Genomic DNA, 288,358 nt, shown 5'->3' on the forward strand with positions numbered 1-288,358 from the left:
CATGTGGAAAGATGACCTGCTTTTGCAGGACTATGCAGCTGGTAGAGTCTGAGTCGTGGCCTGCCAGTGACCAACATACCCACTGTGAATATTCGAAACCCTACATCATGCTGGGCCTTTAACCAGACCCATCTCTGGATTTCCCAGTGATATAGGCCAATAAATCCCACATGTTTTGCTTAATACAGGTTTTTAATGGAATATTCACTTGCTGTTATTTTCAGCTGTGCTGGGTCTTTCTCGCTGCACGTAGACTTTCTTTAGGCCTAGCGAGCAGAAGGCCACTAGCTGCAGTGTATGGGCTCTCATCACTCATCACAGCGGCTTCTCCTGCTGCAGAGCGCGGGCTCGAGCGTTCGCATCAGGAGTTGTGGCACATGGGCTCAGGAGTCGTGATACACAGGCTTAGTTGCTCCTCAGCATGGGGGATCTCCCTGGATCAGGGATCGAGTCGGTATCTCCTTAATTGCAAGGCCGATTCTTAACCACTTGACCACCGGGGAAGCCCTGCTTGATGCAGTTTGAATTGAGTTTCACTCACTTGCAAGCAAAAACCTGACTGATACAAGAGCACTCTAGTATTTTAAAAGAAGACAGCTGCACAGTGGATGACACACCAGCTCAGAGGATACTAGAGTAGTCTAGGGCGGAGAAATAATGCAGGGCTCAGCTAGGTGCGGGAATGGTGAGGGTGTGATGAGAGAGAGAAGGGGTAGCAGGGAGAGAACTGCCTCACCATGATGTCCGGAGGTGGATTAATGGTAAAGGAAACAAGATGTGGTAGATTTATGCAAATGTTCCTTTCATGCTTACTGTATATAAAATGATAATACCTCATGAGGAAGGACTTAATAAGCCCATACATATGAAGAATATGCTTCCACAGTCACTAGTAATCATGATAAATGTAAGTGATAACTTGAGTTATGATAGATATATTGTTGGTGTCTTTGGTCCTGCAGGCAGTTTTCCAGTCATTTTTTATTCAAGTATCACATGATGCATTTTTGAGGCATACTGCAAAAAAAAAAAAAAAAAAAAGCTAGTGAAATAGGAATTCAGCTAATGAACTTTTCAGGGAGAAATACTTTTTTTTATATCTACCAGTAAGATCATCTCATTACATATTGTGAAAAAATATTAAAAATTATTTCATAACTTGAAGCAAAAATTCTATACTGATGAACGGTTTTTTAATAATTTAAACTTAACTTGTAAAGTAATATCCAAGGATAAAAGAATCAAGTTTGATAAAAATAAATTATGTATTTCTAGAAATTCTTGTAGATTTAATTTTAAAAAGAAGAAGACCATTCCTGTCTGTCGTAAGATGAAGTTACAAACAGAAAATTAAGCAGCATTGAAAATTATAAAGAAAAAAGACCAGCCTGCTGTGGGAATAGGCAATTTAAATTTTTGAGGTTTTCAATGAAGTCTATTTCAGTGAAACACAAGCAAGACTGACACAACTCAAAAACAAAAATATTTGAGTAAATTTGGTGATCCAGAAACGTGCAATTAATGACAAAGACTATAGTGAAGGGCCCTTAGCTCTATCCATGGGCTATGGAAAATGTACTATTAGCATATTTTGTTACTTTTTTCCAACAGTTACATAAACACAGCAGTGAGATAAAACCACCCTTCCAGAGGCATGTCAGTTCTTGGCAATAATAATGGGTAGTGTGAGAATCAAATTTCCACTGTTAGAGAAATCCTATATAAGGAATTTTCTTTTTTTTCCAGAACACATAATATACACAAACATACTGCATCGTTTAAACTGCTAACTATTGTGGACCCAAGTGCATGGAAAGGCATTATCTCTGTACCTCCAATAATTTTCATTAATGTCAATTTCAATACAAATGCAAACTATTTAAAATAAGAAAAAAAGACAACTCAGCGTGCCCCCAAGAGATTTAAGATGGTTCACTAAGGCACCGAATTGGAGCCTGGAAAACCACACCTTCAGTTTTAAATAAAAAGTTTCCACAAGCTCAACTCTCTTGAACTGTTGTTCAAGAAAAGTTAAGACACGCTGAGGCCGATAGGAACGGTGAAGCACTGCAGCATGGTACAGCAAATGTTTTCTTCAGCGTCAGCCAAGACACCTCCATGATGGTCTGTGATCAACAACATGGAGCGTTTGATGCGATGTATGCAGGAAAACCCAACAGAAGCTATTCTTCTCATCTATTTTGTCTGATCCATCCTCTGTTAAGATACTGTCAGCCACCTTCTAGATATGAGTAGTAATCTCTCATAAACTGAAAGTGTGTTTAAAATGTACAGATGTTTTACAAACAAACAAAAACAACTCTGAGCCTTAGCTGGATCCATCAGGTTTGAATTATACAGACAATATTTCCACTTGGGGAAACTTTGGATTATCTCTTGACTGGTTTCATTATCTCTTTTTCATCATTACATGATATTCTAATTGTCGCAGCTCTTCTCCTAATTGTGTCTTCCACATGTGGCAATCATGAATCAGAATCCTTCACCAAGTTCATAAAAACTCTGACCCAGACAACTGTAAGACAGCTTAGTCCAGTCTTCTAGGATAGGAATCCTTCCCCACTGATGTCAAGAGAGATTTCTCTGCCTTGTTCAAACACTGGCAAAGGAAGGAAACCTTCCCAGCTGTGCTATATTCTGATGTTTACTTTACATTTTCCCTTCTGTAGAATAAGCTTCATCTCTTCTTCCTAGGAAGCAAGTATCTTGGATACTTCTGTCATCCTTTCCCATAAGCTGCTGCATAAAAAGGTGCTCTTCAAATCCCCCCCAGCACAGACAGAGGTCAGCTTGCCTTTGTCACAGGTATAACTTTCAATATGTAGTCGGACACCCCAGGGACTGTATAGTCCATCAAGCTCCTCTGTCCAGGGGATTCTCCAGGCAAGAACACTGAAGTGGATAGCCATTTCCTTTTCCAGGGCATCTTTCCGACCCAGGGATCGAACCTGGGTCTCCTGCATTGCAGACTGATTCTTTATTGTCTGAAGCACCAGGGAAGCCCATAACTTTAAATATGCAGCCAGATGCCCTCAGATTGCTGAAGCTGATCCCTCAGAGTCTCCATTTCCCAAGGATCAAATGAACCAGGGCTCTTCGTGTCTTTCTCAAGAAATTCCCACTGTGAACTGCTACAAAGTTTGCCTATTTTTGTAACTAGATTGAAGTTTCTTATCTCCCTATTTAGTCCCTAATTCTAGGCGCTAGAGTCAGTAAAGATGCCCCTTCACTATAGATTCTATTGTTTTCATTTTAATTCATGCAGTATTCACAGAAGCATCAGTTTTTAGCCTGCATTAGGCAGATGACCTGCTAATCACCTGGTGCGTTGATTTTTGAACTTCTGTGGAGCCCTTTGAGAACGTGATGAAAGTTATGGCCCCTCTTGCTACCAAAAATGCATAGATATCACATACAATTTCAGAATTTTAGAGTGAAAGGACACTCCCTTGGGGAGAGTTTTGGGGAAGAATTGCTGAATCCCAGACAGGCTTTATACAGGAAACATAAGAAAAATAAGGAACATAGAAGATAAATCACTTGTCTGATCTCTCAGAGCTTAATAGCGGCACCATTTTCATTAGACCCCAGGTTTCCTGATTCCTAGTCCGGTGCCCTCTCTACCACCTCATGCTGTTGCTTCTTATGTTTGGGTAAAAAACCATTACTAAAACTTTCACAGAAAAAAATAAAAAATAAAAATATATTTTAAAATGTCACAGAAAGTGAGATTGCAATTCAGTAGCAAGAAAGTCCTCAGCCAATCCTATGAGGATCTTGGGTGCTGGGGAGCCATTCGTAGTTGTTCTGAGTTGAGGAGGGGGATGAAGGGTGAAGTCGGGGGGATGGAGGGGAAACTGAACCTTTACATTGCCACACTAACCAGCCCATAGGTGTGGACTGCTCAGAAGACATGTGACCTTGGGCCAGGAAGATCTCTTCAGAATCTCAGCTGAGAGTCATCTGCCACGAACTCTCCCAGCAGGATATAGTGGAATGAGTACCTTTGTCCTAGAGAGGGGAGGAACCTGGGCAAGGGGGAACCACATCCACTACCTGGGCATGAGAGCACTTGCAACCAGCCTCCTTTTCCTTCTCAAATGACCCTCAAATTTTTAAGGTTCCATTTTCCTCTCTCTCTCTCTCTCTCTCTCTCTAGTTTTTCTTAAAGAAACTAAAATCAGCCCATAGATCATCAAGAGAAGAATGCCCCCAAACATATATGAGCTAAGGCCTCCTCCTCTAAACACTGTAATGACAACTGACCTTGACAGAATCAGGGAAGTCCTTTTCCGAAAATAGTCCCTGGGGAATCCCAAAAGTAATGGAATGAAATTGATTGAGCAATGCACTGTTTCGCTTTATAGGCTTTCCATTTGTCATACAAATTATAATGAATACTTATTTCTTGATTTACATCTCGGCCTTCACACAATTTGCAGCTCCTGCCATGTTTACACGCACCATCTGGAAGAGCTAATGAGCCAAGGAGTGCCAGAAATTATAACTTGCTTTGACTAAACCTAGAAGATTTTTACTGGCAATAAAATGACTTTACTTTTTTTTTTTCTTTCTGGATTTGCAAGGAGATTAAAACATGAGTCTCACCGAGTATAGGGCAGAAATATGCAAAGCTAATTTTAATAGAATGAACCTAAAGGCAGCTGGCATGACAAAATCAATTCAGAATAATTTTGCCATTACCGTAATAGTCCTGATAGAATGTCTCTTCTGACATTGGGATTCTTTAAAATTACCTAGCCTATGTAGAAATATGGATCTCAGAGGGCAGAAAAGGGAATGCATGGACCACTGACTGGCATAGAGTCTAAGAACATCGATTCTGCCCCACCCCATAGGCTTGGACCCAGCTCTGTACAAGTGCTAATATAACTCTAGACATGTTATTTAATGTTTTTAGAGATCAGATGCCTTATGTATAAAATAGGGATAATAAAATGAACTACATGATGGGTTATTGTTAAAATTAAATGAGATAATGCAAGATAAGTTACACTGGACTGTTAAGGCATGACACTTAAAAAAATCACTCAGTAATTGTTAGTGGTTATTATTTCCTGTCTTTAGAGAGTTTACCAAAAGATTCTAATACAAAATATTCTTTTAAAGGCAGTTTAATCTCTCTTGGGTCAAAACTGCCCATGGTAGAGGAAAACTAGCTATAGCATGGATGAATTAAATACATCCATAGATATGTCCAGCCACTCATTTTTGTCCCATGACTGAGTGTAAAGGTCTTCAGGGTTAGCCCTAAGCTAGGAGGCTAAATTTAAAGGGACCCCAGGAAATAGAAATGGGTATATAGATGGGGCCAACTGCTTAGAATACATTTTACATTCTAATCTTCTTAAAAGTTAAGACTGTTCTAATCATTTCTGTTGCCATAGCAAACATCTCTCCAACCAGCAAAGTGAGGGAAGGAGGCAAAGATTAGGACTACACACTAAATTCAAAAAGATGTCATTATAGTCCAAGAAAGGCTCTTCTAAAAATAATATATTCAATTTAGCATGTTAGAAATGATGTAATTTTTACAGTTTTTATAAAATGGTATTTTTATTTATGATTATAAAACAGAAAATTACATACTGTAGAAAATACAGTAAATTTTTGAGGAAGATAATAAAATTCACCCAAATGCTACAATTTAGAGACTAAATACTTAACATATTGATGGGTTTCCTTTCAGTTTGGGGTTTTTTTCACCAATGCACAAACAGTTTTTTAGAATTACGGTCACACTGTCTATTCAGTATTTGACCCTTGCTTTTTTCATTTACTAATTCATGTAAACACTTTCCGGTATTTTTATCTATTTCTTGAAAGTGTGACTTTTAACTATATGTGATATATTCTTGGACTTCCCTCATGGCTCAGATGGTAAATAACCTGTCCGCAATGCAGGAGACCTAGGTTCAATCCCTGTACTGGGAAGATCCCCTGAAGAAGGGAATGGCTACCCACTCTAGTATTTTTGCCTGGAGAATTCCATGAACAGAGGAGCCTGGCAGGCCACAGTCCATGGAATCTCAAAGAGTCAAAATGACAAACACTTCCTTGGGCTTCCCTATTGGCTCAGACAGTAAAGAATCGACCTGTAACGCAGGAGACCCAGGTTGTATAGATTCCTCCTATAAATTTTAAGTTCTTAATTTTTACTTAAAAAAAATGAAGTTACAATAAACATCTTTTGACAAAATCTCTAAGTCTCTGATTTTGTAAAGGATACCTAGAAGTGGAATTACTGAAAATACTGTACTTTTAAACCAATTATTGTTCATCAGTTGCTTTCCACCAAAATACCAACTTCCATTCTGGCTGGCAATGCATGAGTATCCACCTTACCAAACCCTTGCCTATACTGAATTTCAAAACTTCTAAAACTGAAAGAGTATTGACACAAAATAATTGGTTATTGGGTAATAAGACTATTTTAATTATCTAAATTAAATTGTGAGAGTTAATTCATAATGTTCGGATCAAAGTTAATTATATTTGCTATTACGATCAGTCTTGTGGTTGAACTATCTGTATATTCCTTTATCTTTTGCCACCATTACCAGTTTATGAGCCCCTGGAGGGCAGTAAAGGGTCTTATGTACCTCTCACACCACCTAGCACAGTGTCTGTACACAGTTTATGATCAACAGTGATTTGTGGAATGGAACTGATTGAGCTATCTAGCCTTTATGATGATTTCAGCCCATCTTGTGAAAGGGGGAGATACAGATTACAAAACCTAGAAAAGCCTATCTCCCCATCACCGTCGTCTGACTCTATCAGAAGAAAATAAAAACAACCACAGAAAATCAGCTCTACAGTGATAGTACTGGTGCCTTTTACGCTAGAACAATAGCTTTCAAACGTCTTTGCCCGTGGCTAACAATAACAAAAACATGCATTTGTAGATATAGATAATTAAAATAAATATTGCATACTTCTTTTGTTAACCTGTGATACACTCTGGTATTTTCTGTTCTATTTCAATTTTTAAAGAATAATTATCATAGCTTAGCAAATTATTTCACAATTGCAGTTTGTAACACAGTTCAGTAGAGGAAGAGCAGAAGTGTCTACCAGGACTTCCCTGGTGGTTCAGTGGTAAAGAATCCACCTGCCAATGCAGGAGACACAGGTTCAAGCCCTGTTCTAGGAAGTTCCCACGTGCCATGGAGCAACTGAGCCCAGCGCCACAACCACTGAGCCTTGCTCTAGAGCCCAGGCTGAGCCCACCTGCTGCAAATGCTGAAGCCCACGTGACCTAGAACCTGTACTCTGCAGCACAAGAAGCCACCATAAAGAGAAGCCTGCACATCACAACTAGACAGTAGCCCCTGCTCACCCCAACCAGAGAAAAGCCTGAGCAGCAACAAAGACCCAGCACAGTAGGAAATAATTAAATTATATATTTTTTCTTTTTCTTTTTTTTTTTAAGTGGCCATCAGTTGCATTGCAGCCTTGGAGGCTGTCAGCTTCTGGACCTTTCAGGGGTCAGGGAGAACTTCCTTGACCTTCCACTGCTCCTTCCCACATGAGCAAGTCTGTGGAGGTTGCCTCCACCCTGTGTGGTCCCAATGCTGTGCCTTTGTTTCCTCAGACCACAGACTCAAGCACCAGTTGGTAATCTGTACTATTGTTGTAATCTGGTCCGTGCCTCAAAGCAGTCCAATGAGAGTAAGTCTTTAATTGTTAAATGCAAAATTTGTGTAATAAGCATGGATGACAAAATCAGCTGAAACGATGAAAACCTTAGGGAAGAGGCAAAATTTTACATCAAACCCTCAAATTCAGCTAATTAGTTCACTCTAGAGATCAGAGCAACTCAGAAAGATGAGATCCAAGCTTTATAGAATACCAAGTGTCAGTGTCCATCACAAGTGGACAAAGGCCTTGGTACCCTTCGCTGGGTTCCAGGAATTGCCTCTTTCTTAGAAGCTCTAGGAACTATTCCCTGAGATTCATAAACAATCAACCTCTATTCTCATTTCAGAAACTAGAGCTCCAAATTATGGCATTTCTGATGAAGGCTCTAAATGAGGCAATTCTTGATGAAATAGAAGGGGAAGTGGTAAACACTCATAATGATACAAGGTCTCCTTCACAAACACCTCAAATCTTGCTCTTTTGCCACTAGATAGAGCTCTGTGGTAGTGATTCAGTCACTAAGTTGTGTCTGACTCTGTGCAACCCCATGGACTATAGCCCATAAGGCTCCTCTGTCCATGCAGTTCTCCAGGAAAAAAAAAAAAAAACTGGAACGGGCTGCCATTTTCTTCTCCAGGGGATCTTCTGAACCCAGGGTCGAACCCTGGTCTCCTAAAGCAGGAAGATTCTTTACTGACTGAGCCACAAGAGAAATCCAGATAAAGCTCTAAAGTGATGCCATTGTGATACAGTGAATCTTCTTCTGGGGATAAAGCTTTAAGATAAATATAAAAACCAAAAAAAAAAAATGTTTAATAAAAGCTACCCTAAAGAAATAGAGGAAAACAACAGAATGGGAAAGACTAGAGATCTCTTCAAGAATTATAGAGATACCAAGGGAACATTTCATGCAAAGATGGGCTCAATAAAGGACAGAAATGGTATGGACCTAACAGAAGCAGAAGAAATTAAGAAGAGGTGGCAAGAATATACAGAAGAACTGTACAAAAAGATCTTCATGACCAAGATAATCACTATGGTGTGATCACTCACCTAGAGCCAGACATCCTGGAATTTGAAGTCAAGTGGGCCTTAGAAAGCATCACTACGAACAAAGCTAGTGGAGGGGATGGAATTCCAGTTGAGCTACTTCAAATCCTGAAAGATGATGCTGTGAAAGTGCTGCACTCAGCTTGCCAGCAAATTTGGAAAACTCAGCAGTGGCCACAGGACTGGAAAAGGTCCGTTTTCATTCCAATCCCAAAGAAAGGCAATGCCAAAGAATGCTCAAACTACCACACAATTGCACTCATCTCACACACTAGTAAAGTAATGCTCAAAATTCTCCAAGCCAGGCTTCAGCAATACGTGAACCATGAACTTCCAGATGTTCAAGCTGGTTTTAGAAAAGGCAGAGGAACCAGAAATCAAATTGCTAACATCCACTGGATCATCGAAAAAGCAAGAGAGTTCCAGAAAAACATCTATTTCTGCTTTATTGACTATGCCAAAGCTTCTGACTGTGTGGATCACAATAAACTGTGCAAAATTCTGAAAGAGATGGGAATACCAGACCACCTGACCTGCCTCTTGAGAAACCTGTATGCAGGTCATGAAGCAACAGTTAGAACTGGACACGGAACAACAGACTGGTTCCAAATAGGAAAAGGAGTACGTCAAGGCTGTATATTGTCACCCTGCTTATTTAACTTATATGCAGAATACATCATGAGAAATGCCGGGCTGGAAGAAGCACAAGCTGGAATCAAGATTGCCAGGAGAAATATCAATAACCTCAGATATGCAGATGATACCACCCTTATGGCAGAAAGTGAAGAGGAACTAAAAAGCCTCTTGATGAAAGTAAAAGAGGAGAGTGAAAAAGTTGGCTTAAAGCTCAGCATTCAGAAAATGAAGATCATGGCATCTGGTCCCATCACTTGGGAAATAGATGGGGAAACAGTGTCAGACTTTATTTTTGGGGGCTCCAAAATCACTGCAGATGGTGACTGCAGCCATGAAATTAAAAGACGCTTACTCCTCGGAAGGAAAATTATGACCAACCTAGACAGCATATTGAAAAGCAGAGACATTACTCTGCCAACTAAGGTCCATCTAGCCAAGGCTATGGTTTTTCCAGTGGTCATGTATTGATGTGAGAGTTGGACTGTGAAGAAAGCTGAGACCGAAGAATTGATGCTTTTGAACTGTGGTTTTGGAGAAGACTTAAGAGTCCCTTGGACTGCAAGGAGATCCAACCAGTCCATTCTAAAGGAAAGCAATCCTGGATGTTCATTGGAAGGACTGATGCTAAAGCTGAAACTCCAATACTTTGGCCACCTCATGCGAAGAGTTGACTCATTGGAAAAGACTCTGATGCTGGGAGGGATTGGGGGCAGGAGGAGAAGGGGACGACAGAGGATGAGATGGCTGGATGGCATCACCAACTCGATGGACATGAGTTTGAGTGAACTCCGGGAGTTGGTGATGGACAGGGAGGCCTGGCGTGCTGCAATTCATGGGTCGCAAAGAGTTGGACATGACTGAGCGACTGAACTGAACTGAACTGAACTGAACCCTAACAAAAGGGAAGAATCCAACTAAACCCACATGTTTTCTTTTACTCATAGCCTGGTGGGCTGCCATCTATGGGGTCGCACAGAGTCGGACACGACTGAAGTGACACAGCAGCAGCAGCAGCTGAACATTTATTCTGTCCCAGATACCATAGTAAGAGCTTTATAAGCATCATCTCATTTAAGTCTCCTCATTCTATGAGGTTGATCTCACTTTCCAGATGAAGAAGGTTAGATACAGCAAATGTAAGTAGTTTGTCCTTGGAAGAGGAGATTTGTCCCAAACACCCATTATCCTGTTCTTGTTTTAGAAATAAACATCCAAATTTAGCCGGGCATATAGTCACCTGAGTAAAGACATTTCCCAACTCCTTTGCATGGCCACTGTCTTTGCTCGGATTGCTTTAGCAAAATACCATGGACTGAATGGTTTAAACCACAGAAAGTTCTTTCTCATGGTTCTTGGAAACTAAGAAGTCCAAGATCAAGGTGCTCACTGGCTCTGTTCCTGCCGAGAGCCCTCTTCCTGGCTTGCAGACTGCTGAATTGTATCCTCACAGAAAAAGAGAAAAAGCAAGCTCTCTGGTCTCTTCTCTTTTAAGGGTGCTAATTCCATCATGAGAATCCCATCTTCATGAACCCACCTAAACCTAATTAATTCCCAAAGAAATTAACGTGATTAGCTAATTAATGAGAATTAACCTAACTAACTGCCATTGGGAGTTATGGCTTAGCAGACGAATTTTGGGTGGATATAAACATTGCACAAGAGCCATACCATTAAATCTTGGACAACAGGCTCTGAGTGAAAGTGACCTGTGTAATTTCTGGGTCATTCCCTTAAAAGGGACAGCTCCCACACACACTTCTCTTCTTTTCTTCCCACTGGCTGGGATACAGATTTGACCTTGGGAGCTGAAGCAATCATCTTTCACCACAAAACAGAAGCTGTGTGCTGACGATGGTAGGACAAGAAACCAGATACTATGAAGTTGTCACATCAACTCTAAAGCATGGACTCTGTTATGTGAGAGAGCGAGAAGCTTCTCTCCTAGTGAAGCCAGTGTACTTTGTCCTCCACTACCACAGCAGTACCTATGTCGTAAGTAATTCATTATCCAGGCAGGTCACAGTCTCAATAAATAACCGTTTGTTATCTGAGCCCAAACCTGAGAATTTAAAGCTCGTTTTCTTACAGACCATATGGTAGCACCTGCAAAACACAAAAGGGGAAAGTGTACCAGAAGGAGTTCAAACTTGTACCTGCAGAAGGTTCTAAATGCAAACTAAGTTCAGCTCTTTGACGCCTGCGACAAGCCTGTACCACCACACACTGAATGGTCAGGCCTCTGGATCTTGAAAGAAAACACCAATAAACAGCTGGGAGGATGGAAGGCTTTCCACCAACCTTGACTATGCAAGCACAGTTTTGACCACTGCAGACAAGATAGTTTTGACAGTCGGACTGAGGTTTGCTATAGAAAGCAATCATCATAAACAATCCATAGAGATAACACAGTGTCAGTGACACTTCCCAGCTGACGTCGCGTGTGGTAGAACGAAGGTACTTTGGTTGTGGCCTCTGCTTACCCCACTCAACAAAAGTGTTTCTAACAGCCAATCCCAGTAGCAGCCTGGAACTTTAAACTGAAGAGCTGTCCATCCAAACCATGTGCTTTGAAAGAATCAGGGCTGCCCTGCCTCAAGGACATAACTGAGTAAGCCACCTTCCTGCTCAGCAGGAAGCCTTGCTTTTCATCCCATAGCTGATTTGGGGACAGTCATCTGATTTAGCCAAAACAAACAAAAACCAAATCATCTGCTTTTAGACCTGAAAGATTCTCAAATCCAGCAACTAGCAAATCTTCCCGTGTTTTTATACCAATGTCTCTTCCTGCACCCACAACCCCTCCCCACCATCTTGTAACCTAGAAACTCTGTGAGGAAGCATGTATATGCAAATATGGGCGTTGTGAAGAAATGGTATACATTTCTTTAGTTTCTGTGAACCTGAAGGAATCACTCAAACTAGTTATTCCCCAAATGTCAGGACTTGGGGCCACGTCTCAGAGCCAAGCAACAAGGCTTCCAAACCAAGTCAGCCCAGCTGCTCGTCCCTGTGGAAGAACTTGCTGAGGACACTTTCCCGCGTGCCTGCGGGCAGCAGCAGAAATCCAACACCCCGAGAAAGTCCCAATTCCCTGTAAACAAAGGAAGGAAGAACTGTTTATTGCAGCCACTGAAGTCTTTTAATATCAGGCTCCAAGTATGTCAAGCACACCAAACAAATTTAGCTTCACCACCTGTTCCGGAAAAGAAACACTCATGCCAAAATCCCCCCAAAAGCGCATAGATATTCTCAGTGTGGATTAGCTGGGAGTCTTTTCAAATATGTTCTATATTAGAGTTTGTAAACTGGGCACTTGACGTACACCACATGGCTGCTGTGTAAGACACATGAAGTTTTTGTTCTGAGCCTTGAAAAAAATCACACTCCTTTGCGCCACAGTTTTTAGACATTTGACAAAATGCTAAGAAGTACTAAGAAAGCAACATACCCTGGGTGCAACTCTGAGTTGGGATCACAAGGGAAAAAAGGGGGGGCTATATTCTTACTGGAGGGAAAAGATACAAACTTGAAAAATTCCATCATTCAAGAGATGTGCTGGGAGTGTGGTTAATTGTCCAAAGCATGGGCTAGATGGTAACTGAGAAAACAGATGTGTATGTAAGTGCCAAGAGGTATAAAATGTCACACAGTGGGCAATTAATAGGAAAAGTAATACCTTCATTAAACCATTAATATAAATGTCCAATTGGGAGAATACATTTGCAACCAATAAGGGTTTAATTTCCAAAATGTGTAAACAGTTCATACAACTCAATAACAAAAAAATCAAACAACCTTATCAAAAAAATGGGTACAAGACCTAAATAGAATCTCTTCAAAGAAGAGATACAGATAGGCACATGAGCAGATGTTCCACATTACTAGTTATCAGAAAGATACAAATCAAAAGTACAATGAATGGCTGCCACCAAAAAGTCTGTAAATAAGAAATGCCAGAGAGGGTATGGAGAAAGGGGATCCTCCCATACTGTTGGTGGGAATGTTAATTGGCACAGCTACTATGAAGAGCAGTATGGAAGTCTCTTAAACTTAAAATAGAATTACCATATGGTCCAACAATCTTACTCATGGGACTATCAGGAAAAACTCTAATTTGAACAGATACATGCCCCCACAATGTTCATAGCAACACTAGTTACAATAGCCAAGACATGGTAGCAACCCAAGTGTCCAAAACAGATGAATGGATTAAAAAACACGTGGTACATGTATACAATGAGGTATTAGTCAGCCATAAAAAAGAATGAAATAATGCCATTTGCAGCAACATGGGTGGACCTGGAGATTATCACACTATAAGTCAGACAGAGAAAGAAATATCATAAGTTACTTACATGTGGAATCCAAAATATGATACAAATGAACTTATTTAGAAACAGAAGCAGACTCATCTACATAAAAAACAAATTTATGGCTTCCTTCATAGCTCAGTTGGTAAAGAATCCACCTGCAATGCAGGAGACCCTGGTTTGACTCCTGAGTTGGGAAGATCCCCTGGAGAAGGGAAAGGCTACCCACTCCAGTGTTCTGGCCTGGACAGTTCCATGGACTGTATAGTCCGTGGGGTCACAAAAGAGTCAGACACGACTGAGGAACTTTCACTTTCATGGTTACCAAAGGGAAAGAGGGGCAGTGGGGGAGGAGAAATTAGTAGCTTGGCATTAACAGATACACACACACACACATATAAAATAAATAATAAGGCCCTACTGTATAGCACAGAAAACTGTATTCAATATCTTACAATAAACTCTAATGGAAAAGAATATAAAAAGAATATATATAAGTGTGTATGTGTGTGTTTAACTGAATCACTTGGTTATATACCAGAAATGAACAAAACATTGTAAATCAGCTATACTTCAATTTTAAAAACAAACATAAATAAATAAAGTAAAAAATAAAAGGCTCCAAGAAAAAAACTAGGGTAAACACCAAAATACAGTTCCACTCAACATTTACTTCCAAGCAGCTTTTAGTCTACGGGTTCTGATAAAGTGAGATAATGTCTGTAAAGTGTTTAGAAAAATGCCAGGCACCTGCTGAAACTTTCAACACACTTGTTTTAAACTGATGTATGGCTGGGGCTTCTAAGATGACTCAAAGGTAAAGAATCTGCCTGCTAACATGAGAGACACTAGTTCTATCCCCGAGTCAAGAAGATTTATTTGCAGGGCAGCAATGGAGAAACAGACATAGAGAACAGACTTATGGACATGGGGAGAGGGGAGGAGAGGGTGAGATGTTTAGAGAGAGTAACATGGAAACTTACATTACCATATGTAAAATAGATGGCCAACAGGAATTTGCTGTATGGCTCAGGGAACTCAAACAGGGGCTCTGTATCAACCTAGAGGGGTGAGATGGGGAGGGAAGAGGGAGGTTCAAGAGGGAGGGGATATATGTACACCTATGGCTGATTCATGTTGAGGTTTGACAGAAAACAACAAAATTCTGTAAAGCAATTATCCTTCAATTAAAAAATAAATAAATTTAAAAGAAGATCCCTTGGAGAAGGAAACAGCAACTCACTGCAGTATTCTTACTTGGAAGATCCCACGAACAGAGGAGCCTGGCAGGGACATGGGGCAAAAGAGTCAAAACCAACTCAGCAACTCACCAACAAATAGTTGATTTATAACCTTGTACTAGTTTCAGATTGTTAATGTATTTGTTGTTTAGAGGAAACTGTGCTCCTGTGCACTTGTTCCAACCACGAACCTGCTGAACTCCTGTCCTTCCTTTAAAACCCAATTCAAAACTCCTCTTGGAAGCCCTTCTTAACCACCATTCCCCCCATCAGGCAGTGTCAGGAGCCACCCTGCTGGTGACCCCACTGCACGGTCTTACACACACACAGCTCCTCCAGTGGATTCAGGAGTAATTTAGAGATAAGGCACTTGGAATCTTCAACTGCTCATCTAACATCTAACGTGAAGCTTGCCTGATGAATGAGTGAGCTGAAAGTGCTAGGTGGAAACAAGGCTTGTGGAAGCACCTAAATGAGCCCCAACCTCATCAGCCTATGGGCAAACCCGAGGTCTCATCAGCACCAACATAGTCATCCTTTGGTATCAATGGGGGAAATGGATCCAGGACCCCCTCACATACCAAACTCTGCAGGGTGCTCAAGTCCTTTATATAAAATGGCATAGTCTTTGCATATAAACTACACACCTCCTCCGCATACCCAAAATCATCTCTAGATAACTTAGAATATCTCCTACAAGGGGAATAAATAGTTGCTGGCATCTGGTAAGCTCAAGTTTTGCTTTTTGAACCTTTCTAGAGCTTTTTTTTTCCCCTTAATATTTTCCATCCCCAGTTGCCTGAATTCCAGGATGCTGAACCTGCATATATGGAGGGCAAGAGGGCCTGCGGTACTGCAGTGCGGAGGGCAAAATGCCTAGCCACATCGCTCAAACAGAATCTAGTCCTTTGCAAAGTTCCTTGCAACTTTCTGCAATTCCCCAGACGGCATCTCCCGGGTACTCACGAGTCAGCTCCGGCTAGCACTTCTCTTCCACCTAGGTCATTCGGAGCCCACGCCTCCCTGCGTGACAGCGCAGTTATATTGAGGGACTGGAAACAGCCCCTCCAGCTCCGTGCCTGTCCCTGCGGGGCTGCCCCAACTCTCAATCTGTCTGCATGGAAACAGCGGATCTCTGGAGCCCTGAGAAGGCAAGGCAGGCTCCCTTTCTACCACGTGGTCAGGGACTGGGGCTGAGGAGGGCACAGGCTGAAGGACCAGGTGAATGGGGCTTCTCAGATCACACACACAGCAGCCATTTCTCTTCTTTCTCCCTGGGGTGCCCATAGTAAGTCAGAGTAGCAGAGCTGGGGTGGGTTTAAAAGGAAGGATAGGAGTTCAGCAGGTTAGTGGTTGGAACAAGAACACAGGAGCACAGGTTTTGTCTCAACAACAAGCAGCCTGAATCCCTAAGCCGCTTGCCCAGTCTAAATTGGGACATCAGTCCTCTTGGTCCTGAGTGACCCTGCCTCCAGGGTCACAGTGCCCTGGAGACATAGCGCCCACAGCCTACCAGCTGTCCAACGACTAGCCTGTGAAACTGTTGAGACTGAACACAGATCAGAAAAGTCTTTATTTGTCCCCAGGTACTTTTTCAACCCTGCAAAAATTAAAATGAATATTCCACTAAAATGTTTACTACATATAACACTCAGTTCAGTTTAGTCGCTCAGTCGTGTCTGACTCTTTGCAACCCCATGAATCGCAGCACGCCAGGCCTCCCTGTCCATCACCAACTCCCGGAGTTCACTCAGACTCACGTCCATCGAGTCAGTGATACCATCCAGCCATCTCATCCTCTGTCGTCCCCTTCTCCTCCTGCCCCCAATCCTTCCCAGCATCAGAGTCTTTTCCAATGAGTCAACTCTTCGCATGAGGTGGCCAAAGTACTGGAGTTTCATGTAACATTACACCAATTCAAATACTATTTCCATATAAAGACATTTATCATAGAATATAGGTGCATTTTCACTTATTAAAATGATATGTGGAGGGTTCTCCAAAAATAAGAGCTCTGACACACTATATACAACATAGATAATTAATTAAAAAACTACTGTATAGTACAGGGGGCTTCCCTAGTGGCTCAGATGGTAAAGAATCCACCTGCAATGTGGGAAACCAGAGTTTGATGCCTGGGTCAGGAAGATCCCTGGAGAAGGAAATGGCAACCCACTCCAGTATTCTTGCCTGGAGAAGCCCATGGACAGAGGAGCCTGGCAGGCTACAGTTCATGGGGTCACAAAAGGATCGGAAAAAACTGAGCGACTAAGCATGTGCACACACACCCATAGTAGAGGGAACAGTATTTAGTACTCTGCAATGACCTATACGGGAAAGGAATCTTTAGAGAGTGGATGCGTGGATGCGTGTGTAAGTATAACTGATTCACTTTGCTGCACACCTGAAATTAACACAACACTGTCAGTCAACCATACTCCAATCATTTTTTTTAAAGTAAGAGCTCCGATAGCCTCTGAAGGTCAAATCTATCTATCTGAAGGTCAAAATGGGCATCCTTTCCTACCATCTGGTTCCTCTGACCATCTCCTTCCTCCTCAGTCAGCCAGGCTTGTCTAAAATAACTGAAACTCAATTGTAGGTATAGTCCAATCCTTTTCCATAGGAAAAAAAAAATTTTGTTACAGAAATACCTGGATATATACAGAAGAATGCAGCTAGCAGAAGAGGCTTCCTCACTTGGATAAGTAACCGAAGATGATCTTTGATGGCACCAACAGCTTTACTGAGACTTTATCAACCACAGGGAATCAGCTTCACAAGCCTGCTCTTCCTAAAGAAAAAAAATAAGTTTTTACAGTGGTTTGCTCTCCAGGTGGGCTGGCAATTTAGCAGACACAGCCAGGCAAAAATCCTACATAGTGAACAGCATTTTTATTTAATCCATGTATATGAAACAAATTAAAGTTCTTAAATTTTTTTCCCCTCCACATCACTGAAAAAGTGGGAAAAAAATTTCTCCCTCTTTCTGCTGAGAAAGAACTGTAAGCATGTAGAAGCAAATAAAGAACACTGTAACCAGGGAAATGGATTCAGAGTTAAACAAATTCATCCTTCTTTGTTCTTCATGTACAGTCACACCTGAGCAGCTACTTCTCAGTGAGCCAAAATCCAGGCTCTTCTGCCTGGAACTAATCAATGCCTCCTTTCCATCTGACCTCAACTGCGAGTCTTCCCCAAGAAATTCTCCTCTAGCAGGGTCTCATCTCCTTGTTTTCTTCACCTTCACTCAACCCATCCCCCACTCCCTTCTCACCTGCTAAGCCTAACACTCCTGCGGGAGCACAGGTGAAGGGCCAGCCTGCTCATACAGGCCTTCAGCCTCACTAAACATCCTAACAACCTTCCCTTCTCCAAAACCCCATAACAGAGCTTTACCCTACAGTTTCATCCCTGCATAAAATTATGCTCTGTCTTATTATCTAAAAATTATTTCTATTTATGTGGGATTTCACTAATAAAATCCCCAACTTCCCCGAAGGACAGGCTTGTGACTCACGTAATGTTTCTCTCTAGCACTTAGTAAACATTCAGTGCCTGTTATCTTAATTTGCTTTGAAACGTTATATCTAACATGGGAAATGTCATCTTGGCTTTTATATGCTCACCAAATGGAATTTCATAACTTCATATGGAGAGATTTAGGCGGGTGAGGTTGTGACAGAATAGTATAGTGGCATCTTTTCATCAGGCAAATTTGCCACATTTGCTTTAAAATAAACTACCACTGCCACTTTGACCAGTTCATTTACTGGAACCACAGAAAACTATACCAATGTACGGGCTCATATACAAGCACATCTTTGCATTTTCCAATGAGCAAACCTTGTTTTCCTTTTTGTTCTCCATGTCAATATTGATGAATAAACTCCCAGCCTTCAATTCAATGTACTTCAAAAAAAAAAAAAAAAAACAGAGAGAGAAGAGCATTTTAAAATTTATCACTAGTTTAACTAAAAAGGTAACACAGCAGGGAAAAATGTATCATTTTACCGACTTTAACATACCTTTGTAGGAATCAATGTGTGTCAGTCTCTCAGTCGTGTCCAACTCTCTGCAACCTCATGGACTGCAGCCCACTAGGCCCTTCCATCCAAAGAATTCTCCGGGCAAGAATACCGGAGTGGGTTGCCATTTCTTTCTCCACTGTAGGAATCAACAGTCTCTTGAGAAACTTGGATGAGCACTTGCCATGTTGAGACCGTAAGGATCAGGCTGTCACAGAAGATCATGAAACTGCTCTGGGGGAACTCGAAAAGGAATTTGTTGTTTTAGAATGAGCAGGAGGAGGGGAGGAGAGAAAGAAAGGGAGAGAGCCGAACCAAGAGAATACCTTACAATGAAGCTCTTTTCCCCCTTTTCCATAAGAAGTAAACCAAAAGATGACCCCAAACTGAGGAACCCAGGCTTCCCTGGTGACTGAGAACCCTCCTGCCAGTGCAGGAGGCATGGGTTTGATCCCTGGTCTGGGAAGATCCCACGTGCCATGGAGCAGCTGAGCCCGCGCACCACGACCACTGAGCCTGCGCTCTAGCCCCTGGAACCGCGTCTACTGAAGCCCACGCGGCCTAGAGCCTGCGGCCTGCAGCAAGAGAAGCCAGCGCAGTGAGAGGCCCAGGCACCGCAACCAGAGAGGAGCCCCGCTCGCCACACGCGAGAGGGGCCCACGGAGCAGCGAAGACCCAGACAGCCGAACAGAAAGGGTTAGAACAAAAGGAGGGGCCCAGAAGCATTTCGGAGGGTTTATTATAGACTTTTAGTGTGTTTACTGTATGAAATATGATCCCAAGTCCATGTCACCCAAATCGTCTACCAAACTATTCAATTGATTCTCTGCAGAACTCGAGCTTTAGAAAACTCGGTCTCTACACAATTCAACCTTTTCTCAATTCGCTCTCTACCCAAATCAAACTCTACTCAGATCAAAGTTGTCCCAACTCCATCTCCACTCAGTTAAAACCCTTCTCGATTCAATGCCTGAATCAGCTCAAACTCAGTCTCATTCAAACCCTATTCAAGTAACTCTCTTCAGCTGAGTTCACTAAAATAAATTCTGCTTACAGGTGCTTTGTATGAGAGCAGTTTGGGGAATTTGAAGAGATCTGCACTTCACATCTAGACGACAGCAGCATAGGTTAAAGAAAAACAGGAAGGCACTTGGCAGAGAAGATCATCAGAATGTGAGTTCCTTGTGAATTTGCCGGATGGATTTCTACAAGCAATGGTTTTCAAGTATTCAAGTAACCTTGTTAGACATTAAAGGAAAAAGGGCCCTCAGTTGAGATGAGATTTACACACATTTCTTAAGTCTTTGAATATGCCTATGTGGACCACATGGAAGAAGGGAAAATCCTTAAAGCCAAGGATAATAGTATAGAAGATTTTTTAAAAATTAAGATTGCCTACTAATTCTAATCAAAATTAGAACTGAGATTCACTAACCAATTAATGGAAGTTACAGACTGAGAGAACAGAGAAAGAAAGGGAAAGAAATACTAAGGAAATAAAATTGAAGAATTTTCCAAAACTGAAGGACAGGGGTCTTCATGGTTAAAAAAAAGACAAAAAACAAAAAAACCCCACAAGTACACATAAAATAAATTATTAAAAACCCACATAAAAACACATCGCCATGAAATTTTAGAATACCAAAAATAAAATTATATGGGATTACACAGATTTCACAACAACAATAATAATTCATTTACAAAGAAAATGGGAATTGGAATTGCATCTGATTTCTAAACAGATTATTGAAACTAGATTATCTTGCTAAGAGAATAGAATTTTCTCACCAAAGGAAAAAACAAGTAAATAGATGACATGATAGATGTGTTAATTAACTCAATAGGGAGAAGTCCAGTCACAATATATACGTATATCAAATCATCACTTTATGTACTTTAAATATCTTATAGTTTTATTTGTTAGTTATGCCTCAATTACACTGGGCTTCCCCTGTGGGTTAGTGGTAAAGAATCCACCTGCAGGAGATGTGGGTTCAATTCCTGGGTCAGAAAGATCCCCTGGAGGAGGAAATGGCAACCGACTCCAGTATTCTTGCCTGGAGAATCTCATGGACCTTGGAGCCTGGCAGACTAGAGTCCATAGGGTTGCAAAGAGTCAGACATGCCTAAAGTGACTGAACACAGCACCTCGATAAAGCTGGAGAGGAAAAAAATGGATTATCAAAACCAGTAAACAAGGCCTTCAAAATCCTGGCAGGTGGGAACATAATTCTAAATTAAATTAAACTATCAGGAGACATGGTTCAATCCCTGGGTTGGGAAGATCCCTTCAAGGAGGGCATAGCAACCCACTCCAGTATTCTCACCTGGGAAATCCCATGGACAGAGGAGCCTAGCAGGCTACAGCCCATGGAACTGCAAAAGAGTTGGACACAGCTTAGTGACTAAACACTAATTAATCAATGTGTGGAATAGAATAAAAACATTTTCAGACTGCCCAATAACTAAAAATTATGCTTCTCAAGCAAGGCTGAACTTCAGAAAATCAAGGGATAGGAAAGGCATGGGATTGGAAAACAGTGTCCTAAGACCAGAGATGCCCCTCAGGGACTCCTGTGTTGCTGGCCCACAGAGCAAACTCTCCAGAGTCAGGTGAGTCAGAAATCTGGGGAAGGTAAGGTGGTGGGTGAGGAGAGGAAATGGGACCCATAGATTATTTTTAACTGCTTTGAGTGTTTAAAAAAAATTGTTGACAGACGTTTGACAAGTCTGTTGATGTATTTGGAAAACAAATTGTTAATGTATATGTAGAAAAGTAAGGCAATGAAAAATAAGGCAATTATTTTTTCAAATTAATTTATCTTAATTGGAGGCTAATTACTTTACAATATTGTGGTGGGTTTTGCCATACATTGACATGAATCAGCCATGGGTGTACATTTGTCCCCCACCCTGAGCCCCCCCCCACCTCCCTCCCCATCCCATCTCTCTGGATTGTCCCAGTGTACCTAGGCCTTGAGTGTGCTGTCTCATGCATCAGACTTGGACTGGTCATCTACATCACATATGGTAATATACATGCTTCAATGCTATTCTCTCAAATCATCCCACCCTCGCCTTCTCCTACAGAGTCCAAAAGTCTGTTCTTTATATCTGTGTCTCTTTTGCTGTCTCGCATACAGGGTCATCATTACTATCTTTCTAAATTTCATATACATGTGTTACTATACTGTATTGGTGTTTTTCTTTCTGACTTACTTCACACTGTATAGTAGGCTCCAGTTTCATCCACCTCACTAGAACTAATTCAAATGCATTCATTTTAATAGCTGAGTAATGTTCCATTGTGTATATGTACCACAGCTTTCTTATCCATTCATCTGCCAATGGACATCTAGGTTGCTTCCATGTCCTAGCTATTGTAAACAGTGCTGTGATGAACATTGGGGTACACGTGTCTCTTTTCGTTTCTGGTTTCCTCAGTGTGTATGCCCAGCAGTGGGACTGCTGGGTCATAGGACAGTTCTATTTCCAGTTTTTTAAGGAATCTCCACACTGTTCTCCATAGTGGCTGTACTACTTTGCATTCCCATCAACAGTGTAAGAGGGTTCCCTTTTCTCCACACCCTCTCCAGCATTTATTGCTTGTAGACTTTTGGATTGCAGCCATTCTGACTGGTGTGAGATGGTACCTCATTGTGGTTTCAATTTGCATTTCTCTGATAATGAGCAATGTTGAGCATCTTTTCATGTGTTTGTTAGCCATCTGTATGTCTTCTTTGGAGAAATGTCTGTTTAGCTCTTTAGCCCAATTTTTTTACTGGGTCATTTATTTTTCTAGTGTTGAGCTGTATGAGCTGTTCGTGTATTCTTGAGATTAATTCTTTGTCAGTTGCTTTATTTGCTATTATTTTCTCCCATTCTGAAGGCTGTCTTTTCACCTTGCTTATAGTTTCCTTCATTGTGCAAAAGCTTTCAAGTTTAATTAGGTCCCATTTGTTTATTCTTGCTTTTATTTCCGTTACTCTGGGAGGTGGGTCATAGAGGATCTTGCTGTGATTTATGTCAGAGTGTTTTGCCTATGTTTTCTTCTAGGAATTTTATAGTTTCTGGTCTTACATTTAGATCTTTATCCATTTTGAGTTTATTTTTGTGTATAGTGTTAGAAAGTGTTCTAGTTTCATTCTTTTCCAAGTGGTTGACCAGTTTTCCCAGCACCACTTGTTAAAGAGATTGTCTTTTCTCCATTGTATATTCTTGCCTCCTTTGTCAAAGATAAGGTATCCATGGGTGCGTGCGTTTATCTCTGGGCTTTCTAATTTGTTCCATTGATCTATATTTCTGTCTTTGTGCCAGTACCATATTGTCTTCATGACTGTAGCTTTGTAGTATAATCTGAAGTCAGGCAGGTTGATTCCTAGAGTTCCATTCTTCTTTCTCAAGATTGCTTTGGCTATTTGAGGTTTTTAAAATAAGGCAATTATTAACATCAGGATTAAAAAGTTAGACATGAAAGGAAGTTTGATCATCAAACACTACTTGCTTCTGCACTGAACAACTGATATGGTCAGAATTATGTAATCACTGAGCATTGATTTAACCCCAGATTTGGACATAAAGAGACTATGAGGAAGGGGACACCGGCAGAGCAAGTGATGGGGATGGAAGAAAAAGATAGCTAAAGCTTCAACCACAATAAAAGAATAGTATTGAAAATTAAGATAAAATATCAGTATAAGCAAATTAGTTAGAAATAGTATAATAAATACTAAAAGCAACAGCTAAAGAGTTTAATATCACTTTCAGGGAGCCTGGGACAGAGGATATGAAGAAGCGAAAAGAGGAGTGCTTTTGCTTTATAAATTTTTAGTCCTATTCCATTATGTTTATATATATACAATGAATCACTTTTTTAATGTTTTCTGTGGTACAAGTCACATAATGTAAAACATACAGTTTTGACCATATCTAACTGTACAGTTCAGTGGTGTTAGGTCCATTCACATCGCTGTGCAACTCTCACCATCATTCATCTCCCAAATTTCTCACTTTCCTGAACTGAAGCTCCTTCCCCATGAAACACCAAGTCCATGCCTCCTCCCCTCCCTGGCCCCTAGCATCTACCAGTGTACTCTCTGACTCTATGAATTTGACTATTCTAAGAAGGTAGCATAAGTGGAATCAAACAGTATTTGTCTGCACCTGCTGTATACTGCCACCCTGCTTATTTAACTTCTATGCAGAGTACATCATGAGAAACGCTGGGCTGGAAGAAGCACAAGCTGGAATCAAGATTGCCGGGAGAAATATCAATAACCTCAGATATGCAGATGACACCACCCTTATGGCAGAAAGTGAAGAGGAACGAAAAAGCCTCTTGATGAAAGTGAAAGAGGAGAGTGAAAAAGTTGGCTTAAAGCTCAACATTCAGAAAACAAAGATCATGGCATACGGTCCCATCATTTCATGGGCAATAGATGGGAAACAGTGGAAACAGTGTCAGACTTTATTTTGGAGGGCTCCAAAACCACTGCAGATGGTGACTGCAGCCATGAAATTAAAAGATGCTTACTCCTTGGAAGGAAAGTTATGACTAACCTAGATAGCATATTGAAAAGCAGAGACATTACTTTGCCAACAAAGGTCCATCTACTCAAGGCTGTTTTTTCCAGTGGTCATGTATGGATGCGAGAGTTGGACTGTGAAGAAAGCTGAGCACCGAAGAACTGATGCTTCTGAACTGTGGTGTTGGAGAAGACTCTTGAGGGTCCCTTGGACTGCAAGGAGATCCAACCAGTCCATTCTAAAGGAGATCAGCCCTGGGCGTTCTTTGGAAGGACTGATGCTGAAGCTGAAACTCCAATACTTTGGCCACCTCATGCGAAGAGTTGACTCATTGGAAAAGACTTTGATGCTGTGAGGGATTGGGGGCAGGAGGAGAAGAGGACGACAGAGGATGGGATGGTTGGATGGCATCACTGACTCGATGGACATGGGTTTGTTTGGGTGAACTCCAGGAGTTGGTGATGGACAGGGAGGCCTGGCGTGCTGCAATTCATGGGGTCCCAAAGAGTCAGACACGACTGAGCGACTAAACTGAACTGTGTATTGGAAGGCATTTTTAAGTTAACTTAATCTATGTCCTACAAACAGATTACTTTGATATAATGATTAATGCTAAAGTCAAACAGAGTTGGACCAGCAGATAAAGGACAGCCAGAAAAAAGAAACAGACATGGCAGAAAAGAGACCACAATGCCTCTGTGACAAGGAAATTGCAAAGGAGTAAAACCATATACTGTTTTTTGAGTTTTGCTCATTAGGCTTTGATGGTCTCTTTCACAGTGTAGGTACACTCATTCTCAACAAACACGCTCCTCACCCTGGGCAAGTCCTGAGGTGAAGGGCCAGAGTGTGTCAGAGATAGGACTCTGCACTGGTTGGAACCAAGTTACAAGTTCAAGGAAAGAGTTCTTCTGAGCAAAGGTTAATATGAACTGACTCTGTTTAACCATTCAAACACACACACACACACACACCCTACAGCATGCTCTTGGGAGGAAATTTAATAAACTATTGTCTTTCAGCTTCCCTTACTCAGCAATAGCTATTTCTCTCTCCCTCCCTTTTCTTTTTGGTTGATGCACAACTTTTTAATTGGACATCCACTTTCATCTTGAACAATGAAGTGTAAATTGCCTCGCTCGAGCTGAGCAAAAGGCACAGAATGCTCTAGTCCATAGAATGACTTGGAACATCAAATCATAATGATGCCCAAACTGACTACACCAGCAATTAACCACACCAGAGAATTGTTCCCATGGAAAAGGAGCTTGTTGCATTGGAAACTTCTGAATGGCTAGGCTGCATATGTTACTGCTATCTAGCTACATATTTTCTTTCTGTTTTTTCATTTTCACAAACACATTTTCATTGTTGAAACAACCCTGCCAACTTTGAGGGTCTGCCCTCTCATAGTCCATAAAGTAAATTCTGATTTTGAAAACAACAGTGTTATAAAACAATGCACAGTTATTCTTTAAACAAAAATCAAATTATGTTCAAAGAGTGGCCTGTGTAGTCCAGAAGCGGTGCCGATTCAAGAATCAGCACACCCTAGCTAGAAAGAAAATAGAGTGACACAAAGCTCATGAGGTAAATACCATCTGGACAACACAAGACTGTGAAAGACACGCACAGAATTAAAAACTCAGGACCCATGGATGACCCCAGAACAGACCTCAGCCCGTTAAAACAGGCTCTGAAATAAGACAAAAGAGGTGTTTTTTAAAGTCACATTGAAATAAATACAGGGCCTTCCACAGCTTCTCTGAAGAGCACAGTTACAGGCAGATTCTTGAACTTCTGAGCCATCAGGGAAGCCCAATGCATATTTAGAAGTACACATTTCAATTCATTTGCTAAAATTCAGTCTCATTTCCTTATAATGCATGCATTTTGTAAACACAGGTGAATAAAGTTTGAGGGAAAGTGACTTTAGGGAATGGATGATCCAAGGAAAACGTCCCACAGGAAATAAGATGCCTTAGTCACTGGCAACAAAAAACATGAACTCAGAGGAAAGGAAAGGAAAGGAAAGAAGTCGCTCAGTCGTGTCTGACTCTTTGCGACCCCATGGACTGTAGCCTACCAGGCTCCTCTGTACATGGGATTTTCCAGGCAATAGTACTGGAGTGGATTGTCATTTCCTTCTCCAGGGGATCTTCCCGACCCAGGGATCAAACCCAAGTCTCCCGCATTGTAGACAGACGCTTTACCATCCGAGCCACCAGGGAAGAGTGGCCTTAAATAAGTTCAATGCCTCTGTCATTATTCCAGAAAAGTCTGGGTACCAAATGTACCAGGGTTTGTACCAACTTCTCCATTGCGTAAAGCAACCAACTCTCAAATTTTCTGGTTAAGGAGAAAATGAATTCCGAACAGTATGTCCAGTTTTTAATGTCTGTGTTTTCAATTAGCAGTCTACCCATGTTTTTAAAGATATTCTCTGTTTCTCATTGTTTCTAATGATAAAGATTCCTGTACACAATTTCAGCAGCAGCAGCATCTTGAAAAAATAAAAATCCCATACCAAAACTGAAAAAAACAAAATCATGATTTTTTTCCCCCTAAATCCTTGAAAAAACATGATAAAGGAGAGCTCTGTTTTGATCCTTTCTGATCTTCTAGGTTTGTGAGGGCTGGAAAATGGAATCACTTAAATAACAACTCAGATTGTTTCCCCTTACAAAACAGAATAATAGTGGGAACGTTTTTGTGGCTCCAAGGAAGCAAATGTTTCTAATTAGTGAACAAGATCAGCGGAGGTAGCAACTCAGGGCATCTGTGCCTCTCCTTAGGGATACTGTCCTGTTGAGCCTAGCAACAGAATTGCCTGAATTCTGTTTGTGAATGTTGCCACCTACCGAAGAACATGCAGTATTACAGCCAGCTTCAAGGAGGGAAACAATTGTGGTTGGGGGGGTGGGGATAAAGAAAAAGCAGTTGGTGATCCTGCGGCTGGGTGAGACGCCTGTGCCAAAAGTAGGCAAGAAGGGGGCGAGGCAGTGACTCGGCAGGATACAGGTGTGGGTGCAGGATGGGTCAAGCTGGAAGGCTTCGGTGGAGCTTACTGGGCCTCCAAAGGGTCATTAGGGTTTAGCATAGGAGTTGGGCACCGAAGAATTGATGCTTTCGAACTATGGTGCTGGAGAAGACTCTTGAGAGTCCCTTGGACAGCAAGGAGATCAAACCAATCAATTCTAAATGAAATCAACCCTGAATATTCATTGGAAGGACTGAAGTGCTAAAGTTGAAGCTCCAGTACTCTGGCCACCTGATGCAAAGAGCCGACTCTTTGGAAAAGACCCCACTCTTTGGAAAAGACCCTGACTCTAGGAAAGATCGAAAGTAGGAGAACGGGTCAACAGGATGAGACGGTTGGATGGCATTACTGACTCAATGGACATGAGTTTGAGCAAACTCAGGAAGATGGTGAAGGACAGGGAAGCCTGGCATGCTGCAGTCCATGGGCTCACAAAGAGTCAGACACAACTGAGCGACTGAACAATAGGAATGAGAGGAATATGTGAAGTGGAAGGAATAGTTTGGGGACAGAGAGATGACAAAAGCCATGATAGGGACACAGTGCAGATGAGCCTGGCTGTAGCAGAGTGTTTGCACCAGGAATTTGCAGGAAATGAGATTCAATACTGAGGACCTTGAGTTGATGCCTGAAGACTTCCCCAGAGGTAAAAAGAAACCCCTGAAGTTTTATCAAGGCCTCAGCAAATGACATTCAATTAAGAACGCTATGTAATCATTTCACAAAATGTATGTCTATGAAAGCATCATGCTGTACAGCTTAAATGTACACAATGTTCTTTGTGTTAATTATACCTCAATCAAGCTGATAGAAATTAAAAATACGCAAAATAAATAGCAAATCAAAAAATTTAAAAGAACCAATGGATTAAGGGAAGGGTTTAACTAGAAATCACTGCACAGGGCCTTCTCATGTGGTCCAGTGGCTAAGACTCTGCGCCCTTAATTCAGGCGGCTCAGATTCCATCCCCAGTCAGGGAACTAGAGCCCACGCGCTGCCACTGAAAGATTGTGTATGCTGCAGTGAAGATCCAAGATCCTGTGTGCCACAGCTAAGACCTGGAGCAACCAAACATGCAAATATTCTTCTAAGCAAAGGAAGAAAAGAAATTGCTGCACAAATAGTAAACCTCTTGACTCTGGAAGCTGCCTCAAAGGAAACTATTTCAACTAAACATTGACACAGAGAGTATTAGTGTCAGTCCCTCAGTCATATCCGACTCCGCAACCCCAGGGACTGTAGCCCACCAGGCCCCTCTCTCCGTGGAATTCTCTAGGCAAGAATACTGGAGTATCAAACCAGCGTGTCCTGTGTATCCTGCAGGGGCAGGTGAATTCTTTACCACTGTGCCACCTGGGAAGCCCGTGTTGCATAATGCCACCTCTTTCTTACTATCTAGACAAGCATGGAGACTTTAATTAAACAACTACATAAATGCTAGTATGAAAGTGATGAGTACTATAAATTCAAGACTATGAGAGCCTGCTGCTGCTGCTGCTGCTGCTGCTGCTGCTGCTGCTGCTGCTAAGTCTCTTTAGTCGCGTCCAACTCTGTGCAACGCCATAGACAGCAGCTCAGTAGGTTCCTCTGTCCCTGGGATTCTCCAGGCAAGAATATTGGAGTGGGTTGCCATTTCCTTCTCCAGTGCATGAAAGTGAAAAGTGAAAGTGAAGTCGCTCAGTCATGCCCAACTCTTAGAGACTCCATGGACTGCAGCCTATCAGACTCCTCCTTCCATGGGATTTTCCAGGCAAGAGTACTAGAGTGGGTGCCATTGCCTTCTCCAATGAGAGCCTAGGTAGTGACAACAGAGCTAGTCTAATGGTTGCTGTAAGAAGATTCTTGCCAAGGAAACAAAATTTTGTCGACACAGTAGACAGCCCCTTATCCATGGGGGATACTTTCAAGAACCCTTAAATGGTAATCTGCCTACAATGCAGGAAGATCCAAGTTCCATCCCTGTGTCCAGAAGATCCCCTGCAAAAGGGAATGGCTACCCACTCCAGTATTTTTGCTTGCAGAATCCCAAGGACAGAGGAGCCTGGCAGGGTCACAGGGTCAGACATGGCTGAGCGACTAACACACAACACACACACATATATATCTTGCTTTTTTTCTATACTTACATTGCTGAGCTTAATTGATATATTAGGCACTGTAAGAGATTAGCAATGATCACTAATAATAAAACAGAATAATTATAGCAATATACTGCAACAAGTTATATAAATTGTGGTCTTTCTTTCAAAATATCTTACTGTATGAATTTAATGGCTTTTCCATCTTAACTAAGCATTTATCATGCACTGTGGTTGTAAATTTTACAGTTTGATGTGTAACAGCAAAATTAACACCGATTTCTTTTTCCTTCACAATTTCACGAATGAAAGACTCCTTCCTACTGTAGATTTTAGCAACATCAACATGTAACTTTTTTCCCTCTCCTTTTCAAGTTGAGAACTTTCACTCTTTCATTTAAAGAAAGCACTCTACTGTTTCTCTTTGGCATATCCAAATTACCAACATCACTACTCTTGCATCTTGGGGCCACTAGTACTGGAGTGGGTTGCCATTGCCTTCTCCAAGTAAGTAAATAAGGGCTACTTAATCATAAGCAATATGATACCACAATATGATATCAGCATTTGATAACTGAGGCAGCTAGTAAGTGATTAAAGGGCTGAATCAGCTGGACAAAGGGAAGATTCACATCCTGGGTGGGAAGGAGCAGGTTAGGGAGAAACTTCATCACTCTATTCAGTGGCATGCAATTTAAAACATAAATTGTTTATTTCAGGAGTTTTTCCATTTAATATTTTTGGACCATGATGGACTGCAGGTAACTGAAACTGCAGATAAGGAGAAACTTGCAACCCACTTCAGTATTCTAGCCTGGAGAACACCATAGACAGATTAGCCTGGCGGCTACAGTGCGTGGGGTCTCAAAGAGTTGGATTCCAACTGAGTGACTAAGTTTCACTTTCACTTTCTGTACACATTGATTACGGCTGCAGGAGCGCGTCCCGTTGTGGGGCTGCCGCCACAAGGGGGCAGGCAGGAGCACAGGGTTTGGTGATCTCTGGTCTGTTTCCTCATTTTAACTATTTCTCTGAACAAGTTACTTTAATTTTTAGTTTCAGTCTGCTAACATATAAAATGGTGGAAGTAGTGGGAATTAAATGACAAAGGATGCATAAAGGGCTCGGCACAACGGCTAGAACATAGTATAACTATAATAAACGCTAACTGGTGTAATTTTTATATTAGTCATCCTTTCTGCTTGTATGTGGGATATGGACAATGAAGAAGAGGAAAAGACTGCATTTAAAGACTGGTATTGCTATTTGCATGTGATACATTATTGAACTTTATGATTCCAGAGAGATCTTAGGATCCAATAGGACACAGAAATAAATAAAACCAATAATGCTATTAGGGCTCTCTCTTAGCTACCTTGCTAGAAATTGAACCATAAATTTAATATCATTTCTGTGTGAAAATGTATTCCCATCCTAACTGAGTTAGCCAAAAAATTCTTTTGAATACAAAGCATTTATAAATTGTTGACAGTTGGTTCAGTGCTTTACACAGAAGGACTCTAGAAGTAAGACCAACGTTTTACATGAGAAGAAAGCAGCTAAAACATGGGGTCATGCCTTTTGATGGCTGCTGGCTATTCAACCTGAAAAGGACCATAGTGATACAGTGATGCACTCCCTCATCACACCTGGGAAACAGGCATGGCAATTACATGACGTACACAGAGATGGGTAAATGCACCCAGAGCTAAAACCTCGTAATCAGTTTCCTTTCCTGCATCCCATTAAAGTTCTGCCCCTAGCTAATTGGGAAATTTTTTCCCTCTGTGCCTTTTATTAGGTTCACAGGACTAGTCTATGCTCTAAAGAAACAGAAACAACCCATTTGGAGAGTTTCTTATGAATCAGACCTTTTGAATAATTGGAAAATTTAGGCAGATACCTGGATTGATTTCTAAAATAAACTTAAGTGAGTATTCTACTTAAAATGAATTCTGGGATATTAAAATGTTTTAACTCTGTTCAGGATGATTTACAAACATGTGAGAAAAACTAAGCCATATAAAATGATTGGAAAAATTTATTTAAAATGTATAAAAACTGGTTGGTGTCCTATTTTTAATAGTTTTCTCTCTTTTTCAAATTTTCTTTAGTGGGCGTGTAAGTTTAAAATAAAGAAGAGAAAACTTTCTACGTGGAACCAAAATAAAGGCATAAAACAGACCAAAAATGTGAAACTTCTTATAGTTGAGGAAAAAAGGCATTCACTTCCCATAGCTCTCTATAATTCCTCTTTATATTCAGGCACCATGGAAATACCAGAGGAGCTTGAATAAATATTTTTATTTTTTAATTGTATTGCCTGGAAACAGTCCAATTCACTAAAAATCAATTCCCAGAAAACTATTTCAGTAAATCGCCAAATTGACTTAGAGCAAATTGGGTTTCAGGGAAAAAAAAATCTAAAGCTGCATTGCCCAATTGTTTGATGAAATATACCTAATTTATGTTATAAATAGCAGTGCTGGCAGTGAGCAGACATAGCCTCCATCTCTCTGCTTCTCTTGAATTTAACTGTTTATTATTTACCTGAAAAGAGTCAGTGATTACTAATGCCATTTCAATAAAGTGTTTAAACTCATCAGGGCTCCAAAGAAAGTGGCCCCTTTTCTTGTTTTAACATTGAAACAATACAAAGCATTGGATTCAGACGCAGCAGAATCAGAGTTCTTACTCCATGTTAGGCTTTAAGGAACAGAGAAGGAGAGACCCAGGACCTTCAACACAGCTTCCCAGGTCCTTTCTTACCCCCTTGGGCAATATTTAGCTTGTGCGACGCTCCCTTTCACAGAAGAATGCTATTTCTCTCATGAAACATCTTTTCATAGACAAACTGGCCTCCGTACAGGAGAGCAGGAAGAACAAGAAGAGGTCACTCCAGATTGCTAGGTGGCTGGTTTCAAAGCAGGGGAGCTTACTTACAAGGCTCATCTTGAGTGGCTGAAAGAAGTATCTACGCATCCACACATCAGAATCTTAGAAGTTTATCTAGAGGTTCTCAGGAGGCTTCTCAGGTGGCTCAGCAATCTGAGCCTGCAATGCAGGAAGACAATTCCTGAGTCAGGAAGATTCCCTGAAGGAAACAATGGAACCCACTCCAGTATTCTTGCCTGGGAAATCCCATGGACTGAGGAGCCTGGTGGGCTACAGTCCATTGGATCACAAGAGAATCATACAGCTTAGCAACAACACAGCTTAAAGAACAGCAAATCTGGATTCAGTCACATACTCAGTCCAGGTGGACTAGATACCATGTTACTCTCTCAAGGCTGCATCTGCGGAATGGCTGCAGCAGGTGGAATGCAGATTTCAAGGACAGGGGAGGGGATGAGGAGCCTCTGCTTTTGCAGGTCCCATGCTCTGGACAACCAGCGACCACACCCTGTCTTTACCTCCCCCGAAAATAGTTGATGTGACTTTTTTGACAGAGCCACGCCCCAGAAATACATCAATTCTAGACAGACCAGGCACATTCTGCTATACTAACAACATTCCACAACTGAAGACTCCCATCAGTGAATGCTATTAGTGTATTTACCAAGAGATCATATGTTCATAAGGAGAACATATTAATGACATTTTCCCCATCAAATCTCTCAGTAAAAGGAAGAGAATGGATTGCAGGCATGATGCAACCACCAAGGGGGAAATTATTCCTTTTTACTTGCTTCTTTTATTTTTTTAAAACTGGAGTACAATTGTTTTACAGTATATGTTGACTTCTGCCATAGAACAACGTGAATCAGCCATAGTACACATATATCCCCTTCTTCTTGAGCTCCTTCCCACCCACCTCATCCTACCCTTCTAAGTCATCCAGAGCACTGAGCTGAGCTCCATGTGCTACGTAGCAGCTTCCTACTAAGATTTCACTAAAAGCTTTCTTCTCCTTTCAAAAAAAAGTTTGAGGCAAAAAATACACATAAACAAAATAAGAATATTTAAATCAATATAATTTTCATCCAGTGAGTGAAGTCGCTCAGTCCTGTCCGACTCTTTGTGACCCCACGGACAATAGCCTACCAGACTCCTCTGTCCATGGGATTTTCCAGGCAAGAGTACTGGAGTGGGCTTCCATTTCCTTCTCCCGGGGATCTTCCCAATCCAGGGATCTAACCCGGGTCTCCTGCATTGCAGACAGATGCTTTACCATCTGAGCCATAGAGATTAATATTAATGGGTGACTGCACATGTTTTCCATCTTTTTAATAAATGTGTAGTATTAATGAAATGACTACAGAGTTTTGGTCCTTGAGACACATAAATTATAAACAAGAAGGGGAAATAAATTTCTAGAATGGCAATAAGAGGAGCTCCACAAACCACCCCAGCAAAGCAATCATAACTAGTAAAAATTATTTTTTGAAAAATTGTTTTAAGTTTCTGGAAATTTTCCTAAGGGCATATAACCCTGAGAGAACCTTTAGAGAAGTATTTATTCAAGAAAAACTACTAAATCTCAGTAAGAACAACAAGTGAAGTGTTATTCGCTCAGTCGCATCCAACTCTTTGCCAGTCCACGGACTGTAGCCCACCAAGCTCCTCTGTCCTTGGAATTCTCCAGGCAAGAATACTGGAATGGGTAGCTATTCCCTTCTCCAGGCGATCTTCTCTACCCAGGGATTGAACCCAGGGTTCCTGCATTGCAGGCAGATTCTTTACTGTCTGAGTCACCAAGGAAGCCCCAAGAACAAAAAGAATTGGTGGCATTCCCCCTACCCCAGCTCAGCATGATGGAAGCACCAACCCAGGCTGCTAGAGCCAAGAACATAGGCCCCCTCTTCCCCCAGCTCTGGGTCTGGAACTGCATTATCTCCCCAGGAGGACCAGGTCACCAGCATTGCTCATCCTCTCAGCTTCAGGTTGCAGATGCTCTATTCAGGCATAACAGGCTGAGAATACTGGGGCTAAACCCCCTTGATCCCAGCTCACTTGTGGGCAGAGATTCCATGCCAGGAGAAGTAAGTTGAAAAGACCCCAGGCTATTCCCCGACTCAGCACACTGATTGTCAAGCAAGGGTATCATCCTGAGAAAAGTAGACCAATGTCCCTAAGCTCTGGAGGAGTGGTGCAAGGGTTCTGCCCAGGGAGAGAGACAAGCTATAAGAGCAGAGAGCTTTTAATCACTCAAAGAAATGATTTTATTCAGAAAAAGATATGGGGAAGTTTAAGCCCAAGGGCGCTGCTGAGAACAGTGGGCGTTTAGGCGGTTTCCATGCAGGTTATTGTCAATAGTGCTGCAGTGAACACTGGGGTATGTGTGTCCTTTTGAGTTAGGTTTTCTCAGGATATATGCCCAATAGTGGGATTTCTGGATTATATGGTAGTTCTGTTTTTAGTTTTTTAAGGAACCTCCATACTGTTCTCCACAGTGGCTGTATCAATTTACATTCCTACCAAGAGTGCATGAGGGTACAGAAGATGTATGACACATACACAGTGGAATATTACTCAGCCTATAGGGGAACGGAACTGGGTTATTTGCAGACATGTGGATGAACCACAAATTGGGTTATTTGTAGAGTGTGTACACTGAGAGAAAAAGTCAGAAAGAGAAAAGCAAGTATCATATATGAACACATAGGTGTGAAATGTAGAAAAGCGGTACAGATGAACCTATTTCCAGGGCAGGAATAGAGACACAGACATAGAGAACAGACTTGGGACACAGTGGGGGAGAGGAAGGGTGGGACGAACAGAGAGAGAAGCATTGATACAGATCCATTACCATGTGTAAAATAGCTGGTGAGAGCCTTCCAAAAAGCACAGCGAGCTCAGCTCAGTGCTCTGTGGTGTCTTAGATGGGGTGGGATGGTGGGGTAGGGTGGGAGGGAGGTCCAAGAGGAGGGGATGTATGTATACATACAGCTGATTCACTTCATTGTACAGCAGAGACTAACACAGCATTGTAACGTTACTATACTCCAATAAAATAAATAAAAGAGAAAACAGTGGAGATGTTGATGTAAGCAAGTAAGAGGAGGCTGGTAGCCTTCTAAGACTGATAAGCTAAACTGTAGACCAGCGGAGGCTTAAAAGGGAGAACTATGGGGAAGATGGCTAAGAACAGCCCCCCTGGGGTCAAAACAAATCTCAAAGACTGGCCTCAAATGTTTTACTCCTCCAAAAGGATCGAAATTTAATTAGATAAAACGATAGAGCAATTTATATCCCAGAATATTGTTAAAAGCAATAGAACAAACAGCTGGAAATTTGTAGAGCCTGAAACCTGGGTGTGATACCCCCAGAGGTGAATAGCCTGATAGAACAGTTGGGGAAAAGACAACAAAAGCAAGCTCTGCAGAAGCCATAGTCATCCCAGGGTGGGTATGGGCATGGCTGAAGGCTGCATGAGGCAGGTTGGTGGTACTTCCATTCAAGTTACTAAACAAATATAAAGGAGATGACATATATACAAATGACTCGGTAATTTGAATCTGCAAGGACCAAAAAAAAAAATCAAAACAGAAAGAATAAATAAAGGTTAATATAATAAACACTATAAGAACAGGTAAAGTGTTAAAGGTCCTTCTCTATGAACACTGGCCCTTCAGTTAACAATTTAGCTCTGTCTTCTGGAGACCTGATAAAGGTGGTAAGGACACCTCTAATTTCTCTTTTTTATTACTATCCCAGTTAGTAAATCGGAGAAGGCGATGGCACCCCACTCCAGTACTCTTGCCTGGGAAACCCCATGGACGGAGGAGCCTGGTACTCTGCAGTCCATGGGGTCACTAAGAGTCGGACACAACTGAGCGACTTCACTTTCACTGTTCACTTTCATGCACTGGAGAAGGAAATGGCAACCCACTCCAGTATTCTTGCCTGGAGAATCCCAGGGACGGAGCCTGCTGGGCTGCCACCTATGGGGTCGCATAGAGTCGGACATGACTGAAGCGACTTAGCAGCAGCAGCAGTAGCAGTCAGTAAATAAAGCCTGGACGGTTATTCTCAGTTTCGATATTGTCTTAAACTGACCACCTAAACACCTGATTGTTCAACAAGGGTAATGTTAACTCTTGACAGTAAATGTCAGTCCATTCCGCTCTAACAAAGAAACCATAGACTGAGCAGGTTATAAATAATAAAGACTTATTCCTCACAGTCCTGAAGGCTGGAAAGTCCAAGATCAAGCCTTTGGCAGAGTCGGTGTTGGGTGAGGGCTTGGTCCTAAACTACTCACTGCTGTAACCTCATATGGAGGAAGGGGCAACAAACTTTCTCAGTCTTCTATTAATAGCACAAATTCCATGATTGAGAGCTCTGGTTTCATGACCTAATCACCTTCTAAAGGCTCCGTCCTTTAATGCTATGACCTTGGGATTTATGGCTGAATATTCAGTCTATAGCACTAAGCTATATTGCTTACTGATGAAGATGACTCTTGGTTGGTAAATTGCTTCTGGATTGGAAGAGACTGTAAATGAGCTGCAGATACCATCCCTGAGTGTGGTGACTCTTGTAACTGGATTTCCTTTTGGAGACCATGGAAACAGATTGAGTTGTTTTAAGAAATATTTAGCTGCCATGAGGTCTGGGGCTTCCAAGCCATGGCAGAATCTTGCCCTGCCTGGTGTGTTTCTCCTGTCCATGTGCCAGAGTTGTACTGCTGCAAAGACTCCCGCTGAAAAAGAATGCCTGATCCTGCTCTGCAGACAAGCTGTGCTTCCTGTGTGGCACCCTCCACTGCAGCCTGGGCTCAGTGCATCCTCTGACGTGTTCTCAGTCACTTCAGCCATGTCTGACTCTTTGTGACCCTGTGGACGGTAACCTGCCAAGCTCCTCTGTCCATGGGATTTTCCAGGCAAGAATACTGGAGCGGGTTGCCACGCCCTGCTCCGGGGAATCTTTCAGACCCAGGGATCGAACCCACATCTCTTACGTCTCCTGCATTGCGGTGGGTTCTTTACCACCAGCACCACTTGGGAAGCCCCTAATAGTCTTGAGTTTTACTGTCCATTTGGCTCTAAGACTACGGGCAGACACTGCAGACACACAAACGCATTTTCCTATTAGTTTACAAAACGCAAATCGTACCATGGAGACCGCTTGGAAATTCATTTTTATCACTTAAAATAGACAGCCATCTTTCTGGTATTAAACATTCTGTATTATTTGTAATAACTGCATAAAGTCCATTGAATGAACTAAACCTGGTGTTGGACATAAAGATTTTTCCCAATTTTTTGCTATTTCAAACCTCACTTTAAGAAACATGTGTGATAGTAATAGTTTAATCTAGCCATGAGTATTCTAAGAATATGCACCCCAAGATGAGAAAGTCCAATATATTTTCCCTGGATTCAGGCTAGTTTTGAAATTTCTACAAAAACCTTCTATGACTATATTCATTGAAATGAGTGCTTTCTCAGCTTCTCAATTCACTAGGTAAAAGCCTTAGCCATACCCATTTTTCCCTTATCTAGTACCATACTTGCAATATTAAGTGGGTAATAAATATTATTTTCCAGAAATTTTCCACAGAATAAACCCACTTGATCAAGGCAAAGAAACTGCTTAATAGCTTTATAAATCTAACAGTTGTGGCTTTTTGGACAGAGTTAAGGAATAAAATGAGCTTATTGCCCATACATTCCTTTTTTTCTTGCCAGTGGAACTGAAACAAGGAGAGGTTTCTTTGGTTCCTGAAGCATGTTTATAAACCTCTTCTAAAACTGGAAGTAATTTATGACTGAGTGTTCTGTACAATACAGCTATGTATCCATCTGGCCCCGGTGCTTTATTACCTGATATGTCTTATAGGGTACTTTTCTAAAAATTTCTTTTCATCCACAAAACTTATTTAATTTCTCTATGTGTCTGGCCTCAATAATTCTAAAACTCTATTTCATCCTCCTGGCAAACACACAAGATAAATCCCATAATCCTGCATGCTATCTTCCAAGGGTCATATTTATAAAGTCCATAAATCAAGGAGAAGCTTTGAAAAGGATTTCTCTTAAATTCTATTTAGAATTTATTCATCCTGTACACGAGCTAAGCTTTAACTGATATGGAACTTGGCTTTTGTCCCAAGTGGGATTATGCCTTTTTAGAATCACAGATCTATCTAGAAGGAAGTTGCTAACATCCCACAAAAATTTCTCCTCAAAGAGGAAACAGTTTCTAAAGAGTTACTCACAATATTTCAAGGAGCAAAATGTATAGGTCAATTCAATAAGCATTCATCAGGCTTTCTCTGACATTAGACCTAATGAAAGTAAAAGTGTTAGTAACTCAGTCATGTCTGACTCTTTTTGACCCCATGGACTGTAGCTCACCAGGCTCCTCTGTCCATGGAATTCTCCAGGCAAGAATACTGGAGTGGGTGGCCATTCCCTTCTCCAGGGGATCTTCCCAACCCAGGGATCAAGCTCGAGTCTCTCACATTGCAGACAGATTCTTTAGTGTGTGAGCCACCAAGGAACAATAGGAAGAAAATAGTGATTGCCATTGGTTCCGATATGGCTAATATGGAGAGTTGTCTCCTAGAAAGACCAGGACTCATGAACCCTAGTTTCCAGGTGTGTGCTGTAGTTCATTAGCAGAGTGGACCAGTGTGGGAACCTTGATTCAGGCCCCTGGAAATGGTCTTTGGGGGCTTCACCCCCACACTGCTCTGTGTCTGAGACTTGAGAGCATAACCCTGAGAGAGGCAAGGGAGTGAAATTATTCTGAATGGCTTGTCTAAGTCCAAATGGGGAGAACTCCACATCCGCTATGAAGGTAAAAAGGCAGGATACTTGTGAAATGCCAGAACCCGGACATTGAACTCAGGCAAAACCGAAGAAAATAAGACTGAATGCCTTGGAGAGGTGGTGGACCCAAGTGGGAGAGTGAGAGAGTCTGTGATCTGGTTGGGTCACCTTACTGTCCATATCCCCCAAAGTACAACCAAACCTCCTGATACATGGCAAATGAGTGGTCACTGTGATCTCCCCCAAAGCAGGCACATCGCCAGGGTTTAGGGAAGATGAGGTGAGGGTTAAGGAGTACTCCCTACAGCTGTGGAGCTCAATGTTGCATATTCAAGAGAATGTTGACTATAAGATTGCTGTGGGCTAAGTCATTTCAGTGGTGTCTGACTCTTTGTGACCCCATGGACTGTAGCCCACCAGGCTCCTCTGTCCATGGGATTCTCCAGGCAAGAATCTTGGAGTGGGTGTTCCTCCAGGGGATCCTCCCAATGCAGGGATCAAAACAGCATCTCTTATATCCCCTGCACTGGCAGGCAGGCTCTTTACTGCTAACGCCACCTGGGAAGCCCCATTGAAAGTGAAAGTCGCTCAGTCGTATCTGATCATTGTGACCCCCATGGTCTGTAGTCCGTGGAATTCTCCAGGCCAGAATACTAGGGTCGGTAGCCTTTCCCTTCTCCAGGGAATCTTCCCAACTCAGGAATTGAACCCAGGTCTCCTGCATTGCAGGCAGATTCTTTACCAGCTGAGCCACAAGTGAAGCCCCATTAGAAGCCACTTATTTGAAATTTGTTTTTAACTTTCTTATGCGACAAGGTAAAAAGACGTTTGAAAGGTCTAGATGAACTACGGTGTTCTCTTTAACTCAAAACATTTAACCAAATAGCTAATAATGCCTACCATGATTAACCCAAGGTGTACTCTATTCTAGGCATAGGCATCAGACATAGCAGAGTATGAAAAGAAAAAGACTATACAACTTGCTCCCAGTTTTCCTTTGGAACAAGAGTCATGTCTAATTTTTTTGCATTCTCTGGACAGTGTTGGGAATACAGTGGGCACCCAATAAATATTAAACTATATGATTTAAAGCTATAGATAATTCAAGAAGCAAAAATGCCTCCAAAGTAAGTCTTACAAATGTATCAGTAATTTAGTATTTATTTTTAGAAATGTAACTGACATCATAGAAAAGTGACATCCCTTATATATTATTCTACTTGCTTTAAATAAAAAATCTCAGAATATAAAAATCAAAGCTCGAGCCTGTTTTAGAAGAGGGATTCAGTTTTGTTTCTTTGCTAAGACTGGATTTATAAAACTTTCCTGCAGTGGGAATAGTCCCCAGAATATATTCTGCATACCACCAGTTCACCAGTTCTTTGCTGGAATACATATTGGAATCTTGACTGCCCTCTGTACAAGGTAAACCTCCCCAAAGATGCTATGAGCTATGGTATTTCTTGAATTAAATGTGCATAGAACTGCTTCTTCATGATATATCCTGAGGAGTTAAGTTCTACTGAACCCACTTTGGGAAACACTGGCCTAGGTCAGACCTGCCTCTCCACCCAGATCTCCCATGGTATTCTTTAGGTTCTTCCGTCCCAGTGGGTCATCCATTTCTAGTAGCTGGCAATCTTCTATTTGTGGTTGAGAATATTCGGAGAAGAGGGCAAGGGACAGGAAATCAGGTTCCAAAGTCTTAACTTCTTGAGCATCCACTGCTCAGAGGGAGCTAAGAAATGCCTTCAGCACCACTGGAAAGTAAGGGCAAAGGGGAAAGGAGAATTGAGGCAAGGGAAGAGGAGGGGAGCCCAGAAGAGGAAGGGAAGAGAAAAACGAAAAGACAACAATACATGGTGAGGAAAACCACAACACCTCCCCTACCACATTCCACAGTAATTTCAGAGTTAAATTGAAGCCAGCAGAGAGCTGCTAACCAGTGGCCTTTCCCCTGGGCCCTCAGCTTCCGGCCTTGTTCTCCTAAGCCAAGGGAAGTCAACCTTTGCCGCCGCTGTGATATCGTCTTAATGTTTCTTACTCTTAGGGATTGTGCTATTTCGAAGGCAAAATATACCATTTACTAAAATGATTTGATCTTGACAAAAACAAAAGCACATAGAGGTTGGGCAGCAGGCAGAGACGATTCTATCTGGCTTTAGAATGACTCATATTCAGGTATAAAGACCTTGGAGCCAACTTGTTCTGGTGATTCTGTCCTGCAAGTGGCCCACAGAGATGGGTGATTTTTATAAACATTGCTCTTCATCTGAGTATCATTAAAGGTAAACCACCACCATTCACTGTGGCTTCCCATCAGAAGGGACAGTCTAGATGATTTCTTGGGGCCTGTCAACTGTTAACTAAAATATTTGCACTATCGACCTTATCAGATGCAGGCTGGAGGATTTGGAATGCTACCTGCAATAGTGACATCTGGTGGCTTCTACATCTTACTGCACCTCCTTATGGCAGGAAATAAAGCCTGGATTTCATGGAGTATTTGCTAACAACATAAAGATATTACATGAGTACTGGAAAAGGCCCCCAGAAATGTTAAGATTTAACAACCTCTGCTTGAAGCTTATGCTGCTCATTTATATTAAAAATCATGACAAAAGAACTATTGTGATAGAAATCCTTGTTTCTACAGCGGTTGTAGCTAGGGAAATAATCAATTATCTTGATTGCAAGGGGTGTAGTGTGTCTCCAAGTGATGTTTTCAGTGAATTTACTGTCCATGGTCCTGTCTGCAGTGCCTGTTACCCACATACCTGACAAATGGATGGCAGTCAGGTAGCCCTGCCCGCACCCCCTGTATCTTTAAAACGAAATAGACAATAAGCATTCTCTCCTGAGAATTCTGGAAATCTGGGAGAATAAAACAATGTCATTTATCTGGAGAGCTGAAGGAGGAAGTAGCCTATGACATAAAAGGACAGAGAAAATGGACCCTGTACCTGATAAAGTTTTGAGGAACTAGGGTCTATAAAGATACAAACAAAGCTGGCCAGGACAGAGAAGGGGATGAAATAAATGTCAGAAAAGGCCAAGAATTAGAAAAGAAAGCTAGGGACATCCAGGAGAGGGAAGAGGTCAGAGGCGACTACCTTTGGTTTCTGCCCTTCTGTGGGCCTAGCTGTTCTCTAATTTTTTTTATTGTAGTAAAAGTCACATGGTCTTCCCCAGCGGCTCAGCGTTCAAGAATCTGCCTGTCAATGCAGGAGACACTGACTTGATCCGTAGGTCAGGAAGATCCCCTGGAGGAGGAAATGACAACCCACACCAGTATTCTTGCCTGGGAAAGCCTATGGGCAGAGGAGCCCGGTGGGCTACAGTCCATGGTCTATAGTCCATTGGGTTGCAAAAGAATCAGATACACCATGGGGACTGAACAACAAAAGTCACATAATATAAAACATTGTCCTTTAACCATATTTGACGGTGCAGTTCAGTGGCACTAAGTACATTCACATTGTTGTGCGGTTCTCACCATCATCCATCTCCCAAATTTTTCTCCTTCCTAAACTGAAACTCTGTCCAGATTGGGACTGACATATATATACACTACTATGTATAAATCAGATAGCTAATGAGAACCTACTGTATAGAACAGGGGAAAAAATAGAAGGTACAATCTGTTTGTAGGACATATATTAAGTTAACCTTAAAAATGCCTTCCAATATATATTAGGTGCAGACAAATACTGTTTGATTCCACTTGTATGAGGTATATAGAACAGTCAAATTCATAGAGTCAGAAAGTACATGGGTAGATGCCAGGGGGCTGGGGGAGGGGTGGAGCGTGGTTGGAGGATGGGGAGTTAGTGTTTAATGTTCAAGACCCTGATGCTGGGAAAGACTGGGCAGGCGGAGAAGGGGATGATGGAGGATGAGATGTTGGACAATGTCACTGACTCAATGGACATGAGTTTGAGCAAACGCTGGGAGATAGTGAAGGACAGGGAAGCCTGGCATGCTGCAATCCACGAGGTCATAAAGAGTCAGACACAAAGCGACTGAACAATTTTTGAAAAATGTCAGAGATAACATGAGTGATTTCCTGGGCTCAAAAAGAATCTTGATATCAAGTCTTTCTTACAAAATCTGAATTGCTTATCATGCTGCAGCAGTTCCTAGTACTCTTGTTGGCTGTCTTACCAACAGCCCTGATTGAGAGGGCTTCTTGCTTGGAACAATGCGATACTGGACATTTTACTTCTATGTAGTTGCATTAAACACTCAGCCATCAGAGAAAAATATAATTGAGGCATTTCTTTGTCTTTTACTCAGAAAGGCCCAATTCATTCTGCACTGGTACTTGAAAGTTCAGAGTCCACCTGAGCATGTTCCAGCCACTCACCCATCTTCCCCATTCCACGGGCCAGACCTGCTCTCCCCTGTATTGTGAACTTCCCTCCAGGAACCTAACCCAGAGAGCTGAGTCATTCTGGGTCCTTTCTCATGCCCCATATCAACCTGGTATCACCAAATCTCCTAAACTTAGACTTGCAGAAGCATAAATCTTAGTCACTAGTGCAGATGGAAAGTTTGCGCCCTACCCTCCAAATTCACTTATTGGAACCTAACCTCTAATATGATGGTATTTGGGAGCAGGACCATTGGGAAATACTTAGGTCATGAGAGCAGAGCCTTCACGAATGGGATTAGTGCCCTTATAAAAAATGCCCAGAGTTCCTTTGTCCCTTCTGCCATGTGAGGACGCAGCAAAAAGACACCATCTGTGACGCAAGAAGCAGGCTCTCCACATGCTGAATCTGCCAGCACCTTGATCTCTGCCTTACCAACCTCCAGAACTAGGAGAAATGACTTTCTGTTGTTCATAAGCCACCCAGTCTACATTCTGTTATAGCAATCTAAACAGGCTAAGGCAGCCACCAACTGGCTTTGTGTAGCTTGCTTACACTTTGCTTCATTCCTCTGGCCTAAAATAGAAATACTTCTCAGAGAGTTAACACATGAAATCTGATCGATTCTACCCCCATTGTTGATAATCAAGACCGATAGACATTTTTTACTATTGTAAATTGATATAAATCAAATTTGTTTTGGTCTTAAGTCAACATTTGTTTACCCAACAAATCATGTGACTAAATAATATGTGTTAGGCACTCTGATGGGCATAAAGGAAAGATATAACTTATGATTCAAATAATTCGTGTTTTGGAGAGACATACTTCTAAATTAATAATTAAATGGCATTCATGCTATAACAAATGTCTGAATGAAAATAAGAGGAAATAGATAAAAAAACCAATGAATTCTGCCCAAGGAATAGAGACAAGAGAAAGATACAAACCTTTAGGATCAAATAGACATTACAAAAAATGTTAGGAATATCATTTATGTCTGGTGTTACAAAATAAGAAAAAAAAAATCACATCCTAATATGTGATTTATGTATAAATGATATGACTGCATATAAAATGTAAATAAACATTGTTTCCAAGGTTTTCAGTACCACTCCCATAAAAACAAGAGCGGATTAGGGGAAGATGAGATTTGGTTTTCCCAAGAGGAGGGTGGTGAGACAGTTCTCAAAATTCTTCCATCAAGAGGACCAAAAAGTAGAGTGAATGGACCATGCATCAGATTATTCTGCAGGGCTGCACTCCGCTGGCCTGAGTCCACTCACATCAAAACATCCTTGGTGCTCATATGCCCTTCATAAGAATGGGCAGAGAGTCTGAAAACTTTGTGTGAAGAGAGAGCTTTGGCCAGGCAAAGTTTTGCTCACTGGCCAAAGCAGAACAAATCACCTGAGAATCTTTCCAAGGGTCAGAACTGCAGGGGGCAAACAGCCACGGTGACACTGTATTTGGGGCCAGGTTTGTGGGTACCATGGCGAAAGGACACAAATGACACGTTTCGCACCAAAAGCATCATCTGAGTGAAACAGACAATAGGCGGGGCTCCATGTTCTCTCACCAAGTTCAAGGCCATCTCAATAGAAGGGTGGCCACAGTAATACCTGAATTATCCACCCTCTTCCCTAATCCAATAGTATAGGTTCTTTACTCTTTCAAAGATCATGGTTCCCCAAAGATCAAAAACGGTAACTTAGAATCCTAAGAAGAAAACCCAGGAGATTAAAAGGAAAGAGTTATTTCAGAAACTGAATTGCACCTGAGGTGTATTAAGTAATTTTAGCCTCACCTTTGGGAGTGTTATGTACCCCCATGTAGGGAAACCATCTTCCTCCTTCGGGATGGGAATGTAACAATTAACATAGTGATATGGAATTTGAATAGAAAATAAACTGTGCTGAATCTCACATATGGTGTCCTAAAAATGTCCAGAATGATGTCATCCAAAGGAGGGGGTGGGGTGGGAGACTGCAATTAGATGGATGAGGAAGAGGCAGTTGAGAAAACAGATTAATGATGCCTTTGACACAATCAGCCTGAGAGGAATACTGGTTTCCATGACAACCAAACCACTTAACCTAAATTAACAAAGCTGTTAAGAAAGAAAAACTTAAAAGATGGGGAGGGGGAAACCCAGTGCATCCTCTTTGGGGAAATTAAGTAGCCTCTCCCATCAGCACCCGTGAGAGGTGTGCATGTTAACTACATATCCGCAGGGTGTGTATTCTCTTACACTCTCTGGTTCCCAGTAATTAGTTTTCAGAAGCAGCCCAAGGACGTTAAGAAATTGCAACTAATTAGTGCAGTATTCTGATAGAACTGCCTTATTATCCTGATGCAGCCTTAGCTAGACAGCAAGGACAAGGAATAGACAAAAGGCTGCCTCTTGCTTTTCCCTAACTTGTGTTGATGTCAAAGATGTGCACGACATCTTCCCACAACCACTTTCTCAAGAGCGTGCAAATCGGACCGAATTCTGGAATTTTACTTGTAGCAGAGAATAGCGGTTTTTATAGTGAAATACAGAGGCCATTAACAATGAGACTATGTGAAAATCAAATAATAAAATGTTTACACATAATATAATGTCTCCTATGTAATAAAAGGGATCATTAGAAAATAAAAGGGATTGTATATTCCTGAGTTGCTTTCCATACAGTGTAGAACTAACTCCCAGTTGTTCTGGGTCTGTGGTGAACTTGTCTGAATCACAGTACACATGGCTGAAGGTAAGTCTAACAGAGACTGGAGAGTGTGGGGGGAGCAGTGTAGTTCATCTTTATAAGCTTGTACGTTTATGGTACTCATTCCAACAGTACTCACCCACTTCTACTGGAGCCTGAAGATGGCTGGGAAGAGGGGACTTCCGCTGGGCTGCCTCTTTGCTGTCTCCATTAAAAATATCCAGTATAGTCTAGTATGGACAGCCTACTGCCAACACAAGTGAGAAAGAAAAAATAGGAACTCTAAAAATATGAGAGCACTGTTAAGTTTTAGCATTTTGTATTGGTGATATCTGATTTCATGGGAAAATATATATATATAAGTATTATAATCAATTTAAATCCTGGTTAACATATGTTAAATGTCATTTAAAAAACTAATACTACATTAGAGTTTTGTAAAACAAAATTCAAGCTTCTATCAAGTTCAATTTTAATAATTAAATCTAAAAGAGAAATCATGTACACTGGAGATTTTCTTAAAAATAAAAAGCACGGGATGTACCCACATAACATCCACACTGGTATTATCTTTTGTTTCATAACTTGGTTGCAAATTTTTCCTCACTTTTAGCCTCCAGTGCCAGAGATGCAAGAAATATCACTTTACCTGTAAAATAGAGATGCTGTTAATTTGGTAGAAGAAAAGAACACCTCATTGTTTAAATTTTACCTTTCATTTTTCAGATTACCTTTTCCTTTATTTATCACCTAGGTACTTTTTTTTCCTGCTAAGGTCTTAGAATTTTTCTTATAACTACTACTGAGATGATAAAATATTGAGTATTAATATTTCTACCATAGTTCTGAAAAATATCATTTCAGATTATTACTTTTTGATTTTGATGTCTTGACATACAAGTTTGTCATTTCGTATAGTAAAATCTAGTGATATTTTTCTTTGAAGTTTCACCTTTTATTTTTATAATTCTTAGAGCAGTTCAGTATTCACATATATTTAATGTAATGATTTAGTCATCTAAGATTTATCTTGATGTATAGATTAACTGGTATTATCTGTATAATCAGTTTCCCCAATACTTTTTAAATAGAGATATGATTTACATAAAACCCACCATTTTAAAGTGTACAATTTGGTGATTTTTAAATATATTCACAAAGCTATACAACTATCACCACTTTCTAATTTCAAAATATTTTCAGCACCCCCAAAAGAAACCCTATATCTATTAGGAATCCCTCTTCCTCCAGCCCCTGGAAACCACTAAGCTACTGTCTGTTTATTCTGGACATTCCAAATCAACGGAATCATACAATCTGTGGCTTTTGTGTCTGGCCTCTTTAATGAGCACAACGTTTTCAAGATTTGCCTGTGTTGTAGCATGTATCAGTACTTTGTTCCTTTTTTGGCTGAGTAATATTCCATTGTATCAATATATACATTTATCTAGTTGATGGATATTTGTGTTATTTCTATTTTTGACTATTATGAATAAGGCTGCTGTAAATATTCATGTGCAAGTTTCTACATGGATACGTTTTTAATTCTTTTGGGCATATACCTAAAAGATCCCAGTATTTTTGTTTCATAATCCTGTTCTGATTTTTGATTCCTTCTTTATGATATATTAAATTCCTATTTTTATAAGACTTGGTTTCAGGGTTCTTTCATCTTTTCCACAGTCCTGTCACTTCTTTTGCAAATACCAAACATTTTCCATTTTAGTAGCCGTATGTTTTATTAGCTCATAAGGTAAGTCACCTTTAATTTTTCCTTTTTTAATTTCTCAACTATTATTGCCTGCTTATTCTTCACTTTCAACCTCAGAATCATTTTGTCATGCTGCTGGTATTTTCCTTGGGGGTAGGAAATTAATTGGGGAAAATTAATTTGGAAAAACTGATATCCTTTGCAATATTTCATCTTACTATCCCCAAAACATGGTGTATCTCTTCTTTAATTTAAATCGTCTACTATATCTCCTGGCTCCCCTGATGGCTCAGACAGTAAAGAATCCACCTGCAATATGAGAGACCTGGGATCGATCCCTGGATTGGGAAGATCTCCTGGAGGAGAGCATGGCAACTTACTTCAGTATTCTTGCCTGGAGAATTCCATGGACAGAGGAGCCTGGTGGGCTACAGTCCATGGTGTTGCAAAGAGTCAGACACGACTGAGCTACTAAGCACGCACTGTATCTTCCACTACAATGCCGACACTTTCTTCACATAGGACTCATCCACTCCTTGTTGAGAGAACTAGATACTCTAGTTTTTGAGGAGATGACAGTGGGACTCATGAGCTTAAGTTGGCTAAGCAAAGATCTGAGGGAAGATTATTCCCGGCAGAGCAAATGATGAGGGAAGGGCTCAAAGGTCAATTTATGTTGACACTGGGAAAGGGTGAGTGCTTCTGGGACACTGAGCAAGAAGGAGAAGGAGGAGTTAAATTAGACTTAGCAGGATTCAGATCACATAGGACATGCGTGAGTGCATGCTCAGCTGCTTCAGTAGTGTCCGACTCTTTGAGACCCCATGGACTGTAGCCTGCCAGGCTACTCTGTCCATGGGTTCTTCTCCAGGCAAGAGTACTGGAGCAGGTTGCCATGCCTTCCTCCAGCGGATCTTTCCAACCCAGGGATCGAACCATCATCTCCTGGGTCTCCTGCATTGCAGGAAGATTTTTTATCCACTGAGCTACCTGGGAAGCCCAATCACATAGAGCTTAGTGGTCAAAAAAGAACCCTTGGACTTTTGACTCATGCAAATAGGAAGCCATGGGATGTTTTAAAACAGGCATCAGCACAATCTTGCTTGAAGGTGGCTCCCCTGGTCCAACAAGGATACGACTCTTTCAGAGTGTCACATAGCCTCCCCAAGGCCAGGGCCAATACTTAGTCTGAGGGTAACTTTAGGGTGCTGGGAGAAGCCAGTCCATAAACACTCACCTTCTCTGTGTGGGCTCATCAGGACTACTAAAATCCCAAAACCTCCCACAGTTGACTCCCCACCACTCACACACTTATTTTGCTGACACCACCAACACCAGCAGAGGAAACTGCAGGTCCTAGAGGGACCCATTCCACCTTCCCCATCCTCCCACTCAAACACTGATGAAAAAGTCCACAGGATGACTCTCAGCATCAACAGTTCTGGAAAGAAGCCAGGCAGCAAACAGCCTCGTCCCACCTGCTTGCCATGCTTCTCCCTCAGAGCTGTGGATCAAGGAGGGCGGGGAACTCCAATGCCAAGAAAGGTGCCAGAGGTCACTGAAACCACCCACCACCCTTAAGGGCTTTGTTGTACCTTCCTACTCACCCAGCTGGGAGCCACTATCTTCATGGCCAAGATGGCTTCAATCTTCATCTTTGCTGTTGTTCCAGCCATTCAGGCTGCCTGAGGGCATCTGCCCTGGTAATATCCAGTGAGCTCACACTCCTTCACCATGCCAAGGGAGCTGAAGCTGCTGACAGCTCTCTTTGGATATGTGCTGAATTCTTGACAACTGTTACTCAGAATCCATTCTAACTTCCTTCTAGAGAGTCTTCCTAAAGTGAAGAACCCGGAAAGCTAAAAACTACATTTCACCATTTTTTTTCCTGCTATACATCTGGACATGAATTCAGTTAGATTTTCTAACAGGAGGTCTGAAGGCAGAAGTGAGGTCCATCTTCCTGCATCTTTGCATTGTTCACATTGGCAAGGAAGTTTTGGTAGACATGGGATTTTTCTGTAATAGGGTCTGTGTTTCACACCTAGAGAGCAGGTGACTTCTTGATGCCAAGATTACAGCTACCCTGTATGTTTTCTGACTCAAGGTTAAATATGGTAGTTTCACCATTCTCTACCTTCCTGATTATATGCCCTGGTGAGTACTTCTTCCATGTTCTGGAATCATACCTGGAGGCCCAGACTAGAATCTACTTGTTCAATCCACCTGGTGATTTTGTAAGCACCTAGTTTCCTGTATTAAATCATTTGCATATTAAAGTACCTAGAATGGTTTCTACTGAATCTCAACTTTACTTACATCTATCTGATGAGCTGAGTTCTCTGAGTAAGGCTTGCTCAGAGAAGAAGCTCTGGAACGAAGAAGCAAACACCTAGGTCCACTGGCAACTGACAGGAAATATTACATAAGGGCCTTTCCCCAAATCAGAGGATGAAGTGTCCACTGTATACTTTCTACTCTTCCCTCAATGTTTCACTTTTGGTATCTGGGTTTTCTTCTGTAAACAGCCATTTGCATTCTTTTGATTTTGCAGAAGGGCCTACAATTTAAAATGCATCTTAGTAGGTATCTGGTCATTCATACTCAACATTATTTGAATGATTTGGTATATAAAATAAAATATATAACAGAGAAGAAAAGCATACATTTGCTTAACAACAACAGCAATGGCACCACAGCAATCATCAACCATCTATACTAGACACAAACTGAGGTCATTCAGGAATTTGATGGGATGAAATGCCTTAGAAAGTCCCCAGCTCTTCTTCTATTCACAGTCTGTAAAAACCAGAAACACAACTTACTTTTGCAAATACGAGTGCCAGGTCAAGGTCTACTAGAATGTCTTCTAGTTCTTTGAAATCGTGTTTTCAGGGGTCTTAATAAGTAAGTGTCTGAACTACAACCCAGAACAAAGAAGCACAACCTCAGTGACTGTTCCAAGAGACAGTGCAGAAGCCCAGCCTGAGGGCAATCACCAGCTCTAACAGTGAACTACATCTGTCATTCTATAGCTAAGTGTAAGACAGAGACGGGAAAGAAGCAGCCTTAGCCTAATTGCCAGGTCTTCTTCAAGGAAGGGGCTACTGTCAGAAGAGCCAAAGTGGCTGGAGAATCAGGGATTGCTTGCAACTTTCATGGAAGAACCACCAAAAGGCCGTAGCTTGAGGACAGTTGGTAGCTAGAGGGCTGCAAGGGTTTTCTCTCAGCTGGAAGAGAAATCACTGGAATTGGAACAGGAGACATTTTGCTTTGAACTAAGCTTTACAAACCCTTCCTTCAGAGGGCAAAAGTTTACTCAAGTCAGCCAGAAACCAATTTCATGATGAAACAAGTGAGAAAGGAAAAGGTAAAATCAAATCAGTCATGCTTCTGAAGATTTGGGAAGACTTCCAGGAATCACTTTTAGGGGAATGAAAATTGAGGATCAAATGTTGATGGCAAAAGTACCATAGGGGATATGGAAAAAGTTCATCTGGAAGGAAAGATGAAAGAGTTTTCCTCTGGCTTGAACATTTAACAAGAGCCTTGAAAACAGATTCTAAGATAGAATCTTAGAATAAGATTAGAATAAGAAAACAGAAAAAGAAAATGAAATAGAAAAAGAAATAATAGAAAAAGAAAATGTATAGAATTCAATATGTGGAAATGTGATAGCCGCTACACTGAACCACACTGAGGCCAGTACTCCATACACAGATTGCTGAATATCTAAGGGACAGCTTCTAGTCCTGAAGGCAAGTGAACCAAGATGTCTACAAGAACATCACATCATTAACGATCTTTATTCTACAGATGGGCTGAACCTCTGCAAGTTTCCAAACAAGACTCCTTTTCAAGAGCCATGGTTTCACTGACAGAGAACATCTTACAGCTATTTTTAAAAGAAGCATTCATTTTTCTGACACCTAGTCAGTAAGTTACCTTTCAAGGCCAATTGGCCCTAGGAAGAACACCTGGTTGAGAAACAGTGGAAGAGGAATGTGTCCTGTTTTTACTGGAGAAGAGTTATGCATAAGCCTGTCACAAGGACTAAAAAAGTCAAATGCCCCAAGGACCAGAAATGTCATGAAATATACATATTTTCTACTAGATTAATGGGCACTATAAATATTTACATGATTCGCTGATGGATCTAACTTGTATAGGGGATGTGGGGACCGTGGGAGAAGATAGACAAATTTTAAGTAAAACGAGATCCCCTAAATAATAATGCTGTCATCATTAAAAAATAAAAAACAAAAAAAACTACTTTCCCTGGAATAAAGGATTCTCTTTTCAGAGAAACCATATTACAGACAAAAGAAAGACACTTTATTTCCATCTGTACACTGGTTCCATGTACACCATTCTTAACCTCCATGTTCACCCAGAGTTTGACAACTAGGTATTTTATCAAATCAAGATTTACTAATCTGATAATGGAGGGACTCAGAAAAGAGATGGTATATCAGGACTTTAAAAGATTACATACTTTCCATCCAAATTTTAGGAAACATTAGTACTCTAAACTTCAAACAGAAAAAATGAAAAAGAAAATATTTCCTCTTGTAATAAAGAAAAATATAGTCTCCAAAATATTATTAAAATGACTTTGCTTTTAATAGCAATATAGAAATACTGTTAAAACTATTAATAATTTTACTATTATAAACTATACTTTCTAATATGTTTTACTAACATAAACCTTAAGTGAAAAAGAAAAATAAAAAGTGGAAAACTTTCACAGCTAGAATGAAGTCTTCTTTTTTTTTCCCCATTTAATATTTGGGTAGGAACAATTCTTGGAAATGATCGCAAACGCAATAATTACCGGCTTAATTCTAACTAGATTTGCAGTCATTTCTTTCAGTGTTATTTTTGGCATGCTGACTGTAGAAGTGGCATGCTGTAATGTTGATATAACCATTTTCTCAGAAAACAAGATTTGTGACAGTTTGCTGCATTCTGCTCCAGAGACAATCTGAGGCTTTCAAAGTGGGGCTAAAAATGCACACAAATCTTCCCCCACACAGCTGCTTCTTGTTTAACATTGTCAATTTTTTTTTAATTAAAATTTCAGATTTTATGCTAGGCTTTTTTTCCCCCTTTAAAGCTCAAATGACACTCCGCCTCTTTTAGATATTTGGGAGTCTGCAAAAAGTTTGATAAAGGCCCCAATTGTTTTATCAGAAGAGTTCATTTTTAACTCTTAATACTATTCATCTATATTACATTCTATTCAATCTAAACTCCAACAGGCTCGAGGCAGTTTTGAGAGTGAACAGAGCATATAATTCACCCCAATTCATAACTACAGGTGAAATACCACAGGCACTCCTTGAGTTCTCCCTGTAAAAATCTCCAGCCACATGGCTTTCAATGCCATCTGTATGCCAAGGACTCCCAATTTTTTATCTCAGCCCAAATTTCTCTCTCCCAAGGGGTTGGGGGCAGGAGAAGGGGACGACCGAGGATGAGATGGCTGGATGGCATCACGGACTCGATGGACGTGAGTCTGAGTGAACTCCGGGAGATGGTGATGGACAGGGAGGCCTGGCGTGCTGCGATTTATGCGGTCACAAACAGTCGGACACGACTGAGCGAATGAACTGAACTGAACTGAAATTCCACAGTCATTTATCCAACTGCCGTCTCAATACTAAGACATCTTCTATCTAATAGATATTTCAAACTCATGATGCCCAAACCTGATTGCTCAGCAGCCCTCCATAATCTGCTCCGTCTCTTTCTCCCTTCATCTCAGTTAATGAAACTGCATCCCTCCAAGTGGCCAGGACCAAACCCCAATACAGCGCTCTGGTCTCTGCCGCCACTTTGTCTGTGTTCCTGCAATGGCCTCCTGTCTCTCTGTTCTGCCCTTGTCCACCTCGCTCTACTCTCAGCATGACAGCCAGGGTAACCTTTGCAAAACATGTCACCTTGTGTCACTGCTATGGTTCCTCATTTCAGTCAGGGTAAAAGTCAAGCACTTGAAAGGGCTTGATTACTTCCCAAAGGTACCTTATAAACGTCTCACAGGGAAACAGTTCCTCATGGGTCTCTTGCTTCTCTGCACACCTCGCAAGAAGTGGCACGAACTTTGCTCTAGATCATCTTTTCAAAAACGTTTGAATAGCAAGCAGCTTTGTAAAATAGTGTCTCCTTCTAAAGCAGAGGGCAGGTGCACTTACTGTCCAGAGTGACAAACAATGTCTCCCTTTAGAGCAGAGGGCAGGCAGGTTGGCTTGTAATCCATTCTGACATTTGGGTTCCCTGAGCTCAGGGTTCTCAGCTGTGGTGCAAACCCACTGAGGGAGCAGCATCCACTTGGGTGCCTCACATCACTCCCATGGGGCTTGGAGGGAGAAAGGGACTGATGTAAATATGTTGGTGCTCATGCTGCTTGAGGTGCCATGAGTAATAAGGGGGTTTTGCCTCTGACTCAGGGATCTCATGTCTTCTGCCAGAACCCACAAAACCATGCAGGCTTAACTTGTTAGCTTGCAAAAAACAGCAAAATCGCAGACTCTCCACAGTTTTGAGACTCTCTGACCCACTTCCTACGGCAGTCCCCCTCGCTCACCCCTTCGGGTCAGCCATGTGGTCCTCTTGCTGTTCTTTGAAAGCATTTGGCACACCCCTTTCTTAATGCCTTTGCATTGATTTTGTTTTCTGCCTGAAATATTCTTCCCCTATATATCTAGTTAGCTCCTTCCCCTCTGTCAAGTCTTGGCTCTAGTCTCATCTTTTCAGTGAGACAGGATCTAATCATCTCACTGCAAATCTCAACAGACTCTCTTCCCTATCTCAACACTTCCAGTTCCCTTTTCTTGGCTATTTTTTCTTTTTTCCATTGTATATATTCACTTTGTACATATTATACCAGGGTCAGCAAATGTTCTCTTAAAGGCCAGACAGTAAATATTTTAAGTGTGTGGGCCTTAAGGTCTCTGTGGCAGATTCAAATCTGCTACTGTGGTGGGAAAGCAGCCAGATAGTATGTAAGTAAATGGGTGTGGCTATTTGCTAGTAACACTTCATTTGCAAAAATGGGCAGCTGGCTTGTAGGCCTTAAATTGTCAACCCCTATACTATATAATTTATTTATCACATTACTATTTGCCTCATCCCATTAGAATATAAGCTAGATGAAGGTGAAACTCTGTTTTATTCACTAATACTTCCCAAGTAGCTAGAACAGTATCTGAAAGAAATAGTAGGGCCTCAATACATTATTTGCTCAACAAAAGTACAATCAGGGAACTTACACTTATACATCAATTTTTAAGTAACTTAAATCAGAATTGCATAAGACCCATAGACAATATTTGATTTAGTTAGATAACTATAACTTTATAATGATCCCTTCTCCTGAACTGTCCCACTCACCAGTCTATAGGGCCAAACTTTCAGCCACCATGTCTGTTCCAAATGACTATGTTTCCTTGATCACAACTGTGTGAGGGGACAGTCAGCACTCCTTCCAAGCTAGGCCAATAAAAACTCCCCCTGAGTGACCTGGAACCTGGACTGAGAGAACCAGTCATCTGTGTGGCTAGAACCATGACACATAGAATTGCACTTACCTGTCCCTTTGAAGCTGGGCAAAACCACATGACTTGCTTAGACCAACAAAACATGAAGGGAAGGGGTATGTATGAAAGTTCTGGGTGAAAGCTTTAAAAGCCAGTGTGCTTCAAACATAGAGCACCAAGGGAGGAAAGGGAGGGATTGGGATTGGGATTGACAAATATACACTGCTATGTAGAAGAGAGATAACTAATGAGAGCCTATGGTATAGCATGGGGGGAAAAAGGTACAATCTGTTTGTAGGACATATATTACGTAAACCTGAAAAATGTATTCCAATATACATTAGGTGCAGACACCTATTGTGTTATACATCTGTTAGACACCTATTCACTTATATAGGATACCTAGAATAGACAAATTCATAGAGTCAGAAAGTGCATTGGTAGATGCTAGGGGCCAGGGGTAGGGGAGGAATGGGGTTTTAGTGTTTTATGGGGACAGAGTTTCAGTTTAGGAAAGTGAAAACTTGAGAGACGGATGATGGTGAGAGTTTCACAACATTGTAATGTACTTCGGGCCACTGAACAGTACAGCTAAATATGATTAAAATAGTATGTTTTACATTATGTAACTTTTACCACCATAAAAAAAAAAAAAGCCAGTGTGCTTTTCAACAAATGGTGCAAGGACAACTGAATATCCACGTGCAAAAGACTGAAGTTGAATCTCTATCTCATACAATACACAAAAATTAATTTCAAACGGGTCAAACACCTAAATGTAAGAGCTAAAACTATAAAATTCTTAGAAGAAAAAGTAAATCTCTGCAAACTTGGATTAGGCCATGATGTCTTAGCTATGACACCAAAATCATAAAGAACCAAAGGAAAAAACCCCAATAAATTAAACCTCATAAGAAGTAAACCTTTGTGTGTTGAAGGACACCATCAACAAAAGAAAAAGACAACTCATCAAATAGGAGAAAATATTTACTAATCATATATATATCTGGTAAAAGTCTAGCATCCTTAATAAATAAAGAACTCTTACAACTAAAAAATGAAAAGGCAAATAACCAAATTTTTAAAGGGGTAAAAATATGAATAGATGTTTCCATCAAAGAAGATATACAAAGAGCCAGTGAACATAAGAAAAAACACCCACCATCATGAGTCATTTGAGAAATGCATATCAAAAAAGTCACAATGAGATACCATTCCATCTCCACTAAGACAGCTATGACCAAAAGCTGGAAAATAAAAGGTGTTGGTGAAGATGCTAAGAAATTGGAACCCTCACATGCTGACTAAAGGAATGTAACATAATACAACTACTTTGGAAAACAGTTTGGCAGTTCCCCAAAAAGTTAAATTTAGACTTATTACCCATAAATTTTCCTTCAGTTGATTATACCTAGGAAAATTTAAACTCTTTGTTCACACAAAAACATCTACTTGCATATTCACAGCACCATTATTAATAAAAGCCAAAAAGTGAAAACATCTTGAACGTCCCTCAACTAGTGAACAGAGGGGGAGAAATATGGTATATTTATGCAATGGAATACTACTCAGACACAGAAATGAATGAAATACTACTACATGCTACAACATGAATGAAACTTGAAAACATGGTAAGCAAAAGAGCCAGACATCAAAGGTCACATATGATTCCATTAATATGAAATGGTCAGATTTTACAAATCCTTGCAGATAGAAATTAGATCAATGATTGCCAGGAGATGAGAGGAGAGAATTAGGACTGACTGATGGGTACAAAGTTTCTTTCTAGAGTGGTAAAAATGTTCTAGAATTGGTTGTGGGGATGGGTGTATAACAATGAATATATGAAAAAACACACTGAATTGTATACAGAAAATTGTGGACTTTGAGATAACGAATTCTATGTGAATTACTGCTCAACTTAAAATATGTATCAAAACTACAATGAGACACCACTTCACACATATAAAAATGGTTAAAATTAAGAATGACATCATCAAGAAGTGTTGAGGATGTAAAGAAATGGGAACCTGCACACATTGCTGATAGGATGTAAAATGGTAAAGCACATTTGGAATATAGGTCGTTTACTAAAAAGTTAAGCATACACTTACATATAATCCAGGAAATCCATCCCAGGGCATCTGCCCAGGAAAATGAAAACTTATGTACACACACAGACTTGTATGTAAATGTTCATAGTGCTGTTGTTCCTGAAAGTCAAAACTAGAAGCAATCCAATGTCTACCAATGGGTGAATGGACAATTGACACATAGTAAATTCATACAATGGAAAACAATTCAACAATGGAAAGGAATAAAGCACAAATATATCCAACATGGGTGAATCTCAGAAACATAATGCTAAGTGAAAGAAACCAGAAACCAAAAACTATATTTTGTTTGATTCCAGCTTATGTCAAAGATAAAACTATAGAGACACATAGGTCAATGTTTCCCTAGGGCCAGGAGGTTACAGGGGTAAGGATTGACAGCAAATACACAAGGGGAAAATTTCGAGGTGACAGAAATGTTCTAAAATCAGATTGTGGTGATACAAGACTGTACATTTACTAAATTTAGAATTGTGTATTTCAACGGAGTAAACTGTATAGTATTTAAATTATAGCTCAATGAAGGTGTTAAAAAAAGTCGGTGTGTAATTTACCATAGTGATGAGTATCATTCTAGATGGTGAGGGTTCCAATGGCCTCTACAATAGTGAACAGGGTTCACTATTGACCTAAAATACACATACAGCATGAGCAAGAAATAAGCTACTGTTATTTTAAGCGGCTGAGAATTGGTTAGTTGGTTGGTTGTTACTATGGCATATCCAAGCTCATTCTGATGAATACAGAAATCAGTTCCCGAGACGGTATTGACTCACATCAGTATTATTAATATGTTTAGTCAATTAAGCCAAGGGAGGTTGGATATGGAAATGAGAAAAATGTCTTAGTATTTATTATTTGGCTGTGCTGGGTCTTGGTTGCGGCACACAGGATCGTGAGCTGTGGCATGCACGATCTGGTTTCCTGACCAGGGATCAAACCTGGAACCCCTGCATTAGCAGTGTGGACTCTCAGCCACTGGACCACCAGGGAAGTCCCTGAAAAGAATGTCTCAGAAATACTTTGGTGATGAGTCAAATAGATGAAAAGCACACTAAACTTTTGAGAGAATTGTACCGCCAAAGAATTACCTGCACTGAAAGAGACGTGACTTTTTGATAGAGTGATTCTTTGGTCCCAACATGGGGCAGGAAAGGGTTGAGAAATTTGCTCAATTCCTAAGGAGGGCAATTTCCCTGATGGTCACTTCAGATGTGGCCAAAAAATTATGGACGATGATAATCTCTCAGAAGGTGAAGGCAGATGCCCCAGAGAACCATGGACGAGGGCCCTCCTCTCAGGAAATGGAGTCAAGGTCTAACCAAGAAGCATCTCCATTCCCAAGGGAGGAGCCTCAAAGGACAGGATTTTAGAATTGCGACAGTGCTTGCTTTGTGTTTCCCACACTTTGCTTTTCATTTTCAGAATGGCAGTGTTTATTGCGATGATCCTGCCTCTATTCAACCAGGATATAAATTGTGCTTAGAGGGCAAATAAGTTTTTAGCTCATGGTCTCCAGAGGAGTCAGAGGCGAATCTGGATTTGAAAGAAAGAAACCACAGAGCACGTCATGAATATGCCTCAACTGGACGGGCTTATCTCCTTTGGGGCAGAAATGAGTTTGTGTGCAGGAAGGAGAGTGAACCAAGTATCTCGACCACGGTGGTCACTACAACTATTTCTGATATTTCTCCTTCCAAGCACAGTACCGGACTGCACTTTCCCACCCTGCTGAAGTTAGGTAAAGCTCTGTAATTTGCTTTGAACGTGAAATATGTTCAAAATTGCAGGTAGAGGCATTATTTTTTATTGAGGTAAAGATAGTACATAATATTATATTAATGTCAAGGGTACAACATAACAATTCAATCTTTGTATACACTACAAAATGATCTCCACCTTAAGTCTAGATACCATCTGTCACCACACAACTGAGGCCCTAGAACCAATTCTTCTTATATACCATGCTCCCTTCCTCTCTTATACCAGAAAGCAAGATCCCAATAGCTCAGGGCCTTGGATGAGAACAATGTGGGGTGGATCCTTCACTGACCTGGAATAGAGATGGAGCACAAGGGAAAAATAATCCTTTGTTATGGACATCTCCCTCCCATCACGTAGCCTGTGAACCACAGAGGTTCATCTTCTGAAAAGGAAGTGGATGACCAGGAAAGACAGGAAAACACAAAAAACAAAACAGACTCTAAAGCTATCCTAATTTGAATTCAAATACTTCCTGAGAATTTTCCATATTCCTTCCCCGAGGTTCCATGAGACCCCCTTTATCTGTCTAAATATATCTGTCTAGATATATTACATCTCAAGTTTTTGTTTTTACCCTAAATAGCTCAAGTTGATTTCTTTACTTTCAACCCGAAGAGCTGTAACTAACGCGTCCTCAAACCCATCAAACTGCTCACACCAAAAACCAAAAGACCGAAATGAAAGCAAGGACACATTGGGAAAACCATGGTGGATACAGCCTAAACGGGGATGTGGCAGAGACAGGCTAACCGCTGCCCTCACACCACTTCCCCTTCTCTGTGAGTCCACAGCTAGACCACATTTCTCTGCCTCTCTTGTCATGAGGTAAGTCAAGGTGACTGAGCTCTAGCCAGTGGAATAAGGACATGCAGAAGATGATGTGCACCAAGCCCCTCATACCACCCTCCATACTTCTTCCCCTTCGGCAGCTTGATGCTAAAGAAGAAAGCGACCATGCAAAGAAGATGGCAGAGCGACAAGACTACAGAACGTGGGTTACTGAATCACGGCAGGAAGAGCCACCCTCTGGCAGGAACACCTGGTTTGTGACAGAGTTTAGTTTGCTCTAACTCATCCAGGACTTCCCTGGCGGCTCAGACGGTAAAGCGTCTGCCTACAATGCCAGAGACCCATGTTCAATCCCTGGGGCAGGAAGATCTCCTGGAGAAGGAAATGGCAATCCACTCCAGTATTCTTGCCTGGAAAATCCCATGGACAGAGGAGCCTGGTAGGCTACAGTCCATGGGGTCACAAAAAGTTGGACACGACTGAGCAACTACAATTTCACTCCCTAACTCATCCAGAGAAGGAGTAGAAGCAGCCATTTGATGCTGAATTAGCCCTGGTTCTCATCTACCTCCTCCTCTGATCCTCCCTAGAGCTGAATGAGGCAGTGAAATCAACCCCTTTTTACAGAGGTGTTAGGCAACGTTCAGAGAAGTTCAGTTGTTGGGGAGGAGATCACATGTCACTTCCTAGATAAGTTCAGTCTCAAAGACAGACCTGATTTCCAGAGACCAATATTTTTCTACTGTGAAACACAAATGCTAAAGATTCCTCCTTAAATTGGACATACTAGCAGCTGATCTAAATCTCTCAACTACAAAACAGATTATAAAAAGATGAACGAGAAGGCAATCCCCCCTTCAAGATAACTGTATCACCCATTTACTACTGCATGCTCAGTGCTCAACCAAGAACATAGCACAATGAAGGGCTTTACATATGCCTGTAAAGGTTTTTTGAAAAAGTCTTACCAGGATGCTCAACACTGCTAGTCATCAGGGAAATGCAAATCAAAACCACAAAGAGATATCACATCACACCTGTCTGAATGACTATCATCAAAATGAACACAAATAAATGTTAGCAAGAAGGTGGAGAAAAGCAAACCCTCCTACATTGTTGGTGGGAATGTAAATTGGTGTAACCACTGTGGAAAACAGTTTGAAGATTCCTCAAAAAGCTAAAAATAAAACTACCATATGACCCAGCGACTACACTCCTGGGTATATATCCAAAGAAAATTAAAACACTAATTCAACAAGATACATGCACCCCAAGGTTCACAGCAGCATTATTTACAACAATCAAGACATGGAAGCAAGTGTCCAAAACCTCATATAAACGGATACAGAAGATGTGTACACACACACACACACACACACACACACACACACACACACACACACACGATGGAATACTACTCATCCGTAAGAAATGAAATCTTGCCATTTGCAACAACATGGATTGACTTGGAGAGTATTTTGCTTGATGAAATACGTCAGAAAGAGAAAGACAAATACTATATGATATTACTTATATGTGGAATCTAAAGAATACTACAAACTAGTGAATATAACAGTAAAGAAACAGATTCACAAATACAGAGAACAAACTAACAGTTACCAGTGGGGAAAAGGAAGCGGGCAGGGGCAAGATAGAGATAGGAGATAGAAAGATACAAACTACTATATATAAAATAAACTACAAGGATATATTATGCAGCACAAAGAATATAGCCAATATTTTATAATAACTATAAGTGGCGTATAACCTTTAAAATTCTGAACCACCTTGTATACCTAAAACTAATGTAACACTATAAATCAGCTAAAAATAAAAACATCTTACCAAGAAACAAACATTCAAGTGTACATCACACTACAATTAAATATCAGCAAAACAGGTGCTGTGTACATCTTTCACATGTAGACCAACCAGAAGACTTTAATTCTATCAAGTGTAATTTATTTAAATAACAATTCAATTGCACACTGTAGGTAATCCAGCAAAGCAATACGAAAATAAAGAATTCCAAGAGTATCCAGCAACTTAAACACACATCTAATAATGCAGAGTATTCTGTAATACTAAGGAATGAAAAATAAAACATGACTTTCAAGATAGGCTGATTTATTTGCACTTAAAAATACAGTTTCTAAGATGATATTTGTTTTCAAAAATGTCTTAATGTTAAAAATAGGCTACAGGAACTAATGTCTCCATGTTGAAAATTTATATCTCATATCAGCATGAGCTTACACATCACAGATGATAACATTACACAAAATCAGCAAATAAACACCCATTTTGGAACACAGCTTTGATATTAAAAAACATCGGAAGTTCACAGTTTTCTTCTTTCTTCTTGACTTATACTGATAAAATGCTTTTATACCTACAAGCCATTTCACTTTCTAGCACCAGATCCAATGCCTATTTGATCAGCAGATGGATGCTACTAAACACATTCCTCTTACTTAGAAGTCACATCTTCCATTTCTAAACATATTTTGCTCTATAAAACTGTGACCACTGGGAATGGGGAAGACAGGATTTAAATTCAAATGTAATGAGAAGAGAAAAAGTGAGATAAAATGCTGAAAATGTTTACTAATAAAACATTAAATTTTAAAGTACATACAGGTAGGTTTGATGATTCAACAGGAAACCAACATTGATTTGCAAAAATGCTATGGCCTATAATTAAAATTTCCCTACATGTCAAGGTAACATGAAGGTTTTTTAGGTGACCAGATCTCTAGACAGATTTGTTTGTGCATTTTAAGTCAAAGCAAAATTTTCCAAGTGAAGTACCTACAAAATAAATTTGCTTTGGAAATAAGACTCAGTAATAAAATAATACTTCTCACTTATTAAATATATATTTTGCCTTTACATATGATTCAGCAACTTACATCAAAAAATTCAAAAGTTCTATAAACATCTGCAAATAAATATTTTAAAACACTAGTATACAAATGAATCTGCTGGTATTCATTCAGGTGTTCAGATGTTGGCAGTTAGCAAAAGAAGAAAATTTTAAAATAAACTACTTAGTTATAAAATTCTCCCCTAACATAACACAAGAATGCAATACACTGTTGAGAATTAAGTAATTTTTCTGGATAGCACATAACAGTGAAACACATGTGTTCTCCTTCCACAAATCTTAGTTACACAGAACCCAATGGTACTGTCTTTGGAAGCCATTAAATTAATAGCCTAAGATTTATAATGCTTACCATAATCTCTCTTTATGTGTAAATTACTTTCTTAAAGCACTATATAGGAAACATTTGTCCACTATGAAGAAAAAAAAATCACTTCAAGAAAAAAAGTGAACTAACAAAAACTATTTAAACTTTTTTACTATACCCAAAGTTGCCACCCGGACACTTGGCTCCAATAAAGACAAGAACAAATTAAAATGCACGACTCTAAAGCAGGGAGAGTCTTCCCTTAAAATGAAGAAGACCGTCCAGCACTTCAAAATAATGCAGTTCCTTTAAAACTGAAATAAGCAATATTCTTTAACACATTCATTTTATCCAGTTTCTCTGGTTTTCAGTTGTTACACTGCGACTAACCTTTTTTCCCCCAAATGACGTATGTAACACAAACTAAAAACTTAAAACTAATTTACTAAAAAAAAAAAAAATTAAGTAGCAGTAAAACAAAAGCTCCCACTGGGATATACCAGCATCCCTTATATTCATCATTTAAATTATGTGCGTCTAAGAACTACTGGATTAACATATCAGGTACCTTATATATTAATATACAACTAGGTTTTACTTAATGAAGGTATTAAAGTACCTTCAGTTTTCCTATGAGATATCTAATCTGTAGGCACTGGTATGCTCTCTTTATCAGCAAAATACAGTGAGGTGGCTGCTTTAATTTCTTCCATGCAGAGTCATGTTACAGTATTACTACACTGACACATCTGTAAACTGGACAGAATGAAGGTTGGACTTCCTGTGAAGCTAGATCCACACTGTTCTATGGGATAGATCAGGCCAAGAACCTGCTCGGCCTTCTCAATCTACTACATAGCGCCTGTATCATTTCTTTTTGTGGTTACAAAATTATAAACAGACTGGAATGGACTTTAACATCAAGGTCAAACAGCAACCACTCAACACAGAAGTTATTGCTCCTCAAGCTAAATTCTGGTGTGTCCTTTTCATTACACTTCAACATTCTAAAGCAACTAAGTCTAAGGGATGTTTAAAAGACAAAAGTACCAACAATGAGGGCCAGAAACAGGGTTTTATAACAAGCAATCTAATAATATAAAGAAAAAATATGTAAATAATTGATCTGGGGGAGGGAAAATGGGAGAAAACCCTGGACTCCTTCTGAAAGAACAGTATAAAATGATATTATCTATTTAATATTTGTAAGCTGTTTTCTATCTATTTATGTATCTGACCAAGAAATGTTTAGCTGCTAAGTCATGTCTGACTCTTTGTGACCCCATGGACCGCAGCCTACCAGGCTTCTCTATCCATGGGATTTCCCAGGCAAGAATACTGGAGTGGGCTGCCATTTCCTTCTCCAGGGCACCTTCCCATTGGCAGGTGGATTCTTTGCCACTGAGTCACCAAGGAAGCCCCATAGGAAATGTCTAAAGAGCTTTACAATATGTCAGTTATATGTATGCATATCACTTAGGTGTCATACACACATTAAACATAATAAGCAGCAGAAGACAAACACACAACTTTAAATAAACTACTTGCCAAATTATTCTCTAAATGGGTAACTAGTATCTAAAATTTCTAAAGGAGAATATTGGCCTAGCTGAGTCAATGATGAAACACTAATAATCTAAGGAGATTGAAGTGGTCACCCAAATCTTCAGAATAATGTTAATCCTAGAAAATATTTTAATCATATAATCTAACATCTTAAAAGTGAGAGTCTCTTCGTCTACAAACTAAGAGTTTGTGCTGTTACATTTCAAAATGTAAGGAATGTCTATAAAGTCAGATTAAGCTAATAATCCTAAAAATTAAATCTCTCAGTCTAGTATATAAGGAACTGAGGAAGGGAGAGAATAATAATGTCAAACAGACCAATGATTGATGACCATCTGCAGAAGAAATATAATGAAAGAAAAGTTTATGGGAACTTAAATAGAAAAAGCAAACCTCACAGATACATATTTGAACCACGACAGGTGATTTAAGGTGATCACAGTAGGCAGCAGGTATAAGTCAGAACCCCAGGAAGCATGACAGGGGAAGGCATGTACGAATGAATGCTCCTTGACTCTCAGCATCACTCCAACATGTGCCAAGTCCCAAGTGCTCTATGGCGACATGTGGCCAGTGGCTGCCGTAACTGGGCAGAGCAGGACTGAAGGAGAAACAAGAGTGTTGAGAGGCTGGGGTGGATACATTTTCTGAGATCCATTCCATGGCCTATGAATCACAAAATCTTAGGGCATCAGAATAGTCACTGGAGTCTTCATTAGATTATTTTAACTAAATGTATTTGAATTTCTGATTTACAAATATGGATTAAGAAAAAACACAAATACAAAAAATATTAATGAAGAATTAATCAGAATAATGACATAAATTTTTTCAGTTGACTATAAAGATCTTTTTGAAAATATTTTTAAAGTTCAAGCGAAGAAAAATCTCTATTCAGAAACATCAACAGACTCGGTTTAAAGAATGGATGAGAAGTGAAATCATAATGAGAATTAACAGCAGCAGTTATTAGTGCCTATCACAATGCCTCTAAAAGTAGCTTCAAAAGAGGAAACACTTTTCTTTGAAAGGCGGTAACTTTCTTCTTTTACACAATCCCACTGATTTGAATCTGAACAAAGACTCACAGTGACCTCAAAGCTCAAACCATAAGCTTCCAGGTCAGGTAGGAATGATCGTCACATAGCTCTGCTAAACTCACTCCTTTGCAAAAGAGATGGTTATACTCTTGTATTGTTTCAATGATTAATGATCTTCGACACTGATTAATCTGGAATTCACCCACAGCTTCTACTCACTTGTAGTAGAGACAAAGAATCAATGAACCTCCTTTTCCTATATAACTTGAGACCTTATATCCAACAGAAGCAAAGAAACATTAAAACATATGTTCATATAAGAGCTGATACAGTTGATCTTCCATTGTCAAGCAGAATTGTTATGCTTTGTCATGTCATACCATTGTCATGCTTTCCTTGTCACCAAAATGATAAAGGCTAATCTATTTAAGTCTTAAGTTTGTTAGTTGCTGAGTCATGTCTGACTCTTTGGGACCCCATGGACTATAGCCCCCCAGGTTCCTCTGTCCATGGAATTCTCTAGGCAAGGATATTGGAGTGGGTAGCCATTCCCTTCTCCAAGGTATCTTAAGTTTACATAAAGCCAATCGCTGGCTTTTCATTTTAAAAAAACAAAAAAAAATTAAGGCAATTATACCAAGAATTACACAAATTGCACCAACTGTCAGACACATTGGCAGCCCAACCTCCTTACAAATGCCCCTTAAAACAGCAGATAAAACATTGTCACTTCAGGACTCATTCTTCACAGAACACCCTGAATCACAAAATAACTCCATAAATGCAGTATTAGCAGAGGTCACAAGAATCTAGTACTGCCATGGTATCTTGAACATGGCAGGAAACAGATGAATATTTGTAGCATTAATGATACTACAACATTTAAAAATCCATTGGATAGGTTAGCAGACAGGAAATAAAAAGACAAATATAATAAGAACAAATAACAAAGGAAAAATCTTAATGGGAGATATGAATTCTTTATATTTGTTCTGATAATGTTGAGTTAAAACAAAAATAACCTCCATTAACTTAAACCATTTCCATTTTACATTAGAAACAGCATTTTTTTTTACTTACTTTTGCTCTGACTAACAGCTTCTCACAAAAGCAATGAGCTTTTTTCTTTTTTTTTAATTAAAAAAAAAATAATAATGCTACCAAAGCTCTTCTAAGGAATTTGGAAACTTTTTTCCCAAGTAATATTTAAAGAAATTGTTAAACAGATTTTCCACTACTAATTGTAATGGCAGTTAATTTATTTCCTCTTTTGTCTGGTCCTCACATAAAGTTTCATAATTCATATTAATAGCATGTGAGGAAATCTACCACCTATATTATCTGAAAGGGTGGTACTCCAACTAGAGTTGAATTCATTTTCCATTGGAAATACATCCTCGGTATTGGCCAAGAATTAGTACCGTGAAGAAAATAAGATCAAATACCTGCTGGATGCAGGCTCTTAGGCGTGTGTGCATGTGTGCGAAGACATTTCTGTCATGTCCAATTCTTTGCAACCCTACGGACTGTAGCCCGCTAAGCTCCTCTATCCATGGGGTTCTCCGGCCAAGAAATACTGGGGTGGGTTGCCAAGCCCTCCTCCAGGGATCTTCCCAACCCACAGATCAAACCCACGCCTCTTATGTCTCCTGCATTGGCAGGTGGGTTCTTTCCCACTAGCGCCACCTGGGAAGCCCACAGGCTCTTACAGTAGGAAATAAACATCAAGGCGCAAATTCACAATGTGAGCTCAGGTCAGTGCTAAACACTGAATAAATTCAAACTTGTTTGAATCTCCACGCTTCTTTCCTTTTACATCAGAGACCACAGACTCAGCCAATACTTGAGTTTTGATACTGTAATCTGTACATAAAAAATCATAACTATTACAACAACTCATATTCACACAGCCTTTCAATTTACAAAAAAAGCTATCACGCACGTTATTCCATTGAGCCCTCACAAACACCAGGCTCTGTGTTGCTATCTCCATTGGGGAAACTGAGTCTTAGAAAGGGTTGATGACTTGCTCCATGTTGAGGAACTATTAACTAACAGAGCAGGGCTCCTGACTGCCAGTCAGGTGCTGTTTTTGTTCACCTGTGGAGGCTTCCGGGACCAGGTATTCTTCATAACAAAAATAAGACAATATCCTGATTCATCGATTCATAAATCGTGTTTTGCTGCTCTGTATGCAGTCTTGTCCTGAGCCACTGCATATACATATGGGAGAGCTGGGGTGGAGGTGCGGGGGTGGAGGCAGTGGTGATCGTAAAATAAAACGCACACTAAGTGGGAATGGTTTGGATTAAACATTTTAACATTGGTTGCTGAAAATAAATACCTAAGACACTGACCTACAATTATAAAGCTGAAAGAGACCTTGGAAGTCGTCTGTTCTTTTTCCATTTCACAGATGAGGAAAATACGGTGACAGAGAGAGCCCAAAACTCCCTAAGGGTCACCCTGGTAACTGCTGATGGCAGAGCCAGCACCATACAGAGTCAGGCTCTCTTCCACTCTATGCCCTGATTGTGTCTGCAAATTAAAGGACTAAGCGCAGTCCAGATATTTACAAGGAAACATCACAGTGCTAGAAAGATTAGAAAACTAGACCTTACACACCAACATTATGAGTGTAAAAATTATTGATATCATTTAAAGCAGCAGGAACTCTATAAGAAAAATAATCAATGTATATTTTTTAGCTCTCATGGATAAGGTTGAGAATAATCTAAAATATAAATTTTCCCTTTAGATACATGGAGTTTTTTGAGTTTTGTTATAATAATGATAGACTTAAGTACATTCAAAAACAGGATAGTCTCTCAAAAATGTCACCACCTTTAACTTATATGAAGAATAAAAAACAATAATAACATCTCATCTTTTCTAGATACAGGTCTTTCAACCAATTACCTACGTTACCTGTCCTGTACACACCCATTACTTGTCTTTTTCAGGAGTTTTCTGAAAATGATTAAGCTATTTTTGAATGTAAGTTTTTCTTATTTTCTTTCTGAAATGTAAATTCTAGGCAACAAACTATCTCTGAAGTTTAACTCTCCAACAAATCTAAATATGGCTCAGGTTATAAGCCATTTACTACTTACATGATATTTCCACATTTAAAAAAATAAATAATCTATTTAGACTTTATTGTACCTGTGAGTCCTTTAAAAGACTTCTTCACTCTCCAATTAAATTAATTTTAAATTCCTTTTGAAGATGCAAAATATAAGAGTTTTCAAGATATTACTGACCATCATTCCATAGAGAAAAAAAAACACTTAAGTAGACCAAGAATAAACCACACAAATTATAGAAAATATTGACAGTAAAATTAGTTTTCTGTCTCTCATTCGCAAGATCATTTTTCCACTTTAATAAGAGGCCTAATCTATATCTATAGACGCCGGTACAAACTGAGAGAAAATTCCATCCTTCATGTTCTGATCAATCTGAAGACGATTTTTTCCAGAGGTGAAGAGCTGCCTGAATTCTGAAGTGTAGTCTGGATTCCAGCGAATAATCTTTGTAGTTATTTCTAAAGACAGATAACAATAAAATTTTAATGTCAAAATTCCTTTATAAACCAGGGCACCACCACCCTCCTCCCCTTCCTCTCACCTTCATTCTTTATTTACTCTCAAACATCACTAAGCGTAACAGTGGATTTTGTTAAAATGCAGATTCTGTTCCTGGGAGGAGAGGGGGATGACAATATACTGTATTTCTAGAAGTTTCCAGGTGGTAGTCTAAAAATCCTACTTTGAATAGCAAGGTTTATACTTCTCTCAAACAGCAAGAAGGTTATGCTGAGGGCTTAAAAAATTTTGTGAACTATTTTTAAATAGCTGACCTCCTTTTCTAAACTGGAAATTTTAGGCAACCTCGTATAAACAAGGTAAATAGGGTCATTCACCCCCTCAAAAAAAAAATTTAAGTTAAACATACACACACACTCATGAAACAACAGTGACAACAGAGATAGTAGGATTATTTGGTAACAACAAAATTACTTACTCCAGTTCTCACAGGCAAATATCAATGGTTTGGCCAATAATTATTACGTGACAATGTCAGGAGGGGAATTAGAAATCCACAGATTACTTTACAACTTCACTTATATCATCCGTGTTGACTTCTCTTTGCTAGAACTGTTCAGACTCAGAAAAATGGAGTGGCTTGGATCTTGGGCTCTACTTTCACACACACCACCTTGGCCCATGGGAGAGCTCTATCTTTCTCTGCAGTGGCATTCACTTCTTTCTACAGCCCTTTATGTTGTACAGGTCTAAGGGCTACTTACTGGTAACCTTGCTAAGGATTATTACTAATGAGCTAAGCCAACATCTTCCTAGAATTTACTGAAGGACGTAATTGAGTATTTCCCTAATTAACCTCGGCAGCTTTGCAAAGCTCCTACTGCACAAGGAGAACCGCAGATAATCAACAGTCTTGAAATAATTGGGAAGTTTGTCTATGTTGGCATCACTAGCACTGTCTTGAGTTAGTGTTGACTTTTTGATCACTGCTGGTCTTGCTTTTTCTCAGTGAATTACTGGTCTTTTATTTTCATTGCTATATATTTGCCTTATATATTACTTGAAAGTAAAAGTTGCTCAGTCTTGTCCAACTCTCTGCAACCCCATGGACTGTAGCCTGCCAGGCTCCTCTGTCCATGGAATTTTCCAGGCCAGAATCCTGGAGTGGGTAGCCATTTCCTTCTCCAGGAGATCTTCTGAACCCAGGTATCAAACCCCAGACTCCCGCATTGCATGTGGATTCTTTACCATTTGATAACACTAAATATGTCCACATGATAAATACTTGGAAACAGTACTTTTAGTCCCAAATTTTCCAATGGCTAGATTTGAAGATACATGAACGTTAGCTGAAATGGCAGTCATACTCACTCTCAAGAAACTAACTTTAAAGGTGACTTTCTCATATCTCTAGCTTAATAAAATAAAAAAGTGGAATGGCTGACTCCCCTTTCTCACTTCACTGATGATCTTCATGCTGCCAAATTCAGCAGCCACTTCTCTGGTCTCCCCTTGCTTGACCTCTTGGCAACCATCTTCATAACTTCCCATCTTTCATAAAATGTTTCTTCTTTTGAAACATTTTGTTCACTTGGCTCTCGAGGATGTCATCCTAACTCATGGCCACTTCTTAATCTTACTATTTAATCTCTAAAATAACTGCATAGCTCAAGGCTCTGTGCTGGATCTCCTTCTCTAGCTATACAGCTTTCCCCAGATGACCCCACCACAGCTTTAAATATCACTGTCTCTGTCCTGCTGCTAAGTCACTTCAGTTGTGTCCGACTCTGTGCGACCCCATAGACAGCAGCCCACCATGCTCTCCCGTCCCTGGGATTCTCCAGGCAAGAACACTGGAGTGTCCTGGTGACATTCAAATATCTACAACTGGCCTTGACTTTTACACTGAACTACATGCTCATATAAATGACTTTCAACTCACCATCTCCACATGAATACCTATAGGCACCTCAAAATAACACAGTCCAAACAGAAATATGTTTTTTTTCCTCTCTTCAACCATGCTCCTCTAAGTAGTCCCCATTTCAGTAAAGCATCATTATCAACCTAGTATCTTGACACCTTCCCCCTCCTATCCCCAGCCAGGAATGCTCCTCATCCAGTCTTCTGGTGACAGATCTTCTCAGGACTGGCTTTAATTACGCTAATCTCAACTACATAGCCAACTCAATCTAAAGTTAAAACCCAGGTACCTAGTATCATATCATAAATCTCAACGAAGCAAAAATCATTGCTATTTTTCTTATCTGTGTATTTACCAATACCCCACAATTTAGAAAGCAGAAACATTGCCTGTTGATGCACAGTTATTTGTCTAGAACCTTCTCTAGTGTCTGGCACATAATAGGTACTCAGTGAATACTTGCTAAATTTAAGGAAATGAACAAACCAATGAGTTATTAAGCTAGGTATGGCCTAGAGCTATCATGGCATTCTTTCTCCACTGCAAGTAGTGTTCAAAGCAAGCAGACCACAGGGTTTGTGTCCCCAATAAATGAACCATGATCACAGGAAATCTGAGCGCCATTGTCCACCAGGATTGATAAAGTGCTATGAAATTGCCACAATAGCCAGAAAGAAGAAAGAGTCAGGAAGATTGAACGGGCTTCTTCAAATCAGAGGCTTTTTAATGAAATGAGAGAGATGGTGGAATATACCAAAAGTCAGCAAACTATAACCAAAATTATGACCAACTCTGGGCACACCCGTTTATTTACATATTGTTGTCTATGGCCACTTTCAATGCAATGGAGACCCTCTACTGAAAAGCCAAAAGTGTTAACTGCCCCTTTACAGAAAAAGCTTTCTCACCCCTGATACAGAAGAGAATAGGTTAGAAATCTGTCCTGTAGGTTCCCCCAAATCACAACATTTGTAAACAGTCATAGGGTCAGGCATTTAGAAGCTTGAAAATTGCACAATTCCAGCAAAAGCCACAAGTAGAAATTAAGCATAAATTAGCAAAGGTAATAGAATGAATAATTTTTTACTAATGTGTTCATTTGTAAGTATATCAAGTTATTGCTGTTGTAAAAATAGTATTGATATTCCTGACTCCATAGCAATCAAGCTGCCATTATCACTTACCTTGCAGTTTCTAGGACCTTGATGGCCTTGTCAATTTCTCCTTGGTTTTTATACAAAAATGCCAATTCAAACAGAGTAAATGGCACTAGGTAGTGGTCATACTTCAGTAGCTTTTCACTAAAAGAGTGAATGAAAAGTAATTAAATCTAAACAGAAGGAGGAACATATCATTCTTTTTCAACATATATATTTTTCCCATTCTTATCAAAATAGGTACAGCACTAAGTCTATTACTAGAGGAAAGCTGTCATTATACAGTTAAAGAATATAATAAACCATGGCAATAAACAGTATGTTTTTAATATATATATATACATATATTTTGGGGGGCTCACTGTATGGCATACAGGATCTTAGTTCCCCAATCAGGGATTGAACTCATGCCCTCTGCAGTGGAAGCACAAAGTCCTAACCACTGGAACACCAGGGATTTCCTCTATTACGCTTTTACTTTACTCCTTAGTCTAAATCCAGCACTGAACATTGTTTCCTGCCTTTCACATAGACAAAAACATGCAGATTTTTGAAGATTATCCTAGAAAGGACAAGACCATGAACATGTTCAGAAATGACTCCATTTAGAAAATGACTCCACTTATTTTTCACTAAGGTTTAACTCTCTTTATACTGTTTGTCTTATAATGCTTCAAAATGTCAAGAAAGAAGGGGCCAACACTTCTGTTTACAGCAGTATTATGAAAATTATCTGACTTCCCAACATCTAGAAGTGCTGAAACAAATAAGAGCAACACCCTTTTAAAAGGAGAGCTCAGCTCACAAGAACATAAGGAAGACTCTGAAACTGAAAACAAAACCAGAACTCTAATTGTGTCGATGATGCCAAAGCACTCCTGGGTCTGTTTCAGCCAAGGCTTCATGTCTCTCTGTCCACACAGGAGGTGAGACCTTGGGCCCACATAATACGTACAGCAGGGGCTGAGACCACTTCAGAAAGCTGGGGCCCAGCTCCATCAGAGGAAGGGTAGAAGACGAAAACCCACTCATGCACAGGAGGAAGCCAAGGGAAGTTGGTTCTGTGGCCTATACTCTATGTTCTCAATTGCTTCAGTCGTGTCTGACTCTCTGCGACCCTATGGACTATAGCCCATCAGGCTCCTCCACTCATGGGATTCTCCAGGCAAGAACACTGGAGTGGGTTGCCGTGCCCTCCCCCAGGGGATCTTTCCGACCCAGGGATCAAACCCACGTCTCTTATGTCTTCTCCCCTGGCAGGTGGGTTCTTAATCACTAGCGCCATCTAGGAAGACTGGCCTATTCTCTAGGTAGGAAGAAAAAGCAAATCCTTTAAGAAATTAATAATCAATGGGCCTGTCCTCATCCGGGATTTGCAATTCAAATTTATGTGGCCTAAATGATCCAAGAAGCTCTAAGCAACAAAATTAACATGAATGTGGCCCAGGGTGAGAAAAGCCTTTGGGGCATCTGGCAGAAATAAAAGCACAGTGCTTAGAAAGAGACTCTTCCTCAGTCCTAGCCTCACTGGAGTCTCAAGATAAAACTCATCGAAGTTGAGTTCACAATCCAAAACTATAAGACACACCAGCAAACTATCCACTATGAGATTCAAAAGACACAACAAATAGCCCAAATAAGTCATCCTTTTGATCCTAATAAAAGTGTCAATAAAAGGGAGCTCAGTGGATACTTCTTTAATATATTTACTAAAGACAGCATATTATTAATTTGAGAAATAGACATTGAGTCTTTCCTCTTCTTTTAAGGACAGCAGTCCTCCTACATTCTCAGAAAATATGGTCAGAATAAGAGGATCAGTAGTTATAGATGGGAAAGCACATGATATCAAACAGAAGACATCAAGCAGAAGTCTGCGGCTGTGACTTATTTGGTATACAGAATGGTTTCCAAAAAATTGAGCCAAGGTTTAAAAATCAGAAGATGTTACATAAAATTCAGATTCCAGGCTTTCAATGATAAATTGTAGGGATTATTACTAGTGGGCCCACACTGTCAAGAATAATAATCAATTTGAGTTCAGGAGTGGTGGTACTCGTTAGAGAGACCACACGATCACCCTGATCTGCAGTGCCTACTAATCCACATTCCCACCATCACTCAGAAAGGTTACTTGTCTGGCCCCTATAGATAACTGCATCTGTGACTCCAGATGCAGAGAAGAGGGCCAGGCAACAGAACCTTGACTTAACTCTCTAATTAGCAAAGGGGCAGGACCTCATCATCAGTGCTACTGAGGGGATAATACTCATTCATCCTAGAAAAATGCCGCTTGCCAAAAGAGAAGCTGTTATAGCATTTATCACAGTTGTTCTTTCCTGCCAAATTATCATTACGATGATGGTTAGTCTGTTTATTCAACTCTGAAACCCTAGGACTCAGGATCACAGTTTCTGGCACATAGTGGGTACTCAAATATTGGTAGAATAAATGAGTGACAGACAAATGCACAGATCAAAAAAAGTATCAGATGTTCAGTATGTTACTGCCAGAATTTAGACAGACACCTGTCAGCTTGGCTGTAAATAGAGCTTTCGTGAGTCACCTCTAAACACCACGTGGAAAAGCATAAAGCCATGTTCACTTAGGTTATCATTTCTTTCTCAAAGAATAAAGAAAACATTACTGGATTCTCTTTCTGACAACACCAAGTGAAAAAAAGTTAGCAACAGAGATAAAAGCATCACTTTCTCACGGCGATTCCCCAGAAACTGCAATTTGCACTCAAGCTGGTTTCATTGTCTGCTTTTACCTTTGGACAATATGATTGAAGCACAATTCTGCTTGCAAGGGCCGCTGTAAGTTCTTCAGGCAGCATCCTTTTAGCAGTTTCACTAGGCAGTCGTCATCTACAGAGTAGTCGCTAGAGTCTTAAAGCAAAACACATACAGTTTACTCACAAAAACAAAAAATATCCTACTTAAGAGGCAGCACTAACAGCTGTTAGGTTTCAGAGGGATCATTTAAAAATTTAAAAATATGTATGTTTAGCATTTTTATGCCTCACTAAATTCAATGAAAATACTTCAAATGAAAAGAATATCAAGTTTAATACTTCAACATACCATTTGATTAAGGGGTTCACTCTTGCCTTTTTTTCACTTTATCACTCTCACCACTCAAAAAAATTTTTTTAGGTGCTCGCCTCTGAGTTAAGTGACCTTAGGTAAAATAATAGTAAGTTTGAACTGTAAGTAAAGTAACAGCTTTATTAATTTAATGAAAGGAAAAGCAGTGAGGAGCAAGCAGGAGGCCTCTTCCTGTGGCTCCGGCCCCTAACTGGGCTGGCTTCATGTGGAAGAGGGTAATGCTTCCATGTGGAGAAGCAGATGGCCTTCTCCCCATTAAAAATCCAGGAAGGAGAACACCTTCCCCAGATCATTGTTTACAGCTTACCAGTTCTCCCAGGTTAGGTGCTTTGGGGGATGAAATTATGTCATAAAATTAGACAAAATGATCCTGAAATACATGTAAAGCACCTAGAATCCCCACAAACTTCTAACTGCATGAGGCTAATATAGAGGATCTTCTTTCAAGACATTTTTCCTTTTGAAAATGACTCTACCTTCTATAGCCCAAGGCTAATACATATTAACAGAAGGAACCATATCGTATATGACATCTATCTGACAAAGGTGGCTATTTCACATCTATACCGCTTTTGAATTTGGGTTTTTCTTTTCTGCAAGTTAAGTAGAAATAAGTCATTCCAAGACAGACTGATAATTTATACATTTCAGGCTGTGAGAACACAGGTGGGAAGGGACAAAAAACCAAATGATACGGCTTTGAGAGTCCTTCATACTGAAATACTCTTGCTTTCAGTACAAATATCAGAAATCACCATTAACACATGCTGGTGTTTTAATCAGTAAACAGTTTGTCTATAGGAGGTTAAGGATGCTACTTAACCAAGTCAAAGAAGGTTGCTTTATTTCTAGGTGCTGAAGATAGCTGATAATCACCTCTCACTTCCAAGATCTGACAAGTTATTCACTATGAAAATCACAAATATCAATACCACATTACCTTCCCTATTAAAGACCATCCCCCCTCCCCCAAAAAAACAATCTATGTATGCTTCTAATCAACAAACCAGATTGGGGCTACATTTAGGATCTGCGGCTGATTGAATCAGTGAATGAGCAATCTGCGGATACAGAGGGCAGAGTATGGAACTTGAGCATCCAGAGACTGTGGTATCCACAGTGAGTCTTGGAATCAATTCCACGTGGAAAATAAGGGGTAACCATATACAAAGGTGTTACTCCGTGGTGGTATGTATTAGTCTATACTACAAAGGATGGACATTCAAACATTAGAATTTATTCTATTGAACTAAAACCTTCATCTTTGTAGGAAAACAGGTGCAAGCTAGCCTACTCCTTTGGAGGAAAAAATAGCCTACAAATGTTTTCACTTAAAAAAAAAAGGTTTTTCTTTACCTCCCATTTCTCACATATACACTTACTTTAAAACATATTCATTTTTTCATCTAATTTGCAAATATGTGGCATTTAATCACAAATAATCCCCTTAATGACAGGGACAATGTTTTCTCTACTATCACAATGCTATACCTGGTATGAAAAACGAGTGTTCAAAGGAACAAATTAATGAAAAGTGGCCAAATCAGTTCCACAAAAATAAATACCAGTAAATTTGTTCAAAAGCCTTAATAGATTTTACTGAATTGCAATTTTCTGAAACCGATTTTTTGAAGTAAAGTTAAATTTTAAAATGATGTGGCTTTATATTGAGTTTCCACTCAAATCAAAGTAAATATTTTTCCTGTTGAAATTATTCTATATAAAAAATTGTTTAAAAAAAACTTACACCCATTAGCATGCCTACTACCAATCTATCTTGTCTTTATGCTGGATCCTGAACTGGCCTAGACCTCCTGCCTCTCTCTTAAGACTCGGCTTTCCTTTCATTTGACAACTTCAGTCGTAGAGCATTAAGCAGATAGTGCCTCTGCAGGGGTGAGTTTTCCCCTGGGCAGGGTGGCAAGGACCACGTGCCGGAACAGAAGCCTGTCCTCAGTATGGTGGCCACTATAGATCTCAACAACAAAAGTTTTCTGTATAATGACGTTTTACTTGTCTCTTCCCCTCTTCTCAGTTCTTCCTTGCCTTTAACTTAAGAAAGAATTGGGAGATAGAAACAGTTCTTTTCAAAGTCCTCCTTTATTCAGGATTTTGACATTCTTGGCCTGGGTGGGGCTGGAGAGAACTTGATGCTTTCTCCAGAATGAAGAGTCCCATTTGTATATCAGTGTTAAAAATAAAACAAAATGAAACCTTAAAAAAAAAAAAAAAAAAACTTACACCCATTAGCATGCCTACTACCAAAAAACAGACAAAACAGATAAAAAAAAAAAGGAAAGAAAATTACTAGCATTGTCAAGGATGTAGAGAAATTGAAACCTGTGTGTATTGTTGGTGGGAATACAAAAAGGTGCAGCCACTAGAGAAAACAGTATGTCAATTCCTAAAAAAATTAAAACTAGAAATGTTACATGATCCAGCAAATCCACCTTGAGGCATATATCTAAAAGAACTGAAAGCAGCATCTGAATGAAATATTTGCATATGCATGTTCATAGAAGTATTGTTCACAGTCAAAAGGGGAAGCAACCCAAATATACATTGATGGATGAATAGATAAACACAATTCGGTATAAACACGCAACAGAGTATTATGCAGCCTTAAACGTGAAGGAAATTCTGACACATGCTGCAACATGGACATACCTGGAGGATATTAGGATAAGGGAAATAAGGCATCACAAGAAGGAAAAGACTGTACGATTCCACCTATATAGAGTCTCCAGAGTGTCAAATTCACAGTGATAAAGAGTAAAATGGTGATTGCCAGCCACTGTGAAGAGCGGGAAATGGGGAGCTACTGTTTAAGGGGTATGAAAAAGTTCTCAAAACTGCCTGCACAACTGGACCATACAGTTTAAAAATGGTTAATATGGCAAATTTTATAGTATGTGCATTTTCCTACAATTAAAAATGTAGAATATAAAAATGTAAAGAGGTTCATTTATCTATAATAGATAAAAACTTTATATAAAATTTTTATATCTAAATTATAATTTAGATATAAAATTATAAAATCTATAATAATATAATAGATCTAACATTTTTAAATCTATAATAACTATATATTAATAGTTAATTAATAGATGCTTAATTAACTAATTGGGTTAATTAATAGGCACTTACTCCTTGGAAGAAAAGTTATGACCAACCTAGACAGCATGTTTAAAAGCAGAGACATTACGTTGTCAACAAAGGTCCGTCTAGTCAAGCCTATGGTTTTTCCAGTAGTCATGTATGGATGTGAGAGTCGGACTATAAAGAAAGCTGAGCACCAATGAATTGATGCTTTTGAACTGTGGTGTTGGAGAAGACTCTTGAGAGTCCCTTGGACTGCAAGGAGATCCAGCCAGTCCATCCTAAGGGAGATCAGTCCTGTGTGTTCATTGGAAGGACTGCTGTTGAAGCTGAAACGCCAATATTTTGGCCACCTGATACGAAGAACTCACTCATTTGAAAAGACCCTGATGCTGGGAAAGATTGAGGGCAAGAGGAGAAGGGGATGACAGAGGATGAGATGGCTGGATGGCATCACTGACTCAATGGACATGAGTTTGGGTAAACTTCGGAAGTTGGTGATGGAGAGGAAGGCCTGGCATGCTGCAGTCCATGGGGTTGCAAAGAGTTGGACATGACTGAGTGACTGCACTATTGATGGGAATCTAAAGTTAGAATAATTTCAAATATGGAAAGCAGCCTAAATGCCCAATACTGAAAGAGTTGGTTAAATAATGATATATTATCTCCCTGGAATGCCAGGAAGCTCTTGAAATTACAAGGGTTACCTAGAAAGAATTAAAACATTTATGATAAACTACCATATGATCCAAATTTGCTGGCATATTGAGTGCAGCACTTTCACAGCATCATCTTTCAGGATTTGAAATAGCTCAACTGGAATTCCATCACCTCCACTAGCTTTGTTCGTAGTGATGCTTTCTAAGGCCCACTTGACTTCTCATTCCAAGATGTCTGGCTCTAGATTAGTGATCACATCATCATGATTATCTGGGTCGTGAAGATCCTTTTTGTACAGTTTTTCCGTGTATTCTTGTCACCTCTTCTTAATATCTTCTGCTTCTGTTAGGACCATACCATTTCTGTCCTTTACTGAGCCCATCTTTGTATGAAATGTTCCTTTGGTATCCCTAATTTTCTTAAAGAGATCTCTAGTCTTTCCCATTCTGCCGCAGGACTGGAAAAGGTCAGTTTTCATTCCAATTCCAAAAAAAGGCAATGCAAAAGAATGCTCAAACTACCGCACAATTGCACTCATCTCACATGCTAGTAAAGTAATGCTCAAAATTCTCCAAGCCAGGCTTCAGCAATACGTGAACCATGAACTTCCAGATGTTCAAGCTGGTTTTAGAAAAGGCAGAAGAACCAGAGATCAAATTGTCAACATCCGCTGGATCATGGAAAAAGCAAGAGAGTTCCAGAAAACATCTATTTCTGCTTTATTGACTATGCCAAAGCCTTTGACTGTGCGGATCACAATAAACTATGGAAAATTCTGAAAGAGATGGGAATACCAGACCACCTGACCTGCCTCTTGAGAAATCTGTATGCAGGTCAGGAAGCAACAGTCAGAACTGGACATGCAACAACAGACTGGTTCCAAATAGGAAAAGGAGTACGTCAAGGCTGTATATTGTCACCCTGCTTATTTAACTTCTGTGCAGAGTACATCATGAGAAACGCTGGACTGGAAGAAACACAAGCTGGAATCAAGATTGCTGGGAGAAATATCAATAACCTCAGATATGCAGATGACACCACCCTTATGGCAGAAAGTGAAGAGGAGCTAAAAATCCTCTTAATGAAAGTGAAAGAGGAGAGCGAAAAGTTGGCTTAAAGCTCAACATTCAGAAAACGAAGATCATGGCATCCAGTCCCATCACTTCATGGGAAATAGATGGGGAAACAGTGGAAACAGTGTCAGACTTTATTTTTGGGGGCTCCAAAATCACTGCAGATGGTGACTGCAGCCATGAAATTAAAAGACACTTACTCCTTGAAAGGAAAGTTATGACCAACCTAGATAGTATATTCAAAAGCAGAGACATTACTTTGCCGAATAAGGTTCGTCTAGTCAAGGCTATGGTTTTCCCTGTGGTCATGTATGGATGTGAGAGTTGGACTGTGAAGAAGGCTGAGCACCAAAGAATTGATGCTTTTGAACTGTGGTGTTGGAGAAGACTCTTGAGAGTCCCTTGGACTGCAAGGAGATCCAACCAGTCCATTCTGAAGGAGATCAACCCTGGGATTTCTTTTGGAAGGAATGATGCTAAAGCTGAAACTCCAGTACTTTGGCCACCTCATGCAAAGAGTTGACTTATTGGAAAAGACTCTGATGCTGGGAGGGATTGAGGGCAGGAGGAGAAGGGGAAGACCGAGGATGAGATGGCTGGATGGCATCATGGACTTGATGGATGTGAGTCTGAGTGAACTCTGGGAGATGGTGATGGACAGGGAGGCCTGGCGTGCTGAGATTCATGGGGTCGCAGAGAGTCAGACAGGACTGAGTGACTGAACCGAACTGAACTGAACCATATGATCCAGTAACCCCACCTCTGCATATTTATCTGAAAAAAAAATACTATCTCGAAAAGATATATGCATGCTCATGTTCACTGCATTATTTACAACAGACAAGCATGGAAAAGATCTAAGTATCCATCAATGGATGAATGGATAAAGGAAATGTGAAATACATGTCTGTGTGTGTGTAAAATGGAACATTCAGCCATGAAAAAGAATCAAATTGTTCCATCTGCAACAACATGAAGGACCTTGAAGGTACTAATGCTAAGTGAACCAAAGTCAGACGAACATCCTATGTTCTCACTTCTACGTGAAACCTAAATAAATAAAAGCACATAGATATAGGGAATAGACAGGTTGTCAGGGGCAAGAGCTTCGGAGTAGGAGTAATATGTGAAGAGGTCAGAAAGTACAAACTCCCAGGTATAAAGCAAAGGAGAAAAGGAAAGATATATACATCTGGAGGCAGCATTCCAAAGAATAACAAGGAGAGCTAAGAAAGTCTTCTTCAGTGATCAATGTAACAATAGAATGGGAAAGGCTAAAGATCTCTTCAAGAAAATTAGAGATACCAAGGGAACATTTCATGCAAAGATGGGCATAATAAAGGACAGAATGGTATGGACCTGACAGAAGAAGATATTAAGAAGAGCTGGCAAGAATACATAGAAGAACTGTACAAAAAAATCTTCATGACCTAGATAACCATGATGGTGTGATCACTCAGCTAGAGCCAGACATCCTGAAATGCGAAGTGGCCTTAGGAAGCATCACTACAAACAAAGCTAGTGGAGGTGATGGAATCCCAGTTGAGCTATTTCAAATCCTAAAAGATGAGGCTGTGAAAGTGCTGCACTCAATATGCCAGCAAATTTGGAAGACTCAGCAGTGGCCACAGGACTGGGAAAGGTCAGTTTTCATACCAATCCCAAAGAAAGGCAATGCCAAAGAGTGTTCAAATTACTGCACAGCTGCACTCATCTCACACACTAGCAAAGTAATACTTAAAATCTTCCAAGCCAGGCTTCAATTGTACATGAACCATTAATTTCCAGATGTTATAGCTGGATTTAGAAAAGGCAAAGGAACCAGAGATCAAATGCCAACATCCATTGGATCATCGAAAAAGCAAGAGAGTTCCAGAAAAACATCTACTTCTGCTTTATTGACTATGCCAAAGCCTTTGACTGTGTGGATCACAACAAATTACCTGCCTCTTGAGAAATCTGTATGGAGGTCAAGAAGCAACGGAAAAGGCAATGGGAACCCACTCCAGGGCTCTTGCCTGGAAAATCCTATGGACGGAGGAGTCTGGTAGGCTGCAGTCCATGGAGTTGCGAAGAGTCAGACACAACTGAGCAACTTCACTTTCACTTTTCACTTTCATGCTTTGGAGAAAGGAAATGGCAACCAACTCCAGTGTTCTTGCCTGGAGAATCCCAAGGATGGCAGAGCCTGGTGGGCTGCCATCTATGGGGTCGCACAGAGTCGGACACAACTGAAGTGACTTAGCAGCAGCAGCAGCAGCAGCAAGAAGCAACAGAAAGAACTGGACATGGGACAACAGACTGGTTCCAAATCAGGAAAGGAGTACGTCAAGGCTGTATATCATCACCCTGCTTATATAACTTATATGCAGAGTATATGATGCAAAATGCTGGGTGGGATGAAGCACAAGCTGGAATCAAGATTGCCAGGAGAAATATCAATAACCTGATCTGCAGATGACAGATGATATGGCAGAAAGCAAAGAACTAAAGACCCTCTTGATGAAAGTGAAAGAGGAGAGTGAAAAAATTGGCTTAAAACTCAACATTCAAAAAACTATGATAATGGCATCCAGTCCCATCACTTCATGGCAAATAGATGGGGAAACAATGGAAACAGTGAAAGACTTTATTTTCTTGGGCTCCAAAATCACTGCAGATGGTGACTGCAGCCATGAAATTAAAAGACACTTGCTCCTTGGAAGAAGAGCTATGACCAACCTAGACAGCGTATTTAAAAGGAGAGACATTACTCTGCCAATAAAGGTCCATCTAGTTAATGCTATGGTTTTTCCAGTAGTCATGTATGGATGTGAGAGCTGGACTGTAAAGAAACCCAAGCACCGAAGAATTGATGCTTTTGAACTGTGGTGTTGGAGAAGACTCTTGAGAGTCCCTTGGACTGCAAGGAGATCCAACCAGTCAATCCTAAAAGAAATTAGTCCTGTATATTCATTGGAAGGACTGTTGCCAAAGCTGAAACTCCAGTACTTTGGCCACCTGATGTGAAGAACTGACTCATTGGAAAAGACCCTGATGCTGGGAACGATTGAAGGCAGGAGGGGAAGGGGATGACAGGGGAGGAGAGGTTGGATGGCATCACCAACTCGATGGACATGAGTTTGAGCAAACTCTGGGAGTTGGTGATGGACAGGGAAACCTGGCATGCAGTCCATGGAATCACAGAGTTGGACACTGAACTGGACTGAGAGACTGAACTGGACTGAAGCCAGGTATAAAACAATTAAGTCATGGAGATGTCAAGTACAGATGGTGACTACAGCTAATACTATATTGCATATTCGAAAGTTGCTAAGAGAGTAGATTTTTTTTTTTTAAGAGAGTAGATTTTTAAAGTTCTCAACAAAAGAAAAAAAATTTCTGTAATGATGTATGGTGACAGACATTTACTAGACTTACTATAGTGATTTTGCAATGCGTACAAATATCAAATCATTACACGGTACATCCAAAACTAATATAGTGTTATATCTCAGTTTTATCTCAATGAGAGAAAAGGTTATGATATAATAAATAAAAAAAATAGGCTAGAGTATGTCCAGATACACTATGATCATAACTATAAAAATAAATCTAAGTGGGCATAAACAGAAACTCTAAATTAATTGTGCATAGTAGGAAAAACAATGGTGACTTTTTTCACCTACGTTTTTCAAATGTAATGTTTAACTTTTTAAAGGTATTTGTAAAGAGAAATCTCATTAAACATTTCAGCCCCATGCTGTGCCCAAAGTAAAAAATGTTCTAAATGAGGAGCTCATCCCTGGAGTCACAGACAATGATTTAATCCTCCGTTATCACACACCCCCAGTTCTCCACCCTTTGGCAGCCACTAATCTGCTTTCCGTCTTTATGGACTGATTTATCCTCGATATTTTATATAAACGGAATCACACACACTGTTGTCTTTTGCCTCTGGCTTCTTTCACGGAGCCTAACGTCCCCAAGGCTCACCCGTGCCCAAGGCTCATCCGTGTTGTATCAGGTACCTTCCCTCCATCTTGACTGCAGTCAACCAGATACCTGCGGCTCAAGGTCTTTGTCCTCATCACCCACACAGATCAACATGAGCAGATGTGCACGGGGAAAGGACGGGAGGGGCAGCCGTAAAGATTTCCAGGCACTCGCTTTTCATACTTACTCTCACTTTGTAGAGCTGCCTCGGCCTTTTCAACAGTTACCAACAGGTTTTCAGAAAGGTCTTTTCTCTTGCTCACTAGTGGAAAACCATTCCAAACATACATCATTTCCTAATGAGGAAAAACGAGAAACCATTCATAATTACGTGAGGTCATTCGGTGTTCTTTACAACAACAAAGCCACGTGTGAATGTTTTGCCTCAGTTGCTAGTGATCTCAAGAGATCATTTTTCTTAGCTTTCTTCATTTGGAGTTTAGTAATTTAATCTCCCCACTTTCACTTTACTTAATGCTTTTAATGCTTTCTGGCTTTTATACTACAAAATAGTTCAGTATATATAGTATATTGTGTCTTCATTAAAAAACTGATTTGCTCATTTATTTAACAAGTATTTACTAGGCACCTACTGGTATCCAATCCTTTTGGAAGATAATAGATTACAGATAGAAATAAATCTAATATTTTAAAATGATATTATGAACAATTCAAACATAAATTCTTGTTGTTACTCTTAAGTAAAGGGAAACATTTTTTCCATATCTGCCAATTGTTTACATAAAATGTTTCCAAGGACATCAGTGCAAATGAACACAGGAAATATTTCACCTGGCTCAGGTTCTTTTATACCATTAAAAACATGTGATAGTCCAGTAATGCAATCCAATATGCAGAAAATACATTCATTTAAAGGCCATATGGCAGAATGACAGCCCCTAAAAATGTAAACTAATGGTTTCTCATTGCAAATTACATTTAATAGGCTAACAGATGAGAATTTTTCTTTTTTTTTTTTTGGACCAAAAGCAAATGTGCTCTTGCTTGAAAATATTTTTCTAATCTTCCTGGTAGTTCAGTTCATATTTTGAAAGGTACGAAGTAAGCAGGATAATTAGAATCTCCTTGGAAATAAATACATGGTAAAATATGTTAAGATTGTTTGAACAGCCTCTTACAGGGAAGCAGTAGAAATGAGGAAAATACACTGGAGTTGAGTGACAGCAAAGTCATCTTCACCTTTTGGGACTGAAAACTAAGATCACAGCACTCCTTTGTTTTACATCTAAATTTTCTTATTGCTAATCATGTAAGAGTTCAATAACTTTTGGAATATTTATTTACACTGATGATGATTTTTAAAAATTTTGTTTTTATTGATGGAACATTTTATCAGAAAAAGAAAAGTATGTATGTGAACTGGTCATTTTATGAAATACAAGATTTTGGCAAAATTCCCTAGTTACCACAAATTCAAGCCAATTCTACACACTGAGCCCTGGAGAAAGAAGTGCTCTGAGTTAACCTTCCTTAAGGCCCTTAGCAATCAGAGCAACATATATATCATATGTATACACAAGCATCTCAGTTTTAGGATGGAGAAAGGACTATGGTGCTCTAGAAAAATCCCAGGCAAGTTCTGTGACATGGAAAGAAAACAATCTCCCAGCATTAATCACGTGATAAAAGTGAGGCAGGAATGGAGCTGAAAGGTGTCATGGGTAAAACAGTAGCAGGCTCCCATATTGGCTGGAAAAGGAGGATGTTTGGTCATTTTTGTGATTTGCATTGTGTTCTTCTTTTTACCTGTGCTCAGATATGATTTACAGAGTGGCCATATTTTTATCTCATTGCATCACAGGCACAGACCAGGCACAACCTGGTCTGAGGGTGGTGTTCTCTGAGATTGTTTTTCTTAAGTAGGAAATACCCGGGCTGAGGTACTCGGTGCAGGCTAGCCCCCAACGGACACCTGTGAAGAGCTGCAGTCTTCTTTCTCACAGAATATTTAAAGAACTCCTATAAGTCAATGCAGTTTCCCTGGTGGCTCAGCTGGTAAAGAATCCACCTGCAATGCAGGAGACCTGGGTTCGATCCCTAGGCTGGGAAGATCCCCTGGAGAAGGAAACGGCTACCCACTCCAGTATTCTGGCCTAGAGAATTCCATGGGCTGTACAGTTCATGGGGTCACAAAGAGTCAGACATGGCCGGGTGACTTTCACTCACTTTGTAACTTATAACTCAATGATAAAATAATAAATAACCTAAAAAAAAAATTAGGGAAGTAAGTGCATGAACAACAATTCATGAAATAAGAAGTAAAAATGAACAAGCGCATGAAAAGCTCAATCACACATTAAAAAAATAAAACACTGTTGGTAGGAATTTAAATCAGTACAGCCCTTCTGGAGAGCAATCTGGCAATGTCCAAGTATTAAATGCATATGCCCTCCAACTTGGAATTCTACTTCTAAATATTTCTCCCACAGAATTATATGCCCATGTACAAAGAGAGCTATAGAAGAATATTCATTGTAGCCTGTTTGTGGTAATAAAAACTGGAAACTAAGCAACTGTTAAAGGGGAATAATTGAATATACTCTGGAATCAAAAGAAAAAAATCAGGAACCTCCAAAAAAGGACAGTGAACGTAGCTTGCACTAAACATTTTCTCTGTGTTACTTGACTACTCACACAAACTAGACCCCAACTGCTGCTACTGCTAAGTCGCTTCAGTTGTGTCCGACTCTGTGCGACCCCATAGACGGCAGCCCACCAGGCTCTCCTGTCCCTGGAATTCTCCAGGCAAGAACACTGGAGTGGGTTGCCATTTCCTTCTCCAATGCATGAAAGTGAAGAGTGAAAGTGAAGTCACTCAGTCATGTCCGACTCTTAGCGACCCCATAGACTGTAGCCCACCAGGCTCCTCCGTCCATGGGACTTTCCAGGCAAGAGTACTGGAGTGGGATGCCATTGCTGTAATTTGATATAGTCAGTACTTTTTAAAGAAATCTGCATTAAGACCATTTAACTTGAAATTATGCTTTTCATGAAGCCTAACCTAAATGGCACACTGATCAAGAATGGGAGCTCTAGCATTAGGCTACAACAGAAGCCACCAGCCACTTACGGCTCTGGAGCAATGTGGCTGGTTCAAACTGAGACACGCTCTAAGCATAAAACACGCACCAGACTTCAGTGGGTGAGTACAATATAAAAGAAAGTGAAATCTCATTAATAAATCTTAGGGATTACACACTCAAATGACAGAATTTTGCATGCGTGCAGCTGTGTTGTTCAGTGGTTTCTGACTCTTGGTGACCCCATGGACTGTAGCCTGCCAGGCTCCTCTGTCCATGGAAGTTTCCAGGCAAGAATACTGGACTGGGTTGCCATTTCCTACTCCAAAAATTTCGCACAAACCGGGTTAAACCAATATTTTGAAAACGATTATCATGTGTCCTTCTACTTTTTAATTTTTTCACCTTTTGATTTTGAGGGTAGCAGCTAGAAAAGATAGTTACCTATGTGGCTTGCATTATAATTCAACTCAATTTCAAATATGCCAACTCACCTCTCTCTGTCTGAATTTCCTTATTTGTCAAATGAGGCTACAAAGAAAAATTCCTCTCATAGAGTTACTGTAAGACTTAAATGATATATTTTATAAAAAGCCTTTACCAAACACAATGAGTTTCAACTTAGCCAACTTCACAACAAAAGTTAGATGTTCTCCCTGCCCCTGAAACTAGATAATGTATTTCTAGGATGCAAAGAATAAGTAAATAAAGGCAGATACCAGGGCAGGCAAAACGAGCTTCACGGGTGCTGGCAATGAGGGAGAGTAACGACGGGCCTTCCTCACAGCAAACTTCTCAGTAGGGATCGATTTCCCAGCAATTCTCTGCTTCAAGCCATCCACCTGTCTGTGAAGAGCCCCAGTTCCAGTGAAAAGTCATTAGAACACAGGCAATAATTATACCTGTCCCTGTTATGCTGCGCTCCCCAGAGCAGTGGATCAGCACCACCAGGAACCCTGTTCAAAATGCAAATTTAGGCTCCACCCCAGACCTAATAGTGGTTTCCCTGGTGGCTCAGATGGTGAAGAATCTACCTGCAATGTGGGAGACCTAGGTTTGATCCCCGGGTCAGGAAGATCTCCTGGAGAAGGGAATGGCTACCCAACCAGTATTCTTGCCTGGAGAATTCTGCGGACAAGAGGAATCTGGTGAGCTACAGTCCATGGCTTCTCTGATAAAAGTGGCTCAAAAAGAGTCATCAACTCATGCATAATTTGAGAAAATGTTTCCCAAGCGTAGGTGATTTTGCAAATAATAAGCTAAGAACATATAGCATGCTTACAATTTTCCTCTCAAAATTCTAAGAAATTCCAATTATAGGATTCACAAGCACAGAAAAGTGAGAAGAGAGGCTACATATTTGTAGGGCACTTTCTTATACATAATCTTGTAAATGCACCAAACAGGTCACCAAGAAGGAATTTAGGGAAATATCTAATTACACCACTGAAAGAAAGAGGAAGATGCAATAAGAGAAAAAGCATTCCATATGAAGACAAGCTTGTGTTATGTTATTTCTCAGCACAATCTTGAGATATGGGTTTTTTTAATTGAAGTATAATTGACGTATAACATTACTCTTAGGTGTACAAACGGCTACGGTTTTAAATCAGAATGCCCATCATGAATGTTAATTAATATCAGTGGAAACAGCAGTGGACATACGAGGTAGGGGTTGAGGGAAAGGGTCAGAGGCGTGCAGAGGATATGAAACCTCCTGATTTAAGGATCACAGAGTCTGTAATGAAGAGAGCATTTGGGGGGATTCTCCTCTCAGTATCTCAACAAGTTAGATGCTATCACACATATAGCAGACTTCAAGCTTTTGCCTGAAAATAACATTAGTTACATGTTTCACAGAAATTATTTTGATGCAGAGAAAATTTATTTTGGAGTGGAGGAAACTGGGATGAAAAAGATCCCAATATGTCTTCACATTCCATTCCATTTGTTGTCGTGTGTGTGAAACAAGGAAATGCATTTCACCAGTAGCAGCTGGCGTCCCATGGCTCCCACTACTGTACATTCTACAGTCAGTATACACACGGTCCAGTTTCTAAAAAGCATGGCAAAGTTGTCCTGGTCCTACCTTCAAATCTGTCCTGACAAGTCTGACGGTGCAGACAAGCCATTACTTCTCATAACGTGGCCACTGAATATAGTATTCCATTAAAAGTGTTTGTCATCAATTATGTTTAAAGAATGCAGTGGGGCTTCTCTGTTCCCCTAGCTGCCTCATCTCCAGAGGCCACGTCCTCCTTTCTACCACAGCCACCCACTCCTACAGTTGCATCTTAGGCCATTTCATCATCTGTAACTTTTCTACATCAGAGCACAAACTCAAGCACACCAACCATCCTCCTCATTATAACCTTGGCTGTTCTAATGAGACTTTCGGTCTTCTTGTCTTTCAACTTTCTCCCAACTCCGCAGTCTCCTTTCTCCCCATCCCTCCACACTCCTGCTTAGCCTGCCCTGCAGGCAAGCTTCACTGCTGCAGGCTCTAGCTTATTTCCTAGACTCCCCTGCCCGTGCCTAGTTGTTGCACTCATCTTCCTGCAATGAGAACAAGTTGGTATCACTGTACAGTCAACACCAACCTCCAATGAGCCCTCGCACCGCCTGCCCTTCCCCGTCCTGTGCTTCTCTCTGTTTCACTCTCTGCAACAATGATTTCAAACATTCTCCATCCTCCTCAGACCTCCAGCCCACTCCTTTCTCTTTCGCACTCAACAGACAGCCCTGCCTCCACACACGAGCTGGCATGCCTCTGAGCCTGCTCTGGACTTCTTCCTGCGTGATACAACAGAGGACCTGATCCTCCCTCTAAATAAAGCCGGTCCTGCCATCAGTGCTTTGGAGTCTATCTCCTCCTGACCTTTCAAGAGCCTTACAAAGGTCAGTTATCCCATTTCTCACTTGTATGTACAACTGTCTTTCTGAACTGGGTCCTCCCCAGTGGTTTTTGAGAATGCCCAGATCTCTCCCATTAATATATTCTTTGATATTACATCTCCCTCCAACTTTCTCTATCACTTAATGTATTTAGGCTTAACTCTGTTCATTTCTTTGTATCTCATTCACTCTTTAGCCAACCCCAGTCTGGTTTCCACCTCCATTTTATTACCTTATCATTTCCTGCATGGGATACTAATGATCTCTGTGTCACTAAAAGACATCTTGTCTTATTTTTTAAGCCTACAGCACATAGTATTCCCAGGCAGCCTCCCATCTAAGTACAAACCAGCCCCGACTATGCTTAGCTTCCAGGATTAGACAAGATCAGACGTGTTCAGGGTGGTTAGGCCATAGACTTCGTCTTATTTTTTTTTTAATTCTGTATTCTATGAGACATATTTTGAATAATCCTGGATATTCGTCTTACTTTGGCCTATATACAAAATGTAGCATTATGTCCTGCCAATATCAGCTTTGCTTTAGTTCGTTTAATGTGCAGTGCCCCTTCCTGCTGTTCCTTTGGTCTCAAACTGTATCAACACAACTCTCCACCTGCCTCTGCAGCTCCTTCAGACCTCATCTCAACTATTATTTCCCCTACGCTCTAATCTATACCTCTCCTCTCAATGGGGAACAGAGAGACAGGGTAGTGTTGGTGATACAAGTGTTATGGGTTTTTACCTTGCTACCAGCAGTTTCAATCATTGGGAGAGGAAAGAACATAGGTTTACTAGGGAGCTTTGAATGTTTGGACATACCTAAGTGAAGGTGGTAAATGGGAGCTGGGTATATAGGTCTGGAACTCATCACGAGCTTACCTGAATAAAGTTACCACATCCTCTTTCATTGCTACCACATCCTCTTCTGGAAGCATACTCAAAATTGCAGCTTTTAAGAACACATATGTTGCCTTGAGAAAAAGAAAAGCAGTAGTTAGAGAGCACCCTAGGTACATGATATTTCCACCCTGTAAATCATGAATGACCCACAGGACTGCCCTGGTGGTCCAGTGGTTAAGAATTCACTTGCCAATGCAGGGGACGTGGGTTTGATCCCTGGTCCGGGAAGATCCCATACGCCATGGGGCAACTAAGGCTGAGCACCACAACTACTGAGCCCAACAGCCACAACTACCAAACCCCCATGCCCTAGAGCCTGTGCTCCGCAGCAAAAGAAGCCACTGCAATGAGAAGCCCACACACTGCAACTAGATTAGCCCCGCTCACCACAATTAGAGAAAGCCCACATGCAGCAGTGAAGACCCAGTCAGCCAGGAACAAATAAATAAATAACAATTTTTAAAAAAGAATGAACTACAAGTCTGCCAGATATAGTATCTGAGGTATCAAAGACAGAAAAGGGAAATGAAGCCTCTTGCTACCTATCCCAAATAAGATCCACACTTTCCACCAAATTTTAGCCATTCTCCTATTATACAACTTTAATGTTCATGGATGAGGAAGTGAACAAAACGAAAAAGAGATCATTATCTCATTCCTCCCAATTTCTCACAAATGGATCAGGTTTTTAGAACTTTTTAAAACTGAAGTTTAATTGATTTACAATACTATATGAGTTTCAAGTGTACAATATAGCAATTCAATATTTTTATAGTTTATACTCCATTTAAAGTTGTTATAAAATATTGGCTATATTCCCTGTTTTTGCAACCTTGTTATCTTATTTATATCTATTACAGTGTATCTCAATCTCCTTTGCCTATCTTGCCACATCTGTTAGAATGGCTATCATCAGAAAGACAACAAATAATAAATATTGGCAAGGATGTACAGAAAAGGGAACCTGGTATATTGTTGGTGGGAATGTAAATTGGTATAGCCATTACGGAAAACAGTATGAAGATTCTTCAGAAAATTAAAATAGAACTACCATATGATCCAGCAATTCCACAAAAAGATATATACATCTCAATGCTCATAGCAACATTATTTACAAAAGCTAAGATACAAAAGCAACCTAAGTATCCATCAACAGATGAATGGATAAAGAATTAATTTTTATTATTATGAAAAGCTTCATTATCAGGACATCAAAAAGTCTACAAAAAATTATCAAAACTTGATATTTAATCATTTTTATATATAACTGAAACTCATCTTCAGAAATAAAGCCTCTTTGTTGAAAAGGGCTGCTTAGATGGCTTTTAAAGCATATAGTGCTGAAGACAGTAGTTATAAACAGTAGGTACTTAATGCTACTTCCTCCTTTGATGGATCTCTATGTTGAGAAAACAGTGTTGATGTCATACTATTGAACACACAATCCTAAGTGAAAATTATTCTGTACACTTATTTCCAAACAGATGACACTAATGAAAGTACTACACTTTACCTTGGACCATCTACTCTCTTTGCAAAGCAGATCTGAATAGTAATATGCCTCCCTCCAGTTTTGTTGGAATACAAAAATCCACATCAGCTCCCAGTAACAGAGATGGTGAAACTGTTTCCATTCTTCTTGAACTGAAATGCATTTTCGAAATATCTCTTGTGCCTATAAGTCAATTGCATAAAGCTGATCATCCAGATATTAGACAAGGAGATAATAACCTAATGGAAAAATACATAAAACACTTTGTACAAAAAGAACAAAATCATGACTCATTAAACCACTCAATATGACACACTCCTTTCCTTACATGCCAACAATGCAGTTAAATTCTGTCTCCTTATTTAACTTTGTGAGAGGACCATGGAACTTTACAATGTGGGAGTAGCAAAATTCCTTCCTTAAGTAAGACATAAAATACAGAAGTCCTTTAAGAAAAAACTGACAATAAATTTAGAACTTCCAGAGGGTACAATATACCTTAAACATGGACAGACTGGGAGAAGATATTGCTATATACATAACCGGCAAAGAATGAACACTTATCATACAACAATTTTACTAAAAAAGAAATAATAATTTTACTTATCATATAACAATTATCATATAACACTTATCATACAATTTTACTAAAATGGGAAAATTGTTAAAGAGATAAATAGGAAATCAGAAAAAAGGTCTATGAGTGACAAATATACATATGATGGCTTTTTTATTGGAAAACATAAATTAAATTTAGATTATCATTTTTCAGCCATCATACTGGAAAAATAAAGATAAATAATGACCAGAGTTGGCAAAGAGCATTGGAAACAAGTACTCTCATATCTTTGAGCTTCCCAGGTGGCTCAGTGGTAAAGAATCTGCCTGACAAGCAGGAGATGCAGGTTCAATCCCTGGGTCAGGAAGATTCCCCTGGAGAAGGAAATGGTAACCCATTCCAGTACTCTTGTCTGGGAAATCTCACAGGATTTCCACCAGAGGAGGCTGGTGGGCTACAGTCATATCTTTATAGGAGTTTAAGTGGATTAGCTTTAAGTAAGGAGGGTAATCTGTCTGAATTTATTAAAATACAAACATCTTTGACCTAAAAATCCTGTCAGACTCTGTCTTATATAAATGTACCTTTGCACTGAGATGTACACATAATATTGTTTACAATAGCATTGTGTATAATAGCCAAATGTCTATCAATAGTGGGCCACTTTAATAGGTAGTTTATCCATCTCACGGAATGAAACCCAGCCATCAAAAAGAATGAGGAAGATTTAGATATACTGACCTGGAAAGAAATCCAAGATGTATTGTAAGTAGAAAACAATAAAATCAAGGAAAAATAAATATGTTTGTCCCCATTGTGTAGAAGAAAATTGTTTGTGAGTATATTTATATGAAAGGCTCTTCACTCTTTCTTCAAGGGATTTAGTGAATTATTCCTTTGATGGGGAGCACACATATAGTACAATGAAGTTACCTTTATGGAATGTCTAGATTCCAAAGTCAATATGTAATACCAAGATGGATAGTAGCCAAAGTTTTCTGAAAGTCCCTTAAATTGCCCACCTGTATTTCTATATCCAACCCTGAACTGCCTCAAATACCTCATATATAAATGTAGAGTATATTCTACTATACATAGTAATACACATTATATTCTATAATCTACTATATATAATAGAATGTACTCACAAAATTAAAGTTTGGCTTTTTAATTACATATTTCCCCTCTATTTTTGTCTAGCACATACAGCTGGATTTGCTCATGTGGAATGAGTTTACTACGCAACTCCACTAAACAGACAGGCCCCCAAAACGACCCCTCAAATAAGTTACCTCTTCCACATTCCCTTTTAGCAGCTCTATCCGGCCATGATAGAACAACACAAGGGAGCCCTGCAGAGGAAGGAGAAACAGACTGCTCAGTACTCAAGCCTGGTAGAATGCTTACGGCTGAAAACAGACACTTGAAATTTGAAGCATACATTTGGAAACTGCTGGAGGTAGGGCTCAAGGAGACTCTCTGCTTCCACGACATTCACTTCTCCCGTACCTAGAAATTTAACAGGAAAAGCCTCAGTCTTCACGAAACATAGTCGACATTTATAACCATTTCTCCAGATTTCATTAAAATATACAGCAAAGACCTATTCACGGAAAACATGAAAACTATTCACTTGAACACAAGTCTCATCTATGACTTTAGTTTAAGAAAGCTTCAGGGCAAATTCATAAGAGCAGATGTGGTTGCCTTCAATTCCTAATTGAAATTTTGACTTGAATACCAATATGAACTATTTTTAATAAAACATTTAACTTTCTGCTAAAAGAGAAATATAATATGCTAAAAATAGATCACATTAAGCAAGTCTTATAGAATTTTTTTAGCCAAGAACAGATTTTTAAAAATTCAATGAAAGAAACCCTCCACCTCTTCTGCTAAATGTCACTATGACAAAGTCACTATTTTCCATCTTTCTGAAAAGAAAAGTAAATATAGATTTCTATCTCTTACTTATTTTCCTAAATTTTTACTTACTCAGATGAAAGATAATCAATTTTCAATGATATAAAATGTAATGCAGTCCTTACCAAGTATCAGGGAGATGTAAGTATGAAAAGCTAGTATAGTTAAGCAGCATAGTGGAGACCTCATGCTTCTTCCTAAGGCACCTTCCCGTAACTGCAGGATGCCCAACTCCTGTGGGGATTAGATGCATTTTAGAATGAAAAGAGCATCATACAGAGATTTTTAAATGCTAGCTCATATATCCCTACCCTCCATGAAGGTGGGGTTTATTTTTCAAGAGCTTAGAAGAGCAGTAGTAACTAGATAGCATCACCAACTTAATGGACATGAACTTGAGCAAACTCTAGGACATGGTGGAGGACAGAGGAGCCTGCTGTGCTTCAGTCCATGGGGTTGCAAAGAGTCAGAATGACTTAGCAACTGAACAACAATGAACAACAACAACTAGAAACAAATTTTACATTTTAAATTGGCATAAGACAATCTCACATATTCTTACATCATGTGATCTTAGGGTAAAAAAAAAGGTAGCGTTCATTTCATAGAAAATGCTGTTGTTTCTCTTATATAAATATTAATTTAAGCATGAGGATCTAAGTATAAAATGCTATGGTGGGTATGAATATTTATGGTTCTGTTTCTTCAAGGATCTTGGCATCAAACAGGTCAGACAGTATTTGAACACATTTATTGGACCATGGTGAGGGCCTTAAGAAAGTTAAGTAAGTGATTCTGAAAGTTAGGAATGTTTGAGCCTCGTTGGGAGGGAATAAGGGACGGCTATGTGGAACAGGTGACACTGATCTCAAACCTAATGGATTAAGAGGCTCTTAAGAGACCTGATTCGGGAGGATGCCAGTTGGGAAGGACATCTAAAACAGACATGACAAAATCAATACAATATTGTCAAGTAATTAACCTCCAATTAAAACAAATAAATTTATATTGAGAATTTTAAAAAATAATAAAATAAAACAGACACCAGCAAAAGCACAGAAACAGAAAAGCACAAGGTCTATTTGGAAAACAAGCAACTGCCCAGTTTAACAGACACACTGGGGAAGCAAACAGGACAGGTAGTAAGACTAGAAACTTGGGCCCGAATCCGATAATAGAGCCCTTGAATCCATGCTTTACTTTGGACTTTATTCAAGGGGCAATTTGGAGCCACTAAGCAAATAAAGTGGAAGATGAATGGTCAAGGGGAAGGGTAACCATGAAACACAGAGTCTTACTTGATAGACCATAAATACATTATAGCTTATGAAGACCATAAATAGATGATAAATATATTATAGTTTATGAAGAATCTGGACAGTGGGATAAAAGTAGATCGGGAATTTACAGTGTTTTGTACTTTTTCTCAAACAATTCTGGAAACCTGTTCTCTTGACTAAAAGGGCCAATTTCTGCAATAAGGCAACCCTGGTAATAGCATGAACGTTATGATTGATAACTATTATATATTACACAAACAACCACACACAAATACAACAAACAAAACTGATGGAATATACACCACCATATGTAAAATAGACAGCCAGTGGGAATTTGCTGTATGACTCAGGGAACTCAAACCAGGGCTCTGTGACAACCTTGGGGTGGGAGTGGGAGAGAGGTTTCACAGGGAGGGGACATATGTATACCATGGCTGATTCATAGAATGGTAGAAACCATTCAGTGTATGGTAGAAACCAACACAGCATTGTAAAGAAATTATCCTCCAATTAAAAATAGATACATTAAAAAAAAAAACTGATGGAAAACAAACTTCCTTGTTTAGTTCTATAGTGAAACCTGTAAAAACACAAGAAAACCCAAAATACTGCAACCATGCTTGACCTACACAAACCATAAAATGGTAGACATGGAAATCGAGCCTAATTTCTTGGTTTAGCGGGGGTTGCAAAAATGTTAAGGAAGCATATTTTAACCTCACATGAGTACTGAAGATCCAGCAAGCATCAACATTAGTCAAGCATGAATTTTTAATCCCAGAATTTAGATAACATTGAGATAAAAAATTTTAACTTTAAGTACAAAAACCATCCCCTAACTCCACCAAAATATGATTAAGACCCAAAGTCAGTTTATTGTTCTGCAAAGAAACTGCCAATAATTTTCACACTAATTATGAGGACATGTTATACTTCCTTCATACTCAATAAACATTTTTTAATCTTCTTTGTCAAAATTAAGAAAAAATTAATTTTGTACCCTATTTCCAGAAAATCCTATAAATTCTAGTAGTCTGATAATCCGTGCTGGTAAAAGGGACAGCATCTGTAAGAAGAAAAAAAAAAAAAACACACACAAATGTTGTACTATGTGTTAGTATACCTAACTATAGGTAAATGCTAAACTCTAAAAACTTAAAATTTTAATGATTCAGTAACATGAAAAATTAGAACCAAGTTTAAACCACTAGACATCTCTCAATCACCATATACTGCACCTCCTATAATCATTACTTATGGCAATTTCATTTAGTTAAACTAAAAAATTAAAAACAGAACAAAGAGTCTGGCCTTTTCAGGATGCTCTAAAGAATACTTCTTCCTTTGATGTGGAGTGATAAAGGTGTTGAGAAAGTAACCTCTAGTGCCCACCTCCAAACAAGATTTATTTCAGCAATCTTTTCCAGGAAGCAAAAGTTGTTATATTCTTCACAATATGCAGGCAAAACCTAGAAGTGGAAGGCTATAGCACTACAGTTGCTCTCTGGGACATCTGAGTAGGATGAAGGGAAGTTCTCTCAGGGCAAAACTTCAGGCAGAGACCTGGTTGTTCACTTTGCTTGGAGAAGAAATGCCCATATATGCAATTATATACTGAGTCCATAAGCAAATGGTTTGATTGGATGGTCAGGGATTTAAAAGAACATGATAGGAGGCAATTCCCTGGTGGTCCAGTGGTTAGGACTCCAAGCTTTCACTGCCAAGGGCCCAGGTTCAATCCCTGGTCAGGGAATTAAGATCCCACAAGCTGTGTGATGCAGCCAAAAAGAGAGAGAGAACAAAGAACATGATGGGAAAATTGATGCCAAGGAACTCTGGGTAAGAAGTATATGGATATATCTCTTTGAATGGGAAAAAAATGAACATATTTGTGTCCCATCTGAATGTTCACCAAAGGCTGTCCTCAGCAGAGGAAGATTTTAATAATCAAATGGGTAGGGTGATCCATTCCGTGGACAGCCGACAGCTGTCTCTTCAGCCACCTCTGTCATCAAACAATGAGTTCATAAACAAAGTAACCTTGGTTGTATAAACCAATTCCAGTCAAACCTTAATAAAACATCAAAATCTCTAAATAATATTGCAATTGGATGGATATTTATTCAAACTCTTCATCTATCCCAGAGCATTATTACTATCCTTCAAGCTCTATTATTCCCTAACCTAGTTTCAATTCCAGAACCACCATTGCTATAGCAACAGTATTTCTGATGTGGGAATGGAACCGAATTTCAAGCTCCTTCTTACAAAAAAAAAAAAAGTTACTAGTCTATTCAGAGGGCTGTATGCTGCCCTTATTATATAATCCAAAACTATTCTGAGCATGTGCAGAACTTTATAGCATATTCTGACCAGAGCCTCCACTGGGTCACAACAGAATAAAGAGGATCCCACTCTAGCCACTTGTCAAACAAACCCAGGTAGAGGTTCAGGGTGAGGTTCAAATGCAATAGCAGAGGCACTGAAAACCTAAGGTTCTTTTATGAAAGATTCTGGTTACCTTTTGATTACTTACCAAATTAAACGCCCCTATTCCAAGCTTGACACCCCCTTCAAACTCGTAGAAGAATTGCTGCTCAACTTTGTTCTTCTGAATTACATGCAGGATTGAAAGACATTCTCTGGATTAAAGAAAACAGTTATACTATAAGTTTACTATGACACTGAAAATTAATGTCAAGTCAAATTTTGCATTTAAGTACCATAAGATAGAGGTCATTAGCCAAAACACTGGGGAATTTTTAAGTGGATGATGCTACGCTGAGTTTACTCTTAATGCTACCAGATAATCATCATTAAAGAAAAATGACACACTCATTTCTACATTGTTTATCAGGATCAATCTTTCTGCACTTAAAGCAAAAGAGGGTTCAAATACCAGCAGGCATGACTCAGGAGCCACAGAACCTCAGAACTGTGAGCCCCCAGTTTCTCAGCAATGTGTTAGAGGAGATTTTCTAAGAATGCTCAGCCTCTCAGCTGCTGTGCACCCTTCAGCAACCTACATTCCACTGAGTAACTGAGGTGCTACTGACAAAAAGAGCTGAATTTCAGTGTGATTACTATGGCATCAAATAGACCAAATAAAGAACTTGGAACTAGGAAAGAATGAAAGAGGAAAATAAAGTCCATCACAACTGCCTGCAACTTTCTTCTTAATTTTCTCTCCTCACCGAAGCCAATCTTTCTGATTTTTCACTTTAACTACTTTCTATTCATTTCTCCCTTTCCCTTCATATCTTGAATGCAGAGAGTATTTCATCTGTATTCATCAGAAAAATGCAGATGAAAACAATGATGTAAAAATTGGCAGCAACCAGAAATTGTTTATCAAACTGACAGATACATTTTTTAAAGCAGTAAGAAATAGCCAGATACTACGTATCACCTGATGTGATGCAATTATAAAGAATGCAACTTCATTTATGATATATTCTAGCCAAATGCATCTAAGTTGAATCTAGTAAGCCTATATATCTAATTTCCAGTTTACAGGAAATATAAGGAGCTAGAGAAATGCTATCAACTGAATTATATTTCCCCCAAATCCATATGTTGACGTTCTAACTGTGCACCCCTCCCAAAGTGTGACTATATTCGGAAATGAGAGATTTTAGGAGGTAATTAAGATTAAATGAGGTCACTGTAAGCGGAATCTCTCTCTCTCTGCTCTGTGAGGAAAGAGTGAGAAGGTGGCTGTCTGCAAGCCAAGAAGAGAGCCCTCACCAGAACCTGATATGCTTGTGCCCAGATCTTAGACTTCCAACCTTCGGAACTGTGAAGAAATAAGTTTCTGTTGCTTAAGTCATTCAGTGTATGGTATTCTATTATGGCAGTCAGAAATGACTAAGAGAGAACAAGCTAAACTAAAACTCAAGGAAGCCACCAAACAAAGCTGCGTGTATGCAACTACAGGACAACCGGACTGGGCTTTTCCACAACCGACATGAATACAGAAACTCTTGTATAATAGGATATATTTAGTGAACATGAACACTGACTGCATAAGACAGTCTTGGGTTGGACCAACGTGTTGACATTCCAGAAGTAAAAGAGATCTGGGACCAACTGGCAAAATTTGAAGATGGATTGAATATTTGAAGATGGATTGAATATGAAATGAAGATTTGTTGACATGAAAAAGAAAAGATCATTAACTGCAAAAGCAAGTTATAAAACTGTACATAAGAGTGATCTCATTTTGGTTTGAAATATATATATCTCTAGATTCATGTAGAAAATATTCTTAAAAAGTATATATTAAGGTATTAACAATCATAATTACTAGATGTTAAGTACATGGGGTATATTTATGTGTATTTGCTCATCCACATTTTCCTATTTTCTAAAATATATATCTTTTGTGATAAAAAGCATTATTTTAATTTTTTAAATGGAAAACCAGGGCTGGCAAAGGTAAGAATAGACTCATTCATTTATTTATGATAAAATGGTATTTACAGTAAAGAGGTTGGCAAATACTGGAACATAGCCACATCTATTTTTTAATAATGTGATTTTTTTTAATTCAATTTTATTTTTTGGTGACACAACATGCAGGATCCTAGTTCCCTGAACAGGGATCGAACCTGTGCCCCTTACAGTAGAAGAACAGAGTCTTAATCACTGGACCACCAGGGAAGTCCTCACACCCATTTACTTATAGCCTATGGCTGCTTACACCCTGTAGTCAGCTACAGAGTTGAGTAGCTGGGACAGAGATCTTGTGGCCCACAAGACTAAACATTTACTGTCTGGTATTTTTTTAAAAAAAGTCTGCCAACCCAATTATTCTTCAGGGTAATTTTGCAATATATATCAGAAATCTTATACACAACGGTATCTTTGAATCAATAAATCTAATTTTATTCTCAGAAAATAGCATGGATACACAAAACTTGATCTATAAGGTAAGATATTGTATTACCACCTACAATGAAAACTTATAAACAAATTAAAGCAGGCAACAACAGGAAATTAGTTAAGAAGACAGCTGAATGCATGCATACACTTACACATACACGCGGCACATCCACACAATGGAACACTATGAGCCATTAAAAGCCATGATGAATTAAAAACATTTAATAACCCAAAATTTTCTGACATTAAGTGAAAAAGGAAATTTCAAAATGACAAAAGGCATACAATTTCATTATATAAAGATAATTATATATGCATGTATACTTGCATAGAAAACTCAAATGTCAAAATATCAACAGAATGGCAGATACAAATATGATACTCAAGAGTTTTTCATATGTAAATTATCTATTTGCTAAAAATATATGATTATTACAAAAATGTTCAGATAATACGGAGACAGCCTAAGCATCCCTACACAATAATCCCACAGAGAAGTGATCACTGTTAACAGCCTGGTACATCTAGTTGTTTTTATGCTTTACTAAGAATGGAGTCTTTAAAACACACAAATGGGGACTTCCCTGGTGGTCCAGTGGTTAAGACTCTGTACTTCCACTGCAGGGGACATGCCTGATCAAAGAACTAAGATCCCACGTGCATAGTAAAAAAAAAAAAAAAAAAAAAAAACCAGAATAAAAAATTACATGATTTTAACTTTAATTACATGATTTTAAGTCTCATCAACTTATACAAACCAAAGCTTGCTGTAAGATCAAGTTTTATATGCATTTTTTTAATCCTTAAAGACTAAAACTTCTGTTTTAACTTTTAATTTTTTAAAGAATATACTAATCAGTTTCAGTCAGTAAAATATATTTTTAATTAAAAAATCACAAATGGGATCACATACTACATACTATTTATGGGTTATATTGACAATTTTCCATGAAAATGCATGAAAGTTATCTTATTCTATAACAAAATGTATTATTCCATTCCATGGAATGATTTAATTAACCAAATACCTATTCTTAAATTTTCAAGTTGTTTCAAAATTTTCCATATTATAAACAATGCTGCTAAGAGTGTTCTTACACATTCATCAAATACTTTTCCTATGTCAAGTACTAGAACTATAGTTATAGCATCCTAACTGTTCTTGGGATAACTTCTTAGAAAAAGAACTCCTGAGATAAAAAAATGATACATATTCTTGAGTTTGATATATACTACCTGAACATCCTCCATTAAAACTGTCAGTTTAGATTCCCACCAACTTATGAGTTTCTCATACTGTCATTTGCCCTGAGTCATTTATATCATATTCCCATTTATAATTTTTATTATGGGGTATTTTTGCCATGATGAAAATTTAAATGTTTATTTGGTCAAGTCAATCTTTTATATCACACTTTAAAAGACTTCTGAAATTGATGTCAGGTTTTTCCAGTAGTCATGTATGGATGTGAGAGCTGGACCATAAAGAGGGCTGAACACCGAAGAACAGATGCTTTTAAATTGTGGTGCTGGAAAAGACTCTTGAGACTCCCTTAGACTGCAAGGAGATCAAACCAGTCAATCCTAAAGAAAATCAACCCTGAATATTCACTGGAAGGACTGATGCTGAAGCTCCAAGACTTTGGCCACCTGATGCAAAGAACTGACCCACTGGAAAAAACCCTGATGCTGGGAAAGATTGAAGGCAGGGGGAGAAAAGGGCGACAGAAGATGAGATGGTTGGATGGCATCACCAACTCAATGGACATGAGTTTGAGCAAACTCTGGGAGATAGTAAAACCAGACAGACAGGGAAACCTGGGGTGCTGAAGTCCATGGGGTTGCAAAGAGTCGGACATAACTAAGCAACTGAACAAAAACATCTACTGCTATGAAGCAATGAGGAAGACACAACATCGCTTCCACAGTATTGTTGCCATAGATGTGATCGGAACTTAATCATGAAGCAACATTAGATAAGTCCACCTTGAGAGAAGGTCTTAAAAATAACGGCCAAGTATCCTTCAAAAACGTCAAGGTCTTAAAGACAAAGACCGAGGAGCTCTTTCAGATTAAAACAGACTAAGGAGATGTAACAGCTGAACGCAACATCCAGGATCCTGGGCTGGAATAAGGACATGGGTGGGACAGTTAGAAAAACTTGAGTCAAGTCAATAAGGTAGTTAATAATATCGCACCAATGTTAGTTTCTGGATTTTAACAATTATACTGTGGTTCTATAAGATGCTAATAATATTTGTATATTAGAAGACTATATAAAAATTCAGAAATTATTTCCAAGTAATTTTTTAATAAAACAAAATTTTATTAAAAACTTTTTAGAAACAAAAGTTTAAAGGCCTTGTGCTTTAGGACTATAAACCGACTTTCCTATGTTTTTGCCTATATCTTTCTAAAAATATTTTAATACTAAATCTATATAATGTATCCTTTATATAGTCTTTTCTCCAAAATGAAGTCAATTTTCCCAAAACCATTTATTAAACTAATAAACCCATCTTTCCCTACTGTTTTTAAAGAGACTTATGTATATATAGGGTTTTTACTAAGCTTTGAATTCCCAGATAAATCTGTGTGTGTGTACACAGAAGTGCATGAACACACACAGAGTTTCAAAGTCTTATGTTTGATTCCACTGATACATAATTTCTGAGCCATTACAAGAATATTTTAATTCCTTCGGATTTTAAGTTTTGATAACTGAAATAGCAAGCAACTCTTTAACATTCTTTTGTATCTTCTAAAATATATTTCAAAAGGAAAACTAAAAACAATATATCAGGTTCCCAAAGTTCACCTGGTTCCTCCAGGATTTCAAATGGGATATAATTATATGAAATCATTTCAGGTAAAAGCATCTCTTAAAATACTAAATCTTGGTTCTACTTCTAGTAATGGCAGAGTGCCTTAAATTAAATTAACCCTCCCACAGATAACAATTATAAATTCTTAACAAAATGCAAAACACGTGTTTAAAATATATTTGCAGACACTCAGTTCAGTTCAGTTCAGTCGCTCAGTCATGTCCGACTCTTTGCGACCCCATGGATTGCAGCACGCCAGGCCTCCCTGTCCATCACCAACTCTCAGAGTTCACTCAAACTCACATCCATCGAGTCGGTGATGCCATCCAGCCATCTCATCCTCTGTCGTCCCCTTCTCCTCCTGCCCCCAATCCCTCCCAGCATCAGAGTCTTTTCCAATGAGTCAACTCTTTGCATGAGGTGGCCAAAGTACTGGAATTTCAGCTTTAGCATCATTCCTTCCAAAGAAATCCCAGGGCTGATCTCCTTTAGAATGGACTGGTTGGATCTCCTTGCAGTCCAAGGGACTCTCAAGAGTCTTCTCTACCACTACAGTTCAAAAGCATCAATTCTTCGGTGCTCAGCTTTCTTCACAGTCCAACTCTCACATCCATACATGACTACTGGAAAAGCCATAGCCTTGACTAGACGGACCTTTGTTGGCAAAGTAATGTCTCTGCTTTTGAATATGCTATCTAGGTTGGTCATAACTTTCCTTTCAAGGAGCAAGTGTCTTTTAATTTCATGGGTGCAATCATCATCTGCAGTGATTTAGGAGCCCCCAAAAAATAAAGTCTGACACTGTTTCCCCATCTATTTGCCATGAAGTGATGGGACCAGATGCCAAAAAAAAAAGCTAGAGATGAGTTAAACTTTGAAAGAAGGGAACAACTTTTAAAGAGACTTTATGTTTATATGACTAGTCACTTGAAAGGACTCCCCAGTACAGTCAGCATGAGGTGCCTAGAACTTACACAAAAAGCTACAGTCTTATTGGCTTAAAAAAGAGTACAGAGTTCAAATCTGCCAGAACAGCTATAAGGTAATGGGGAAATTTTCAGATAGGGATGAATCACATAGGATGGAAATGCCAAAATCAGTGTTAAAACTCAACTCAAATTCTTCATTGACTCATGAACTATGTGAGAACTGGTGAAACTCCAAAGAAAGGCAGAAACAAGCGAAAAGAAATAATGGAATCATGATCTCAGATGTTGTCCACTAGCAGAGATTAAGAGTATGGACTCTAAGTCTAGACAAGTTAAATGCGTCCCAGAACAAAAATCAGCATTCTTCTGAGAAAGATAAAAGAACCTAAAGTCTTGCAGACACTCAATGAATCACTATCTAGTATACAATCAAAAAATTACTAAACTGAAAACAGGAAAACATGACATACAGTCAAGAGAAAAAGCAGGCAGTAGATACTGGCCCCAAGACAACCCACATGTTGAGATAATATCTAATCCGAAAAAAAAGAATTTTCAGTAACCTATTGAACAAAATCAGGCTGACATGTAATTGGAATCTCAGAAGAAGAGTGAGAACGTAGCAGAGAAAAAATATTTGAAGAAATAATAGCTACATGGTTCCCCAAAGCCACACTTAAGCACATCAGTCAAAGATATGAGTCTTCAAAGCATCCAGAAGAAGCGACACATTACAGACAGGGGAACAATAACAAAAAATAACAGCTGACTTATGATCAGAAACAACAGAGACCATCATATTGGGTTGGCCAAAAAGTTAACTCAGCTTTCTCTGTTAAGAAACCCATACAGAAAAAAACCAAATGACCTTTTTTGGCCAACTGAATACAACTGATAGTTTTTAAGGAGTGAAAGAAGAAAAATTTTGTAACTCAAAAATACTTCACAGAGCAAAAACAGCCTTCAAAAATGAAGGCTAAAGATAAAGGCATTTTCAGATAAATAAAATAGAGTCATTGAAAGTAGATATGAACTATAATATGAACTGTAAGAAATTCTAAAAGAAATGCTTCATTCTGAAATAGACAGGAATGAATGAAGAACATCAAAAATGGTAAATATTGGATTAACAGTGGGGTCTATGATATAAAACTGTTTAAAGCAAAGTTTGGACACCACATTGTGGGGTTTATAATACACATAAATGTACTACCGTAAGAATAGTATAAAAGACAAAAGGTGGTTAAGTAAAACTATACTTTTGTAAGTTTCTTCTATTTTACATGCAACAGTACACCATTAACTCTAACTTGACTATGATAAGTTAAGAAGGCTATGATAATCATTACAGGAAACACTTAAGAAAAATTAAAAGGGCGATAGCTAAGAAAATAATGAAGGGATTCTACTGGAATATATATATATATTTAATTAAAGCAAAAGAAGGCAGAAAAATAAGGAGGGGGGATAAATAAGGCAAAGAAAAAAAAAGCAAAATGGCAGTCACAAGTGCAAACATATTAACTGTTACACTGAATAAAAAAGTAAGACCCCATTAAACATTTTTACCAAAAACACGTAATTTAAATATAAAACAAAGGTAGATTTAAAGCAAAAGAATATATGCCACGCAAACACCAGTTACAAAAAAGCATGAGTAGCTTTATTAATATCAGACAAAACAGATTCCAAGACAAGGAATATTATAAGGAGTTACATAGGAACATTTTATGATGATAAAAAGGTTAGTTTATTAGGAGATAAAACAATTTAAAAATATATAAGTCCAATAACAAAGGTTCTAAATGCAAGCAAAGAGTGACAGAACTGAAGGGAGAAATGGGTGACTCCAGAATCAAAGCTGAAGATTTTTAACACTGTTAATAAAAGACAGGACAACTAGATAAACACCGGTAAGGACACCGAAGACACGTGAATGACACTAGGGTCCACTCTAAGTGACATCTGCATCACTGGAGAAATTCAATGGGACAGTGTTGTTTCAGAGTCTGAACCAGAGACATTCCTATATATACCTGCCATTTTTAATTTACAAATTGTTTTTAGGAGAGAGAAACTAAGATTATCTAATCATAAATTATGTAAGTACTTTCCAGCTATTTTTCTCTTAAAACTGCATTTATTCTGTTGCCCTTTATCATTGAATACACACCCAGTAAGTCAAAATTCAAGTGCATTTTTACCAACATTAAATTTTAAAAATCTAGTCACACTTATGAAAAACTTTAAAGTACAAAGTGGTATATAATACAATAATTATTTAAAAACCACAAGAAGGTGGTCATAAAGGTACAAACCTTGTCACAAGATTTTTCATCAATCTTAATTTTTAACTTACTTATATATTTGGTAACTTGTTCTAATTTTGAGTCCACCTTTGATGAAGTTGATCATATTTTCATCCTGAAAACAATTCAATTACATAATTAGATCATTTAGCAAATGATTCTTAGACTGTCCCCACAGCTGTGTAGCTGCATGATTCGAACAAAACACTATATCTTTTGAGGACATGATTTTTAAATTAAAATAGTCTTCTTGCTTTACATATAAAATGCCTTTTTTGTCATCTTTCTTCCAACTTAGAGGACCAAAAAAGAAAACAATTTTTAAATCCTTGCGTAACTTTAAGGATGTAACAAAGAAAGTAATCCTTACCAATCAGGGGTCATAGAGTTAGTCCAAACCTACTTTGATAAACATCAACTACTGAGCAATTTTCTTTTATGTTCAATGGAGTTCAAAATGGCGACTCCAAGGATTTTCCTGTGTGTCATGCTCCAAGTGATGGGATTACGGTTCTTCATTAGGGGGTACTTTAGCAGGCCATCTATTTAGAATTGTGAATTTCATTTGCATACATTTCCAGACCAAAAATAACTGATCTGGACTCTAAATTTTTTATCACTAGCATGAAATTTTGTCCGGGAATTTTGTTTGTTCTCTTTACCTGATGGTCATCAACCATGCAACTGAGGCAACTGGCCTAAATGAATGACCTTTCTAGGGTGAGCATTCTAGGATTCTAAGAGTCTCTTAATAAAGTATATAAAATAACTGCTTTAAAGATGCTACTCTAATAGATGGTGCTAATGGAGAATGATTTTCTAACCCATTAATACCAGAGACACGCTCTGGTATTTATTTCCTGTGCACTTGAGCATCCTTCCGAAGCCAGAGAAAAACGGATTTTAGTTTGTTAATTTCATCACTTAAATACTTAATACTTAAATTATTAAAAGAATCAATAAATGTAAAATTCACTATGCAATTTAAAAGCCCATTTTCTGATTTCAAGGTAGCTTCTAGTTACACAAGTTCCAATAGTGTCCAGGAAAGAAGTTCTTAAACTGGAATAAAATCTGCTTCAAATAAGAATATTTAATGATTCACCAAACATTTGCTGAATGCCTATTTTACAGCAGGCACCTAATTGCAAAATGAGGCAAAAGCAAACACAATACACTAAGGGACGGAGACGTGCACACACGGATGGAGACAGGCATAGGTTGCCACAACAGCACAAAGCGGGGCTGGGATATGCAGAGGCCCAAAGAGCTTCCTGGAAGCATCAGTGCTTGAAGCGTTAAAAAAAAAAAGATTAGGAAATAGCCAGATAAAGGAAAAGAAGGCAGATATGAACTTTGCAAGCAAAAAGGAAAAAACCTTTCAGGGGAAAAGCAAGGAAGCATTAAAGATCATGGTGTGCTTGGCTAGGCCATCTGTGCTTATATAACACAGCACTGCTACAGAAATCCATTTCAAAGAAGGGAATGACTAAGGAGCTAGAACGCTGCTTGTACTTTCCCACTCAAGCACGCCACCAGCAGGCGAGGATGTCGCTAAGAGGGGCGTAGGGAACTGGGAGAGATGCCAGTTGAGTCTTAAAAAGCCTTCCCCATTTGTGACATTCTGACACAGAACCACTGCCATCGTCAGTGAGGGCTACTCAACCCTGAAGCCGAGACCTGAGCAGGCGAGATGCTCCCCTTGGAGCAGGTGCGCGACTGCACAATGGAGAGTGAGCTGGAGGGAAGGAAAACTACGGACCAAGGGTCCCTAGGTTGCCATGAAGTCTAGGGAGGCTGATGAGCCCCTCACTAGAACAATTATGGTCAGAATAAAGAAGAAGAGCTGGGGCTGATTAACCTTCGAAAGGTAAAACAGCACAATCATGAGCCTGACCGGACATGGAGGCATGAGGAAGAGGGAAGAGCCGTGGGTATCTCCCAGATGTTGAGTTACAAGCCCCTAAACATTTTTTTAAAAACCTTTTGAATCAAAGATTTTACTGTCAAATTCCCATTTGAAAAACGCATTAAAAAAAAAATGGGGGCCTCTGTGATTAGCCTTACGTATACTAAGGCAGTGAGACTGCTTCAGGCATCATAATACGTAGAGTTTTAGGAAACAGGGTCATAGATCAGATTGATTTTATTTTCCTTAACCAGACTCCAACCTATCAGGTCAGTCAACCTCCAGAAAAAGAGAAAAGCACTCTCAGTTCAATGTAAAGCATTGAAATCGAGGAAGACTTTCTCCATCTTACAGTTGAATTTCTGCCCCCTTACTATCTCCACCCCACCTCTACCCCACTGTATCCATCACTGACATCCGTGTGGCCACCTGTTAAAATTCGTATTTTTTTTTTAGAAGAACTACACGTTACAATGACAGGCCAGGTACTGGTGATAAGAAATCCTAGAGGTGAAATTTAAATGCCCCTGAGAAAAACAGTCATTGTTTTGTTTAGTGACTTCTTTCAACTGCTCTTCCAAAAGAAGAAATAAAAGGGGATGAGAATACAAATAGCAGGGAAATAAAATCTGAGGTCTACATGCATAACTGAGCTTTGCTGGCACGAGAAGGGAACAGCCGAAGATGCTGAAGCCAGTCACCCCTGTGTGCAGCCCTCCACCATTAGCAAGCTCACAGAGGCATAACCTCACGATTCTCACACAGAGAAGCATCCTGAAATTAGGTGTGGTAGGTGCAAAACAGCTTCTTTAAAAGGCAGTGGTTCCCAACAGACTGAATTTCAAAACAGCATCTTTTAGGTACATTTGAGTAGGAAAAAAAGATCCCCCAGAGTCTTCTTTCAGCCAAAGTTTACGAGCAATAACAAATAGCTTTCATTATAACTCTAAGTCGAAAGAACTGAAGTACTGACAGAATGAGCCACATTTTTTTCTTTGTCATACTTAGCAGGCTTCCCGGGTGACACTGATGCTAAGCCAAATGTCCGTTACCTGCACAAACGTGAGGGCTGCTTTCTGTAGGAGGCACTCGGCATAACAGATTTCAGCATGCATTTCCTCTATTAAAAACAAATAAAAGTATATTAAGGAAAATCCCATGCCCACAGTAACTGCTCTGAGATATTCAGAAAAGACAGATAGATAAATGAGCCCAGAGGAGATATAAAAACCTAGGTTGTTTCATGATTGCACAGAACTGGAATGATGACCTCAGTTCTCAAGGCCTCAGCAAGATTTTTCCAGAACGTGTGAAATGCTTTGGGGACGTCATCTTTGGCTCAATTCACATATAAGTGCCAAGAGTCAGGCCCTTGGTGTCAGAGATCCAAACTCAGCTCACAGGAGGAAACCAAAATAGAAAAACACTTTTTGGGAAAAAAGAAAACCACTCGTTTTTTTAACTTGATGGGAAACTTCAAGTCTACCACTGGGATGGATTGAAAAACTAACTTGAATATACTAATTCTAACATCAAAAATATTATGAAGGCATGATGACCACGACAATGGTTAGGCGCACTATCAACCTGAAGAGAAGGCAGTAACTTCTGAGGATTCGAGGAAAAAGAACTGTCCGGCATGTCCAACTCATGAGTCCTCATTCAGGGAAGACCTGATGTAAAAAATTTAGCACTAGCACAGTTTGGGGCTATTTGCTTTGTGCGTGTGTGCACGTGGGTATGTGTATCTGTTTTCAGCTGTGCTGCACGTAGGGTCTTAGTTTGCCGACCAAGGATCATACCCACACCCGCTGCATTGGAAGCATGGAGTCTTAACCATTGGGCCACCACAGAAGTCTCAGTTTGAGGCTACTTGGATCACTGAGGTATCTAGTGCAGGAACAAGGCACTCACAAGAGGGCTACAAAAAATTACGTCTGTATCCCCTGGACACATAGACGTGTGGCCTATCTTCCTAAACAGTTCATGATACCTGTAGAGACTGGGGAGGGAGGAATCTTTCCTTTTTTTTTTTTTTGTATAAACAAAATCATCAATTTACTGTTTTATGCATAGGATACAAACTAGTGTATTATTTATTTAAGTAAATGAGCTTTGGGGTTGGGGTAATTAACAGCCTGGATTGTAGCAAAGGCCCTGCCACACACTAGTTACAGAACCTTGAGCAAGCTACCCTTCCTTCCTCTGCTGGGCTTCTCATTCTTCAAGTCCAGCTAATGACATCTCTATTTCAAAGCTGAAGAATTCAAGTGCTGCCGGTGGAGTCACTGTGCAGAGTAAGCCCTCCATATGCATCAGCTACTTCCACTAAGATTATTCCCATTGGCCCATGTCATGCTTTTTGACAAAACTTCAAAAGTAGCACACTTTTAAGTGATGTGCTGCTGCTGCTAAGTCGCTTCAGTCATGTCCGACTCTGTGCGACCCCATAGATGGCAGCCCACCAGGCTCCCCCATCCCTGGGATTCTCCAGGCAAGAACACTGGAGTGCGTTGCCATGTCTTTCTCCAATGCATGAAAGTGAAAAGTGAAAGTGAAGTCACTCAGTCGTGTCCGACTCCTAGCGACCCCATGGACTGCAGCCCACCAGGCTCCTCCGTCCATGGGATTTTCCAGGCAAGAGTACTGATGTAAGTAACTGAAAAATGGGATATTTCCATGTTGATGGAATGATGTTGAACCTAACTGGATAAGACCTAGTGCTTTATTTCTTTCACTTACACACACACAGGACACCTCCCCTCAATACACACACACACACACACACACACACACACACACACTTTGTTCTCACAAACTGGTTCACCTTCCTGCCATGCTCATGTTCCAAAGGTTGATTGACAAAGAAGCAACAATGCAAGGAAGATCTTCCAACAGCACGTGTAAGAGGGAGCCAAACCCACGACAGGACAAATCTGAGGAGCTGCGGTCAGCGCACATTCTGGCAGCATTAACAGCCAAGGTCTCCATCCTTCAGAACGCCTCACTTTAAAGGGTGCCCCCTGGATTTTCTCAGCGGGTTCAGTGGGAGAAAAACAGGTAACTTTTACAGAGTCATTTGAACATCCTCTTCCCAGGGAAATTTGTAACAAAGTAGGAACTTTCAGTAATTACTCCCTTTGGAAGCCTGCTCAGCAATCCAGATGGCTGGCTTGGGGCATGTGTTGAGGAGGTGGTGAAGTTGCCGCTGGGCGAGAACCAGCTCGGCAGAGAGGCTGAGCGCAGAGCCCTGGGTGGCGCGGCCGATAGCGTGGCTCAGCCAATGGCGCGCCTCCGGCTGAAGCACAGGGTGCGCACAGGGAGGCGTGGGCTATGAGCCTGGAAAGGAAGTCAGGCTAAATGATGGATGGCCTTGGAAAGGAAGTCAGGCTAAATGATGGATGACCTTGAATATCCGCGTCTGGGCTTCATTCAGTAGGCAATGGTATTGCAGCAAAAACAGAAATGAGACCTTTCTTAAATAAAAACGAGACTTTTTCTGATAAACAAGGAAAACAAGGAAACAATGAACAGGCTGGGGAAAAACCTAGACAGGCCTGAATGAGTTAAGCAATCTTGTTACTGTCTAGCTGCTACTACTAACAAACACTTGTGGCTAGACTGGTCCTTTTACAAAGCTAAATAAAGCTAATTACTCTCTGACTCCATATGTATTATGAATTATTCTCTGCAACTGGCATTCTTCCCCCGCTACACACCCTTGTAGCATTCTTCCTTTCAGAAAGGAGGTCACAGCCTTATAACTTCTGAAAAGACCAACCCCAGTTACTGAGTTACCTGATGCCAGCTGTGGCCATTTTGAAATTTTGCAAAAGAAAAAAAGCAAGACTTACTTAGGATATAAAACCTCTCCTTATTTCTGTGGAAATGGGGCACTGTTCTTAAGGCACTAGCCTACTATGTTTCCCCTTTGACTGGCAAGAATAAAGCTACTCTTTCTTTTTTTTTCCTCCAAACTCTGTATTTCTATTTGGCATTGGTGAACAGGGAGCCAAGATTTTGGCATCAATGGTGAGCCCTTGCAGAGATCTGAGCAGAGGGGTGGATGGATCAGAGTTAAGCTAAAGATGGACAAATCAAAGAGAAACATAAAGGACATAACATGAAGGCAGAGATAAAAGGCAAGAAAGTTTGAACTGTATTTTCTATGTATAATGAATCTTTGAATTAAATCCCTTTTACATCCTAAGAACTGTATACAAACATGTGTTTTTAAAGACAATTTGAAAGCCATTTAATATGCCAGCCATGAGAAGAATGGGTGTGCCTCATCTTCAATCCACAAAATGTTTAATTAAATATCCTTACTCCTACAAACAACGAGCCACTCAAGGATAGAAATGGAAATTACCTATAGGGAAAACAAATTGCACACTAAATCTACAATGTTTTGACACGCTCCCTTGAACACAAAGTCTGTTTGGATTGCAGCGACAGCCAAAGTCATTAGGAATAAATGCAACTTAATTTATAAAAGTCTTATCTCTTCACTCAGATTGATTTATATTGGGCAGCCCTTAGCTCTCAAAATTAGACATTTGGCATTTACAAGTAGGTACCTACCAGAACATCTCTTAATTATAAATTCCTTGGTTCACTGAAGGAAATATCTTCATTATGCAGTGAAGCATGCTTTCAGACATAGAAGTCTAAATAAACCTTATTTCAGAATAGTTAAAGTCACAGGCTGATGTATTTTCATAATTTTTAAATTAGGATCTTATTTTTTTGAGCAGTTTTAGGTTCACAGGAAAATTGAGGGGACAGTAGAGAGATTTCCCATATATCCCTTGCTCCCTGGCTCCCCCCAACATGCACAAACTCACCTATGATCAGCATGCTCTCCCAAGCGGCACGTTTGTGACAACGGGTGAACCTCCACTAACATATCATAATTCTGCCATAGTTCTCATTAGGGCCCACCCTTGGTGGTGTACATTCTATGGGTCTGGACAAATGTATAATGACATGTGTTTAATCATTATGATGTCACTGCCCTAAAAAACTCTCTGTGTTCCACCTAATCATTTCTCCGCCCCATTCCCTGGCAATGACTGATCTTTTTCCTGTCTCCACAGTTCAGCCTTTCCGAGAATCTTATATACTCAGAATCATACAGTAGGTAGCCTTTTTCAGATGGGTGTCTTTCACTTAGGAATATGCATTTAAGGTTCCCCCGAATCTTTTCATGGCTTGATAGCTCATTTCTTTGCAGCACTGAATAATATTTGACTGTCTGGATGTACCATACTTCATCCATTCACCTAGTGAAGGTCAAGTTTTGGCAATTCTGAATAAAGCTGCCATAAGTATTTCTTTGCAGATTTTTGTGTCAACACAAGTTTTCAGCTGTTAGTTTTATAAGGAAACTGTCATACTGTCTTCCAAAGTGGCTGCACTATTTTGCACTCTGACCCGCCACGAATGAGTGTTCCTGTCCCTCCACATCCTCACCAACATTTGTTGGCCTCTGTGTTCTGGATTTTGGACGCTGTGTTGCTGGTGTTGAGTCACTCAGTCGTGTTTGACTCTTTACGACCCCATAGACTGCAGCATGCCAGGTCTCCCTGTCCCTCACCAACTCCTGGACACTGTGTAGTGGTATCTTATTACTGTTCACTTTTTAATACTTCTAAATATGCCATGCCTAAAGACAGAATAAAGAGATAAGAACACAGTATCACCTATTTTTATGATGTTTAACACAGAAATAATTCAGCATTTCCTTCACCCACATGTGAAGACATTTCATGCCTGTTTCTTGCGGAACAGAGGAAGTTGTGGGAAACAGGAAACAACTAAACAATTAATAATTAATTAATAATTAATTAATTGGCTTAGGGAAAGGCAGGTCAGGTTTGAACACCGCTCTGCTAGGCTGGTAACCTTGGACCGTTTGTCTAATCTCCCTGATCCTCAGTTTCTAGTCTATCAAAAGGAGGTAATCCAGGATGGGCCTCCCTGGTGGCTCAGCAGTAAAGAATCCGCCTGCCAGTGCAGAAGACGCAGGAGACACGGGTTCGATCCCTGGGTCAGGAAGATGCTCTGCAGGAGGAAATGGCAACTAACTCCAGTATTCTTGCCTGGAGAATGCCAAGGACAGAGGAGCCTGGCAGGCTGCAGTCCACGGGGTCACAAAGAGTTAGAGATGACTGAGCGCGAGCACGTGTGCACACACACACACACACACACACACACACAATGAGCCCAAGTTTTCCAAAGTCCGTAGCAAGTTGATAATAATCTTCTAACAAAGCAAAGAAAACTTTACAGTGAAAGACTAAAAAATGTGTCTAGCACAGACTCGACCACTGGGAGTGATGGACAGCATTATCCAGAATTGCTCTTGCCTTAACTGGCCACAGCTACTTTGACAATTTTGTGTTACCTCCTCCAGAGAACTACTCTGAGTGCTTCTCAGATGACAGAGGCTTTGTTAGACACTGGCCACATTCGAAGGACATCTTCTCTGCTACAGGAGTATTGCGATGCTCCTTTCTTATAAACCATTCTGACTAGAGCATAATGCTAATATAACAGGACTCATCATGGAACCTCTGCCCTAATCTCTGTGGGAACGTCAAGGAAACAGCAAAAGGAGTCAGTTTCTCCCAGCCATCTGATCAACATGCCGAAGATATGCTGGATTCTAATAGTCCTATTCCTGAATTCTGCTGCAGCTGCTGCTAAGTCGCTTCAGTCGCGTCCGACTCTGTGCAACCACATAGACGGCAGCCCATCAGGCTCCCCCGTCCCTGGGATTTTCCAGGCAAGAGTACTGGAGTGGGGTGCCATTGCCTTCTCCGTTCCTGAATTCTAGTAGTCCTAAATGTTTACAAACCAAACATTTTATATGCTGTAAAACATCACATTATTCTAAAGGTATCAAAATTACTGACCTTGAGAAAAAAAATTAATAGCTTTTAGAAAAACAGAAACTCTCACACATGGATGAGAAGACTATAAACTGACCTAATTCTTCAGAGAAAAACTGGTGATATCTATAAATGTTTTCTATTTTCAAACCCTCAGTCCCAGTAACTCCACTTTTAGCAATCTATCCTATGAAATACTAGCAAAAAGGCATGAAGTTATAGGTACAAGAATTTTAGGTCAGCATTATTCTTAATAGCAAAAAAAAAAAAAAAAAACAATATAACTGTCCTTCGATACAGAAAAACTAATTTATGGTATTTGTCCTAATGAATGCTACACGGCTCTTAAGCAGAATGAAGTACAATTTATACGTGTTGACCTGGAAAAAGTCAATGCCAAAAATCACATTGTACCACATGTATCACATGCTTCTCTACTTGCAAAAAATGAATAATGATGAATTACTATAAAAATCCTATGTATATGTTCTGCATATATTTGTATACGTACAGAGAAGAGTATGCAAGGCATGAAAACCAACTGCTAACAGTGGTTACTTCTAGAGGGTAAGTAATGATGGGGAAGAGGAAAAGACATTCCATTTACTTATATTATTCACTTATATGTTGAATTTTATGAGCATAACCATGCTTTAATTTTTCAAAGAAAGGAAAATACCCAACCTTTTAAATGCCCCTTACCTTCAGTCAGCTGTTCCAAAGATCCTCTCGAAAGAAGACTTGAGAAAGACTCTACAACTGTGCATTTCTTCCTGTATCTGCACAGAATACATAGAAGAGATGAGAAGTAGAAAGAAAAAAGGAATAAATCAAGCTCATTTCATTTCACAACCAATTCAGTTGAAATCACACCAAAGGTTCACCAGAAACAGGACTCTAAACCCTAAAGTCTGCAGGGCGGAGACCACCATTTTGAAACCTGCACACCCAGTTCCCAGCACTGGCACCCTGTGGGCATTTAATCCAAGCTCACTGAACATGTTTCTGTGTGTGGACAAACCTACATATAACAGTCAATACCGGGAGCTTCCCTGGTAGCTCAGTTGGTAAACTGCCTGCAGTGCAGGAGACCCAGGTTCAATCCCTGGGTCAGGAAGATCCCCTGGAGAAGGAAATGGCAACCCACTCCAGTATTCTTGCCTGGAGAACCCCATGCACAGAGGAGCCCGGCCAGGGTACAGTCCATGGGGTCCCAAGAGTCGGACACAACTTAGTGATTAAACCAAACCAACAGTCAATACTAACTCTGTCATGCCCCTTCCCTGATCTCTATGGCTAAAATCAGTGTTTTTGTGGGTAAGGGTCACTTCGCCACTGGTTAAAAATGGGGTTAGACTGCAGTGTTTGGAAACTCTCTTCATTTGAGGGGCTAGAAACATAATTACAAGAGGGCATAACTTCAGTGTTAAAATTCACCAATGTTAATTAACAGCTTCTGCTAGAGGCTTCAAATACACATAAAACTGAAACTCCATGTCATTTTCACCAAGCAAAACTGTTCAAATATGGCCATTCAGGCAAATAAAAGACCTGCTTCTGCATTTACAGCATTTCCCACATAAAAAATGCTCCTTGGTTGGCCCGGAGTACCAGGCCAACATGTAGTACCTAATCTCTCCACCAGGGGGACCCCAAGAGATGCTTGCTGCTAAACCCACTGAAATCCTCAGCACTTTTCCGTAGCTCAAATAGCAAAAAGAAAACAGTACGGTATAGATGCCATGTGCTCAGCCACACCAGCATCATGGGGGAAATATTTTTAATCTTTCATAAAAGTACAGGAGGCCAGGAAGCTTTGATGCTCTGAGTCCTTTTCTATAACCATGGCCAACTTCCAACAGAGCTCTCAGTGAAGCAAAGTACATCCATGTTGTCACACAGACAGAAAGGTTTTTAGGCGTATCTCAAGTATTTAATTACTCAGCTCATACTTTTGGCAGGTTTGTAAGGCGTCCTTCATGGCAGAAATGCCGTTTTGGATGTCCTGTTGCTCGAAGGTCATGACAGCCTGCAACACCACGATGGTACTGTAGCCCAAGGCGTGGTACATGCTCTCCTTAGCCCTGGGGAGAACACGGAAATCACTGCATTTCAATTCAGCTGAAAAGCATTCAAGTCCCATCTGACAGTAACCACAAGAAGTTCTAGTTCATCCAAGGCATGACTTTCACAGTAACGACTTTTACTCCTGCACCACAACCACTGGAATAATGTGGACTACGAAAGACGTGACCCAAAAAGCTCAAGCACTGGGGACTTTCAAGTCCAGGCTGCTGCTGTTGCTGCTGCTAAGTCACTTCAGTCATGTCCAACTCTGTGTGACCCCAGAGACGGCAGCCCACCAGGCTCCCCTATCCCTGGGATTCTCCAGGCAAGAACACTGGAGTGGGTTGCCATTTCCTTCTCCAATGCATGAACGTGAAAAGTGAAAGTGAAGGCAGGAAGCAGGAAACTTGCCAGGTTGAAGGAGAAAGGGACGTATGCTTTTCCCTGTTTAAGCACAAGGGGGCACCCTGCCGATTCATTTCTTAGAAAATGCTTCTAAGCAATCCTAATTTTTCCCAGTTGTACAAGAAGCAGTCCTTAGCTCTGAAGTAAGTGTAAAATAAAAGCCATTGAAAATATATTTTGTGACACAGAAATTATGAAAGATAAGGCTTGTTTAAAACCATCCTCTCCCTTCTCCCAGACAGAGGCCATGAGGAAGCAAGATTTAGGCAACCAGTCAGGTCAGCCACAAAGGGCCCAGATAGAAATTCACGGTAGACCTCTTACCAAATCTCACCTCATTATCTAGGAATCCTGATTAAAGTTCTTGATGATTCATATTATCAGTAAGAACTGCTTCAATTCTTTTTTTTTTTTTAATTTTAGTTTTTTATTTTTTAAATTTTAAAATCTTTAATTCTTACATGCATTCCCATTCTTAAGAACATTTAGTCTGAACGGATGGCACAACCCAGACTCTCAGGCTGTGAAAACCTCACTATCACTTTCCTCAAAACTTATCAAGCTATGTTCATTTGTTAATTATAAGATTTACAATATTAATCTGTGGTTTTGTTTTTAATTCAAATACAATATACAAGAGACTGCTGCTCTGCAAAACAAATACAATCCATGTTATTCCTTCCCCACCAGCAAGAGTCTAAACATCCTTTCAGAATCTACAGTTAGTCTCAGTGAGGGCACTGCTGATTCAAGAAAGCAAACAAACAATATGCCAGGAACAAGAGCAACCCAATGTAAATCAGTAATTGTAGTTTTTAAACGTCACCTTTAAAAAAAAAAATTCTGTACTGAAGTATAGTTGATTTACAGGGCTCAGGGGTAAAGAATCCACAAGCAATGCAGGAGACACAGAAGACTTGGTTCGATCCCTGGGTCGGGAGGATCCCCTGGAGGAGGAAATGGCAATCCACTCCAGTATTCTTGCCTGGGAAATCCCATGGACGGAGGAGCCTGGTAGCTACAGTCCATGGGGTCGCAAAGAGTCGGACACGACGGAAGGGGCTTAGCACGCAGCACATACGCATAGCTGATTTACAATGCTGTGTAATTCTCACATTTCAGACCAAAAGCTCTTCCAAGAGGAAAAAAAAAGTATTTGAGTGAGGGAAAAAAAACATGTTTAACAGTGAAACGTTCAGAAAGATCAGAGGATATAAAACTAGACTAAATATAAGATCATGTTGTTTATTTCATTCCATATTATGACCAGCTGCGTGTCAGTGGAGGAGGAAAAAAGGAGACTTTGAATAAAAAACACAGGAGACAGGCAGGAAGAATAAGAGAGGGGACATAAGGAGAGAATGACTGGCAGAGAGAGAGAAGGAGGGAGAGAGGAAGACAGATGGAGAGAGAGACAGAAGATGATCTGAAGGACAGACAGAGATCTGAAGGACTAAAGAAGACGGAGGGGAAAGGGTAGCCACAGGCAAGGGAGAAAACGTGAGTGCTGGATGGAGACAGCACTGGGCAACTTCCTTAGGCCAGGGGCTTCACCATCTATTTTGTTGTCTGTTCCTAACCTCCGAAATGCTAACTGATTGCAGCTCATCTAAATCTCAGAATTACCATGGCCTCGGTAGGCACATTACTTTAAGTCCCCTACGTACGAACCTTTAAGTTGAGAACTTTCAAAGATTCGAATGTGCGTTCTATCAACGTCAGGCATCAGTAAAATTTCAGCTTGCCCTCCATCTCCTATTTCTGATGCTCCTTCAGCTCTGTCCTTGCCCACCTCCTCTCCCTCCTCCAGTCGGTAACTCTTGCCTGTTCACGGGATGCCGGCCCCTGGATGCCAGCTGTCGTACTGTACTACTGTACTTTTCAAGGTACTGTAGTGTAAAATTGAAAATGCTTTACTTTGTTTTGGTTTTTCAGATATTATCTGTGTGAAAAGTATAAATGTATTACAGTACAGTGTTATATACAGAATTGTGTGAGTTGGGTACCTAGGCTAACTTTGTTGGATTTATGAACAAACTAGACTTACGAACACGCTCTCAGAACGGAATCTGTCTGTATGTAGGAGACTTACTGTAATTTCTAAGAATCAAAGTCAATGACCAGAGTCACATCACCCTCCCCACCCTACTGACTCCTCAAAGGAGAGAGTCCCATTCCTGTGCCCACAAGGTAACCATCTTGAAATTATTACAGGAGGTCTAAGTTTCATCCAGGTCAGTGACTGTGTTTGAAGGCACGAGGTAAGCTTATTCCTGTCAAGCTCTAGTCACACTGTCCAGATGGGCACTAGGGTCACAGTGAGGCCTAGGAACAAGGCTAAGCATAGGTTTTCCTGCCACATCATCAGAATTGATAGGTACTATTCAGTGAAATGGGGCTTCCCAGGTAGCTCAGTGGTAAAGAATCTGACTGCTAAGGCAGGAGATGTGGGTTCGATCCACAGGGTTGGGAAGATCCCCTGGAGGAGGAAATGGCACCCCAGTCCAGTATTCCTGCCTAGGAAATCCCTTGGACAGAAGAGCCTCGTGGGCTACAGTCCACAGGGTTGCAAAGAGTCAGACACGACTGAGCCTGCACGTGAGCGCTGTTAATTGAAATGAAACTGATTTATCACATAAATCAGGAGTCCCAAGAATATTTTCATTATCTTGAATTTCTTTTTAGCCTCTGAGATTAGCACATTTTCGTTCTTCCCAGGTCGATTTCAAAGGAAACTTTTCTCAACCATATTTCAGTTCAGAGGAATACTCATAAAAATATTTCACTGAAGAAACCCAAATGAAGCTCTACAAAACTAAGAAGATGACATTATTTGAACAAGTATAGAAAAAGACAAGAGAAAGAATCAGAAATGCTCTAATGATTAAAGTTGACAGGATAGGTTTGTTAACTGGAAATCAAAACCAATCAAAAGAAGTCTCAGCAAAATTAGCTTATAAATATTCAGATGGAAATGCAGAAAAATTGACTGAAAAGGATGACATCAGAATCATCAAAAACATATGAAAAACATATTTTATACAAAAGAAAATTAATTACCATGGTCGAAGCAACTCTAAGGCATCTGTAAATTTGTTACTTAGAAATAAGTTCAATGCCATTGCACATTCTTCAAGGCCACTCCTAAGATCCACCTTAGTTGATAGCGACCTAAAGATCAAGAAAAAAAAAATACACAGAATTTTTACAGTTTTTACTTGTAGCAAGTTATCACAGGGAGTGTGTGGGTATGTATACTCTAGAGACAAAAAGACTAGAATTCTAACTTTGCCACTTACTCGTTGTGTCTTTAACCCTTGAAACTTGACTTTCTCATCTGTAAAATGGGAACACTACCACCTACTTCATGGGACTGTTTCAAGAATGGAACCAACTGACAATTCATACTCATAGCAGGCACTTAATAAATGATTACCCCATCACTCCAGAGCCCACAAGCATGGGCACTATCTCTATTCATGAGGGGAAGCAGAGGTATTGTTTTAGTTTGATTATGTAGGGGTAAGAGTGTACTTCAGGCTTCCCAGGTGACGCAGTGGTAAAGAATCTACCTGCCAGTGCAGGAGACTCAGGTTCGATCCCTGGATCAGGAAGACCCGCTGGAGGAGGAAATGGCAAGCCACCCCAGTATTCTTGCCTGGGAAGTACCATGGACAGAGAAGTCTGCTGGGCTACAGCCCCTGGGTTCACAGCGTTGGACATGACTGAGCGACTGAGCATGCACGCACACACTCAAGAGTGTGGTTGGTGGAAAACTGCATTGTCCAAAACCTAGAGAAGACTCCACCAGATTATTTGTTTTTGCTTCCACAGGAGCTGTCTTACAGCTTTGTAAATTATATATAACTGATAGCAATGCAAAATAACTGTTGTCTACAGATCGGTGTTTAAAGAGAGACAACAGGCCCAAGATGGAGTCACTCAAACGCTAAGACTCACCAGGACCTAACCAATCAGTTTCAATCTTCTCCAAGAATGTGACCTATAACCAGCTAACCTGGAATATTCTGAGCAGCACTAGGAAATCCGCTGAAAGGCCCCTCCTACTCCCCGTGAGGAGAAACCTAGCCTAAAACAATGCATTCTTGGCTAATAACTTCCTTCTTTCCCGTTTCCTCTCTGCCTTGAAAAACCTTTCCTTTCCTGCAGCCTGAAGGAGCTCCTTTCAACTGCTAGTTGGGATTCTGCCCAATTCACAAAGAGTTTAATAAAGACAATCAGATCTTCAAATTTCCACTATTGAACTTGTTATTTAACACATGTAAATTCTGTCCCAGCCTTCAACTGACTTCCTGCCTCCACTAGGGAAGAATCCAGTTTTGCCTGAATTTGCACATTCATTTCAACATTCCTTTCAGTTCAGTTCAGTTGCTCAGTCGTGTCCCAGTCTTTGCGACCCCATGAACCACAGCACACCAGGCCTCCCTGTCCATCACCAACTCCCAGAGTCCACCCAAACTCATGTCCATTGCATCAGTGATGCCATCCAACCATCTCATCCTCTGTTGTCCCCTTCTCCTCCTGCCCCCAATCCCTCCCAGCATAAGGGTCTTTTCAAATGAGTCAGCTCTTCACATCAGGTGGCCAAAGTATTGGAGTTTCAGCTTCAGCATCAGTCCTTCCAATGAACACCCAGGACTGATCTCCTTTGGGATGGACTGGTTGTATCTCCTTGCAGTCCAAGGGACTCTCAAGAGTCATCTCCAACACCACAGATCAAAAGCATCAATTCTTTGGCACTCATCTTTCTTTATAGTCCAACACTCACATCCATACATGACCACTGGAAAAACCATAGCCTTGACTAGACAGATCTTTGTTGGCAAAGTAGTCTCTGCTTTTTAATATGCTGTCTAGGTTGGTCATAACTTTCCTTCCAAGGAGTAAGCGTCTTTTAATTTCAAGGCTGCAGTCATCATCTGCAGTGATTTTGGAGCCCAGAAAAATAAAATCAGCCACTGTTTCCACTGTTTCCCCATCATATTTCCCATGAAGTGATGGGACCAGATGCCATGATCTTAGTTTTCTGAATGTTGAGCTTTAAGCCAACTTTTACACTTTCCTCTTTCACCTTCATCAAGAGGTTCTTTAATTCTTCTTCACTTTCTGCCATAAAGTTGGTGTCATCTGCATATCTGAGGTTATTGATATTTCTCCTGGCAATCTTGATTCCAGCTTGTGCTTCTTCCAGCCCAGTGTTTCTCATGATGTACTCTGCATAGAAGTTAAATAAGCAGGGTGACAATATACAGCCTTGACATACTCCTTTTCCTCTTTGGAACCAGTCTGTTGTTCCATGTCCAGTTCTAACTGTTGCTTCCTGACCTGCATACAGGTTTCTCAAGAGGCCGGTCAGGTGGTCTAGTATTCCCATCTCTTTAGGAATTTTCCATAGTTTATTATGATCCACACAGTCAAAGGCTTTGGCATAGTCAATAAAGCAGAGATAGACGGTTTTCTGGGACTCTCTTGCTTTTCCAATGATCCAGTGGATGTTGGCAATTTGATCTCTGGTTCCTCTGCCTTTTCTAAAACCAGCTTGAACATCAGGAAGTTCACGGTTCACGTATTGCTAAAGCCTGGCTTGGAGAATTTCAAGCATTACGTTACTAGCATGTGAGATTGGTGCAATTGTGCAGTAGTTTGAGCATTCTTTGGCATTGCTTTCTTTAGGATTGGAATGAAACTGACCTTTTCCAGTCCTGCAGCCACTGCTCAGTTTTCCAAATTTGCTGGCATACTGAGTGCAGCACTTTCACAGCATCATCTTTCAGGATTTGAAATAGCTCCACTGGAATTCCATCACCTCCACTAGCTTTGTTTGTAGTGATGCTTCCTAAGGCCCACTTGCCTTCATGTTCCAAGATGTGTGGCTCCAGGTGAGTGATCCCAGCATCATGATTATGAACATTCCTTTACTCCACATAAATTTGTGCTGTTTTAATATCGCCTTCGACTCTGTTTTAACATCTGCTCAATTCCCTCCCTGATTAATGACTTAAGCAAATTTTTAACATCTGTTCCTGTCTACATCTGTGTGAGTCATAATTTTACCCTTTTTAGAAAATCATGTAAACTACTTATGATTGATAGAAAGTCTGCCCTTTAAAACAAGAGCCATCTCTGAAGTGTTGCAGAGAAGCCAATTCGGACTCCATGTTGGAAACTGTTTCTTTGACTTGCTTTTTCATTGTTTTTGTTATTATAATCATACATAGTAGCCTGCCTCAGAGGACCCTGCCCCTGTGCCTGACTGTAAACTAAAGAGCCTTTGTTCAGCTCACAGAGAGAGAATCTGACTCTGCCTACCTGTGAGTAGAAGGGATTGACACACTCCTTCCAAAGGCTGACCCTTCCAGTTTTGCAAACCTGAAGATTCTTTCTACTTGACTTCTTCACTGTCTCTCCCTCTACCTTCTGTCCTTTGATTGTAGTTCCTCATATACTTCTCTCTTTTTCTCTCTTTCTCTCCCAGATTTAATTAAAAAGAACCTGGCATCTAGGCTCCAAAAAGATGGTTACTTTGAGACACTAATCTGCCATCTCCTCGGTCAGCTGGCTTTCCCAATAAAGTCATTCTTGCCTCAACACCTTGTCTCTCAGAGTCACTGGCCTGTCAGAGCAAGCAAAGTTAGCTTGGACTGGGTAACAAAATGTTTTGTGTAACAAAACAAGTATTTCTTAACAAGAAAATATCTCAGTAAGGAAACAAGCAGTACAATGTTTCATTTCAATGCGCCCAGAGTTGAACTTCTGAGAAACCAGCCCTCTCCATATTCATTGTTTAAGCAAGAAAACAAAATCCCACTTCGGGTACTCATCTTCCAGAAGCCAGTTCTGAAATTGCTACAGGGAACCACCCACTCTCTGCCCCCAGGGCTTCTCATGGCTGGTTCCCTCCTGTTGTTCAGATCTCAGGTCAAAAAGCAGGGAATCAGAGTGCCTTGCTGATCCCAGCCCATCTCATCTCCCTGTTTTGTTTGCTCCATACCACTCATTACCATCCAAAATATCTTGTGCCTATACTTATGGACCTGTTGTCTTTGGCTATCTTTTCTCTCTAGGACATAAATGCAAGGAGGTTGTTTTCATCGCTGCTACACCCCGAGGGCCTTTGCTTGTACCCAGAACACAGTAAATCTCAGTAAGTAAGTGTTGTTGACTCGGCAAGTATCGTTCAGTGGACAGGTGAGGGGAACAGAAATGCTGCTCTGGGTAGAAACAAAATTCCTCATGCCTGGGACCTGAAAGCATCTCTCCTCCAGGGTGGTACAGACAGGGGACAAGCTCTTGGAAAAGGAATGAGCTGCGGAGCTCAGAAACTGTGATGGTTAGTCTTATACATCATTTGGAATGAGTAAAGGATGTCTAGATAGCTAGTCCAATGCTACTTCTGTGTCTGTGAGAGCGTTTCTGAAAGAGATTAGCCTCAGAATCGGTGAACCGAGTAAAGCACATGGGCTTCCCCAGCGTAGGTGGGCATCAGTCAATCTGCTGGGAGCCAAGACAGAACAAAAAAGGCAGCGGAAGGGTGAATTCGCCATCTCTTCCCTCTTGGAGCTGGGACGTCTATCTTCTGCTCTGTGCTCCTGGTTCCCAGCTCGTCAGGCTTGGACTGAGTTGTACCACTGGCTTTCCTGGTTCTGAAGCTTGCAGACAGCAGATCCCAGGACTTCTTGGCCTTGATAACCACACGAGCCAATCCCCATAATACATCAATCTCTTTCCCTCTCCCTCGATCTCCATCTCTCTTGATATAGCTCTCCTATTGGTCTTGTTTCTCTGAGAAACCTAATACTAACAAACCTCTCAGGAGGATTCTTCACAAGTAAGTTGCGTAGCACCCCCCACATGAGTCCACCGTAGAGTTTTGTCGGTGTTACTTCCTCAGCATCTCTTGGATTCATCCTGCGACACCTCCACCATCCGCCAAGTGAGCAGTCATTTGCTGCCTAGGGTCGACAGACATATCTCTTCCCTCCCTTTCTGCCCCCACCTTCCCTCCCTCCCAATTAAATCTCTACCTAAAATTCATTCAGCTAACACTGTAGAGTTCTAACTATGACCAGGCACACTCTTCTAGGTTTTAGAATGCAACACTGAGCAAGACCCACAGGACTCCTGACTGGAAGCACCGTCATTCTCCTGAGGAGGGACAGCAGACCGAAGGAGACCAGTAACTAAGATGACCTCAGCCTGCAACAAGTCATCTGGAAAAGAAACTGCTTGGGGAAGCAGGTGGGTGAGGCTCAACATTAGAGAGGATGGTCACGGAAAGCTCTCAAAGAGGGGATATCCGAGTGCTACGGAATGAAAGCGGACGTGGGAATAGCTAGGTTGAGGGGGAAAGAGAGCTTCTCGCCACATGAGAGGGGCATGTGGTGAGCATGGCAGACAGGGAGACAAAATGAGGATAGAAATCAGGCATGAAGCAGAAGCCACAGGGGCAGAGAAGATGGAGCTTCCTCTAGAGCAAAAGGGAATTTTTAGCTCTGGAATCCCCACCCCCTTTCTCACCACCCCTTCCCTTCCGCCAGTAGGTTTCCCAGCGCCCCTTTCACCTGTTGTCTTAATTCCACTCCCAACAGTCCTCTCAGTACAGCTCATCTTTTGTTACCAGGAAATGGGCTGGAAACAGATACTGGTCCCCGAGCCATACAAACTACCACCTGTGCACCTCAGCTGGCCACACTGGCCCCTGGGGGGATGTATTTGCAAGCCCAGCTCAGAGGGAGAAACAAACGCAGGTGTTCAGCACCTCCCAACACAATGAACTCCACCCGTCTTAGCGCTTTACTAACCTGTTCACATGACACCAAGCCTCCTTCCCCTCCAGAATATCGGTCCTACCACATGTTCTACAAGGAATGACCGAGACAGCAAGCGTAACTTCGACTAGAACTTCTCAAAGACATCTCGGGGTCAGTGGTTCTGTCCATTTCCGCCGCCACCACATTAGCTGAGAGCTTCGTCACGTAAAGTCTGAATTCTGAAACAGTCTCTAAAAATCCCCCCTGATTCTACTTGGCTTAGGTGGCTCTCAAACTTTAGTGTGCATTCAACTCACCTGGCACTACTGGTGAAGAACCCGCCTGCCAATGCAGGAGACCTAAGAGACGCGAGTTCAATCCCTGGGTCACGATGCCTGGGAGGAGGAAAAGGCAACCCACTCCAGGATTCTCGCCTGGTGAATCCCATGGACAGAGGAGCTTGGCAGGCTATAAGCCCAGGGGTTGCAAAGAATCAGACATGACTGAAGTGACTTTGTACACATACAGCTCACCAGAGGGCTTGTTAAGAGATACTGCCTCAGCCCCACCACCAGAGTTGCTGACTCAGTAGGCCTGTGGAGGGCCCAGCAAGTTCCCAGACAATACTGCTGCTGCTACTGTTGCTAAGTCACTTCAGTCGTGTCCGACTCTGTGCGACCCCATAGATGGCAGCCCGCCAGGCTCCGCCATCCTTGGGATTCTCCAGGCAAGAACACTGGAGTGGGTTGCCATTGCCTTCTCTCCAGATAATACTATTCTGCTTTAATTCACCCAGGATACCACTCTCAGACTATTCTTCCTAAAACAGATGTTCAGTCATACTGCCCCCTTAGATTAAGGACCTCAAGCGGCTGCTCACACTTATCACATAAAGTTCAAACCCTTCTGCCCAGCCCACCACACCTGTCCAATCGGACTACAGTGACCACTACTGCTATTTAAAAACCGCCAAGTGTCTCCAGCAAGCTCGTGACCGTGGCATCCTCTGCCTCAAGCCTGATGTGATGTAAAGAAAACCCCTGGGCTGGTGATCAGAAGTCAATCATGGGCATTCTCAAGCTGTTAACTTTCAGAAAGTCACTTCATAAGTGCTTCTGGGTGTCCAGAGATTTGAAGTGATGACCACAAAACTTAACAACTGTCTGAAACTTTTGTTACTGGTGCCCTTAAGGACACAGATTAATAACCCGAACTCAAAGAGTTTCAGTGTGGCAAGGCGTTTCAGTTACCCATGTGCTCCCCTGAGCATCAGGATCCTTCTGCAGAAATCCTTCCTGGCTCTTTCAAAGTGCAGTATAATCAAAAGAAACCATGGTTGTCAATGCATTTTGTGAGACTGAACAAACGAGAGGAAATATAACCAGGGAGGCCAATGGGTTCATTAAAGATGCTCTGGCCAGGAAATGAGAAGACAGAGCACCAGGATACAATTCAACACTTCCTGGCTGTGGCACCTTGGATACGTCACCGGTCATCCAGGACTGCTGGCTTGTGAAATAGAGATGAAACTCCCTCCTTGACTATCACATGGCTTGGTATGGAGGAGCAATACACTGGGTGTTGGTAGAACAAACAGTCACATGAGGATTAAGTACTACATGAGGTAAGGTACTATTATTTTCTAACAGGTCTAACTACCTACATACTTGCTCAATTTTGGAACACTGCTCAGCTTTGCAGATGTCCCTCTGGGCTGTTTCACAATAAACTTACATGTACTTATTTTTACAAATGCATTAGAAAACCTGTTGATTAAAAGGCAGAGTAGGAGTTTTCATTAACTTTTTTAAAGGAAAATTTTAATTTTTAAGTGAACCCTATGAATGCAATACTTGAACACACCTTTACTCTATTTCTTACATTTCCCTTCTGTTTCTTCCTTTATAGATCTTTAACTTCTTCCCCTCTGCCCCCTTTCCAACTCAGAAACATGAACAAACCTCAGTCATTTCTACTTAAAAATCAGCAAAAAAGATAACTTTCTCTTGATTTTGTTTTTCTCCTGAACCTCTCCCACTCTTTCTCTTCATGGACAAGAGCTTCTAAAAGGAGCTGATTCTCACTTTCCCTACTTTTGTCCTCCCGTTCATCTTCAGCCACTACAGCCTTGCTCCCACCGCAATTTCCTTGAAACCGTGGAAGCTAAAGGTCTCTGATGACCTAACTACAAACACAAAAGATGCTTTCCAGTCTGTATCCATATAGACCTCTTTGCAGTACCTGGCTCTGTTGACCTTATTCCAGAACTCACCTCTCCCCAACCCCTTGTCCACACTGCAGCCACCCTCTCACGGCATCTTCCTGGCCCTCAAACTTCCACAGCTCAGCTACCATTCCATTAGCTGTTCTCTCACTGTCTGTATTCACGGGGCTCCCATCTCCACTCTCATAGATTTCACTCTCCCGGAAAGGACACGTACAGTTCATGCCTTCAACAGCTACACGTATGGTGAAAATTCCCAGTCTACTGATCCAGCCCAGATCTCTATTATCTCTGACTGCTACATACACCCTTTATTCGTCACTGCTTTCAGTAATATTTTTTTAAAATTTATTTTGTCTCAGCTTTCAAACTCAGCACTATAAACGTTGAAGCAGTGGTTACCTAGGAAACTATTGGATCAGTTAGAGAACAATTATGAGGGAGGAATACATATTTCTGAAGATAGCTCAGATTTCCATGAACAGAGACATATGAAATAAAAAAGCAATGTGGAAAATAAACGCCTTCAGATCCTAAGAAGTAATTTTCAACTCCAGCTCCATTCCTCAATCCTTAGAATACTGCACCCCTTCCTTATATTGTGGGGGTTGAGTCCTAAGAAAAACTGCCAAAACCACAAGTATTGTGAATACACTCAAAAATAGCTGAAATTTTAAATGGAAAATCTAAAATGCTGACAATGTGCTATATAATTTAAAGTTTAGTAAGCATGTAAGGACAGATAGAAAGCATTTTTTCATGGTACAAAAGCCTTAAAAGAGTTGTCTTAATAACCAATAAAGGAGCAACTTACATATTCAAAAACAGACAGCTGACTAAAATAATTCTAAAATGGACAGGAAGGAATAGTGCTTAACAATCAAATATGATATTACACAACATATTCAGTGGAAAGGAAAAATGTCATGATATGCCTCAAAAAGGTAACCAAAGAGTAAAATTAATATGATCCCAATTTAGAAAAAAATTATTAATAATATCTCTATATATGAAGAGAAAAAGAAAGAATCCACACCAAAAGAAGTTATGGTGATGGTAATACATATTTTATCTCTTCTCTGTGCTTTTGTATATTTCCTGAATTTTCTCTGATAATTTCTTAAAATGCCCTTTTAAGTCAAAGTTACAAGAAGAATATAATAAGAAAAATAAAGAAAATATACAACGAAAAACGTGTGAAGTGAAGTCGCTCAGTCGTGTCCAACTCTTTGCAACCCCATGGGCTGTAGCCTACCAGGCTCTTACGTCCATGGGATTTCTAGGCAAGAAAATTGTGTGACCACACCTATATCCAGCAGCACATGGCTACTGGATATAGCAATGAAATACACCAAAATTCTAACAGTCTGTATTAAAGTGCTCATAATTCTTCCCTCCATCTTCCCCTCCACCTTCCCAGATGCCTGGCAATATGGTTATATTATTTTACAATAAAATTAATAGTTAAACATTTTTAAGATAAAAAAGGCCCAAAAGGGATTTGTGACCCAAGAGGTAAATCTGGTTTTGTTTCAGTTTTTACATAACAGGGCCATCTACTCACTAAATGCCTTAGCATAGCTGTCCTCTTCCTTTTTGGCACCAGGGACAGGTTTCAGGGAAAACAATCTTTCCATGGATGACTGGGGGAGGTGTTGGAATGATTCTCACAAGGAGCCTGCAGCCTAGATAGCTCGCAAGGGCAGTTCACGTAGGGTTCGTGCTCCTATGAGAATCTAACGCTGCTGATGAGCTGACAGGAAGTGGAGCTCAGGCAGCAATGCAAGCTCCGGAGCATGGCTGTAAATCCAGATGAAGCTTCGCTCATTCACCCCCTGCTCACCTCCTGCTATATGGCCTGGCTCCTAACAGGCCATGCAATGGTATCGGTCCGTGAGCCCGCCGTTGGGGACCCCTGCCTGAGCAGCTCAGAGAAGCCTTCCCTAATTTGTAAATGAGCACTACACCCGCCCAGACCTCTCCCCACCTTGCGTGTGTGTGCTAAATCGCTTCAGTTGTGTCTGACTCTTTGCGACACCATTCCTACTTTAACATACACATCACAATTTACCAAAAGGCTGGAGTGCTCTCCCCAGTCCCCCAAGACACCCACACCCCCTTCCTGACCTTTTCACATTAGATGTTCGGTGCTGTCCTGGTGCCTGTTTTGAATCAAATGATGAGAAGTGCTGGCTGCTTGTTGCCATATCTACACGAGAAGGCCTGTTGATAAAAAAGGCAGTGAGGTTTTCATTTCTTTGTCTTACAGGAAAAATGTACATATATTCAAGAACACAGCACAATCCCTTCAGTTATTTATAATATCTCACCTCCATTTCTTACCAATTTTGCAAATCAAATAGCAAAATCTACTCAGTTACAAAGTGAATATTTCTGAAATACAGCCCCTATAAAATAAACTTATTTTTCTTTTCATTCCAGTCCAACAAAAAAGAAATTCATGAAATCGCCCCCTCCCAAAACTCTCCACCCAAATGTAACATTGTAGCTTGTATATATCCTTCCAAATCTTTTCCCATGTGTATCTATGTATCTATCTCTAGTTTTCTTAATTGAAATGGAATATTATTGTAGGGGAGGAAAGAGTTTCCATCAGCTCTCTCAGGGTCCCTGGCTGGGTCTGTCAATCAAACTGACAAACACAGAGCAACAAGACAAAAGCATAAAAATGTGAAGTTATACACATACATGTGAATCCCCAGAAGAGACTGAAGAAGACCCAAAAACTGACCAGAGCAGAAATCTTTTATACCTTTCAGTCAAAGACACAATATATTTGTAAAGAATTGGCAGGACGAATGGTAAAGGGCTAGGAGTAAACGGTAAAGATGTAACTAGGAAGATAAGGGTTAATTTAACAAAGTTTGTCTGTAGACTCTCTGAGCTGTAAGAGTCTGTCTCCAGTAAAAAGAGAATTTAGATCCTACTTTTGGGCAGAAAGAGGGAATTTTTTCAGTTTTTACTGCGTCTTAATTGACATCAACTCAAAATGATGTTTATGTCAAAGGCACATACACATTTCCGGATAACATACTTGGTGTCCTTCATTATATGCTTAATTTATCTTGAATCCTTTCTTCCCAACACAGAGTTGCTCTACCATGGTTACTGTCCATACAGCTATCTACTGAATAGAGGTAACATAATTTGTTACCCATCCCTCATTTTGAGGCATCTTAGTTGCTCCCAATATTTCACAATTACAAACAATACTAAAATAAGCCCCTTTACTCACTTTCCTGATTATTTCTGAATGATAAATTCTGGAGGTAAAAAGCATGCATTTTGTAAAATATCTTACATTTTAAAAGCTGCCTGTTTCCCAGTATATATATACCCCACAGAATGTTGAGGTAACAAAGAAGATGTGGAGACCAATCTGGTTTGCAGAATCTCAGGCCACCCTTTGACCCACATCTACCCTCACAGACACACATGGAGGCAAGTCCACTGGAGAGAAGGAAACTTCCACGGAGCTTAAGAATAAGTCCTGCCCTGTGTAGAACAGAATCTCCAACCTCCCATTCATGATTCACCTTAACTGCACACAAGCTATAGAGCAGAGAGGAAAAAGTTACTGACCTTTCCTTTAGGAAAGCTTTTTCTATGTTTTTAATTCTAAAATGTCAATGCCCTTGTTGTAGATTTAAGTAGAGTTTGATTATATTCTACCTTCTGACTTCCCAATACCTGGTAATATTTTATATCCAACATTCATCTTTTCTTGAACGTATCAAGTTCCCTAAATTTTACACATCAAATTAGAGGAAATCAAGGTTCTTTTTACTAGGGTGGCTAGCTGTGGGTGGTGAGAGACAATAAAATGTCAAGGATAAGAGGAAATGTATCTTAAAGGTTATTTTCCATCACAAGAACTTTTTACCAGGAGAATCCAGGAAGTGCTAAGCACTCAGATAAACCAGACTCCGGGGCAGTGACTGGCATCTCTGTTTACAAGCAAGGAAGGAGAAAAGACAGATTCAAAGGACTTTTGGACCGTTCTTGCCTATCTGTTCCCTTATAGGTTCATTTATAAGGGCTAGAAAAACATGTTCTTTAAAATGTACATTAAAATGCCCCCTTGTTTGTCATCTGCCTATCGTTAACGTTTTCCCCAATATTGAAATTTTTATTTAATCAAAACTAGTCATTTCCTTTTAATATTTCTAATTTTCAAGGCATACTTAGAAAACCTTTCCCTCCACAAAGATTACATAACATAATTTTCCATGCTGCTTACTTTCTAAACATTTAATGTGTTGAGCCATTCATAATTTAAGTATATGCTATAAGATAATGTGTGCATTTTTCTTATTCTTTTGCCATTTTTTCCAAGATAATTTTTAAAAGCCCATATCTTTACCCCAACGACTTGACATACTATAAATATACATATAAAACACTGAATTAATTAAGCCCTGTTGAAATCAAATCTGCTGTGCCAGGTAAAGGTTGCACATTTCAAAGCTATAATTATAGCATCTTTATCAAGCACGAAAACACTTGAATTTATCAGAACTTAGTAATTATTAAAAACAATACTAGGGGTTTTTATTTTTCTGAGGTACAAGTTTAGTTTTTTATTCTTTTATATATATGTATATGAAGTCCCAGACATTCTACGGTATTTTTAAATTTATATTAATAGCACAATAAGTACATCATGTTACAGATTTTTTTAAATAATCATATTTAGAGCTAATTCACTCATTTAAACTACTATCTAGGATTTTATCAAGAACCTGTTTTTCCTTTTTTATGAGAAATGCTTCAAATACATGGAGAAAATGGTTTAACATGCAGGTATATCTCAAATCCACTTGTGTATTTAGTGTGATCTAAATTTGAGTATTTCCCCTATGAATAGGCAAGTATCCCAACAGTAATGAATAACTTGTCTTTCAGCTATTCATTAGATGCTAAATAATACAAAAGAAAGATTGCATGCATGCTCAATCAGGCATTGAGGTAGGCTCAATTTATGCCTACCATCTTAGAGCACAAATAGGCCCATCCAAGGAATAGTTCATTTTGTAAGGGATATACCTTTGTTTGGTTTGTTATTTTCTATACATTAGGGTCTATATTTTATAAAATAATATGTTAATTTGTAGATTTTTTTGGTTTGACACATATGCAAATACTTTTATAAGGTTATGGTCTTTTTGCCTTGAAGGAAATTAATCAGTTTTGTATGTCTGTATATAACAAATCTTACTCAAACATTCTTTCTTTAGTTCCCCCAAATGCTCTCGGAAAAATTTTAACCATCTTGCTGATTTTGTCATTGATCAGTAAACCTTTGACATGTGTTCATGCTATACTCATCACACTCCGACCTCCTGAATGGCACTGCAACCTCTAACCCAGGGCAAGTTTTCATACATGCATAAAGCAGTTTCAGGCACTCTTTTGATCCACTCACATATTTGCCTCTGTTGGCACCAGTCACACAATTTTCATTTTCATGGCTTTCTTATATATGCCAATGGGCAAATCCTCTACTACATTAAATGATCTTTGAGAGGGTGTTGGCGGGAGCAGCGGATCTCGGGCTGCTATCACAATTTCACTCTTATTTATAAATTTTAGAATCAGTTATTGTAGAGTTGCAAGAGAAGTCTGCTGAGTTTTGAGTGGGACATCATTACCTTTCCAGAGATTTTACCGAGAACTGCTATCTTTACAACATTATATTTTCATACCTGTACACATTTATCCAAGTCTTCTCTTATTTCCTTCAATACAGGAAGGTACCATACATAAGACACTGCACTAAGGTACATGCACCCTTGCAAAGAGGCCGTGCTAGATGCTCCTTATGTTGCTTCAGTTTTAGAATGTGTGCCACCAAAGTAAGCACAGTTATTAGAAACTTGACTGAACAGAATGACTTGCCTGTTCCACTTTTGGGCAAAACCTAGATGTTATGCTCAGATGTTAGAAAAAATGTATTTTCAGCTAAAGAAAAATCTTGCTATTTGATTTATAGAGGTTAGGGAAAAATATCATATCATATTTCATTTATACTATTATTAGGCTAGAAAATATGTCCTTACCTTGCCCTGATTTTACTGCTTTGTTTTTAAACGGCTTTATTGAGACATTAATCATAGACCACTCAATTCACTCATTTGAAGTATACAATCAATTATTTTTAATATTCATAGATATAATATCACTTTCATCATTATCTAATTTACATTTTGTCACCCAAAAGATACTCTATATATGTTAGTAACCACTTCCCATTTCCCTCTACCTCTAGTACTAAGAAACCACTAATTTACTTCCTACATGTTTAAATTTGCCTTTTCTGGACATTTTATATTAATGATATTAAGTAATACGGTCTTTCATGATTAGCTTTTTTCACAGAGCATAAGGTTTTCAAGATTCATTTGTTTTGTTGTTATGTATCAATACGTCATTCTTTTTTATTGCCAAATAAGAATCCATTGTTATAGATATAACACACTTCATTTGTCATTTCATTAGTTGATAGGTATATGGGTAAATTTCTACTTTTGGGCTATTATAAATAATGCTTCTATTAACATTCATGTACGAGTTCTTGTGTGGACATGTATTTCACTTCTCTTGGGTATATATATATATATATATATATATATATATATATATATATATATATAAATAATAGGGTGTATTATAGTGTTAGGCAGTTAGAAAAAGGAGTCCAAAATGGCAGTGACTAAAAGACAAAGGGAAAAGTCTGTGAAAAGGGAACAAAAGAAAAATCTGAGAACCTCAGGTGAAACAAACACGCCCTCTTCCTGGCTAGCCCTAATTTGCATAGGGCAGGCTTGAGGGGAGGAGACAAAACGTATAAAAAGAGCAAGCCAAGCCAGTTGGGGCCTCTTCTTTGGGGTCAACCTGCCTTCATGCCTCCTGCATGTAGTATACTTGTTGCCTAATAAAACCCTAAGCTGTAATTGAGCTGTAACACTGGTCTGCAGTTTCAAATCTTTGTTGCCCAAAGACAGAACTGAGGAAATTACACACTCTCCCAACAATAGAACCTTGTGGTTTTGACTTGTATTTGCCTAATGACTAATGATACTGAGTATCTGTTTGAGTACATATTGACCTTTGGAGAAATGTCTATTCAGGTTCTTTGGCCATTTTTTAATTGGGTTATCTGTCTTTTTATTACTGAGCTTTATATTATTTTAATTTTTAATCTCTTGGTAGAACTAGTCTCAGATGAAAAGTTGTATGCTTACAACTTCATTGTTTATACTTTTTCTCTCATTCAAATCACAACAGTAGAATCAATTCAAAAATTTCCCCCAATAAATCCAACACAATGAGCTATGTTCCTGCACAATGAAATAAAAGCAAGTCCATTTCTAAAAGAAAAAATGAAATAAAATTTCAAAAGTTAATAAAATGACACAATATCCTTGAAGCTTTTTCATCACAGTTAAAATCTCTTTAGGGGACAAGAGGAATGAATGAAGAAAGACTAACAGACATGCTCTGGGAGGCACCATTTATATAATATAACCTACAGTCTGAATCCACTCCAGTATTCTTGCCTGGAGAACCCCCATGGACAGAAAAGCCTGGGAAGGTACAGTCCATGAGGTCACAAAGGGACACAACTGAGCCACTAAACACAACACAAGCACAGCCTGAATGGTACCCACTGGAGTTATGAACGCCGGACTCCAGCGGACACCACCACCAGATTTGCAGTTAATCTATTGCTTACTATTATTGACCATATAACCCCACTTATCTTAATAAAGAAAACTGCTCAGCAGACCAAATTCTGTCCTATGGATGATGTTTTCAAATAGCCATCCTCATGGCCAGAGATCAGGGCAAAAGGAGAGGCGCTACTTCTGCTTCTGGAAGAGAAAGAACAGCCCAGAAATTGCCAGGCAATCCACTCCCCAAAATGCATGTTCCTGTCAACATCACCCCCAACCGTGTCACCAGCACTGTCAGAATCAAAGGAAAGAAATTTCAACTTTTTTTATGCCATAGTAGTCCTGACCTCTAGAGGGAAGCCCTAAAACTCTAAAAAAGGCCAAAAAGAAAGCATCAACGTAGAATATAATTATTCTAGTAGGTGAGAGACTAGTAGATTTATAAACTAGATAAACTACCCCTAACTAATACATGCTTAGACTTATTACAAAAGCTTCCTCAATCAAAAATGTAAACCTTCACATCATCTGAAGAACTTGGGTGGTTTTTACATTCTTTGTGCTTTTCCATAAAAGGAAGGGCTCAGGGAGCTTGACCTGGAAGAAAGACTTAGAGGAGAGCAGAGAAGAAGAAAGAACACAAGGGCTACTTCCAGACACTTTCCTCCCTCGTTCAATCAGAAGGTTACAATTCATCCTTCTAGACCAGTGGTTCCAAACCTTTTTGGTGCCAGGGACCAGCTTCATGGAAGACAATTTTTACATGGACCTGGTATGGGCGGATGGTGTCAGGACAATTCAAGCACTTATATTTATCGTGCACTTTATTTCTAACCTTGATGCCACCACTGATCTGACAGGAGGTGCCAGATCCAGGGCCAGGCAGTTGGGGACCTATGTTCTAGACCACCTTTTCTGGAGCTGTATCTTACTCCCAAAGGATTCAGAAAAATACATAATAATGTGTATCCAGAGAGAGAATAAAACACAAATGTGGCAAAATGCTAAAAAAGAGATTCAGGGTGGACAGAAGTTCTCTGTATGATTCTTGTACCTTTTCTGAAAGTATGGAGATACTGCAAAATAAAAGTGTTTTTAAAAGACAGCTCTGGTGACAAAGGGCAGAGAACAGGGGTCAAATGGGAGTGGCCACTGGCCTCTGGCATCTATGGACCAGCTAGCACCAGTGGAGAACGCCAAGCGCCTCAGGGTCATGGGCGCACAGACAGGTCCAGCCATCACAGGTAACTCAGGGACAGGCAAAACAAGGACAGAGGTCACTGCAAAAACAACCGATGAGACTCTCAACCAGAGAGCAACACCCAGACTGGGCTCCATCCCCGTGTCACTTCCTCCTGGCCCCAGAGGCCATCTGGGAAGGAGGGGGAAACTTTGGGACAGGAAATGTCAGCCTGATGCAGAGTTTAAATTTTCACTTGCATGGGCATTTAGCTCCCCTACTCCATCAGGACGGAGAAGGCAATGGCACCCCACTCCAGTACTGTTGCCTGGAAAATCCCATGGACAGAGGAGCCTGGTGGGCTGCAGTCCATGGGGTCGCTAAGAGTCAGACACGACTGAGCGACTTCACTTTGACTTTTCACTTTCATGCACTGGAGAAGGAAATGGCAACCCACTCCAGTATTTTTGCCTAGAGAATCCCAGGGATGGGGGAGCCTGGTGGGCTGCCGTCTATGGGGTCGCACAGAGTTGAACATGACTGAAGCAACTTAGCAGCAGCAGCAGCAACTCCATCAGGAAAACGTGAGAGTCTCCCAAAGAGGCTGTCTGAATGTTGAACACATGATGTCATCTTTAGTTGACAACTTAATGTTTTGTTTTTTTTTTCTCATCCTCAAAGGAGATGAGAGTTCCAAAGCAAAGTGAGGACAGTTGAAAAGAATGAAAATTCATTTTTGGATGAAAGATGATAAAGCGTGCCCAGATGGAAGGTGGGACTTATTATCTCTTTAGAAAATAGAAAAAACCCCAACAGATGCTGTTTTTCTTGCCCACCGTCACAGCAGATCACTGACAGAGCCGGAAACTAAAACCAGAGCCTGCCGTCTTTTCAACGTTATTTCCTCAGGCAAAGCAAACTGTACTCCTTCACTTTATTCAAAACAAATAACAACAGGATGTTAGTTAGCAAGAGACATATACAGCTCCTATATCATTTTGCTGGTTTTCTTTACTGATTTTTTTTCAAACTTAAATGAAAATTCCTTCCCTACTGGAGGGTTCTCTTATTTCTAGTGGAAAACGTCTACCATCTGTTAGTGATCCTCCTTCAGTTCCCTACTGTAGTGTGATTTTGGAGAAAGCATGCTGGACACATGCAGAATGCTGGGTTCTGTCCTAGGTGTGCAAGCAATGAGATTTGGGGCCAATCGCTCACCTCTGCCAGGGGCTGGGAGGGGCAGCCTGGGGAGAGGGAGGTGGAAGCAAGTGGGGTGGGTAGGCTACTATCTGATGTACATAGAGTTTCAGTTTTACAACACATTATGATGGAAAAGTGTATGTTACATGTATTTTACAACAATAAAAAAAAAATGAGGAAAAAAAACTGCACATACACACAAAAGCTAGAAGTGGGCTAAAAATTCCTTTGTCCTGTTTACCTCACAGGGATATTCCAAGGAAGTAATGCATTCCACTTTGCAAAATCACTTTTTAAATTGAAACATGACATAAACGTGGTCTGATGTTGTTAAAACAGTTAAGTGATTGGGGCCAAGAACTCCCCATTAGACAGACCACTGGACTCCTGCTACTCAGCAGTTTGGGCTTCCCGCAGGGACAGCCAGAGGCCACTTAGCAGCACCCTGTCATTTTCATCAGTCCCTCCAAGCAGGGATGCAGACCGTCTCAGGACAAAGAGCAAATGCAGATGTCCAGCATGACCCTGAATGAGGGTAACTTTATCATTTCTTTTAAAACATCACCTAAAACACAGAGAGAAAAAAAAAAAAAAAAACCTTTCTAAAACACAAAGATAAAACAAGTTTGCCTTTCATCTGGCTTGTGATCCATGAGAGAAAGAAAACCCAACAGTATCCAAAAGTACCCAGAAGTTTTCCAGGCTAGAGAATACGTCTCTCCTCTGGGTTTCATGGTCAAACTTTAAAACCCATCACAGTATGATGAGTGGTCTACTTTTCAGCTGTTGTGAGTAGATAATGAGCTTTTTAAGGACAGGAATTCTCTTAGTCCAGAGAAGTTCAATAAATTTTGATTGAATGAATGACATTTGTATTGATTCTATATGTGTATTAGCACCCCTGTGCCAAATACAGTCTCAATTCTTGGTATTTTATGCCACATATGTAAATCATGGAAAGCACCCATGATTATATGATCATGGAGTCCTCATTCACAGCAAGCAACTATCAGTAAATATTAGGGTTCCCCCACATACATCTGGGCTTTCCTGATGGCTCAGCAGTGAAGAATCCACCTGCAGTGTAGGAGATACAGGAGACATGGGTTCAATCCTTGGGTCAGGAAGATCCCCTGGAGGAGGAAATAGCAACCCACTCCAGTATTCTTGCCTGGAAAATCCCATGGACAGAGGAGCCTGGTGGGCTATCATCCATGGGGTCATAAAGAGTCAGACACGACTAAGCAAGTAAGCACGCACGCACATACATCTATCAGATGAGACTAGCAATACAGAAGGGGAAACATAAATACACAAGCAATTAAGTGCCAAAGTTTAATTTTCTTTAACTCTTCAATGTATAGCTGTTTCCATAGTTGATATACTGTATAAACTCAGCCTGTGGTACCAAGTGGGCACATACAATGGTTTGTTATACAGGAATGCTACTGCCAAAAGAAAAAAAAACCTACACTAATATTAAAGAGGTGTGATGGCACATAAATGCTACGTATTAAGGCCTGATTTGCTGGCTCATGGGAAAGGCTCAGGTTCTGCCACATCCACCAACTAAGAAGATAATGACTAGAGCCCCAAACCACAAGAGAAATTCAAATCTTGGTCCCATACTTCCCTGCTTTCTAAAATATAGCATCTGTGATGACCTGAAACAAGATATTCTATAACCCACTAATCTAAAACGATCGCCAAAGAAATCCACTCATCCCACTTGAATGGTCATGAAAGACTTTCCACACCTGTGAACTGATGAAACAGCAAAAGAAAAACAAGCTACATATGAAATCCATGCCAGTCTCATGTCCACATAATTTGCCCGTAGGCGAGTCCTGCCCTTTCGAAAATAAGCCAAAGACGTAAGTGTAAATTTAGTTGAAAGGTAGAAAGCAAGTCAAAACAACAGGAAAATCTCTGAGCCTGAGGTCAAAAAGCCTAAGCATTTTTCATGACACATGTCTGCAGAGTACACTGAAATTTCATTTACAGAAAGGGAGGGGGGCTGCCTAAATTCCCTCAATCAACCCAAGATTAAGAAACACAATAAAACAGATCTGCCTGCTTTTAGCATGGTGGAGTCATGATCAGCACCTTGAATGACTTGTGGACAACTGATCGAACCTATGCACCTCACTCTTCTCATCAGTAAAAGGGGAAATTAATTAACACAGTAGTTGTTTAAGATCCGAAACAGACTCACCATGGGTCCTGGGCCTGACACAGAAGGCATTTTACGAACAATCTAGCCTATTTCTTTGCCATTTCTAGCCTATTTCTTTAAGATACGAACACAATGACACAGCAAAGAACTGCTAAACCTCCCTCACTGCTTTGTTCAGGAAATCACAGAGTCTCAAAATGTCTTATCTCGTGACAGGCCTCAGAGACTTCTGCTAGTCAAATGAGAGATGTGGTGTAAAAAAATGGGAGATGAAAACTATATACAAGTCACAAGTGAGTGATATGCTTATTCATAAGTTACTGGGTTAGAAATCAAAATATACTTCCATAAAAACAATGATTGATATATATCTATACCAATATATATCTCTATGCATATGTGTTAAACATGTGTATATATATATATGTACATAAATATATGTACATATATATATAGCATAAATCTCTATATACATTCATACATACAGGCATACAAATATGTTAAATTCTCAACCTAAGCCTATTTAAGCCCTAAATTATTAACAACTGACCAGAGTCTTAGAGCCAGGAACAAGGTGACTCCACTGCTCATACTTTAGTGACACTTCAGTGGCTCATCACTGTCCTTGCCACCGCTTTTTGGCAATGTACCTTGGCACCTGTCTTTCACTAACCAGCCTATCCTCACTAGAACTGCAGGGCGCCCAAGCTTCTTGACAAACCCTGAAGAGACCATAGTGAAGGAGATCAGAGTATGTCACGCCAAAATGTCATTTTCACATAAAGAGTATTTCAAGTTGAAGGCAGTTAGCTCTCTGCTCCCCTCCTTTTTTTGAAAATTAGGTCATCAATTTCTTTTTATTAAAGATGTTTCCCTCTCCCACACTAGGAAGAAAACTAGTCCAGAGATAACTCTTAACCACCTGAGAGGACTCTTATCTGTGTGTCTGCCTGCATGCATACTAAGTCGCTTCAGTCACGTCCAGCTCTTTGTGACCCTATGGATTGCAGCCCATCAGGTTCCTCTGTCCATGGGACTCTCCAGGTAAGAATACTGGAGTGGGCTGCCATGCCCTCCTCCAGGGATCTTCCTGATCCAGGAATCGAACCCGTTTTTCTTAGGTCTCCTGAATTGGCAGGCAGGTTCTTTACCAGTAGTGCCACCTGGGAAACCCCTTGTCTGCATGAAAATCTTACTAAACAATTCTTATTTAGCATACATTTTCTAATCATCTTCCCATAACTTATCCGCACCCAGAAGCCCCCCAAATCCTCTTCTTTTATTTAGCCTCTTCACACTTCATCATCCTTTGTTTAAATGATATGTTTCCAATTCCAACCACCTCCTTGAGGCACATTTCTTGGCAAACTTTCATATGTATGTATGCAGTTAAACTTGTTTTTCTCTTCTCTTCCTAATCTGTCTTTTGTCCATTTAATTTATAGGCCCCAAGTATCCCCAAGGGGATAAAGGAGAAGTTTCCTTTCTTGCAATGGTCTCTCATATCTTAGGGACTTGGGCATAATAAATCCTGCTGCTATACCTATTGCCACCAGTATCTAGCCACATCAGCCTCAATTCAGACATCGCCCTCCTCCAGAAAGCTCCCTGAACTCCTGCCATCGCCCAGACTTGAGTCAGTTGTCCCTCATCTTTACTCCCACAGAACACTGACCTTCTCCATACTATAAAATTTATCCCATTACATCCCAATAACAGAGCTCCTTGTCTGTATCCCCCAATAAACTGTAAGTGCCTAAATGAATATTAATAAGTCAAAACATCTGTCTTATTTATTTACTTAAGTCCTGACTAGCTCACTCTCAAGTAATAACCCTCTGACAGAATAGGGAGACCTCTGAATCCAGGCTGCCAGGGATTCTTCTTCAGAGTCAAGGCCAGCCAAACCCTTAACAGGTTCAGGTTCTTACTGTTTTTATTTTTTGTTTTGTCAAGTTGGCTGGTTGGTTCGTGTCTGCTGTTTGCTCTTGATTCTGGTTTTGATTTCTTAGTATATGTCTTCCAAGACACTATAATGGAATGAATCGTGGCTACGAAATCTAGCTACTGGCCCCATTTTAACTACGATATGATCTCTATCTTTGCTCCCCCATCTGTAAGCTGAGGGGATAGTCTAAAAGTGGCTCCTGAACCTCACTGCTCACAGTCCTGAGGGATGCCTGTAATAAACACTGTTCTCTGTCTAGCACAGGGAACTCTACTCAGGGCTCGGTGGTGACCTAAATCAGAAGGAAATCCAAAAACGAGGGGCTGTAGGTAGACATATAGCTGATTCACTTTGTTGTACAGCAGAAACTAAAACCGCATCGTAAAGCAACTAGACTCCAATAAAAAATAAATAAAAGTAAAAATAAACACTGTTCTCCCTCTAGAGCTCAGGTAACTCTGATGAGCAGCCAGGTTTGGGGACCATTGGAAGGGGCAGAGATTTGAAATCAAGTCACATCTGGGACCGAGTTCTAATTCCTCCACTCACTTCCTGTGTGACCTTTAGCAAATTACTTAACCTCATCTCCATTTACTTGCATGTCAGAGCACAGATAGTAAGTAGTTTACGGGACTGAAGGGAAGGAAGATTAAGGTACAAAAGAAGAGTACCAGCTCGTGGCTGGCCCACTACAGATGCTCAGTAAATGGTAATGACACCCCTCCACGCCTCCTGTGTATTCTCAAGGCATCCAATCATTTCTCTGTCATGGCCTCTAAGTTTCCAGAGAGCAAGGCACCTCTGTTTTATTCTCCACCCCATCCCCAGTGCCCAACACAGTGCCTTATTATTCAATAAATATTTATTCAATTAGTGAATCAGTAACATAGTAGAATACACTAACATAACTAATTTCCCTCCCTTTCTCAATAGACTAAACTGTGAGCACCTCCAAAGCTGGAACTATTCCTTGTTTACTGATCTAAAACTCAGTACTTAATATAGTGCCTATTACATGCTTATTGAACTAATTATTTTCAAAGTCTCTTTCTAGGTCAAGTGTACCAAGGATCTGTGGCTCCAGAAGATCTGAGACAGAATTAGTTGCAAGTGTTTGTATGTCTTTTATATATTTGGCTGCAAAGTACCAATACTTCTACTGTTGAAAAATTAGCACACATATAATGAAATAATTATGCACTTTCTGAAGGTTCCCCTCACCTGCTACCAGTATCTGCTCAATGAGGGCAGATATAATACCTTGTTCAGCATCTTGTCCCCAGAGCCTAATAAGAGCTTTGTGACAAATGTAAACATTTGTTGAATGAATGAATATAAGTTCTTTGCCAGTCTAGGTAAGGCAGGATTTCCTATTTTTAGGACTCTTCCCTCACTGAACTCAAAGTTGCTGCATTTAGGAATGACGAAATGTTCAAAAATAAGAACAGCAGATGTTTCATCTCTGGGTGGTAGAGAATTTCTTTTTTAAAATCGTTGATTTATTTTACACTGCAGAAAATCAACCAAAATACCAGCACCCAAAAAACTCACATAATAAATCACCTTAAGTCAAATATATTCTGCATCTACAAAGACAACTATTACCAGTTGGTATTTTAAAGTATTATGACTGTTGAGCTCTGAACTTAACTTTGAGAAATCACTAGCTAATGTGATTTTAAGATAAAAGAATGAGATCCGAAACCAAATGATATGAATCAGATCACTAAAATAATAAGACTTTCATGTAACAAAGATTAATCAAGAACATATGGGGGTTATTATGAAAATCAAAATTTTACCTCTGTCTTTACAAAAGGGTCAAAATTGATTCAATAAAAATTCAGCAAGGATACAGTTCTAGTCTCCAGTGAATTCCAAAGAGGGAAAGTGGGACACAATGACTAAGGACAGATGTTTAGATTAAAGGGTCTGCGTCACCAGAAAAAAATGGCACCGATTCAAATGCACAATTAGAAAAGGGTGGTCAGGCAAAGGTCACTTCGGGGTAACTCCCATTTACTGTGATCTGCTACAAAGAGACTGAGGGAACCCCACACAGCACGGAGAGAGGTGAGGTCTACGACTATCTCCCGAGGCTATTCTGCCAGCATGCCACAGTACTTAATTTTTCTTTAAGATTTAAATCTCCCTAACAAAACAGAAACGCACCACGAAGCCAGCAAAGGACATAGACAAACACAACGAATACAAAGTGAGCCGTCATCATCTTTCCATTGTTCCGCAGCCTCACGCACACCTTGCAAGAGCAGTAAACCAGCCATAGCATCCTTCTCAGCAGCCAGATTCGCTATTTTCCCCCATTTCAGCACTCACTCTCAGGAACTTCAGAAAAAAAGACACAGGGGGTCCAGGCCGGCGAACAGGGGGAGCCCTGGCAGGCTTGAGACGAAGGCTTTAATGAAGACAACATCAACTAACGAAAACTGCTAGTCTCTGGTGAAATTTCACTCAGATTTTTTTTAATCGGCATAGCTTTCCTTAAATTAAATCCCCACAGATCCAAAGAGAATGCTGCAATCATACCCCCCAGGAACAGCTAAATAAATGCAACATACTCACAGGTTTAGAGCGGCTGTAACTTTGAAGAAATGAATATAGAAGCTTTTTCCTCTCTCCTACCAGATTTTTTTTTAAAGCCAATGGAAAGAAGAGACAGTTCTCAATTTAAAAGGCAAAAAAATCCTCAAATTCTGATTTATGTCTTGGTCTCCTGTGAGACTCTCAATTAATAAGCGTGAGAAAAGAAGTTGCCTGGCTGCTGACAGCATCCCCGAGCTTCCCAGGGCAGAATTTAAGACATGTCAGTTAAAAGTGGCAGCTACACTCACTGCCGAAAGCTGACGCTCCTGCAGGAAAGGATGCCGGGAGATTTTTTTTTTCCCCAATCTCTGCTGCAGCCTAATTCTAATCCATCACTATTTAATTATCCTAGAGAAACAAGCAAGAAAAATACAAATGGCCTGGATTTATAAAATCTACAAGGTCTTTTAGTGATTTTTCACCTAATCCAGGGATTCACTGCTATCTAAAGAGGGTCAGCTGAAGAATAAAATGAGTTACCTCTCTTGTTTTAAGGAAAACGTAAAGGCAGGCTGATACACCCATGTTAGACTTGGGTTTAATATCCTATTGACTATTTGAAAACACTAAATAAGGGAAAGTCAAGTTCTCTTAAGTTTTTAGTCTGATGAATTAAATGTGCAAAAGTTAAATTAGTGAAGTGAATGAAATATACATATGACCTAACAGTCACTCCAATATAGATGGGAGCTGCACTTTAAAATCAATATTAGATAAAGAATATTCGAACTGGTTTTGTTGAAACTAAAATAAATAAATAAAAATAAAGTAAGCTTAGAGATGGTCAGTGACTTGGCAACTTGTCTTGCCTGATGGGTACTCACACATACTAGAACTGGACTGTTTCAATCTGATTATAAAAGTCTCAGGTAAAGTGTTTTGATATTTTCTGACTGTAAAATAAACTCCTTACAGAGAACTGGAAACAAAGAAGGAAATTAAAACCAGCAGTAATCTCGAACTAGAGATAGCCAATACTTTACTTCTAGTCTTCTTTCTCCATTTCTTTCTCTCTCTTTTTTTATTAATATTGTTTTACAGTTTGTATACTACCTTTTTCACAGAGCATTATGTTACGATTATTTACCTATCAATGTGACTCATTTCTGAAAGTGCTCAAGAAAGCTGACATACGCAGTGACGGACAGTCAACATGTATTTATGTGCCTATTATAGGCTGAGCATGGAAGAGAGAGGATGAAACAGAGCATGTGTGGTCCCTACTCCCTTGAAACTCTCAACCCAGCAAGGAAGCCATATATTCATCAAATAGTCACAAATATGATAGGTACTATACTTCAGAGGAGACCTACAGGACTCTTTAGAAATATGTAAGAGACCTGGTCTTGCAAAGCTAAGGATTTCTCAAGGAAGGGCAAGCCCAGATGCAAAATCATCAGTAAAGTGTAAAGTAAAGTGTATTTCCAATCTTTTATCTAATATTCTTTTCTTATTGTATAAAAAGAAACTTTGAGTCCAACTATATTCTTGTGAATAATGTATAATATACAAGAGAATAACTGATAATGACTTTGAGAAATTACAAAAGGTACACCATCCTGCCTCCCTAAAAATGGTGAGTTCCCACGTTTCTAAGAAATCTTCACCCACCTACTGTACAGCACAGGAAACTATATTCAATAGCTTGTAATAACCCACAATGGAAAAGAATCTAAAAAAGAAGATAGATGTGTATCAGTTCAGTTCAGCTCAGTCGCTCAGTTGTGTCTGACTCTTTGCGACCCCGTGAATCGCAGCACTCCAGGCCTCCCTGTCCATGACCATCTCCCGGAGTTCACTCAGACTCACGTCCGTCGAGTCCGTGATGCCATCCAGCCATCTCATCCTCTGTCGTCCCCTTCTCCTCCTGCCCCCAATCCCTCCCAGCATCAGAGTCTTTTCCAATGAGTCAACTCTTCACATGAGGTGGCCAAAGTATTGGCGTTTCAGCTTTAGCATCAGTCCTTCCAATGAACACCCAGGACTGATATCCTTTAGAACGGACTGGTTGGATCTCCTTGCAGCCCAAGGGACTCTCAAGAGTCTTCTCCAACACCACAGTTCAAAAGCATCAATTCCATATTAGTTCAGTTCAGTTCAGTTGCTCAGTCGTATCCGACTCTTTGCGACCTCGTGAATCGCAGCACACCAGGCCTCCCTGTCCATGACCAACTCCCGGAGTTCACTCAGACTCGAGTCAATCAAGTCCGTGATGCCATCCAGCCATCTCATCCTCGGTCGTCCCCTTCTCCTCCTGCCCCCAATCCCTCCCAGCATCAGAGTCTTTTCCAGTGAGTCAACTCTTTGCATGAGGTGGCCAAAGTACTGGAGTTTCAGCTTTAGCATCATTCCCTCCAAAGAAATCCCAGGGCTCATCTGCTTCAGAATGGACTGGCTGGATCTCCTTACAGTCCAAGGGACTCTCAAGAGTCTTTTCCAACACCATAGTTCAAAAGCATCAATTCTTCGGCACTCAGCTTTCTTCACAGTCCAACTCTCACATCCATACATGACCACAGGAAAAACCATTGCCTTGACCAGATGGACCTTTGTTGGCAAAGTAATGTCTCTGCTTTTGAATATCCTATCTAGGTTGGTCATAACTTTTCTTCCAAGGAGTAAGCGTCTTTTAATTTCAAGGCTGCAGTCACCATCTGCAGTGGTTTTGGAGCCCCCCAAAATAAAGTCTGACACTGTTTCCACTGTTTCCCCATCTATTTCCCATCAAGTGATGGGACCAGATGCCATGATCTTTGTTTTCTGAATGTTGAGCTTTAAGCCAACTTTTTCACTCTCCACTTTCACTTTCATCAAGAGGCTTTTTAGTTCCTCTTCACTTTCTGCCATAAGGGTGGTGTCATCTGCATATCTGAGGTTATTGATATTTCTCCTGGCAATCTTGATTCCAGCTTGTGCTTCTTCCAGCTTAGCGTTTCTCATGATGTTAAATAAGTTATATAAGTTAAATAAGCAGGGTGACAATATACAGCCTTGACATACTCCTTTTCCTATTTGAAACCAGTCTGTTGTTCCATGTCTAACTGTTGCTTCCTGACCTGCATATAGGTTTCTCAAGAGGCAGGTCAGTTGGTCTGGTATTCCCATCTCTTTCAGAATACATGTATGTAAAACTGAATAATTTTGCTGTACATCTGACACATTGTAAATCAACTATATATCAATTAAAAATTAAAATTAAAAAAGAAAAGAAATCTTCAAGCTAAAATTAACTCAGCCATGTTCTGAATCTCATAAAGGCTAAAAGATTACCTTGAGAATACTGGAAATAATTTGACATGGATTTTTTTTTAATTTAACGATATTGATGTAATCTAACAGAAAAAAAAAACACCACCAAATATCCAAATAATTTGTGAAAATTCTCCACATGATCAAGGTCAACATCAACAGTGAACAGTGATAAATCATTCTGACTGAATATGATGTGATGAAAATGGTATTTTATATCTGTGGTCTTCCTCCCCAAATTCATAACTCCAGTCTTACCATGAGAAAAACACCAGACAAATTTCAATATAAGGACATCCTACAAAGTATCTGCCTCGAATTCCTCAAAAGCATCAAGGTCATCAAAAAGAAGACACAGTCTGAGAAACTGACATAACCAATTAGGTAAAAACTTAGTAAATCTGAAAAAAGTATGGACTTTTGTTAGTGATGATGTATTAATGTTGGTTAATTAATAGCAATAAATTATGACACTAATGTAAGATGTTAATAATAGGGAAAACTGGGTATACAGTAGATGGGAACTCTCAACTTTTCTGTAAATCTAAAACTGTTCTAAAAAATAAATCCTATTTTTTAAAAGTCCCTTTCCCAAAATGAAAGTAACTCTATTTTTTTCTGATCATTAATAAAACATATCCCATAAAAATATTTTGACAGTGCAAAAAGGTCATAAAGGGGATATTTTGAAATTATAAGTACTCTGTAATTCCACCACGCAGAGATAACAAATCGCAAACACAATATGTATGTATGTATGTGTGTGTATATATATGCATATGTGTGTATATTTATATATACATATATATTCCACTATTTTTAGCCGTGGTTAGGCTGACTAGTAGTGAATGTAGTGGAAGTCGCTCAGTCGATGTCCAACTCTTGCAACCCCATGGACTGTAGCCCACAAGGTTCCTCTGTCCATGGGATTCTCCAGGCAAGAATATTGGAGTGGGTTGCCATTTCACCCCAGAATTACCAAGTTTCAATCCATGGAATCTATGAATGTTACCTTAAACGAGCAAAGAGATTCATCATAAAATGGGGAGATTATCCTAGATTATTTGGTTTGGTTCCTAAATACAATCACAGGTATTCTTATAACAGGGAAATAGAAAGGCATTTTACACAAAAGGCACAAGGTGATGTGACCATGGAGACAGTGATTTGAAAAGACGATGCTGCTGGCTTTGAAGTTGGAAGAAGGGGCCGTGAGCCCAGGAATGCAACAAATCCAGCAGCCTTACTGACCTACATCTCTTCTCTTTGGTTTTGTTTTCTCCAATTTTTCCATCAAAGCATTCACTTTCCTGAACTTTTTTTTTTTGTATAAAGTCTTTTTTAAAAAATAACAATGCATGTTTATTTCTTTTTTTTTTAATTAACTTATTTTGATTCATGTCAGTGTATGGCAAAAACCACTACAATATTGTAAAGTAATTAAACTCTGTTTCTTTATGTTGAAGGTTTTTTCCAGCTAATTCTCTTTTAACTGAATATGAGGATTTGGTCAAAACGGTCAAAACTGTCATGTTTTTTCCTGCTGGTGTCAAGCTTAAAAAATAATTTCCAACCCAAAGAACATAGAATGATTTACCCTCATTTGCTTTTACTACTTAAACAATAAAATCTCCAATTTATTTTCTTTGTTATTAAGAACCCATGCAAAGCCATAAATCCTCCAACCACTGTCCCTCCACCCATTCTCCCCTGGACCAGCATCAACATTGAGACTTGGCTGGAATCCAAGTGTTGAAGCGGGGAGACTGGAGACTTCCCAGAGACCCCCACCTGTTAGGGGAAGCACACTGCCTGAAACCACCCACCATGGCCAGGCACCACAGTAACCACGTGCAGGAGTTATTTTACCACAGGCGGTCCCGGTAAGGAACTAACCAGCCACCATCAACTGGGAGAGGTTGGGAAAAGTCAAAAGGAAACACCATGTGTCCTACCATCTCCCAGAATTATTCTTGCTGGAATCCATCTGGGCTGAGCAATGTGTGAGCCACCAGGTAGGACCCTGAGTCAGAATAACTGGCCAAAAACAACGCAGAAACTAATCCTATCACCATAAAAGCTGAGACTGTGAGCCAAGTGGCAGAGCAATCCTCCTAGGTTCCCTTACCCTCCCGTTCTTCACCTGGGCACCCCTTTCCAGTAAAATCTCTTGCTTTGTCAGCGTATGTATCTCCTCGGACAATTCATTTCCAGCTGTTAGACAAGTGCTCCCTTTTGGGTCCTGGAAAGGGTTCCCCTTCCTGCACCCACGCTCCCTTTGCAAAGTCTCTCCCCACGGACTAAATCAATGCCTGTTAAAGAAAAAGAGCTCAACAAACATTTGTTAAACCACGCAAAGGAGGATACTCACCCTGTCCCCAGTCTGATGAGGTGGGTCTCAGGACAGGGAAATGGTCAAGGATCACAGTCAGTCATGTCTCAAAAATTTCACAAAGTCTTTTCTGTTTTTCTCTGAATTTTTTTAAACATTTTATATCTTAAAGCAGTCATCCTAAGACTGCTACGAAAATAGCTATAGCAAAGTTTCTTGCACTTTGTAAGGAATTGTGGTTTTAGAAAATGTTCCCTATATGACATTGTACATTAAGTAATTGGTATAAAAATTATATTACATTTGGTTTATTCTTTGCAGTTTTACAAAATGCTTTCAAACAAATTATTTCATGAGTGAAAAATACATATGAAAAATAATATTTTTACTTATACTGAATTATCTAAAAAGGCATCCTTATATTATTTTAGTAAGTTCTACTGAGAATAGAGGCTCCATCCATGGAGCTGAACGATAAAATACTACCAGACAATGAGAATGCTATTTCAAAATACATATGCTTTAAGTAGGCAATCACAGAATTAACTTCCTGGTATCAACTACCATAGCATTATTTTAATCAAAGCAAACAACATATTGTTGGGAAAATTTCTTTTAAATTGGGGCCAGAAATTTTTAATGACAAAGAATCTCTTAAATCAGTAGGGAGATCTGACAGACAGAAGTTTATACACACACACTTTTTTTTTAACTGCATAAAAGCTAAGTCAAGGTGCCTTGACTGTGAAAATTTCACAGGAAATTTTCTTTACTGACAAAATAAATAGAAATTAAAAGCTTGTAACTGCATTGCCAGAGGGGAGACAAAAGCTATGCCTATACCCCTAAAAATGCTATTTTACCAGAACTACATGGAGCTTTAACACATTTTGAGATCATTCTCTGCTTATAGGTGATTTTAAAAAAAATACTCCTTGCTGGCTTGAATACTTTCACTCTGCACAATAAAAATAAAACAGATAACATGGAAATTACTTTATATGAAAATAAAAATCACACGTAAATCCCCAAATACCTCTTCAGTGTTAAGTAATTCCAGAGGCCTTTAGATTTGTTAGTGGCTAAATCTTCAGACTGTTTATCAAATGTGTATGATACACAATCCTGAACCACTCATGATTTACAAATGTGCTTAACGCAAACATCACTCCATCTCTGAGGAGTTCTAGATACAATGGTCTACAAACATGATGGCACAAAAGGGAGGGTAGGAAGAAGAGGAAAGAGGGAGAACCAGGGACACTGATGAATTTTCAAAACATAAACCGTGGAGGAATTTGACACATACAAAAGGCAAAGCTCCCTGCTTTTACAGTGTGTTATTACTTATTTTAGGTTGCTATTTTTACCAAGATGGATAAACATATCAGAAAACAGGGCAGATAAAAAATAACAGAAAGTGAACAAAGGCAGTGAAGCTCACTATATCTCCCTAGGAGTCTGACAGCTCATTTCCATAAACTTCAGATGGAAATGCAGTCACCCCAGAGTTGAGAAACTGCAACGGAGTCGCTGACAATCCTGTATAGTGCTCACTACGCCCAAACTACTGGACATTACCTAATCATGCATGGATGGGTTGATTAACACAACCAGCTGTAATCATCATTAAAATGAAGGAAGAAAAAAAACACATCCTAAAAGATCCTTTAACTCATTCTCCTTTTGAACAATCACAGCAATATTATTGTGCCCGATACTTCCTAAGTTCTCAAAAAATGATGGCTAGACGTTTTTAAACGCATTGCAAATCCTTGCAGTTTACTTTGAATATTCATCTATGGTTTTTGATTAGTACATTAATTCAACAAACTTTTTTTCAAACTTATTAATTTGACAAATATATATTGAGTTTCTGCTATAGACCAAGCATTGTGCTTGGGTACAGGATGTACCATGATGGAACTTAAAGAGTTCAGAGAAACAGGTGGTCAGAAAACAAGTGAAAAAAAAAAAGCTACAAAATATGAGAAATAGAGTGGGAGGAACAAACAGGTTGCCAGGACAGAGGAATGAAGGAGGAGTAACCTACTCAGGTGGAGTCATTAGGCACAGTGGGAGGACAGAGCATCTGAGAGCTGAGGATGACCAGGAAGAAACTGGGAGGAGTGGCAGCAAGTTGCTCTGGTCAGAGACGTCAGAGATACAAATCTAGGGCAGCAAAGATCTAGCTTGAAAGAGGCTTCCGGCTCAAGGCAGACAATGAGGGTGCAAGTTGACCAAGTGGAGGCAGCGTGTGGGGACCTGACCTTGATCTCAAGCCTTGTGGGCTACGGTAGACTGAGAATCTTCACCCTAAGAGACAAGCAAACTCACGCCCAGATTCTAAGCAGAAAAATGACATCATTCAATTGAATTTCTAAAAGGATCACTCTGTCCTGATTCAAACGAACCTGCTGTTAATAAATTATGAGACACTGGGGATATTGGAACACTGACAGGATATTTGATGAATGTCGTTCATTTATTTTAGGTATGACAACAGCCTTGCGATTTTTTTTAAAAAGACCTATCTTTTATATGCATACTAAAATACAGATACAACAATGCCATAAAAGGCTTATAGATTAGATAATAGTTCTGTTTCAGTGCAATTTCCTGACCTTGATACCTGAATGGTAATTAAGTAAGAGTACATCTTTGTTTTCAGGAAGTGCATACTGAAATATTTAGAGGTAGATCACAGATGAGATAAGATTGGCCTTGAGTTAACAACTGTTGAAGGTAAGTGGTGAGTACATAAGAGCTCAGTTGACCATCCTCCCTATTTTTTACATATGTTTGAAATTTGCTGTATTAAAATTTTAAATCAGGAAACGTTGGCTGCTACATGGAGAATGAATGGGATACAGTTGGGAGGGTGTAAGACCAGAGAACAAAGGAAACAAGAAAACACATGGTGGGGGGCGGGGCTCTTTAAGTAACCCAGGCAAACCCGACAGTACCTCAAACTGTAACAGAGGAAAGAGAGAGAGAAGGTGAACAGATGGGAAATAAATGTGGGAGGTAGAAATCATCAGACCTGGTAGAAGGAAGTTAAAGAAAAGGGAAGGAATCGAAGCTGTCCGCCAGGCATCTGCTCTGAGCAAGTGAGTGGAGACATTTACAAAGATGGAGAAGACAGGGGGGGGAAAAGGTTTCTGAGGGATGAGGGAGGTGGCTGTCAAGAGTTCAGTTTGGAACACATAAATTAAGTGAAGTGAAGTGAAGTCGCTCAGTCGGGTCCCACTCTTTGTGACCCCGTGGACTGTAGCCTACCAGGCTCCTCCGTCAATGGGATTCTCCAGGCAAGAATAGTGGAGCGGGTTGCCATTTCCTTCATTCCCGACCCAGGGATAGAACCCAGGTCTCCCACATTGCAGGCAGACGCTTTAACCTCTGAGCTACCAGGGAAGCCCTAAATTAAGGTGTTTGTGAAATATCCAAGTGAGTGATCAAATAGGCAAGGATGGGGCCTATTTCCCATTCCAACTAATAAGATAGTGCCAGACAGAGGAGTAGTCACGTCCAGAAGGTCACTGATGGAGGAGGTAAGGAAGTCAGTACTGGGAACAGGGCTTCTCTGACTTGCAGACGTATCTTGGGTGTCTACCTGGGGTTGAATGATAGAGGCTCCTGAGCCTGCAAAAGGGCAATCACAAGGACAAAGGCCCTGTTCATAAGGGATCACAGGCCATTTTCCATTCATTTTGCCACCAACACTGCCAAGTCTCCTACCTCTTCCCTGGGCCTCCTTGGTAAGATGAGACAACTAGCCCAAAGGATCACTAAGATTCCCTTTAAGCTAGGAAATCCTGTCACTCCTCCTTAGAGTGAAAAGGAGTATTCATACTGGATTGAACAAAAAGTTCATGGGCTTTTCCATAACAGACACAAAAGCCCAAACAAACTTTTTGGCCAACCCAATAGAATATACAAGCCTTAGCTTAAAATATGGACAAAAACTCCGTCCCCTAGTAGCCTTATACAAAGAACTTCCTGTTTTGGAAGGTCCCACTACAAAAGCAAGCCACTAAAGAAGCCCTAATCGTACAAAAGAAAATACACAGAGAAGCAATTCAGTGCAGGAAAAAGACACCTGGGGATATTGCACACTCTGGGCTTTTTAGTGAAATTTATTTCCATTTTCTATATTCCATTGACTTATAACACATGATTTATGACCTGCTTGAAGGTGTTTGGGCCACACTGGTATCCAATATTCAGACTACAAACGAGCTTGTGACTGAAATTCTGAGAGTGTTGAAAAGATAAACACAGGCTTCCCATGAAGTCCATCAGCTCTACTCCTAGGCATGTGTACCAGAGAACTGCAAACAGGTGTCCAAACAACAAACTGGATACAGTTGTGCAGAGCAGCATTATTCATAACAGCCAAAAACTGGAAACAACCCGAATGTTTATCAACTTATGAATGGACAGACAAAATGTGGTATATCCACACAGTTGAGTATTATTCAGCCATAAAAGAGAATGAATGAAGTACTGATACCTGCTACAACATAGATAAACTTCAAACTTTAAGACACAAAGGAACAAATAGTGAATGATCCTATTTTTATGCAATATCTATAGAGACAAATCTATAAGCAGAAATTAGATTAGTGGTTGCCTAGGAGTGGGAGTAAGAAAGGCAAAGACTCTAAAGGGGCACAGGGTTTCTTTTCTGGATGATGATTTTTTTTTTAATTTAATTGTAATGATGGTTGTACATAGTTCTACAAATATAATAAACTTCAATGAACTGTAAATATAAAAGATTTTATGGGATATAAATTTATAATGCAATAGAGCTATTTTTAAAAGTTCCAGGGCACAGAATCTCAAGAGAATTATTTTCCCCTCCTTACCTAGTACCAAGATTGAACTACACATATTTTCTTACTGTGTCTTCTTATATAACAATTTTATTTTTCCCTTCTCTTATGCAAGGTCACCTATAAAATTCTCCACTGTTTTTTCCTTCCTTAGTGGTATATACAATGTCAACGGCATTTTAGATCCAATAAAATAATTAAAGAACAACCTTGGTTAAGAAAAATCAGGTGAAGTGTGGGTAGGGAGGCCCCTCCAAACCTAAGCAACACTTGGATTATCTAGACAGGGAAGTTGGGTCAAAGAAAAGATCACAGAAAAATGAAAATAAATCTAACTCGGCCTGAAGTTATACTAGTTATAATTTAACCACTATGAAGAAAATATTAACTAAATGTTTTCCAACTATCATTCACCAAACTTCAACCTTTAATAACCTTAAAACAGACCAACATATTGCATCATTATTACCTGATCTAAACTGATGGAGCCCACCAGGTTGCCTTAAAAGCTTTATCTCATTCTAATTTACAATTTGTGATTCTAAAGAGAAGGTGTGTAGAAGAAGGAAGTCCCTGAGACATGCTAGGCTACAAAATATTTTTATTTCTATTGTAACCATTTTAGCACCTGGCTAAAAACATCTGCCTCTTTCAAATTCTAGAGGTAAGAGCAAATTCACCATAGCTGCTGCACGTGAACACATACATCCCACCGCACTCACACTGCCTCCAGACTCAAAACACCTACAAATTCCTATATAAGGATAAAGTCAAAATTTTAACAAAGTGCTATAGAATATAAGAGAACACTGCTGAAAACATGTTAAACTTGCATCTGTTCCAACAGTCTTGGCACACAAATTTGATGTCTCTCTAACTTCTCTAAACTATCTAAGAAAATCTTGATTTTCTAGTACCCAACCAGTTCCTCCAATTAATTAGATTTTGGGGCCACTGCCAACTGTAGGTTACATAAGAAAGAGGTTAAACACTCCCAAGTCACTTGAGTCCAAGTGGTTAGTCTACTCTCCTCACTCCATGGAGGCCAGGATCCTGGGTGACCCAAATCTGCTTATGTCCACAGGGCCCCAGGTAACCCTTGTAGCACTCAAAACTCAAAACCAATGCAAGTCGCTCCAACCTTCCAATCGGAAAACAGCTCTCTTTGGAACCCCTGGAACATTTTACTTACTCTTCACATGTCATATTGAGGCAGGAGGTAGACAGAACCTCCCCACCCCTGCCCAGAGTGAGCAACTGGAGTTCATTCCCTGTGGACAGGAACTCGAAAATATCAATATTTTTGTATATTCTTGATATTCAATGTCAATTCTCGAATGCAGGACAGAAGGCTGGGTTTACCCAGATAAGAGATAAGAGGCCACATATTTCTTATTCTCAAAGTCAAGGAGACCTAGAAAGCTCCTTGGAGGCCAAACAGAGAGTGATGCCAAGGCCACCCATAGGCCTCTTCGCTGGAATCCATCTTGACTGAGAGATGCATGCGCACATGGGAGGATCCTGAGATATACCAGATATGAACTCAGAACAAGGCAAAGCAAAATGACTGGCCAAAGAAAAGCTGGAAGAAATGCCCCATAAAAGTGATTCAAACTACCACGAGGACATGGCTCTCTCTGTCTGCCCGTGTGTCTATCCACACATACTGTAGTCTTTCCTCCTAATAAACACTTTACTTGTTTCACTCCTTTCCATCTTTGTGAGAATTCTTTTTACACAAAGCCAAAGGGCCAGAGCCTTGTCTGCCATAAGCTGACTTCAATCTGGCCAGAAACAGAAACCCTGCTTCAAGCCACTACAGGCTGAGGCCACTCAAAATCAATATCACAGTTAATTTATGAACAGACTTTACTTACACCCACCACTACATTGTCAGATACAGTAGTAGTCCTGGGCATGAAGAATACCCAGTCTTCAGGGCACCAAGAAGCATACACCAGCATGGAATTGTTAAATCAAGAAGCCAGAGGCTATGGCAGAGCTAACCTTCTAGCAAAATTCTATTGACCATTACATGGGACTAAAGTTCGGCTCCTCCCTAAGAGATGACCTCCTATGCAAATAAGTCAGAAACTTCATAAGCAATTTTAATCTTCAGAAAGGACATGTTCAATGTGCCACTGCTTAATTTTTTAATATATATAATTTCCCTTCCAGTTCTAAATGTTAGAGATGTTTGTACGATCTACCAGCTATCAAATCTAACAACTTTCCAAAATAGCACGGTTGTTATTACAATTGTTACCACAAAGATCCAGAACTAGGAAAGACTACATCTGTGGTAGTGAATTAACTAAGCAGAAAAGGAGAGTAGGAGATAAGTTTTCTTTAGTGGAAACACTTGAAGCCCCTCCTCATCTGTTCACTTGCACCTTTTCATTACAAATTCAGAAGAAAATATTCACAGGAAGAAATTAATCACCAGGTTGGCAAGAGGACCACACTCTCCTACAGCAAGGCTGAAGCATTGCTATCTGCATATAAAACCAAAATATGTAGTTTGATCAGCATAAGGAAAAAGAGCTCTACCAAGTTTAGCAGCTAACAGATCACAAAAGAAATGTCATGGCATATAAACTGAAGAGGGAATCAGAGATAAGTGTTGGAAAACCCGGAAACTAGGACAAAATAACAGTTCACAGAAAAACCAGTTAAGAATTTTTTACAATTAACATATACTTGTAATCACAGAGAAAACATACAGAATAGGTTAAAAGAAAAATATAGAAAAACAGATTTCTTCAGCAATATTTCCAATTTCGGAAAGGGTCAATAACTCAGGAGAGATGGTACAGGAACATCACACTCTATGTTATGGAATACAGAGAAACATCCAAGAGAGCTCTCCCTGTAAATAAAGCATGCGTGTGCTCAGTCCCTCAGTCTCCTGCGTCGCCTATGTCTTCTGCAGTGGCAGGCGGACTCTGTAACACTGAGCTACCTGGGAATCCGAAGTGAAAGTTAAAGTGTTACTCACTCGGTCGTGTCCAGCTCTTTGCAAAGCCCTGGACTGTAGCCCGCCAGATTCTTCTGTCCACGGGATTCTCCAGGCAAGAATACTGGATTGGGTTGCCATTCCCTCTTCCAGGGGATCTTCCCGACTCTGACTTGTGTATCCTTCCCTGGTGGCTCAGATGGTAAACCGTCTGTCTACAATGTGAGAGACCTGGGTTCGATCCCTGGGTTGGGAAGATATCCTGGAAAAGGAAATGGCAACTCACTCCAGTACTCATGCCTTGAAAATCCCATGGACGGAGGAGCTTGGTGCAGGCTACTATCCATGGGGTTGCAAAGAGTTGGGCACGACTTCACCTTCCAGGGGATCTTCCCGACTCAGGGATTGAGTTCCAGGCAAATTCTTTACAGTCTGAGCTACCAGGGAAGCCCAAAGTACAACCTACTGACTTTCAAATGTTATCTGGAAACATTTTTAGTCATTTTGAAATTTTCTTACATATATGACACAAGTTTCTATCCTCTTAAATAGAATATGCTAGATATAATATAAGTTTTTCCAGTGTCTCAGAGACAGCATTATTAACATGACTTTCTCAGTGGAGATTGACAGTGACCAGGGTCGGGGAGCAGTAAAGTGCTGATATTTACTGAGAGCCTACTATTTGTTTATACCCATTATAATATTTAAATTGAATTTCATTTTATCTCCTCAATAAATCTGTGAGCACCTGAAGAAACTGAGACTCAGTGAAACTGTCCCAACAGGTCCCCCAGGTAGTAAATGAAGCTGACACTGGTAATCAAGTTCATTGTCAAGTCCAAGGGGTTGACTCTCCAGAAAGGTACATCTCAGCGTGTGTACCTGAGCAATGTAAAACCACACTGCTGTGCTTTGGAGTCCTATGACTGTACATCATATTTACTTTCTTCTTTCTCTGCCATTTTTTGCTACTATCAACAAATAACTATATCTGTTATATATAGTAATAGTATATTACTATCAATAAATATAAAACCACCTTCTCACCATACCTCCTAGAACTCCAGCAAAATTATACGAAAAAGCATAAGTCTATTAACATTCATTGTAAACAGACTCCAGATGGAAGTCTCTCCTATAAGGGCAAGATTTTTAGAGCATGGGCATGAAGATCTACTTTGGCTACCCTTTTTGGAATGGGACTCTACTTCAAATAGGGAAGGTTCTCTATTAGGCGAAATGTTACTATTATGTGTTGTTACACCAAGGTGAGAGAAGTGCATACCAAGGACATTTTGGCAACACCAAAAAGGAAACACAAAACCGTTTAAGGAACAGTCTAAGGTGTCACCAGTAATAATGCACATCCGAAACCTGAAAGAACAAGGCAAGTTCTAGAACGGATAAGCCTTTGGGTTTGCTAAACTGAACAAGACTGGCTGACAGGGAAGTTAAATTTGGAAGTAAAAAAAAATACTGGTATGGCAGAGAATGAATACATGTATATATTATGGCTGTGTCTCTTCCCTGTTCACCTGAAACTATTACATTGTTAAATGGCTACACCCCAATACAAAACTACAACAACAGCAAAAAATGCTGGCAACAGCTGAAGACAGGCTGAAAGAGGCAATGAATGGAAAAGAAAATGTTAGATAATCAGAAAGTGAGGTAGCATTTAAAAAGGATTGTTTTCAAGATGAGAGGGAAAAACATAATATATGGTTGACAGATAAAAGAAGCTAAGACATACAAATTTTCCAAGAATTTCACATTTTCAGAGTTCACCGTGGGTTTCTGATAGTCACGAATCAAAAACATCTCTGTCACAGGAGTCATTTTTGGAGGCTATTCTCCTGAGAACCAGTCATACTAATATTGAAACATCTAAAGCAGATGGAATAGTTTTGTGCAAACACAAAGACACATAGATCAAAGGACCAAAACAGAAAGCGCCCGGAAACAGAGAGTTATTAGTTTAATGAGCTTATTATTTGATAGAGGAGGCATCATACATATTCTTTTACTCACAGACTTAGCAAACAGTGTTGGAATAATGTGCTGGCAACGTAGGGGTTGGCATGAGATAGGGATCTAAATTAACTTCAGTTGGGTTAAGTTCAGGGTTTTCTTTTTTTTAGTTCAGCTAAAATTTTCTGCCTGCTGGGTGTATTTCTGAAAAGGGGAGTTGAAGTCACCAATGATGGTAATGAAATCATCTATTTCTCCTTGTATAATAATTCTATTTTTGCTTCATGTAGTTTGATGCTCTGTTGCTAGGTATCTACACATTAAGAACTGTTATGCCTTCTTGGGAGACTGGCCTCTCTATCATTAGCTAATGCCTTTCTTTATTCCTGATAACTTTCCTTACTTTAAAGTCTGCTCTGTCCAAAATTAGTACAGCTGCTCCTACTTTCTGATGATTACTGTTAGCATGGTACATTGTTTCTCAATTTACTGTTATTCTATATATGTCTTTTATTTAAAATGGGTTTTGTTGTAAACAACATATAGTTGGACCATACTTTTTGATCTACTCTAATGTCTTTTAATTGGTAAATTGAGACCACCGACATTCAAAGTGATTATTGATAAAGCTGGATTAGCATCTACCATGTTCATCACTATTTTTATTTCTTGCCCTCACTTTTTGTTCCTATTCTTGTCTTCCACTCTTTTTCTGCCTTATATTGTTTTGATTGAACATTTCATATGCTCCATTTTCTCTCCTTTCTTAGCACATCAGCTTTACTTCTTTTTTTCCTTTTTTTTTTTTTTGGTGGTTGCCCTAGAGTTTGCGATACACATTTATATCTAATCTAAGTCTACATTCAAAAATACTGTACCACTTCACAGGCAGTGTGAGTACCTTATAATAACAAGACAATACTATCCTCCTTCCCATTCCTTGTATCACTGTTGTCATTCATCTCACTTAGATGTGAGCATACGCAAGCATATATATATATATATATCTTTTGTGTGTATATATATATATAAACATAAGTATATATAACCAAATACACTGTTGGTATTATTTTCAACAAACTGCTGTTAGATCAATTAAGAATATGAAAAACTGTTTTATTTCACTTTGACTTATTCCTTTTTTGATGTTCTTCTTTTCTTTATGTAGATCTGACGTTCTACATATTATTTTCCCTCTCTATATAGAACTTCTTTTCATGTTTCTCAGAAGGCAGATCTATGGGTAACAAGTTGCTTTAATTTTTGTTCTCCTGAGAAAGCTTTTATTTCTCCTTTACTTTTGAAGATAATTTCACAGAGTACAGAATTCTAGGTTGGTGGTTTTATTCTCTCAACACAAATATTTCACTCCACTTTCTTTCGCTTGCCTGGTTTCTGATGAGAAGTTAACTCTGCTCCCCTGGAGGTAAGGTGTGTTTTTTATTTTAGGAATTTATCTTTGCTACTCTGTAGTTTGCAGGTGATAGATCTATCAAAAGGTCATTTTTTGGTGTTGATCCTATTCAGTGTTCTCTCACCTTACTGGATTTACGGTTTGGTGTCTAACATTAATTGTGGAAATTATCAAACAGCATTGTTTCAAATATTCTTCTGCTCCTTTCTTTTCCTCCTAGTGTTCCCATACAACACCTACTGTACTTGTCCTACAGTCCTCGCATATTCTGTTCTGTTTTTAATCAGTCTGTTCTCTTTGCCTTTCAGTTTTTGAGGATTCTGTTCAGGATTATATTGCTCTGGCCTCTAGCTCAGAGATTCTTTTCTCAGCCATGTCCAGTCTAATAAGTCCATCAAAGGCAGCTTTCATTTCTGTTAGAGTGTTTTGATCTCTAGCATTTCTTTCTGGTTCTTGCTTATGACTTTCATCTTTCTGTTTACACTGCCTATCTGTTCCTGCAGGCAAGCTCTCTAATTCACCCACAGAGCCCACAGCATATTCACCATAGTAGTTTGAAACCCCCACATCCCTGCTATGTCTGGTTTAGATGTTTACTCTGCCTCTTCAAACTGTGTTTTTTGCCTATTGGTCTGCCTTGTAATCTTTCTTGGTGGTTACATATGATGTACATAAAAGGAACTGCTGTAAATCAGCCTGCAGTCACATGGTGGTGAGGGGCTGGGGAGGGGAAACACCCTACACTCCTATGATTAGGTCACAGTCCTTACGGGAGCCTGTGCCTCTGTACTGGGAACTTCTCAAGTGTTTCTCGGTTTTTCTTCTCATGCAGATGGGACAGGATGGTCAGAGTGGGCTGGAGTTCCCAGGTCAGTTAGACTCTGGTTAACTACTCTCCCTTGAGGGTAGGCCTTGTTAAGAATAGTCAACTCTGGTATATTTCAGAATGGTTCCTTTTCTCCTTACCCTGCAGAATGCCCAAAGGGATTTTTCTCCTCTGTTTACTGTGGGAATCTGGCAGAGCTTCTAGAGGCAAATCTCACGTTAGGAGGGGAGGGGACTTCACATGAAGGGTTCCCCTGTGGTTCTTAACTCCCAGAGTTGTCCACACTAAGCCTCCACCAATTCATCCATCACAGCTGAGGTCTTCCAGTCCTGGCTTTGGCTCTGTACACCACACTCCCTGTATTTGCCCTTCTGACCCTCTAGTATTGGGGGTAGCGATCTGCCCTGTATCCTCCCCTTTCCTTTGGCTCCAAAATAAATTGTGGATTTTTCAAGTCTGTTAAGCTCTTAACTTGTTGTTAGGACAGAGTGGTGACTTCAAGCTCTTTACATGCAAAACTGGAAACCAGAAGTCAAGTTCAGAAGGTTTTTGTTTCCCTATAATTTGATTTTTTAAAAACTAGTCAGTGTTAAAAATTGCTGGCAATGCCTTTCAAACCCAGAGGTAAAGCCGCTGCCAATTTAATGCAACCAGTGAAAATTCAAGGAAACACAAGTTTTAATGTGTATTGCCCATCTGTCACATCCATTACGTCAGCCTGACCTGTTTTCATCTCTGAGACCTGAACCCCTTTCTGATGTGTGTCCAGTGTTCCAGTTTCTCACTGGGAACAGCAAAGCCTCCACTGTGAATGCCAGTCACCAGCCCCATAGTCAGACCCTTTTCTACCGCCTGGATTTCAGTCTACCAGGCACCTCAAGCTCAGTTCCTGCCAATGCTCAGAGCAGAGCAGCAGCAGCAGAGCAGATAAGATTTCTGGATGGCAAATAATGCACTCACCTTAACAGTAATTTTTAAAATTACACACACCGATTATCTTCCAAAGAGTACAGCATGAAAAGGGAAGGGGAGGAAAAGTAACTTTACAGTGGCAAGACTTGACAAACACTATCTCCAGCCAAATGATTAAGTTTAGCCTCAACAGGAGTAAGCCAGGTTGATAACATGTACATTTGATATAGTGTGATGAGAATGATACTTTACATCTGTGGTCTACCTCCCCAAAATACATGAACTCAGTCTAATCATAAGAAAAAAAAAAAAAAAAACAGATAAATCTCAATTGAGAGCTATTCCACAAAACAAATGAGTAGTCTCAAAACTGACAAGGTCATCAAAACCAAGGGAAGTCTGAGAAATTGTCACAATCACGAGTAGGCTAAAGAGATAGGACAAATAATTATAATGTGGAGTCCTGAATGAGATCCCAGAACAGAAAAAGGATACTACCTAAAAACTAAAGACATCTGAACAAAGTACCAACTTTAGCCATAACAACACATCCATATTAGATTATTAATTGTGACAAATGTACCATTCTAATGTAAGAAATTAATCATAGAGAAAACCAGTGTGGGATGTATAGGACTTTCCAGACTATGCCCATAATAGTTCTGTAAATCTGAAACTATTGCACAGTAGCAAGGTTATTTTTTTAAAATCCTAATCACAATTAAGTTCTTTTTAATCACATATACATTCAGTGACAAACACTAAAAACTTTTGGACAATAAAAAATGTGCAACTCTAACATAAAAATAGCAATTAAGGGAAAGTATCTGTAGCAAACAGAACCAAAGATGAAGGTGTATATACATATGTAAGTTCATAAGTATATACGAGAAACAGTGAGAAAAAAGTTAAATAGGCAAGAGAAGACCAGAATTCATACATAAGGGAATGCAACAGACTAAACAATGATTATAAGAAAAAAAATTGGGAGTGGGAGGGGTATACCACATGGCTTGTGGGATCTCAGTTCCCCAAACAGGGATTAATTCCAGGACATGGTAGTGAAGGCCTGGAATCCTAATCATTAGGCCACGAGAGAACGCCCAGAAAAAAAATTTTTAACAAAACAGTTAGGTATCACTAAGAAAAGGCGATGGCACCCCACTCCAGTACTCTTGCCTGGAAAATCCCATGGATGGAGGAGGCTGGTGGGCTGCTGTCCATGGGGTCGCTGGGAGTCAGACACGACTGAGCGACTTCACTTTCACTTTTCACTTTCATGCATTGGAGAAGGAAATGGCAACCCACTCCAGTGTTCTTGCCTGGAGAATCCCAGGGACAGGGGAGCCTGTTGGGCTGCCATCTATGGGGTCACGCACGACTGAAGCAACTTAGCAGCAGCAGCAGCAAAGTAGCAAAGGGCTTCCCTGATGGCTCAAACGGTAAAGAACCTGCAATGCAAGAGACCCAGGTTCAATCCCTGGGTCAGGAAGTTCCTATGGAGAATGGCTTCCCACTCCAATATTATTGCCTTGAGAATTCCATGGACAGAGGATGCTGGTGGGCTACAGTCCACAGGGTCGCAAAGAGTTGGACACGACTGAGCGACTAACACTTTTCACTTTTTAAGCAGCAAAATGGTTTCAAATAATACCTAAGGATGATGATGCTACATATACATATTGTTCATAGCTAAAATAAGATAAAATTCAAAAGATAAAATTCTTTTGAAAGTGCTGTGGACTGAACTCAGTTCAGTCGCTCAACTGTGTCCACCTCTTTGTGACCCCATGGACTACAACACGTCAGGCCTCCCTGTCTATCACTAACTCCTGAAGCTTGCTGAAGCTCATGTCCATCGAGTCGGTGATGCCATTTAACCATCTCAGAATTGCATTCCCCCAAAATTCACATATTGAAGCCCTGATTCCCCAGTGTGATGGCATTTGGAGATGAGGCCTTTGGGAGATAATTAGATTTAGATCAGATCCTGAGAGTGGGGTCCTCGTGACCCTCTTCCCTTATAGGAAGAACCCCTAGAGACCTCCCTCTCTCTCTCTCTTTCTCTCTCTCTCTCTCTACCTGTGGAGACACAATAAGAAGGTGACCATCTGTAAACCAGGCAGAGAGCTCCCACCAGAACCAAACCACGCTAGCAACCTGATCTCTCACTTTCAGGCTCCAAAACTGTGAGAAAATTAATTTCTGTTGTTTAAGCTACCCAACCTATGTTATTTTGTTATGGCAGCCTGAGTTGACTAGTACAGAAAGGCAACTTGAGAAATATCACATAAAGAGCAATGAAAATAGTCATCCCTTTTATAGCCAATAATTCTACATTGGTGAAGTTAAACTTTCAGAGACAATTCAAAAATATAACAAAACTATACACATTAAAATATTCACCACTTAGTTTTACTAAATGTCGAAGAAAGGCGAAATGAATAAGTAAACTGTAGTGTTCCACTTGATCTAATATGACATCATATGAAAATTATATAGGCTTATAGGAAATGCTTATGATAAAACTAAGTACAAACCAAAAGCAAAAATCTACAATATGAGGCTAACCATGTAAAGAAATATGGGTAAGATATAAAAGGGTTAGCTATAAACAAAATTTAATTTGATGGAAAACAATTTTTATTTTAGTTTAAGGTTATAAGAAATCTGACTCAAAAAATGTATTTGACAGTAACTTTGGATAGATCCTTTCCTAAGCTTAATCACATCCTAAATGTTAAATTATAGAGAATTGAGTTTTTCCAACAATAGTCACTATACTCTAAAAAATGAGAATGAAATATATATTTTTAAAAAAGAAAACCATCAATTTTATCTACTACATACTTTTTTATTACGTTACTACTTACACAGAGAGGGTTTCCAAAGCATCTTCAAAGAGGTCCTGGGGGAACAAAAAACACAGTGAGTGTCTCAGGAATCAAGAACTTTAAATATAAAAGAGATTCGTGTGCGCGCGCGTGCACACGTGCCCAAGCGCATGTGCGCACGGCTCCCAGCAACAGAGTGGGAAGCCTGGGTGGGCTGCTGTAGAACTACTCCACTTAACGCTCACTAATGTAATTCCTTTCAGAGAAATCAAGCACATGAATGTAAGTGAGATTTAACTTAGATACTTTTTTTTTTTTAATAAGACTAGTAAAATACTCAGCTAGCAATCAAACTGGGCTAATCTGAAGAAACTGTGACTCCTCTAAAGGAGTCTTCAGTCTCATTCAACCCAGAAGCACAATGAAACAAACAGGACTTGCCCAATTCAGTCATGTCTTTCTCCCTGGCTGGCCACGTTAGCACCCCTGGGCCTTTGTGTCACATCCAGCTCCACTACCCACCCAGCAAGTCTCCCTGCCGCCAGACTGTTCTCTACAGCATAGAGGCCAGCCTTTTCTTTATGCTGCTGGCCTGCTCAAAAGTTGCATCAGGAGAAAAACACACACACACACACAACACACACACACATGCACACTCACATCTGCTTACAAATCCACACATGCACCCCACACTCATACACACTGACTCACACACTCACAAGCTCACCCGTAAACTCACAGACACACACACTTAGAAACACACATACACTCACACACAAACTTACACATACACAAAGTTCCCTCATAGCTGCAAAAATCAAATCCAAGCTCCTCCTCCAGTTATCTGGGACCCACTATAACCTAGTCGAATCTTCAAAGCCTCCTTTCCTCACATTCCTTCCACTATTTCCACAGCCACACACAGGACCATCCTGGCCTCCCTGCTCTCACACTTCACACCCGCCATTCAACTCTTCACATAACAGCTGAAGTTACTCTTATCTTTCTCTTCTTTAATAAGCTCACATCATACTACTGCTTTAGACCTCTTTAAAAGTTTTCCACTGCACATAGAATAAATCTAAATTTAATAAACATCCAAGACCTACTGTATAGTATAAGAAATAGTCAATATCTTATAATAACCTATAATGGAAATGTTTCTGAAAAAGAATATATATACACTATACGTGTGTGTGTGTGTGTGTGTGTGTGTGTGTATACATATGTGGGTGCTTAGTCGCTCAGTCATGTCTGACTCTTTGTGACCCTTTGGACTATAGCCCACCAGGCTCCTCTGTCCATAGAATTTTTCAGGCAAGAATACTGGAGTGGGTTGCCATTTCTTCCTCCATGGATCATCCTGATTAAACAACGGAACCCATGTTTCCTGTGTCTCCTGCACTGCAGGCAAATTCTTTACCCACTGAGCCATCAGGGGAGGCCCATATATATGTATGTATAACTGAATCAGTTTGCTATAAACTTGTGTTGTGTGCTTAGTCCTGTCATTTGTTTCACTGTGCTTCTGGGTTGAATGAGACTGAAGAGTGTGTGCTTAGTTGCTCAGTTGTGTCCAACTCTTGAGACCCCACAGACTGTAGCCTGCCAGGCTCCATGGGATTCTCCAGGCAAGCATACTGGAGTGGGTTGCCATTTCCTTCTCCAGGGGATCTTCCCAACCCAGGAATCAAACCCAGGTCTCCTGCATTGTATGCAGACTCTTTACCAACTGAGCTACAAGAGGAGCCTATATAATATAAACTTGAAACACTGTAAATCAACTATATTTCAATTTTTAAAAAGAACAAGGTAGAGTCCTGAAAGAAAAATAAAATTCAAATTCCTTCTCAAAGATCTATGAAGCCCCTAAAGGACCCTGACAGCCTCTGACTATCCCTCTGCCCACTGGCCCCCTTACTCACTCCAGTTCCGCCACAGGTCTGTCCTGTTCCATGCACAAGCGAAACTCATCCCATGCCTCTCTGCATGTCTCTTTCCTAGAATGTTCTTCACTCAACTCTTCCTATGGCTGACTCACTCTCATCTTTCTATTTTCAAGTCCTCTGATAAACCAAATTAAAATTACTAAGAATAGCAGCATACTAATAGTTTCCCATCACCTGATTTCTTTCATTCTCAATACCATTCTTAATATCATCATCTCTAATCATCTCATTTGTTTACGTGGTTACAATCTGTCTCCATCAGGGCAGGTTCTCATTTATCTTGTCTACAATAGAAATCACCAGGACTTGGCACAGAGTTGTTGCTCAAAAGATACATGTTGCTCAATGAATGAATTGAGCTTGGGCCACCAAGGCAGTGATCACATCACCTCATTTAGAAATATAACACAGAAATGAAGAAAGAGGACCCAAGAGCTTTTCTCTCATTTGATTATTAATACTGAACAATGTATACAGCATACTACGGCTTCCCTGGTGGCTCAGATGGTAAAGAATCGGCCTGCAATGCAGGAGACTAGGGCTCAATCCCTAGGTCGGTAAGATACCCTGGAGAATGGTTTGGCAACCCACTTCAGTATTCTTGCCTGGAGAATCCCATGGACAGAGGTGCCTGGTGGGCTACAGTCCATGGGGTTGCAAAAGACTCAGGCACAGCTGAGCAACCAGACACATACAACACACTGACTCTGCAGGCAGGCAGGAAACAAAATGTGTAAATACAACAAAGAAGAGACATTCTAAGTAGTGGCAGAACTGAGTTGCGAATTTGGGATCCCTGATCTATTTATCTACATTCATACCATACTCTGTAAGGGAGGTGGAGTCAGGGGCAATTCCATCTTATTCCTCATTCTCCAGACACTAATGCCTGGAGCAAAATCAGAAGCTCATAAACCAGCCATGAAAGAAAAAGGAGCTGGCCCTCTAGCAAAAGAACCTAAGCCAATGTATAGGCTTCTCTGGACTATATAAAAATTTCTAAGAAAAGACTCCTTTCTCCAAATCAAAAGTCTGAAAAGGCTCTTGGCATCACCAACCTTGTCATTTTGAATCGCAGCCCAGTTTACCATCTGAAGGGTTGCAGAGAAGGTGAAAGACTAGGTTCTCCAGGAACCCACTTCTAGCTGTGATGACCAATTAAATTTACCTGTGCCAGATACCAGCTCATGGTCCCTCCAGCATTCCTATTAACCCCACCCAGGCCAACCTGTACCAGGAAGGTGGAATGCAGAGAGCATGCTCCTGAGAGCTTCTGTGCACCTGACCCCCTCCTCACAAACCTCAACCTAGAGCAGAGCACACAGCAGGCACAGAGACACTGAGTGGGCTTCAGGAAAGATAGCTCAGAAAGCCAGCTCTCCTTTTAAAAAGAAACAAGACTAATATTTACACTTAAACAACTAATACCCCTATACCCATCTCAGTGTTACAGTTTTTCCATTCGTCAGGTACTGATGTGAGAGATGGACCAGAAAGAAGGCTGAGCACCGAAGAATTGATGTCTTTGAACTGCGGTGCTGGAGAAGACTCTTGAAAGTTCCTTGGACAGCAAGGAGATCAAACTAGTCAATCCTTAAGGAAATCAACACTGAATATTCACTGGAAGGACTGATGCTGAAGCTCAATCTCTAGCACTTGGCCCACCTGATGCAAAGAGCTGACTCACTGGAACAGACCCCGATGCTGGGAAAGACTGGGGGCAAGAGGAGTAGGGGGCAACAAAGGATGAGATGGTTAGATGGCATCACTGACTCATGAGTTTCGGCAAATTCCAGGAGATAGTTAAGGAGGAAATATAGGCATGCTGCAGTTCATAAAGTCCCAAAGCGTCGGACACGACTTAGTGACTGAATAACAGCAACAATCCATCTCAAAACAAGAAACACTAAGTTATATCCAGTAAGAAATCATCTTCATTTGAGTGACACCACTCCCTTTATCATAAGCAGTATGTGCCTGAAGTGCCCAGTCACTGCAGTCATGTCCAGCTGTTTGTGACCCTACGGACTGCAACCCATCAGGTTCCTCTGTCCTTGGGATTATACCCGCAAGAATACTAGAGTGGGTTTCAATGCCCTCCCCCAGGGGATCTTCCTGACCCAGGGATCGAACCCACGTCTCCCACATTGCTGGCAAATTCATTACCCCTGAGCCCTGGGGGAAGCCCCTATCATATGCAGTAGGTTCTCTAAATAAAACATACTGTACAACAGGGAAACCACAGCTAACAGTACTGCACTGCATATTTGAAAGTTGTTCAAAGAGCTGATATTGAAAATTTTCATCATACACACAAATTATGACTATGTGACATGATAGATGTGTTCAGTTCCATTCAGTTCAGTTGCTCAGCTGTGTCCGACTCTCTGCAACCCCATGAACTGCAGTACGCCAGGCCTCCCTGTCCATCACCAACTCCGGGAGTCCACCAAAACCCATGTCCATTGAGTCAGTGATGCCATCCAACCATCTCATCCTCTGTCGTCCTCTTCTCCTCCTGCCCTCAATCCCTCCCAGCATCAGGGTCTCTTCAAATGAGTCAGTTCTTCACATCAGGTGGCCAAAGTATTGGAGTTTCAGTTTCAACATCAGTCCATCCAATCAACACCTAGGACTGATCTCCTTTGGGATGGCCTGGTTGGATCTCCTTGCAGTTCAAGGGACTCTCAAGAGTCTTCTCCAACACCACGGTTCAAAAGCATCCATTCTTCGGCGCTCAGCTTTCTTTACAGTCCAACTCTCACATCCGTACATGACTACTGGAAAAATCATAGCCTTGACCAGACGGACCTTTGTTGGCAAAGTAATGTCTCTGCTTTTCAATATGCTGTCTAGGTTGGTCATAACTTTCCTTCCAAGGAGTAAGCATCTTTTAATTTCATGGCTGCAATCACCATCTGCAGTGACTTTGGAGCCCAGAAAAATAAAGTCTGACACTGTTTCCACTGTTTCCCTATCCATTTCCCATGAAGTGATGGGACCGGATGCCATGATCTTCGTTTTCGGAATGTTGAGCTTTAAGCCAACTTTTTCACTCTCCTCTTTCACTTTCATCAAGACGCTCTTTAGTTCTTCACTTTCTGCCATAAGGGTGGTGTCATCTGCGTATCTGAGGTTATTGATATTTCTCCCGGCAACCTTGATTCCAGCTTGTGCTTCCTCCAGCCCAGCATTTTTCATGATGTGAGATGTGAGATGGATGTGTTAACTAACCTCATTATGGTAATCATTTCACAATACAGTCATGTATCAAACCACTAAGTTGCACACCTAAAACCTACACGATGTTATAGGATAAGTATAGCTCACAAAGCTGGGGGAAATTCTTAAATTAAAAAATAATGTTAAAATCAATTTTTTCCATTTAGATGAATAATAAAAATTTAATAGAATGCCTCCACGTAACAGAGAAAATCCACCAGAGTTCTAGGATATTATTCTAATAAAGTAGAAATGAGAAAGAGAAAGAGAAAAAAAGCCAGAGAGAAGGATAAAAAGAGGAAGAAAACTTTGTCTCTAAATACCAGAAAAAAAGGTGATTTTTTTTTTCCACTTAAAAAAAAAAGGAGTTTCCCTGGTGACTCAGATGGTAGAGAATCTGCCTGCAGTGCGGGAGACCCAATTGGATCCCTGGGTTGGAAAGATCCCCTAGAGAAGAGAAGGCTACTACTCATTCTAGTATTCTTGCCTGGAGAACTCCATGAACAGAGGCTACAGCCCATGGGGTCACAAAGAGTTGGACACGACTGACACACAAAGAGAAGAACTAAGATTAATGAGTGTCTAACATGTGTCAGGTACTTTACAAAGCTCCTCCCAATGTGTAGCAAGTAAATTCAGTCACAGGTAACTACCTGAGCAATATTACACAGCTGGTAAGTGAAGGAACTGAGATTCGACTCCAGATTTAACTTCAAAGTATTTTTTTACTGTTAATTAAGAAAAACATCCAAAACTTGGAGCTAAGGCAATTGGGCAGGAGTGGAGAAGTGGAGGAGAGAAAGGGGCATCGTATCTCTGGAGGTAATACTGCAGACTGTTGCACAAATCCTCCCAAGGATTCTTGAATTCTCTCAGATGATGTCCTTGTGTTTGACTTTGCTATTTACTGTCAGATTAGAGCCAGAGCATCGCCTGTGGAGGTATGGGTACTTAGTGACCTGCCACAGGGGCAGGGGGTCTGGATGCAGCAGACCTGGTATGGTATAAGCCCTCTTGGAGGAGGTCGCCATGAACACCACCAAAGAGCCGCCAGAACGTACACAGGACTAGGGAAACAGACTCTTAGAGGGCACAAACAAACTCCTGTACACACGATGACACAGGAAAAAGGAGCAGTGACCCCACAAGAGACTGAGCCACACTTCCCAGGGAGTGTCTCGGAGTCTCCGGCAGAGGCATCGGGCAGCGGTGGCCTGGTGCAGGGCTGCGGCACTTAGTGCAGCAGTGCAAGCGCGGGACCTCTTGAAGGAGGCTGCCGTTCTCTTCCCTACCTCCACCACAGTCTGGCCTCAGGTCAAGTAACAGGGAGGGAACACAGCCCTGCCCATCAACAGAAAATTGGATTAGAGTATTACTGACCATCAGTTCAGCTCAGTCACTCAGTCCTGTCTGACTCTTTGCGACCTTGTGAACTGCAGCACACCAGGCCTCCCTGTCCATCACCAACTCCCGGAGTTCACCCAAACTCATGTCCATCGAGTCGGTGATGCCATCCAGCCATCTCATCCTCTGTCTTGCCCTCTTCCTCCTGCCCCTAATCCTTCCCAGCATCAGAGTCTTTTCCAATGAGTCAACTCTTCACGTGTGGTGGCCAAAGTACTGGGAGTTTCAGCTTTAGCATCATCGCTTCCAAAGAAACCCAGGACTGATCTCCTTTGAATGGACTGGTTGGATCCCCTTGCAGTCCAAGGGACTTTCAAGAGTCTTCTCCAACATCACAGTTCAAAAGCATCAATTTTTCAGCACTCAGCTTTCTTCACAGTCCAACTCTCACATCTATACATGACTACTGGAAAAACCATAGCCTTGACTAGATGGACCTTTATTGGCAAAGTAATGTCTCTGCTTTTCAATATGCTATCTAGGTAGGTCATAACTTTCCTTCAAAGGAGTAAGCGTCTTTTAATTTCATGGCTGCAGTCACCATCTGCAGTGACTTTGGAGCCCAAAAAAATAAAGTATGACACTGTTTCCACTGTTTCCCGTCTATTTCCCATGAAGTGATGGGACCAGATGCCATGATCTTCATTTTCTGAATGTTAAGCTTTAAGCCAACATTTTCACTCTCCTCTTTCACTTTCATCAAGAGGCTTTTTAGTTCCTCTTCACTTTCTGCCATAAGGGTGGTGTCATCTGCATATCTGAGGTTATTGATATTTCTCCTGGCAATCTTGATTCCAGCTTGTGCTTCTTCCAGCCCAGAGTTTCTTACGGTGTACTCTGCATAGAAGTTAAATAAGCAGGGTGACACTATACAGCCTTGACGCACTCCTTTTCCTCTTTGGAACCAGTCTGTTGTTCCATGTCCAGTTCTCACTGATGCTTCCTGACCTGCATATAGGTTTCTCAAGAGGCAATTCAAGTGGTTTGGTATTCCCATCTCTCTCAGTATTTTCCACAGTTTATTATGATCCACACAGTCAAAGGCTTTGGCATAGTCAATAAAGCAGAGATAGACGGTTTTCTGGAACTCTCTTGCTATTTCCATGATCCAGCGGATGTTGGCAATTTGATCTCTGGTTCCTCTGCCTTTTCTAAAACCAGCTTGAACATCTGGAAGTTCACGGTTCACATATTGCTGAAGCCTGGCTTGGAGAATTTTGAGCATTACTTTCCTAGCATATGAAATGAGTGCAATTGTGCGGTAGTTTGAGCATTCTTTGGCATTGCCTTTCTTAGGGACTGGAATGAAAACTGGCCTTTTCCAGTCCTGTGGCCACTGCTGAGTTTTCCAAATTTGCTGGCGTATTGAGTGCAGCACTTTCACATCATCATCTTTCAGGATTTGAAATAGCTCAACTGGAATTCCATCACCTCCACTAGCTTTGTTTGTAGTGATGCTTTCTAAGACCCACTTGACTTCACATTCCAGGATGTCTGGCTCTAGGTGAGTGATCACACCATCGTGATTATCTTGGTCGTGAAGATCTTTTTTGTACAGTTCTTTTGTATACTCTTGCCATCTCTTCTTAATTACTGACCATAGCCCAGCCCATAAGACCTAGTTTCCCCCTCACTCAGTCTCTCCCATTAGGAAGCTTCCATAAGCTTCTTATCCTTATCCATCAGAGGGCCAACAGAATGAAAGCCACAATCACAGAAAACTAATTAAACTGGTCACATGGACCAAAGCCTTGTCTAACTCAGTGAAACTATGAGCCATGCCGTGTAGGGCCACCCAAGATGGGCGGGTCATGGTGGAGAACACAGACAGAATGTGGTCCACTGGAGAAGGGAATGGCAAACCACTTCTGTATTCTTGCCTTGAATACCCCATGAACAGTATGAAAAGGCAAAAAGATAGGACACTGAAAGATGAACTCCCCAGGTCGGTAGGTGCCCAATATGCTACTGGAGATCAGTGGAGAAATAACTCCAGAAAGAATGAAGAGACGGAGCCAAAGCAAAAACAACACCCAGTTGTGGATGAGACTGGTGATGGAAGTAAAGTCCGATGCTATAAAGAGCAATATTGCATAGGAACCTGGAATGTTAGTTCCGTGAATCAAAGCAAACTGGAAGTGGTCAAACTGGAGATGGCAAGAGTGAACATTGACATTTTAGGAATCAGTGAACTAAAATGGACTGGAATGGGTGAATTTAACTCAGATGACCATTATATCTACTACTGTGGGCAAGAATCCCTTAGAAGAAATGGAGTACCCATTATAATCTACAAAAGGGTCCAAAACACAGTAGGTGGATGCAATCTCAAAAATGACAGAATGATCTCTGTTCATCTCCAAGGCAAACCATTCAATATCACAGTAATCCAAGTCTATGCCCTGACCAGTAATGCTGAAGAAGCTGAAGTTGAACAGTTCTATGAAGACCTACAAGACCTTCTAGAACTAACATGCAAAAATGATGTCTTTTTCATTATAGGGGACTGGAATGCAAAAGTAAGAAGTCAAGAGATATATGGAGTAACAGACAAATTTAGCCTTGGAGTACAGAATGAAGCAGATCAAAGGCTAACAAAGTTTTGCCAAAACTATGCACCACTCATAGCAAACATCCTCTTCCAACAACACAAGAGAAGACTTTACACATGGACATCACCAGATGGTTGATATCAAAATCAGATTATATTTTTTGCAGCCAAAAATGGCGAAGCTCTATACAGTCAGCAAAAACAAGACCAGGAGCTGACTGTGGCTCAGATCATGAACTCCTTATTGCCAAATTCTGACTGAAATTGAACAAAGTAGGGAAAACCACTAGACCATTCAGGTATGACCTAAACCAAATCCCTTCTGACTATACAGTGGAAGTGACAAATAGATTCAAGGGATTAGATCTCATAGACAGAGTGCCAGATGAACTATGGACAGAGGTTCATGATACTGTATAGGAGGCAGTGATCAAGACCATCCCCAAGAAAAAGAAATGTCAAAAGGCAAAATGGTTGTTTGAGGAGGTCTTATAAATAGCCGAGAAAAGAAGAGAAGCTAAAGGCAAAGGAGAAAAGGAAAGATATATACATTTGAATGCAGAGTTCCAAAGAATAGCAAGGAGAGATAAGAATGACTTCCTCCATGATCAATGCAAAGAAATAGAGGGGAACAATAGAATGGGAAAGACTAGAGATTTCTTCAAGAAAATCAGAGATACCAAGGGAACATTTCATGCAAAGATGGGCTCGATAAAGGACAGAAATGGTATGGACCTAACAGAAGCAGAAGATATTCAGAAGAGGTGGCAAGAATACACAAAGAACTATACAAAAAAGATCTTCATGACCCAGATATCCATGCTGGTGTGATCACTCACCTGGAGCCAGACATCCTGTAATGCGAAGTCAAGTGGGCCTTAGGAAGCATCACTACAAACAAAGCTAGCGGAGGTGATGGAATTCCAGTTGAGCTATTTCAAATCCTAAAAGAGGGTGATGTGAAAGTGTTGCACTCAATATGCCAGCAAATTTGGAAAACTCAGCAATGGCCACAGGACTACAAAAGGTCACTTTTCATTCCAATCCCAAAGAAAGGCAATGCCAAAGAATGCTCAAACTACCGCACAATTGCATTCATCTCACACGCTAGCAAAGTAATGCTCAAAATTCTCCAAGCCAGGCTTCAGCAATATGTGAACCGTGAACTTCCAGATGTTCAAGCTGGTTTTAGAAAAGGCAGAGGAACCAGAGATCAAATTGCCAACATCCGTTGGGTCACCGAAAAAGCAGGAGTTTCAGAAAAACATCTATTTCTGCTTTCTTGACTATGCGAAAGCCTTTGACTGTGTGGATCACAATAAACTGGAAGATTCTGAAAGAGATGGGAATACCAGACCACTTGACCTGCCTCTTGAGAAACCTCTATGCAGGTCAGGAAGCAACAGTTAGAACTGGACATGGAGCAACAGACTGGTTCCAAATAGGAAAAGGAGTACGTCAAGGCTGTATATTGTCACCCTGCTTATTTAACCTCTATGCAGAGTACATCATGAGAAACATTGGACTGGAAGAAGCACAAGCTGGAATCAAGATTGCTGGGAGAAATATCAATAACCTCAGATATGCAGATGATACCACCCTTATGGCAGAAAGTAAAGAGGAACTAAAGAGCCTCTTGATGAAAATGAAAGAAGAGAGTGAAAAAGTTGGCTTAAAACTCAACATTCAGAAAACTAAGATCATGGCATCTGGTCCCATCACTTCATGGCAAATAGATGGGGAAACAGTGGAAACAGTGAGAGACTATTTTGGGGTTCCAAAATCACTGCAGATGGTGACTGCAGCCATGAAATTAATGCTTGCTCCTTGGAAGAAGAGCTATGACCAACTTAAACAGCATATTAAAAAAGCAGAGACATTAGTTGCCAACAAATGTCCATCTAGTCAAAGATATGGTTTTTCCAGGATGTATGGATGTGAAAGTTGGACTATAAAGAAAGCTGAGTGCCGAAGAATTGATGCTTTTGAATTGTTGTGTTGGAGGAGACTCTTGAGAGTCCCTTGGACTGCAAGGATATCCATTCCAAAGGAGATCAGTCCTGAATATCCATTGGAAGGACTGATGCTAAAGCTGAAACTCCAATACTGTGGCCACTTGATGCAAAGAACTGACTCATTGGGAAAGATTCTGATGTTGGGAAAGACTGAAGGTGGGAAGAGAAGGGGACAACAGAGGATGAGATGGTTGGATGGCATCACCAACTCGATGGACAAGAGTCTGAGTAAGCTCCAGAAGATGGTGATGGACAGGACAGCCTGGCATGCTGCAGTCCATGGGGTCACAAATGAGTGACTGAACTGAATAGAAGCCAGATACTATGAGATTATTTATTAACGTGCAGATTTCGGAATGGTAAGGAAACCTCAAAGATTACAGTTTTATGACCCTGCAAGACACTATCCAGTTTTATCTGTAGCCAGTGATCTTAAGCTAACACTGTTCTTGTTTGAAGTCTATAAATACCCAGTTCCACAAACAGTCCGTGAATCAGTCTACCATCTCACTGGTTTCCCACACTGATGGGTTAAATAAAAGTTTCAGCATGTCCACTTTATATCTTTGTGAGAGTCATATCCGCTCCTTTCCTCAGTGGATTCCCATCAGCCACTAGGTTTGGCACCTGATCTGCAGGGAACTGCTAGTTAACAGTCTCCCATCCAACACTAAATACCCATACATCAACACGCATTTCTCACAGAGCATAACAAGATTTTTTCCACCTCTGGTCTGTTTGCTTCTCCAAACTCACCATCAACCTCCCGGTGCTTCACCACTGCTCGTTTTCACTTCCCCAGTGATTACAACAGTTGGTTTCCCTGAAACTTCCCACCACTAGGTAAGTGTACCATGTGGCTGCTGCTACTAAGTCACTTCAGTCATATCTGACCCTTTGTAACCTTATGAACTGCAGCCTACCAGGCTCCTCTGTCCATGGGATTCTCCAGGCATGAATACTGGAGTGGATTGCCATGGTCTTCCCTTCAGGAGAATCTTCCCAACCCAGGGATCAAACCCACATCTCTTATGTCCCCTGCATTGGCAGATGGTTCTTTAACCCTGCACCACTTGGGAAGCCCATGCACCATGTGGGGTCCAGTTGAAAGAAATACAGTCAGAGAAGCATCCAGAGTCCTTCCAGTTTAAGGAAAGTAATACAAGAAAGGCTTTAGGATAGTTGATGAAACAGAGATAGATGTTTTTCTGAAATTCCCTTGCTTTCTCTATAATCCAGCAAATGTTGGCAATTTGATCCCTGGTTCCCCTTTCTTTTCTAAACCCAGCTTGGACATCTGGAAGTTCTGATTTGCATAATGCTGAAGATTAGCACACAAGATTTTAAGCATGACCTTACTAGCATGGGAGATAAGTGCAATTGTCCAATGGTTAGGTTAGCACATTCTTTGGTACTACCCTTCTTGAGAACTGGGATGAGGATTGACCTTTTTAAGTCCTGTGGCCACTGCTGGGTCTTCCAGAATCTAATGGCAGAAAGCAAAGAGGAACTAAAGAGCCTCTTGTTAAAGGTGAAGGAGAGTGAAAGAGACGGCTGAAGACTAGATTTTAAAAAACTAAGATCATGGCATCCAGCCCCACTGCTGCATGGCAAACAGTAGGGGGGAAAGGGTGGAAGCAGTGACAAAATCCTCTTCTTGGGCTCCAAAAGCACTGCAGATGATGACTGCAGCCATGAAATCAGAAGACGATTGCTTCTTGGCAGGAAAGCAATGACAAACATAGACAGTGTGTTGAAAAGCAGAGATATTACTCTGCTAACAAAGGTCCATATAATCGAGGCTATGGTCTTCCCAGTGGTCACATACGGTTGTGAGAGCTGAGCCATAAAGAAGGTAGACCACCAAAGAACTGATGTTTTGAACTGTGGTGCTGGAGAAGATTCCTGAAAGTCCCTTGGACAGCAAGAAGGTCAACCCAGTCAATCCTAAGGGAGATCAACCCTGAATATTCACTGGAAGGACTGATGCTGAAGCTGAAGCTCCAGTACTTCGGTCATCTGATGTGAACAGATGACTCTTTGGAAAAGTCCCTGATGCCGGGAAAGATTGAGCGCAGAAGGAGAGGAGGGCGTCAGAGGATGAGATGGCCAGATGGCATGGCAGATGCAATGGACATGAACTTGGGCAAACTCTGGGAGATGGGGAGGGACAGGGAGGCCTGGCATGCTGCAGTACATGGGGTCACAAGGAGTCAGACACAACTGGGCAACTGAACAATGACAACAACACAAGAAAACTCACGCTGCTGACAAAACAGATGTGCTCAGCGGGAAAGCCTCAGCATTTAGCTCCATCCTTAAAGACCACTGCATCAGCCTCCCCAGCTCCCATGCTGGGGCCAACCCTGAGGAGCTACTACTCTTGGGCATAAGAGTAATAAATGTTTATTTGAGCCACACCTGGCTCCTAAGCACATGCTGCCTCCAACGGAACCTCACTTTCTCAAGAGCCTATCTTGACTCCTGGCTGCGGTCAAGGGCCATCTGACTCCTGAATTCACTTTAAAACCCGACACAGAACTCTGCACTTCAAAAACTATTAGCAGATAATTGTTAGAAGATTGGCTAGCTGAGAACCCTTGTCCTGAGATGAGAGGTCTTTACTTTGAGCAGTTTCATTCTGCAATTCAGCAAATGGACTAACCTTGTTAGGTGAGAGATTCCCCGGGGGCAACCTTCCAGATGCCACCCACCACTCCAGGGCCTGCTCCCTGCTGGGTGGGGAGCCTGAAACCTGACTTCCTTCCCCCAGCAGGATGGAGGATCCTGGACACGGAACAGAGAAGTGAGGAAAAGGAATGGGGGGTGCTGTATCACTGCTAAAGTGTTTCTAAACCATTTTCATCTTCATTTGTAACATCCTGAGTAGCAAAAATGCATGCAAGTGCATTTAAGTGACAGCAAGTTTTTAATAAGTATTTTTTCTTTAAGACTCTTAAATAATGGAGATACTAACAATGAAGATAGTCACATTATATTTTGCCCTAAGGGAGAGAGGCAAACACTAAAGATAACAAATATGCTATTAAAATATGCAGGAATTTAAATACTCTATTAATTTCCAAAGAGACCGAATAGATTTACAAATTTTTCAGGTCTCCCTATCTGGATTTTAATTCACTTTGGGGTATGAAAAGAAATATGTGGTAAATATTACCCTAAGAAGGAAGAGAGAGTAGGAAGGAACATGATAAAAATTAAAAGTAGGTACTGCAAATCCGGTAAGTTGAATCCCTTCTCTATGGCCTCTTCCTTTCTCCCCTTACCTTTTCGTTTTTCTCATCTTCCTCCTGTGTCTCTTTCTCCATTTTTCCCTCTCCTATTTGAATGATTTCAATAGGACTGTGAGCCAAAGCCTCCACGTTCTCATCCATCTGTTGTTCTTCAGGGAGGGATGACAAGGTCTGAAGGGGCTCTGTTGACACCTTCTTCCTCAATGAGAACCACTCCCCACCCCAGAGCATCACACCCTTCCCACTGGAGCCTTTACCCAACATTCCATTCTATTGACCAATGAAGCTGTGTGTTTGGTACCATGGACTCAAAGAACCCCAGAGCTGCTGAGAACTCTGAGGAGTAACAGATTCTACGCTTGGCTCTGGGTCACATCTGGACTATTCTCAGGGAGATGAGACATAAAGAGGATGCCCTAGCCTCTCAAAGGATTCGTGCAGAGATTAAGAACCATGGGTATTAGGGTCCTAAGAACCACAGACACTCCTCCTCATGACATTGTCCCCTGGTCGATCGAGATGTCCAAAATGGGAAACCAAACTGACATCAGTTGCTACACTTTATTATCATCTTAGTGACACACCAGAAGGGCTCCTCAAATGCTGGATGTAAATCTTCTCACATGTAAAAGGAAAAAGTACATTGCTAAAGGAATCATATGGGAAATGCATAAACCTAAGTGACATAATTTCCTACTTCAATAAAATGTTCAGTTCGGTTCAGTTCAGTTGCTCAGTCAACTCTTTGCGACCCCATGAATCGCAGCACACCAGGCCTCCCTGTCCATCACCAACTCCCGAAGTTCACTCAGACTCACGTCCATCGAGTCAGTGATGCCATCCAGCCATCTCATCCTCTGTCGTCCCCTTCTCCTCCTGCCCCCAATCCTTCCCAGCATCAGAGTCTTTTCCAAATGAGTCAACTCTTCGCATGAGGTGGCCAAAGTACTGGAGTTTCAGCTTTAGCATCATTCCCTCCAATAAAGTGTTGTTTTTCCTAAATCAAGGTTAATTAACTTAAAATACAAATTTATTATATATCCATAAAGTGACTCTTAGAAAATAATCGGGGCAAAGAACTTTTTAATATATGTGTCCTGAGCTCATGTGTCAGGGAGAATTTTTCATTCTGCTCACATCTGCCGTCCACGGCCTTTTGGAGCATTTAAACTCTTTCAGTTGCATTTTATAGGCTGTATTTTTTTATAAGTTCCTATTGTAGGAGGGAACATCAATGCCCCAGACTCTCTGGAGCCAAATGTAAACCTCAGCTTCAGTTTATTCCCAGTACTGGATCTAAAGGGTGCAATCACTGCTCATACCTCCCCTTTAAGGATTAACATTAAAACTCAACTGACCCGTAGAGCTCTTAGTCAGAGGGAAGGAACGTGATGGGGGCCCATACACTAGAGATTCTTCACACCCCCACGTGCCCACTTGGCCCTTCAAGTGCATAAAATGCAACCTTCCCAAGGTTATGAACAGAATTCTTAAAAAGAACAGACAAAAAAAGAACCAGACACAGAGTTTATCTTCCACATTTGCCCAGAAGGTTTATAAAATCTACTTTCTGGGATATGCTTATCAAAAAACTGGAGATTTTCATACACTATTCAAAACTAGAGTTTTTAAATTTCAGATAAATACAAATAGTAAAAATCAACTGCCAAAAGAAAAAAAAATGTATACCTGAGAAACTTTTAAGCACTCATCACTTGTGGTTGAAAACGATTTCACACATTCTCCAAGTACAGTATTAACATAATTCTCGAGTTTCTCTCATGCCAGGAAGTCCTCTAATATTACCCCATAAGTCCTGTCTTTTTCTTTTTTCAAGCTTCATATTTACAAAAAAAATCGCAGATCTCATAGTGAAAATAGGAAATATGGACTGACAGTCACTTTATTAGGAAAGATTACATTGAGCACATACATAAATTGAGCATATTTTAACTACACCACTATCATGTATTGGTAAGTCAGATTTTATACAAAGATTCACTTAAGTGCATTTCCAGCACAAGAAAGTGGAAAACATAAATTTAGGCCAGGAAGTGGAACACATGTGGGTCTCAATCTCAGCTCTACCCCACCCCTGGGGAGGTCTAGCCTTCTGAATCCCACTCTACTGGTTTTCCTAAGAACCTATCAGAACTCCCTTACTGAAATCAAGGGCTATCATACTCCTTTTGAATCCACTTCGTAACCCAACACAGACAGTACTTTTGCACTTTGCAGACTCTTAGCAATGGGGATTCCAACCATCTCCCCAAATTGTTGGAAGGATGTTAGACAATAGCATGTAAAAGTCCAACTCAAAACAGACTCAGTAAATACCATTCCTAAGGATACTAACTTCTCAGATATGGGGTGAATCGGTAGACTCATGGACACAGAGCTGGGATCCCTCACTCTACTTCCTCAAGAACTCTTTCCCACTAAAGATTCTGCATCTTCTTTTGAAAGAGAGAAAAGAGGCTGAATGTGGGAATATTTCTAGCAAACAGGTACTCAAAAAATGTTAACTGCCTTCTTCCATCCGAAAATGTCTTCATCTCTTATTCTTCAGTGCCCAGACTCTTCCTACTCAGTGGGTTACTCAACAAGATAAACATAACTTATGAGCACAGAGCCCAAGACCTCAGCTCACTGGGGAGCAGTGACCTTGGCCAACAACGTGACCTTGGTTAATACACTCAACCTCATGGGGCTCTAGCCTCCTCATGAGGAAAGCAGAGAAGCTGGCATAGATACCATCCCTTATTCAAAAGCCTAGATTCTCTGAATTCAACACAAATCCTCCCCAATTAGGGAGCTGACTGTCCATCACACATGCTAAAATAAAATTCCTCGCTGAAGGCTGGTATCCAAAAGGGCTGCGTCCAAATGAAGGGCTGGGCTGTCAGAGTCCTATCAGTTGTACTAACTCAATCCTCAATAGCCAGTTAGTGTGTTAAGGACCAGGCAAAGCAGTTCACATGGTGATTCTTTGACATTTCTAACAACCAAGCACAGAGAAATCATGAAATTAAAAAGAACCACCAGATGTCACCCTCACAGATAACAAATGAATTGGACAGCACAATTGTTAGTCGCTCAGTCGTGTCCAACTCTTTGCGACCCCATGGACCCCACCAGGCTCCTTTGTCCATGGAATTCTCCAGGCCAGAATCCTGGAGTGGGTAGTCATTCCCTTCTGCAGGAGATCCTCCCAACCCAGAGATAGAAGCCAGGTCGCCTGCATTGCAGGAAGATTTTTTATCCACTGAGCCACCAGGGAAGCTCAGCATTGCTTTAGTTTCTACTAACATATAGAGAAGTATGTTTTTTAAAAAATGAAATAGTTAACTGTATGAAGGGGGAAATATTTTCCTTTCTGCATTTCATTATAAATATGGAGTTGAGTTGAAGCTTAAGGTAAGGGTTAAGTTCTAAGTCAAGTACACAAAAGGAAAATCACATATAGTCAAAATTGACATTCAACAGATACTTTAAATTGTCATTATTACAGAATTCATACGGTTTGGTATAACCTCAGAGAGGAACGGGCTGTACAAACCCAAAATGTGCAGAGCCATGTGTGGTGTGTGATAAAGAGTGCACACGCAAACATAAGCTCTTTTACAAAGGTGTGCTGTTGAATTTGTTGAACAAAAGTTAGTAAATTATTTTACTTCCCTGTGTACAGTCCTCAGCTACTATTTTTATGGCTGTAAAATGAACCCTGGCAATCACTTAATACGTTAAGCACTCCTGTCCTCTGGTGCCGGTCCTATAAAGCTATAGTAAACAGAGCAATATCTGGGGCATACTGTTTTTGCAGGAGCATAATTTCATACAAAACAAATAGGTACAAACAGAACCAAGAGACTGAGTTTTACCATTTCAAGCTATTTAATTTTGAAACCATCCCAAACAGAGGTTATTTTTAATTTAAAATGAACAGAGCTGGGAATTCCTTGGTAGTCCAGTGCCTGAGACTCTATGCTCCCAAGGCAGGGGGCCTGGGTTCGATCCCTGGTCAAGGAACTAGATCCCACATGATGCAACTAAGACTCAGCACAGCCAAATAAATTAAATAAATAAACAGTAAAATGAAGAAAGCTGATACATCTTCCTATGAATAAATCACCATAAATTCAACCGGTTGACGTCTATTAGTGTTACACATTTTTATATAATTTTATTTATTTGTGGCTGTTCTGGCTCTTCACCGCTACTCAGGCTTTTCTCTAGCTGCAGCAAGCAGGGTATGCTCTTCTTGGCAGTGCACCACCTTCCCACTGCAGTGGCCCCTCTTGTCACGAGCACAGGCTCTGGTGGGGGTGGTGGGGACGCAGGTTTCAGTGGCTGGTGGGCTCAGTAGTTGTGGTTCAGGGCTCTAGAGCGCAGGCTCAATAGTTTTGGCGCACATGCTTAGTTGCTCCACGGCATGTGGGATCTTCCTGGATTAGGGATTCAGCCCATGTCTCCTGCATTAATTAGTAAGCGGATTCTTTACTGCTGGGCCACCAGAGAAGCCCCTATGTCAGACATTTAGATGCTTATTTCCAATTCACAATCAATCATTAAAACAAAATTTCACCTGGACTTCCCTGCTAGTCCAGTGGTTAAAAATCCACTTTCCAATACAGGGTACACGGGTTTGATTCCTGCTCAGAGAAGATTCCACATGGCATGGGGAAATTAAGCCCGTGCACCGCAACTGAGCCCACTACCCTAGAGCCCATGTCCCACAACAAGAGAAGCCACCACAATGAGAAGCCCGTGGGCCGCAACTAGAGAGGAGCCTTCACTTGCCGGAACTAGAGAGAGCCCTCGCACAGCAACAAAGACGCAGCACAGGCAAAAGAAAATAAATAAATAAAATTCAAGAAACATTTTACCTCTACTATTACTACTATTAATATATTCTGATAATAACAACAATAATAAAAGGCTATTGAGTGCCTAACACTGCTCTAAATCCTTAATGTGCATTAACTCATTTAATCTTCATAATGACTCTATGAGATACGGTTATTATTATACCCAAATAAGGAATCTAAGACTTGCAGAGATTTAATTAACTTACCCAACATCTCATAGATGGACCCCTGTTTTTCCATTTATGTGATGGGAGTAATACCACTTAATTTATAGCACTGTTTTGAGGCTTAACTGAGATAATGCATTTAATACACCCAGCTCAGTACTGACACAATACTAACAAATAATTTCTTTTGTGATCATTAAAGTGGTTCTACAACTGAGTCTCCAGAGCAGCCTAAGGACAAGCAAAAAGAAACTTCTTGCATCGTCTTATTCAACCCTCAAATTTTCCAGCTATGACAGAAAAATGGCAGAATTAGCATTCCCTTACTTATAGCTCTGCTCCAAAGCAAAAGTTTTTAAAATAGAATATAGCTCTTATCTCTTAACCTTTGGGAAGATGTAGTTCCCAAAGAATAAGGCTTCAAAGGTAACTTGAAACTGAGAAAGCCCATTACATGGGATAGATAGGTTAAGAGTCAGACTTGATCTCAGGTGCTCAGAATCAGCCTCCCTGAGTTCAAATCCATTTCACCACCTATTAGCTCTGTGACCTTGGGCAAGCCTTTTCCTTTCTTCCACCTCAGTCTCCCATCTCACTGGCGTGTTCACTGATTAAATGACCCATTGAAAAGCACACAGTACAAAGCATCCAGGATAAAACACTAGTTATTATCACTACCATTATTGATGGGGCTTGAAACTTCTAAAGGCACTAGTGGGGGGTACTGAGTGCTACAGCTTGGAGAAGGTAGGGGAGTGCACAGGGCACAACGCTTTGCAAGAGCAATCCTGCTTCTGCCCCAGCCCCCACCGGCTGACACGCCCCAGTGTCCTCAAAGAGACCAGTCCACCGCCACAGAGATCACCAAACTACAACTCGTGAGCCAAATCCAGCCTGCCCCCTGCTTTTGTAAACAAAGTTTTATTGGAATGCTGCCACTCTCGATCATTTACATGTTGTCTATTTATATATTTCCTCTCACACCCTCAAAGCCGAGTTGTTGCAAGTGAGACCACAGGGTCTACAAAGCTGAAAATATTTACTCTCCGGCCTTTCATAGAAAGTTTACCTACCTTTGCATAAAGGGATAAAATATCAAATTTCCTTCCCTACCCCATTGGATGTTTTGAGGATGGAATAAGAAATAGATGTGAAAAATCTATAAAATAGCAGGAATTATTTACCCAAAAACCCCACAGCCTGCAAGCTTTAAATTCAAGGGGGAAATAAATAATGCTAAGACTATGGGCGTAGAGTCCCACTAACAGTTCCATCAATTCTTAACTATGTGTGGCTTTGGGCAAGTTATTGTAATTAGCTTCTCTAAGATTCATATTCATCATAATAACCATACCAAGCTTGTGGGATTCAAAGAATTAAATGAGATGTATTAGAGTTAGGCATGGTGCCTGGTCAACATTAAGTAACAAATAATGTCAGCTCTTATTAAATGACTGCATTCATTACTGCAAGAAAAAGGTTTATGTCAAATACTGGACCACTCAATACTTTCCCTCCTAGGATATACACTCGAGTATTATCAGTGCTAGCAAAACAGAGATGCTAAGGACACTAATCTGGTCCTTAGAGGAGTCTAAGAAAGAAAAGATTAAAATTTCAAGGCTAAATTCTCCTTCACTCCCACAATCAACTTAACACTCCTCTGTCAACATCAGGAAAATTTCAGCAAGAAGCTAAACTGCATATCTACATATTTGTATTATATAGAGAAATAAACCTTATACTACAAGACAAATTAACTGAATCAATCCGATGCAAAATGCTAACATTTTGCTTCTAACGAAAAGCAATTAAATATAGAAACTTATTCAAAAAAGCAGAAGGAAGAGACTGCCAGAAGGGATTAGCATAATAGATCATGTGATTTGTGTCTCAAACTTGATATACATTATACATCAAAAAATTGTAATGAATTAAAGATTCTAAACATGCTAAAAGACAAAAACTATAATTTTGATACAACAAATGCATTAGAAAGAACTTGAAATGACTACAGAAGGGCACCAGGAAACTGATGCATTTGAGGCTGATGCAAATGTTCAATACCTTAATTATAGTGGTGGTTAAATGGGTGAACACATTTACGAAACTTAATTTGCACAGTTAAGATGGGTCATTGTATCACATGCAATTATACCTTGATAATGTTGGTTTTTAAAAGAATTTGAGAAAAAGTAAATACTTCCATGAAAGTGAAAGTGTCAGTCACTCAGTCATGTCTGACTCTTTGTGACTGCATGGACCACGAAGCCCACCAGGCTCCTCTGCCCATGGAATTCTCCAGGCAAGAATACTGTAGTGGGTACCCATTTCCTTCTCCAGGGGATCTTTCTGACCCAGGGTTCGAATCTGGGTCTCCCACATCACAGGCAGATTCTTTACCATCTCAGTCACCAGGGAAGCCCCAAATAATTCCATATTAAGTGTTAAAAATTTTGATGCTAATGATGTCATAGTAAGAGTTAACACTTCTACAGCACTCTATGTACCCGGCACTGTTCTACACACTTTCACATATACTAACTTCTTTGCTTTTCATGACAACCCCCTGAAGTAGCTTAGTATTACCCCCAGTTTACAAACGATGAAACTGCAACACAGGTTAAGTAACCTGCCCATAGTCACAAAGCATCCAAGTGACAGAATCAGAATTTGAACCCATAAAAAACTTCCAAATCTGTGATCTATATTCACACTCAGCAAACTTTTTAAACTGTTTTTGAGAAATCAAACATGTTGATATATGGCAAAACCAACACAGTATTGTAAAATAAAGTAAAAGAAAAAATAATAACAATAATAAATTCAACAAACTGAGCTAATTGACAAAATGAACATCATCAAACTGAGCCAGAGCTATGGAAACACTCTTTAACTTCTCTCCATGCCATATATCTCATGTGCAAAGTTGAGTGTGTGGTTATTCGTATCTTGTCTATCTTCCCTCCAGCTTTTAAGCTGCATGAGGCATATCCCCAGGCATCACGCCCAGGGTCCACACACGGCAGCCACACCAGAAATACTACTTGAAAGAATGAATAAAAAGTGAGAGGATCCAGGAAAGCACTTCATTATATATTAATCATCACTGTAGACTGAAATTTTGTTCACGTACCTATCTGTATGTGCATGTGTGAGTAGGTATACACATACCCTACAATTTCTTGAAAGTAAAGTGTTAGTCGCTTAGTCATGCCAGACTCTTCGAGACACCATGGACTGTAGCCTCTGTCCATGGAATTCTCTAGGCAGGAATACTGATCTGGTATCGATACCCTTCTCCAGGGGATCTTCCCCACCCAGGAATTGAACCCAGGTCTCCCGCATTGCAGGTGGATTCTTTACTAGAGAGAAGCCTGACAGTTTAGGTCATTGAAAAGGTTCTCTCATTAATAAGCCACAGAACTGGGATTGAATATATCAGCCCTGTTAATATATAAGACATTTTAGCACATACATGCACCAAGTATTATGCTTTGCATTTCAATATATTGTCTCATATAAGCTAGACAGTGTTTTCTCTAAAATAGGTACAATTATCATTCCAGAGCTAATAAGTGGTTTATTACCAGGTCTGACTCCATAGCCTGAGATCCTACCCATCATGACCTAAGAACTTTTCCTGTAGAGTTCAGTCAATCAAAACTCCAGCAGATTTTAAGTGGAACCTAGCAAGTAGTTCTAAAATTATCTGAAAAGGAAAATATATTACAGAATTTTCCCTGCCCAATTAAAATTGTGGAAATGGCACAGGAAAATACATATATGTTGATCAATAGAACATAATAAAAGAATGCAGATATAAACTGCTGTAAACATAGGAATTTATTTTATGATTCAGTTAAAATTTAAGTTGGAGAAAGAATAATGAATTAATTAATAAATGACGCTGAAGAAACTGGTCATCTGTTGGGACAAAAGTGAAATGAAACCCATATGCAAATTTCTAGATACATTAAAAAGATAACTACAAAAAACAAGAGATGGATGTATGGAGAGTATTCTTTACAACCCTGAAACAGAGACAATCTTTCTAAATAAGACACCAAACCCAAAAGCCATAGAGAAAAGAGTAAAAGTTCTGGCTACATAAAAATTTTAAACTTCTAAGATAGGCAAGGAGAAAATATTTAAGGTACTGTATATGAACAAAAAAGTATTATCTATAATTTATAAAGAACTCTTTCAGGCCAATAAGAAAGAGACAAACAGCCAAAAGATAATAGATAAAGGGTGTGAAGAAACAATGCATTGAAAAAGAAATTCATAGCCAATAAACTTAGAAATGTGCACCTCAAAAGTAATATTATTTTGTCCATAGGATTGGCGAACATTTTTTTAATTGATAATACCCACAGCTGGCAGAGATGTTGGAAAATAGAACATATACTGTTGCTACTATTTAAAAGTCAGTCTTGCTATATTCCTATTAAAAAAATGTAATGTATATACAGCCTATTTGGGAGTCTTGCTGTACTTATTAAAGATTTAAATGCAGGTATTATCAAACATTTCAAAATATACACAGCAGTACTATTCCTAGGATCCTCTACTGTTAAAACATACACATGTGCAAGGGCCCATCTATTATAGTACATACTGCATTGAAACAACCCAAATGCTCTTCACAGGGAAGTAGTTAAAGTATGGTACAATTATATTACCTAACTCTCTTCCTTCAGAGAAGGCAATGGCAACCCACTCCAGTACTCTTGCCTGGAAAAATCCCATGGACGGAGGAGCCTGGTCGGCTGCAGTCCATGGGGTCACTAAGAGTCAGACACAACTGAGTGACTTCACTTTCACTTTCATGCATTGGAGAAGGAGATGGCAACCCACTCCAGTGTTCTTGCCTGGAGAATCCCAGGGACGGGGGAGCCTGGTGGGCTGCTGTCTATGGGGTCGCACAGAGTCGGACACGACTGAAGCGACTTAACAGCAGCAGCAACTCTCTTCCTTCATTGGGTAAAAAGTAAAGCAAACAGAGGAAGAAGTAACTCCCAGATACATTAAATGCAAAGTCTATTCCTGGGAAAGTCAAACGTCAATGCTAATTTTTCCTAAGGACAGGCAGGGAAGGTCTCCAGGAGACCTATCTTCAATGGTCTGTAATACGTTACTGTACTTATTTTGATGCTCAGCTTGCCCCAGAATTGGTCGTGGCAACTTGCACATTTCTCTCTTTACTCCCTTAGAGCAAAGTGAAAAATTATATTGTGGTGTCAGAATGATTTAAATCTTTTACAACAGGACTGCTTTGATGAACTACTTTAGTAATGTAAAAAAACAAGGAACAATTTGAACAACATTTTTAAAAGGTTAAAAGCATTTTGCAATAAGCAGATCCAACATACCTAGAGAAAAATTCAAGCACATTAAGGTAGGATGACATGTCAACTAAATTTGTTTTATAACCCAGATCCTTTTGTGCCCAGTACAAGTGAAAAGCACTTTCTAGAAATGTCTAGACAACTTAAAAAAAAAAACTTTTTATTTAGAAATAATTTCAGACTTTCAACATAGTACAAAGAAAGCCTGTATGCCATTTATCCAGATTCACCTAAATGCTAAAATTTTGTCTCATTTGCCTTATACTCTGTTTTTCCCTCTCCCTTCCCACCTTCTTTTCCCTTCTCTATCTCAATAGATTAAAATTTTTTTCTAAACCATTTGAAAGTTAATTATGTCTATTGTGACCCTTTACCTCTAAATATTCCAGTGCGTATTTTTTTTAATACAGATATTCTCTTACCTAAGCACAGTACAGTGATCCACATCAGAAAATTTAACTACTTTAAACTTCTGTCCATTTTCCAATTTTGTCAATTAACCCAATATTGCTGCCTTGCAGCTTTTCTCCCTGCAGTACAGGAGCTCATCTCAGGTCCACTATTGCACGTTCCATCTCCTTTGCCTCCTTTAATCTGTGACATTTTCATAGCCTTTCTTTGCCTTTCAAGACACCGACATTTTTTGAGTACAGCCCTCTTTTTTTGTTTTTAATAGAACCTTCCTTATTTAAAGTTTCTCTGACATTTCCTATGATCAGATTCAGGTTAGACTAGGGCAGAAGAGACCCTGTGTCCTCATCAGGTCACTTCTAGCTGGAGGCGCAGATCCTGTCTGCCCCCACTGGTGATATTAACTTTGATCACCTGGTCAAAGTAGTATGTGATCTCTCCACTGCATAGTTACTTGTTCTCTCTTATAAGTCATAAGGACTCCGTGGTGAGACCAGGGTAAGACCAGATCAGAACATGCTCCTCCCCTAAACTTGTCTCTAGCACGTACAATGATGGCTGCCTGACTCATCTTTACCAGGCTAGCTGATCACTGTTTCACCACCTCCAGCACTCCCTCCACTTCTACCAATCGGCCTTTAGCATTCTGCTAAAAGTAAATCCCTCCCATCTCCTCCACTTGTCTAGTTGGTCACCATCCATATGGACTCCAGGAGACCTATCTTCAATGGTCTGTAATACGTTACTGTACTTATTTTGACGCTCAGCTTGCCCCAAAATTGGTCGTGGCAACTTGCACATTTCTCACTCTTTATTCCCTTACAGCAAATTCTAATACTCAGAACTTGCTTATTATGAGAATTCTGTTTTGCCAAGGAATCTTACAAAGTGAGGCATATCTAAACATTAACAATAAAACTCAGTGATTTTTCTGAGCCCCCTAATGAAAACTGAGGCATGTAGCCACTGACCTATACACTTGACACCCTGATATACATTACAAAATGGACTTTGTTAAAAAGAGAATATTAAGGGTCTACTTGATTTGCTGCCATCTGAAGCTGAGTTTCCTTACTAATTCTTAGCTGATCTAAACACTTAAAAGAACCTAAAGGACCGTCAGCATTTGTATCAGAATAATGGTGTTGGTGCAGATCTCTAAAACTTAGTCTCTTTAATCATTTCCTTTTAATTAAGAGGAAGAGCTTCATGTTGACGTATGGCAGAAACCAACACAATAGTATAAAGCAATTATCCTCCAATTAAAAATAAATAAATAATTATTTTTTTAAAAGAGGAAAAGCTACCTATAGTGAAAACTAGCAGGAGCGTGCAGCCAACTTGAAAATAACTCCCTGTTAGATCAGACGGTAAAGAATCTGCCTGCAATCCTGGAGTCCCGGGTTCAATCCCTGGGTTGGGAAGATCCCCTGGAGAAGGGAAAGGGTACCCACTGCAGTATTCTGGCCTGGAGAATTCCATGGACAGAGGAGCCTGGCAGGCTATGGTCCATGGGGTTGCAAAGAGTAGGACACAACTGAGCGATTTTCACTTTTCAAAGTTAAGAAGCTGAGAAACATCTGGAAACAACAGAACAATTCACAGCAGTCAATGGAGTTTTAATGCATACAAGAGAAATTTAAGGAACTGCAGTACAATTTACAGAGACAAGAGTTCCTGAGAGTCTGATTTATGACTGTAGAGGAAGTAAGTTGTTTCTGGGTTAGAATTAGGTTACACCCATTGAGATATATCCATACAGGATCCAAAAGGCTGAGGTCATCTTCCTGCCCCTTTCTGATTTTTTTCTGCTGTCAAGCAAGTGTAAGAAACAGAAGTTGTTTCGACAGCAGTGCTCAGCTTCCTTTCTCTGCCGTGGAGCATATAATAGAGGGAGCAGAGGTGTCTCCATTCTGGCTTCCTGATCCCTGAACTGCCCTGTGTTTGGGAACTTAGCTGTAGAATCATCAGCCACAGAATACCAGCACCTCCCCTAATGAGTCAGTTCTGCATGGTGCTGAGAGCCTTTCACAAAGGTTCAGCCTAGAACCTAGAACTATAGCTCCAGCCCCTTCGTGCATTTTTAAAACATCTGTCTTACATAAACTCGTACACTCTTTCTTACGTAAACTACCTACAGCAGCTTCTGCTTCCTGCACTGAAACCTGATACAGTGAGAAGGATGACAGAGAAGAAAATAAGCAAACAAGATAATGCAGACGGTGATCACACCTATGAGGAAATACACAGGATGTGTAATAGAGGAAAGAGAAAGACTGCTTGGAATATGAAACCCAAGGAAAGCAGCATTTGGAACTTGATCTTTAAAGTGAGGATGGAAAGTTGAGAAGGAGGTGGTCATGTGAAGAACTGGTGCAGTCTGCCAGGCTGGAGAAATCCCTAACGCAAGAGCACTACGGTAGGAAAAAACTGAGCATGTTCAAGAAATCTAATGGAAGCTCTGGTGGCTAGAGCAGAGGAACAAAGTGGAGACGGGCAGGAGATGAGCCGTAGCAGGAAAGCAAAAGAAAAGAAGTGTCTGTTTGATCCTAAATAAACAGTCTGCAGCACAGGAGCAGTGTGATTATCATTTGTAAAGGAGCACTTAGATTGCAGAATGAGGGTGGACTGCAGGAGTGAAACAGTTTGGGTGTCCTTTCGAGGGCTCCAAAGAGCTCCGGTACCATAGTTCTTTATGTCTCAGCGCAGAAAAGAATTTAGCGAGAGGCAAGTGATAGACAAGAAGTGATTTACTAGAATAGGACGCCTGCGCTATTTACAAGCAGGTGGGTGAGAGGCCCCTAGAACTTACTGGACTACGGCTTTATAATCAAAGGAAAAGTGGGGAGGGGAAGAACTTCTCTGTCTTTCTTGAACAGACATCCATCTTCCATTATCAGCTCCTCTTCCAGGTTGAGCAGGAGAGTTTTCTTGTTTCCACATGCTCAAGCTAGGTTCACGAAGTATCTTTTTTTATGTCTGCACAGAGTATATTTTAAGATCATTAACTTAATTGAGCTCACTGAGCAGGATGTAGGCCTCATGCCATCACTATTTTATGGTTTGGGGGCAAGTCTTATGTTTCTGTTACATGGTTTCACTGCTTAGCAAGCCTGCTTGGTTTTGGGGTTAAAAAACCCTGTTCTCGTGAATAAACAATTTACAGGAGTCTCCCCTGTTTTTTCTACCAGTGGGATTAACCATTTAATTAACCCCTAATGGGATTAACTATTTAATCACCTACTTTGTCCCTTTACTCTGTCAGAAGACAGGGAGGAAGTGGGGAGACCAGTAAGGATATTCTCCCAGATATGCAGGGTGAGAAGATGGTGGTGTGGCCTGGGCACACAGTGGTGATGGAAAGGAGCCATGTTTGGGGGGTATTACTAGATTCAACAGGACTAGCTGATGACAGAGACTGGGGGTGGGAGGTGTAAAAGAAGTGTAAATTGCGGAAAACAGGAAGAGAAAATAAGGCACAGGAAGGTTGAGTAATGCTATTTTAAATTGCTCCCCCAAAGTCTTGTGTATTATAGAAAGGGTGCTTGTCACTAAATTGCCACACTGAAATGGAATGCTTTTCAGTCTTTAACAAAGAGATAGGAGTTCATTTTAGCATGTCACATGTCCCTCAGTTTAACCTAAGCTAGTCATGTGTAACCTGCTCCCTGAGGCACGCAGACTTAGAAGTTCTATTATACATCAAAACGGTTGACTCTTATCTAAGTTAAAATGTAATCTCCTTCACCATAAACTAAAAAGGGAAGTAAAAGCAAGCAAGTCTTTAGAAGGAAAAAAAAGATTCTAAGCTAGTAGCTTTACTTTTAAAATTTTCAGTGTAGTTAGCAATACTGATAGACTTGTGGATGCTCACACTTTATAAAATCATCTCTTATAAAGTCATTTCTACTATTTATGAAGTCAGAGTAGATTTGTTTGATGAGAAAGAAAATCTCAATGTTTTCTATTTTGAAAAGTTGGGAGAAGCCATCTATGCACACATGCTAATATTACTAACTAAGCAAATGGTTAGAAATGTGAACACTTCAGGTTTCTAACAGCATTAAGTGTGTGAAAAAATTATATTCATCCTCATTTTCTGAACATTCCCTATTTAGCCCTACCAGATTAAATGTGTCATTTCACTCTGTCCAACTCTAGGAATGAAGAAACTATGGCTCCAAGTGCCTTGCCCCAGCTGTCTGCAAGGACATTTACCATTCTTTGTATTTTTATTTTATTTTATTTTATTTTATTTATTTTTGGCTGCACTGGGTTTTCTTTGCTGCGTGGGCTTTTCTTTAGTTGCGGCAAGCAGGGGCTACTCTCTAGTTATGGTGGGTGGGCTGCTCATTGTGGTGGATTCTCTTGCTGCAGAGGCTTGCCTGATAGCGCAGTTGGTAAAGAATCTGCCTGCAATGCAGGAGACCCCAGCTCAACTCCTGGGTTGGGAAGATCCGCTGGGGAAAGGATAGGCTACCCACTTCAGTACTCTTGGGCCTCCCTTGTGGCTCAGCTGGTAAAGAATCCACCCGCAGTGCGGGAGACCTGGGTTCAATCCCTGGGTTGGAAAGATGCCCTGGAGAAGGGAAAGGCTACCCACTCCAGTATGCTGGCCTGGAGAATTCCCTGGACTGTATAGTCCTTAGGGTCGCAAAGAGTTGGATACAACTGAGGGACTTTCACTTTCACTTTTTCTCATGGCAGAGTGCAGGCTCTAGACCGTGCGCTTCAGTAGTTGTAGCTTCCGGGCTCTATAGCACAGACTCAATAGTTGTGGCATACGGGCTTAGCTCCTCTGCACAGCATGTGGGGTCTTCCCAGACCAAGGATCGCACCCATGTCTCCTGCATTGAGAGGTAGATTCTTAACCACTGAGCTATCAGAGAAGCCCCTGATTGCAATTTTTAAAATGAAAACAAAAACAAAACCTTCTCTTCCAAAACCAGATCTGAAAATTCATACCAGCAAATGAATATGGAATATCAAGGTGTTCAAATATGACTAGCTGAAATATTTTATACAGTCTTTCTAGAATTTTTTTCTGCTCTGTAAAATTCCAGCCATTCTTATGTATGATAAAAAGCAAAATCCACACACAGTTGCATTTCAAATGAATGACTGCAACTAAGCATTTATAGTATGGCAGGCTCTGGATGAGTTGTCAAAGTTGCTAGTAACAACTCTTCTGAGGTGGCCATTAGAATCCCCCATTGACTGATACGGAAACTCAAGCTCACAAAGAGATTAAATAACTTGCCCAAGGTCACAGTGCCTGCAAGCGACAGCACCCAACCTAAATCCACTAACCTGCAAGTCCATCCATGTTCTTTCCTCTCTCTCACATGCCTTCCTAAAAAATCTGAAACTCAGGGGTGCCTGAAAAGAGGCAGATTTCATTTGAGACTTCTACTAAGGTAACAATTCCTTTTATTTAACTGCTAATAGTTTAGAAATGCAAATGCATGTTTGTCCTTGTAGCAGCAAGCTAAACATGTTGGATAAGTAGCCTCTGCCTTAGCGAATAAACTAGAAAATCAGGGAAAGCCATCATCTCTATATACCACACATCTTCTGCTGTATTGCAAACGAGACAAAATTACTCATTTGGACAAGGGTAATTCACTCAGCCCTGGAGCCCGTCTTCTGATGATGTCAGAGTGTGGGAGGCATGTAAGCGCTGACCCGAATGCACTCTGCTCTGCAGTCTTGCTTTTGGATGCCTCACACCAGCAAATGAATATGGACAAATATGCTTTGTCCTTGTCACATACGACGGTTGCTCTTTACTTCTACCTGGGAAATTCTGTTTTATCCTGATGCTTTCTAATTCTTCAATTAATTTAAAGGTGAAAAACATATTGAGGGGAGAACAGATGGGCACAAGGAATGTTTCTGGGATCAGGAAAATAATCTTAATTGGATTGTGATAGCTGCACAATTCTGTAAATTTATTAAAGATCTTTGAACTGTATACTTTAAAAGGACTGAATGAATGGCATGTAAATTACACCTCAATAAAACTCCTTTTTTTAAAAAAAAAGAATATTGAGATAATGCTAATAGATTATGGAGGTAAATTTTCCTTTCTTGACAGGCTAAAGATACCATGTTGTTAGAAAGCACTGAAGGGAGTCCCTTTGCTGCTTTCTGTGGGTGGAAAGTTCCATTCTTTCCTTCCAGGACATCAAGGCTCCTACATCCTACACCCTGCTGGCTGTCATAGCATGTATGGCCAAAGAGGAATATTTCTCCTTGGAAGCAGCCAGGAATGCTAAATAGTCATTGAACACCTGTAGGGGACTGGAGGAGGGCATGGCAATCTACTCCAGTATTCTTGCCTGGAGAATCTCATGGACAGAGGAGCCTGGCCAGCTACAGTCCATAAACTCACAAAGACTGAAGCAACTGAGCATGCGTGTACCTGGAGGGGAGGGAAAAAGGGAATGTCTGGAAAGGCTGGAGGAGAAATGGTACCTGAAGGAGGTCTTCAGTGATGAACAGGAATCGGCCGGGTGAGGGAATGAACAGTGGATGAAAATGCTGAGAAGTGAGGAAAGCAGATGGAGCCTGGAAGGGGAGTTATAAGCATTTCAACACGGCTGATGTTCAAGGTCCTATAGGAGGGCAAACTCCTGGGAACCGCTCCAGACCTACTGAAGAAGAATGGCTTATGGTGGGACCTGGGATCATGCATCTTAAAAAGCCACCTACTCCCCTCACCAGGTTCCCTATGTACCCTAAAGTATGAGAACCACTGAGTCAGGTCTTAATACATCATGCTAAAATAAGATCATGGCATTCAGTCCCATCCCTTCAGGGCAGATAAATGAGGAAAAAAATGGAAACAGTGGCAGATTTTATTTTCTTGGGCTCCAAAATAACTGCAGACAGTGATTGAACCTATTAAATTAAAAGACACTCCTCCTTGGAAGAAAAGCTACAATAAACCTCGACAGCATATTAAAAAGCAGTGACATCACTTTGCCGAGAAAGGTGTGTATAGACAAAGTTATGATTTTTTCAGTGGTCGTGTATGGATGTAACAGCTGAACCATAAAGAAGGCTAAGTGCCGAAGAACTGATGCTTTCAAACTGTGGTGTTGGAAAAGACTATTGAAAGTCCCCTGGACTGCAAGGAGATCAAACTACTCAATTCTAAAGGAATTAACCCTAAATTCCTTGGAAAGACTGATGCTGAAGCTGAAACTCCAATACTTAGGTCACCCGATGCGAAGAACTGACTCATTAGAAAAGACACTGATGCTGGGAAAGACTAAAGGCAGGAGCAGAAGGGGATGACAGAGGATGAGATGGTTGGATGGCATCACCAACTCAATGGACATGAGTTTGAGCAAACTCAAGGAGACAGTGAAGGACAGGGAAGCTTGGTGTGCTACAGTCCGGGGAGTTGCAAAGAGTCGGACATGACTATCTGACTAAACAACATCATGCTAAGGTGTTTGCATAATACCTCAAAAGTAAGGAGATGCTGTGGACAGATTTTAAGCAGCAAGGTGAAGATGGATTTGAGCTTCAGAAAGAGCATGGTACATAGCTTTGGAGGCAGAGCAAGAACCCTAGCACACCCTCAAGGACCTAGGAGTACACACATATTGCCACCTCCTTTACCTTTTAACCTCTTAGACTAAGTGCATGCTATGTTGCTTCATTCAAGTCTGACTCTTTCTGCCCCTAAGGACTAGCCCACCAGGCTCCTCTGTCCATGAGATTCTCCAGACAAGAATACTAACGTGGGTTGTTATGATCTCCTCCAGGGACTGAACCCATGACCCAGAGACTGAAACCATGTCTCCTGTGTCTTCAGCACTGCAGATAGATTCTTTACTGTTGAGCCACCTGGGAAGCCCCTTAGACTAAGTAGTCAAACACAGATGTACCTCTTACAGGCCATAGTCTCCTATTAATATTTAGGTGCTTTATGAGCTTATGAAAATATCATAAGAATTTTATGATATTCACTAACATGAAGGATGGAGAAGGCAATGGCACCCCACTCCAGTACTCTTGCCTGGAAAATTCCATGGATGGAGGAGCCTGGTAGGCTGCAGTCCATGGGGTCACGAAGAGTCGGACACGACTGAGTGACTTCACTTTCACTTTTCACGTTCATGCATTGGAGAAGGAAATGGCAACCCACTCCAGTGTTCTTGCCTGGAGAATCCCATGGATGGGGGAGCCTCGTGGGCTGCTGTCTATGGGGTCACACAGAGTCGGACACGACTGAAGCGACTTAGCAGCAGCAGCAGCAACATGAAGGAGGGGACCATCCTGCATAGCCTCACATTTGGACAAACTAGAAGTTACCACATATATCATTTGGGTGTCAGGGGGCAAGTGTCATTTTCAGAATATTATGGACATGGCCAAGTGTCTTGCTGACTAATACGAACACTGTTCTGCTGAAACAGATGGCCCATTGAGCCCATGTTTGTGCTCTCTTTGGTTTGGTTTCCCCTCTCCACTCAGGGAGGGAGAGGTGTGAGTACTATAAACTAGCAGAAGTAACCTCGCCGGAATCCTGAGATTAGCCTACGTAGGAATCCAGCTGGAAGAGCAGTCTTATAGGTCTCTGCATGGGCCTATCTTTATACAAGGTCAGTTCTTTATTGGGTTGAGAAATCTTTGTCAAGTATCCACAACATGCAGATACTTAATAATAATCATGATGAGGGCTGACATTTGCACTCCAAATGCTAAGTATTTCATAGGGCATTAATCCCCACAATAACCCTGTAAAGCAGGTTCTATTATCCCCATTTGACTGATGAAGAAACTGAAGCTTAAAGAGATTAATTCATCCAAGGCTGTACATGAAGGAGCAGGGATTCCAACCCATGTCCGTCTGACTCCAGAACTTGTGTCATAGCACTTCAAGGGATGCATCAAAACAGTTTGAGTTTCCCAGTTTTTGATGCCTATATGAGTATTCGGAGAAGGTGATGGCACCCCACTCCAGTACTCTTGCCTGGAAAATCCCATGGACGGAGGAGCATGATAGGCTGTAGTTCATGGTGTCGTGGAGAGTTGGACACAACTGAGTGACTTCACTTTCATTTTTCACGTTCATGCATTGGAGAAGGAAATGGCAACCCACTCCAGTGTTCTTGCCTGGAGAACCCCAGGGACGGGAGAGCCTGGTGGGCTGCCATCTATGGGGTTGCAGGAAACAAGCAAATTTAACTCATAAAGCTTACGATACTTTATAAACAAATTCACATACAGTCCTAGAAACCACATAGTACAGGGGTCAGCAAACTGTCTCCACAAAGCATCTCTAAGTATTTAGGCCACGTAAGTCAAACAGTCCATGTCCCAACTACTAACTCTGACATTGTGTGAAAACAGCCCCAGGTAACACCTAAAAAGACGGGCAGGTCTGTGTTCCAATAAAACTTTATTTATAAGAACAAGCAGGAAGAAGGCTACATTTGTCCTTGCAGCAAAGTTTGCCACGCCCTGACCTAGTGGAAAGGGCACTGAATCCAGAAACACTTGGCTCCTGACCCTGACTCCATGCCTAAGACAGCTGGGTCTCCTTGGGTTGGTTACTGCCTGTCTGTGTCTAGGCTGTGTACTTCTGCAGAAGTTTCTCCCCTATGGACTGTAAAAATGAGGTAAAATTATATTTAAATACACTAAAGCAGATTCCCCATCAAACCCATAAATAATAAACAGTGGCAGCAATACTTTAAGGTAAAGCAGAAGGGAAAAGACAACTAACACACTAAGGGTGCTACTATCAGCCCTGAATATTCATTAGAAGGACTGATGGTGAAGCTGAAGCTACAATACCTGGGCCACCTAATGCAAAGAGCCAACTCATTAGAAAGGACCCTGATGCTGGGAAAGATTCAGGGCAGGAGGAGAAGGGGTCGACAGAGGACAAGATCATTAGATAGCATCACTGACTCAATGCACATGAGTTTGAGCAAGCTCTGGGAGATGGTGAAGGACAGGGAAGCCTGGCGTGCTGCAGTCCACGGGGTCGCAAAGAGTCAGACAGGACTGAGTGACTGAACAAAAATGTGCCAGGTGCTTTATAAAGCAGATTCTTATTTCAACCTGGGTCAGCCTTATGGGGCAGGTATCATTATTCTTGTTTTATAAATGAAAAGCATTAGACAAATTAAATAACATGTCCAAGGTCACACAGCAAATGGCACGAGAAGCCTAGATGGGAACCCAAGACAGGAGCAGCTGGAGCAGCTATTCTTGAGCCAAGAGCCGGGCTGACGATTTTGCAAAGAAAATGGCATCTGAGTGCTTCTGGAAGGGGGTCGTGGAGTCAGGCCTCACTCCCCTCTCTTCAGGACTCTCCCACTCTGTCATCTACGTTGTCCGCCTCCTCTCAAAAATATCCTACCCCATTTGGCCTGAGAAAAATAGTGAGACTCTGAGGTTTGTTGCCTTTAGTTCTGAGTGGAAAGACTGTGACTCATGCTTGGAAAAAAGACTAGGAAGCCCAGAACTCTGGGCCAAAGCCATCTATAGAAGCGGAGCGAGAGAAAAGGAGGCCAGAAGACACCCTCAGAGAAACCAGGACTGGTCCTGCCGACCGCACCAGAGTTGTGGGTCCAGGTAGCTGTGCGTCCGAGCACTTAGCTGAAGGTAAGAATCCGTGTGACAAAACACAGTCTATGGAGTTACTAGAACACGCCTGACTGTCTGCCTCCTCAACCAGTGCAGCTCAGTTTACAGTCATCAGCTTAAAACTAAGTACTTTGGAAATGGGGCCAGGAAATAAGAAGATGAAACCAAGAAATGGAATCATCATTGCTTCTTCTATTAAAAAAAAAAAGTAAAAGATACACATTTCCCAACTGTGGCAGGATACATGTGTCAAACAAGAAAACTGGAGGGAAAAAAACTCCTTAGCTGAGCATTCAAGGCGTATCTGAATCTGCACACACACAGCACTGCCTTCCTGCCTCTCACACTCTTTGCTTCAACCTCCACCAAGCTCCTCCCATGCTCAAGCATGCTCCCCACTGCTCCCTCTGCCTGAAGGAATCAAGCAGTGACTGGCTGCATGGCTGCCTGCTAAAACTCCGCCCCTCAAACTCCAGATCAAATGTCATCTTCTAGACGATAAATGTCAGAGCTGAGAACTTCAGAAACAGATCATCAATGTCAACTGCTCCAGATTACACAAGAGGAAACCAAGGCCCAAAGTGGTTCAGTCACACAGCTGGGCAGTAAAGATGAGGTTTGGAAACCAAGTCAGCTGACTTGGGGGTGGGGGTAGGGAGATGTGTCACCACCATCCTCTAGGTGACTGACTACCCCAGGAAAGCTCTCTTTTCCTCCTTCTCCCAGAGTACCAGGTGCCAACACATGCTCTCCAAACTCTCCACTCCATTCCAGGTAACAGTGGATTTTGTGTCCATATTCCTCATTACCTGATCCAGAGAGGTCAAAATCATGTCTTACCCATTATGTTATCCCAGTACCTAGCCAGGCCTGCACAGGGTGGGCCTTCAAGGGACTGTAACACTCATTCAACAAAACAAAATACCAGAAACTCTCCTCCCTCCCCACCTCTGGTCCTGTCTCCCTCCAGGCAAGCCGCCTCCATGCTCTCCAGAGGAGCTACCTACAGCCCAAATCTCACCACACCTCTGCTCAGCTGAAACCCTTAAATGCACACCATGCACTACACAATATCCGTGATTTCTCATGAAACACCTACAGGAGCCCTTCCTATCCGTCCAACCTCATTTCCTGCCACCAGGAGAACCACAATCACTTCTTCACTTCCGCAAAATGCAAGTGTCAGTCGCTCAGTCATGTCCAACTCTTTGTGACCCCATGGACTCCCGCCAGGCTCCTCTGTCCATGCGATTCTCCCAGTAAGAACACTGGAATGGGTTGCCATTCCCTTCTCCAGGGCATCTTCCTGACCCGGGGAACAAACCCGGGTCTCTCGCATTGCAGGCGGATTCTTTACAGCCTGAGCCACCAGGGAAGCCCTTACTTCCGTACCTTATGTCTGCTATTCCCTCTCTCCAGGATGCACTTCAGTCTCTTCCCCATGCCTCATCCCTTGATCCTGCCAGATCCAGAATGTCTAAGAAATGGCCTCCTCGGGGATACCACCCCTGATTAACCATTCCCTCCCCTCACTCCAAATGAGATGCCCTCCTCCGTGCTCCCAAAGCACCCCAGCATTCCTCCTCTATAGTTCTCGGTAAAGAGAACTGCATCTATTTGTTCACACACCTGCCCCCACCTCTCACCACACATTACTGAGGACAGGAGCACCTGGCATAGACCCAATACATTGTTAGACTGAATATTTTTCTCCCTCACTAGTTACAACCAGACCCAACAAATATACACAGTGCATTATTTTACTAAAATATTTTACAACATACGTGCACAGATCTCAGAAAAAATAAAAATAAAAAAAAAGAGCTCTTACTACACATGCTCATCTTTCAATAATGAGCCAAAGATGCGTAACAGCATTATGATCTGCTAGGCAGTCGACACGTGAGGAGTCCCTTTGAGAGAGGTGTGGTGACCTAGCCAGTGTGGTCGACCAGCCAGAGTCGCTCTGGGTGTGTGACTGACCCCCACTAGGCACGGGGATAGAAAAAAAAGAGTTCTGACGTGGTTGGTGATCAAGGGGAGGTCTGACAAAGGGAAGCCCTACCGGGTCCTGGGTACTCATCTCCTGGCAAGTGAGCACACAGTAACTTCAGGAGACCCTCCTGAGCTGGCAGCTAGGGCCACTGAGACTGGGAGCCAGGGAGCTGTCAACAGATGGCCAGATGGAAACCAGGAGCCTCACAGAATTCACGGTATCCATTTCACACTGCGGATAATTACTAACAGCACCCGTGTGCAGGGAGCTAAGATGGGAGAGCAAACAGTGCACCCAAAGAAGGACTGACTCCTGCCAAAGAAGCACACCTGCACTGCTGGACTCAAGGGGGAGGGAGGAGATGTGGGGCAAAGGGGACAGGAGAGACAATGAGGGCAAGTGTCACCCTCGTTTCTCATCTGAGAAAGTGGCATTCCCAGGAATAGATGAGCTTTCAAATGACTCAAAATTGAACATGCCAGGAAAATTGCCTGTCTGTTCACTAGAGCTGACATCCAGGCTGACAATAAGCTGCTGCTATCTTCTCCCCTCTTACTCACCTGCAGGACCAATTTACAACCTCCCTTCCATAACCTTGCCCAATCCATTCACTCAGAAACAAATGGCCAAGCTCCCTCAATGAGGACAGTCACAGTGAGCCACGCAGGTGAGCTTATTGTGCCTGAGGTCCGCACCCTCCACACCCACTTGAAGGCTGAACCCTACCCTCTCTTCTTCTCGGATAACAGCACCTCCACCAGCCAGCAGTCATCGGTGACTGGCTCCTCCCTTCCCCGACTGTACTGCCTTTCAAATAGGCAATTCCTCCTCCCTCCAGTCGGGCCTCCTCTCTTCAACCCCATAACTTTTGCTCCACCCCAGTCATCACTTCCCACTTGGAACTGTAGCAACAGCCTCTTTGCCCTTCCACCACCTCCACAGACTGGCTGCAGCAACTTGACCAGATTTAGCTTCCTAAAGTAAGTGTATCACTCTTGCCTAGTTAAGAAACCCTCTGGGTCCTCGTTTTTTGCACGTCTTAGCCCTCCAAGGCTCTCCACACTCTGAGCACCCTGCTGACCCCAGGGTGTGCTCTCCTCCCTGCCCACGCCTGGGCCTCATCACACTTGCTCCACCCAGCACATCCTTCTAACCCAGTTCAGACAGCTAGATTCCTCCAGCTCCATTTTTCTTTCTCAAAATTGCCTCTCCTATTGGGGTCTCTTGTGTTTTCATACACATCTTGAAATTTTGTGTTCTACTTCTGCGAAACATGCAGATTTGATAGGAATCTGCAGGTTGCCTTAAGTAGTATGCTCATTTTAACAATATTGATTCTTCCAATCCAAGAACACAATATATATTTCTATCTGTTTGTGTCATCTTCCATTTTTTTCTTCAGGGTCTTACAGTTTTCAGAGTTTAAGTCTTTGCCTTCTTAGGTTAATTTATTCCTAGATAGTTTATTCTTTTTGATGCCATGGTAAATGGGATTGTTCCCTTTATATAGACATATCTGGTCCCATCACTTCATGGGAAATAGATGGGGAAACAGTGGAAACAGTATCAGACTTTATTTTGGGGGACTCCAAAATCACTGCAGATGGTGACTGCAGCCATGAAATTAAAAGACACTTACTCCTTGGAAGAAAAGTTATGACCAAACTAGATAGCATATTGAAAAGCAGAGACATTACTTTGCCAACAAAGGTCCATCTAGTCAAGGCTATGGTTTTTCCAGTAGTCATGTATGGATGTGAGAGTTGGACTGTGAAGAAAGCTGAGCGCTGAAGAATTGATGCTTTTGAACTGTGGTGTTGGAGAAGACTCTTGAGAGTCCCTTGGACTGCAAGGAGATCCAACCAGTCCATTCTAAAGGAGATCAGCCCTGGGATTTCTTTGGAAGGAATGATGCTAAAGCTGAAACTCCAGCACTTTGGCCACCTCATGCGAAGAGTTGACTCACTGGAAAAAGACTTTGATGCTGGGAGGGATTGGGGGCAGGAGAAGGGGACAACAGAGGATGAGATGGCTGGATGTCATCACTGACTTGTTGGACATGAGTCTGAGTGAACTCTGGGAGTTGGTGATAGACAGGGAGGCCTGGTGTGCTGCGATTCATGGGGTCGCAAAGAGTCGGACACGACTGAGCAACTGAACTGAACTGAAATGACTATACACAAAATAGATACTCAGCAAGGACCTCCTGTATAGCACAGGGAACTATAATCTTGCAATAACCTAAAATGGAAAAGAATCTAAAATATATGAATACATACATATATATATACAAATATACATATATGTGTATACATATAATGGAATAACTTTGCTGTACACCTGAAACTAACACAAATCAACAATACTTCAATAAAAAAAATTTTTTAAGACCCAGTTCAAATACCACCTCTTCTTTAAAGTCTTTGCGTGTGCGCTGTCACTTCAGTCATGTCCGACTCTTTATGACTGGACAGACTGTAGCTTGCTAAGCTCCTCTGTCCATGGGATTTCCCAGGCAAGGATACTGGAGTGGGTTGCCATGCCCTCCTCTAGGGGATCTTCCCAACCCAGGGATCAAACCCAGACATCAAACCCACGTCTCCTGCAGCTCCTGTATTGCAGGCGGATTCTTTACTGCTGAGCCACCTTTGCCAGCCCTTTGGCCACCTCATGCAAAGAGTTGACTCTGATGCTGGGAGGGATTGAGGGCAGGAGGAGAAGGGGTCGACCGAGGATGAGATGGCTGGATGGCATCACAGACTCAATGGACGTGAGTCTGAGTGAACTCTGGGAGACGGTGATGGACAGCGAGGCCTGGCGTGCTGCGATTCATGGGGTTGCAAAGAGTCGGACAGGAATGAACGACTGAACTGAACTGAACTGAAACGAAGGCAACCAACCATTCCTGTTTGCACCTGTTGTCCTGGAGTAATTACTGAAAGCACCATGTTGACTTTCCCAGGTCCCTGCTGTGGATGATAAACTATATGGCTCTCCTACGTAAAATCTGCACTGTGCTATGCTTAGTCACTGAGTCACATCCGACTCTTTGTGACCCTCATGGACTGTAGCCCAGCAGGCTCCCCTGTCCATGGGGATTCCCCAGGCAAGGATACTGGAGCTGGTTGCCATGCCCTCCTCCAAAGGATCTTCCCAACCCAGGGATCAAACCCAGATAGAAGCCAACTCAGGGATAGAACCCATCACAGGCAGATTCTTTACCATCTGAGCCAGCAGGAAGCCCACCTAAAATCTACCCTGACCCAAAGACAGCACTTGTTACTTGTCTCTTTTGCTACAGTGTGCGTTCCTCAAGAGCGATCAAGCCATCTTATCTCTGTGTGGACTCCCAGCATCTGAAGACTGCCTGCACCTGGGGAGGTGCTCAACAAACACAAACGGAATGAAAGAATGAATCTGGTCGGAAGAAAACTGCAGCAATCAGTTTTACCTAGACAGCATCTAAAATGCCACTAGGGAAATTTTCTAAATCACAACTAAACCAAAAATATCCTGGGCAAAAAAAGCAAGCCATGGAAGCATCCGTCACATAAACCATTTCTTTCCCTAATCCAGTGTTTCTCAACTTTTTTTCAATATTGTCCTCCTGCCTTGAAAGCCTTTTCAGACGTTTTTCTCCTAACCCACGAAATATTTCTGTACTTTATACATTAAAAAAAACAAGTATAAGGTTTACTCTTTATATTCAAGAATAGGTTCAGAATGACAATAAAAATGTTAAGTTACATTTTAAATTTTAAGGCTATTCACATTAAACTTTATAACTGTATTTACTGAGCAACTTTCAATGCAATTTTAATGTAAAATATGATATATCAGATTACATATAAAAATTACCAATTTCTATATAATAATAGCAATGTAACCAAATTTTTCAAGACTTTAAAAACTGGTCCTTTTCCAGCAAAGGTAAAACAATTGAAAAAAAATTCCTAAAAGTTATTTTTAATAAACTTAAATTTTGTTTTATCTGGGAAAATCATTTTTAACTTATCCAGCTGCTAAATATTCATTCAGATATCATCAATATTTTTTTCTTTTTGATACTTGACATAGTTATTGATAAGCTCAATAACTCTAATAAATAAGAAAATATACTTTTATTTAATTTTCAAATCCCAAATCACACACAGAACAGTAAGGGCCAAACATAAGCATTTACCATCCACAAGACAGCCAAAAGCAGCCCATACATATAAGGAGGTCACCAAGAGAGAGAGACTTAAGGATTAAGCTATTCATGGTCAGAAAGGTCTCCAGTGATAGCCATATATTTGCCATACGTTTGTAATAATGACCTTGCGTAGATTCTGCATATCTTCCATGAACTTGATGTCAAAGTTGCTTGTGTGATACACAAGAAAAACCAATGAGAGAAATTTAAATGTTAAAAAATAGTATTTTGGCCACCAAGGTTTGAAGGAATGTCTGGAACCACTGGAATGTCTAAGAAGTTTCTGTCTTCTTCCAGATCCAATTTTTGCTGCCTCTGAGGTTGCAAGCCCTAACCTCTTATGGTTCCCACATTTATCCTCCTAGCACCTAAAGATAAAAAAACAAAAACACCAGTTTACCTAAGAAAGCACCCATTCCACAGCTATCATAAGAGCCCCACTACTACCATCATCTCCTTGGGTAGGTACTTCAAAGGAAAAGGGATTCCCATGTTATCAGCATTTTCCCAAAAGAAGGAGCCTCCCTGCCTCTAATACTCAGAGCTCATGGCACCCCTTCATCTTCAGATGAGGAAACTTAAAAGAGCAATAAGAGGTTGAGAGACTAGGTTAGTCAAGGTCACTCTATCGTTACAGATAGAGACCTCGTAGTCTAGGTCCCTGCTGTATCTTCAAGCTAGCACCAGCTTGGCACATAACATAATCAGATGTTTGTACATTTAATGAATGAATGGCTATTGGGTAAATGAGTGACAGAGTTGAGAGCCCAGTTAACCTAATTCCTAACCTACTATTTTTCCAACTAAACCACCTGGTCCCCTTTTATTCCATCTGAATATCAAATAGTGACCTCAGTCAGTCAGTCAGCCAGTTCAGTCGCTCAGTCATGTCCTACTCTTTGCGACCCCATGAATCACAGCACGCCAGGCCTCCCTGTCTATCACCATCTCCCAGAGTTCACTCAAACTCACATCCATCGAGTCGGTGATGCCATCCAGCTATCTCATCCTTGGACTTCCCCTTCTCCTCCTGTCCCCAGTCCCTCCCAGCATCAGAGTCTTTTCCAATGAGTCAACTCTTTGCATGAGGTGGCCAAAGTACTGGAGTTTCAGCTTTAGCATCATTCCTTCCAAAGAACACCCAGGGCTGATCTCCTTTAGAATGGACGGGTTGGATCTCCTTGCAGTCCAAGGGACTCTCAAGAGTCTTCTCCAACACCACAGTTCAAAAGCATCAATTCTTCAGCTCTCAGCCATCTTCACAGTCCAACTCTCACATCCATACATGACTACTGAAAAAACCATAGCCTTGACTAGACGGACCTTTGTTGGCAAAGTAATGTCTCTGCTTTTCAATATGCTATCTAGGTTGGTCATAACTTTTCTTCCAAGGAGTAAGCGTCTTTTAATTTCATGGCTACAGTCACCATCTGCAGTGACTTTGGAGCCCAGAAAAATAAAGTCTGACACTGTTTCCACTGTTTCCCCATCTATTTCCCATGAAGTGATGGGACCAGATGCCATGATCTTAGTTTTCTGAGTGTTGAGCTTTAAGCCAACATTTTCACTATCCTCTTTCACTTTCATCAAGAGGCTTTTTTTTTTTTTTTTTTTTAAGAAAGTGACGTCTCTCAGTCGTGTCCAACTCTTTGCGACCCCATGGACTGTAGCTCACCAGGTTCCTCTGTCCATGGGATTTTCCAGGCAAGAATCCTGGAGTGGGTTGCCATTTCCTTCTCCTCATCAAGAGGCTTTATAGTTCCTCTTCACTTTCTGCCATAAAGGTGGTGTCATCTGCATATCTGAGGTTATTGATATTTCTCCCAGCAATCTTGATTCCAGCTTGTGCTTCTTCCAGACCAGCATTTCTCATGATGTACTCTGCATCTAAGTTAAATAACAGGGTGACAATATACAGCCTTGATGTACTCCTTTTCCTCTTTGGAACCAGTCTGTTGTTCCATGTCCAGTTCTAACTGTTGCTTCCTGACCTGCATACAGATTTCTCAAGAGGCAGGTCAGGTGGTCTGGTATTCCCATCTCTTTCAGAATCTTCCACAGTTTATTGTGATCCACACAGTCAAAGGCTTTGGCATAGTCAATAAAGCAGAAATAGATGTTTTTCTGGAACTCTCTTGCTCTTTCCATGATCCAGCAGATGTTGGCAATTTGATCTCTGGTTCCTCTGTCTTTTCTAAAACCAGCTTGAACATCTGGAAGTTCACCTTTCACATATTGCTGAAGCCTGGCTTGGAGAATTTTGAGCATTACTTTACTAGCGTGTGAGATGAGTGCAATTGTGCAGTAGTTTGAGCATTCTTTGGCATTGCCTTTCTTAGGAACTGGAATGAAAACTGACCTTTTCCAGTCCTGCGGCCACTGCTGAGTTTTCCAAATTTGCTGGCATATTGAGTGCAGCACTTTCACAGCATCATCTTTCAGGATTTGAAATAGCTCAACTGGAATGCCATAACCTCCACTAGCTTTGTTCATAGTGATGCTTTCTAAGGCCCACTTGACTTCACATTCCAGGACGTCTGGCTCTAGGTGAGTGATCACACCATCGTGACTATCTGGGTTGTGAAGATCTTTTTTGTACAGTTCTTCTATGTATTTTTGCCACCACTTCTTAATATCTTCTGCTTCTGTTAGGTCCATACCATTTCTGTCCTTTATCGAGTCCATCTTTGCATGAAATGTTCCCTTGGTATCTCTAATTTTCTTGAAGAGATCTCTAGTCTTTCCCATTCTGTTCTTTTCCTCTATTCCTTTGCATTGATTGCTGAGGAAGTCATTTTTATCTCTCCTTGCTATTCTTTGGAACTCTGCATTCAGATGTTTATATCTTTCCTTTTCTCCTTTGCTTTTCACTTCTCTTCTTCAGACAGCCATTTCTCTTTTTTGCATTTCTTTTCCATGGGGATGGTCTTGATTCCTGTCTCCTGTACAATGTCAGGAACCTCAGTCCATAGTTCATCAGGCACTCTATCTATCAGATCTAGGCCCTTAAATCTATTTCTCACTTCCACTGTATAATCATAAGGGATTTAGGTCATACCTGAATGGTCTAGTGGTCTTCCCTACTTTCTTCAATTTAAGTCTGAATTTGGCAATAAAGACCATCAAATCTAAATTAAGCGCTTGAGCTTTCCAGCTCTTTTAGTTTCATACATCCAGTAAGTTTAAGAGCAGGGTCTTGTGCACCTGTGATAAAGCACTTCAGCCCATTGAAAGTGAGGGACTTTCCACAAATAAGCTAAGGGTACCGGGTCTACAAGGCAACATTTCTTGCTTGCTTACCCTGCCTTGAGCTCTTTTCTAGAGTTCTTGTTCACATGCCACATCTCCCTACTCAAACTGAGAACCGTAGATAGTCAAAACTGCCTTCCGTTTCTAAGGCACCTGCCAAGTTTAAGTACAAAGCAAATGTTTGCAACATTTATTCTGGTGGAAGCGGGGCATCATGAGGAACAAAAGTAGATTTGGCATGAACAAAAGAATTCTGTTTGTACTTTGCTCATTTTCTCGAACCAGTATAGTACCTAACATGTAACAGGAGCTTAATAGTTGTGGGATTTTAAAAAATGAATAACAGATATGGCCAAAAGTGAATCATTATTAAGCTTTATCTTCAATTCTATAGTCATTCATTCACCCCACAAATACATATTACCAAGTATCTTGTGTGCTAGGCTCTCTGCTGCTTTGAAACCTAATTTCCCCCACAGGGTTAGAGCCATCTTCCCTAGCCAATGCCTGGCATTCGGTTCACCTTGCAGGCAGAGGGCACAGCTAGCGTAGCCCTATGTCTCAATACTTATCGTCCAAGCATTCTCTCCCAACAGTGCCCTGACCTAAACAATTACATCTAAGTGTTGCAAAACAAATAATCACAATTAAGGGTTGCAAAACTTTTTCATCAAGCCCAGGAATTTAAATTTTTAACTCCACATTTACTAGCTACTCCCAATCTTATTTCCTCAGGCATAACGCTGATTAAAATTGTTATACATAGAAAAGTGGCTGGAAACTAGGCTAGCACATCAGATTGAGACCACAGTGTAAAGAGCCTTGCATGCCAAGAACATACGTGTGTGTTAAGTTGCTTCCATCGTGTCCAAATCTTTGCAACCCTATGGACTGTAGCCTGCCAGGCTCCTCTGTCTGTGGGATTTTCCAGGCAAGAATACTGGAGTGGGTTGCCATGCCCTCCTCCAGGGGATCTTCCTGACCCAGGGATAGAAACCAGGTCTCCGGCACTGGCAGGTAGATTCTTTACCACTGAGCCACCGGGGGAAGCCCCATGCCAAGAACATGGATAGTTAATTTAATATACAGCTGTACTGTGCTAAGTCCCTTCAGTCCTATCCAACTCTTTGTGACCCCATGGACTGTAGCCCACCTGGCTCCTCTGTTCATGGGATTCTCCAAGCAACAGTACTGGAGTGGGTTGCCATGCCCTCCTCCAGGGGAATCTTCTCAACCCAGGTATTGAAACTGTGTCTCCTATGTTTCCTGCATTGGCAGGCAGGTTCTTTACCACTAGGGCCATACAGCAGAGAGTCATAAAAACCTTTAAGGGAAACAGTGAATGTATAGTCAGAGCACCAGGAAAGTGTTACGACCTTGATTACAGAAAAGATCTAAGACAGAAGGAATGAAAAAAAGCTGGCTCCAGGTCATACCAAAAAGACAGTCTAAAGCTACAAATAAAGAAAGGCTGTCATAGATGGAAATAGCAACGAATAAGCCATTTCATCCTTTGCTTTTATGTGTAATTTAAAAGTTTCAACAATAGATGCAGCCATGCAAACTCTAGTTCATTGATCGGTCGTTTGAAGTCCTCCTTGGAAGGCACAGTCTTGTAAGAAAGCTTCTGGACAGTCCGGCGTGCCCTCTTGTCGGCCAGTGGTGTAAAAGAGCTGGAGTTTGGGTTTTGTTTTGTTAAGGGCTACATTTAAAACACAGTATTAGTTGCCAGGCGTTTCTCGACATGGAAAAGATGGGCAGGAATCTTAGCCCGCCAACTCCAAGATCATCCACTATTGCATCATTTGAAATGAAGCCTCCTCAGGCAGCGACTTGTAAAATACAAGTCAGGTAAAATGGCAGCAGCTGCCGGCCGGCGGCTTCAACTTCAAGAGCGAGCAAGAGAGCGTGTCTCTGCGGAGCTGCCAACTGCGCACGGCAAGTCAATAAATCAACAGGTCCTGCGCGCGCGCCCGAGGGTGCTCAGACCCCGGCGCGCGAGCCACAGGAGGAAGTGGCTAATTATTTAAAGACAGTATAGAGACCGTAGTTGAAGGTCGGAGTCGGTTCTCCCCGCGCCTTCCCTCCGTCTACCAACCACTCTGGGAATCTGATGGTGAAACCACCAATTTCTGGGCTGCTGCTCCAGGCCCCTAGCCCTCCAACCCAAGGACAGCTCTGCCTTGCCCACTGGTGCAGACACCCCGAGGGCTCCTTCTGCTGGCCCCCTCCTCTCATCGACTGCAAGCCCTTCGATTCCGCCACCGAAAACTTCCATAGAAGGTGAGATTCCCAGATCAGGCGACGGTTCCACAAACTCCAAAGCGCCAGTGTCGGAACTTCAGGGTCAGACCCCATAAAGCCTAGGCGTCCCTAGTAAGGCTCAGAACTGTTCTATACTGCGGGTCCTACGCTCCGCGCGCTCGCACCCATCCACCAGCCGCCCGGACGCGGTGCCCTCGCTTCCTACGACCCTAGGCGTGATGCTTGGAACCTCAGCAGCGCCTCCAATCCGAGCGCCGTAGAGACCCTCCTCGCTCCAGCAGGGACGGACTTTCCAAGGTCGGGTGTCCCCACTTGCAACCCCCGTCTCCTCCTCCGGTCGGGAGACTGTAGGTTCCAGACAGGCAACCAAGGGGGCGGGGCCTTGGCCGTCCCTGCCGAGCTCGCTCATCCCTCCCGGGCTTCAGGGGTAGTGCCCACACTCCCCACCGGCCAGTACCTCGTCCACTTCCAACTCTGCTCCGTTGCCGACGAGCGCCATGTTCCTCCTCCGGCTGCCGCCGCCCAAAAACCAAACAGGGAGCTCAGAACCAACTCAGTTTCTCAGCCCTGGGCTCAGCCCAGCGCCAGCACGGGAGGAAGAGGGCGGCCCAGCGCTCCCGCCGGGTCCCGGGCGGGGCCAGCGCGCTGCAGAGCAAGTGCTTTCCCCGCCCCCGGCGCCTGCACATCCGCCGAGCATCCATTTCTCAAGCCGGCGCCGGGTGGCCCATTAGACATAAGCTCCGCCCCTTGCAGGCCTCGCCCCACCCTCTACGAGGCTCTGACTAGAGAAGCCAATCAGATTCTTGCAACGCATCTCCACCTCCAGGCAGCATCCACTTCGGATCTACTTGGGCGGGGTCACTCCGTGGGCGGAGTCACTTTGTGGGCGGAGTCACTCGCGAACCTCTCTCCTACCCTGTGGAAAGGTGTTGAATACCTAGGAGTGTTCTACCGCTCTGTGCGGAGGCTATTGCTCGCCAGCGGCCAAGAGAGCGCCGGCTTAGCGTGGCCAAAATGAAAGCCACGCTATCCCCCGAGCCCCATTTGAAGCGTCCACCTGGTCCCTAAGCCAATGCCAAGTCCCTTCCCTCGCCAAGTGGGCACTGCGTCTCGCAAATGGTGAGGCAACCTCGCGTCAAGGTCACCAGTCACCCAGAGGCTTCTGTCATTCCACCTACCCAGACACTGAGGGACATCGTCTTCCCATACAGGGATGATGTGTTTGCTTCTGTGTATGTCTGATAAATAAATTAAAAATCATGGGACAGATATTTATGCAACTTAGAGTTCTCTTCTTCCAATATTCTGTCACAATGACCCCTTTTGTAATCCCAAACATACGAGCATAAGTCGTGTTTGAACTATATACCCATGAGGGTAGGGATGCTGTGTCTTCTTCAAAGTTGTATTTCCAGTACCTAGAACAGTGCCTTCCAGTGGGTGCTCAAAAAATATTTACTGGCTTCCTTTAGAAATTGATTCCTGTGTCTAACACAACTGGAAAGTTATAAGCTGTATTTTGGGAGTATTGAGGGGGGCCGTTAGTCAGCTTTGTTTTACATACAATAAAATTCACCAATTTTAAGCTTCTAATTTGATAAATGTTTACAAAGCACCATTCCAGTCATAATTTAGAACACACCCATAAAGTTCCCTGTGCCTGTTTGCTGTCAATTTCTTTCACCCACTCTCTGGCCTGGGACAACCACTGATCTGCTTTCTATCACTTCATTTTGCCTTTCCTAGAATTTCATATCTATAAGTCAATCATAGGGCACATGGTCTTTTGTGTCTGGTTCATGAAAGGCATTTAATGGTTATCCAGTGACAACTATAAAGATTGCTAACATTTATTGAGTACTTCCTACGTTCCAGGACTATTCTGAGCCTCTTGTTTAACTTACCTCATCTATCCTTTGCCCCATGAAGTAGGTACTGTTAACTTACAGATGAGTAAAATGAGGCTCACAGGGTTCAAGTAATTTGTTTGCGGTCAGACATCTATTAAGGAAATAAGGATGCCAGAATCTGAACTTCAGCAATCTGACTTAAGGGTGTGGTGGTAACCATCGTTCCACACTGCCTCCAACCACCACCTTCCCCTTCTTTCTCCCTATTTCAGTAGAACAGCTGCCTGCGCATGTCTGTTACATGTACTTTCAGTGAGTCACCTTTGCATCCTTGAAACTTGCTCTACAGTTTTAATGAGTCACTACGCACCTTTATACTAGAAAAATGAAATGGTTCTACCTCACAAACAGATTAGATTATGGTGATGACTGCACAACTCTATGATTCATTACAAATCCTTGAATTGTATAATGTAATGGGTGGATTTTATGCCCCTATATATTATATTTCAGTATCACCACTTTTAAAAACAGGCTAATACATTCTTGCAGCACTCTTAGAATCAGGTATGTGAGGTCAGAAGGGACCCCTGAAAGTTTCCATTCCTCCCCCAACCTCCTGTTTATACTTAGCTTTCTGAGGCTGAATTTCCTGTCTGGGTCCAGATCCTACTCCTTATAACTCATGCATGATTCCATTTTTTAAAGTTCATTGGCTCCCAAATTAATATCACATTTTTTAACATTAAGCCATCTTCTGATGGCTTCTTCCTCTCCTGTATGCTTTGTTATTTTCATTCAATTTCAACTTCTCAGATTTTAAAGAGATACAAAAGAACTTGGCTTTAATGAGTGGCATGATGATGTCAAAGTGAGAATCAAGTTTAATTTTTCAGAAATCATTCTTATAAATAAAATTCAGTAGTTTTTTTTTAATCAGAAACCAAATCTGAAACCCTGTGTATTTTTTTTTTTTACCCTGTGTATTTTAAATTCATGTCACTAGATGAGTAGCATTCCTGTTTCTGAGGAAGCCAATTATGAACACAGAATGAATAAGTGTGACCTAGCCGCTGGAACATCTAATCAAATTTGCTGTGCTCATGGCAGGTGCCAACTTCCCCTTCTTGCACATGTGCGATCCTACAAGATTATGAATCACAAATATAAAAGAGCTTTTTGCAAAGAATAATTCAAATGAATTCATTTCTATAACAGAATTCCCCTTTCCAGTTTGCTGACCATGATGTACTCTATCAGTCAAGTGAGATTAGTCACATATTCCATCTCCAAAAAGAAGCTAGAATAGAGGTTCCGCAGAAGCAATGTCTGAAACTTTTTGTTTTTAAGATACATCTACTGGGAGCTGTTTGAGTTTCAAATTAAATCTAATCGTGCAGACAATCTAATCTTTATTATTCCTAAACCTGTTACCTTTAGCACTTGTAAGGTTTTTTTTAGTTGATGCATACGTGCTAAGTCACTTCACTCATGTCTGACTCTTTGCAACCCTATAGACTGTAGCCTTCCTGGCTCCTCTGTCCATGGGATTCTCCAGGCAAGAATACTGGAGTGGGTTGCCATGCCCTCTTCCAGGGAATCTTCCTGACCCAGGGATCTAACCTGAATCTCTTATGTGTCCTGCATTGGCAGGCGAGTTCTTTACCACTAGCACCACCTGGAAAGTCCTTTTTAGTACCTTCATCATTTGTGTAGGAGAGAGAATGATTTTGCATTTCAGTTCAGTTCAGTTCAGTCACTCAGTCGTGTCCAACTCTTTGCAACCCCATAAATTGCAGCACGCCAGGCCTCCCTGTCCATCACCATCTCCTGAAGTTCAGTCAAACTCACGTCCATCTAGTCAGTGATGCCATCCAGCCATCTCATCCTCGGTCATCCCCTTCTCCTCCTGCCCCCAATCCCTCCCAGCATCAGAGTCTTTTCCAATGAGTCAACTCTTCACATGAGGTGGCCAAAGTACTGGAGCTTCAGCTTTAGTATCATTCCTTCCAAAGAAATCCCAGGGCTGATCTCCTTCAGAATGGACTGGTTGGATCTTCTTGCAGTCCAAGGGACTCTCAAGAGTCTTCTCCAACACCACAATTCAAAAGCATCAATTCTTCAGTGCTCAGCCTTCTTCACAGTCCAACTCTCACATCCATACATGACCACAGGAAAAACCATAGCCTTGACTAGACGGACCTTAGTCAGCAAAGTAATGTCTCTGCTTTTGAATATCCTATCTAGGTTGGTCATAACTTTTCTTCCAAGGAGTAAGCATCTTTTAATTTCATGGCTGCAGTCACCATCTGCAGTGATTTTGGAGCCCAGAAAAATAAAGTCTGACACTGTTTCCACTATTTCCGCATCTATTTTCCATGAAGTGATGGGACCAGATGCCATGATCTTCATTTTCTGAATGTTGAGCTTTAAGCCAACTTTTTCGCTCTCCTCTTTCACTTTCATCAAGAGGCTTTTTAGCTCCTCTTCACTTTCTGCCATAAGGGTGGTGTCATCTGCATATCTGAGGTTATTGATATTTCTCCCAGCAATCTTGATTCCAGCTTGTGTTTCTTCCAGTCCAGTGTTTCTCATGATGTACTCTGCATAGAAGTTAAATAAGCATGGTGACAATATACAGCCTTGACGTATGCCTTTTCCTATTTGGAACCAGTCTGTTGTTCCATGTCCAGTTCTAACTGTTGCTTCCTGACCTGCATGCAGATTTCTCAAGAGGCAGTTCAGGTGGTCTGGTATTCCCATCTCTTTCAGAATTTTCCACAGTCGATTGTGATCCACACAGTCAAAGGCTTTGGCATAGTCAGTAAAGCAGAAATAGATGTTTTTCTGGAACTCTTGCTTTTTCCATGATCCAGTGGATGTTGGCAATTTGATCTCTGGTTCCTCTGTCTTTTCTAAAACCAACTTGAACATCAGGGAGTTCACGGTTCACGTATTGCTGAAGCCTGGCTTGGAGAATTTTGAGCATTACTTTACTAGCATTTAGAAATGAAAAATTTTAGATGCTTGTATCGTATCATTATAAGTCATGCGTTTGTCAGTGGCTTTGTCTCACATTCATATCTTAGCTCAACAAGGAGAACTACCCCTTCTAAATCATCCCTCATTCTCTGTCACCCACAAGGTGTCTTCCTGCTGCCTTACCACTTACCACTATCTGGAAATATCTTGTTCATTTTTCTGTTTACTTGCTTATGGTCTGTCTCCGTCAACAACAATATCCACACGTTAGCTGTGATGTAAGCTCCATGGGGGAAGGAACCTTGTGTTTTGTGTCTACAAGAAAACCCTAGTGCCTAACACTTAATGAATATTTCATAAATGGTTATTGAGTGAATGAATGAAAGTATATAAAGTTCATAATACACAGAGCATTTTGTTTAGACCTTGTATGTCAATGTTTCAGCCCAGTGATTTTTTAAAAACAGAGAAAACCAGTAAAGATGAAGGAGAGTAAAGAATGCAAATTACATGAAGTCTAAAAAGTAAATACTGTTTTTCTTAGGGTGATGTGGCAGGCATGATGACTATCTTTAATGCCTACTCTTTTTCTTTTTTTTTTCAAAATTATACAAGAGCTAAGCACTTAGAGGTCGCTTAGTGACCTAAAAAAGTTTAATTCTTGTCACTGGGAGAGGCTTAAGTGCTAGGGGGGAAAAAACCTCATTATTTAGTGGAGACTGAAATCCTCCCTTAAGAATATCCCTGTTCTCAGCATTTGGAGCTGGGTAAACATTCATTTTGCCCTGTTTTTATCAGTGGTTCACTTTTTCACACACATACAGATAATCTTTCCCATCACTTTCCTATTTATTTTCACTATTTCTCTTTAGATTAATTTCACTTTTTGCAGATGAGGAGACACCCACAGAAGAGAAAAGCAGAACAGAGACTAATTGTGGCAATATGAAACCTCTGAGTGCAGCATTGAGAATTTAAAAACAAGAATAAATCAGGAATCTGTGGCAGAGGCTGCTCATCGCTACCCAATGTTCGTTCTCCCTTTCTTCTATTAGTAAGAGAACCTGAGTTTATATAAGGCAGTGTGGTGTCCAGCTAAAGGTTGCATTTTCAAGAACTCCTTCACAGCTAGGAATGGCCAATGTAACTAAATTTCAGACAATGAATTTTATTTTACTTCCAGGAAGGCTATTTAAAGGGAAATGACTGAACAGAGGCATATGGTACCTTTGCCCTTCTGCCTCTTCTCCTTCCAACAGCCTGGAACAGATGCAATGGTTGGAGCTCCTGCTGCCCTTTTGGACCATGAAGTAATACCTTGAGAATGGAAGCCATAAACTAGAAAAGTGGAACAAAAGACAGAAAGAGTCTGGATACCTGATAACTATGGAGCTGCCACACAAGCACTTGATTACCAACCTCCAGATTTCTGCTATTCTAAATTACTATTCATTATATTCAATTACTACCTTAAGTCACCACTATTCTGAGTTTTCTGTTAGATGCAAACAATCTTAAATCTATATGTAGAAGTATATAATTCAAAGTGTTATTAGATGTTCTAGGCTCCCATATACCTTCCCACTAACTTCAGCTGAAGCATTTGGAACTTCTACCCAGTGCTGGATTGGAGTAGACTACCTGGAGCAGTTTTTAGAGTCATGTACACCTTCTTTCCTGAAGATATGTCCTTCAAGTCCTCTTTCTCCTGGTTCTGTTGTGCCTTCTTTTCTGGCATATTTTCCCTCATACTGCTAGACTCTGTTATTGTCCTACAATCCAAATATTCCCCAGATTCTGAAAAATATTGATACTAGCATCTTTTTTCGGAGAAGGCAATGGCACCCCACTCCAGTACTCTTGCCTGGAAAATCCCATGGATGGAGGAGTCTGGTAGGCTGCAGTCCATGCGGTCGCTGAGGGTTGGACACAACTGAGCGACTTCACTTTCACTTTTCACTTTCATGCATTGGAGAAGGAAATGGCAACCCACTCCAGTGTTCTTGCCTGGAGAATCCCAGGGACGGGGGAGCCTGGTGGTCTGCCGTCTATGGGGTCGCACAGAGTCGGACACGACCGAAGTGACTTAGCAGCAGTAGCAGCATCTTTTCTATGATATTCTTATTTTGTTTCATGACAGTTTTAGTAAACCAATAATTATTTTTGGCCATCTTCAGCAATTCTATTCTCATAGCCTCTTCTAGACCTAGTATTTCTTCCTTTTTTGTTTTGTTTTGTGTTTTGGCCATGTCTCATGGCATGAGAAATCCTACTTCTCAAACGGACCTTGAACCTGTGCCTCCTGCTGTGGAAGTGTGCAGTCTTAACCACTGGACCTCAGGGAAGTCCCTATAACACTTCTGATTGAGCACTTTGGTTTTATATTAGGCCATTCCTATAACCACTGAGAGGACTCACATACAAACCGTCTCCATAAGACATACACATAGCAACATCTATATTCTAAAATCAGTTTTGACTTAGCACTACAGTGTAGCTTTGAGTGTCTCTAAAGCAATGGCTCTCAAACTTGAGCACATCAGAATCACTCAGTTCAGTTCAGTTCAGTTCAGTCGCTCAGTTGTGTCCGACTCTTTGCGACCCCGTGAATTGCAGCACGCCAGGCCTCCCTGTCCATCACCAACTCTCAGAGTTCACTCAGGCTCGTGTCCATCAAGTCAGTAATGCCATCCAGCCATCTCATCCTCTGTCGTCCCCTTCTCCTCCTGCCCCCAATCCCTCCCAGCATCAGAGTCTTTTCCAATGAGTCAACTCTTTGCATGAGGTGGCCAAAGTACTGGAGTGTCAGCTTCAGCATCGTTCCCTCCAAAGAAATCCCAGGGCTGATCTCCTTCAGAATGGGCTGGTTGGATCTCCTTGCAGTCCAAGGGACTCTCAAGAGCCTCCTCCAACACCACAGTTCAAAAGCATCAATTCTTCGGTGCTCAGCTTCCTTCACAGTCCAACTCTCACATCCATACATGACCACAGGAAAAACCATAGCCTTGACTAGACGGACATTTGTTGGCAAAGTAACGTCTCTACTTTTCAATATGCTATCTAGGTTGGTCATAACTTTCCTTCCAAGGAGTAAGCGTCTTTTAATTTCATGGCTGCAGTCACTATCTGCAGTGATTTTGGAGTCCCCCAAAAATAAAGTCTGACACTGTTTCCCCATCTATTTCCCATGAAATGATGGGACCAGACGCCATGATCTTCGTTATCTGAATGTTGAGCTTTAAGCCAACTTTTTCACTCTCCTCTTTCACTTTCATCAAGAGGCTTTTTAGTTCCTCTTTACTTTCTGCTCAGAGGGCTTGTTAAAACACAGATTGCGGCTTGCAGTGCCCAGAGTTTCTGATTAGACAAGTGTGGGGTGGGTCTGTTTGTTGCTGTGGCTGCTGCTATGAATTCAAGAACCAGGTCTAGAGAACCACCGCTCTAGATCGTGGCCAGCAACTTGAGTCCCTCAGGCGCAAGCAGCCTACCTGCCAGATATAGCACACTCACTAAAGGGTCAAGATGAAACACTAGAAAAGTGCTTTGTGCTGCTAGTTAGCATTCAAGGACTAACATTCTCTGTAAAAGAAAAAGCTGTGATCGTTTTCTCCTTGATATTCTTTCAACAATAAGGAAAACAATTAAAGTGGTGAGAATATAGCTTTATTTTCATGTGATTCAATAAAACCATTTTCAATTTATTTTCATCAATTTTCACTTTTGTCAAGTGACCGATGTAAAAAAGAGGAAGTTCCTCACTGCTCCAAGAGAGCCTGACTCCCACACGGATACGGGACCATCAGCAATTAAGCTTCATCTCCTAGTTCCTTGAGATATTGATTTGTGATCTTAGTTGTTGTTTTTTTTTTCCTTTTTTAATTAATTTATTTTTAACTGGAGGATAATTGCTTTACAATGATTTGTGATCTTGAACAACCCACTTCAATCCTTTCAGGGTTTTTTTGTGGCAACAAATATGGAATGAGTATTTCTCTGGTGGCGCAGTGGATAAGTATCCACCAGCCAATGCAGGAAATGCAGGGTCAATCCCTGGTCCAGGAAGATTCCACATACTGCAGAGCAACTAAGCCCATGCACCGCCACTATTACTCAGCCACCGCCCGCCCCCCGCCCCATCAACCCACTATAGAACCTATGCTCCCCAACAAGAGAAGCCATAGCAATGAGAAGTCCACACACCTCAACTAGAGAGTAGCCGCTGCTGGCTGCAACTAGAGAAAGTCTGTGCAAAGCAACGAAAAACCCAACGCAGCCAAAAATAAATAAATTTTTCCTTAAGAAGTTATAAAAAAATATAAAATAAGGACATGACTTTCCATATCCGTAAGACTACAGTCCTGGGATTTACTTGGAGTGAAGGAAGCTCTCTTTGACTCGCAGTTATGAGAGAGTGGGATGTGGTAAAGGGAAGCAGCCAAGAAAGCAATTTTACATGTTCCCAAATTACCAGGTAACGTAAGCAATTCCGCGCCCCCCCCCCCATACTAGCTAATATGCTTGGAGTGGGGGAGACTTTAAGGAGAAATAATTTACACTATTCTCTATACTCTATCTATATACCATCACTGCTTTTTGATATTTCTAGCTGACTTGGAATTCCCTATTGACTTCTGAAAACATGTCTAAATATTGAAAAGTAAGCTCTAGGGTGATGGGCCTTAGGTGCGTTCTGGGAACCTCTGGTTCAGCTCAGCAGTTATGTCTGGGCTTAGAGGCAGCATGGCATAATTTCCATGTGTCTGAACTATTTCATTGCCTTCTAAGCACTTTACAAAAACCCTGTGAGGTGAGCAGAACTTGCATCTTACAGATGAGAAAACCAAGGCTCTGAGACGTCAGATGACCTGCCCACAGTCATTATGGAGTGGGAGTAAATCGCATGTTAAGGCCTTTACTGAAAGGTATATTATAAAGGATATAACTATGGCTGGACTTCCCAGTGGCTCAGTGATAAAGAATCTGCCTGCCAATGCAGGAGCCGTAGGAGACTTGGGTTCAGTCCCTGGGTGGGGAAGCGCCCCTGGAGGAGGAAATGACAATCCACTTCAGTATTCTTGCCTGGGAAATCCCATGGACAGAGGAGTCTGGTGGGCTACAGTCCATGGGGTCACAAAGAGTCGAACATGACTGAGCACACATACATAACTGCGGCCAGTTTTTGGAAAGATTAAGAAAGGCTCAAGTAAGTGTTTAAGTGTAGACACTCAGTCGTGTCCAACTCTTTGCCACCCCATGGACTGTAGCCCACCAGGCTCCTCTGTCCATGGGATTCTCCAGGCAAGAATACTGGAGTGGGTTGCCATTTCCTTCTCCAAGGGATCTTCCCGACTCCCAAATCTGCCTCACTACAAGAAACATACCCCAGAAACTTGTAAGCCCCCCTACAACTCACCCATGCCACCCCAATGTTTGTTTTGTCATTATCAGATAGTTCCAAAGTCTTTGACCATAGACCCTTGGTGGACTCAGATGTATTTTTGTGACATTGTTCATGCACAAGGATTCTATAAAAATCCTAAATGTCAAACTGTGAAGAACACTGACATAATTCCAGAGACGGATCTCCTGCAGGCAACAACCTTCAACCACAAAAAACCTACCTGAAGGCAGTGAAGAGAGACCCAAAGAAGGTAGACTGAGGGCTGTTCGGGTCTCATACTTGAGAGAAACTTACTCTGTGGCTTTCTTGGTTTTTTATGGCATTAGCCTAAGGAAAGCCTGTGTGATTTATTGGTTCAAAGAACCTGAGGACAGATTTCAAGGCAACCACAACAGCTGGAAAATGAGAGGAGATATCCAAGAAAGGGAAGGGAGGTGGGGTTGGGCTCTAACTCCTGACCTATGCATACATGAGGCCAAATGCAAGGAGCCTAGATGAGGTTAAAAGAACTGAACTTAATTCTCAGCAGCCACTCACGACAGGGGAACATGTGCTTATTGTTTGTGTTTATCCAAATTAACTGATTAAAAAAATAATCATTCAGTACTCTTCAGAGTCTCTAAAAGAATCCAACTCAAACTCTGGCACTTTTGATTCCAAAACTACCTTCCCAGACACTTCCTAGATATTCAAGTAACCTCCTTTCAGGCATTGTAGGTAAGAATGGGAGAATTAGCACATCTTCCTTGACAAGTTTGGCAACAAAGATCCAGAGTTTAAAACCCCACAGCTGGGAATTTATCCTAGAGATATATTTACATGTATGTAAAATTACTAGCCCACATGTTTACCCACCGTGGCAATATTTGAACAAAGCTTGTCTATATACCTGGGCACTTCAGCACTGTGCTTGAGGGCCAGTTTAAGCAGTAGATTCACCAACAAAAAACACAAAAATTTAAATTAAAAAAAAAAAAAGGCACTAAGTAGACTATCAAAGTGAAAGTGAAAGTGAAGCTGCTTAGTTATGTCCGACTCTTTGTGACCCCATGGACTGCAGCCTACAGGCTCCTCACTGGTTTTCAGCAGGACAGTGAAACCAGAAAGCAGAGAACTGCCTCATTCAGTCTCAGCTGGGATCTTGAGCATTGGATAACTCAGATTTTCTAGTGCTAGGCTGTCATCTCACCTTTGTAACACCTCTTCTCTCCATCCACCCAAGATCTGAGTGGCAGCATCTCTCTTTCTCACTTGAATTTTCAGCTGATCTCTCTGAGTTCTCTTCCTTGGCTCGACATCACATCAGGGAGGCAGTATGGCACATAGTAAGCAGCCACATTTCAACGTGGGTTCCAACAGAACTTCAGCTCCCTTGATCTGTGGCTCCTAGCAAGTCACTTAATTCGACTAAGCCTTCATTTCCTCATATAGAAAATGGAGGCAATCATAAGTTGCAAAGATGCTGTAAAGAGCACACACAATAATCTATATAAAATGTCTAGCACATAGAAATGCTTAATACATTTTACCTGTTATTATAACTCATATCCCTGGTGGCTCAGATGGTAAAGAATCTGCCTGCCAAACAGGAGACCTGGGTTCAATCCCTGGTTCAGGAAGATCCCCTGCAGGAGGGCATGGCAACTCACTCCAGTATGCTTGCCTGGAGAATCCCCATTGACAGAGGAGCCTGGCGGGCTACAGTCCATGGGGTTGCAAAGAGTCAGACATGACTGAGAGTAAGCACACATAATTCATTTCAGAGTTATGATCTAAAAATATAAGTTTAGTCATGTTAGACATTATTAGAACACACTATATCCTGGCTTTTTCTCCTTTGAGGTACAGGAATACTGCTTCCTAGCTGCTTTCTAATTAATGGAGCCATGTGACCAGTTCTAACAAATGGACTCAAATATAAAAGAATAGGTATGAGAATTTGATGTGCTTTCTTCCCCCATTGGATGACAAAGGCAGTCATCTGTTCCACATGGTGCTTCTACAAGGTGGAGGTTCCATCAGACCAGGTGCATCTACGTGACCACAGAGCAGAGTCCCACAGCAATTTTTCAATAAACACATAGTGTGAGCAAATCATAGCCAGGAGATTTTGAGGTTATTATCACAGCAGAGCCTAGCTGTTCTATCCTGACCAAGACAGGACACTTCATTTCTCACTGTTCAAACATATGTAAGCTCTCCTAATGGCCCAGCAAACATCAAAAGTTCTAGTTATGTAGAAACAAAAAACATCTGTAGTTTTCTTTTCTTTTTCAAAGTTATTATTTCTGTATACAGTTACTTGAAAGCAACTTAAAAAAAAACACACAAATGAGGCTGGCTTAAGAAAATAGGAAATTTATTAAGCAAAAATAGGAAATTTACTAACCTACATAAGTTAAAATCCAAGAGTAGAGTGAGCATGGGGCATGCTGAATACAGAGGCTTAAGCTAGACATCAAGGACTCAGTTTAGCTGTTACTGTAATTCAGCTCTGTATGTGTGTATGTGTGTGTGTGTGTGGAGTGTGATAATGTTTTCTGGCAAAGTCTCTTCTCTTACTGGAAAAAAAAAAAAATGGCTGCCAGTACTTCCAGTTGCTTACACTATTTTCTCCTATGGCAACGAGCTCAGAGTAATTCTCTCTCTCAGTGGCTCTGAGGGAGTCCTGGCATTCCCTCTCACTGGACCATATTGAGTCACTTACCCACCCACAGAACCAGTCACAGTGACCAGAATACAAGATTCTGACTGGCTGCTGATTCTGGAGAGACCCATGGACTACGACAAGGGAGTAGAGGTTCCCTGGGGAAAAAAAATCAAGGTCCTGCTACCAAAAGCAGAGTGAATGAACACAGGATAGGCAAAAATGGCACAAAAACATGTGACCAGATAAGGGACTTTATGAAGAAGTCACTTTGTTTTACAGCAGAGATTAACACAACATTGTAAAGCAGTTATATTTCAATAATAAAACATTTTTTAAAAAATTTAAAAGCTGTACAGGGAAACTGAAAAAAAATCAAAATAAAAAAATAAAATTAGTCAAAGTTTTGTGACATTAGATTACTTTTACGTTATTAACATTAGCAAATGTGAAATTCCAATGGTTAAGACTCTGTACTTCCCCCAAGATCCCAAATGCCCTACAGGGGAAAAAGTGTAGTGTAACAATATAAATGGTTTCCTTTCCTATGGTTGCGTTGTGGAGATGGATGAGTGTGTGCGTGTGTGTGTGTGTGTGTGTGTGTGTACACCCACATGAATGTGCATGTTTATACTTTTCTTTTTTTGCCTCGTCTGTCAAAGCCGGGGAGACTTGCTGTCTTCCAAGATAGAGTGAGACTCCCCCATCAGCCGCTTTACCCTCCACCTCTCTTTTCCCAAGTGGGGTGTTCCTGTTTCCCAGGAGTGTGTCTTCAGCAGCTTGAGTGAAACAGTAAGAGCACAGAATCAAACACTGCCGATTTAATCTGCTTTTTACTGTGACAGTGGGCCTCAGAAAACACTGAAATGGGGCTCTGATCTTTGGCTCCTCCACAGCTTGTGAAAGACAGGGATTTATTGATAAAATCATCTCCCCCACTGGGTTGTGAGAGCCTCAAGGACTTAGAACCCATTTTACTGATGTCTGTCTCCACAGCACCCAGTGTGAGGGACTGCAGACCTGAGAGACTCTGCCCCCAAGCCATCGGTCATAGTCTAGTGGAAATATGAAACTGGTAACATGAATGGCCAAAATACAGCACAGAGGGTCAAACTACTGGCGAAAGGGCTTTGGGATTTCAAAGAAAGAAGCACTTTTTCTCTGGCTGAATGGACAAGAAGTTTTTTTTTACTAAGGAAGTAGCATTAGGAGTGGTAGCAGGAGAAAGGCAGAGCTGAGGGCAGAAAATGCCAGGCAGAGGATCCCCTAGAAAAGAAGACATAAAGGGGATATTTTTGTCTTAATCACTCACACCAGACTAGGAGAGAACACTCTTTGTTTGGAAAATACTTTGATAAGCTACTAGAATTAAGGGTGAGAACTTCAAGTTTGTGGGTGACTACACGCTTCAGTATCACATCACAATCCCTACCCTGTACTAGGCGAGGCAAAGGAGGGACTTAGGCACACAGCCGGGTCAGGGAACGATGCCCTGAGCCACACACCCTCCCATAGGCAATGTGCTAAGCTTTGGGGAAATGGCCAAGAGCTCAGAGGGGCTGCAATGCTGGGGTTCCTTAAGCGTGTCATGGAAGATTGCCTAAAAATATAAGTTGGGGCCATATCATAAAGTGCAAAATGCTGTATTACAAAATTTGGAGTTTACCCTGATATCAGTCAGTTCAGGCTAGGACTCTTTTCAGTAATATCCCCATTTCTCCCCCATTTTATTTTTTCCTTTAGAGAGATCCTTCATACACTTTCCCCAGTTTCCTTTAATGGTGTGCATGCATGCTAAGCTGCTTCAGTCACATCAGACTCTTTGTGACCCCATGGACTGTAGCCGACCAGGCTCCCTTGTCCATGGGATTCACCAGGCAAGAATACTGGAGTGGGTTGCCATGCCCTCCTCCAAGGGATCTTCCTGACCCAGGGATAGAACCCTTGTCTCTGGCAGCTCCTGCACTGTGGGCAAATTCTTTACTGCAGAGCCACCATGGAAGGCCACTTTAATGGTAATATTTTGTGTAAAACTCTAATATAAAGTCACATCCAGGATCTTAGCACTGATAACACTTTGCCAGTCCTAGTCAGATTTTCCTAGTTTTAGTCATACTCTTTGGTATGTGTTTGTGTATTTTTCTCTATACAATTGTATCACGTGTGTAGGTTTGTAGATCCACAGTCGAGAGACTGAAGAGTATCAGCATTTCAACGATACCTCATGTTATCCTTTTATAGCTACACCCACCTCCCTGCCATGTCACATCACCTCCAACCCTCATCCCTAACCCCTGACAACCAATAATCTGTCCTCCATTTTTAAGATTTTTGTCATTTCAAAATGTTCCACAGGTGCGATATACAGTATGTCATTTTGGAGGTTTAACTTTTCCCACTCAACATGATTTCTTCTTGACTCATCCAAGTTCTTACATGTGTCAATCGACTGTTCTTTTGTTGCTAAATAGTATTCCACAGTGAGTTTAGCCAGTTATCTGGGTTGTCACAGATAAAGCTGTCATGATCATTTGTGTACATGGTTTTGTGTGAACATAAGTTATCGTTTCTCTAAGTTAAATGCCCAGGTTCAATCTCTGGGCTGTATGGTAACTGAATGTTACCTGTCTGGGGTCTACACACCTGTAACTGACCATGGGGAGAATATATTCTGTCTCTCTGAATGACTTCAAGTCCTAGGATGTGTTTCCTTTGGGGCTGCAATTTTTTGAAAGTTTCTCCATGCAACTTCATCCAGAAATCTACAGAAACAAAATGTCACAAATCATGGAATATATTTGGTTATTTTCCTTTACATATAGCAACACTGATGTTCAGTTATGTGAAGGAGCTCCTCTGGAAGCAGCTGTTATGGTCTGAATATGTCTTGTCAAAATCCACATGTTGAAATCTTAAAGCCTAATGTGATGGTATGAGGAGGTGGGGTCTTTGGGAGATGCTTGTTCATGAGGGTGGAGCCCTTGCGAATGGGACTAGAGCTCTGAGAGATCCAAAAGAGCTCCCATGCTTTTCTTACCGTGCGAAAAATCTGCACCCCAGCAAAGGGCTCCTAATTGAATTCCCATGTCAGACTTCCAGCTTCCAGATATGTGAGAAACAAATTTCCGTTGTTTATAAATCACTGTTTTGTTATAGCAGCCTGAAGGGACTAAGGCAGCAGCCTTCGAGTGTCTTTGACTTAGTACATTCGCACTGCTAAATCATCTGCCTGGAATAGTCTTCCTACATAAACCGGCCAGTGATAATAGGCCACCATCTATGAGCTGCTTTCACTGTGGAGTATCAGTCTTAGGCAAGATGTCAGGGAAAGTTGCCTTTGGTTATGATTATTCAGATTATAGCATAAACATTCCTTCCTCCAGTCTTATCATGATCACATTCCTGTCCCTCCCTTACCTGAAGGGAACCACAGATTCCATAGTGCCTGACATCTGCAACACTGGAGCTTACTCTCCCAGCCCCCACCCCACTGCGCTCTGAGGAGTCCACCTAGAATCACAGAGTCCAGCATCTCCCTTTCACCTTCTGCCCTCGCCCCCCTCACCCCAGAACCAGGTGCCCTGAAGCCTCTGAGTGACTCATGCTCAGTTGCCTGTTTCTAAGGCAAGGAGCCCCTGCATAAACTTGACCTGTTTCTAGTTTCTGGGAATGGAACGCTCTTTATCACAAGTGATCTGTTACTTTACTTTCAGGTACTCAGCTTAGAAGCTCATGTCCAAGGACATGTGATGCATGAAAGTAGAGACAGCCGGTTCTAGAAATGAAACTGACCAAGAGTAACATAATGGACACAGTGTGTTTGTTTGTAGGAGGAACCATCCCTGAAAGTATCAGAAGCAAATATAAGAAAGAAAATCCTTGAATATCATTTATAATGTTTAGTGCCACTCTGATTTATACCTCTAAGGTATGGAATGAAAAGATATGACTAGAAGAGTCATCTCAACTAAGCTTTTGATCATCCCTCTGAACAACACACTCACAAAATGCCAACACAATCATAAACTCTTAGCCAGGAAAAATAGAATGGCATACACATGCACCCACAAGCATTTACACACTCACCATTCTTGTAAAATGACCACACAGCTTTACGAGTGGAGTTTGGAATGGTCGTGGAAAAAAAAACATTGATCTGAAAAGAAGAAAAAATAATAACCATCACTATGCAGGACTAGGAATTGGCTGCTAATTGAAATTTAGTCATTCTTTCTAAAAGAGCTTTGTGTTCATTACAAATGACAAGGCAATTTGCATTTTGTGAGCTGACAAAACTGGAGACCTCTGTGAAAATCGCACTGGAAGTAATAGGTCTTATGCACATGGTTGGGGCCAATGTGGTGGCTAGCATGGTGGCAGGTATAGTGGTAGGTGAGAGGAGAGTGAAGCCCAGTCCTTGACCTTGTTACTAAACCCAACTTGGGTCCTCTCACCCGATGTGTAGTAGAGCCAAGCTTCTGACACCAGATTGTGGTAAAGGAGGGTACAGCCTTTATTGTAATATGTTCAACAAGAACCAAGCAAGGAGAATGTGCCATTCATGCTCAAAAGATACAAACTCCCCAACGGCTTTCATGGAGGGATTTCTAAAGGCAACATTAGGGGTAAGGGTTATAAGGTGGCCGATCAGCCTGTGGACAGTCTCCTGATTGGCTGATGATGAGGCAACAGGGTGATATTTCCAGAGTTAATGCTATCAGCCGGACTGGGGTCAACATGATTGTGGTCAGCATGCAGTTAATTTCTTCCAGCCAGTGAGGGTTTTAGTATCTGCAAAACAGCTCGAGGATATGGCTCAGGATATTATCTATAGCCCTTGAGTAGGAACTAAAAGGTCCTTGACTTTATTTTATGGCTAACCTAGTATTATGTTGTCTTGCTTGACTGTTTTCTTTTGTGTTTGCATTTCTCACTTCTCTGATTAAAATTGCTCTTTGGAACTCAAGGATGGCCTTGGAGGTTAAAGGTTTTCTACAAACAAGAGACAGGAAGTAGAGGTGGGAGCAGATAAGGGGTGGGGGGAGTCGGGGGTGGAGAGTGTTGGGAATGGAGGGGTCTGTCCCTGGGAAAACCCTGCAACATCTTGCTCAGTTTCAACCTCAAGACTCTTGAACATGAATGAGAATCCAAGAGAATTCCAAAGAGGGAAGGAGGAAAGCCCAGAGGACCCTTCCCTAAAACTATGCTTGAGATATGGACACAGACAATAAATCACTTGAAAATATTTGGAGTTCGAGCAGTAAAAATTATAGCACAAATGATTTTATTTTAAAGATAAGGACAATCAGGCCATAGTGGAAGTGTGTCACAGGTCATAATGGATGACTAGGTGGAACAGTGAAACTCTTTCCAGTTGCTAGCTTTGAATGAACTACAATTTCTCAGATGTTTCTTGCCAGTCTGCCTGCAATGCAGGATATGTGGGTTTAATCCCTGGATCAGGAAGATCCCCTGGAGAAGGAAATGGCAGTCCACTCCAGTATTTTTGCCTGGGAAATTCCATGGACAAAGGAGCCTGGCTGGCTATAGTCCATGGGGTCACAAAGAATCAGACACAACTGAAGCAGCTTACCATGCACACAATATTATACATGGACTCAAATAATCTGCAGAAAAAGGAGAATGAATAAACAGTTTAAAATCAAACACAAGTCATATTTTCTTTATGAGGTCAAAATAACCAATCATCAGACCATGAACGAGTTTCATAGATCATCTAGTCCCTGGCTCTCAACACAATGTTCTGATTGATCAGTTTCTTCCTTCTTTTTTTTTTTTTTTTTGTTAAAGCGCCAAAGATTATTCTGTTAACTAGCCAGGTTGTGGAAAATTCTGAAAGAGATGGGAACACCAGACCACCTGACCTGCCTCTTAAGAAACCTATATACAGGTCAGGAAGCAAAAGTTAGAACTGGACATGGAACAGACTGGTTCCAAATAGGCAAAGGAGTACGTCAAAGCTGTATATCGTCACCCTGCTTATTTAACTTATATGCAGACTACATCATGAGAAACGCTGGGCTGGAAGAAGCACATGCTGGAATCAAGATTGCCGGGAGAAATATCAATAACCTCAGATATGAAGATGACACCACCCTTATGGCAGAAAGTGAAGAGGAACTGAAGAGCCTATTGATGAAAGTGAAAGAAGAGAGTGAGAGTGTTGGCTTAAAGCTCAACATTCAGGGAACGAAGATCATGGCATCTGGTCCCATCACTTCATGGCAAATAGATGGGGAAACAGTGTCAGACTTTATTTTGGGGGGCTCCAAAATCACTGCAGATGGTGATTGTAGCCATGAAATTAAAAGACACTTACTCCTTGGAAGGAAAGTTATGACCAACCTAGATAGCATATTGAAAAGCAGAGACATTACTTTGCCAACAAAGGTCCGTCTAGTCAAGGCTATGGTTTTTCCAGTGGTCATGTATGGATGTGAGAGTTGGACTATGAAGAAAGCTGAGCGCTGAAGAATTGATGCTTTTGAACTGTGGTGTTGGAAAAGACTCTTGAGAGTCCCTTGGACTGCAAGGAGATCCAACCAGTCCATTCTAAATGAGATCAGTCCTGGGTATTCTCTGGAAGGAATGATGCTAAAGCTGAAACTCCAGTACTTTGGCCACCTCATGTGAAGAGTTGACTCATTGGAAAAGACTCTGCTGCTGGGAGGGATTGGGGGCTGGAGGAGAAGGGGACAACAGAGGATGACATGGCTGGGTTGCATCACGGACTCGGTGGACGTGAGTTTGAGTGAACTCCAGGAGCTGGTGATGGACAGGGAGGCCTGGTGTGCTGCGATTCATGGGGTCGAAAAGAGTCGGACACGACTGAGCGACTGAACTGACTGAGTCAGGTTGTGAATGTTGTGAACCAGTAACCCTTTCCAATTATCTCACTTTATATGAGACTGGAAGGAGAAGGAATGTGCTAACTATTACTGAATGCCTACCAAATTGCTACCTTAGTTAACAAGGAGTGACCTGAGGGAAGGTTGTCTGGGAATTTGCCCAAAGCAATTTGCACAGTGAACTAGGTCCTGGTACACCCATGTTTCTTCTGTCCTAGTTTCAAATTCTTTCCTCTACAAAATCAAAGCACTTAGTTAGCATAAGCCTACATGATTGCATTTAATTTTTGTTTAAAAAGATATTGCAAAATAGGTACTATTACTATTCCTATTTTATGTAAGTGAATAAACTGAGACCTTTTCAGATGTAATTAGCCTAAAGTCAGTTTGCTAGTACATGGTGAAGGTAGGGCTTGAATCCAGAATACTTTTTCATTTTAAAGAGCTAAGTTTTAGTAGAACATGGAAGTCTGAACTCTTACACCTTAAACAAACAAAACTGTACAATTTCTGCTTGTTTCAGAATAGTTTTATGGGGAAGGTAGTCTGTAAGAGAAAGTTGCCATTCAGTGCAGAGGTGCCAAGGTTTTTCAACAAAGTGTACAAAAGTTCTTGTGGCGATTGGGCAAGGAGTGAGGGGCTCAGACATTTACAACAGCAAGTGTTCTCTCATCCTCTTGATGGGAGGTGGGAGAGAACTCTTGTAAGAGCTTCATCAAACACCATGTAGCTGCCTTGCTGAATCAGAACCTAGCACTCCTGGTATTTCACAGCACAGATATCCTCAACCATGGCTACGCCATGAGGATACGCGACAGCAGCCATCCTCTCCTTCAGTTTCCCAGTCATGTCTTTATCATACCTAAGGTCAAGTTTAGTTCCCAGCAGTGCAATGGGGCTGTTGAGACAATGATGTCACATTTCAGGATATAACTTGCATGGACATTTTCACAAGATGCAAAACTCACAAGGGAAAAGCAAACTGAGACTATGCCTATTTGCAAATCAAAACTATGTTGAGTTATCACCTCACACCAGTCTGAATGGCCATCATCAAAAATCCACAAACAATAAATGATGGTGTGTGAAGAAAAGGTGGTGGTGGGAATGTAAATTGGTACAGACACAATGGAAAACAGTATGGAGGCTCTTCAAAAAACTAAGAATAGAGCTACTGTATGATCCTGCAGTCCCACTCCTGGGTGTATATCCAGAGAAGAACATGGTCTGAAAGGATTTGTGCATCCCAGTGTTCATGGCAGCACCGTTTACCAAGCCAAGACCTACATGGAAGCAACCTGCATGTCCACTGGCAGATGAATGGATAAAGAGGCGGTACACATAGGCAGTGGAGTAGTGCTCAGCCATTAAAAACATCTTGAACTCTCCTTCACCAAAGATGCCAAAGAAACCCATGCTGATTTCTATAAATTTCTCTGACTTTCACTAGCCATGTAATAAACACAGCTGGTGAAGCAGCTATAGCTCAGTTCAGTCTCTCAGTCATGCCCGACTCTTTGCTACCCCATGGACTGCAGCATGCCAGGCTTCCCTGTCCCTCACCAACTCCTGGAGCTTGCTCAAACTCACGTCCATTGAGTTAGTGATGCCATCCAACCATCACATCCTCTGTCATCCCCTCCTCTTCCTGCCTTCAATCTTTCCCAGCATCAGGGTCTTTTCTAATGAGTCAGTTCTTTGCATCAGGTGACCAAAGTGTTGTAACTTCAGCTTCAACATCAGTCCTTCCAATGAGTATTCAGGACTGATTTCCTTTAAGACTGACTGGTTTGATCTCCTTGCAGTCCAAGGGACTCTCAAAAGTCTCCTCCAGAACCACAGTTCAAAAGCATCAGTTCTTTAGCGCTCAGCTTTCTTTACAGTCCAACTCTCACATCCATACATGACTACTGGAGAAACCATAGCTTTGACTATACAGACCTTGGTTGGCAAAGTAATGTCGCTGAAACAGCTATAGTTCACAAGTAATAACAGCAACTTGACATGTTCCATCAGCATGTTCTGGGTGCAACTGACTAAGAAAAACTCACATCAGAGCTGGATAACGACAAGATGCAAATGATGTAACTCAGTGCTTTGCCACTCTGCCCATGAAAATCACTCGGAAGCTTTTAAAAACGTTGATGCCTGACTCTGCGCCAGAGATGCTGATTTATTTGATCCGAAGTGGGACCCAGGCATTAAAATCGCTTAAGTTCTACAGATGACTCTAATGTGTAGCCAGAGTGTCAAATAATTTACTTATACACATGAATGGGAAATCCATTTTAGCCAGTTAAATTATTTTGTAGGGTGGTAAACCTGCTTCACTGAATGTAATAACATTTAGACTAGAGCTAAATACTAGAGCATCACTCAGTAGCCATGAGAGAAACTGAAAATAATCCATCAAAATCAACAAATACACAGCTGCCCCCTTGTGCCCACAGTCACGGTTCTCTTCCCCACACAGTCACGGTCTTGCATCCCTACCCAAGAGATATAGTTGTCACATAAGATGGAGCTTTAAAGTCAAAGGGTTAGTCACTGAGTCCTGTCCCACTCTCTGCGGCTGCATGGACTGTAGCCCACCAGGTTCCTCTGTCCATGGAATTCTCTAGGCAAATATACTGGAGTGGGTAGCCATTCCCTTCTCCAGGGAATCTTCCCAACTCAGGGATTGAATGTGGGTCTCCTGAGTGGCAGGCAGATTCTTTAGTTTTACCTGAGACAGCCATACATTTAAAAAGCTGTCATAAAGCAGTATTTATCAATAAACTTTGATCAGGAACTTACTATGTGCCAGGACTTGGGTTCACTGCTAGCAATATAAAGATGTGCTTCCTGCCCTCATGAATTTGGTCTACCAGAGAAGAGAGGGTGTGGAATGTGATTTTGTGGCATTTGTGTATACAGAGATGTCGGAAGAAGGAGAACCAAGCAACTGTTTGTGCCTGGGAGAATCAGGAAAGACAAGGAGAGTTGCCAAGTGTATTAGATCACAAAAGATTGAGTAGGAGGACTTCACTAGTCCCTCTTCAATGGAAAGGGCATTCCACTGGGGGAAGAGCATGTATCAACGCAGTGACGCATGAGCCGCTGTTGAGTCTGGGTATATAAGTGGTACTATTAGTGTGACTTCAGCCTAGAGAGAGCATTAAGGACCAACAGAGGGTCAGGCTGGAAAGAAAAGCATTATGGCCTTTGTATGGCATTTTGTTGTTTGGATAACAGCCAGCCAGCACTGTCCAATAGAACTTGATATTGGTGGAAATTAAAGAGGTGGTTCAAGTAAGAAAGTGGATGGGAATTTTAAGATCAGGCCCAAACTCAAAGAGAAAGTCTTCAATCTATATTAAAAGTTTGAGAAATCAGTGTATTCTCAAATGTTTTAAGTAGAACATTTTAATTATGCTTATGTCTTTTTTAAATGATTCTCCACTCTAACAAAATTTTGTGTTCATAGTCCAATCACCAACCCAGAAAGCTTCTTTTATACTTTTCAGAATAATCCTTTTTGTTTAAAATATGTTATTTATTTGGCTGCTCTGGGTCTTAGTTGCGACATGTGGAATCTAGCTCCCTGACCAGGGATCAAACCCAGGCCCCCTGCATTGGGAGCTCTGAGTCTTAGCCACTGTACCACAAGGGAAGTCCCAGGAAGTTTCTTTTAAATATCACAACTAAGGATGTGGAGGTACTATTTATGCCACTGTACCTACCCAGTAATACATTTACCATTACTTAAAAGAACAGCCAAGATCTTCCATCCACCATTAAAAATCTCACTTCTGATCCACTCTTCTCAGCCTGATGTTCAGTCTTTAGACTATCCTGATTTCAAACCTCCCAGCTATCAACCTTGATCCTAGTTTCCAGTTTTTTTCATTGCCATGAGCTTCAGCCTCAGTGCTCAATCCTGTTTTCCTACCTGTAAACCAATTTCACTTGACAGACTCTATTTCTCCACTCAGCTATGTTGTCATGGGAAAATACCCCTCTTGCTTTGACTGGGCTGGAGATCCACCTCTCCCAGTGCCACCCGCATGTGTGGTGATCCTAACAGGCTGGCTCCATCCTCCAAAGAGAGTCAGGGAGAAGGGAGAAAGGGAATCTGGGCTGATACCCAGGTTTCTGTCTCAGGTAATCGGGTGAATGGAGCTGACAACAGATGATGGCTTTCCAGAAAGGAAACATAGGAGGACGGATTAAGAGAAGGAGATAATCATTTCAGTTTTAAGTTTGCTTGTTTTGGAGTGTTTCATAGCTTCCTACAAAAGTCTGGTTCGAAACTTAATGAATTGCAGCTCAGTCTTTCTCAAGGAAGTCCTCCCTTTCATCCCTTCTTCCACCTGAACTAACCCTCCTGTTTACTTCCAACTTCCCTGCTTCCTAGCACTTCTCAAAGTTTAGTGTGAGCTGCTTGAAGGCCTGTGCTTTGTCTTTTATCTTTGAACCCCACTGAAGCCATAATATGTAATAGATAGCACATGTTAAATAAAGTGTGATGGACATAAATGAAAATGTATTGAACTGGTTATTGTTCAGAGACAGAAGTCGTGGGATTAAGTTTGCACAAGGAGGGATAAAAGCATGTCTTTTCCAAAGAAGGAAGGAAGGAAAGATAAATTATAGAAAAGTTGTCTCCAAGGAGTGGACATCATTTCACATCCTTCACCAAATCAAGTTGAGAGTTCATGATTCCCTTTTGTTGGGGGAAAAAAGCCCTAAATTGGATAAGCAGAACTTTGTGAAACTGAGTCAGAGTCAATTCCTTTGGACCTGTTTGAATGTATAAATTCCGTAAGTGCATTGCTTACTCCATTGTTAGCACTCATTGAGACATTCTATCTTCCATTTAGGAGGATTCAGTTCAGTTGCTCAGACGTGTCCGACTCTTTGCGACCCCATGAGTTACAGCACGCCAGGCCTCCCTGTCCATCACCCACACCTGGAGTTCACCCAAACCACGTCCATCAAGTCAGTGATGCCATCCAGCCATCTCATCCTCTGTCGTCCCCTTCTCCTCCTGCCCCCAATCCCTCCCAGCATCAGAGTCTTTTCCAATGAGTCAACTCTTCACATGAGGTGGCCAAAGGATTGGAGTTTCAGCTTTAGCATCAATCCTTCCAATGAACACCCAGGACTGATCTCCTTTAGAATGGACTGGTTGGATGTCCTTGCAGTCCAAGGGACTCTCAAGAGTCTTCTCCAACACCACAGTTCAAAAGCATCAATTCTTCAGCGCTCAGCTTTCTTTACAGTCCAACTTTCACATCCATACATGACCACTGTAAAAACCGTAGCCTTCACTAGACAGACCTTTGTTGACAAAGTAATGTCTCTGCTTTTGAATATGCTATCTAGATTGATCATAACTTTCCTTCCAAGGAGTATGCGTCTTTCAATTTCATGGCTGCAATCACCATCTGCAGTGATTTTGGAGTCCAGAAAAATAAAATCAGCCACTGTTTCCCCATCTATTTGCATGAAGTGATGGGACCAGATGCCATGATGTTAGTTTTCTGAGTGTTGAGCTTTAAGCCAACGCTCTCACTCTCCTCTTTCACTTTCATCAAGAGGCCTTTTAGTTCCTCTTCACTTTCTGCCATAAGGGTGGTGTCATCTGCATATCTGAGGTTATTGATATTTCTCCCAGCAATCTTGATTCCAGCTTGTGCTTCTTCCAGCCCAGCATTTCTCATGATGTACTCTGCATCTAAGTTAAATAAGCAAGGTGACAATATACAGCCTTGACGTACTCCTTTTCCTATTTGGAACCAGTCTGTTGTTCCATGTCCAGTTCTAACTGTTGCTTCCTGACCTGCATATAGGTTTCTCAAGAGGCAGGTCAGGTGGTCTAGTATTCCCATCTCTTTCAGAATTTTCCACAGTCTATTGTGATCCACACAGTCAAAGGCTTTGGCATACTCAATAAAGCAGAAATAGATGTTTTTCTGGAGGCTGGCCATAAACAGTTGCTCTATAAATGCAGGAAAGAAAAAAACTTGTAGTTTGCCCTGGGAATATGGCTACCAATGGCAGAAAGTCAAAAGATAAGCATTTTTTAAAGTTAAATAGGTTTATTTTAACCAATTCCAAGTGTTTACTTCTCTCACAGTCACTCCTAACATCTGGGTGCAAACGAGTATTTTATTAACTTACTGAAGCATTGAGGAGCCATTTAAATTTTAAAAGGATAAGATTCAGATGTTAGTAGATCATTTCTTATTTACATAAGGGATAAAGAACATGACACAACGGGACCATCTATGCTGAGCACTTCAAAAATACCCATGATAACACTTGCCTACTCTTTGCATGCATGAGTTGTGTCTAACTCTTTGCAACCCCATGGACTGTAGCCTGCCAGACTCCTGTGTCCATGGAATTCTCCAGGGAAGAATATTGGAGTGGGAAGCCATTCCCTTCTCCAGGGGATCTTCCCAATACAGGGACTGGAACCGGGGTCTCCCATATTGCAGGTGGATACTTTAACATCTGAGCTACCAGGGAAGTCCCTTTACATTTAGCTACTCTTTATATTTGGACAAATTGTGGAGTACACTTTATAATTATTTGCAGAGGGATTGTTAAACAATAACAATTGTTTGGCTATTTATAGTTTGGCTTTGATTATGTTATGCTTTTGGTCCTCTCTAGCTTGGTTCAAATTCTCCCTGTCATTGGTTCCATATAGCCAGTTAGGACAAGAACTTAATTTTCAAGATAATAAGACTGCATATTCAACAGAGAAGTCAACCCACCTGTTCTCAGTTGCCCTCAGTTGTGACTATGGAAACAGGTAAACCCACAGATACAAACAAACCATGTGCTTGCTCAGTTCAGTAATAAGAACTTCCTTCATGATTCCTTTCACTGAGTGTTTTGCTGATTTAATATTTTTAAATGTCACTGTCGAATGGATCAAACATTGCTTTTCTGTCATTAGCCTTTTTAAAATTGAAATAACCTTTTTTCTTATTATAAAAGCAATACATTGCATTACAAAAAAAAAAATCTGAAAATACAGATAAAGAAAGAGAAGAAAAGAATGTTATCCCTGAGGTAATTGGACTTTCAGCTAATAGGTCAATTGGGACTTGAGTGTTTAAATCAAAAATAGAGGAAAACATCTAGTGATGTTCTATAACTACTACTTAATCTCACAGTATATATTAGTGCTTAGCATATTTTTCAAATTTGCAAAACCTTTTCATCAATGAATCTTATGTAGGAGATCAATACATAAGACAGATTAAAAAACAGAGGATGAAAAAAAAAAAAAAAAAACAGAGGATGATGGTCTGAAAGCCCAAGGGGTTGGCCCTCAAACAACCCCCAAGTTGAGCCATGAAACACTTGTTGGTACCTTAGAGTTCTTCAAAGCAAAGTTTAAAATCCATTCGCATTTATCATTCCAGACCTTTTTCCAATGAATAATATTCATATGTATCAATTTATAAAATGAGGACCATAAGAAGTGTGCATTTTAATCATCTTGTTTCATTTCGCATTATAAATCACAAAGAGCTTTCCCACGTTAAGATATTCTCATCTATAACATCATTTTCAACAGCTGCATTGTAGTCCTTTGTTTTGATTTACCATATTTATCTAACAATCTCCAGATAGTAGACAGGTCATTTGTTCCCAGTTTTTCCCTATTTTTAAGCAACACTGCTGTCATGGTCCGTGCTTGGGTTGGAAACGAATTTCCAGACCTGAGGCAGAATGTGGGGAGAATAAAGTTTATTAGAGGGGGAGATGCTGTTAAAACAGCAGGCTGGCTCAAGGGAGAGCCAAACCCTTTCACAAGCTAGTAGCTAGATTTTTATAACCCCAAGACAGAGAAAATTCCTACTGTAATGGTGGCATTAGGTGATTGGTTAGGATGCTGTAGGGTGGAAACTTTACCTAATCTGGGGTCAGGAAACTGGCTGGTTTAGATCTGGAAGCTCGTGGCAACAGTTGCTATAGGGCTTGGTCAGTTTCAGAGATTTTTATCCTGTGACCTTGGTACTGGGCTCCACACCTGTAACCTCGGTATAGGACTCCACAACTGTGACTGGCATCATTGTAAGGAGTTAAATATGAGTGTGGATTTTTCATTATTTCCTAAAGATTCACATTTTAATGTGTTGTTCAAAATGTCTTTTAAGATGCATACACTGATTGACATGCATTGCACTGGTGAACCTGTGTATATGACTTGAAATAGTGGTTCCTGGAGAGACAAACTGATGAGATGGGCACAGAGAAATACTGCTGACTGGTGGAGAGACCTGAAACATGTGTTAGGAATCGTCCTGGCTCACATGTCAGGGCGGCTATGAGTCCCAAGACCAGTGTTGCCACATATCATACTGTTAGTTAAGAGATATCCAACCATCTCTTCTAGAACTTTGCAACTTGTTCCATACAGTGGATACACAAAAAATTGTTCATTGAATATGATCCCAGGTGTTTGTTTTAGGGGAGAATATACCATTTCTCATAACCTTATCATTATTCTACATTTAATTTTAATAATACCTCTTTAAGATAAAGCCCTTCAGATTTTGTCTTTTATTTGCTAAGGATTATTCATTTTGGAAAAAGCCAAAAGTCACTCACAACTGATTTTAGAAAAGTTTGGCATGGTCAAAAGCAATTTCAGAAAAGCCAGGCTGTGAGCACTAGATGCCATCTTTGGTTTTCAGTTTGTTTTTTCTCAATACTGGCTTCTACTCACAAAACCACTGGGTTGATCCATCCAGATGGTCTGATTGATTACTTTTGCTTACAGGATGATTTCTTGATTGTCATCAGTTCAGTTCAGTTCAATCACTCAGTTGTGTCCGACTCTTTGCAACCCCATGAATCGCAGCACACCAGGCCTCCCTGTCCATCACCAACTCCTGGAGTTCACTCAGACTCACATCCATCGAGTCAGTGATGCCATCCAGCCATCTCATCCTCTGTCGTTCCCTTCTCCTCCTGCCCCCAATCCCTCCCAGCATCAGAGTCTTTTCCAATGAGTCAACTCTTTGCATGAGGTGGCCAAAGGATTGGAGTTTCAGCTTTAGCATCAGTCCTTCCAAAGAACACCCAGGACTGATCTCCTTTAGAATGGACTGGTTGGATGTCCTTGCAGTCCAAGGGACTCTCAAGAGTCTTCTCCAACACCACAGTTCAAAAGCATCAATTCTTCAGCGCTCAGCTTTCTTCACAGTCCAACTCTCATATCCATACATGACCACAGGAAAAACCATAGCCTTGACTAGACAGACCTTAGTCGGCAAAGTAATGTCTCTGCTTTTGAATATGCTATCCAGGTTGGTCATAACTTTTCTTCCAAGGAGCTCTTCAACTTGCATTCTGCTACGATTTTTTGTTCTCTGGTTTGTTTTTTTTTTTCATTGACGTATAGTTGATTTACAATGTTGTGCTAATTTCTGCTCTATGGCAAAGTGGCTCAGTTGCACACATATATACACTCTTTTTTTCATATTCTTTTCAATTATGGTTTATCCCAGGGCATTAAATACAGATACCTGTGTCATACGGAAGGACCTTGGTGTTTATCCATTCTAAATGTAATAGTTTTCATCTAATACAAACTCTCACTTCATCCCTCTCCTTCCTCCCTCCCCCCGGCAACCACAAGTCTGTTCCCTATGTCTGTGGGTCTGTTTCTGTTTTCTAGATTGGTTTCATTTGTGTCATATTTTAGATTCTGCATCTAAGTGACATCGTACGGTATTTGTCTTCACTCTTTCTGACTTACCCCACTTAGTATGGTAATCTCTAGGTCTATCCATGCTGCTGCAAACGAGCCTGCCTGTGATTCTGACAACTTGGGGGTCTGGGCCAGTGTTCTGCCGTAGACTTCAATATGTGTTTTCCAGTTCAGGGCAGCAAACCAAGACTACTGCCTACTGCTAAAAAATAATAAAAACAAACAACTTTTTCCCAGTTTTCTTAATAGAAGAGAAAGATATTCTAAGCTGCTCTGTTCATCACTTAGCTGAATACTTTCTAACTCAAGTTTCTTTTGTTTTTCAGGACAAAAATTTCTTTAGCGAAATTCAGGTCTCATGTTCATTTTGAAAGGTATCTCTTTAGGGTAAAGTAGTGTAGGAAGAAACTTTTCCCTCTGCCCTCTTATGTTCTGTGAATCGCTATTGTTCAGTCGCTGAGTCATATCTAACTCTTCATGACCCCATGGACTGCAACACACCAGGCTTCCCTGTCCTTCACTATCTCCCTGAGTTGGCTCAAACTCATGGCCATTGAGTCAGTGATGCCACCCAACCATCTCATCCTCTATTGCCCCCTTCTCCTCCTGCCCTCAATCTTTCCCAGCATCAGGGTCTTTTCCAATGAGCCAGCTTTTTGCATCAGGTGGCCAAAGTATTGGAGGTTCAGCATCAGTCCTTCCAATGAATATTCAGAGTTGATTTCCTTTAGGATTGTCTAGTTTGATCTCTTTGCTGTCCAAGGGACTCTAAAGAGTCTTCTCCAGTACCATGCTTTGAAAGCATGAATTCTTCAGCACTCAGCTTTCTAAGGGCTTCTCTTGTGGCTCAGCTGGTTAAGAATCTGCCTGCAATGTGGGAGACCTGGGTTCGAACCCTGGGTTGGGAAGATCCCCTGAAGAAGGGAAAAGGCTACCCACTCCAGTATACTGGCCTGGAGAATTCCATGGACTACAATCCATTGTGTAGAAAAGAGTAGGACATAACTGAGAGACTTTCACTTTCAGCTTTCTTTATGGTCCAACTCTCACAGTGAATGGGACCCTACAAATTAGGCTGACAAAAACCAGATTAACAGGAGGGAAAAAAAAAAAAAAGGTTATCATGTGTGCATATGAGAGGTTTAAAGAAATAAAATGAAAGCCCCAAAGAGGTGATCAGACTCAGAGGCTTATACATCATTTTAACAAAGAGCAATACATTTGTGGAAGGTTTCCTGGGTGGCTCATTGGTAAAGAATCCACCTGCCAATGCAGGAGATGCTGGTTTGATCCCTGGGTTGGGAAGCTCCCTCAGAGAAGCAAATGGCAACCCACTCCAGTATTCTTGCCTGAGAAATCCTATGGACAGAGAAACCTAGCTGGCCACAGTCGATGGGGTCACAAAAGAGTCAGACATAATTTAGCAACTAAAGAACAACAACAATAAATTTGTGGAGAAGTGATAAGACAAAGAGAAATGGTTTTTAGCTTCTAGGGGTAGTAAATTGTGAGAAGAAAATATATGGAATATATGTGAGACAGCAAAAGAGACACAGATGTAAAGAACAGACTTTTGGACTCTGTGGGAGAAGGCAAGGGAGGGATGATTTGAGAGAACAGCATTGAAACATGTATATTACCATATGTGAAATAGATCGCCAGTCCAGGTTCAATGCATGAGACAGGGTGCTCAGGGCTGGTGCACTGGGATGACCCTGAGGGATGGGATGGAGAGGGAAGTGGGAGAGGGGTTCAGGATGGGGAGCACATGTACACCCATGACTGATTCCTGTCAATGCATGGCAAAAACCACTACAATATTGTAAAGTAATTAGCTTCCAATTAAAATAAATTAATTTTTAAAAAGAAAATATATGAGGAAATTAATGGAAAATAAGTATTATTTACTTATTTATTGTTTGGCCATGCCACATGGTTTGCATGATCTTAGTTCCCCAACCAGGAATTGAACCTGGGGCCTCAGCAATGGAAGCACCAGGGGAATCCCAATCTACATGAAGGAGTTTTTTTAGTATTATTTTAATAACGTTTGTTTGGTGCCCACTTTCCATCTTCTTCATGGCCAGAAAATTCCCCAGGAGAGGGGATTTCTGGCAGTACTCATTTATCAGAAGTTTCTGCTTTTAGTCAGATTGGGACGTTCTAAGAGGACTTCTTTCTGCAACTGTTGATTCTCAGTTGTCTTCAGTTCAAAATAAATATGCCAAAGTGCCATTTTAGCAGTGGCATACTCTGACCCCTTCACAATCATAATTAATCTTCTGTTTGAATACACTTGCAGATGGTGATTGCAGCCATGAAATTAAAAGATGCTTACTCCTTGGAAGAAAAGTTATGACCAACCTAGATAGCATATTGAAAAGCAACATTACTTTGCCAGCAAAGGTCTGTCTAGTCAAGGCTATGGTTTTTCCTGTGGTCATGTATGGATGTGAGAGTTGGACTGTGAAGAAAGCTGAGAACCGAAGAATTGATGCTTTTGAACTGTGGTGTTGGAGAAGACTCTTGAGAGTCCCTTGGACTGCAAAGAGACCCAACCAGTCCATTCTAAAGGAGATCAGCCCTGGGATTTCTTTGGAGGGAATGATGCTGAAGCTGAAACTCCAGTACTTAGGCCACCTCATGCAAAGAGTTGACTCATTGGAAAAGACTCTGATGCTGGGAGGGATTGGGGGCAGGAGGAGAAGGGGACGACAGAGGATGTCATCAATGACTCGATGGATGTGAGTCTGAGTGAACTCCAGGAGTTGGTGATGGACAGGGAGGCTTGGCGTGCTGTGAATCATGGGGTCGCAAAGAGTCAGACACGACTGAGCGACTGAATTGAACTGAACTGAACTGAAATCTCTAGAGAAGAGCTTGCAGCAGTATCGGAGACATCTTTCCCCATCCTTTTGAAAAGAAGGTCCCTGTTTTCTTTCCATCGCTTATGTTGGTTATAGACATTTACTTTTCATCTTCATTATCTTCTTTTAAAGTCCATATTCCATCTGTTTCAGCTTTAACAAAGAACTTTACTTGGGCAATATTTGCCCATTCTGGTGTAACTTACGTGACTCTATTGCTTAACAGCTGCTGTTGAAGCTAGTGTTCTTGTTCAGTTCTATAGTGTTCAGAATACCTTTTGTCATTGAAGATGTGAATGAAGTATGCATGTGCATCGACTGTTGAATTCACTTTTGTGCCATTTTTGTAAATACGATAGTTTTGCACAGCCTCTCACAACTGTCTGTATTACTTTCACATATTAAAGAGTAGATAATGTGCCAACCAGAAGCACAAGAGTTCCTACAAAAAACTCTGTATGTCATTAGAGCTTTTGTATAGTAAGAGTAGTTTATAGTCTTGGGGTTATAGAATACCAAACTGAAATCTTTGCTCAGTCTGCCATAGACTTAAGCTTTTTCATTTGTTAGTAGTACCCATGACATTCAGTGGCCTTGTGCAAATATGGTATGTTGCTTAGGCATATCTTTTGTCCTATGCAGAACGTTTCATTTTGACTTTTATGAAAATTACTATTCATATAATTTATATAAACTTTTTTAATGTAGAAACTTTTTACTTCCACAGTCAATTTAGGGGACACTAGAATAAAATACTTTGCCTCTTGTGGCCCCTCCCTTCTTTTTTTTGCTTCTTTGACTCACATTGTGTTGGGCTGTGCGATTCAGCCTTTTCAGAAACATAAGTGTCTGTATGTTCACTCTTGAAATTTGCTCTGCTGAATGCTGTATTTTCTAACCCAATAATTACATTTTCCTTATAATTTCTCAGTTGTTAACCACTCTTAATCCTGTATTATTACTAACTGACAGTTGTTTAAATAAAAGGAAATTTATAATAAAACAAGTATTTGAGAAGATTGGCCCAGGAATCTAGTCAGGATGAGCTGAATTTTAAGTAGTAATAATAAGCTAAGACTTGTGACAGTTAGAGCAATTTACATGATAGGTGGAACAGATAATATGTATTTAGATATTTTGCTTCTATAGATGTCATTTTAATAAAATGTAAATTTAATTGTAAAAAAATAAAATAAAATAAAATAAAATAAATAAAGTCCATATTCCTTAACTCAAATATCAATAACTTGTAGAACTCAATTTTTCATATCAATTATGCATGCCTATTCACCATAGGAGATAGAACAAGCCTAAGCACCCAGGATATGTCACTTTCCCACCATGACTACACCTCTCCTCGGTTTAAACCACCTAGGAAGCTGATTTCTTTAGACATATACCCTGAGTTGAGAAATTCCCAACTATGTCAGTAATTCTCAAGAACCTTTATTTACTTTCAAAATATCTTCATTCAATTTTATTCCTACTAATTATGTGACAAAAATAGCTATGAAGGATAAAATAGCAAGTATAGCCTGGGATAAATCTGTATACAGCAAATCAATTTAGAAGCAAATTTTAGTAGAAGCAACAGCTCCTGATTGAAATGATCGTTTGTTGGTGTACATTGTTCAGAGTAAGAAATATGGGAATAATACAGCTGCTCTTTATATGGGAGCTTTAATAACTGTGCTTGGAAGGTGGCAATGAGGAGAATGATGCTCTAAGTCAGCTTGTAAGTCAAAAGGCCTATGAAAATCTCCTACATGAAAAGAGACAATGAGGACAGTATATACCTCTCTATGGGTGAAAGTTTACACGACGAGCTTCAGATGCATTATTAACTTTTATTTCTTAAATTTCAGGAGAAGAAAGAGGAGGAAGCAGAAGGGGAGGAGTTCGATATGGCAATTTAAAAAAAAAAGCCCCAGTTGACTCCATCTCAGAGATTCTGATTCAGTTTTTCTGGATTAGAGCTGGACTCAGCTTTGTTGGCTTCTTCTTTTTTAAAAATTATCCAAGCACAGCCAGAGTTGAAACAACTCACTCACAAAACAGAAGAGCTGTTAACATAGGAGGGGAAGAAACTGGTCAATGGTACCACCATTTCAAAGTCACTTTAACCATCTGCATTTTTTTCAGAATCAAAGCAGCCAATGTAATGTTTGTTTTCCTAGTATTGTTAAAAAAAAAAAAATAGCCCTTGAGGAGTGCATCACATGGGAAAAAAAGTATTAATTGGTTGCTTTATAGACTTGAGAATGTGGTTTAATACAATGAAAGGTAACAGCATACCCATTTGACAAAACAACTTAAATTGATGACAGATTAATCAATGCAAGTAGCTGTCTTTTAAGCAGTATTTTATGCTTTATTTGTTTGTTGTTTAGCCGCTAGGTCATGTCCAACTCTTTTGCAACCCCATGGACTGTAGCCCGCCAGGCTCCTCTGTCCATGGGATTTCCCAGGCAAGAATACTGGAGTGGGTTGCCATTTTTATGCTTGGGAGTCTCCAAACTGGGAGCAGCTTCTATCATTGCTTTTATTTTCAGGTTTTATAAGCTAATGTTTTATATGTGATTTAAGATCAAGTTTTCAAAACTAAAACATTTTCAACAAAATAAATCTTCGTGGAAAGTGAATTAAATTTATGTTACCTTAAGGAGAATTAAGATATTCATAATGGTGACTTCTACCTTCCAAGAACATTATATGTCCTGCTATTTGGTCAAGATTTCTTTCACTCTTTAAGAGAAATTCATCCTCATATGGGTCTTGCAACATTTTTTTTTTTTTAGTCTATTCCTAGGTATTTTACTTTTCTTGTCATTGTTGCTGTTTTAAATGAGGTTTTCTTCCTTTTATCTGATTGTGATTTGTACATATATGTTATTATGCTTGTACCTAACATTGATTTTATCAGGTAAAGTAGTTTCTTGTTCAATTATTTTGTGTTTCCCAAGTTTTGCAATCATAACTTCTGCCAATAGTGGTAGTTTCACTTTCTAATTTTTATACATCTAATCTCTTCCTCTTGTCTAACTGCATCAGCTAACATCTCCAGCACTCTGCTAAATAACAGTAGTGACAATGAACATTTTTATCTTGTTCGTGATTATATCAGAAATGTTTTAAGTTCTGCCATAAAGCATGACATTGGGTTTCAAGCTGAAATCAATTTATTTTACCATGTTATCTGTATTTCTTTCAGTATTTTCATCAACCATAGTTGTTTAATTTGGTCAGATGTATTTTCAGCATCTATAGAGACAGTTATATGAGTTTCTTCATCTAATCTACTAATATGATAAAACTTATTAATGTATTTCCAGTCTTCAGACTTCTAGAATAAACTCCAGCCCATATTTCATTTCCTCCTGCTTCTGGCCATGTCCTCCTTTTTCTTTTCATCTTGGTCATAAGTTCTTGCATTTCTACATTTGTGTTTTCTTTAGAGAAGCAATGCTTTATATTTTAAAAAAAAATTCTTAGCATGTTTACTGATTTTCTTCATCACTATTTTCAGCTTATTTTCTAGGTTGGTTTTGCTGCTCTTTCTTATTTTTTTTTTTTAATTTTTTATTTTGTATTGGGGTATAGCTGATTAACAGATAATGTTGTGATAGTTTCAGACAAACAGCAAAGGGATTTAGCTGTACATATACATGTATCCACTCTCCCCTAAACTCCCCTCCCATCCAGCTGCCACATAACATTGAGCAGAGTTCCCTGTGCTGTACTGTAGGTCCTTGTTGGTTATATATTTTCAATATGCCAGTGTGTACATGCTCTTTCCCACTTTTTGTCTTTCAGGATTTTAGTATTGGTGTCATGCCGGTTCTCTTGTTACTTCTCATTGTGGAATGAGTTGAGATTTCCTGGCCTTGCTATTTGCAGTATTTACTTCCAGAGAGTATATTTTTGCTAGCATTTTTTTGAGGTCAATGGGCCACTGTGCTATTTTTACATATCCTTGTTGCATGTGCTGAACTCCTACACCCCTCTCTAATTTTTTCCTTCAGTCATATACTGTATTTATAAAGGCTAAACTGCCTGGATTAGCCATGTTTATATAAGTAAAACTTTTTTTTCACTCACATGATATCCATTATTTTCAAGTATTTAATGATTTGGTGATGGGTGCGGCAACAGAAAACAAGTCTTGTTCCTTTGAAAAAGTGGAAATAGATTTGTTTTTCAAATTAAAAAGCATCTTAATGTAAAGTGTTGGCTCTGTAGTCCTACCACGAGTAAATACTTTACCACTTTCATAGTTTGTTCTAAGCTTCCAAGATTTTTTCTAAATATACTCACAAAATATACGCACTCACATGCATTTTTTAAAAATGAAATCACAACACAATATTCTGCTTTGTGGCCCGTTTTTTCACTTATTATATCATGCCCGCTTTCTGTGTTAATAAATATAGTCCTATAGTTTTTAATGGATTGCTCAGCTGGTAAAAAATCCTCAGCATGTAGGAGACCCTGATTTTATTCCTGGGTTGGGAAGATCCCCTGGAGAAGGGAAAGGCTACCCATTCCAGTATTCTGGCCTAGAGAATTCCATGGACTATACAGTCCATGGGGTTGCAAAGAGTTGGACGTGACTTAAACACACACACACACATTGCTTATGTCACCAATCTTTTATAGATGATCATTTAGGTTACTTCTCATTTTTCACTGCTATAAACAAAATTTGCATGAATGTCCTGTATGCTCTAATTGGTTTCTTTGAATACACTACTAAGTGGAAAATCACTAGATCACTGGATATAGCTATTTAAAAAGCAAATTTCTGTTTACCAAACATAACTTCGATTAAGTTTAAATATAACCTACCATTCATATGTTGATTTTGCCCACTACATTAGTTACAAAATGTTCCTATTCTAAAATAATCTATAAATAAAACTGAAATAAATGAGAATTTCTGGTTCACAGAAAATTTTGGTTATCCCAGATAAAATTTTTGTTATAGTCCATCAAGTACTTCTGAAAAATGTAATGATTTACTAAAATTCATTTTTTTTCTACCACATCTTCCCACAAAATAAAAGATTACAAGAATGACCATAAAAGGACTAAGGGTTTTTTAATATCATATTCCCTAAGGTATAATTTGTATACACTAAAATCATCCTTCCTAGTGTATAGATTTATGAGTTTTGACAAGAACTTATGGTCTCATAACCATAATCAAGATGTAGAAAAGTTCCTTCACCCCAACAATTTCCTTCATGCTTCTCTGTTGTCATTCCTATCCCCAACTCAGGCACTGGCAACCGCTGATCTGTTTTCTATTCCTACAGTTTTGCCTTCCCTAGAACCTTCCCATGAACCTTTAAAAAGATTCATGAAGACTTTCGAAATTGGCTTCTTTTTTCAGCATGATACCTTTGAGATGTATCCATGTTATCATGTGTACCAATAGTCTTTTCCTTTTTGTTGTTGAGTAATATTGCATTGCATGAATGAAACACAATATGTTTCTTCATTCACCATTTGGAGCATATTTGGGTTGTTTCCATTCTTGGTGATTATGAATGAAGTAGATAGCAACACTCACATACAGGTTTTACTTCACCATAACTTTTCATTTCTCATAGGTAAATACCGAGGACTAGAACTGATGAATTTTATTTGTGCTCTGCGAAGTCACTTCAGTCTTGTCTGACTCTTTGCAACACTATGGACTGTAGCCCACCAGGCTCCTCTATCCATGGGATTCTCCAGGCAAGAATACTGGTGTGGGTTGCCATGCCTTCCTCCAGGGAATCTTCCCAACCCAGGAAGCAAATCCCCATCTCTTGATTCTCCTGCAGTTGAAGCACAGAGTCCTGACCATTGGACTGCCAGGGAATTCCCACCAATATCTTAGTTAGAATCTTACAACAGAAAATCAAGATGATATTGGTCGAAGAACAATCCTTTGCCACTTTGAACATTGCTCTGACTTTCTTTCCCAGTAGACATCAGCTTTTAACGGAAAGTGAAGGAGTTATTTAAATCGGCTATGACTCATCAGGGGAGAGAGTAATGAACCACTTCTTCCTGCCCTTCTACAGGAGGGTGCTTAGCTTTGTGTTCACCAGTCATCTTATCACTGTGGTAACACCCTCTTTCCCTCCCACTCTGGGGACCTCAGCAGATAGAAAGGGCACTGCTGAATTTGCATCGGAAGTCCAATAACATTTTGCAATAAAAATCTCAATGACTAATACATGCACAAGGACCAAGGCATAGGGATCGAGGACAGTGGCCTGATAGAAATGAGAAAAATTAGCCCAATATTTACAGTAGTCATCGTAGCAGCATGGGAAATCAATGACCCAGAACTCAGGAAGCTGGTAGATGAGCAGAGGTTAACACCAAATAGGAGAATTCCCTCTTCTCCAAAGAAGTAACAAAGAACTGGAGCTTTCCACTGCAAGCCTGCCGGGTTTTCATTAGGACTACTCCCAGCTGACCTGCCCAACACCCCCGCCCCAACCCTGACGCTGCCTCCATGCTTGTTCATGATCTCTCTTTCCCTCCTTTTCTGCCTCCCTCCACCTGTCCTCTCTTTTCTCTCCTTCATTCTCTTCTCTTTGCTTCCATTTCCTTTCAGGTTTTTTTTTTTTTTTTGGCTGCACTGGGTCTAGTTGCAGCACGCGGGACCTTCCATCTCTGTTACAGCACGTGAACTCTTAATTGCGGCATGTGGGATCTAGTTCTCTGACCACGGATTGAGCCGGGGCCTCCGACATTGGGAATGTGGAGTCTTTGCCACTCACTGGCCCACCAGGGAAGTCCCTCCTTTCAGGTTTGATTTTGAGTCACTGCTTGCCTGGATGATCCATCCATCCTGCAGGGGAATTTGGGCCCAGGACATCCTTCCAACCACAGTTCACATCTCCTCCCCTCCTACCGTATCACTGGGGATGGACGCTTGGACACTGCAGTGTCTGGAAAGGGGATCTGCTTATTCCTCATCCCAGCATTTGTTTTCACAGTCTATCCAGCCATGTGTTATAGGGTCACTGAGTCAGAATAACTTCATTACCCTGATCTGGCTAGATCATTTGCATATCCATTTCCTCTTTTTCTTTACCAACCCAAACCCAAACCCAAGTTTAATAAGTGAAACAGCCATGTATTGAGTCATAAAATACTACATTTACCACCTTTCCAGGAAGGACAGCCTGACCAGTAAGAGTGAATTGTTGTGGGCCGAGGCTTCATGAAAAGTGTATTAAAAGAGGGCTGTCAGCTGAGACCCACCCTTCCACCTTTCCTCCTTTGTTACCAGCTGAATTGTGTTCCCTTCCAACATTCATATGGAAAAGCCCTAATCCCTAGAATGTGATTGCATTTGGATACAGGGCTCCTAAAGAGGGAATTAAGTTAAAACGGGAATTAAGTTATAAGGGTAGCTCCTAATCCAATATGACTGGTGTCTTTATAAGAAGAGGAGATTGGGACACAGACATAGAGAGACAAAGAGAGAGTACAGTGAAAAGACACAAGGAGAAGGTGGCCATCTACAAGGAGAGTGGCCTCAGAAGGAACTAACCTTGTCAACACCTTGACCTCTGGCTTCTAGCCTTCAGAACTATGATACATTTCTGTTGTTTAAGCCACCCAGTCCATGGTACTTTGTTATAATAGCACTAGCAAACTAATATCCGTTTTATCATCTTCTGCCAAAGTGATTGTGGTAGGAGGAACAGCAGTACCTGTCTTGAAACCACGAAAGACCCTATGTCCCTTGTTAAGGGTATGGAGAATAAACCCAGGACACAGGTGACACTCTAGCCCATCTTGTTTAGGCTTCTGTGGTTTCAGGTCTCTGCATTAGCAGCCAACTGCAGTTCCTAAGAAAGTACCTGGTGTCCAATTTTGCACTCTTTCCTCAGACAGAATCTCTAACCATCCTTGCAAAATCCTCCCTCCACCTCCTCTCTAATTTCCTGGGAGATCTACTGGCTTCCTCTCATTGTCTTCCTCCTAGGACAGCCCCTGCCTGTTAGGCCATTTGGAGTGTCTCCCCTAGGGTTGCTGCTAACGATATCTTTGGGAGATCTCCAATATCAGCCCCTAATATGCTCTCTCCCACATCTAACCCCGGTGCTCGAAAAGGCTGGCCTCTGCCCCAGCTCTGTGTCATCATGTGCCACGAACTCTGAAGGAGCAAGGTCTCAACGCCCTAAAGTTTCTCAATAAATCAGCTCCTCCAGCTTCTAGCTCAGCCCCTGCAGAGAGCTGGGCAGAACACCAATCCTCCAATCTTTGTCCCTCTCTTCAGTTACTTCAAAGCTAGATCATCATTTATTCATTTGTCCCTTTCCCAAAATGTTTGCACCAGTAGAAGCATTCATGGAAATCAGTTGCACTTAAATCAAAATTACCCCCCACCAAAAAAAGCCCTCAAATTACAAATTCCACAGTTCTACTATAATATTCAGGAGTATGCCCAATTTCAAAAAGATTCGATGACCTTGACATTTGGCTGGTATTGCTCATTAATGTAGCGACTCTAGCAAAAATGTTTTTTGTTTGTTTGTTTTTTAATTTTTATTTTGACTTTATTTTACTTTACAATACTGTATTGGTTTTGCCATACATTGACATGAATCCCCCACGGGTGTACATGCGTTCCCAAACATGAACCCCTCTCCCACCTCCCTCCCCATAACATCTCTCTGGGTCATCACCGTGACCCGCCCCAAGCATGCTGTATCCTGCGTCGGACATAGACTGGTGATTCGATTCTTACATGATAGTATACATGTTACAATGCCATTCTCCCAAATCATCCCACCCTCTCCCTCTGAGTCCAAAAGTCCGTTCTACACACCTGTGTCTCTTTTGCTGTCTTGCATACAGGGTCGTCATTGCCATCTTTCTAAATTCCATATATATGTGTTAGTATACTGTATTGGTGTTTTTCTTTCTGGCTTACTTCACTCTGTATAATTGGCTCCAGTTTCATCCATCTCATCAGAACTGATTCAAATGTATTCTTTTTAACGGCTGAGTAATACTCCATTGTGTATATGTACCACAGCTTTCTTATCCATTCATCTGCTGATGGACATCTAGGCTGTTTCCATGTCCTGACTATTATAAACAGTGCTGCGATGAACATTGGGGTACATGTGTCTCTTTCAATTCTGGTTTCCTCGGTGTGTATGCCCAGCGGTGGGATTGCTGGGTCATAAGGTAGTTCTATTTGCAATTTTTTAAGGAATCTCCACACTGTTCTCCAAAGTGGCTGTACTAGTTTGCATTCCCACCAACAGTATAGGAGGGTTCCCTTTTCTCCACACCCTCTCCAGCATTTCTTGCTTGCAGATTTTTGGATCACAGACATTCTGACTGGTGTGAAGTGGTACCTCATTGTGGTTTTGATTTGCATTTCTCTAATAATGAGTGATGTTGAGCATCTTTTCATGTGTTTGTTAGCCATCCATATGTCTTCTTTGGAGAAATGTCTATTTAGTTCTTTGGCCCATTTTTTGATTGGGTCATTTATTTTTCTGGAATTGAGCTGCATAAGTTGCTTGTATATTTTTGAGATTAGTTGTTTGTCAGTTGCTTCATTAGCAAAAATGTTTTATCTATGAGAGCCTGAGGGCTTCCCTGGTGGCTCAGACAGTAAAGAATCCACCTGAAATGCAGGAGACGAGGGTTTGATCCTGGGATAGGGAAGGTCCCCCGGAGATCTACCCTCTCCAGAATTCTAGCCTGGAGAATTCCATGGACAGAAAAGCCTGGAGGGCTATGGTTCATGGGGTCCAAAGAGTGGGGCATGACTGAGCAACTAACACTAACACTACATGAGAGCCTGAAAGCATTTTGTAGCAATCTCAAAGTTTACACTGTCCTCTGGACTAAGAAATGACTATATCTGAGGAAGGGTTTGGCCACCTGAGGCTAAGAACAGACTCATTGGAAAAGACCCTGATGCTGGGAAAGATTGAAAGTAGGAGGAGAAGGGGACAACAGAGGAGGAGATGGTTAGATGGCATCACCAACTCAATGGACATGAGTTTGAGCAAGCTCTGGGATTTGGTGATGGACACGGAAGCCTGGCGTACTACAGGGGTCGCAAAGAGTTGGACACGACTGAGCGACTGAACTGAACTGAGGAAGTGTAGAAAGCATTAAATGATTACCAACCAGTTCACCTTTCTCCCTTGAATTTTGGAAAATCATTTCACTGATTATTTTGCAGCAGGATTCTTTTAATCTGAAAGAACCTCTTTTCCAAGCTGAAGTGAAGCAACCATAGCAAGGTTCACAGTGGTTCTTTCATGGAAGAAGAATTTTGAATTATTATTTCTTCTTTATATTGTTCTACAATTTTCAAAGTTTCTGTAATGAGACAGCATGGATGCTATATGCAGAAAAAGATGCTGTTTACCCTTCAGATTAATCTTTAAAAAAAAATCCAATTCAAACCATTAGATATTTCTATTGTTTTCTTCTTTGATGGAAAAGCTGATAGGCCAGCAGCTTGCATTCATGAACATTACTAACATGACTATTAGACTCTACCTTCTGAAGCACAGAAGAATTTTCCCCCATTTTGCATACTTGTTCAATTGGAGTTTTAGACAATGTGAACATAGCCTAAATAATAAAAATCATTCAATGAAAAATAGATATTCTAGAACAGGAAGAAATAATTGGCAATTGCATAAGAAAGTCAATTTGGAAAGTCACACTTACATAGTGCCCTGGGGAAGCTGAGCATGTGACAACATGAAACAGAATGTGCTTTACTGAGACTACTCAAGCAGTCATTTTCTATGAAAAGAGAATTTATGAAATCGAGAGAAGAAATGTACTGAAAGCCAGTTGTCTACGTACTACACGGCATTCTTAACAACTAGTGGGAAATAGCACTTGACTTAACTGGAATAATTTTTTTTTAATTACCTAATCTCTTCCCCTTTGGTTTCCTTCTCTGTAAAGCAGGGATGGTAACGCTAACAGAGGCATTATGAAAATTGTGAAACATTCACACATTTATTTAATTAGCAATAATTTGATTTCAATGTGATGGGTTGAGGAGCTGATGATAGCGTCAGTATTATCCCACCCCTCTTGTTTCTCATTTTTTGTTCCTCTGTGTGACTTTTGAGAACTGCAGTCCCTTTCATTTCTCCATGTCTGTGCACTTAAGGGTGTAACTGTAGGAAAAAACAGTCACTGTTGCTTCTGCAATTTATCATACTGAACAAATAAGGACTTTGGTCCATCAGCTTCCCATTCATTTTTCCATGTGGTCCTAGTCTTTTCGACCTCAAGATTCTTTTTCCTCAGTGTACTGAACCAGGGTATTTTGGAGGAAGAACCCCCCCTGTCCACCTCGGGGGCTGAGTTACCTTTGGTTCCTCTAGACCAGGGTCCGCCTCAGCCTCCAGCCCAAGCCTCATGACAAAGATGAGAGGCAGCAGTCACCGATCACCTACCGTGTACCTCTACTCTTTGCTTAATAGCTCACCTATTTTGCTTACTCACGTGAAACTGCCATTGCTGGAATCCAGAAATGGTTGAACATCAGTGATTTCATATGGCTCAGCTTAATATTTCTCATTATTATTATTATGCCCAACTTATACATGAGGGAACTCTTTTTTTCTGTAAAAGTCCCTAATCTTTCTCCTCTTGCCTCCTGAGAGACTTGAGGGGAAGAGTCCAGCCTGGGAAACACCATTTTATGAAAGAAGGCTCTGTCCAGGCAGGGCCCTCAGTCTCAGTCGTTCCGGCACCATGCTGGCTTCACACCCCAGTCAAAACCTGGAGATGACACTCTGGAATTAGTCATTTTTAGTCTCTACAAAGAATCACTTTAAAGCATTCTTGTTTGTCTCTGACAGTGTTTTTGTTGGTGCCACATCAATTAATGGTAAAATAAATAATTTTTATTCAAGTTTATTATAGAGCCATTTTGCTACCCTCTGGAATAAAATTAATTGGATACTGGAGTGGGTTGCCATTGCCTTCTCCGAGGAATAAAATTAATTGGATAGATACATTGCATGCGTCCAAGTATAGCAATTTGTCTGACTCACAGTCGTGTATATCCTCTCTAGTTCTTTCTCTCTGGCTCTATTTTTGTTTTTTTGGTGGGAGAGGGGGGTGGTTCTGATGGTTACCTCCTCAATGAATGAACATGCTTATTCTATCACTTGAGAACATTTTAAGTTTGAAAATCTATGCCAAAGTCCATTTCTCTCTTCTCTGGACTTCTGGAAGGCTTATTAGACATCTATTTATTTTTTCAAATAAATGTTTATTGAGCACTGAGATGGTTAACTTTATGTGTCAACTTGGTGGGGTTATGATGCCAATTGTTTGGTTAAATGTTGGCCAAGATGTTACTGAGAAGAAGCTATTATGCCTAAAGACTGCTACAGAGAGACTCAGCTTGGGTTTCTAGCTTGCAAGCCTACCTGGTGGATTTCAGACTCAAGACTATGATACCAAATGTTACCTGAATATCTAGTCTACTAATTTCAGTCTTGCCAGCTCCCAAAATCACGTAAGCCAATTCTTGAAAATCTATCTACCTACCTATCTATTTATGTAATTGGTTTTGTTTCTCTGGAAAACTGATGAAAACAAGCATCACCGGTGTGCTAGGCACTGTGTTAGCCAGTGAGGACCCGGATAAGCTCCTTGATGAGATGGCTTTTCTTCACTGCAAAAGAAACATGTTAAGAGAAAAATTAGATCTCAGTGTAAGGTCTGTTAGAGTGAAAATAAAGTGCTGGGAAGCTAAAAAAGGGTTGACTAATTCTGCCTGAGGGGATGAAGAAGTTGACCTTGTTGAGGTGACCTTGTCTCAAAAGGTAAGCAGGGCTTCTCAGGGCTAATTAGGGCTGGAGGAGGTATCAATCAGAGGGAGAGGTGCTACAGGAACCACTCACCAAGACCAGGGGCTTCTGACTCAAGGTCATGTCCTAAACCCCAAATATGTGCATTACAAAGTGCTATGAGATCAGAATATAGAAGATTGAGACCAAATTGTGGGAACTGTATTGAAACTGAGATGTCCAGTGTTGAACATTTGTAAGCCAAAGTTGGCAGTGAAGTGAAGTTTAGAGTTAAGCAGTAGCTGGGACTTTGAGGTAAAAGGCAAAAATAAATGTCATTTCAATATAGGAGAAAATTGTCCATTTTGCAAATAGAAAAGAATGTCAGGAGAATGTAGTTCTCTATCCAACAAACATTTAATGAGTACTTACTTTAGGCCAAGAAATATTCTAAGACCTAGCCACATGTAACATACAGTCCTTAAGCTACAGAGTCAAGGAGGGGAAGGAACAGAAAGTAATTACCTATTTCCCAGCTCGTCCAATCCAAAAGTAATCACATGGTGGTCATGTCCTCAAAATCAACCATCTCCTTGCAAAGTCTCCTAGTCATATTCAGGAACCCTGTTGACATCTAGCATCACCTTTATGTTCTGCTCTTTTCATTCAGACATGGCCGACTCTTTGGGACCTCATGCACTGTAGCCCACCAGGCTCCTCTGTCCATGTAATTCTCCAGGCAAGAATACTGGAGTGGGTTTCCATTTTCTTTTCCAGGGGATCTTCCCAACCCAGGGATTGAACCCAGGTCTCCTGCATTGCAAGTAGAGTCTTGCCACCAGGGAAGCCTGTGTTCTGCTCTGGCTCCTTTCAAAGAAGTCTGTTGTTGAAGCCTCTGCCTTCAGACCATCAGCCTCAAGCCATTTCCATGCTCCCACTCTCCTCTTCAAGGCACTTGCCTCCAACCTCTGTGTTGGAGACGATGGTGTCACACATGTATACTTACGTAAAAAAAAAAATTTTTTTTTGTATTAGTTTTCTATTGCTGCTGTTAAGTCGCTCCAGTCACGTCCAACTCTGTGCGACCCCATAGACGGCAGCCCAGAAGTCTCCCCATCCCTGGGATTCTCCAGGCAAAAACATTGGAGTGGGTTGCCATTTCCTTCTCCAATGAAGGAAGGTGAAAAGTGAAAGTGAAGTTGCTCAGTCATGTCCGACTCTTTACGACCCCATGGACTGAAGCCTACTAAGCTCCTCTGTCCATGGGATTTTCCAGGCAAGAGTCCTGGAGTGGGGTGCCACTGCTGGTTAAAAAATTACCACGTACAACTTGTCATTAAGAATTAGAATTAAAAAAAAAAAAAAAAGAATTAGAATGATAGGAATTCCCTGGTGGTCGAGTGGTCAGAGCTCAGAGCTTCCACTTGAGGGGCACAGGTTTGATCTCTGGTCTGGATACATGCCTCACAGTGTGCTCCCCAACCCGAAAAAGAGTTAGAATGATAGATAATAAGTATTGGTAAGGATGCGTGGATGGGAACATCAGCAGTAGTGATGGGGTTCAGGACCAACTACCCCAAAACACTGAATGGCATATTGAATCTCTTAAGCTGAAGGAATCTGAGAAAACAGCAGAAGCAAAAAGATCACTCTGACCCCATACTCCTTACTCTTCTTCCCTGAAACAGGTCATAAAACTCCCATGTGGAAGGTATCCTCCTTGCACCAGGAGGAAAACATTCTTATCACCTGAGACAGGATATTTAGGGTCAAAAAATCTGTAAAAACAATGCTGGTTAACATAACCCTTGGGGCAGTCCTAAGATGGCAGAGGAATAGGACAGGGAGACCACTTTCTCCCCAACAAATTCATCGAAAGATCACTTGAACGCTGAGCAAATTCCACAAAACAAATTCTGAATGCTGGCAGAAGACACCAGGCACCCAGAAAGGCTGCCCATTGTCTTCAAAAGGAAGGCAAGGGGAAATCTTGGCCCCAGAGACAGCATTCTCTACCAAACTGCAAGCAGGCTCTGAGTTGCTAACCAAGTCTTCCTGGGATCCTGGACACTTGACATCCACCAGGAGGGCCGCAGCCTGAGATCAGCTCCCCAGAGGAGACACATGGCAGACCTGAGATGGTGCTCCTGCTGCACACCCAGGAAATTGAGTGGCTGGAACCAGGGAGGTGATAAGATGGCACCACCCACCTGGGGAGAGTGTGCTCGCCAACCACCTCGTAGCCTGAACTGCTCGCACCTGGGAAGGGCACAAACTCAGGCCCAGATGAGTCTGTGCTTTTGTGGAGTACCAGAGAACCTGAGCCTGAGTGGCTTAGACCTGGGATATGTACGCAACCCAGGGCCTGCTTTAGACAGTTCCCCTGCAAGGCAACATGGAGCCTGAGGAGTGTAGACTGGGAAAGCACACATGCCATGAGCAGGGGCAAACCCAGTGTGGCCCAGACACTGTGAGCACTCCCCGCACACGCCAGTGATATTTGTTTGCAGTGTTCCTCCCTCCCCACAGCACAACTGAACAAGTGAGCCTAAATAAGTGATCACCTTCGCCCCCTTGTGTCAGGTCAGGGTGGAAATTAGACACTGAAGAGACTTGCAAACAGAGGAAGCCAAAGTAAAGAAGAGGGAACTGCTTTGGAAGTGACAGGTACAACAGATTAAAACCCTATAGTTAGCAACTGACTACATTGGAAGGGGCCTATAGACCATGAAAAGAAGTATAAGCTGGAAAAAGGAACTATCTGAAACTGAACTGACCCCACACTGCCCTCAAAAGCTCCAGAGAAATTCCTAGATATGTTTTACTATTATCATTTTGTATTATTAAGTTCTTTATTACTCCTTTAATTTTCACTTTTATAACCTACTATTACCTTCAAGCTTTAGAAAATGCAGAGGAACCAGAGATCAAATTGCCAACATCGCTGGATCAAGAAAAAAGCAAGAGAGTTCCAGAAAAACATCTATTTCTGCTTTATTGACTATGCCAAAGCCTTTGACCATGTGGATCACAATAAACTGTGGAAAATTCTGAAAGAGATGGGAATACCAGACCACCTGACCTTCCTCTTGAGAAATCTGTATGCAGGTCAGGAAGCAACAGTTAGAACTGGACATGGAACAATAGACTGGTTCCAAATAGGAAAAGGAGTACATCAAGGCTGTATATTGTCACCCTTCTTATTTAACTTCTATGCAGAGTACATCACGAGAAACACTGGTCTGGAAGAAGCACAAGCTGGAATCAAGATTGCCAGGAGAAATATCAATAACCTCAGATATGCAGATGACACCACCCTTATGGCAGAAAGTGAAGAGGAACTAAAAAGCCTCTTATGAAAGTGAAAGAGGAGAGTGAGAGAGTTGGCTTAAAACTCAACATTCAGAAAACTAAGATCATGGCGTCTGGTCCCATCACTTCATGGCAAATAGATGGGGAAACTGTGGAAACAGTGTCAGACTTTGTTGTTTCGGGGGCTCCAAAATCACTGCAGATGGTGATTGCAGCCATGAAATTAAAAGACGCTTATCCTTGGAAGAAAAGTTATGACCAACCTAGATAGCATATTCAAAAGCAGAGATAATATTTTGCCAACAAAGGTCCATGTAGTCAAGGCTATGGTTTTTCCAGTGGTCACATATGGATGTGAGAGTTGGACTGTGAAGAAAGTTGAGCACTGAAGAATTGATGTTTTTGAACTGTGGTGTTGGAGAGACTCTTGAGAGTCCCTTGGACTGCCAGGAGATCCAACCCGTCCATCCTAAAGGAGATCAGTTCTGGGCGTTCATTGGAAAGACTGATGCTAAAGCTGAAACTCTAATACTTTGGCCACCTCATGCAAAGAGTTGACTCATTGTGAAAGACCCTGATGCTGGGAGGGATTGGGGGCAAGAGGAAAAGGGAATGACAGAGGATGAGATATCTGGATGGCATCACCAACTCGAAGGACATGAGTTTGAGTGATCTCCTGGAGTTGGTGATGGACAGGGAGGCCTGGTGTGCTGTGATTCATGGGGTCGCAAAGAGTCAGACATGACTAAGCAACTGAACTGAACTGATTACCTTGCAAAAAAAAAAAAAAGATCCTATTTTTAAAGCAAATTTCCTTTATATTTTTAATACTTTTTGTGATTTTGTTTTTTTAACATTGTATTTTTGAGAGTCTAACCTCTACTCTAGATTTTTAATCTTTGTTTTTTGGTATTTGTTATCAATTTTGTACCTTTAAGAATCCTATCTTCAGTAACCATTTTTACTTAGGAGTGTGATTACTGTCCTGATTGCCCTCTCCCCCTTTTGACTCTCCTTTTTCTACCCCCGGTCACCTCTATCCCCTCCCTCCCCCTTCTCTTCTCTACCCAACTCTGTGAATCTCTTTGGGTATTCTAGGCTGTGGAGAACACTTAGGAAACTGATTACTGGCTAGATCTGTCTCTCTCTTTTTTATTCCCCCTCTTCTCCTGGTCACCTCTATCTCCTTCTTCCCTGTTCTCTTATCTTTGTAACTCTGTGAACCTCTCTGGGTGTTCCAGACTGTGGAGAGCACATAGGTAATTATTTACTGACTAGATTTTTCTCTCCCCTTTTGATTCCCCCTCTTCTCCTGATCACATCTATCTCTCTCCTCCCTCTTCTCTCCTCCATGTGACTCTGCAAACCTCTCTGGGTGTCCCTCACTGTGGAGAATCTTTTCTCCATTAACCTAGATGTTTTATCATTGGTGCAGTATCAGTGGAGAAGTCTTGAGACTACTGTAAGAATAAGACCAAAAACCGGAGGCAGGAGGCTTAAAATCAGAACTTGAGAACATCAGAAAACTCCTGACTGCAGGGAATATTAATCGACAAGAGCTAATCCAAAAGCCTCCATACCTACACTGAAACCAAGCTCCACCCAAGTGCCAACAAATTTCAGAGCAAGACATACCAAGCTAATTCTCCAACAACATAGGAACATAACCCTAAGCATTAAAATACAGGTGGCCGAAAGTCACCAACCCCATAGACACCTCAAAACTCACTACTGGACGCTTCATTGCACTCCAGAGAGAAGAGATCCAGCTTCACCCACAGGAACACCAACACAAGCTTCCCTAACCTGCAAAACTTGACAGGCCACTCGTCCAACCTCACCTGCAGGGAGGAACCTCCACAATAAAGAGGAACCACAAACTTTCAGCATCCAGAAAGGCCACCCCAAACACAGCAATCTAGAGAGGATGAAAAGGCAGAGAAATATTCAGCAGGTAAAGGAATACGATAAATGCCCACCAAACCAAACGAAAGAGGAGGAGATAGAGAGTCTACCTGAAAAAGAATTCAGAATAATGATAGTAAAAATGATTCAAAATCTTGAAGACAAAACGGAGTTACAGATAAATAGTCTGGAGACAAGGATTGATAAGCGATGCAAGAAATATTTAACAAGGACCTAGAAGAAATAAATAATAATGAATATAAATAATAAATAAATCATAATGAATAATGCAATAACTGAGATCAAAAATACTCTGGAGGGAACCAACAGTAGAATAACTGAGGCAGAAGATAGGATAAGTGAAGTGGAAGATAGAGTGGTAGGAATAAACGAAGCAGAGAGGAAAAAAGAAAAACGAATTAAAAGAAATGAGGACAATCTCAGAGACCCCTGGGACAATGTCAAATGTCCCAACACTTGAATCGTAGGAGTCCCAGAAGAAGACAAAAAGAAAGGCCATGAGGAAATACTTGAGGAGATAATAGTTGAAAACTTACCTAAAATGGGTAAGGAAATAGTCACCCAAGTCCAAGAAACCCAGAGGGTCTCAAACAGGAAAAACCCAAGGCAAAACACCCCAACACACAAATTATTCAAATTAATGAAGATCAAACACAAAGAATAAATATTAAAAGCAGCAAGGGAAAAACAACAAATAACACACAAGGGGATTCCCATAAGGATAACAGCTGATCTTTCAATAGAAACTCTTCAGGCAAGAAGGGAATGACAGGACATACTTAAAGTGATGAAAGAGAAAAACCTACAACCCAGATTACTGTACCCAGCAAGGATCTCATTCAAATATGAAGGAGAAATCAAAAGCTTCACAGACAAGCAAAAGCTGAGAGAATTCAGAACCACCAAACCAGCTCTTCAACAAATTCTAAAGGATCTTCTCTAAACAAGAAACACAGAAAAGGTGTATAAACTTGAACCGAAAACAACAAAGTAAATGGCAACAGGATCATACTTATCAATAATTACCTTGAATGTAAATGGGTTGAATGCCCCAACCAAAAAGACAAAGACTGGCTGAATGGATACAGAACAAGACCCCTATATATGCTGTCTACAAGAGACCCACCTCAAAACAAGGGACACATACAGACTGAAAGTGAAGGGCTGGAAAAGATATTTCATGCAAATGGAGACAAAAAGAAAGCAGGAGTAGCAATAGTCATATCAGATAAAATAGACTTTGAAATGAAGGCTGTGAAAAGAGACAAAGAAAGACACTACATAATGAGCAAAGAATCCAAGAAGCAGATATAAGAATTATAAATATATATGCACCCAACATAGGAGCACCACAATACATAAGGCAAATGCTAACAAGTATGGAAGGGGAAATTAACAGTAACACAAGAATAGTGGGAGACCTTAATACCCCACTCACAACTATGTATAGATCAACTAAACAGAAAATTAGCAAGGAAACACAAACTTTAAAGGATACAATGGGCCGGTTAGACCTAATTGATATCTATAGGACATTTCACAACAAAACAATGAATTTCACCTTTTTCTCAAGTGCATACGGAGCCTTCTCCTGGATAGATCACATCCTGGGCCATAAATCTAGCCTTTGTAAATTCAAAAAAATTGTAATCATTCCAAGCATCTTTTCTGATCACAATGTGGTAAGATTAGATATCAACTACAGGAAAAAACTATTAAAAATATAAACATATGGAGGCTAAAAAACACGCTTCTGAATAACCAACAAATCATAGAAGAAATGAAAATATGCATAGAAACGAATGAAAATGAAAACACAACCCAAAACCTATGGGATTCAGTAAAAGCAGTGCTAAGGGAAAGGTTCATAGGAATACAAGCTTACCTCAAGAAACAAGAGAAAAATCAAATAAATAATCTAACTCTACACCTAAAGCAAATAGGAAAAGAGGAAATGAAGAACCCCAGGGTTAGTAGAAGGAAAGATATCATAAAAGTTAGGGCAGAAATAAATGCAAAAAAGACAAAGGAGACCATAGCAAAAATTAACAAAGCTAAAAGCTGGTTCTTTGAGAAGATAAATAAAATTGACAAACCATTTGCCAGACTCATCAAGAAACAAAGGGAGAAGAACCAAATCAACAAAATTAGAAATGAAAATGGAGAAATCACAACAGACAACACAGAAATACAAAGGATCATAATAGACTACTATCAGCAACTATATGCCAATAAAATGGACAACCTGGAAGAAACAGACAAATTCTTAGAAAAGTATAACTCCAAAACTGAACCAGGAAGAAAGAGAAAATCTTAACAGACTGATCACAAGAACAAAAATTGAAACTCCCCTAAAGTCAGGAAGAGGACAAGGGTGCCCACTTTCACCACTACTATTCAACATATTTTTGGAAGTTTTAGCCACAGGAAGCAGAAAAAAAAAAAAAAAAGAAAAGAAATAAAAGGAATACAGATTGGAAAAGAAGAAGTAAAACTCTCACTCTTTGCAGATGGCATGATCCTCTACATAGAAAACCCTAAAGTCACCACCAGAAAATTACTAGAGCTAATCAATGAATAGAGTAAAGTTGCAGGATATAAAATCAACACACAGAAATCCCTTGCATTCCTATACACTAATAATGAGAAAGCAGAAAGAGAAATTAAGGAAACAATTCCATTCACCATTGCAATGAAAAGAATAAAATACTTAGGAATAAATCTACCTAAAGAAACAGAAGACCTATATATAGGAAACTATAAAACACTGATGAAAGAAATCAAAGAGGACACTAATAGATGGAGAAATATACCATGTTCATGGATTCGAAGAATCAATATAGTGAAAATGAGTACACTGCCCAAAGCAATCTATAGATTCAATGCAATCCCTATCAAGCTACCGATGGTATTTTTCACAGAACTAGAACAAGTAATTTCACAATTTGCATGGAAATACAAAAAACCTCGAATAGCCAAAGCAATCTTGAGAAAGAAGAATGGAACTGGAGGAATCAAGCTGCCTGACTTCAGGCTCTATTACAAAGCTACAGTCATCAAGACAGTATGGTACTGGCACAAAGACAGGAATATAGATCAATGGAACAAAATAGAAAGCTCAGAGATAAATCCACACACCTATGGACACCTTATCTTTGACAAAGGAGGCAAGAATATACAATGGAGAAAAGACAATCTCTTTAACAAGTGGTGCTGGGAAAACTGGTCAGTCACTTGTAAAATAATGAAACTAGAACACTTTCTAACACCATACACAAAAATAAACTCAAAATGGATTAGAGATCTAAATGTAAGACCGAAACTATAAAACTCCTAGAGGAGAACATAGGCAAAACACTCTGCCATAAATCACAGCAGGATCCTCTATCACCCACCTCCCAGAGTAATAGAAATAAAAGCAAAAATAAACAAATGGGACCTAATTAAATTTAAAAGCTTTTGCACAACGAAGGAAACTTTAAGCAAGGTGAAAAGACAGCCTTCAGAATAGAAGACAATAATAGCAAATGAAGCAACTGACAAATAATTAATCTCAAAAATATACAAGCAACTCCTGCAGCTCAATTCCAGAAAAATTAATGACCCAATCAAAAAATGGGCCAAAGAACTAAACAGACATTTCTCTAAAGAAGATATACAAATGGCTAACAAACACATGAAAAGATGCTCAACATTACTCATTATCAGAGAAATGCACATCAAAAAACCACAATGAGGTACCATCTCATACCAGTCAGAATGGCTGCTATCCAAAAGTCTACAAACAATAAATGCTGGAGAGCATGTGGAGAAAAGGAAACCCTCTTACACTGTTGGTGGGAATGCAAACTAGTACAGCCACTATGGAGAACAGTGCGGAGATTCCTTAAAAAACTGGAAATAGAACTGCAGTGTATCCCACTGCTGGGCATACACACCAAGGAAACCAGAATTGAAAGAGACATGTGTACCCCAATGTTCATTGCAGCACCGTTTACAATAGCCAAGGCATGGAAGCAACCTAGATGTCCATCGGCAGACTAATGGAAAAGAAATCTGTGGTACATATACACAATGGAATATTACTCAGCCATTAAAACATTAAAAGGAATGCATTTTAATCTGTTCTAATGAGGTGGATGAAACTGGAGCCTATTATACAGAGTGGAGTCAGTCAGAAAGAAAACACAAATACAGTATATTAACGCATATATATGGAATTTAGAAAGATGGTAACAATGACTCTATATGTGAGACAGCAAAAGAGACACAGATGTAAAGAATAGTCTTTTGGACTCTGTTGCAAGGTGGGATGATTTGAGGGAATATAGCATTGAAACATGTATATTATCATATGTGAAACAGATAATCAACCCAGGTTCTAAGCATGAGACAGGGTGCTCAGGGCTGGTGCACTGGGATGATCCTGAGGGATGGGATGGGAAGGGAGGTGGGAGGGGGGTTCAGGATGGGGAACACATGTACATTCATGGCTGATTCATGCCAATGTATGGCAAAAGCCACTACAATACTGTAAAGTAATTAGCCTCCAATTAAAATAAATAAATTAATTTTTAAAAAATAAATAAAATAACCCTTATATTCCTAGTTCCTGCTTCAACAATTATTACTCCTGGCCCAAACTCCTTTCTCATCAATTCTTCACAAACTTATTGTTTCTTTGTCTAAAAGGTATAAAAGTTTCCTGCTCTAGTCACTTCTTTGGGTCTTTGTTTTCTTGTGAAGCTTCCCACATACATGTAAAAATTCAGTTAGTTGTGTATGCTTCTCTCCTGTTCATCTTTTTTTGCCCATTCACTTTTCAGACCCAGCCAGGGACCCTAAGAGGGCCAAGGAAAAGTTTTTTCTCCCCTGTAGTAGATGATTCCTGTGACCACTCTAGGGGGAAATTTGATTAAATTTAGTCAATCTATTCCCTATGTCCCAGCAATCCCACTTCTGGTAAACTGTACCCAAAACATTCTCACATAGGTGAGTATGAGGCCATGTATACAAAGACACACACTGCAACGTTTAAGTGTCAAAACATTAAGTCAGAGACCTGGTGTGGAAGCAAGTCCATGCAGCCGTTAAATGCAGCACACTAGATATACAGCAAAACAGATTTTTTTTTAAGTTTAGCACTGAGATTTTTTTTTTAAAGTACAGAAGAAAAATTTCTAAGCAAAATACCATTTGTGTAAACTAAAAATCAGGCACACAAAACACTACATACTATATAAGAATACATTCAAAGACATAGTTAATACTCTAGAATGGCCACCACTTGGAGGAAGAAGGAAGCGGGAGTGAAGAATTCATCAAAGGTAGTCCTCAGTTCAAAGATGAAATGGCAGCGGTCAGAGCTCTTAGCTGTAAAGAGCAGAAACTATGATTTAAACATAAGAGGGGAAAGATTTAAGGCTCTTTGGTAGTGCATTAGACCAACTGGAAGGCCCAGAGGCTTTGCAATCAGAATCCCAACCACAAATCACACCACAGAATTGCTTAGGGGAGGCCACCTCTAGTCTCTGCAGACTGGATGGTTCGCGATGCCTGAATAAAAAAGTGCTGAGTGCTTCAACCATATTCTCCACGATCAGTGAGAAGTCTGCTGTCCCTGTTCTTTGCATAACTGCTGGATTCAATGTCTGAAGCAGATGCATCAAAATAACCAAGCTTACCTCACAGGCAGTGCCCTCTATCAAGGAGGCTAGCAATGACTATTTTTAGCATCCACCAGGAGAAGTAGTATCTGCCTCCCCAGTGATCGTGGACTGAAGAAATCATTCAGCAGAAGAGGGCTCTATGTTGGGCAGCCAAAATAATTACAAAAGCCCTCTAGTGAAAAGTGCCATCAATCTTCAACAACAACAGTGTGTATTGGGATCAAATAAGAGCTCATTGACTTTTTCAAGAAGGCCACTGATAACATTTTCAAGAATAGTTTCAATGGACTACTGTGGACAGGAGACAGATGCTAGTAAGCTGGAGAATGAATGGAAGATGACACACAGGCGATGAGTATAGACCTCCAAGGAACTTCACTGTGAGTGGAAGCATAGGAGTGTTCACAGACAGAGGAAAATGTAGAATTCATGAAGCACTTTGGTTTTTGTTTGTTTTTGTTTTTAAGGTAAAATAGACTGAATCACATTGTTAGGCTGAGAAGGAGCTAGGAGAAAAAGATCACCATGGTTAGAAAGAAAATAGATGATTTTTCAAAAGCCACAACTTAATCAGACCCTAAGTGGAAGGATTAACCTGAAAATGCTGTAGGGAGAGACAGCTGCTGTGAGTGAGAGAAAAGAAGTACTCTTGCCTGGAAAATGTGTATGTGTATGTGACGATGTACAGATGGTAAGTTAGTATCTGTTGGACCTCCATTTTATCTATAAAATAAATGAACAGGAACAACTGAAGGGAGCTTCCCAAGTGGCACTAGTGGTAAAGAACACGCCTGCCAATGCAGGAGACAAAAGAGACTCGGGTTCAGTCTCTGGGTTAGGAAGACCCCTGGAGGAGGGCATGGCAACCCACTCCAGTATTCTTGTCTGGAGAATCCCATGGACAGAGGATCCTGGAGGGCTACAGTCCAAGAGCTGCAAAGTCAGACACGACAGAAATGACTTAGCATTCATGCACACGCAACTGAGGGAGGCAGAATTGGAGATGAATTAGAGGCCTGGAAGGGAATGCTGAAGTTTTCAAACTGCTAAACAGGAAAGGAACTGATCTCTATCAAATACAGAAATTATTGAAAGATTAGTACAGGGAGTTTCCTAGCTGTCCAGTATTTAGGACTTGTTCTCAGTGCTTGGGCCCAGGTTTAAGCCCTGGTTGGGAAGCTAAGACTCCACAAGCCTTGAGGCCAAGAAAGAAAAAAAAAAAAAGATGAAGATTTAAAATTTAAGATTTTAAACTTGAAGTGGTTCCAATCTGCTTAATGATTGTTTTTCCTTCAGCAAAACTACTGCCCCTGTGTGGAAGTAAAGTAGGTCAAGATCAGGCTCATGAAAGTATGAAAGTGAAGTGAAAGTCGCTCAGTCCAACTCTTTGCTATACAGTCCATGGGAATCTCCAGGCCAGAATATTGGAGTGGGTAGCCTTTCCCTTCTCCAGGGGATCTTCCCAACCGAGGGACTGAACCCAGGTCTCCCACACTGCAGGCAGATTCTTTACCAGCTAAACCACCAGGGAAGCCCTGAAGGTATAGAAACTAGGGCCTAAGCCTTGAGTCTCCAAAAAGAGAGTGGTTCAGTTTAGTTCACTTCAGTTGCTCAATCGTGTCTGACTCTTGGTGACACCATGAATCGCAGCACGCCAGGCCTCCCTGTCCATCACCAACTCCTGGAGTTCACTCAGACTCACGTCCATCGAGTCAGTGATGCCATCCAGCCATCTCATCCTCTTTCGTCCCCTTCTCCTCCTGCCCCCAATCCCTCCCAGCATCAGAGTCTTTTCCAATGAGTCAACTCTTCGCATGAGGTGGCCAAAGTACTGGAGTTTCAGCTTTAGCATCAGTCCCTCCAATGAACACCCAGGGCTGATCTCCTTCAGAATGGACTGGTTGGATATCCTTGCAGTCCAAGGGACTCTCAAGAGTCTTCTCCAACACCACAGTTCAAAAGCATCAATTCTTCAGCTCTCTGCCTTCTTCACAGTCCAACTCTCACATCCATACATGACCACAGGAAAAACCATAGCCTTGACTAGATGGACCTTAGTCGGCAAAGTAATGTCTCTGCTTTTGAATATGCTATCTAGGTTGGTCATAACTTTTCTTCCAAGGAGTAAGTGTCTTTTTATTTCATGGCTGCAATCACCATCTGCAGTGATTTTGGAGCCCCAAAAAATAAAGTCTGACACTGTTTCCACTGTTTCCCATCTATTTCTCATGAAGTGATGGGACCAGATGCCATGATCTTCGTTTTCTGAATGTTGAGCTTTAGGCCAACTTTTACACTCTCCTCTTTCACTTTCATCAAGAGGCTTTTAGTTCCTCTTCACTTTCTGCCATAAGGGTGCTGTCATCTGCATATCTGAGGTTATTTATATTTCTCCCAGCAATCTTGATTCCAGCTTGTGTTTCTTCTAGTCCAGCGTTTCTCATGCTGTACTCTGCATCTAAGTTAAATAAGCAGGGTGACAATATACAGCTTTGACATACTCCTTTTCCTATTTGGAACCAGTCTGTTGTTCCATGTCCAGTTCTAACTGCTGCTTCCTGACCTGCATACAGATTTCTCAAGAGGCAGGTCAGGTGGTCTAGTATTTCCATCTCTTTCAGAATTTTCCACAGTTTATTGCGATCCACACAGTCAAAGGCTTTGGCATAGTCAATAAAGCAGAAATGGATGTTTTTCTGGAACTCTCTTGTTTTTTCCATGATCCAGCAGATGTTGGCAATTTGATCTCTGATTCCTCTGCCTTTTCTAAAACCAGCTTGAACATCAGGGAGTTTACGGTTCACGTATTGCTGAAGCCTGGCTTGGAGAATTTTGAGTGTTACTTTACCAGCATGTGAGATGAGTGCAATTGTGTGGTAGTCTGAGCATTCTTTTGCATTGCCTTTCTTTGGAATTGGAATGAAAACTGACCTTTTCCAGTCCTGTGGCCACTGCTGAGAGTGGTTACATGATAGCAAATCAGGCTATGGATTAGGTAAAAAGGGAAATGTAGCCAGGAGTGAGGAGATGAGAAGATTAAGGTGTTTCAAAGTTGCTCTGAGATTGAGTCAGGGGTTAGAGCTACAGTGACTGGAAAGTGAGAGCTACAGGAGAGATAAAAAAGCCTTCCTCAGCAATCAATGTAAAGATACAGAGGAAAACAGAATGGGAAAGACGAGAGACCTCTTCAAGAAAATTAGAAATAACAAGGGAACATTTCATGAAAAGATGAGCTTGATAAAGGACAGAAATGGTATGGACCTAACAGAAGCAGAAGATATTAAGAAGAGATGGCAAGAATACACAGAAGAAATGTACAAAAAAGATCTTCACGACCAAAATAATCACAATGGTGTGATCACTCACCTGGAGGCAGACATCCTGGAATGTGAAGTCAAGAGGGCCTTAGAAACATCACTAGGAACAAAGCTAGTGGAGGTGATGGAATTTCAGTGGAGCTATTGCAAATCCTGGAAGATGATGCTGTGAAAGTGCTGCACTCAATATGCCAGCAAATTTGGAAAACTCAGCAGTGGCCTCAGGACTGGAAAAGGTCCGTTTTCATTCCAATCCCAAAGAAAGGCAATACCAAAGAATGCTCAAACTACCACACAATTGCACTCCTCTCACATGCTAGTAAAGTAATGCTCAAAACTCTCCAAGCCAGGCTTCAGCAATATATGAACTGTGAACTTCCAGATGTTCAAGCTGGTTTTAGAAAAGGCAGAAGAATCAGAGATAAAATTGCCTACATCCGCTGGATCATCGAAAAAGCAAGAGAGTTCCAGAAAAACATCCATTTCTGCTTTACTGACTATGCCAAAGCCTTTGACTGTGTGGATCACAGTAAACTGCGGAAAATTCTGAAAGAGATGGGAATACCAGACCACGTGACCTGTCTCTTGAGATACCTATATGTAGGTCAGGAAGCAGCAGTTAGAACTGGACATGGAACAACACACTGGTTTCAAATAGGAAAAGGAGTGCGTCAGGGCTGTATATTGTCACTCTGCTTATTTAACTTAGATGCAGAGTGTATCATGAGAAACGCTGGGCTGGAAGAAGCACAAGCTGGAATCAAGATTGCCGGGAGGAATATCAATAACCTCAGATATGCAGATGACACCACCCTTATGGCAGAAAGTGAAGAGGAACTAAAAAGCCTCTTGATGAAAGTGAAAGAGGTGAGTGAAAAAGTTGGCCTAAAGCTCAACATTCAGAAAACGAAGATCATGGCATCTGGTCCCATCACTTCATGAGAAATAAATGGGGAAACAGTGGAAACAGTGTCTGATTTATTTTAGGGAGCTCCAAAATCACTGCAGATGGTGATTGCAGCCATGAAATAAAAAGACACTTACTCCTTGGAAGGAAAGTTATGACCAACCTAGAAAGCATATTCAGAAACAGAGACATTACTTTGCTAACAAGGGTCCGTCTAGTCAGTCAGTTCAGTCGTTCAGTCGTGTCCGACTCTTTGTGACCCCATGAATTACAGCACTCCAGGCCTCCCTGTCCATCACCGACTTCCAGAGTTCACTCAGACTCATGTCCATCGAGTCTGTGATGCCATCCAGCCATCTCATCCTCTGCCGTCCCCTTCTCCTCCTGCCCCAAATCCCTCCCAGCATCAGAGTCTTTTCCAATGAGTCAAGTCTTCACACAAGGTGGCCAAAGTACTGGAGTTTCAGCTTTAGCATCATTCCTTCCAAAGAAATCCCAGGGCTGATCTCCTTCAGAATGGACTGGTTGGATCTCCTTGCAGTCCAAGGGACTCTCAAGAGTCTTCTCCAACACCACAGTTCAAAAGCATCAATTCTTCGGTGCTCAGCTTTCTTCACAGTCCAACTCTCACATCCATACAAGACCACAGGAAAAACCATAGCGTTGACTAGAAGGACCTTAGTCGGCAAAGTAATGTCTCTGCTTTTTTTTTTTTTTCAAATTTCACATGTTTACTTAGTAGTAAAACTAAGACCAAGACACAGGTCTTCTTATTCCCAGCCTATTGTCCATTACTTCTTTATGCTGCTGCTGCTAAGTCGCTTCAGTCGTGTCTGACTGTGTGCGACCCCATAGACGACAGCCCACCAGGCTCCCCCTGTTCCTGGGATTCTCCAGACAAGAACACTGGAGTGGGTTGCCATTGCCTTCTCCATGTGTCTCTGCTTTTGAATATGCTATCTGGGTTGGTCATAACTTTTCTTCCAAGGAGTAAGCGTCTTCAGTTGTGTCCAACTCTTTGCGATCCTCTGGACTATAATCCACCAGGCTCCTCTGTCCATAGAATTCTCCAGGCAAGAATAGCAGAGTGGGTTGCCATGCCCTCCTCCAGAGGAAGGGATTGAACCCACATCTCTTACATCATCTGAGTTGTCTGAGCAGGTTCTTTACCACTAGCACCATCTGGGAAGCCCTTATATGGTGCCATGCTGCTAAGTCGTTTCAGTCATGTCTGACTCTGTGAGACCCCATAAGCAGCAGTGCACCAGGCTCCCTCGTCCTTGGGATTCTCCAGGCAAGAACACTGGAGTGGGTTGCCATTTCCTTCTCCAATGCATGAAAGTGAAAAGTGAAAGTGAAGTCGCTCAGTCGTGTCTGACTCTTAGTGACCCCATGGACTGCAGCCCACCAGGTTCCTCCACCCATGGGATTTTTCCAGGCAAGAGTACTGGAGTGGGGTGCCATTGCCTTCTCCAATATGGTGCCATATAAGGATATAAATATTATACAGGATATATATATTATAAACATACATAAATATCTGCAGGTCAGTGTGATATTTATAAAAGATTGTATCAAGGCAAAGGAATAAAAAGAAAATGTCCTCTGGTCATAAAACGATAAGGAAATGAACAGGTGCCATCTTAGTAATGATAAGGTTGATAACTTGGTATCATGTCTAGAGCTAAGTAAACAGGCAAGTAAAATTCAGGTTTGGTCCTGCCTGCATGACCTGTGCTGTTCAAGTAAGTCTTTCTAGAGCTGTTATTTTGTAAGCATTATATTGAATAGTGTGCCCTTGGTGTTAAGCATTATACTGAATAGTGTGTCCTTAGTGTATGAGAAAAGTGAATTTATCTCCCGCCTTCCTTTGAAATGTTCTCGTGGTGCCTTGTTCTTCTTCTTCCTCTGCAATAGAAATGGAAGCAGATCTCATGACTTTTCTAATTACTGTCAGGTAATACAAGATTCCCTGGTCAATTTTTAGCATTTCAGTTCAGTTCAGTTCATTCGCTCAGTTGTGTCCGACTCTTTGCAATCCCATGAATTGCAGCACGCCAGGCCTCCCTGTCCATCACCAACTCCCGGAGTTCACTCAAACTCACGTCCATCGAGTCAGTGATGCCATCCAGCCATCTCATCCTCGGTCTTCCCCTTCTCCTCCTGCCCCCAATCCCTCCCAGCATCAGAGTCTTTTCCAATGAGTCAACTCTTCACATGAGGTGGCCAAAGGATTGGAGTTTCAGCTTTAGCATCAGTCCTTCAAATGAACACCCAGGACCGATCTCCTTTAGAATGGACTGGTTGGATCTCCTTGCAGTCCAAGGGACTCTCAAGAGTCTTCTCCAACACCACAGTTCAAAAGCATCAGTTCTTTGGTGCTCAGCTTTCTTCACAGTCCAACTCTCACATCCATACAAGACCACGTGTATGAAAAACCATAGCCTTGACTAGATGGACCTTTGTTGGCAAAGTAAGGTCTCTGCTTTTGAATATGCCATCTAGGTTGGTCATAACTTTCCTTCCAAGGAGTAAGCGTCTTTTAATTTCATGGCTGCAATCACCATCTGCAGTGATTACAGAAGTCTCAGGTAATAGTCAAACTTCGAACTTCACGTTAAGCTGGGGCCTCTCCTCCCAGTTCTAGTTTATTGCCAGATGTTATCAGTTTCTTTCCTTCTATCTCTTTGGGTTTTTACTCCTCCACTCTCTTTCATTACCTGTGTTCCTTATGTTTCCAGAAAAATTATTACCTGCACTGTTATAGTTAACTGTGTGTTTGTGTGAGTCGCTCAGTAGCGTCTGATTCCTTATGACCCCATGGACTGTAACCCATCAGGCTCCTCTGCCCATGGGGGTTCTCCAGACAAGAATACTGGTATGGGTTGTCACACCCTCCTCCAGGGGATCTTCCCCACCCAGGGATTGAACCCAGGTCTCCCACATTGTGGGCAGACTCTTTACGGTCTGAGCCACCAGGGAATCCCATGGTTAACGAGTTGGCACTCTTTCAAACTGCCAGATAATCAAAGATTTATCTTTCTCCAGAGTGCATTTGTGAATCTTGGGGAGATCCCTGATGAGTCATGGTCCTAGCAGAAAATAACCATTTGCCCCAGATGGTAACAAAGAGACTCTAATGAGGGCCTTCTTATAGAGGTGGGCACAGGATTCATGGAACACAGAAGGGATGAGGTCATAGACAGGTTTGTAACAGCGAAAGCCATTACCACTCCAAGTAGTCGAGGGAATGGTAGCACCAGAGCCCAGTGAGGGCGAGACTGCAAGAGAGGCCTGGCGACAGTGTAGTCCTGGAAGGATGCCAAAGACACAATGCCAGTGCAAGGAGACAGTGGAAAGAAATGCCTGGAATGCCCTCCTCTTGTTAGTGATTTCTGCCAGTGCCTCACATTGGCCAAACTCAACTGGTAGCTAGCTAGCAAGGGAACTCAAATAATAGAGCTCTCAGAAGTTAGCCTTCTGGGAAGAATAATGTATCTAGCAGGACACTCCTGCCACAGGGGACCTCTCCCCTCCTCGTCTCCTGCCCAAGGCAAGTATATCTCTATTATGATGAGTTGCTTACTCTTTCCTAACCCTCTGGGATTTATTCCTGCAATGTTATCACTCTGTGTATGGAGGGCCACAGAAAACACATATGTCCTTTACATATCATGCTTACTATTTAATATTCAACATGTGACATTTAACATTCTGTTACATGTAATATTTAGTAGTCATTGAACTACTTGGAGCCAGGTGTTGTGCTAGGATGTCCTGCATGTGTCCTCTTTGAACCTCAAGATTGCTCATCAAGACAGATATTAACTTTGAAGAGAATGACTGTGGGAGAAAAGGCAGAAAGAGAGAGGCCAACCCACAGTGATCAAGTGACTTAAGCCACAAAACTATCTTTCTGTATCAGGTTGCCTCTGGGAATCTCAGAACACATATTATCATCCTTTGTTTGCTTTTTGTTACTACTCCACCTCATTTTTGAAGTCAGTATTGGTATACCTAGCTTAGACATTGCAAACAACTGAGCTTGGCTCTGCACTCTGACATTTCCACTGGGAATTGCTTTGCGTCAGACTGGTGAAAGAAACCAAATCCCATGGGTGCCCTCCTACACAATGCTGGCCCCTGCTTTTAGTTCATTGGCTGTTTCATTTGGAGTCTTTTAAGAAACGACTGCCCTTCTTGTTCTCCCTTGAGTAAAGTTTATTTCATGAGTTGAGACATAACATAAAGGGCATCATTCAAGGGATATCAACAGTATATGGTACAGTTATTTCATTCTGGAAAATTCTGAAATGGAAATGTGCAGCTTTTGCCAGGAGGTTGGTTTTCATCACAAGCTGTCTCTTTTCCAGATCAGATATTTAGAGAAGCAGAATGTGTTCAGCCCTGTGGGAACTCTCCAGAGTGAGCTCAGGACAGAACACAGAGTGCATTTCCACTTACAAGTGTGTTCCATTTGGGCTATTCTGAGTGTGGAGTGAAGATACCTGGCAACCCTCTTCTGATACCTTAATTTAAGCAAAGTGTGAGTAGGAACAAGTAGGAACCTTCTTTGAGTAGGAACAAGACAGCCTTACCTTGACTTCCAGGTGTTAAGAAGGAACCCTCTATTGAAGATTCAGGAAGTGCAGGTCTATTGTGTGGTGTTGTTAAACCTAGCTGATCAAAAAAAGAAAAAGAAAAAAACCTAGCTGATCAATTCTCGGGTACCTCTCTCTAAGCAACCTCTTTGGATGTCTCTCTCTCTCTCTCTTTTTTTTTTTTTCTAGTAAGCCTTATAGAGTTTCACTCAATATTATTAAACACAAATTGAAGTTTCTGAACTTGATAGTCTATTTAATTGCTATATTTTCAGAAAAGCTATAAGCTTTATTTGATTTAATAAGTAAATAAAATGACTCTAAAGGCAATATTTTTTCCTAAAAAATGGTTTTATTGAGATGCAATTTACATACAATAAAATTCACTCATTTAAAATGCAGACTTGATAGATTTTGACAAATATAGACAGTCCTATAATCATGACTCCAAAGAAGATGTAAAACATTCCATCACCCACAAAGTGACTCAGGCCCATTTGTAGTCTTTCCTCTTCCCCAAGCTCCAGGCCCAGGTGACCACTGATTTCCTGTCACAGTGATTTTAGAAACAAAAGTTCTTCTTTCACTCAGCAGGATGCATATGAGAATTATCACTGCATTGGTACGTGTCAGCAGTCTGTTTCATCTTATTGATGAGTAACATTTCATTGTAGGGAACGGAATTGTTTTTTTTTTTTTTTAACATTACAATTTGTTTATCTATTCGGCAGTTGCTGGACATTCAGATTATTTCCAGTTTTTACTATTGTGAACAAAGCTGCTATGAACATCTGAATAGAAGTCTTTGAGTGGACAAATGTTTTCATATTGCTTGCAAAAATATCTAGTGAGTTCCTGGGATGTACGGTAAATGCATTTAACTTTACTTTTTAAAAGTCCAACTGTTTTCCAGAGTAGCAGTTGCTTCAGATCCTTACCAAAGATTAGTATTGTCATTCATTGAATTTTATCATTCTAGTGGTTTGTAGTGTTTGTCTTACAGTGGTTTTAATTTACATTTCTCTAAGGAAAAATGATGTTCAACACCTTTTCATGTGCTTATTTGCCAGTTTTTAAAATATTATTCTATGAAATGTCAGTTCTACTCTTTTGCCCGTTTTAAATTGCATTGTTTATCTTATTATTGGATTGTAATGTGTATATTTTAAATATAAGTTTTTAATAAGATATGAATTTCACAAATGTTTTCCCTATTTGGCTTGCCATTACTTTCCTTAATAGTTTTTTTGGAAGACCAAAAGTTTTTCATTTTGATGTAGTCAAGTCTATTCATTTTTATTTTATGGTTATAATTTTGTTTCTTACCTAAGAAACTGGTGCCTAGCCTAACACCATGAAGATTTTCTCATTTATTTTCATCTAGGAAGGTTATATTTTATGCTCTTATGTTTATATCTGTGGGATTCCCTGGTAGCTCAAAGAGTGCAAAGCAGAAGAGCCAGGTTCAATCCCTGGGTGGAGAAGATACCCTGGAGGAGGACATGGCAGCCCACTCCAATATTCTTGCCTGGGAAATCCCATGGACACAGGAGCCTGGCGGGCTGCAGTTCATGGGATCACGAAGAGCTGGACACAACTGAGCAACTAAGCATGTAGGCACAAAGATATAAAATAGATTACTAGTAAGAACCTGCTATATAGCACAGGGAACTCTACTCAACACTCTAACAGCGTATATGGGAAAAGAATCTTAAAAAAAAAAAAGAAGAAGTGATTTTTGTGTATGTATAACTGAATCACTTTGCTGTACACCTGAAATTAACACAACATTGTAAATCAACTACACTCTAATAAAAATTTAAAAAATAAAATAGAGATTAGTACCTATGTTTAGATTAAATGTACCAAATATGTTTCCACCTAAAATACTTGATGCATGATAGTTTCTGCTTTCAGTGATTTAATTTATGTGGCACTCAGCCCTGGTCCTCATTTTTCGCCCTACTCACCTGCCCTCCATACACAGATAAAGAACCCCTCTCACATAAGGGTGTTTATGTGTGTTGCGACGTTGTAGAGATGGACATGATTTTCTTTTGTTGACCTCCTCCTAATGACAGGCATGATGCTGGCTAGGAATGCCTGAGGTCCTCACCTGGGCCTGTCCTCCTTGGGGCAGCCCCCTCAGATATCTTCCCACCAGCGCCAATGCTGCGGTAGGACCAGTCCTTGTGGGTTTTCTTGTGATTGCAAGACTCACCTAAGCAAAAGATCATCAGGGAGCTTTCCAGAACAAGATTTGTTATCCACCATTCCTGGAGGGTTCATGGCACACCTGAGGGCTACAGAGCAAGGTAGAGAGAGCGAGGTAGAGGGAGGGATCTTGAACCTGGGGCTCTGCCTTTATTTGGATCAAAGGTGTGGTGCCTAGGGCTTTACAGGTTTACTCTTCATTGGCAAATTTAAAACATAACAGCAGAAATTAGGGTGCAGGAAGCGGAGAGCAGGATCTCTCAAGCTGTCAGTTATCTAGGTTTCCAGGGCTTTTCATATGGGGAAATCCATCAGTGTGGGCAGGCTGGTTCATTTATCTAGTCTTTTAACTAGTAGCTGTGATATAACACTGGCAATATGTATATTCAAGATAGGTATCTTTGAAATGGATGCCTTGACATCCCATGGACAGAGGAACCTGGTGGGCTGCAGGCCACGGGGTCTCAAAGAGTTGGACACGACTGAGCGACTTCACTTTCACTTTCTGTTGCAGGAAGCTAGACCCCTTCCAGGGCCTGAAAGTGGGCTCTTGTCTAACACTCGGAAATGACTTGTCTGAGGAGACACATTCTGACAAGGTAAGAGATTGTTCAGCCAAGATGGATGCCAGTGAGAAGGATTCTGGGAGGTGGTTGGACACGTAGAGTCACTTTTTGATCTTTCCTGAACTCTCCCTGTTGATGGTGGCTTATTAGTTCTGTATTCCTTACCAGGACCTCCTGTTAGAACTGGACATGGAACAACAGACTGGTTCCAAATAGGAAAAGGAGTGCGTCAGGGCTGTATATTGTCACTCTGCTTATTTAACTTATATGCAGAGTACATCATGCAAAATTCCAGGCTGGAAGAAGCACAAGCTGGAATCAAGATTTCTGGAAGAAATATCAATAACCTCAGATATGCAGATGACACCACCCTTATGGCAGAAAGTGAAGAGGAACTAAAAAGCCTCTTGATGAAAGTGAAAGAGGAGAGTGAAAAAGTTGGCTTAAAGCTCAACACTCAGAAAACGAAGATCATGGCATCTGGTCCCATCACTTCATGGGAAATAGATGGGGAAACAGTGGAAACAGTGTCAGACTTTATTTTGGGGGGCTCCAAAATCACTGCAGATGGTGACTGCAGCCATGAAATTAAAAGACTCCTTGGAAGAAAAGTTATGACCAACCTAGACAGCATATTAAAAAGCAGAGACATTACTTTGTCAACAAAGGTCTGTCTAGTCAAAGCTATGGTTTTTCCTGTGGTCATGTATGGATATGAGAATTGGACTGTGAAAAAAGCTGAGTGCTAAAGAATTGATGCTTTTGAACTGTGGTGTGGAAACGACTCTTGAGAGTCCCTTGGACTGCAAGGAGATCAAACCTCCATCCTAAAGGAGGTCAGTCCTGAGTGTTCATTGGAAGGACTGATGTTTAAGCTGAAACTCCAATCCTTTGGCCACCTGATGTGAAGAACTGACTCATTGGAAAAGACCCTGATGATGCGAAAGATTGAAGGTGGGAGGAGAAGGGGATGACAGAGGATGAGATGGTTGGATGGCATCACCGACTCAATGGACATGAGTTTGGGTGGACTCCGGGAGTTGGTGATGGGCAGGGAAGCCTGGCATGCTGCAGTCCATGGGATCACAAAGAGGTGGACACAACTGAAGGACTAAACTGAACTGATCCTCAGTTCTGTCCTCAAGCTAATGACACACCCAGAGGTGCCATGACAGTTCCAAGGCACTGTCAAAAGGCCAAGGAGTGGACAATGGCCCAATTCCTGGAATCTCCACCCCTTCCCCCAAGTAGTTGGAATAATCCCTCCACTCATTATCATGTGAAATTACCCAGGCTATAAAGCCTCACCACACCACATTTTACAGCCACACTTCCCCTCTGCAGTGGCCCACAGTGTGTCCGTGGAGTGTGCTCCTCTCTGGTGGTGAGTTAGTTGCTAAGTCGTGTCCAATTCGTGCAACCCCATGGACTGTAGCCTGCCAGGCTTTTCTGTCCATGGAAATCTCCAGACAAGAATACTCCAAGCAAGTGCTCCTTTCTGAATCTGAATAAATTAATCCACGTCTTACCTATTATTTTGTCTCTCACTGAATTCTGTCTGCGATGAGACATCAAGAACTCGAGCTTCATTAGGACCTGAAACCAGGTACAGTGGGTTTTGACTGGGTTTGAGTCCCAGCCATGTGGGTTCAAGTTCCAATCTGAGGTAAATGGTTTCAGCTCCACAACCAAGGATGAAATTCGGGACCCCTGCTTTGGGAGCTTGGAATCTTACCTGCTGGACCACCAGGGAAGTCCTGAGACATGGAATAAAACAGCCTTGATATCCCCTTACTTCACAGATGTGAAAACAAAGCCACCACCTAACTGCTAACACAACTGAGCCCAGAGGTGGGGATTCCTTATTCCAAGCACATTCCATTGCCTGTGACAGTATGGCTGTTATACAGTCACTATCAGGAAAACAGGTCGAGTGTGTGTCTGTCTTGTGATGAGGTCCAAAAGAGTCTAGAGAGTGCTGTGAAGAAGGAAATATGAGCCCTGGGGTCTCAGAGAACTTTGTTCAAATTACTAGACCTTCTGCTCTGGTCTGAATGTTTGTGCCCCCCCAGTATTTGTATGTTTCTCCAGGTGATTGTATCAGGCAACAGGGCCTCTGAGAGGTGACTGGGTCCTGGAGACAGAGCCCTTATGAGCGGGATTAGCACCCTTAGAAGAGAAGCCGCAGAGAGAATGCTCCCTAGCACTTCCGCTATGTGAAGTTACAACAAAAAATAACCATCTAGGAAGTGGGCCCTTGCTGCTGCTGCTGCTAAGTCACTTCAGTCTTGTCCAACTCTGTGCGGCCCCATAGACAGCAGCCCACCAGGCTCCTCCCTCCCTGGGATTCTCCAGGCAAGAACACTGGAGTGGATTGCCATTTCCTTCTCCAGTGCATGAAAGTGAAAAGTGAATGTGACATCGCTCAGTCGTGTCCAACTCTTAGTGACCCCATGGACTGCAGCCCACCAGGCTCCTCCACCCATGGGATTTTCCAGGCAAGGGTACTGGAGTGGAGGCCAAATATTCCAGGGCCATGTTCTTGGACTTCTGAACCTATAGAACTGTAAGAAATAAATATTTGTGTGGTTTATAAGCTATCCAGTCTGTGGAATTTCATTATAGCGGTCTGAACAAAGACACATTCCTTGCTTCCATTAATTTGTCTATAAAAAGGAGCCTGATCCTTCCCTCGAAGGGCTATTCTGAGGATATTTTTAAAATGTAGTAACATACATTAGATCTCTATCACTCCCTGGTGGCTCAGTCAGGAAGGAATCCACCTACAAGGCCGGAGACCCTGGTTCATTCCCTAGGTTGGAAAAATCCCCTGGAGAAGGAAAGGCAAGCCACTGCAGTATTCTTGCCTGGGAAATCCCATGGACAGAGGAGCCTGGTGGGCTGCAGTCCATGGGGTCCCAAGAGTCAGACATTGCTTAGTGACTAAAGCACAACCACCACCCTCATGTCTAGAACATAGTAGGCAAAACCTGAATGCTAGTACCCTCCCTTTTCTCAGTTACACCAGCACATAAGTTAGATTCAAGGCCAAATAACAGCAACCAGAAAAAGAATAACACATGTCAATAACAGAGAGACAATCAAATACATGAGCACTGCTGTTGGTACATTTCGCTGGGATTGAGGCAGGCTGGGCTGGTCCTTCACACTGCCAGCTGGCCCACCAGCGAGGGGAAACGCATCTGAAGGAAGAGCTCTGTTCCAAGTTCTGTCTTCAGGGATGGGCCATGCCAGGCCCCGCCTAAACATCCTTTCTGCTGGCTCCCCAACCCATTTCCCAAGGGCAGGCTCCATCCTCTTCTAGTTCCCAGATCCAATCCTGACCTGGGACTAGATGCCCTCAGATGACCCCAGCTCCACGTGAGTCTCCCTGCCAGTCTACTTCTGACCTCTTGGCCAAGTCTTGATGTCTAGGCCTCTGCTTGCTCTCCTACCCTGTTCTTACCCCCACTGACCTGATTTTTTCAGTTTCTCTGGCTTCCTTATCATTCTGACATACACACCAGATAGGGAATTCATTACCTTATCACCTTGGTTCCTCCGGAGTCAAAAATGACAACGGTGGACTGGCACCTAATGGTTTCCCGAAAGGCTGTGCCTAAGTTACTCATTCTGTGCTTTAGTTATTCCTGAATCATCCAAAGGAAGAGATTCCTAACCTATCAGGTTTTTTTCTGGGAACTTTGAGAACTTAATCAGGGTTAGAAATGTTAAGAGCTGAGTCATCTCTGCCAATGTTGGGAGAGAAAGCCACAGACTCTTCTTGTTTCTGAAGGACTGACTCTGTTACCACCCCTCCTGAGGGTTGGCTGTTCAGTTCTGCCTTCTGCTACCAACTTCCACAATAAATCCAATTTTTGCTGAAGTAATAGAAGATATGTTTCTGGCTCTTGTATCCATATGACCCTATCTGGTACAGATCACAATTGTTGACTAACTCAGTGGGTACTGCTTCTAGTTCAGAACCTCTCTTTCAGCCAACTCATCCAGCCAAGCCTAATGCACAATTATGCGGCACACTTGTATTTTACATTTGTCTCAGGTTCTCTACCGGATCATTTTTTGAACTTTCCCCAGTAATAGCAATTTCTTTGGTCATATTTATTTATTTAGCCGTATTTGCGTCCATCCATCCACCTAAATTGAGTATCTGATGCACACTAGGCACTGTCCATGGTTCTAGAGTTACAGAAATGGACAGGCGTCATCCCTTCTTTTGAACAGCGTGTCTATGACAATGACAGTCCCTGCCACACCAATAAATAATCTCAGTACAAAAATCCATGAGCTAGAGTGATGGTACACATACGAGGCAGTGAGAGCACTGATGTGGGAGCAAATGACAATCTTTAGAGAGGGGATCAGGAAGTGTTTGCAGAGTAGCAAATGTTTAAAATGAATTTTGGAGAATAAGGTTAAATTCATGAAGGGAAGAATGATAAGATTGCTTTAGGAAAACACTGCAAGAATGACAATCTGTTAACTATTCAACCCTGCAATCTTATTTCTGGGGTTTATCCTATAGATGTGTTTGTACATGTAACAAATGACATGTATAAGATTAATCATCATACAGTTATTTGTAAGAGACTGAAAAATATCCACATTTAAATTAATGAGCACTGATTAAACAAATATGGTGTATCCATTTGATGGGAGACTTGTTCAGTCACTAAGTCGTGTCCAACTCTTTGGGACCCCATGGACTACAGCCCACCAGGCTCCTCTGTCCATGGGATTTTCCTGTCAAGAATACCAGAATGGGTTGCCATTTCCTTCTCCAGGGGATCTTCCTGAGCCAAACCCACGTCCCCCGCATTAGTAGGCAGATTCTTTACAGCTAAGCCAAAGGGTACCCTTAAAAACACAGACATGAGAAGAGATTATGGCCTGTATGAAACCAAAATGTTGTTAACAGGAAAACCTACAGGTTTGGAAGCAGAGCTTTAATCCCTTCTGATGTGGGTGTATTCTCTCAATTTAAACAGCATTCCTTCTGCCTTATTCCTGAGAGGATGTGAAGGATTTTCATTTAAATACTTGGGAGGAGGGAAGGAAACAAA

The 288,358-nt window shown here is 40.9% G+C and overlaps 1 protein-coding gene across 3 annotated transcripts; it reads right to left on the bottom strand.

Moving 5' to 3' along the window:
* Positions 1-62,245: 62,245 nt before the first annotated feature.
* TTC39B (tetratricopeptide repeat domain 39B) lies at positions 62,246-216,226 on the bottom strand. 3 transcript variants are annotated; one of them, XM_060409504.1, is made up of 20 exons: positions 216,071-216,226; positions 168,142-168,176; positions 132,090-132,185; positions 122,028-122,138; positions 118,448-118,579; positions 117,198-117,274; positions 110,652-110,719; positions 107,741-107,805; positions 99,280-99,385; positions 97,744-97,809; positions 95,589-95,697; positions 94,982-95,049; positions 94,833-94,892; positions 93,003-93,164; positions 91,469-91,560; positions 88,412-88,538; positions 84,839-84,947; positions 75,508-75,625; positions 72,762-72,878; positions 62,246-69,652 (listed from the first exon to the last, which is right to left on the bottom strand). In XM_060409504.1, exons 1-20 carry the CDS (start codon positions 216,110-216,112, stop codon positions 69,562-69,564), a joined length of 1,851 nt encoding a protein of 616 aa, XP_060265487.1. In that variant the 5' UTR covers positions 216,113-216,226; the 3' UTR covers positions 62,246-69,561. The 3 variants fall into 3 exon arrangements, with proteins under 3 accessions (XP_060265487.1, XP_042099399.1, XP_027820363.2); XM_042243465.2 differs by lacking the exon at positions 168,142-168,176; XM_027964562.3 differs by lacking the exons at positions 168,142-168,176; positions 216,071-216,226 and adding an exon at positions 146,747-147,037.
* Positions 216,227-288,358: the final 72,132 nt, after the last annotated feature.

The sequence above is a fragment of the Ovis aries genome, chromosome 2 (assembly GCF_016772045.2).
Source record: "Ovis aries strain OAR_USU_Benz2616 breed Rambouillet chromosome 2, ARS-UI_Ramb_v3.0, whole genome shotgun sequence".
In the NCBI taxonomy this organism is placed as follows: domain Eukaryota; kingdom Metazoa; phylum Chordata; class Mammalia; order Artiodactyla; family Bovidae; genus Ovis; species Ovis aries.

Bases quoted from the DNA above. Each gene is read 5' to 3' on its own strand.
- TTC39B (XM_060409504.1), bottom strand. From the start codon at position 216,112: ATGGCGCTCGTCGGCAACGGAGCAGAGTTGGAAGTGGACGAG. The intron at 117,275-118,447 runs GTATGAGCTGAG...TATTCTGTGCAG, and splicing joins GCCTTACAAACCTGCCAAAA to ATACAGGAAGAAATGCACAG. The intron at 110,720-117,197 runs GTAAGGGGCATT...TGTTTTTAATAG, and splicing joins TTTGGAACAGCTGACTGAAG to AGGAAATGCATGCTGAAATC.